The sequence below is a fragment of the Trichosurus vulpecula genome, chromosome 4, assembly GCF_011100635.1.
Source record: "Trichosurus vulpecula isolate mTriVul1 chromosome 4, mTriVul1.pri, whole genome shotgun sequence".
Lineage (NCBI taxonomy): Eukaryota > Metazoa > Chordata > Mammalia > Diprotodontia > Phalangeridae > Trichosurus > Trichosurus vulpecula.
The window spans coordinates 179664016-179952373 of record NC_050576.1 but is presented as its reverse complement, the minus strand read 5'-3'; the positions used below and the strand labels follow the sequence as shown (position 1 = coordinate 179952373).

Here is a 288358-nt window from a genome sequence, read left to right as displayed (position 1 = left end):
ACCTATGTGAATGAACCCTTCAGCTGGGAACAAGATGATGTATCGGTTCCTACAGGGAGAGAGAGACACAGACATGGAGAAAGACAGAGACAGAGACACACAGAGACAGAGACATGGAGAAACACAGGGTAGGCGAGGGGGAAGGAAAGGCTGTCCTCACCCAAGGAGGTCCATTCTAGCAATCTCAGGGGAGGCAAACTGGAAATCAGGGACACGTTGAGAACCCATTTTCCTCTATATATCTATAGCTTTGAACCACACCCATCTCCCAAAAAGGTCCTGCATCAGCTTTCACCCCTTATACACGTATTCAGTGTCATATGATGCTCAATATTCTCTCTAGCAATCCAAAGTCATATCTCACAGATGACCCAGGCTTCATTGGACCCCCTCCCCTCCCAGTTACATGACCTGTCAAAATATTGACCTTTGTTTTGCCACTGGACTTTAAAGACGCTGGAGGAGAGAATGAGGCCGGTGACTTTGTATAGGTCTGCCTCACTTAAATCCAATACATGCGCAAGTCAGAACATCACCCTTGTGATGTCATGGGTCCTCTTGAAGAATGAAGGAGGAGCAATAACAACAAAAAGACAATTTTTTGTGTGTGTTGTTATTTGGTGCTCACCTCGTCTAGGACCTACCAATCTCTTTCTTGAAGAAAATGTGTGTATTACAAAGATGTGAGGTTTCTGTGTTCCTGAGAAGTCTTTGGCCTTTCTCATTCCTTCTCCCTCTGCCTCCCCATATTTCCCTCCAACCTCACCTTTTCCCACCTTGAGTTGAAGTCACCAAGTATCAGCGAGTATGCCAATTTAATTTGGAGGGTTTTTATCATGTTCTGCATAGAATTTGTTTACCTCTTCATTCTCAGCAACCTATGTCGGTGCTTACCTTAAGCTGCCATTATTTTCACGGTGTTCTTTTTTGCAAATACTTGTCATTAGCATTGCAACATGTGACGACCAAATAGCTCATGAGATAATGCTTCTTGCTGCCTTTGGGGGTATGATGCAGCCCACTCCGCCAACTCCTTTCTTTTTCTTTCCAAGGAGGAGCTGTGAGCCATCCTGCCTTTGAGCTGCAATTTCCTTCTTTCTTCTGGTTTCATTTTTTAGCAAGAATGTCAAGATTGTTATGATTCAGTTCCTCTAGCAATATGTCTACTTGTTGGTCACTGGAAAAGCATCTCACATTCAGAGTATGAATAGTCAAATGAAAGTTTATAGGCAGGCTTAAAAAATGTGATTTTTTAGTACTCTCTGCTTCCCTTTCCTAGCACTCTGCTACTAAAGAACCCATAAGAGGTCAGAGAATCATTTTGTTTTTTTCTTTGTTTCATGGGTTGCCATGGCCAAATAATTCATCACCAGATGGCCAGCCTACTAGCAATGAGCCTCTCTGTACTTAGCTAGGTTGGTCCTTGGAAAATAGACTTGGTCTGCTGCCAGGGCCATACGCAAATCCTTTCCAGCATGGTAGAATCTGCCAGAGCTTACGTGCTACTGGCAAAATCCTTCAGGAACCCAGGATGACCTCTGCACCACGATGAGGCATCAGAGTAAGACTTTGTCAGGAAGAGAGTTCCTTTCAACTCTAAATCCTAGGAACTTCATTCCATTGAGTCAAGATCCTTATCTTCCCTGGGCCCCAAGCTCCTCATCTGTAGAATGACAGGATTGATCTAGATGGCCTCTGAGGTCCCTTCCAGCTCCAAATGGTCCTATGACACTGTGATCCTAGAGGACTTACCAGTTGGCACTAAGGCTCTCTAAAAATAAAACTCTTAGAAAGGTGCAAGTATAACAGACCTTCTTGGACATATGGCTCATTGCCTCCCCTCAGAGAAAGCCTGGCCCTGAGCGTATATATATAACTTAGGATCTCCAAAGCAGAACAAGATATAGGGAACTTGAGGGATCAGAATTCATAACGGTTGCCCCCATGGAATTTCCACTTGGAAGTTGTGCTCAAAGTCAACATGTCCAAAAATGAATTCATCATTTTCTTTCATTCACTCCCCCTCCTCTGCCCTGCTTCAAATCGTCTTCCTCCTGACATCCCTTTTTCTGTTAATGGTACCATCATAGTAGGAGTTATTGTTGTGGTTCAGTCATTTCAGTTGTGTCAGATTCACAGTTACTCCATTTGGAGTTTTCTTGGCAAAGATACCAGAGTGACTTACCATTTCCTTCTCCAGCTCATTTTACAGATGAGGAAACTGAGACAAACAAAGTGAAGTGACTTGCCCAGGGTCACATAGCTAGTAAGTGTCTGAGGCTGGATTAGAACTCATGAAGATGAATCTTCCTGATTCTAAGCCCAGCACTCTATCCACTATGGCGCCACCTAGCTGCCCTAATTCAAAACCTTAGAGTCATCATTCCCTCTCCCTTACACCCCACACCAGCAAACCCTCTGCAGTATCTCTTGCAGCTCTCTCCTCCTTTCCATTCCTGCTGCCACAGCCCTAGTTCAAGCCCTCATTACCTCTCACCTGCCCCGTCGTAAAAGGCTTCTAACTGATGTCACTACCTCTGATCACTGCCCCGACTCCAATTCACTGCTCACGTGCTATGGGAGAAGTCCTCTATATTTATCTCATAGGACTTAAAACTGGAAGAAATATCAGAGGTCATTTAGTCTAATTCCCCTCACTTTAGAGATGAGGAAACCGAGGACTGGAGAAGGAAAATGATTGGAAGTCAAATTGTAACCCAGAGTTCTTCCGACTCCAAATCCAGAGCTCTTTTAAATCAGTCAATCAACAAACACTTATTAAATGCCTACTATGTGCCAGGCACAGCGCTAGACAATGGAGATACAAATACAAAAGGGAGACGGTCCCTGCCCTCATGGAGTTTATATTCAACCAAGGAGATATATAGGTGGAAAGAGCATTGACTCTTAAGTCAGAGGACCTGAGTTCAGATTCTGCCTCTGAGACTTATTACCTCTCATTTCACTTCTGGGGGTCTTGGTTTCCTCATCTGTAAAAAGAGGGACTGATGTAAAAAGACTGATGACTCTGAAGTCCTTCCCAACTCTAGATTTCTGATCCATGATCACATATGTGTGTGCATGTGTGTGTATATTATGTGTATATGTATGTATATATAAATATTATATAATATATAAATATAAACTATAACTATTACATATTTTTATATCTATACATGTGTATTTTATATATGCATATATTATACATATATATATATATATATACATAACATATTAACTCCCCCCACCAAAAAAATACACAGTGATGAGGAGGAGTGGTTTACCATGTTACCTCTCTTCTTAATGCATCCTCCAAGATCACGCCCCCACTCAAAAATATTCAATGGCTCCCTATTGTTTAAAAAGTTCAAATTGCTTAATTTTGTAAAATCTGAGGCTGACCACAACCCAAATCAAGCCTACCTTTCCAACTGCAGAAAACACTCCCTTCACCTAACCCCTACTCTGGTAATCGGTGTATGGGGTGTTCCAGGATGACTAACTAGCATCTCCAGTGTGAGGGCTGCCGAGCCCTTTTCGGGGCTGCTTATCTACCTTTGGTGCCCATCTGTCACCCAACTCTCACCTGTGGCTCCAAGGAGCTATAGCATGTGCAGCAGCCACACCCCAGTAAACCATCTTGGCAGATAGGCTAAACCAGATCAAGAGTAACCGACAGGCCTCAAACCTCAAGTGTCTAAAGCCAGAATTGAATTCAGGGCCGGTGTTCTATCCACTGTACAATCTAGCTGCCCCAAACAGGCAGGACAGTGGAAAATATTCTGAAAGATTGCAGAGGTGTTGCAGGGGTGTTGCAGGGGTGTTGCAGGGCCTCTACATTCCTGCAACAATTTAGAATATTTCTTACCACCCTTCCAATTAAAAAAAAAATTGGAGGCAATCAGGGTTAAGTGACTTGCCCAGGGTCACACAGCTAGTAAGTATCTGAGGCTGTATTTGAACTCAGGTCCTCTTGACTCCCATGACCTTTGCTTCCTGGAATCCTATTTAGCTTTCAAGGCCCAGCTCAGATACCACCTCTTTTGTGAAGCCTTCCCTGATCTATCTAGTCAAGAGTAGTCTCTCCCTTCTCTGGTCATATAGCACTCTATCTCTTTTATATATCTATGAAATTCCACTTACTTTACCTCCTAAAATCATGATTGCCAAGATTCTAAAGAAAAAAATAAGGAAATAAGTTTAAAAATATTTAAGATAATCTATTTTTCATTAAACCAGGAAATTGAGAAAATCTTGGGTTTGTTTTTTTTTTACTGCTCACAATGGTTTATATTATATTGTACAGAACCTCACATCAAATTAAACTTCCAAAACACAACCCTTTATAACATTCTAAACTCCAACAGACTATTGATTTTTGCCTATTCAAGGAAAAGTTATATTAGTGAGACATCTTCTATCAAGGTGGAGAGGAGTGGAGGAAAAAGGAGAGAGAGGAGAGGAAGGGAGGAGAGGGGAAGGGAGGGTAGAGCTCCCCAGGCACTTATTAGTTGAGTGACCCTGGGCAAGGCACCTAACCTCTCTGACCCCCAGCAGCATCCTCTGTAAATGAAAGTGTCGGGCCCCATCCAGTTCTTAATCCATAACCTTATGCAAAGGAATGTCTGGATTTATTGAGACCCACATCTCATCCCTTTTCGAGCTGGTTTTAGCCTCGGGGTTAAAACATAGGTCAAATTACAGCCTTTGATAAATCTGCTGTGGGCATCAATTGGTATACATCCCCACTCATTGATGGAGTATGTGTGTATGTGTCTTACCTCCTCGACCCAACTATAAGCAATTTGAGGGCCGGGACAAAGTCTCCTTTAGCACCTCCCACAAGGCCCAGCACATAATCAGGGCACTTCCTAAATGGTTACACCTGTCTGTTGAATTGATCCAAATGCTCCAGCCCTTTATAGACTCTCTCCTCTGGAAACCGAGTCACTGGCACTAACTCAGGGGCTGTGGACTCTGCTCACTTATCTGAAAGTTTTACTGCTTCTTTGACATTTTTTTCTTTTTAATTGTATGCTTTGCTCAAAGAGCCTGCAGGGCTTAAATGCAATAAAGTGTCCACTAATTAAAATATTGAAAACAACTGCAACAATTCCTCAAAGACCTGAATGGAAAAACAAACTAACGGCAGCTTTACTTGGACATTTGATAAGAGGGGCCTTGCACCGGCCCTGGGTGAAGGAGGGAGGCAGCTCTATCAGATTGATACCAGGGGTTGGTGTTAAGGGAAGCTTTCAGATTTACAAAGAGGATTTAGAGCTGGTAGGGGCTTCAGGGACCATTAAATCTGACTCCCCTGCCCTCTCACAGAGAGGAAATTGAGACGGGGGTGGGGGGGAGTGACTTATCACGTGGGTAATACGGAGCAGAGTCAGGATTTGGCCCCAGGTCTAGTGCTCCTTCCACCAAACCACATGACTTCTGGAACAATTATAAGCTATAGATTTACTCTCCCAAACCACATGTGTATTAGCAGATCAGGTGTTTTTATTATTAATTTATTTATTTTTAGTTTTCAATATTCACTTCCATAAGTTAAAAATTTTCTCCCCCTCCCTCCCCGAGATGGCATGCAATCTGCTATGGCCTCTACACCAGATCAGGTCTTGAAAGCATAGCTGGCTATGTTTCCCTCTGCACCCCTCCCATGCCACCTCAGGGTGCTAGGGGTACCCTTGGGGACAGCAAGGATCTTCTAATGTTATCAGCTTGCACCCTGATGTGTTCCCCCAACAATCATTTCTGACCGATTTCTCCCAGTGATGTTAACCATTGAACATCAACTAGCCTTTTAAAAAGGGATATTTACAGAAAAAAACATAGCCAGCACCAAAATACAAAAACATGTCCCCTCAAAACTGGGGCACACTCTCCTCTCTATATCTTAGCCCCTGAGGAGACTGTGGTAGCTATAAACATACTCTTTCTACTTCTGGGTGCAGCATAACCAACAGACAAATCAGGCTTCTGTTTGCAGGACAGAGTATCAAGATGGATAGGCCCTGTACCAAAGGAAAGAAGACCCAGAGAGGAAGTGACCCCATCCCAGACACACATTTGCCCAGAAGGCCACGTGCTCACGGACCAGCCCAGTTCAGGGAAGAGAAATATTCCGCACCCCAGAGGAAGGAATTCTGTTGGAAGCTATCATAGGTACACCGGGGCAGCAGACAATTAAAAGACTTTTCTTTACTGAACAGTGAACAGACAAGAAACAGTCACAAAATTCTTGCCCCTGTTATGAGATGGGGACAGGACTCGCCATCATCAGCACCCAGAAGGCGGCTCCCCTAGCAAACCCCTGAGTCAGCACCAGGCAGAGTGGATTGGGTGTGCATGCAGGACTGGGTCTCTGTTGTCTAGTTCTCTGTTTTATACTTCAGTAAAATGACTTGCCCAAGGTCTCACAGGTAGTAAATGGTAAAGGATAGATTTAAACCCAGGTCTTCTGGCTCCATGACAGCTAGGCGGTATCGTGGATAGAGCTCTAGACCTGAAGTCAGGAAGACTTATCTTCCTGAGTTCAAATCTGTCTTCAGACATTTACTAGCTGTGTGACCCTAGGCAAGTCACTTAACCCTGTTTGCCTCGGTTTCCTAATCTGGAGAAGGAAATGGTAAACCACTCCAGTATCTTTGTCAAAAAAACCCCAGATGGGGTCATGAACAAAAACAGCACCTTCTGTCTCCAATGGAAAAGTCCATTTTTCCCCCTTCCCCTCCTGTCCTGTAGGACCTTTTAATGACTATGACTCGAGGACCACCCCAAAGCAGTTGTGTCTAGGGGAGCTCAACTGAAAATACTGTAGCTTTTTTTTTTCCTTTTTTAATCCCAGGCTGTGCTAGCCTAGCTTGAGGTATTAAAGTCTCAAAAGATTTCCCTGAATTAGGTCACTTTTATTATAGCACATTTTTGTATACAGGTGAGCTTTGATCGTATAGCAGTGACCATTCTCCCCACATCACTCCCCACCCCCATACTCACAATAATCTAATCAGCAGGGAGAGCAAGTCTTAATCCTCATTTTACAGGTGAGAAAACCAAGGCCCAAAGAGAAGTGGTTTGTCCCAGATCACAAGGCTGCTGGAATACCAGAGTGCCTGGGAATCAAATCCAAGTTTTCTGAATCTTCTTCTGAATCTTAAGTCCGATGCCTTTCTCCAATGCCAGGCTTTTTTGCCCATTCATTATTCACAGGCAAACCTTATGCCAAATAACTGTGAATCAGCTTCTACTCTTTCTCCGTGTTTTTCCCTGTTACAAGGGAAGGCACTGGGTGGCAAGGGGGAAAGGGGAAGATACATCTGAGAATAACTGTGATATAAATACAAGAGGAATCAACAACCCTTTGAAAATAAATGAACGGGGCTGTTCTAAGAAGGGGCCATGCAGGTATTTCCCTAAATATTTGTTGAGTTGGACTAAGGAGGGCTGAAGTTTTGCAGGCTGACTTTTACTGAGATTGGTTACTGTTAGTATGAGGGCCTACTGAAGCCATGTTGAAAATGAGAGTTCAGCTGCTTTTGATCAACAGTCTGCTGGGCTGTCCTTCTTGGCCCCAAACCCCCAAATCTGAAGAGCAGGTCTAAGCCACCACCTTGGGCTTCTTTTCCCTTTTGTATGAGCAAAAAATCCTGTTGCTATTTTCCTAATACTTTCTTTAAAAAAAATTAGTTTGGCCAGGCTTGGTGGCACACACCTGGAATCCCTGCTAGTGGGGGAAGCAGACACTGGTGGATTGCTTGAGGGAGTTATTTTCTGAGCTGCAGTAGAGCTGAGGCTGATCCAGAATCCATACTAAGTCCAGCACCAATATGATGAGCCCTGGAAGCAGGGGGCCATTAGGCTACCTAAGGAGAAACAAATGCCTCCTAGCTCAGAAAGAAGGGTCAAAGGTTCCAGGCAAATCAGCAGCCAGATTGGATCCATTAAGGGCTGCCAAACTTCCAGCATAGGTAAGACCTAGTCTCAAAAAGAATAATAAATTGTATTGCTATCTTTTGTTTTTACCTTCTCTACGTGTCTCACTGTATCTCTCCTCCATTTCTTCCCAAAGAGCTCTCCCTTAAAATATTTAAATGCGGAAAAAGTTCAGAAAAACTAACTGACGTATCAAAAAAGTCAGACATAGCATAAGCTGTCTCACACTCACGGTCCCCACCTCTGTTAAGAAGGGAGAAGGAAGTAGGCATCTTTTCACGTCTCTTCTTTGAGGCCAACCTTGATCATTATCATTTCAAAACCTTTAGCTCCTAATGCTTTGCTGTTGTTCCTTCCACTTCTATTATGTATGTTGTTTTTCTGATTGCACTCAGTTAACTTTTCATCAGTTCACATAAGTCCGATGCTTCTCTGGATCCATCATGTATATTTCTTAACAGCGCAATAATATTCCATTGCATTCATGTACCACAAATTGTTCAACCATTCTCCGACTGATGTGTGCTTATTTTGTTTCTAGTTCTTTGTTATGACATAAAGTGTTGCTAGAAACACTGGGGTATATATAGAGCCTCTCTTTCTACCATCAGTCCACTTGCAGAATATCAGGCCTAACAATACAAATAATACATTCCCATCAGCCTCAACTTAAGCCAGATTAAACACGGGAAAAGTCCCAGTGAGGATGAAAAGGAATACTGTGCCGCTTCTGCAAACCCTGGAGTTTTGCTAGTTTCGTCATCTCTTCCAGCAGTTTCCAACCTTTGCTGTAACTCTAGCAGGCTGCCCTCATCAATCAGATCACCAGTTAGTGGTCAGCGTGCAAAAATCGAATTCTTGATTCAATTCAGTAAACATTAGGGCACCCCTGTCAGGCTATTTCTCAAAAGAGAACTTTTTAAAAATTAAGTCTTAAAATTTTATTGATGCCTCTTCTTTTTCTCTAGTAGTTATTTCCAGATACAAGAGCATGCTTCCAGCTGGGCACATGTACCCACTCAGCACTTGGGATCTTTGGGGATGACAATCTTCTTGACTGCTTTCAACCACACATGAGTCAGTAGTGAAGGACTTGTTCACTTTGGGGATGATGAAGCCATCCCATTATCGGTCCCTAAGCAAGAAAAGATGATACCCAGTCAACCCTTAAAAAAGGACTGGCTTGGCCCCATATTACTCTTTTTTTGACCCTCAAGGTGGCCTCATGTAAGTCTGAGTCTTCTTATGAAGGATGGGGGAAGCATATCCCTTCTCCATTGGAGCAGCCTGTTGACTGGTTCCATATGGCAGCAAGAGCATTGGGGCTTGGCAAGGTGACCCTGAGCCTGGGCCAATGGGCATCTCTTTGGCTTTCTGTTGCTTTGCCAGCTTCTAAATGACCACACATAGCTTGTATGGGCTTGCAGGCAACCTTGTGAGTTGAAGAGGTCCAGAGATCAATCTGTGTCCTCATTTGGTGCCCCTTGTACTTTGGAAGGAGAGCTAGGCAATCTTGGAGAAGATAAAAACTTACTTGAGGCTTTTGCTTTGTTCCTTTTAGAGAGTACAGCAAACGAGAAATGGGAGAAGGGGGGAAGGGGATTTCTCTCCTCTGGAGACACAGGCAGTTGGTGGTGCAGTGGGTAGAATGCTGGGCTTGGAGTCAGGAAGTTCTGAGTTCAAATCTGTATCAGACATTTATTAGCTATGTGACCTTGGGCAAGTCACTTAATGTCTGTCTGCCTCATTTTTCCTCAGCTATAAAATAGGGAGCATAATAGTACCTACCTTGGCACATAGTAGGCATGGCTCTATATAAACGTTAATTCCCTCCCCCTTGCCCTAATAATGTTGTCTTGCAACAAAAACACACAGTCACAGGAAACAGCTCACCCGGTAGAGAGGGAAGGGCCCAGAGAGCACCAGCAGAGTGATATGCATTATTCCCATGGGGCACAGCAGTGTGAGGATACCATGAGAAAAGACATCATCATATCAGAAAGGTAACTACACAAAACTATCCCCTTCCCTCCCATTCAGCTGGCCTTCCTTTATAAAGACAAAGAAAAACATAAGTAAACCTAACCGACTCAACACTGCCTATGACTGTCTATGTGGCATTCTGCATCTAGAATTCATCACCTCTGCAATGCAAAGAGGATAATGGGTTTCCTCATCTCTTCTTGGGGTCAAGATTGACTTGATGTAGTGGCATCAAAGATTGAGATCCAGCCTCAAAGGCAGGAACACCTGGGTTCCATTCTCACCTCTCACATGTACTAGACCTGTGACACTGGGCAAAACCCCTTAAACTCTCAAATGCTAAATAAGTCGCAGAGAAGGTGCCTACTTATGATGTGTGTATGTGCAATTTTTTTTGAGACAATCGAGGTTGCCTCAAGTGACTTGCCCAGGGTCACACCGCTAGTAAGTGTCTGAGATTGGATTTGAACTCAGGTCCTCCTGACTCCAGGGCTGGCACTTTATCCAGCCTATCTATGATGTTACAGAGAGTGTCCACACATGGGAGTGTCCTATACCAGTAAAATCACAAATCGAATCCCTCTCCATATCCCTATCTTTGAATTCTTTTAATGTTGTTGTTATTTTCATTTATGTTACCATAATCATCATGTGTCTTGCTCTCCTGGTTTTGCTTACTTGACTCTGCATCAGTTCATATAAGTCATCCCAGATTTCCCTGAATTCCTTGTTTTTCTTTTTTTTCTTTTCTGACAGCAAAATATTATTTTATGTTCATGTTCTTATACCATGATCTGAAATATTCCTTTTACTGGGATCCTGGGCTCCCAACCCTTGTGATCAATGGACTCATAAGCCTCAGTGACTAGAACAACATATTATAGAATGCTGGACTTGAAGTCAAAGAGAACTGAGTTTGAATCCCACCTTAAGTATTTATTAGCTCTGAGACTCTGGGCAAAGAAAGCACTTAAATGCTCTGGTCCTCAGTTTCCTCATCTGTAAAATGAGGTCATTGCTCCCTTTGGCCTCTCAGGTCTCTTCTAGCTTGAATTCCTTGATCCTATGATCCCCTAAGGCACTCACCTAATTATGCCAAATCCAGTCCCTTAAAATGAAGGCCAGCCAGACTTCAGAAAAACCTGGAGAGACTTGAATGAACTGATGCTGAGTGAAGTGAGTAGAACCAAGAGAACACTGTACATAATAACAGCCACAATGTTTGATACCTGACTTAGATAGTCTTAGTTCTTCTTAGCAATGCAAGGATCTAAGACAACTCCAAAGGACTCATGATGGAAAATGCTGCCCATATCCAGAAAAAGAACTATGGAGTCTCAATGCAGATTGAAACATATTATTTGCTCTCTCTTTTTTTTCTTTTTTTGTTTGTTTCTTCTTTCTCATGGTTTCTCCCATTGGTTCCAATTTTTCCTTACAACATGACTAACGTGAAAATAGGTTCAATGAATGTATATGTAGAGCCTATATCAGATTGCCTGCCATCTTGGGGTGGGGAGAGGGGAGAGATGGGGAGAAAATTTGGAACCGAAAATCTTATGGAAGTGAATGTTAAAAACTAAAAATAAATTAATTTTTTAAAAAATGAGAAAGACAACACAAAACACTTTTCAAACCTTAAACAAAAGTGAAGGCCAACTTGTCTTCTAGAGGAAGATGATTGATGTGGATTGCCTCTTTATCTTTCCTACTATATAGAATATAGGCTTTATCAAGAGAGTGGCTGGGGCATGTGAATGTATTATCTCTCCTGGTTGCCTTCTTGCTGATACACAGTGCAAGGAAGGCTGATTTGGGTTAATATAATTCACCAGTGACTCACTGCCTGGATAGGACATATGATGGATCATTAAGCTGTCTTGGAACTTGTTTCAGGCCCACACCCAAAGATGAAAGCTCTCAATTTGTTTATCTGTGCTCCAACAATAGGCCCACTATTCTCCCTCACCACAACTCAGCTCCACAATCATTCTTCCCATGTCTTTTAGCCACCTACTGAAAATCTGTCTGTAAAATGCAACAAATCCAACACGCTTCCACCCAATGCTCTACCAACAGAATGACTTGCACATCGTGTCCTCTGTTCATGACTTGCGCAGTTCCCTTTTGCCTAATCCAACTTTGCTCACCTTCAATTTCATCTTCCAGGATCCATTTTGTCCTTACTGGGTCTCAGTTTCCTCATCTATCCAATAAAGACATTGATGTTAATAAACTCCCTTCCAACTCTAGACATACAGCCATCATCATAACAGAATGTTTAAAGGAGGATCTACCCCACCTCTGTCTTCTATGAATTTTAAGATAAGCAAGGGCAGTATGACCTTCCAGGACTTACCTAGGCAGTCATTGTGAATGGCTAAAGCAGGATGATAGACCAGAAAGCCCTAAGATCTAGAATCAGCTTTGACATTACCAGTATGATCTTGGGCAAATCACATCATCCCTCTAGACCTCAGTCTCCTTAGCTATAAAATTAAACAATTGGACTAGATGGTCTCTCAGGTACCTTCCAGCTCTCTAAATTTGTATGATCTAAGAGATGTCATCATCTTTCAACCAATTTTGCAGTGAGGCTTATGTCTTTGAACTTAGCTAGACTGATTTTCAGAAGACATATATATATATATGTATATATATATATATACACACATACATATATATATATATATATATATATATATATATATATATATACACACACACACACATATAGTCCATCACTTGGAATACACTCAAATATTCCCAGTATGAAAGGACCTTCCCAAGTTTGTGCTGTGAAGACATAACCTTCAAAACCCAGGCCACAGCGAAGCATTGGAAGAGAACTTAAGTGGAGGGTGTAAGAGCAGCATTTAAGGAGGCAGCAGAGCGTGGCAGAGGTAAAGGATGTGAGCTTGAATCTTGGCTCTGCCATTTGATACCTGCACAGCCTTGGGCCAAGTTACTTCTCTGGGTCTCAGTTTCCTCATCTGTCAAATTAGAAGGTTGGCTTGGATGATCTCTAAGATCCCATAAAGAACAACATTTATGATCTTCAGTAGCATCAACAAATATTTGTAGAGTAAAACTCTTGCTTTTTTTGTTTTTCTAAACTCTTGCTAATAGATACCAACTCTGACTTACTTGAATTTTAAGGTAAGTTGCACAGTAGAAAGGGCACTGGGATTGGAATCAGAAGACCTGGTTTAGAATATCGGCTCGGCCCCCAACAAAATGTATCCTTGGGCAATCACTTATTCTTTCTGGATCTAATTTCCTGTCTTTATAAAATGAGGGAGTTTCACTAGATGATTTCCAAGATACCTTCCAGCTGTCAATCTATGATCTGCATCTTGACATACCTCAAATGACAGGGACTCGGTCTCTTGCTTGAGTCCTGAAAGAGACAGATTTTTCCCCCTTTTCTCAAGCATGCTCTTTCCTTTATCTTTTCTGTCTTGTTAGTAGAGTCTCTCTCCCTGAAATGATTCTAACTCTCTGAATCACCTAATGACAAGAGGCAATGGAGTGTAGTGGGTAGTGTGCTGGCCTCAACTGGGAAGACCTGGGTTTTTAAGTGCCACATACCAGATGCCTGACATTGGGCAAGTGCTCAAGGCAGGTGTTTTTTGTTGCTGTTGTTTTTTAAGACTATTAAGTTTCTACAAAGGGTTGACCTGCCTTGCTTGAGGGAGTTTTTTTCACCTCTGCCAGTGAAATCAAAGGTCCAGCAATCCATCCTTATTCCGAATAGTGTGCATAGGCAGAGATCATGGAAGAAAGCTAGCTCTGTTGCATCAGTCCAGGAATCTTGTATGATCTTACAATATACATGGCTCATCATGCTGATGGAGAGTCTTTGAGGCTATATTTCATCCTGCCAAATCAAATATTTCTTCATAATCAATAAACAACGGACACACCTTAGTGGCACATTGTATGGAGGGCTGGGCTTGGAGGCAGGAACCATTAGATATTTTAGTTGTATGACCCTGGTTGAGCCACTGAACTTGTCTGGACCTCACTTTCTACATCTATAAGATGGGAACAGTAATAGCATTCCCTCACAGTGTTGTTGTGAGGGTCAAATAAGACAATGTATGTAAAGTGCTTTGCAAGCCTTCAAGTGCTATTTAAATGCTAGTTATGCATTTTAATTTGTCTTGTATTCTCTGCACACTTCAGTCAAATGTATGACTATGAAGATGTAGTCTGATTGTTCATATTAATCTAGGCACAAGACAAGGAAAAATGGCTGGAGGTGTTGCCATTGTCATGGAGGATGTCCAGCACAGATTCCTTAGGGAAGGGATCCTATAGAAGGTGAGATTCTCCAGAATCTCCCGTTTGCAGATGACTCTGTACTGATTGCATTAAGCACTGGAACACCACAGAGGCCCCTGAATGGAATTCACAGTGACTCAGAGGAGATCAGCCTAAGAATCCCATGCATGAAAACTCAAGAGATGAAGTGTTCCTATTGCCCAGTCTAGGATATGCCATTGGAATGGTCACCCCATTGAACTGGTCCATATCTTGGAAAGACAATGCATGTGGACAATGGGCTACATCTAGAGATAAGTGACAGGAGGAGAGAGGATGGGTCTGCATTTGTGAAACAAGTTTCTCTCTAAGGGAAAAAAACCAACCACTTTTTTTTTACACCAGTAATGTTCCAAGGATGCTATATGGCTACAAATTGTGGTACAACACCATTCCCAAAGCATTAAAATAATGGGTCAAAGCATGACAGAGAGACTATGGTGGGTATAAATTAGGCTGCAGCATATACCAACTGTGATTTGAACATAAGAAGTGGCATAAATTACCAGAGATGTATGATTAGAAAAGGAGTCCAGTCATGTACCAAGAATGAGGAGTGGATAAGCTGTGTGCTGCCCTGATACCTATGCAGTCATTGAAAGGGGGAGGCAGGGTGTACAATGAAAAGAACACTGACTCTGGAGTCAGATGGCTTAGGTTCAGATACCAGCCTCTGATACTTAATAATTGCTGACCTTGGCCAAGTCAACTAGCATTTGTTAAGAACCTACTAAGTGCCAAGCACTATGTTAAGTGTTGAGGATACAAAGAAAGGTTAAAAAGAAAAAACAGTCCCTGCTCTCACAGGCTAATGGAAGAGACAATATACAAGTAACTATGCACAAACAAGATATATATGGGTTAAACTGGGGGTAATGTCAGAGGGAAGGCACTGAGGTTAAGGAGAACTGGAAAAAATTTCTTGCAGAGGGTAGGTCTTTAGCTAGGAGGCAGAGAAGAAAAGGGAGAACATTCCAGGGAAGTGGGATGGCCAGAGATGGAGTATGGTGTGTGAGGAAAAGGAAGGAGGCCGGAGTCACTGGATTGCAGGGCACATGGAAGGGAGTAAGGGATAAGAAGAAGGGAAAGGTAAGAAGGGACAAGTTTATGAAGGGCTTTAAAAGACAAACAAAGGATTTTAGATTTGATCCTTCAGGTAATAGGGAGCCACTGAAGTTGATTGAATCAGGGAGAGGGGTGTGGGAAACGGTGGGACCTATGCTTAAGGAAAAACAATTGACAGCTTGGATGGAGGATGGACTAGAGTGAGGAGACACTTAAGGAAGAGAGCCTGGCTATTCCAATAGTCCAGGTATGAGGTGATGAGGACCTACACCAGGGTGGTGGCAGTGTCAAAGAAGAGAAGGGAACATATAGGAAAGATAATATGAAGGTAGAAATGACAAGACTTGACCATTGATTGTATGAGGTGGGAGGAGAGTGAAGAGTTGAAAGTTGTGAGCTTGGGTGATTGGGAAGGTAATAAGACCCTCAAAAAGAATGGAGAAATTAGGAAGAGGGGAGGCTTTGGGGGAAAGATAATGAGCTCCATTTGTAACATGTTGAGTTTAAGATGCCTATAGGAAATCCATTTTGAGATGTGTAAAAGCAGTTGGAGATATGAGACTGGGGGTCAGGACAGAATGGATCTCAGAGTCATCTGCATAGAGATGACCATTGAAATCACAGGGAATTGATGAGATCACCAATAATATAAAGGGAGAAGAGAAGAGAGCCAGGTTAGAGCCTTGGGGGACCCTGACAATCATCAAATGTGTCAGATGAATATCCAGCAAGTGAAACAGAGGAGTGGTCAGAGAGATAGAAGAACCAGGAGAGGGTCAGGAAAACCTAGAGAGAAGAAGAGAGCATCAAGGAGAAGAGGGGGACTGACAGTGTCCCAGGTTGCAATGAGGTCAAGAGGGGACTGGAGAGAACAGAACAGGAACTGGTCCACCAAGGAACCAAGAAGGGGAAGGGAAGAGAGCATAGCCAGTGGAGGGGTGAAGGGTCTGGGAAAGAGCTGAAAGGTGGAGGGATTGGAGATCCCAGGGAGAACAAAGAATAAGGTTTGGTTTCACAAGGCCTGGGGAGAGGTGGCATAACAACAGATTATGGTAAGATGAAGGAATTTCAGAGTACATGAACATAGCTGTGTGATATGTATGGGTGATGGCAACATCAAGGGTATGACCATCTCTGTGGGTAGTTGTGGTGAGGTGGAGGAGTGGGCCATGAGAAATGATTAAACTCAGGGATTTGGAAGTTAGGGTACATGTAAAATGAAGGGTTAGACTAGAGGGCTCCTGGGGCTCCTTCGATTTCTACACATATGATCTTATGATCCTAGAACCCATCTGGGATGGCTGGGTCAGAGCTTCTTAAACTGTGGGTCGCAATCCCATATCGGGTCACAAACAATTTGGCCACAGTAAAAGGTTTCTGAATGCACAACAACTAAAAATTAATTAAAAATTAAATGGTGTAATGAATCCAAGAGCTTGTCTGTGTTGCATCATGCAACTTCACTGCAGCCTTGGTTCTGAATGCAAAGCATGTGCACTTTGCACCATGCATGCCCTCAGGCCACACAACGCCAACAAAGGCTGCCCAAATGCCAAGAGGGGTCCCCAGTGGAAAAAGTTTAAGAAGCCCTGGGAAGAGCTACCACTGCCAGAGGCATCATGCTCCTTTAACCTTTCCTTCTAGTTCCCTCACCTTAATCCCCCAGGCCTAACCTGCACCAGGGCTTCCCTAACCTTTTGCCTTCCTTTTTAACCACCTCTTCCAGCCTTAGGCTGTCCTAGAACCTCTCCAGGCAGCCAGATGTAGTGAAGAGACACGACCACCAAGGATGCCGCCTCCTACTTCCCTACCAACTTTGCCCCAGTTGTCCGACTACTCACAGGGCTTGGATGAGATGAGAGTCAACAACTCACTTTCTTCTGATGAGACTTTACCATCTTTGCTGCTTGTAAGTCTTAAAATTCTCCAGCCTTAACCACGTTCTGGGCACCTCTGTCCTGCAGTCCCCTGACACTGTCATCTTGACTACTTATGTAACCTGAGGTCCCCTAGGACAGACCATACTGCTTGCTGCTGTACCCTTAGGGCTCTTGGGTCTTTCCATCTGACCTGCAGCTTTTTTTTTTTTACATGTTTTCTCTCCCAATTCAATTGTGAGCTTCTTGGGAGCAGGGACTTTCTCATAGTTTCTATCCGTATCCCCAGGGCTTGACACATAGATGTGTGTCACGTAAACATATTTGTTGTTCAGTTGTGTCCAACTCTTTGTGACCCCGTGGAGCATTGAAAGCACTTAATAAATAATTAATATTAATATGACAGTATTAAAGTAATGTTAATAAGTAAATTAATAAATACATTTTCTTCATCCATTTGTCCTGTGACCTAGAGGAAAAGCCCAAGCTCCTTGCCCAGGCCCCCTTTGGGGGATATATAGGAGGTCATGGATTGGAGTGACTGCCAGGAGGAAAGCAGTAAGCATTTACACAGCACTCCCCATGTGCCAAGCACTGTGCTAAGTTCTTTATGATTATCTCATTTATTCTCACAACAACTCTGCCAGGAAGGTGCTATTATCATCACCCCCATTTTACAGTTCAGGAAACTGAGGCATGGTGAAGTCAAGGTGAGGGGAACACCCACGTAAGACCAGATCTCACAATTGTCAAAGTCAGAGGATCTGGGTTCGAATCCCAACTCTGACATTTACTACTTGGGTGACTTTGAGCAAGTCATTTAATTACCCTGGGCCTTGATGTCCCCATCTGTAATATAGAGGGGTTGAACTAAATCGTGCCTCACCCCCTTTCTAGTTCTCAGTCTACCAAGTGGGACAGTAAACTCCCTGATTCCCTTCTAATGCCCTTTTGCAGCTAATCTCCTTGGACTGAGTTCTAATTTTCACGAGGGAAAACTTTCTACTTTCCCATATCCAATAATCCCTTTGGAAACTTGGCTGGAGTATCCTCGCCTGTTTTATTCTTCCAGCACGCCTGGCTCACTCTTGTGACAGCAGGTCTTTCCTCTGTGGGTGATGCCACTGGGACTCCTCGATGAAAATAAGCTACAAAAAACACTTTATATTTTATCTGCCTCATAAATGAACTGTAATGTTTATGTAGCAAGTTACTTGTCCTTGCTTTCTTTGCGACTTCTCTAGAATCATTAGGAAAGATACAGCTGTAACCACTTGGTTATCTGCCTGCCTTAACAGCACACCAGGTTGGGCTGGATCCAAGAAAAACCGGAGCTCCGCAGCTGATCCTGGGACCATTGCCTTCTTTGCACACTCAGTAAGTGCCTGGACTTTTAGTCACAGAAACACGGCATCTCAGAGCCCCCGAGAAACTTCCGAGGTCATCTAGTCCAACGTGTATTTGAAGAGGAAACCCCAGCCCCCACCTCTTTTTTAACAGCACACCAGAATAGGGCTCATCCCCGCCTTGGCTTGGAGGTATCCAGGGCCAGGAAATCCATCACTGCCGGAGGCAGCTCACTCCATTTTTGGAAAGGTTAGGATCCAGCCTGAAGTAGCCTCTTTGCAGATTCCAAACAGCTACTAGTCCTGCCCTCTCCAGCCAAGCAGAACAAGTTTAATTAATTCCTCTTTCCCATGGCAGTCCCTCAAATACTTGAACTTTGCTAACACGCCCCACCATCTTTTCTTCTTCAAGTTAAAGATCCCATGTCCCTTCAACGGATCCCTCACATGGCATTTTACTGGGGCAGCTTAACTGCTCTGAAGACTGTATCTATCACCGTGAAGGCTCAGGATTCTACCCCGTTAAAGTGCCCAGAGATAGAGGTTTACTTCCATTTAATAAAGTATACATCCTCCAAAGAGGACCTCATCCCTATTTGGCTCACAGGACCACGGAATAGTAGAAAATCTTCTGTTTGGCTTTTAAAACTCCCTTTAACCTGGCCCTTTGCTGCCTTTCTGGTCATCTTATACCTGACCACCCCAACCCCACTTCAATCCGGTGACACTGGTGATCTTCTTGCTGTTCCTTGCACAAGACATTCCAGTTTATCCTGTATATTACTTGTTTGTTCATAGGTATTTCCATGTTGTCTCCCTTATTAGACTCCTTGAGGGCAGGGACTGCCTTTTACCTTTCTTTGTATCCCAGCTCTTGGCACAGTGCTTGGGGCACTTTTATTGTGTTGTTCAGCCACTTAGTCGCGTCTGATTCTTTGTTACCCTATTTGGGATTTTCTTGGCAAAGATACTGGAGTGGTTTGCCATTTCCTTCTCTAGCTCATTTTACCGATGAGGAAACTGAGGCCAACAGGGTTAAGTGACTTGCCCAGGCTCACACAGCCAGTAATCCCTGAGTCTGGGTTTGAACCCAGGTTCTCCTGGCACTCCATCCATTGTGCTGCATAGTAAGCACTTAAAAGTCTTTATGACTTGACTTAATAGATTTTGAGCTTAATGGAACTCAAAGGCAGTATAGTTCAACCCCCGCATTTTATAAAGGAAGAAATAGAGACCCAGAAAGTCACAAGGTACCCAAGGTCACATAGATAGCAAGCAAAAGAGTCCAAATTCAAATCCAGGATTCCCTCTTTCTCCCGTAGCACGCTGTTAATGACCTCAGTGGGGTGGATGAGAATGTCTTCCCAGCTGCCCACGTTTCCATCGTTCTGTCTACCAGTCTTAGCCCTAACAGCAGCACAGGAGTCAAACTCATAATCTCCACTGGTTCCTGTTCCACTCCACTACTCTCAGGGATGCCTTTCCCTGTGGCCAGGTGGTCACTCACTAGGCCTCCCTTATAATCCCTGCATCAGTTCATCATGCCAAGACCCTGGATGACTGACAGGGAATATTTCCTTTCTCTGGTTCTTAGGGAAGGAAAAATATTTTAGAGAAATAAGACAGTTGGGTGGGGAGTGGATTAAAATACTCACATTAATAGGGCCCAAGAGGGGGAGAATTGTCAATCTGCACCAGTTTCCTCTGTTCAGAAAAAGAAGGGAAAAATAAAACCAGATCAGCAGAAGCCGGAGGCTACATTTAAAAACAGTACTGCTGAGCTTAGTAGCAGGATCCCCTTGTCTTCCTAAGGCCTTTGGAGCTCTTCACAGAATCCATGAACCTACTAAGAACATTCAGGGGACTCTGGGTAAGTACCTAGTTTGGTGGAATGGAAATAACATCGGATTGGGAGTCTGAAGAACTCTGAATCTTCCTTCTACCACTTGGGGCCTGTGTAACTTTGGGCAAATCATTTAACCCTTCCAAGCTTTTAATTCCTCATCTGTAAAGTGGGGATCATGGTAATAGAACAACCTCAATGGGCAGTTGTGAGAACCAAAAGAAGGTTGGAAAGCATTGGTAAAGAGATGTGTAACTATAAGCTTTTAAACCATTGATGTAGCCAGTGATGTGGGGGAAAGAAAAGATACTATCTTATTATTAGATAATCTGTGCCAAGGAGATCAAAGAAAGGCCCCATATATACACCAAATTTATATAACAGCCCTTTTTGTGGTAGCTGGAGTGAGTGCCCATCAATGGGGAAATGGCTTGACAAATTGTGGTATATGAATGTCGTGTAATACTATGGCACAGCAAGAAATGATAAACGTGGAACTGGGAGAAGCATGGGAACACTCGTATGAACTGATGCAGAGGGGAGTAAGCAGAACCAGGAGAGCAATATATACAATGACCAGTTGTATAATCGTTCAGTTGCATCTGACTCTCCATGACCCCATAGACTTTTGTCCATGGGGTTTTCCTGACAAAGGTACTAGAGTGGTCTGCTGTTTCCTTCTCCAATGTGTCCCTATTTTACAGATGAGGAACTGAGGCAAATAGGGGTTAAGTGACTTACCCAAGGTCACACAGCTAGTAAGTGTCTGAGGCTAGATTTGAACTCAGGTCTTCTTGACTCCAGGCCTAGTGCTCTATCCACTGAACTACCTAGCTGTCCCCATATATGACTACCAGAATGCAAATGGAAGGAGGGTGGGGCTGGGAAGAAATCCCACAAAAAAAAACATGTTATAAGAAAGCCACACTCTGAAGAGCTGTAATGACCAACCTTGGTCATAAAGTATCAAACAGCTTTGTCCTCTTGAAAGAGAGGTGGTGGTGGTGGTGGTGATGATGATGGTGGTGGTGGTGGTGATGGCAGCAGGGTTATGGGTACAGAATGTTATACGCATTGTCAGATGAGGTTGCTTAACAATTTATTATTGTTGATAGGGGAGGTTAGATGGTAGTTAAGAAGACCCTAGGTTCAAATTCAACCTCAGGCACTTACAAAGTGTGTGATCCTGGGCAAGTCATTTAATCTCTGTCTGTCTCAGTCTTCTCCAGAGAAAAATGGGATAACAATAACACATATCTCACATGGTTGTGGTAAGGATCAAATGAGATCACATTTGTAAAGTGATCAGCACGGTGCCTGGAATACAGTAAGTACTTAATAAATACTTATTCTTCCCTCAACACCCACCTCTTGGCCTTCCTCTTCTTGTTACAAGGCAGGATTCAGTACCAGGATTCAGTAAGGCAAGGTGGCTTAACATTTTGTGTGTGTGTGTTATGGCCTCCTTTGGCTGAAACCCTTCCTCAGAATTCTGTTTTTAAATGCATAACATAAAATACATACGTAAGATTACAAAATAAACCAATTCTCTCAAAATATAATTATCAAAATATTTTCAAAATCAAGTTCATGGACTTCATCTTAAGAACCCCTGAGGTAAAGTTTATAGCAGGGAATTATTGTACTATAAAATTAAAAGTATCAAAGATTTTATTTTTTAAAAATGACAAAGAGCTAAGAAGGAGTTAGCAACCTAAGTGGTGATGGGTCTTGAAGGAAGGTTGGGAAGGAGACTGAGAATAAACACTTTACCCCATTCCTTTTTTCTCCTTGACTGAAAACGCTTACAGCAGCTGAATTCACATGCTGCATCAGGGAAGGTACAAGGCCTGGAAGATGGGGGAACAGGGAGATGTCTTCAGCAGATTGCCACATCGGCTGGTTTGGGGCACCGGTTGCCCCAGTTTCTGAGCTTCCCCTGGACTGATGAATCACAAAGTCCTCGGCTGTGCTACGGAGAGGACACCTCTAGCTGTGGGTGGTTTCTTCCAGGGAAGGTTACATGGAAGAATCTTTGATGAATGCAGTACATGAGCTGAGTCTAGGAGGGTAGGCCAGCTCTGAGGCACACACAGTGAATGATTCATACCCTTCTCACTTAGCCTCTCGTCTGGGCTAACTGGAAGACTTTGCTGTCCCAAACTTCCTTGCATTCGAACTGATCATTCATCTTTTCATTAACTTTAATTTGGACTTGGGTTGATCAACATTTACTTCTCTTGCGGGATGTAATTGGGCTTATAAATAGTGTTAAGTGGTGACTTGGGGTGACTGGTAGCTGAGGCTTCATCTGCTATAATGAACCCATCGGACCTCCTCTAGTGAACTCACTAGACACTTCTCATCTCTAATAGGCTTTGTGGCATCTCCTATTCAACCTCTGAAGTTCTTGGGCTCAAAGATGGGACTTTGGGGGTTCTCTAGTCAAGTTGCCTCATTTTAAATAGGAAGGAACCGAGGCCTAAAGAAGTTCGGTGACGTGTTCAAGGTCACACAGGTTATAAATGGCAAAGCTAAGACAGGAACCCAGTTTTGTATTAATCTTCTCCCTATCCATTGTCCTAAAATAAGTATCCCTGATCAACATGTGACTAGCTTCGAGGAACCACTCAGCTGGGCCCACCAGGACACTGCAACACTCCCTAGTTTGTATACAGGCAAGCAGGACCAGGTGCAGAGGTGAAAGAGCCCACCTTTACTGAGAGGAGCTGGGCTCCCTGTTCGAACACTCAGTGGCTGGCTAAGTCCCTGGGATAATTTTAATTTTTGTAAATTTAGTGACCCCCAAAAGGGAAGAGTAAAAAGGCACTCAATGTCCAATATGAATCAGGTTCAGAAAAGTTAATTTATTCCTGTACACCAAAGGAATGCTAAACATAAAAGACTCATAACAGGCATGACCAGAATGATTTAAAAACAGGATTTACTAACTTATAACCACTGTTAAAATCTACTGGGTAGTTGATACTCAAACTCCACCAAAACTTAAGCAGTCTATAGGGTTGCTGGTTAGGCATTTTACATTTCACTTCAGTATTACACTATTGCACTCTAAACCCAAACCTCCACTAAACTTTAGGTTTAATTGTGCTTGTATATACCACAACTACCAGCTTTTCCCATTGGATCCAGGACTTCTGGACCTTCCATACTCACAGGATGACCTCCAGGACTGGATATGTCAAACTAGAAAACTAAGTTCAGTCCACTACTCACGAATGAGTAAATGAATGAATGAAAAAGCATTTGTCAAGTGCTTACTATATATATGCTGAGCATTGGAATTACAAACAGAAAAAGGGAAACAGGCCGCACTCTCAAGGAGCTCATGTTCTAGTGGGAAGGATGACACACCTGGAGGGTTTGAGCAGCAAGTCAGATAGAAAGACCCAGTGGTCCTTGGGGCATTAGGGCATATCTTCTTTAGCATAATTTATCATGATAAAGTAATGTCAGTTTCTGACGTTGAACCATTTGATAATGCCAAGGACTTTGATGGAGGGAACTATCTATTCTGGGTCTTCAATAGCTGGGGCAGCAACATCCACAAGAGTAGTTTCTACATCTCCACGTGATTGCTTCTCAGGATGAGGCCTCAAGAAGCAGGGGCCGGTCATCCAAGGAGCACTACCATTTCCCAGGCTTTTGGGTTCAGGGTCCTGGGGTATCTCCATTGGAGTCTGAGGGGAGGTAACAGTTGAGGTGGTGGTTTGACTCACCTGGTGCATATTACCTTTTGTCTCTCCCTCAGGGTGCCTTACTGTCTAGTGTAAAGTAGTAAAGATGGCTGGAAGCCCAAGAGCTAGTCTGCCTGCTTGAGTCCAGAAGGGGAGCCATGGGTGGAGGTGAAGAAAGAGAAAACAGAATACAGAGTGCACTGCTTGCCAGCTCCACTGAGGAGTCACAACCAAGAGGGTAAACCAGAAGCTGTCTGTCCTTCTAACTCTAGTGTTCCTAATTTGGGGTTGGTGAACTTTTGATAACTGCATTTTGATAGAATTAGCTTCCTTTATAATCCTATGGGTTTTATTTTATGCCTTTAAAAACAGTATTCTGAGAATGGGTCCATAGGTTTCAGCAGACTGCCAAAGGATGTCCATGTCACAGAAAAGGCTAAGAATTCCTATTTTAACTGACGCAGCACCCCCTCGCCCCCCAGCCACTATCATGGGATAGGGAAGAACAAGGGACCACTCAGGGTTTACCACATCCTACTAAAATGTCAAGTCCTTTTAGCACCGGCTCACCACGTGGCTGGAGATAGCCAGGATATTCATCATCCCAAAGGCCCAAGCAATGAGTCACCTTGTCTGTGGCATCCCAGAACTTTCAGGGGAGCTCTGGGTGCACGTTCCCTCAAAGGCTCCCAGAGACCAACTCAACCTCTGCCTATCTGTGACATAAAAACTTTTCCATTTGTCTTGTCCATTTGTGTGTTTCCATTCTACTCTTTGTATATCCTATGAAGTTCTATTTAACTACCTTCCTCCATTTCCAATTTCAGAAATTCTGTTTATCCTTCAAGACCTCATTCAAATGCTACATCCTCCATGAAGCCTTCCCTAATTCTCCTAATCAGAATGATCTTTTTTCCCTACTAACATTCCCATAACACTATTCTCTCCTCACTTGAGCATACTTCTTGTATTTTTGCATGTGAGCTTACCTCATATCAAGCTTAGAAATAACTGTAGTACTCCACGCAATGGCAATGCATTTTGAGAAAAAGTTAATAGAAATGCCTTGTAGGAAGCTCTATCTTAATTAGATGGCTAACTGCTTTGTCAGTCTTGTATTCTTCTGCTACACTAGACTGTAATTCCCAACAAGGGCAGAGACCAGACCCAGCACAGGGCTCTGTACATAGTCAGCTTAAAATACAAGCTTATTAAATTGAATTGAATGTCATTGTCTTTCTTCAAGCTCCTAGTGAGTAGGGATATCTGAGTGTCTATGTGCTTTTCTTCATAAGTACCCCAATTTAAATATACCCTTAGATATTTATAGGGTTGCTTTAGGCAACATTACTATGCTAATGTCATTGTGGAGACATGAACCAGGAGACCTGAGGTCTTATCTCAGCTCTGCCCCTAATTTGCTGTGTGACATTAAGTCACTCCCTCCACCTCCACTGTCCTCCACTTGTCCACTGTTGGACAAGAGCTTTGGACTGGAAACAAGGGTTCTTACCCTGGGGTCTATGAATTTTTTTACATGAATATTTTGATGATTATATTTCAGTATAATTCGTTTCCTTTGTAATCCTATGCATGCTATTTTATGCTTTAAAAATATTATTCAGAAAAATTTAATATTATTATATATTATATAATATATTACATTATTAATTATATATTAAAATTTAAAAATATTATTCTAAGAAAGGGTGCATAGACTTCTCCAGACTGCCAAAGGGTACAAGAGAGGTTCAGAACCCCTCGACTGGGTAACCTGTAAAGGCCCTCCCAGTTCTATTTACTCTCCCATGATTCTGCTTCTGAATGGGCTGAAGGCAAGTCTTGCAGAGACAACCAGCCCAGCTCACCTACCCAGGTTTGGGCTCTGCTGTGTCAATGGGACTTTGAAAGCATGACCAGTGGGGGTTCTCACCAACACACCATGGGAGATAGCCTGACAAGTCTACAAAAATGCCCAGACTCTCACCTTCGGGATGGGGGGTGGGATCCTCTAAAGTCCCTACAGTGAGTCAGTAAGGGTGTGAAGGAGTTATTCCCTGGACAAGGAGTTCTGTGGAAGTGGGTTAGGGAGGCAGGCCTTCTGGGAGGGGCTGAAGGGTTTTCTCAGTCACCTGGGAACCAGTCACTGCAGCACAGTGAGACCTAGAAAAGATAAGGTCCCAAGGAACCAAACAGTGGGGAGGATTTGGCTGAATCCTGGATGTAGAGAGTAGGGGAGCCTCCCTCTGTTTACTCTCAGAAAAGCCTTCCCAGAAGGGGGAGGGAGAAGCATTGTTGTAATAAATTGTTGAGGCTGGATTCTCAAGGCCCACCGGCACTGGCCTCTCTCATTCTCCCCTGAACCTTGCTCAGTGGGCAGTTTTTTTCTCCTGTCAGTATTTCCGTACATCTTGCCAGTCAAGATATTTTTAGAGACCTTGTAAATGTAGGCTGCCAAGAGGCCCTATGGCATGGTGGATAGGGAGCAGGCTTGAACTCAGGTTTGGGTTCAAATCTTATTTCTGATACATACAGGCTGTGTGAATCTAAGCAAGCTACTTAGCTTCTCAGTGTTCTAGGCAATTTCATAAGGACCATAAATTTCAGAGAAGGTGCTGACCCAGGCTGGTAGAGGGAGTTTCCTTACCAGAAGTTCCCTGTATAAAATCACAGGTTTAGATCTTGTAAACATAAGCTTCTTGAGAACCAAAACAGTTTATTTTTTGCCTTTTTCTCCCTAGAACCCAGCACAGTGTCTGGCATGTAGTAGGTATTTAATAAATGCTGATTGGCATGTAGTAGGTATTTAATAAATGCTTGTTGATCGATAAATGTTAAATGCCAGGTTTCAATCTCATCAGGCAGCCCCATCCTGAAGACTTTAAAACATTTCTGGTGGTGAACTGAGAAACCAGGCTCAGCCCCCTTGGCTCCAGAGACCACCAAAGTAGCAGGTGGTAAAATTCAAAGGTGACTGATAAATCGATTGATTGCCAAAGAGCCTACATCTCTACCCACAAACACCACCAACTGCCCCAGCCAGAGTGGTAGAGTAGGACAGGAGGTGCTCAGCTGGTGGTTCCTTGCTTCTTTGTTTTTGTTTTGGGGGTGTTTTTTTTTGTTTGCCTGGGCATAGCAGGGGATTGGTTTAAAAATGCTGCCACAGGATGGTGAGAACCAGCAAAAGGGAAATAATTATAGCCTTTCAGCCTACACTGTGTCTGCTTAAACTCAGGTATAAATAGATCCTTAAACCCTCCCCTATTCAGTTCAACTCCTTCTAATCTCAAGCAGCAGCAATGTCTCGGAGGGGGGCAGGGGGGATTTTTTAAAAGTGAAGCAGAGCCATATGTCTATCCCTCCTCCTTCCTCCTCCTTCAGGCAAGCACCTACCCAATTCTCCGGGCAGAAAGAGAATAAATGCATGAGCTGATAATTCGTAAAATAGAGGGCTCCATTCAAAAGACCAGATCAAGTCCCTCTCCTACATCGTTGGACAGACATTCTGAGGGTTGCCAGACAAATACTTCCTCTAGTGCCCAAGTAGTTAAAGGCAAGTAGAAACCAGACTTATAGTCTCCAAAAGCAATCACCAAAGCTCAGGGCTTCAAAGTCTCAGCTGATACAGCCAAGCTGGAAAACCTGCTCCGTGGCAACCTGGAAAAGGCCCCTTGATCCTTTGAGGGCACATCGAGAATTTCTGGTCGAACCAGATCACCAGTGGAGTCCCCTGGGGTGAGCGTCTTGTTAGCCCCATGCCAGCTCAAGGAGTCTCACCCTAGCCCCGGTCAGGGTGGGTGCCTACTTACTGCAAGGCCAGAGAGGCCCGGGCAAATCCTGAGAGTCTGCAAAGATGGAGTGAGTTAGTCCTTTACCACAACTAGGAGGGAAGAAGAAACTCCCTTTGCTTGGAGAGATTTTAGTATGCAAAGCAAGATTGTTTTGGGAGGGGAAAAAAAGTCCTAGAGAAGGAACACAACCATAGCACCATCTACTGTTCCTACAGCCCAGAAAATGGCTGGTTTTCTCCTGAAAGTGGGAATTTTAGAACTGGAATGTTAGAACTGGGGTGTTAGAACCTTAATGTCAAAGATGGAAGGGACCTCAGAACATGCAATATTAGGACATAAATTTAAAGCTGGGAGGAACCTGAGAACTTAGAATGTTGTGAGAAATAAAGGATCTTAGAACACAGAATGTCAAATGGAAGGGATCTCAGAACATAGAACATTAGAACATAGAAGTTAGAGTTGAAAGGACCTTAGAACACAGAACGTCAGAGAAGGAAGGGACCTCAGAACATAGAATGTCAGAGAGAGAAAGGACCTTATGGATCATCTGGTTCAGTCCCCTCCTTTTACAGAAGAGGACTCAGGCCAAGGTCATAAAGCTAGTTAGGAAAAGAGCCAGGATTAGAACTTGACTTCTAGTGTTCTCTTCATTAAAACATTCTATTCTCATCTCATTTATTGGGGGATGAGTTTGCTTTTGAGAAAAAAAAGTGGATTCTGAAGAATTTCAATTAATGGCAGAGCACGCTTAAGCAAAGAGAGTATATCCATTGAATCTTCGGTTTAGTTTGATTTGGATTTGGAAGTTGGAAGGGACCTTAGAGTCCACTGAATCCAACCCTTTCATTTTTCAGATGGGGAAACTGAGACTTATAAATGTTAAGTGACCCACCCAAGGTCACACAAATAGTAAGGGTCTGAGGCAGGATTCAAACAGGGATCTTCCTGATTCCAAGTCCAGCACCCTAGCCATTATGCCACCAAGCTACCTCTCCAACTCCCCTCCCCTCCCATTTTACAGATAAGGAAATTGAGGCCCAGTAACTGGCTAAAGGTCATAGAAAAAGAAGCAGAGGGAGAATTTGAACGTGGGTCCTCTGACTCTAAATCCAATTCCCTCTTTTTCCCTGTACCATTACCAAACAGACTTGGCACCGTCAGAGAGTAGATCAAAGGGGGCAGAAACAAAAATGGGTGCAGGGCCTAGGAGTGGGTCTAGCTTTCTGAACCACAGTTTCTTCATCTATAAAGTGAGGACAATACTCATAGTTCCTCCTGCACAGGGTCATAGTAAGGAAAGAAGTCTGCAAATACGTCTACGTTGCTTTGACATAGACATATAGGCAAGTGGACATGAGCAAAGCCACAGGAACGCAAATTATTTTGAATCTGAGCACTAAATCAGTGCATCAAAGACACTAACCCTGTGACTGCCCAGTAAGGGTGCCCTGGACCCCTATTTTCTATGTGTCCATTTCACTTATTCTCTTAAAATATCAACCTGGACAATTACTTGCATCTGTCAATGTTAAACAAGCCAGCCTCTAACTAACCTGCCTGGGGCAGGAGGACATTCTGTAGGTCTGCTCCTCAATAGACTTCTTTGCTTTAGGGGGTCTCAGAGTGGGAGATGGGCCCAGGCCTCCCTGCTGGCTTTGAGACCTAGGGATGATTTGACCTCATATGCTTGGTTTTCTCAGGAATTCCCTTGCCCCTCCTTTCCCTTCTAATCTCCCTTTGCCCTTCCTTCTAGGGCTCCAAATCTGTTTGGTCTGGTCTCTGTCTTCATCCCTGGCCTGTCACCTGCACCTGTTTTCCCCACAGACCTCAAGCCGAGTCAATAGGCTGTTTATTTCCATTGGTCTTGGGCTTATCTCCCTGAGCGGTTGTTTGCTTAGCCCAAGGATACAGTGATAGTTAAACATTCCTCTCCCCTTGCCTCCCCTCCTTCACAAACTTTCTGGTTGACTTCTTAAAAGGGGATCATTTTTCTGTGCTTCAGTATTCCCATTTATAAAGCAAAGGTAATAGTCTCTAGTCCTCCTCTTGGTGGGACTTCAGATAGAAAAGACAACTTGAGCTTGATTGGAGCTGGAAGGCCATGCCTGGGTCAGTCATTTCACTTCTCTGGGCTGAGGGCAAGCAGGTGATGCTGTGGATAGAGCACTGGGCCTGGAGTCAGGAAGACCTGAGTTCAATTCCTGCCTCAGACCCTTCTAGTTGTGTGACCCTGGGCAAGTCACTTAGCCCTGTTTGCCTCAGTTTCCTCATCTGTAAAATGAGCTGGAGAAGAAAATGGCAAATCGCTAGCTGTGTGACCCTGGGCAAGTCGTTTAACTCTGTTTGCCTCAGTTTCCTCATCTGTAAAATGTCAAACTACTCCAGCATCTTTGCCAAGAAAACCCCAAATGGGTCACAAAGAGTCAGACATAGTGAGAGCACTAAACGACAAAATTATACTACCTACTTCTAGCCCAGTCACTGTGAGTAGTGATTTTGCATAACTAAAAGCAATATTGACATGTGAAATATGAAAGCTATAAAAAAAATATACAGTGGAAACATCACTGGGCTTTGGAATTCCAGGACCTGGGTTTGAATCCTAGCTTTGTCACACACTAGCTACATGACCTTGGTTGTCATTTCCCTTCCCTGGGCCTCCATTTCCTCATCTGTAAAGTAAGGAAGTTGGACTAGATGTTCTTTAAGGCTCTTTCCATCTAGGAGGGTACTGGCAAATATTTAACAACTGGCTCACCGAAAAAAATGGACCCAGGATACACTTTTAAGTTTAATCTGCATCATTAACATTTTCCTCCATCACTTTCTCAAGTCTAGACAATCAATAAAACAATAAATCAAGGCCCAATTTGTAGTATTTGCTGATTTACAGGAAGTAAACAAGCACTCAGACTGAAAATTTTTTTTTATTTTGCAATACAATTTTTTTATTAAATTTTTTTTATTTTTAGTTTACAACACACGGTTCTACATAATTTTGAGATCCAGATTTTCTCCCCTCCCTCCCCCCTCCCTCCCCAAGACGGCATGGAATCTCATATAACTACCATGTATAACTTCGCATTGAATTAATTTATACACTAGTCAAGTTGTGGAAAAGAATTATGACCAATGGGGTGAATCATGAGAAAGAAGAGACAGAACCAAAAAAAAAAAACCCAAAAACAAAAACACAGACTGAAAATTTAACAATTGGCCCTCTAAAGCTATGAGCTGGCTCTAACACAACCCTGCTTCCAGCTGTACATCTATGATAAATACAGGTTGTTGATTCTGAGTTGAGAAGCTCTGTGGCATGGTGGATAGAGAGCTGGCCCCAACGCCATCTAGTCCTGGATTCAAGTCTTGACTCTGATACAGTCTGGCTCTGTGACCCTGGGGAAGTCACCTAATTTCTTGGTGTTCTTGACTATTCTCTAACCCTAAAAGTTGCAGAGAAGATGCCAACATGCCTTATTACAGGGAGTCTCTTCATCTGAGAGTTCCCTATACCAATAAAATCACAAGTCCTGATCCCTATCTCATTTCTGAGTTAGCAGAACTAATATACTTTGTCATTTTGGATGAGGGGGTCAATAACCAAGCATCATCTTTTAATTAACTGGGATCAGATACTATGAAAAGAAAACAGGTAGTAGGGGGAATGTTGTTCCCTGCCCCACCCCATCTTGCCCTTGACCCAAGGAATATTCCCCCTGACATTTCCTTCTCCAGTTCATTTTTTCCAGGTGAGAAACTGAGGCAAACAAGGTTAAGTGACTTTTTGCCAAAGGGGCTTTTCTTGGCAAAAAGTCACTTAACCCCGTTTGCCTGACCAACAATTTCCCTTGCACAGACCCAATCCTGTCCTAAATTGTGAACCCCATATGCCCATCAGTGGTATAGGTCCGGGACAGCAGAAATGAACCAATATACAATCTGCCAACGTGGATTGCTCCCCTTTGCCACTCCACCCCAGGATTTCCCAGAAGGTATCAGACAGGTATGGATGGACATGGGAGTGTCTAATGTATTTGCACAGACATTTGTGTATCATTTGCCTGCGTCATCAAAGCAATCTCTGAGGACATTTTAAATTTACAATGGTGCTACCTCACTCTCTCTCTCTGTTCTTTTTCATGTACCCATTCTCTTTGACCCAGCTCCTTCCCAAAAGAGCCCTAAACTGGGTGTTGGGACCCCGAAATTCTAATCTTGGTGCTGTTACAAACTGTGTGATTTCCAGAAAGACCCATCACCTTTCTGTGTCTATTTTCCCAACGGAAAAAAAAAAACAAAGATAAGACCTACCCTATCTACCTTCCGGGCTTGGGTTAGTTTTGTTTTTTTTTTTTTTATTTGTTTCCAGTGCAAACAAGAGGAAAGTCTCTTTATTTCAAAATAAAAACCTTTAGCAACAACTTTTGTACTTGAAGGGTGAGGGTGTGTATGATAAATGACCCTTGCCTTAACCTTTTTATGGTAATATTTGTATAGTTGTATTGCAAAATAAATGGTTTCTTTTGTAATCCTATGCAGTATACTATATGCATTTAAAAATATTATTCTGAGAAGGGACCCATAGGTTGCACTAGGCTATCCAAGAAGTCCCAGACACCAGAAAGATTATGAGAGCCCCGAGCTTCAAGACAGGTGATCTGCTTTAAAGTAAGATATTTAAAAAGGTAATATTTGAAAAGTGCTTTGCAAACCTTAAAGCATTATATAAGTGCTATGAGGATGATGACGATGATGACTATACAGTTAGGGAAACAATATTAAGATACATAGCTTAGCAAATCCAGCACACTTTTTAATAGTATCTTAGTGATAGAAGCAGGCCCCACTTTGGTGTCTGGCCCTTTGCAAATGTTCATTTATGAATCAGTTTAGACCTTAGATGGCAATTTCCCATAGAAATTCTGTTATCAAAGGGAGCCGGGTTTCCAGGCCAGCCTCCAACAGCTTACTTAAACTATAATATAAGTGATATGCAGGAAATGTGCAATGAGAGAACAGTTTAAAAAAAATCATTTTGCAATACCAGTGACTAGATAAAATCGACAAAATTAAGCAAGATTTAGGGACATATTTAACTTGATTGCTACGGCTTAAGGAAGAAAAACAAGTTTGCTTATGTAGCCTGTAAAAACTTTGGGGAGCGGGTACCTTATTTATCCCCACTCCCATTCACATTAACAAGTTAGAATGCTGGAATAAGACCACATCTTCCCCTCCTGGTTCTAGGGAGATCCATGAGGGGTTGGAATATCTCTCTACTACTCTCAGCTCAAGCCCTGATTCTGGCGTGTTCTTCCCAATATCCATCTCTGGTTACAGTTAGTATCTCCCCTATGTAATTGATCAACCCTGTGATGAGCACTCTGATATCATTTAACTATTGTTGAGTTGTTTGAGTCGAGTGCAACTCTTCGTGACCCCATTTGGGGTTTCTTGGCAAAGATCCTAGAGTGGTTTGCCAGTTCCTTCTCCAGATCATTTGACAGGTGAGGAAACTGAGGCAAACAAGGTTAAGTGACTTGCCCAGGATCACACAGCTAGTAAGTGTCTGAGGCTAGATTTTAACTCAGGTCCTCCTAACTCCAAGGTGGGTGCTCTATCTACTGTGCTGCCCAGCTTTGACAAAGGAATATTTATTGAGAAGTTATAGCAAGAACAGAAGTACAAACACATCCTCTCCTCTCCTCTCTACCATCCAGCGGAGTACTGTCTTCTGTCCCATCTCTATCCCTGGGGAGAGTAAGCTCAAATGGAAAGCATTTACTACAAAGCATTCACCACACCAAGTTCCCTCCTGAATGTAGGCCTAGACCATGGGAGAGTGTAAGGGCCAGCGAAGTGGGACTTTTTACTGTTTTTTCTTTTGGAGTGTTTCTCAGCATTACGGCAATCAAGTGCCTTTGATTGAGTCTTGCCTTTGTTTGTAGGAAGACTCACCCCCTTTTGCTAATTAGGTCACCAGAGGTGTGAAGCCCTTGGGCCCTAAAAAGATATATACCCAGAGGATAGCCACTGAACTCAGAACTGAGAATGGAGAACTCTCAGAACTGTGGGAGGAGTGATTTTGCTTTAGGGGCTCACTCACTGGAAGAATGTGGTGTGATCTGACCAAATGAGACTCTGGGTAGTGGTTAAGGAGTACCCCCCCACCAGCTTTGAAAACCCAGATGTTGGTGCTTCTCTCTCTCTGGTAACTATGTATCTACTGCTATGGTCAGATGGTTAGAAGCCTGTCTGTTGATTTGTATTATTTTTCTCTGCTTGTAATTTCTGTCTGTATTCTCTCTGAAGTTCAGGGTGCTGACTTTTTCCCTTGAATTAAGTCAATGATATATGTGTGTTTAATTAAAGTGAGATTGTAAACCCCTTAAAGTTGCTTTCCTTAGAAAAGCAGATCAAAGAACCTGTGCTAGCAGCCCTCCTGTATGCTGGTGTTATTGGTCTTACACCCCCACAGCAGCTGCTAGCAACATTCTTGTTACAAAGAGTCGCTCCCCCTTGCCTGCTATCAGAGCACTGCTGGGCTCGGTCAAACCAGCAGCCCTTTACTGTGTAACCCACTCACTTTCGTGCCAGCAAACTTTGGACCCTTGTTGGCTCTCCTGATGTTTTGAAGCTCACAAGTTCACAGCCTAGTTCATTCCTTCTCCAATATTTCACTGAAGAGCAGGAAAGAGAAAACAAAGTCCAAGAGGTACCATGTTCACAGCCAAGCCTGGGTGGAAGGAGAGGTGCCTGACAGTAGCAGGTCCCTGCTCCACCATTATTGCCTCCCTCCCTAGGCTTACATCCAGCACTTATTCTAATGCTGCCAGTGGCATGTTGTGAGGATCATACAAAATAACAAAGATGGAGATGTAGTATCCAAAACAAGGGAGGCCAGTCAGCCAACTAGAACTTATTAAGAACTATGTGCCAGGCACTGAGCTGAACACTGGGGATACAAAGTGGGAGTGGAAGGTGATTGTCCCACTTTATTTTGCCATGATTAGATCCTTTTTGGAGTCCTGCATCCAGTTTCTATACATAGGACACTCATAAGCCAGAGTGTATCCAAGGGAAGGCAACCAAGAGAGTGAGGGACCTGAAAATCCAAGCCATTTGAGGTACATAAGCTAGTTAAACTACTTGGAAAAGAGTGGAGGTGGTAGGTTGGGACAGTTGCTAGTCAATAAGCATTTAAGCACCTGCTAGGTGTCAGGCCTAGAGTCAGGAAGACTCATCTTGAGTTCAAATCCAACCTCAGACACTTCCTAGCTGTGTGACCCTGGGCAAGTCACTTAACCCTGTCTGCCTCAGTTTCCTCATCTGTAAAATGAACTGGAGAAGGAAATGGCAAACCACTCCAGTATCTTTGCCCAGAAAACCCCAAATGGGGTCACGAGTCAGACATGACTGAACAACAACAAAAGGGTGCCAAACTGTGCAATGTGCTAGGGATATGAAGAAAGGCTTTTTGAGGGTCCCTGCCCTCAAAGAGCTGACAGTCTGATGAGACAACATACAAATAGCTAGACTTGTGACTTCATTGGTATTGGGAATTCCCAAATGAGGAAACCCCTCCCACAAGACAAGTGAGGCCTTCTCTGAGACTCTTATGCTTAGAGTTTCCTAGAGCACAGAGAGGTTAAATGAGCTGTTTGTGGTTCAAGGTCACACAGATAGTATAGGTCAGAGTCAGAACTTGAACGTGGGTTTTCCTGGCTTGAAGGGTAGCTCCCTATCCATTAAGCAACACCACACTGCCTATGAGAAAAATGACAGCATGGAAAGAAAAGGAATATAAGAGCGACATTGAAAAGTGAGGAAACAAAGAAAGCAGAGATGATAAAAACAAACATTTTTATTTGAAGAGAAAGAAATGTGAAAAAAAAGTGAAACCAGCCTTTAAAGAGAATCCCCCTGTCTCTGGGTCTTGGTTGACCATAGCCTCCGGTCTAGCTGTTTTCAGTCACCCAAAGGACACTGGCATGCAGGAAACTATATCTTGGAGGGATACTATCTTTTGGGAACACATAGCAAATATGAGCAATAAATTCTTTTTTTTCTTTTTATTTATTTTTTAAATTTATTCATTTTTAGTTTTCAATATGCACTTCCATAAGATTTTGAGTTTTAAATTTTCTCCCCCTCCCTCTCCTCCCCTCTCCCCAAGACAGTGTGCAATCTGATATAGGCTCTACATATACATTCATATTAAACATATTTTCACATTATCATGTTGTAAAGAAGAATTAGCACCAATGGGAGAAACCACAAGAAAGAAGAAACAAACAAAAAAAAGAGAGTAAATAGTATGCTTCAATCTGCATTCAGACTCCACAGTTCTTTCTCTGGATGTGGATATTTTCCATCATCGGTCTTTTGGAGTTGTCTTAGATCCTTGTATTGCTGGGAAGAGCTAAGTCTTTCAAAGTCAGTCATCACACAATGTGAAAGCAATAAATTCTTAAAGAATGACAAATGGGATACAGGCTCAGTAAGAGAACCAGAGCAAAGTAAGTGATGGGGACCCCACGCCATTCAGCTGCCATCTTTTGCCAGTCTCTGAACCCACCTCCTATTGGGGCAGTATTAGTGGCAGCAATAGTAGTGGTAGCTCATACTTTCTCCTCTCCTTAAAATTTCAGCTTCCTTTTTGATGAGAGGAGAAAGAGGCTATCTCTTCTTCTCACAGTCATGGCTCCTAGTCATTGGGCGAGAATCCACCGGGGATTTTTGTCCCGTTCTGCATGCATCTAACCCATCTACGTTCTAATTCCACGGGTAAGAGGATGCTCACTCAGGGATTGTTTTCCTTCCAAAAAGATCTCCTTTTGGAGTTTGGGGCTATTTGTGGGTGACATATTGGGGCCAGTGCTCTAACTCTGGGGAAGAGATGGAGGCATCTTAAGTGAGATGTGGGTGCATGGTAGAGCGAGGATAGTTAAGACATAGAGGAAAGAACATTGGCCTTGGAATCAGGAATCCTCCTTCTGAATACTGCCTCTGAACATAGAGTGATGGAAGTCACACTTATAAGTCATAATTTTTTTGAACCTTGATTTCCCCATCTGAAAAATGAGGATAACAATACCTGCTCTACCTATCTTAAGGGATGGTTGTGAGGAGCTCATTTTGTGAATTTTAAAGTGTTAAATAAACTTCAATCATTATATGTATGCCAAGGGCTCCAGCAGTCTTTTCCGGACAATGGAAAAGTTAGCATAATTTGGCAATGCGGTTTATAGGGCTGAATTTGGAGCTAAGAAGCCTGGATTTGAATACCATGTCACATTTCACTAGCTACAAGACCAGGGATGGGCAAGCGACAACTTCTCAAAACCTTTGTCTCCTAATCTGCAAAACAGGAGACTTGGTGGCTAGAGAACTGGACCTGGAGCCAGGAAAACCTATGTTCGAATCCAGCCTCATACACTTAATATCTGTGTGACCCTGGGCAAGTCACTTCACATGTTTGCCTCAGTTTCTTAATGTGTAAAATGGGGATAACAATAGAACCTACCTGTCAGAGTTGTTGTGAGAATAAAATAATATTTGTTAAGTGCTCTTCAAACCTTAAATCACCATGAAAATACTAGCTATTATAATAATTATTAGCATTTCTAACTACATTTGCAAGGAGGGGTCATGGGAGGAAAATATTTTGCAAAGCTTAAAGAGCAATATAATATAACTTTTTTTAATTACTGGAGAATTGAAGATACCAAATCCTCCAGTTAAGGAAGGTGCCCCTTCTCTTCATTTTCTGGCTGAACTCCCATGGACTTCATCACGCCCCAGAACCAGGAATGATACCCACCCCAGCCCTTTTCAGCTTCTCTGTATGTGTTGTCTTCTCCCATTAGATTGTGAGCTTCCTGAGGAGAGGGATTGTCTTTTCCCAGTGCTTAGCATGGTACCTGGCACATAACAGGCACTTAATAAATGTTTACTGACTGATTGACTGACTGACTGACTGAAGGTCATGTAGGTGGCATAGTAGATAGAGCGCTGGGCCTGAACGAGGGAAAACCCAAGTTCAAATCTAACCTCAGACACTTACTAGCTGTACAACCCTAGGCAAGTCACTTACCCACCCTCTGCCTCAGTTTCCTCATTTGTAACATGGAGATAATAATAGCATCTACCTCCTTGGGTTGTTATGAAGAACAAATGAGAAAGTAATTGTAAAGTGCCTAGCACAGTGCCTGGCACCTAGTAAGCACTAACATAAATGTTAGTTGTTATTATTATTCTGACTTAGAGGCCACCCAGTGCCCTGATTATTTTGTTGAGCAAAAGGCACTTGGCAAGCACACTGATGTAAGAGTCCATTGGTACAATATGGGTTGCAAAACTGGTTATACCCTTCCACCCAATGATCCCACTTTACTCTAAGGAACATAAATTTGGAAAGATATGAAATAATGCAAAGCAAGGGAAACAGAACTGAATATCAGAATATACGTTGATGACTGTGTAAAAACAACTTCATCAGAAAGAGATCCAGAGACCCAGGAATAAAGAAGCTGTGAATCTTACTTTGCTAACATCTATGCTTTTAAAAATAGTCATGGTTGTATTGTTTGATTGAATTTTGTTTCCCCTTATTTTATGTCAGTCAAGATCATAATTGTAATAAAATTCATTTTGTTTCAAAATATTTAACTTTTTATCGACATATTTCATTTTTGCGTTGCTTTTATTTCCAAATTTCTCGTTTTCCCCTAACCAGAAAAAAAATAGTCTGATACTATTTATAAAGTTGTGGCTTAGATCCTGATCTCCAACCCCTATCCTTTTCAGAGTGAACACAGTTCCAGCTAAAGTGTGCTTGTTCTGGGTCACGCAGGACATGATGTTTTGGTGCATGAGGCTTTGGTTTTGAAAGACAGGAGGGTAGTGCAAAGCAGGAAACTGGAATCAAGTGACTTGGATTCATTTTCTGTCTCTGACACCAGCTGTGTGACTTGGGGGTAAGTTGTTTCATCTTTCTAAGCCTTAGTTTTGTCATCTGTAAAATGGGGGTGGCAACACTGGCAGTACCTACCAGACCACATCATTATAGAAAAACTGTTTTGTAACCTTTAAAGACAATAGAAATGTGAGTTACTCTGTCCTGCTTATGGCAAAATGGTGAAGTGGGCACATTGTGTTCGGCTTTTTGTTGGTCTCTGTCTTCTTCTTTCTTGGTTTAGTAATGATCATAAATAGTATAGAATAGGTAATAAATAAATTGAGTGTTATATAATAATAAATAAATTTGGTATTATATAATAATATATAAATTTAGTGTTATATGATAAATAAATTTAGTATACCATAATAATAAATTTAACATTATATAATAATACACAAATTTAGTATTATATAACAATAAATTTAGTCTTATATAATGATAAACAAATTTAGTATTACATGATAATAAATAAATTTAGCAATAATATATAATAATAAATTTAGTAATTAAATAAATTTAATAAATCCTCACTTGGAGGTGTCTGAGAAACTTTTTTGCTTTTTTTATTCCTCTCTTGGATCAAAACCAGAAAGAGTCTGATATGTCATTTATCCTTTGGCTGAAATTCCTTTACACCAATGTGTTAACTCTCAGTCAATGAACATTTTTATTATTTATTGAACATTATTTATTATTATTTTGTATGCTAGAGATACAAAAAGAGACAAAAGACAGTCTCTGCCCTCAAGGAGCTTACAGTCTAATGGAGGAGAAAACAAGAAAACAAATACAAACAAGCTACGTACAGGATAAATAGGATATATATCTATATATATTTTAAAAAAAGGTACTAGAATTAGGAGGAGTTGGGAAAGGCTTCCTACGGAAGATGAAATTTGAGTTGAGACTTAAAGGAAACCAGGGAAGGCAGTAGGTGGAGACAAGAAAGGAAAGCATTCCAGGCACCAGGGACAGCCTGAGAAAGTACCCAGCCAAAAGATGGAGCGTCTTGTTCATGGAACAGTAAGAAAATCAATGTCACTGGATCAAAGAATACTGGGGGGTGGGGCGGGGGGGAGGGAAGCGTAGGAAGACTAGAAAGGTAGAAGGGGGTGGGTTAGGAAGGACTGCAGGATCACATAATCATGTGTTTGGCATTCAAATCCCTCAGAACAGCCTCCTCCTACCTTTCCATCTTCTTTCACCTTACTCCCTGACCCATACTCTTCAGTCCAGGGACACTGGCCTCCCCGCTGTTCAATAACGAGGTGCTTCATGTCTCTGCTCTAGAAGTTCTCTCTGGCTGTCCTCCAGGCCTAGAATATTCTCCTTCTTTTGTTTTGACTACTGACCTCCCTAATTTACACTAAGTTTCAACTAAAATCCTACCTCCTACAGAAAGCCTTCCTAGCCCTCTTAATTGTAGTGTCTTCTTTATGTTAATTATGTCCTATTTATCTTATATATAGTTTGTTTTACATATGTATGTGTATCTATGTATATATATGTATGTGTATCTATGTATATATACATACATATGCACGCACACACACATGTATGTATATATTTGTTTGCCTGTTGTACCCTCCCCTTAGACTGTAAACTCCTTGAGGGCAGGAATTGTCTTTTGCCTCTTTTTCTATCCCTAGCACTTAGCACAGTGCCTGCCAAGTAGTAAGCCCTTAATAAATGTTTTTAATTGTTTGGTTGACTGAATACCAAATAGAAGATTTTGTATTTGATTCTGGAAGTGATAGGGAGCCAGTGGAGTTTATTAAGCAGGGAGGTATTAAGTATTTGAGATATAGTTAGACCTTCGCTTTAGTAAGATCACTTTAGTAGCTGAATGGAGGATGGATTAGAGTGGGGAGAGGCTTGAAGCAGGCAAACTAACCAGCAGGTGTTTTGGATTTCTAAGGCTCTTAATTCTTTGTTGCATGTAACGTAAATGGAGGATCTGGACATGCACTCTGGCCCCCTCCAGTGAAACTGGTGCTTCTTTCTAATGGACAAGTATAGTCAGAGGCTCCAGATTAGTCCCTGTGACTTTGGGGCTGTGGGGAAGATGACTGGTGACTAAACTAAGAAGAACCATCCACTCATTAGGTTACAAAGTGAGAGGACAAAGTGCCCCCCACCCCCTCCCTTTCTATGTCTCTCTTTCTCTCTGTCTCTGTCTCTATCCCTATGATTAAGGCTTAAAATCATGCCATCATCTCCCTAATGTCATAGTCCTCTTTAAGAACTAAGGACAAACAGCAACCTCTGTGAGTAGAGAAGGAGCTGCCCACTACGACCAAGCTTCCTGTTGAGCAACATGGCTTTCTTTCCTTCCTCTCTCCCTCCTTCCTTCTTTCCTTCCTTCCTTCCTTCCTTCCTTCCTTCCTTCCTTCCTTCCTTCCTTCCTTCCTTCCTTCCTTCCTTCCTTCCTTCCTCCTTCCCTCCCTCCTTCTTTCTCTCCTTCCTTCCTTCTTTCCTTCCTTTCTTTCTCTTTTTTTCTTTTTCTTTCTCTCTCTCTTTCTTTCTTTCTCTCTTTCCTTCTTTCCTTTATCTCTGTCTCTCTCCCCCCTCACTCATTGCTTTGGGATTCAGTCAGCTCTCCTTTGAATTTGGGGTGAGGAGAGAGAGCTTTGCCTTCTCCCCCATCCCACCCAATGCCCATGTACACACGAACATACGGCAACATGGGTGCTCTGGAACCAGCTCTCACCAAGTGGTGATAGACGATTGTTAAATTTTCAGTATGAGCATTTGAACCTTGGAAACCAGCAAATGCCACAAACTAAGGCTTTATTTATTGTTTTATTGATGGTCTAGAATAGGGCTGTCCAACCTTAGGTTTTTATTGAAACAACAGACAATATATTTTGGTTTGCCATTTTAGTGAGAGCTCTGCAGTAGCTCGGCTTCATTTACTAAAGCATTTATGTAAATTTCTATGCTTGTAGGCCCGGCCACAGAAATCGCACTACAGGCCGCATTTTGGACAGCCCTGGTCTAGAATTAAGAAAGCTATTAAATGCAGATAAAATCTAAATGTGTGATCTGCACACATTTTTTTTTTCAGAGCCACTTGTTAAACATTTACCATGAATGGCAACAAGAACATGTACTTCCTAAAGTAAGTCTGAAACTGGACTTCGTGTTCCTGGCCGACTCTTCTGTTTTGTGTTTCTTACCCTGGGCACAGGTGGATGAAAGATGATCCCGAGTTGGACATTCCCAGCTGTGGGTACTACTCACTAGTGCCAGATTTCAGGAGCTCTTGAATTGGTTCCTGGGTGCTGGTTGCCTAGATGGAAGTGATTTCAGATTTCTTTGAGAACTTCCCAGAAGAGTGGAGCACCTCCACCAGCAAGAGAATTCTGGAGCTGAGAGGATTCCGAAACTCCAAGGCTGCTACTGTCGATCCAACACAACCAGGCTCGTAATTGTCGAAATAGCATAGGTCAGATGGGAAAGGAAATTTGTTCTTCCATCCTACAAAGTCCTCCTGGAAGAGTATGATGGATGATGGGTTATTGTTCCTCTGACAAATCTTTGCTAACATGTGCTTATGGATCCTTTGCATTATATACATTTCTTTTGTGGTTGAGGAAATAAATAGCTTGTCTTCTACCTAATACCTACTTTATACACTAAGTGCTTTTCTAGAAGGGATGATGCAAATGCCTTTTATGGAAAACCCTAGACATGAGTCATTCTTAAGTTTTAAGATATTTCCCCAGAATTCCAAAGGTAGACCAATGAACCAGAGTGCAATAAAAACCTATCTTCTTTTAGGAGTCAGGCCACTCCTAAGGTGAATCTGGGTCTGCTTGAGCCCAGAATCACAAATTTATAACCATGCCCCACCCCCCCCTTACCCCTACCCCCAGTTCTAGAACCATGATCTAAATTAAATCACCTCTGCCATTGCTCCTGAATGAGGTGTGTTATTTACTCTCCTACGGCCTTACTCAACCATGCCTGCAACTTTGCGGGCCAAAGTGCCCCTTCCTGGCCAACACTCTCCTATGTGTATTTCCTCCATAAGAATGTAAGCTCCTTAAGGCCAAGGACCATCTATGCTTTTGTATTTGTATCCCCAATGCTTAGCTCAGGGCTTTGTACAGGGTAATAACTAATACTTTTTCATTTAATCTTCCATTCATTCATTCCAGGGGGTCCCCTCATTGCAATCCTTAGCTGAAGGTGATGTAGGAAAGATAAGTCTTGGCTAAGGTGCATCCTATCTCTCAAATATACCATGCCCCAGGCTAGTCTTGAACTCTAAACTTGCCGTAGTTATGTTAGGATTCCAGGGTACTTCCTGTATTAGGAAATCCTGTCTTAGGGGACCAGGTTAGAAGGGACAATGAAGTACTTGGGTCTCCCTTCATTGTCCTTGTTCAGCCGTTTCAGTTGTGTCTGACCCTTTGTGACCCCTTTTGGGGTTTTCTTGGCAAAGATACTAGAATGGTTTGCCATTTCCTTCTCCAGTAGATCTATTTTGTCAGGAAATCAGAGGTTAAGTGACTTGCCCAAGTCACACAGCTAAAGAAGTATCTGAGGCTGGATTTGGACTTGAGTCTTCCTGACTCCAGGCCTAGTACTCTATTCACTGAGCCCCTGAGCTCCTCTCCCCCTTGTCCTCCCACTTAATCTTAACCCTTCTCTTCCCATACTTTTGACTCAAGTCTCTCAGATTCTTGGGATCCAGAATCCATTTTCACCACATTCTATAACTCTTCCCTGTTCTATAACTCCTGTCCTAGGTTTCCCCTCTTAACTTCCATTGTTCATATGTAGCAATCACTGCCTACAATCCCCCTGTTTCTCCCTTTCTAAGATATCCACAGCTTCGATCACTATATTTCCTGCTGCCTCAAGCCCTCCAGCATGCAAGATATTGGGTTCAAGGGTACAGAGCTCTTATTCCAGGACTCCTGGGAGGGTGAAGTGCACAAGGAAGTTCTGGCAGAATGGGAGCACATAGGTGAAGCCCATGAAAGTTCAGCTCCGGGTCATAGGACTAGAGGTTGATACTAAGAACAGCCCAGCTGTGGGAGAGTAAGATTCAGAACTTGTATAAGTAGCTAATTGTGTGTATGAGCGCATGTATGATCATTATTAGAAGAACAGATAGATAGATAGATAATTTCAGGAAGAGGGTCTACATTGGAGTTGGTTATAGATACTGGAATGCTAAAATGGAATTACAGAACCTCGGTGCCGGAACCTTGGAAATTTCTAATCCAAGCCCCATGCAAATCATGAAATCATAAATTCTTTCTGCAACGTCTATGACAAGTAGCGATCTAGTCTCTACTTGAAGATTTTCAACACTCGAAAATACTAGTCCATTAAGCCGCCCATCCCATTTTTGAGATGATTCCAACTGTTGGGAAATTTTTCCTTACATTAAGCCAAAAATCTGCCTCCTTGAAACCCAGGCTTAAGACATCTTTGATTTCTTCTCTTTCCACCTCCCACATCCAGGCAAGTCCTTTAGTTTTTCCATTCAAAACGTTGCTCACATTCATGCCCTCCTCTCTACTCACACGAGGTTCCCATCCCAGTTCAGATCCTCATCATCTCTCTCTTTGCAAGAGCAGAAAGTAGCCTCCTAATTGGTCTCTCTGCCTGCAGTCCTTTCCCTCACCAAATCACTTTTCACAGTGCAGTCTTACAGGTCTGCACAGGTCTAAGGCAGCTAAGGGGTGTAGCGGACAGAATACTGGACTCCGGGTCAGTCTAACCAAATTGGAATCTTACCTGACGCTTACTATGGCCCTTAACCTCTCCCAATCTCAGTTTCCTCATATGTAAAATGGAGATATTAATAGCACCTATCTCACAGGGTTGTTGTGTTAAATGAGATAATATTTGTAAAGTGTTTTGCAAACCTTAGGGCGCCATGTTGGATATTTATTATATCATTTCCTTGCTTAAAAGCCTTCGTTGGCTCCCTGTTTCCAGTAAAATGAAAAACTAAACCCCAAGCTTGGCATTTAAGGGCTTCTGTTGTCTTTTCAGCCGTATTTCATGCTTCTCCCCTTTGTATATTTTCATATTTCAGACAAAATTGATTCTCATTTGTTCCCTGAGCTCATTTCACTCTCTTGGGAACATGCAGATTCGTGCAGACCATCCTCTGCTTGGAATACATTCCTTCCCACATCTCCTCCTGTTAAGATTCTTCTCCTCACTTAATAATGTCCATTGCAATTGATAACAGTTTAATCATCCTAGAAGAAAGGGATCTTCTCTCATCAAATTTTCATACAGTCCTTTGTTCTTATCTTCCTTTGCTCCTATCATATTCTGCCTTGAATCCTCCTAATTTGTACGCATGCAATATAGCTCCTATTAGAGTGAAAGTTGCATGAGGGCAAGGATTATAGCATTCTTCATCTTTGTAACTTCAACTGGGCACCCCCCCACCCCCCACCCCTCCCTGTGGCATCTCCAGTTGTCCTGAGCTATATCTCACCATTGGACCCAGATGGCTCCAGAGGAGAAAGTGAGGCTGGTGACCTTGCACAGGCCTCCCTCACTTAAATCCAATTCACATGCCAGTTATGGCATCATCTTCTGGTTGTCAAGGCTCTCTTCAAGGACGAAGGACAAACACCAACAATCTCAGTTCCCAGGGCTGTGCATTGTACTTAGTAGGATCTTAATACAAGTTTAATTGAATTAGTCCTGGTTCTGTTCTCTTAGCCTAAGCAAAAACAAATCACATCTTCTTCCACATGAAGTGAAATGAGAAAAACTAAAACAAAGTAAGAAGAGAAAAACTTAGTTTGGCTGTATAAATGAAATCCTAATTATAGTCATTTATGTGAATTGCCGAGCATTTATACCTAATCACCAAGCAGCCCAACAATTATTCTACGGTTAAATGTGTCAAATTAACTTTGTTGTAAAGTTTATTTGATTATGACAGTAAGTTGTAAATATATATATATGCTTCGACCTCATAGTTTGCTGCTCACCTCACATAGTATAAATGTTTGTGTAATATGGTCACCTACAGCTTAGGAAAATAGGAGAGAACATTACTGGTGGCATGTCTTGTAAAATTCAGTCATCCCGATTGATCACTAAATCCAGCCAAAGAGGAAGCTGAAAGCCCCCTATTTCTGCCCACCTCTCTATTGATAAGGCCCCCCAAAATGAAGATCCTAAGTCTCTTTCAATGCCAACAATCAGCGTCTATGGCTGGGAGCACTGATGTTCTTTCAATGCATTGGAAGCTGCCAAAGCTGTTACAGCCTGGATCCTATTTTCCCCTAGGGAGAAAAGATCACTGTCATATTTGCTTAAGCACCTGACAGTTTTCTCATTTTCTGATAGGAAATGTGTTTCCCTCCTCTTCAGCAAAGAGGAGGAACTAGCTGACAGCTCCCATCTGCACCAGGAGATAGCCGAGAATTTCCAACAGTGAGGTGTCAAACTTTGCCTACCCTGGGGAAAAGGGCTAAATCAAAAAGGCAGAAGCCCTGAGGAGATGGTGGGAAGAACTCCTCAATGCAAGAGAAAAACAACCTCCAGACCTTTGGATAGACTGTGGTTTTTTTCCCTTTCTTTTCCCCCCGCTCCCTCACTCACCCCCCCCCCAACTTTGTATGCCTCAGCTGCCTCTTTCTTTGTTAGAGGAAGAGGGAGGGAAGAAGGGAGAGGGAAGAAGGATGCCAGCCCCAGGACCAGGGCCAATTTGCCCTTGGGGTATTGGTCCAACAAGAATCTGGAATGGGTTCTTCCTCTCCAAATATCTGGCTTAGCCTGAGGGCCTCTGGGCCTATGTCCTTTTGGCCTCTTGAGGAGCTCCTACCCCTAGCCAGATTGGATTCTTCAGATTCTCTTCTTAACGTGGTTATGCTTTAAGGACAAGAAAACGAAGTCCCTTTCTTGGCTCACAGGTCAAGATGGAGGTGAGGAGGGTCAGGAAGGGGCTTGTTGGTATTGGAAGAAGTCTGATTGGATTGGGGGGAGGGGGGAGGTTGTTTTTTTGTTTTGTTTTGTTTTGTTTCCACAGCGAGTCTGCAGTTAGGGGCCAGACTGGATCAATGACAACCTCTTGATTTGTCTGAACACAGTTTCTCCTCACATCCAGTCATTTATGGAATATCTACTACAGAACAATTCTGCTCAATTCAAACATTTATGACATTCCTGCCGTATGTCAGGCACTCTGGCTAGATGCAGTTGGCAGTCTAGGCTTCTTAGGTGGGGAAAACAAAAGTAATTTCAAGGGATTTCAGTCATGGGATCATAAGATATGGGGCTGGCAGTGATCTGGAGAACATAGGAGGGAGCTCAAGGCGGGGTGGGGGGTGGGGAAGGAGGGAGTGTCTTGGCTAGGGAGAGAAGTAATCTGAGTGGCTTTCAGGGGCATTCTCTTCTGTTTTCCTTGATGAAACATTATGCTGATTTAGTTTATGTGTTTTCTGGTTTTTGTTTTTCCCTAGTTCCAGCAGGGTTGGGCCACCTCCACAAGGCAGACTTGGGAAGGGGAAGTCATTGGGTGACAGGTCCAGGAATTCTGCCCCTTCCCTACCCAGAGAAGGACAAAACATACTTGTACCACACTGTTGGCTCTGCGCTCAAGGGCCCCTTATCCCTCAGGCCAATAGTGTCAAATAGAAAGGGATCCCTGCTGGAGGCATGTTGACTTAGAAAACCACAGAGTAACACTATGATGTGTTATGTTTTTATATTTTTTTTTTTGGTTAAACATTTCCCAATTACATTTTAAACTGGTTCTGGCTTATTTGGGAGTTTTGCTCTGCGGTGGCCTATGGGCAGAAACCTCTGCCTTAGGCCTTTGAAGATGGATTTCATTCATTCCTTTCTTAATTCATTTAGTCACTTACAATCATTCAGTTCATTCAACCAGTGTATATTTTGTATCGTCCATCCCCTAATAGAAAGTAAATTCCTTGAAGGTAGGTATTGCTTTAGATAGTGGATACAATCCTGGGTCTTAGAGGATTCCTTGTCCCCATCACACCCAAACTGAGGTAAGCCCAAGAGAGAGCTGACTGAGTTCCAAGCTAGATGCCTCTCCTCCTTCTCCCACCAAAAAACAGAAGAACTGGAATTCAGGAAGACCTGACTTTGAATCCTGCCTCAGATACTTACTAGTTGTGTGACCTGGGGAATTCACCCTCTCTTAGTCTCAGTTAACTCACATGTAAAATGTGGTTGTCCAGTCATCTTCAACACTTTGTGACCCCATTTGGGGTTTTCTGGGCAAAAATACTGGAGTGGTTTGACGTTTCTTTCTCCAGTTCATTTTACAGATGAGGAAATTGAGGCAAACAGGTTTAAGTGACTTGCCCAGGGTCACACAGCTAGTAAGGGTCTGAGGCTGGATTTGAACTCAGGAAGATGAGTCTTCCTGACTCCAGGCCCGGGGTTCTATCCACTGTACTACCTAGGGATATAATCAGGCCTATTTCGAAGAGTGGTTGTGATAATCAACTGAGATAACTTATGTAAAGTGCTTTGTAAACCTCAAAGTGCTATGTAAATACTGTTACCATTTTTGTCTTTAAATCTCCCCAGTACCTAGCACAGTGCCTGGCACACATTAGGCATTTAATAAATGTTTGCTAATTGACCGATGGTCTACCTAATGTTCATTGGTTCTGTGAATATATAGTAAGTAAAGTGACATTATGGAGGTTCAGCTCAGATCTTTGCTGACCATCTCAAGAGACTGGCCAAGACATCCTACCCAAACCCTATTATGGTGAAAGACAGCGTTATGAATGAAATAGATTGGTATGAGTATTACGAAATAGCCTAGGTCAGGGTGTACTTCTGGGTGGGGTTGGATACCTGTGGAGGGAGGGTGATCAGAGGAACCCCTTGACTTACGGCACTGGGGTGCTCTCATGGAACAGAGAATATACTTTGGCTCCACGGATATGGCCTTATATATGTTTTGTCTCAGTAGTGAAGGATTTGTGCCCTGGGATGATGCTGTAATTCCTTGTAACTGTGAGGCTGTGTCAGTGATGATAAATGACTAGGCCAGGAAGATCCTCCCACTCAGCAGGCTATTAAAAAAAAAAAAAGAGGACAAAGGCTCTGACTCTCTTCTCTTTCTTTTTGGAGCATTTAGCTTGGAGTTTTGCCAGCTCTCTCTTGGGCTTCCCTTGGTGCAAGGTGTGGGGGGTGGAGAGAGGATGGGGTGGTAGAATTCTTCTCCATCCACGGAAAGAGCAGTGATGATGGCTGTGGCATGCCTGACTAGATGAGCCTGAAGGTGAACCTCAGTTACTAGATGCCTGGATGTTTTGTATTTTTGTCCCCAAGCACTGGAGACTGAGTTAGGGCTGGCTGCCCAGTGGGAGGTGCTCCTTGATATCACACCCCACTTGGAGAAACTCCATTGACAGAATCATCCTGAATCTGAAGACCAGGAGATCTGGAGCTTGTGAGTTGCTCATAGAGGACAACATCCAAGATGGACATAAAGCATCTGTTCAGCAGTCCCATAAAGTTATCTTCACTCCAGGGATGGTATAATAGGATGAACTATTGTTTTATACTTTAAATATTTTTTTTTACCAATGTGTGCTTATTTGTTTTGGTGGTGGAAGAAATAAATAGCTGTCCTTTACCTAGATATTGACTTTGTATATTAAATGCCTTTTCTAGAAGAGAAAACCCTAGCTATGAGCTACACTTAAGCTTTGTTTAAAAGATTTTTAGCCAGAATGTCAGGGTTAGGACATGATAAGCCAGAGAGTGTGAGAAAAGCTCTCTTTGGGGGGATCAGGCCAACCACAGAATGAATGAATCCAGGATCCATGTGAGTCTAGAACCCATGTGGGAGAACAACACCCCCCCACTCCCAGGCTGCAAGTGAAAGGATAGCAAAATCTTATTGCCCCCCACCCCAATTGAAAAGGGATGAACCTACATCCCCCATACTCTCCAACTTTCTAAGCTCTCCTACCCAGTATGATTCTGTTTCCTCAAGGTCAGTCTGGTCCAATGGAAAGGCCTCAGCTTGGCTTAGCTGAAGAGAAAAGGGTGCCCATCTCTCTTCCTGCAACTACTAGTTTATTCATTCAACATTTATAAAGTTCTTACTGTGTGCAGAGTTCTGTCTCCTGTGTACTGAGCTGAGTGGCTCAGTGGATAGAATGGTGGACCCAGAATGAGGAAGAGCTGAGTTCACATCTGACCTCAGATACTTACTAGCTGTGCGACCCTGGGCAAATTACTTAACCCCATATTTGCCTCAGTTTCCTTAACAGTAAAATAAGGATAATAATAGTACATACCTCCTAGGGTTATTATGAGACCAAATTACAAAGCATTTTACATAGTAGGCACTATAAAAATATTAGTTATTAATCTTACACAGCCTGAAACTACACACACACACACATACACACACACACACACACACACACACACACACACACACACACACCCCTCCCCTAGACCTAGGGTAGTTTTTGATGCAAAATACCTTTAAAGAAGAAAAAGCCACAGCAGCAGCCGTGTTTCCCCAAAGCTCCAAGAGACAAAAATGAGCCAATGAGTGTTGTTACACAAGAATTTTTGTTTTGTTTTATAGATGGAATGGACACAGTTTCACCCTTCTGACTCCTGGGTCAGAGTGCTCTCTCCAAATGAAAAAGCACCCCCTGCACCCCACATGTTATTTTCATTTGTTAGGAAAGTTTGTTACAGCCAGGCTCCCATTTTAAAAGGTGTTCAGGCCGTACATCAGAAAATGACAGGATCACCATTCAGTCTCCTGTAAATCAGACAAGGCTGGCCCTACTAAGCCCATCCCTGCGTATCAGGAAGAGATTAAGGCATCGCCTCTTTCCTCCCACCAACAGCGTGGATGAAGGCGCACACACGGGTCTGTGAGGCATATGGACACAGGCTCTCCTGCAGGGATGAGGCTTCTTTCTTCTCAGCAAACAGGTCCTGCTAGTTTGCCATTTAGAGGCTTGGGGGCCACCGTTCCCATGGGCTGGTTAACTAGTAACTGACCTTTGTTGTTCATGGAGAAGTGGCCCTGAACATGACTGTGACATGATTCCATTTTGCGTTCCCGTGAATATGCCTAGCCAAGCTTTCTATTGGTTTTCTTTGTCTTATTCCGCCCCACCCTGCTCCCAAAAAACTTCTCCCTATAAAACCCTTCCCAACCACATGAATGACAAGACCAATAGTCATGATGGTGACGGGGATTTGCTTTTGTCTAGCCCTTTCATTGGAGCATTTCAAAGCTGAGAGCTCCTGCCCCTGTTTAGCTGATGGAACAACCAGGGCACAGAGGAATGAGGCCGTCATGAGTCACTGACTCAGGCTTCTCAGGCTGACTTTGGGTCCCTCTTAAAATAACACTAAGCCAAGGAAGAAGAGAGAGCAAAACGGAGTTGGCTAGTGAGCTAGAGCCAGAATCAGAAATGTCTGGATTCTAATCCTGCCTCTGACGTGTCCTGACTGTGAGAGCATTATCCTCTCAGCCTCAGTTTCCTCATCTGTAACAACAAACTACTTCATAGTGTTGCTGTGAGATTTAAACAAGATGATGTATATAAAGCACTTTGTATTATTATTATCTGAATATTTGTATTATTATTTGTAGTGTATTATTATCTGAACACACAGTAGAGAGTCAGGGTTCAGGTTCATTTTAATGTCCAAGTCCCTGGAATGAATCTCTAGCTGACAAAGATCTAGGCCCAGAAGGCAAGGACTTGAATCCATACTCTGCTGGCTACTATTTGTGTGACCTTGGCCAAGTCACTGATCTTTGATGAGATTCATTTTCCTCATGTATAGAAGGAGGGGAGTGGGACTCAGTGATCCTGAAAGTTCCTTGCAACTCCAAATCTATGTTCCTGTGATATTTTGGGGTCTTTAGATTTGTTAGACTCTGTGCCTGTGTTGGGGTGGGAGGAGAGGAAAGGAGGTAGAAGGGGGAGGAAGCACCAATGAAAATTTCCCAGGTTTACACTTAGTCGTGTCTTTAAGACATAGAACTCCATAGTCTCTGAAGAATTAAAAACATTTACCCAATTGGCAATGGAGAAGCATATGGTAGTTATGAGCAGACTGAAGTAAAGAAATGCAAAGAAGATCCAGAATAGAGAGTGCCGCTAAAAAAAAAAAAATACAGCGTGTCCCAAAAGTCTCAGCGCAGTTCTAAGCTTTAATAGTTTATTGTTGTTTAGTTGTTCCAATTTTTCGTGAATGCATTTGGGATTTTCTTGGCAAAGATACTGAAATGCTTTGCCATTTCCTTCTCAGGCTCATTTTACAGATGAGGAAAGTGAGGCAAACAGGGTTAAGTGACTTGCCCAGGGTCACACAGCTGGTGTCTGAGGCCAGGTTTGAACTCAGGTCTTCCTGACTCCAGGCCTGGTGCTCTATCCACTGTGCCACCTAGCTGCCTTTTAATAATTTAGAAATGCACTAAGATTTTTGGGACTCCCTTATTAGCAGAGGATAAAAACATGGGCTGATCACAAGAAAGGTGAGACAGTCCATGTGCTCCATTGGTATCCTCAAAATGTCAGGAAAAGCAAGAAAAGCCCCTAGCATGTTGGGCGGACCACTACCCCAAGCCTGAGAGTAACTGATGGAAGCATATAGATGGACCAGTATGGATAAATTGCAATCTGTAAAGGTCTCCAAGGGAATATCTACCTTGACGAGATCATAGATCCATCTAAGTATATTTTTTTTTCCATGCAGCAAGATGTAATATACTTGTCCTGGAGTTAGAAAGACCTGGGTTCAAATCTCACTTTGGATATTTATTAGAAGTATGACCCAGTTTATGCCCCCAGTCACTCTTGAGTACTTCACCTCCTAAGTCATAGACAGTTGCAATTTCTATCAGTGCAGAGGGTTTCCACACTGAGAGTTCCCCAATGCACTTACATATGTCATCTCATCTAATGGGCAGGACAAAAAAAAATCAGTGAATTCCTTCAGTTTGGGGCCTTAGAAAATGAGACCTTCACCATGCATCCTGTACAAAGGATGGTCTTGTAGGACTTCCTAACAAGCCCTTTCCTTTTCCTGTCTTGGAACACATCCTTTCTCTCTACTTGGAAAGACTTTGTGAGTTGGAGGTCATTGTCATCACAATGTTTACACTGATTCATTTCAGATCTTTTAGAATAGCTTCTAACCGGTGAATAGTGGCGATCATTACTGGCTGTTTTCCAGGCTTCCACTTGCTTGAGTGTTGGTTTCACAGGGGAAAGAAAAACAAGACATTTCTCTAGTTCATCTCCCAGCCTCAAAGAAGGATTTAACTTTATTCATTCTATGCAGGCAGAGGGCAAATCGATTTTTGAAAGGGTCCCACAGAAATTGGTCTGGACTAGCCATTGGAAAACCCATATGGGGACGAGCAGGGGAGTTAGACTATGTGATCACTAAGGTCTCTTTCAGTTTCCAACATTGCATGAAATGTCTCCAGGAAAAGAGGCTGTCCGGTTCCCCTCCGAAGTTCACTCCCGTGTGTCTGTCTGATAAAGCCTCTGAAGCCAGGAAGTTCTTCTCAATGTTTCGTTCCATTCCCTTCTGCCTGGGGCTGCATGGTCAGTGGGAAGGATGAAGGCCTGAGGATTTTCCTGTGAATGAGCGAGCTATGGAACTGTTACACCGAGTAGCCTTGGAGTGGTTTCCACTTGACACTATTCTGGGCCTGAAGACTCCTCACATTGGAATCTGCAAATGTCAGCCAGGAGGGGCCAGCCGTCTCTTAGATCATCTTCGGGAGCGAGCTACTTAACAGACGCTAAGGCAAAGGGTCACTGAAAAAGGGATGGAATATTACTCGGAATAGTTTGGGTGTTTTGTTTTTTTGGCGAGGAGTGGGTAGAAGATCCCTGCTTGGTCACTTTCCATGGAAGACTTTTTGGAGCAAATAACACCTAATGAGCAAACTTGCCAAAGAGTGAAGCTCTTCAGTGCTAAGTATTTGAGAGGCTCCCAAGCTCCCCTCCCCTTTTGGGGCCAGACCAGAGTTTCTAGGGGAAAAAGGAAACGGCAGCTTCAGAAACCCGGATCAACACCACTGCTCTTGCTCCCAGATCTTCAGGGCTATACTAGATCGAACTTGGAATTTTGGGGCTCTGGGGGAACTCAGAAATAATCTAAATCAAAGAAACTGAGTCCCGGAGTGCAAAGTGGCTCACTCGTAACTACATACTGTAGCTAGTTAAGGCACAGTTACGAGGAGACCCCCAAACTCCTGACTGCCAGGAACCTATTCGGATCCAAAAATTAATAAAGTTTTAGAGACAGTATGGCGAACCCTCCTAGCGTCCCATCATTTGAGAGAGTTCACAGAATCATAGATCTAAAAGAAGAGTTCTTAACCTGGGGTCTCTGGATAGATTTCAGGGGTTCCATTAAATTGGATGAGAAAAATTTCATCTCTATTTCAATCCAATTGGTTCCCTGTATTAATGTACGTATTTTATTTTATACGTTTAAAAATATAGAAGAGCTCCATAGATTTTGTCACATTGCCCAACGCACATATCACACAAAAAGGCTAAAGAAGGACCATATAATCAAAGATTTAAAGCTAAAAGGGACCCTCACTTTACACATGGGGAACTGAGGCCCAGAGAGGTTAAGCAAGTTGTCCAATGTCACACAGGAAGTAAGTAGTAGAGCACATTTTGAATCCAGGTCTTCTAACTTCAAATCCAGCGTTCTCTATACTATACCCCTCAGTCTCCAAGGGCCCCTAGAGGTCTTCTAGTGCGGCCTTCTCATTTTACATCAGAGAGAATTCAATGAAAATTAACTGAACAAGTGCAGATTAAGCACTTAGTATACATACCCCAGGCTTCTGGTGGTGCAGTGGACAGAGTGTTGGGCCTGGAATCAGGAAGACCTGAGTTCAAAACTGGCCTTAGATACTTACTAGCCGTGTGACCCTGGGCAAGCCACTTAACCCTGTTTGCCTCAGTTTCCTCATCTGTAAAATGAGCTGGAGAAGGAAATGGCGAACCACTCCGGTATCTTTGCCAAGAAAACCCCAAATGGGGTCACAGAGAGTCAGGCATGACTGAAATGGCCAAACAACAAAATGTCGGGCCGTGCGGCGAATGCTTAGGATACGAAATCAAAAATAGTCTCTGAAAAGACTCCTCTCGTCCTTCCCATTCTAACGAGAGGGATGTGCTTGACATGGATAAGTAAATGCAAAAGTTACTCGTAGGGGAAAGGAGGCAATAGGCATTTATATAGTGCCTACCAATTGGCAGGCACTGTGCTAAGCGCACATTACAAACATTATCTCGTTCGCTCCTCACAATAACCCTGAGAGGTAGCTACCATTATCTTTCCTATTTTACAGTTGAAGAAACTGAGGTTAAGTGACTTGCCCAGGGTCACACAGCTAATAAGTATCTGAAACCAGATCTGAACTCAGGTCTTCCCAACTCTAGGCCCAGTGCCCTTTCCACTTGTGCCACCAACAGACTCTGAAGTAAACAAAAAGCATCAACAGCTGGGGTAGGGGTGAGGGTATTGCAAACACATATAATAAAGAGAGAGAAAGAAATGGAGTCTTTACATGCACCCACTACTGACTGAATATTCCTTAGTGAGGGCAGGAGGACAGAGAGAGAGAGAGAGAGAGAGAGAGAGAGAGGATTCTTCCCGGCCTGTGTTCCCAGCCTATGTTCCCAGCCTTTGACCCAGTTAGTTCCTCCCTCCCTGGAGAAGAGCATTACTAGGTCAAGGTGTGGCTTGTCTGTCTTTCTAGCCAGGCTGTGGTATTCATCCTCCACTACCTCCAGCCTCCTTTGATGGGATCAAGTGGTTTGGTTTAGGTAAGCTGAGGTTGCTCTCTTCAGACTGTTGGTGGAGGAGGGGGAGGTTTTCTCCCTGAGGAATGTGGCCTTTGACATCTTTCTAGGGAAGGACAGGACTTTCAGGGCTTTTGTGTGTTTGGGGGAGATTTTTTTTAGCCCTGCTCCTTCCATATCACGGACCTTTCCCTTGTGAAGGACAAGTCTGGGCCGTTTCTACACCAAATCTCCAGCTGCAGGACTCTTGCTACCATGTGACTCGGGTCCTCTCAAAACTAGCTTAAGCCAAACAATAGAATATAAACAATATACCAACTTGGGAAGCAATCAGCCTGCCATAACTAATCAGTCATCAAATATTAAGCACCTACTAGGTGCCAGGCACTGAGTTAGGCACTTGGGGATCATAGGTATAAAAAATAAAACACTCTCTCATCATTCCTGATGCTGTTTTAGAAGATCTGCACACAGCCAAGAATCAGTGATAGATTTGTTAGGGCAACTCTCCCATCAAAACATTCCCCCCCAAGTTGTCCTCCTCCCCCTGCCGCCAAGCAAAACCCAACCAGATTCATTTTATAAGAATATTTATCAGCCCACAAAGGCTGTTCCCTACCTCCTTGTCTCTGCTAACAAAAGCAAACACACTTATTTGTGGGTAGCAAATTCCTTTTTCAAAAAGACATTGTGGGTAGGGGTGAGACCTCTGACAAGAAAGGTGGAGATGATAAGATATCAACTATACGGTGGACCTTTAAGTGGTTTAAATGTGAGGAAGACAATGCTGCAATTTTCCCAAGCCTTTAACAGATTATTGTGCACCCAAGCCCCATGGCTTGAATTTCATGGATTCTTCCCTGATGGATTGGGAAAGTCCCACCACCAGGTGGGCTTGTGTCCAGGGAGTTGGGACATGAAAGACACGGTGCCTAGAGATAGCTAGTGGACTCAAGAGAGTGTCCTTTGATGGGCTGTGACTATGTTACTGTTGTAGACAGAAACCTGTTCGGATTCTTGTCCATGTCCTCCCTCAAAGCCACAATAGGGTAGTCCATTCAATGTGCTGGGCACCTTCCTTTAAATCTCTTGATATTGTGTGGACCCCAAGGGAAGATAGGGATAGGGATGGAACTTATGATTTCACTGGCATAAGGAACTCCCAAATGAGGAAAGCCCTTCTACCATTGTAGGGAGGCATCTCGTCTGAAATTTAGTCTTAGCAAGGTGCCTAGAAAATGTGGAAGCTGGTTCTGCTTGATTATATGAAGTAAGCGGGAATCAAAAGCAGGACCAATTTTATGATATAACATCAATATTATAAAAATGAAAATTTTGAGGCCTTTTTTTATAAACTGATGAAAACTGAAATGAGTAGAACCAAAAGAACAATTTCTATAATAACGAAAGCACTGCAAAAACAAACAGCTTTGAAAGCTGTAAGAATTACACCCAATATGATGACCATTCATGATTCTGGAGGATGAAATATGTTATCATTTACATAGATGTGACAGATTTAGGGCGCACAATGAGATATCTCTATACAGGCTGTCCCTAAAGTCTGGACACATAGGCAAAAATGCATATTTTGAAATATTTGGAATATTAACAGACCTTAGCCCCTTGACTTCTTTTTCTGGGGTATCCTAAAGGAGAAGGTGTACTCAATGAAAATCACAGATGCAACACACTTGATTGAACACATAAAGAGTGAATGCGCTAAAAATGACGGCAGTGTGGAGTTATTGCATCGAGTTCACGTGAATCTTGCAAAGTGCATCAACCTTTGCATCACAAATGATGGAAATGATATTGAAGATGTTACTTGTTAACATTCCAATCAAATAAAATTTTATTGAAAATTTCATTCATTTCATTTCTTGAAAATATGCATTTTTGCCTATGTGTCCAGATTTTAGGAACCCTACAGATATGGAGATATATCTTTGTATACAACCATTAAGGAAATTTGTTTTGTTTCACTATGCATATTTATTACAAGAAATATTATTTTTTCCTTCTTTTCAATGAGATGAGGGCTGGGAGGGAGAGAATAGATTTCTGTTAATTTTTTTTATGGAGTGGCTACAGATATGGAATGTTGCATATACTTTTTTCTTTTCTTTTTTAAAATATTTCTTTATTTTTAGTTTTCACCATTCACTTTTATAAGATTTTGAGTTGCATACGCTTTTAGATAAGGTCACTGTATTATTAGTTTTACTTAATTTTTTAACTTTGTTACAAGAGACCTCTGACAAAATAGAAGGAAACCTTGTTTATACTATATATGTATATAAATGGATACACACATACACACACATACAGAGTAAATTGGGGGTAATTTCCAAAGGAAAGCACTAGTATTAAGGGAATTCAGGAAAGGCTTTTTGCAGAAACTGAAATTTTAGCTGAGATCTGAAGGAAGCCAGGGAAACCAGGAGAGGCCATTCCAGGCAGGAGGGATACTTGCCTGGAGTTGGGAGATGGGGTATCTTGCTCAAGGAACAACATGGAGGCCAGTGTTTCTAAATCACAGAGTACATGGAGGGGATTGAGTTGTAAGAAGACTGGAAAGGCAGAAAGAGGCCAGGTTATGAGATTATCTCTCAACTTTTTTTTATAATGGAAATAGTCAGGGTCTTTTGTGAAAGAAGGGGCAGCTAGGAAGCACAGTGGATAGAGCACTGGCCCCTAGCCTGACAAATCTGGCCTCAGACACTTACTAGCTGTGTGACCATGGGTAAGTCACTTAACCCTTTTTACCTCAGTTTCTTCATCCGTAAAACATTTTCCTAGAGGTTGGACATGACTGAAAAATGACTCAACATCATACGTCAACATCAACATGATTTGTGCAAGAAATCACAGATATGGTAGTTAAAATTATGGCAACCCATGAAGCCATGAAAGAGAATATCAAAGAGCAGTTGGAATAATACATGGATACGATGATGACCAGCTTGGGAGCTGGGACACCTTAGTTTCCATGGAATGTTTCCATGTAAGGACTCTTCACAGTTTACCTTTTCCAATGTTTAGTTCAACTTCAAGTTGCATTGCCCTTTGGTCTTTTATTTTATTGAGACTGAGTCTCCCTATCTTTCCCAGGCTGAAAGTACAGCAGCCTCCAATCAGCCAAATGCTGGTACTGATCAGTGTGGAAGTTTTATCATTTACCAAATGAGATATTTGTAAAGTGCTTAGGACAGTGTTTTAGGTACTTAATAAATGCCTATTCCCCACCCTACACCTTACCTTTAAACCACTTTTTTTTTTCCAACCTGGACCTGGGCCCCTCCCTAGGCAGCCCAGTGGCTTTTATTCCCAAGAATTCATCATATTCCTGCTGTGCTTTCCCCTACAGCAGCTGAGAACTCCCCAACTCAAGGGATCAACCAGCCTCAGCCTTCCCAGCTACAGGGAGTACAGGTGTGTTCCTTGACCTTTACTCTTATTGGTTTTTTTGTTTTGGTTGTTTTTTTTGGTGAGGCAATCAGGGTTAAGTGACGACCTGCAGTCTTAAATAATTAATTTCTGACCCATTCACAAAGTAGGAGTAATGTCTGTCTCATCTTATTACTAAAAATGTACTTATGAAGGATTCATAATGATGAATTATAAAGTGTTCATTTATGATGATTGGAGCTTAATAGGGATATAGTGATACTTATGTTATAGAATTTAATAAGAATATAATGTGCTTGATATGATTCTTGGAGACAGGCCCTTGGACCAATTCACAGCCACAGTGCCTAAAGGAAGCCAAACTCCTAGTCTAAAACAGCAGGAGAACCTCACAAAAACACATGGAAGCAGCTTGAACAAAGACTTTGCAAATCTTCATTTGCAAAATTGGGATTTCTGATGATGTTTTTGCCACTTAGGTTTTTCTCTGTATAATCTTGCCCAGGTTATAAATTTCCAAGTAGCTCATTTCTTTCCACTGGATTTTGTATGGTGCCTTGTATACACTACATATGACAAATATTTAATTATTAATTATTAGTGATACAGTTGAATTCTCAGCCTTAAATCTGAATCTTCTGTCCTGAGCTTCAATGTAGCTCCTGTGATCCAATGAATTGTTCCCCAAAGGTGGGACATGAAGACCAAGGTACTCCTTGGCTTTTTCCTAGCAGATACCCATGATCCTGAAGTCTGAGGGGCATGAATCAGGAAGAGTATCACAGGAGATCTTAGAAATTATTTAATTATCTCAATTTTGGTTATTAGTGTTAATATCTCAGCAGACTTAGGTGTGTTCTTTTCCTACGAGGAAGTCTAGCCTTAAAAGCCAAACAGAGAACTTTATATTTGATGTTGAAGTGATAGGGATATATTGGAGTTTGTTGGGGGAGAGAGATCTGGAGAGGAGCTGGGGTGACACAGTCAGACCTGTGCTTTTAGGAGTTGACAACAGAGTTCTGCCTGGGCATAAGGGTGAAAGTAAGATGACCCAGCAAGAAGATAAGTGATCCCAATACTAGAGAAAAGATTAGAAAGAGCGAAACAGGGAGAGCCCTGAAGTGACTTTGAACCAGGAACATGTCTCTTTGGAGAGACACTCCTTCTCACCTCCCCCTTGAGTGATGGTATTGAAGATTTACTCCCCCAGCCCCTACCCCAACAAGCATGGTGTGATGGGAAGAGATTTGGGATTGGATCCTGCCCCACCCCTAAAAGGTTGGACGATTGGAAGCAAATCTTGGTCTCAGTTTCTCCTTAAGTAAATTAAGTAGGTTGTATTAGATGATCTCTAAGGTTTGTTTTTTACAACCTGTAGCAAAGAAGAAAAATTGGAGTCATAGGAGCTGGGTTCAAATCTCAGTTTTACTATTTCCTACTTTTGTGACCTTGGGCAAGTACCAGGGCCTTAGTTTCCTCATTGGTAAAATGAAGGGTTGAAATAGATAACCTCTGAGGCACCTGCTAGTTCTAAATGTATAGACCCATAAACCAAGCATTATATGGCGTTTTTCATTTGGGAAATGCCCCATTTTGTTTATTTGTTTGGGATTTTGTGTGTGTGTGCAGGCAAGAAGGGTTAAGTGACTTGCTCAGGGTCACACAACTAGTAAGTGTCTCAGGCTGGATTTGAACTCAGGTCCTCCTAATTCAAGGCCAGCGCTCTAACCACTGTGCAACCTAGGGCGTGCTCCATTTTGTTACACTCCTCCAGAAAATTCTTAGGAAGAGCTAGCAGGGAGGCAAGAGAAAAAGAAAGAGTTTTGTTCAGTTCATTTAGTCCTGCTGCCTGGTTCCTGCAATGTCAGCCACACAAGTTTCCTTTCTTGTTCTTGATACCACAGGTATATCCTGGTGCTTGCATGTGACCTGAAATGACCTAGGATGGTCACACCTGAGACTCATGAAGTTTGGGGCTGTTTCACTCTAGCAAGCAGCCTCAGTGTCATTCCCAAATGTGGGGAGCAGAGACAGCCCCGGACGGCCCCTTCTGAGCCCTGGCTCCATCATCCAGATGCTGCCATTCCCATTTGCCTGTCTGACCAGAGGTGCTGAGTGGGCTGCCAGCCCTTCTCTTTTCATTTCCACACTAGTCACACACACTGATAGAAGGTCCCATTGCTAGGTAGAATATTCAGGGCCTCAGGCTATTGCTGCTCTAACTCGAATTTCTTCGCCAAAGAACACCAGATCTGGAGTCAGGGAGGTCAGGTTCAAATCCCAGCTTTGCTGATTACTAGCCATGTGACCTTGAATATGTTTCCCTGGGTCTCAGTGTTTTTCTCTGTAAAAGGAAAGTGCTGGATGGGTAGGTGGCTAATACTCCTTCCAACCTGAAAGCCTACGCCCTCCAAAAGGGCAAATGACAGTCCTGATTCCCAGGCATCCCTGTCCCATTGTCTTCTGCCTGCCACATCCCACACTGACTCAGTCCCAGTTTTAGTGCGGGAGGGATGGCAAGAGCATAGACCTCGAGCCCAAAGACCTAGAGTCAAATCTTGGCTCTGACTCTGGGTATGTGGATTGGATTGTAATATGAATTCTCTTCCAAATCCATGGTCTGCAAATTCATTTCTGTCTGTTTCACTGTGCCTTTAATACCAAAACACCTCCCATTCAAGGATCTTACAATCTAGTTTGCCAAGCATGATGTCAGTGTTTCTATGGAAACTCTTCCTTGAAATACTCTCTCTCTCTCTCTCTCTCTCTCTCTCTCTCTCTCTCTCAATCTTGCATTCTTTCTCCTCTCTTTTTCCTTACTCTCTTTCTCTCTATTTTCATTGTCTTTCATTCTCTTTCTCCTCTTTTTCTCTCTCTAGTTTCTTTCATTCTTTCTCATTCTTTTTCCCCCTATATCATACTCTCTCATTCTTTCTTTCTCTCTTTCATTTTCTTTCTCTCTCTCATTTTATTCTCTCTTCCACTCTCTCTCATATTTTCGTCCCTCATGTCACCTCTCTTTCTCCAAGTGCTTCATTCTCTCTAATTCTCAACTCTCTCTCTCCTCTCCCTCTCTCTAGTTTCTTTCATTCTCTCTCTTCCATTCTCTCATTCTCTTTTTCCCTATGTGATACTTTCTCATTGTCTCTTTCTCTAAGTCTTTCATTCTCTGCCTTTTATTATCTTCTCCTCTTTCTAGTTCCTTTCATTCTCTCTCTCTCTGTCTCTCTGTCTCTCTCCCTCTCCCCCTCTCCCCCTCTCCCCGTCTGTCTGTCTGTGTTTCTCCCTCTCTCCCTCTCCCTCTCCTTCTCTCTCTCTCTCTCTCTCTCTCTCTCTCTCTCTCTCTCTCTCTCTCTCTCTCTCTCTCTCTCTCTCTCCTGGTTTCCCTCTGTGTGGACTTTGCAATGTGTGGTTGCCACAGCACTAGGGCAGCCTGTGAGCCAGTATTGCCTGAAGGGTGAGGCTGGCAAATCCCCTTGGCCCCAGCATTAGCAACAGCGATGATACATCAACAACACAGGAAGCCTACTGGAGGAGCCTGTATGCCCAGGTGCCTGGGCAGAGAGTCAAGACCCAAAAGAAGAGTCAGAGCCAAGGTGACCTGTCTTGCAGGACAAGAGTCATCCCATTTTCTTTAAGATCATTTCTTTTGGTGCTCCCTTTCCTTCTCCTTCCCCATGATACCCTGTCCAGCCCCCAGAACAGGGTTTCATAGTGTAATTCTGAGGTGCCCAAGCAAAAGGAGCTTTGGCAAGTTTGCATTTTAGTTCAGAGATTTAGGGCTAGAAAGGAGCTTAGAGGTCATCTAGCCCAATCCCCTCCCACTTTTTACAGTGACTCACCCAAGGACACAGGTGTAAGGGGTGGCAGGAGGGAGAATTTGAACCCAGCTCCCTGACTCCAAATCCAGCTTTCTTTCCCCTGCAATGCAGAATCTCTTCCTAATCATTGAGGGTAAAGAGCGCTGGCCAGGAAATGCCAGAATCTGAGTTTGGGATCAGGCTCTTCCACTAATGCACTCACTGTGTGACCCTGTATACATCACCATTCCTCTCTGTTTTCTTACTCTGTAAAAGGAAGGGTTGAACCAGGTAGTTTCTTAGGCCATAAACTTAGAGGTAGAAGAGGCTTCAAAAAGCATCTGGCTCTCTCTCCAAGCTCGCCACCCCTCCCCCAACCCTTTGTCATTTTACAGGGTAGGAAACTGAGACCTAGAGAAAAAGACCTGCTCAGATTCACACAAATAGTAAAGAGCTGAGGAGGATTTGAATCCATGTCCTCTGATTCCAAAGTCATCTCTCCACTCTGCTTCACTGTGCCGCTTCCCCTAGCTCAGACATCCTGTGACTTGCACAGGCAGCCATGTAGCCAGTGGACAGAGTTCTGGACCTGAAGTCTGGAAGACCTGAGTTCAAATTTGGTCTTGGGCATTTATTAGCTGTGTGATCCTGGGCAAATCAATAAACCACCGACTGCCTCAGTTTCCTTGTCTGTAAAAAGGGGATAATAACAGCACCTCCTTCTCAGGGTTGTTAGAAGGACTATATGAGATAATATCTGTAAAGTGCCTAGAACATAACAGGTGCTTACCTTCCCCTTCTATAGGTATACTCCTAGTCTGCCCCTATTTGTAAAAAGAAATTATAAATAATTGGTAGAAAAATACACAACTGTTTGTCTGTAAAAGGGGGATGATAATAGCACTGACTTCCCACGGTTGTTACAAGGATCATATGAGATAATATTTGTAAAGTGCCTGACACATAGTAGGTGCTTAATAAATAAATGCTTATTCCCTTTCCCTTCCATAGGTATTCTCCTAGTCTTTCGCTATCTGTAAAAAGAAACTATAGATTATTGGCAGAAAAAATAAACATCCATTTCATTTGGAATATTAAATGCATCTCTTGGAGTTTTTAAATTGAGATCTTTTGTTTTTTCATATCACCTTCATTTTCTAATATATACCTCCCTGCCTCCCTCAGAGCTTTTCCTTACCATAAAGAATAAAAAACGAGGGGGTAAAAAGCAATTCAGTAAAAATAAATGACATATCAACCAAGTCTGTCCAACAGTATAGTAATTCACCTCCATAGCACCCACCTCCTCAAAGCCATGATGGGTGAGGTGCATTCATTCTCACATCTCTGACTTAGGACCAAACTTAGTCGTTAAAGCTACACAGACTTCCGATTCGATTTTGCCTTAAGTTACATAAAAGCTGATTTCTTCCCTGGCTAATATTTTTCTGGTACCCTCCTCCATCAACACATCCTCTTTCCTCCATTAATAAAATCCACAAATATCTGCTATAAAAAAAGTCTAAGACATATAAACAGGTTATGACTCTGACTTCCCAGGTTTCTAGCTCACTTATCATCTCTAATTGGAGTCACAAAGGCCTTCTGAGTTTGGCAAGTCCTTCCCGGTTGCCTTGGGGCACCTTGCCTGGTCAAAAGAGACAGAGTTCTTTCTCTCCTATTCTTAGAGCTCTCCAAGAAGGGTCATTCCCCTTTGCTACCTCTCCAGGGCCTGCTGAACCGTATTGTTGGAAGGTTCTTCCTGCTAACTCCCTTCCCTTTTGCGTCATTTTTAAGCTCACTTTCCTTTGGCTCTGTTACATTTTAATAACTCTTCACAAGTAGTAAGAGAGGAAAGGGCCCCCTAGCCTCTCCTCCTGGGTTTTAATTTCTGATTTTAGGGCCAAGGGTGAATTGGGGAACACAGTACTATGCCTTGTAAAGAATGAGAAAGAGCAAACTTCTCCCCTAGGTCTGAAGTCATGTAGGGAATTGAGATATGTTTAATCCATCTCATTTCTGTACTAGTCGAATCTCTGGGTCAAAGGGCATGGACATTTTAGTCAATTTCTTCACATAATTCCAAATTGCTGCCAATTTTCACAGTTCTACCAACAAGGCATTTACTGTACCCATCTTTTCATAACTCCTCCAACACTGATGATTCCTATCTTTTTCTAACCTTTGCCAATCAGCTAGGTGTAATGTAAAACCTCAGTTAATGTGAAAATTTCTTTTATTATTTGTGATTTTTGTGACAATGACAATTCTACCCATTGGCAATAGTTTGCTGCTCTTTGGATAACTACTTGTTCTTATCCTTTGTTTATCTATTAGGAAATAGCATTTGGTTTCATATATTTCTGTTAATTGCCTGTTTTTCTTGGCTATCAGAACTTTATTTATATTTAACATGAATCCTTTTACTCAGATGATTTCACTTCTTATCCTAGTTGTATTAAATTTGTCCATACAAAAGCTTTTCAATTTCAAATAATTAAAATGATCTGTTTTGTCATTTGTGAGCACCTCTTTCCCTTGTGAGGTTAAGAATTCATCTCATACCCATAAGCTGTGAAAGGTACCTGATCTGGGTTCTTCACGATTTTCTATGATGTGATCTTTAATATTGAGGTCATTTTAAGTTTATTGGGAGTCAGTCCACCAAAATACACCTAATATGGGTACAGATACAATTACAAAACACTCCTTGGAGAAATAAAGAACAAGTCAAATAACTGGAGTGTTCATTGACTGGGCTATGTCAAAAGGCAATTAAAACACAACGCAAAAAATATGATAAAGTGTATAGAATAAGATGTTGCTCTAGACTAGGGGTTCTTAACCTTTTTTGTGTCATGGACTCCTTTTGACAGAAAAGCCTGTGGATCCTTTCTCTGAACAATATTTTAACTGAATAAAATAAAATACTTCGGATGAGAAAGGAAACCAATTATATTAAAATAAATATTTTTTTTCCATCCAAATTAACAGACCCCTACCCCCTACCCCAAAATCTACTGATAGACTTTATGGACCTCAGGTTAAGAACTCATGGTCTAGACTTAATTCAGCCAGACTATTTCCAGGTTTCTTGGCAATTCTCTTCCAATAGATAATTTATGTTTTCAAGTTTGTTGAACGCTGGGTTACTGAGCTCAATTAGTTCTGATTCTTCCTTAAATAGTTTGTTCTGTTTCTATTTTCTAATCAGTGTCAAAGAATTTTGTTGATTACTGTTTTATAATATAGTATGAGGTCAGGAAGTGCTGTTTCCCTTTGGTCCTACTTTTTTTAAAAAAAAAATTATTTTCCTAGATAATCTAGATCTTTTGTTTCTCCAAATGAATTTTGTGATTATTTCGCCTAGTTCTGTAAACTGTCTCCTAGGTATTTTGATCGGTAGAGCCTGAAATCTGTAAATTAATTTTCGAGGTATTGTTATTTTTATTATATTGACATAGCCCAGTCAATGAACATTCCAATTATTTGACTTGCTCTTTATTTCTCTAAGGAGTATTTTGTAATTACCTGTACAAATATTGGGTGTACCTTGGTAGATTGACTCCCAAATGTTTAATGCATTTTTGTAGTTATTTTTAAGGTGACTTTCCTTTCTAATATCCCCACCTCCTCCTCATGTTTCCTGGTGCTAGTCATGGAACTTGGGGTTGGGAGGGGCCTCAGACAGCATCTTGGTCCAAGCCCTCTTTTCATACACGAGGTACTGGAAGCCCAGAAAAGCAAAGTGCTTTGCCCACAATCAGACATAGAAAGTGTCAGAGGCATTGGTGGAACCCAGGCCTTTGACTCAAGCTCCGGTGCCTTTTTTCATTACAATTTTGTCTGCTCAGCTTTTTCCTCTTGGACTAAATGAAGACAAACAGCTAGGGGCCATCTGACATAGTGGTGAGCAGGAAGCTTGGGATCGGATCCCTGCCCAGAGACGTTTTAAATTATGTACCACCTCCACTAATTTCCTTGCATTTTGGTTTCCTCATCTTTAAAATGGAAACAAGGACACCTGCCTGACGCACCTCATACAGCTGTGAGAAAAGCACTCTGTTAACCTTAAAACACTTTACAGAAATGAATTTTATTATTATGGATGCACATACTAGGACATCCAAATCCTACAAATGGTTCTAGGGATGTCAAGTGAGTTATTGGCAATTTTCACCCTTCTTGGGAGACCTCAAAGTTCATATACAGTCTCCCATCACTGTAGTTCATTCATTCAAGTATTTATCACGGGGCCACCATGGGTTGAACAATGTGTTAGGAGCTCAAGGAGACAAAGAAAAGAAGTGGTCTCCTGCCCTCTTGGAAATAATCAGTAATCATTATTTAATTTTGTTGTTGTTTTAACTGCCACACTTTAAAAACCATTTTTAAAATGCCAAAGTCTCGAAAGCCTCTTAGGCAGGGTCTCTCTTGAGGTCATCTAGTCCATCCCTCTGTCTCTAGGCAGAACCACACCCTGATGAGTCCAAGAGGTCCCAAGGTAACTGGTCAATACTGCTCCTGATTGCTCTGTGGAGGGTATGTGTGGCTGCCTGTGACAGACACGTTGAACCATGACGAGATGACTCAAACTGGAGGGTGCTGGAGGACTCTGACCTTTTCCAAAGGACATTGAGTAACTAGACATGAATTGGGCAAGAGCCTCTCAGGGCACCCACTACCGACACTACCACTCACACACCCCACAAATGCTCACAAGTGCCCTTCATTTGTACTCATGCTCCACTAAGTTTTTTCTTCATGATGGCGAGGTGCTCCCCTCCCCCTCCTTGGCACAAATCAATCCCAGACCAGGTAATTCCAAAGTTATTTCAACTTGCTTTTGTAACATTTAAGATAGTGATTTGGGGGTATTTTACTCACCCTCCCACCGGCCAGGCTAAAGTTACAGGCCACTCACTCAGAGATCCTGAACTGGAAAGAAGCTTAGAATCTAACACCCTCTTTTAAAGATCAACCCAGGGGCAGCTAGGTGGCACATGGGGCAGCTAGGTGGTACAATGAGTAGAGCACCGGCCCTGGAGTCAGGAGGACCTGACTTCAAATCCAGCCTCAGACACTTGACACAATTACTAGCTGTGTGACCTTGGGCAAGTCACTTAACCCCAATTGCCCTGCCTTCCCCCTGCAAAATAAATAAACAAATAAATGAAGATGAACCCAAAGAGGCTGTGATTTGGCCAGGGTTACACAGGTAGTAAATGGAAGAGCCAGCATTTGAACCTAGGTCTTCTGGATCTAAATTCATTGTTTTTCTACTATAGTTAAGTATAATTGAGGGTAGAGGTGGGGGTGCTAAGAATGGAGGGGGTAGGGCGGAGGGAAGACATGGTTCATCATTGGATAAAGGGAGCCTAGAGGGATGCTAGAAGGGGAATAGAGTGGAAAGGAAGTAGCTATGGCCTGGTATGACAAACAGATGGCCTAAGAGCAATCCACAGACATCTAATCCGCAGTTGATTGGTAATAGAAAAATCTCTTAGGGAAAAGATGAGATGGTGTAGAATCTCAGCATTGTGCTATGGAAAAATGGCAAGATGTGAAAGGCACAGGCCCTGGGTTCAAATTCTGACTATTCCTTCCTACCTGTATGACCTAGGACAAGTCTCTGAGACTCAGTTTCCTCAAGAAATAAGAAAAATGAAAGTGTTGGACAGAGGACCTCTCAGTTCCCTTCTTGCCAAAACCTAAGATCCACTGTGAGTAATCTTAGCGTCTAGGTTCTACAAGGCTAACAATCTTTTTTCCTGCAACTTCTGGGCCTTCATTGTTGACAAGAAGACCGAAAATACCACCTTTACACAGACTTCTCCTGGGAAAGGGCCCTGGATTTGAAATCAGCAGAGCTGAGTTTGAATCTTGCCTCTGATCTATACCACCTGTGGGACAACTTGGATAACTCAACTGGCCTCAGTTCCTCATCTATAGAATGAGAGGGGTTGGACTAAATTATCTTTAAGGATCCTCCCAGTTTTAAATGTATGAGCCAGAACTCATGACCTTTAGTATACAGAGGTGAATGCCTCAGGCTTCTGCAAACAGAGAGTGGACTGATAACTACCCTGACATAACTAGAAGGGAAGGGAGAGCCTGTAACAGGAACTACCAGCCAGAAACTATAGATACAATGAAAGGCATTTACGTTGGTAAAAGGAGTTTCTTCATTGGGAGTTCCCTACATAATAAAATCAAAGGTCTCTGCTAAAAATACCTGTGTGTGTGTGTGCACATGAATATGGGTATGTGTTTGTGTTTGTGTGTGTGTGTGTGTGTGTGTGTGTGTAAAATGTTATGGTTCTGGCCCACTCTGTTGAAGCTTCGGGGGGAATCTACTTTCAGCTATATGTGACTCATTGCTGAGAAGCTAGTACTTGAGATGATGAAGAGTCCCATTATTGGCTACAAACTCAATGGATACGCAAAAGAGAAGCAGCTCCTTCTCCCTCTCAGCTCCTTCTTCCTTCCCAGCTTTGAATTGTGCGGTACCATTTCAAATTGGGTCCTGAGAATCCAGTGGGGTAGGAGCAGATGACCCATCATAGGAAATCAGTCCATATTGGCAGCTTAGCATAGGGAGATTCAATGAGGCGAGTTTGTGACAAGGTCCGTGGGTACATTTTCCTCTTTTGTGTTTTTTTTTTCCCGAGTAGATGACAATTAACAACCTTAAGGTTAATATGTGGGGGTCTGTAGAATCTGTAAATGTGGTGGCAGCTGTGTCCACCAAGATGTTGGTATTAGCATCTACTGCAGTGATGGTGGCTGACAACGGAAGAAGTTAATACATGGGAAGGGATGGCCATCAATAGGAAGATTGACCTTTGCCTGGATGTTTTAATGGGAGATGTTTCCCAGGGATTGTTTGGACAGTGTCCTGCCGAGGTGAAATGCAAATTGCCTCATCAGCTGTCCTGAAAACTGCTTCATGTTCTGATGAGGTTTTAAGAATAGCCTCCCAGCAGACTGTAACAGTAGTTATAAATTAAGCTACCAGATCTTGTTCTGTAAATGCTTGCCTGTGAGCATCTGTGTTTAGTATTCCTTTTGTTTGTAGGGATAGATTTTTGTTGGTATTCAGTAGTCTTTAGCTGTGTCCACCTCTTCGTGACCCCATTTGGGATTTTCTTGGCAAAGATACTGGAATAGTTCGACATTTTCTTTTCTGGATCATTTTAGAGATGAGGAAACGGAAGCAAAAAGGGTTAAGTGACCTGCCCAAGGTCACACAGCTAGTTGGTGTCTGAGGGCAGATTTGAACACAAGTCTTCCTGACTCCAAGCCCAGTGCTCTATGCACTGTGCCACCTAGCTGTCCTGTGTAGGAATAAATTACCTGTCCCATATCTGATTCATATTCTACACTCAGTGTCTCTGAATTTCTTCTTTGGGGGTAGGCCCTAGATATGAACCAGTGAGTAAAATTATTACCAGAGGAACCAGGATAACAGGCTTAATGGGCCAATAAACATGAGAAAAGAGAGCCCCCTCTTATTAAGTCCAAGCTCCCCAGGACTGAATCCAGTCCAAACTAAATGCCTAGATACAAAACCATAAGTGGGTATAGTACCCCCAGCCTGTGGCTATCCATCAACGATGCCTCAGTGCCAGAAATAATAATACACTTAACACTAAGACTTCATCGTCTTTTTTAAAACTAAACTTTGTTGATGCCCTTTGTTTTTACATCACAGACATTTATGATAATACCTTTCCTTATCTCCCCACCCCACCCCCCCACCCCCACCAACTAAACCCTCCCTTGTAATAAAGAAAAGCACCAGGGGGCAGAGCCAAGATGGCGGCTGGAAAGCAGGGACTCACTTAAGCTCTCCCCCAGGTCCCTCCAAACACCTGTAAAAAAAATGGCTCTGAACAAATTCTAGAGCGGCAGAACCCACGAAATAGCAGAGGGAAGCAGGGCTCTAGCCTAGGACAGCCTCAATGGTCACTGGGAAAGGTCTATCACACAGCGCTGGAAGCAGAGCACAGCCCAGCATGGGGCGCCAGGACCAACCAGACCAGGAGCTGGGCAGAACAGGCCATAGGTCCCTGAATCAGTGAGCTGTGGCAGTTATCAGACTTCTCAACCCACAAACACCAAAGACAACACAGCAGGCTAGTGGAAAAACTGCTGGAATGGAGTGAGAGGAGTGCACAGTCAACCCCAGCCCCAGGGTCAGTGGAGGTGGTGCAGTGCAGCAGCTGCTTCCAGAGCTCCAGCTGCTTCCAGTCCTAGGCACACCTGATGGGAGGAATTAAGCAGTGGATCACAGAGGGAGTGCAGAGCCTGCTTTGCCCTGCTTGGATCTGGGTCACAATCCTGGTTGGCAGTTTTTGGGGGAGGAGGAGCACTGCTGTGGTAGAGCTTGCTGGGTAGAAACAGCTCTGAAAACATCAGCACACCCCCTAAAGCTAGGGGCAAAGCACTCTTTACTCTACAAGCAGTCATACCCTGACAAAAAGCTCAAACGTCAAGTAGTTGGCTGGGAACATGGCCAGGCAGCGAAAATGGACTCAGATTCAGACTCAGACTCAGACTCAGACTCTAGAATCTTTTTTTGGTGACAAAGAAGAGTAAAACATACAGCCAGAAGAAGCCAACAAAGTCAAAGAGCCTACATCAAAAGCCTCCAAGAAAAATATGAATTGGGCTCAGGCCATGGAAGAGCTCAAAGGGGATTTGGAAAAGCAAGTAAGAGAAGTAGAGGAAAAATTGGGAAGAGAAATGAGAGTGATGAAAGAAAATCATGAAAAACAAGTCAATGATTTGCTAAAGGGGACCCAAAAAAAATACTGAAGAAAATAACACCTTAAAAAACAGACTAACCCAAATGTCTAAAGAGCTCCAAAAAGCCAATGAGGAAAAGAATGCCTTGAAAGGCAGAATTAGCCAAATGGAAAAGGAGGTCCAAAAGACCACTGAAGAAAATACTTCCTTAAAAATTAGATTGGAGCAAGTGGAAGCTAGTGACTTTATGAGAAATCAAGATATTATAAAACAGAGCCAAAGGAATGAAGAAATGGAAGACAATGTGAAATATCTCATTGGAAAAACCACTGACCTGGAAAATAGATCCAAGAGAGATAATTTTAAAATTACTGCACTACCTGAAAGCCATGATCAAAAAGAGAGCCTAGACATCATCTTTCAAGAAATTATCAAGGAAAACCACCCTGATATTCTAGAGCCAGAGGGTAAAACAGAAATTGAAAGAATCCACCAATCGCCTCCTGAAAAAGATCCCAAAAAGAAAACTCCTAGGAATATCGTTGCTGAATTCCAGAGTTCCCAGGTCAAGGAGAAAATACTGCAAGCATCCAGAAAGAAACAATTGGAGTATTGTGGAAACATAATCAGGATAACACAAGCTCTAACAGCTTCTACATTAAGGGATCAAAGGGCTTGGAATAGGATATTCCAAAGGTCAAAGGAGCTAGGATTAAAACCAAGAATCACCTACCCAGCAAAACTGAGTATAATGCTCCAAGGAAAAATATGGATTTTCAATAAAATAGAGGACTTTCTCAAGAAAAGACTAGAGCTGAATAGAAAATTTGACTTTCAAATACAAGAATCAAGAGAAGCATGAAGAGGTAAACAAGAAAGAGAAATCATAAGGGACTTACTAAAGTTCAACTGTTTTGTTTACATTCCTACATGGAAAGATGATATGTGTAATTCATGAGACCCTTCTCAGCATTAGGGTAGTTGAAGGGAATATACAGATATATATATACATATATATTATCCATGTAGACAAAGGGCACAGGGTGAGTTGAACATGAAGGGATGATATCTAAAAAATAAAATTAAGGGGTGGGAGAGGAATATATTGAGAAAGGAAGAAAGAGAGATAGAACAGGATAAATTATCTCATATAAAAGTGGAAAGAAAAAGCAGTTCTGTTGGAAGGGAAGAGGGGGCAGGTGAGGGGGAATGAGTGAATCTTGCTCTCATCGGATTTGACTTGAGGAGGGAATAACATACACACTCAGTTGGGTATCTTACCCCACAGGAAAGAAGAGGGAAGGGGATAAAAAAGTAGGGATGATAGAAGAGAAGGCAGATGGGGGAGGAGGTAATCAAAAGAAAACACTTTTGAAAAGGGACAGGGTCAAGGGAGAAAATTGAATAAAGGGGGACAGGATAGGATGGAGGGAAACGTAGTCAGTCTTTCACAACATGATGGTAATGGAAGTGTTTTGCATAATGATACATGTGTGGCCTATGTTGAACTGCTTGCCTTCTTAGGGAGGGTGGATGGGAAGGGAAGAGGGGAGAGAATTTGGAACTAAAAGTTTTAAAAGCAGATACTCAAAAAAAAAAGTTGTTTTTGCATGCAACTGGGAAATAAGATATACAGGCAATGGGGCATAGAAATCTATCTTGCCCTACAAGAAAGTAAAGGAAAAGGGGATGGGGGGAGAGGGGTGACAGAAGGGAGGACTGGCTGGGGAACAGGGCAATAGAATATATGCCATCTTGGAGTGGGGGGGGAGGATAGAAATGGGAAGAAAATTTGTAACTCAAAATCTTGTGGAAATCAATGCTGAAAACTAAAAAATATTAAATAATAAAATATGGAATTAAAAAAATAGAAAATCACCTCATCTTGCACTGTATATACCATTTTGCCCCAGTAGCCTCCATTTCTCTGCTGAGAGGGGAGTATATATCCTTATCTGTTCTAGATTTTTCTGTTCCTCAAAGCTTAGCTTCCCTTTAGTGACCTTTTCCTTGGGGTTAGGTGTGTGCTGTTAATTTAAGACCTACCCCCATATGTAAAATGTGTTTTACACATGATACATGTGTGTGTATGTCTACATGAGTTGTCAAAATGTGCTCGCAGGGAAGCATTGCTGGAAGTTCTGGCATGCTGCCCACTCCTCTCCAAGGGAAACTTTGATTCCTGCCTGGGGAGGCTCAGGGGAAGGGACCATGAGACTAGCTACTCTCTTTTCCTCTAAGAAACTAAAATATTAGTCTGCTCCCCATCTAAATATTTCGGGTCTAGGGTGAATTTTTTTGTTAGAGTGTTTAAGCCATCCTTTGATTACTATCCCTTAAAGAGGGGTACCCCAAGTTCACATCCACAGGGTTGACTCTTTCCCACCAAATGCTAATTATACAAAAGACGCACCGAAATAGAGAATGATGAATAAACTCAGGCAAGTAGTGAATAGAAAACAAAAAAGTTCTACAGGTTAGAATACATGAGAAAACACACAGTGAATGAGGGAGGAGTGGAGAGGACAGAGGAGGACCAGAGAGGGAGAAGAAATAATGAGAGAATTTCAAGGAAGAGTTTCCGTAGCATCCCCATCTCACCCAGGGGAAATTCCCTGATCTCTCAATGTCTTTTCTCTCTCCATGGGTCTCTCCCTGAGAAAGTCTATAACCAAGTCTCTCTGTCTCTCTCTGTCTCTGTCTTCTGTCTCCTGACTCCACTCATTTTTAGTGGCTATTCTCTTTGCTTGGAGCTCTCTCCCTCCTCATCTCCACCTCCTGGCCTTTCTGACTTCCTTTACCACTCAGCTAATGTCCCGCCTTCTTCAAGAAGCCTTTGCTGGTCCTCCTTGACCTTAGAGCCTTTCCTCTGAGATTACCTTCAATTTCTTCCATATATATCTTGTTTTTAGATAATTGTTTGCATGTTGCATTCTCCACTAAACTGTAAGCTCTTTCAGAGCAGGGACTGTCTTTTTGCCTTTCTTTTTACCAATGTGTTCAAGCTACTCACTGGAAGGCCAAGTACTGAAGCTGAAGCTTAAATACTTTGGCCCCACAATGAGAAGACAGGACTCATTGAGGAAAAAAAAAAAAAAAACAACAACCCTGATGTTGGGAAAGACTGAAGGAAAAAGGAAAAAGGAAGATGGCAGAGGAGAAGATGGATAGATAGTGTCATGGAAACAAGAAATAGGAACTTGGCCAGACTTGGAGAGATAGTGAAGGATAGAGGGCCTGGGGTACTATGGTCCGTGGGATCACAAGAGTTGGACCCGCTGAACAACAGAGCACAGTGCCTGGCACACAGCAGGCACTTAATAAGTGCTTGTTCACTTAAGAAGGTTTTTCCTCTTCAAAGCTCTTAGTCCAGCTCCACCCCTTCCATGGGCACACAGCAACTAATCATTCTCTCATGACTCTGGAATCACATCTAAGCATCAACACAAGCCTGGGTGTTATGCAGCCCTGAATCATTGTAGGCATTGTAGACTGTCCTCCTGGTTCTGCTGATTTTGCTATATCCATTCATGTAAAACTTCCTATATTTCTCTGCATTCCTAATTTCTTATTTCACAGTAATGGTCTATTGCTCCATTAAGCCTTTCTTTGATGGCACAACAGGTCTCTGTAGGATGAAGGACAGAGGGGCTAAAGACCTTTTTATTTAGTAGAATTTTCCTTAAAATGATGTCCCCTTTGTCATGACCAGCATAGACAGAGTTGTAAGTTGTTGTAGAGTGCTCAAAGGCCTTTCTCAACCCAAATCTCTCCCTCAAATCTTGTATTGTCCCACCAGAGTCACTTCCTTTGGTTAAAGTTTTATGTGTTTAGTATGTCCCCTTCAAAATGCAAAAGCATTACCTGCAAGGGAGTCACACTGACCAAGCAATATTCATCATCACAATTGGAGGGACTTTATCACCTTAATTTTGAATGGGATGCTGAATGAGTATATTATGGTGGGGGGGGGGGTATGTAAAGAAAGGGAGGAGGGAGCTAAGGTCTGGGAAAGATCAGGATAATAAATGGGAATATGGTGGGACCCTAAGTACCTATTGTATAGTTAGGTAGGACACCGCCATATATGGTGGTGAAGATGGGAGGCTGCTGACAACAAACCACCCTATATAGAATCACCCTATAATAGAATCGCTGTCCTCCAACTGCCCTCCACTGACAACTCTGGAATGATTGTTGACTCCTCCCCTGGTCATGCCCCAGATTCCCATTACCTCCTATCTGATCTCTGCTGCAATGCGTCCTACACCCAGATGCTAGATCAATCTTCCTTAAACCCTGCTTTCGTCAAAGCATTCCTTTGTTCTAGAACCTGTGTAGGTTCCCTATTGCCTATTTTGACAAATCTAACCTCTCCGGGCCAGCAATCAAATCCCTCCACCCACTAGCCCCACCCATCCCTTCCCTCATTCTCATTTGTGTCCCAGGATTGCTCAACAGGATTGCACTACTCCAGCTAAGCTAATCTGTTTGCCATCCCTTATGAAAGTTTAAAAGTTCTCTGACAAAGGTCTCCTTCCAAGACATGTGAGAAACTGATTCATATTTATAAGAATTAGAGCCATTCCTCAAATAATAAAGGATTGAAGACTACAAAAAGGCAGCTCTCAAGGGAAAGAATCCAAACTGTAAAAAAAAGTTAAAAAAAAAACCTGCTGCAAAGCATGAATAATTAGGGAAATGTTCTTATGGACCTCTAGCAGTACAGTCAGGTTCTGAGGTTCTACCTCACAGCCATCAGAACGCAAAGTTGACACAAAAAGAAAATGACAAATGTTGGAACAGACGTAATAAAAGTCACATTGATATAAACCTTTGAATTGGTCCAGTCGTTCTGGAAAGCAATTTGGGGTTTGTTTTTGGAGGGGGGAAGGCAAGGCAATTGGGGTTAAGTGACTTGCCCAAGGTCACACAGCTAGCATTCGAGGCAGGTTTTGAACTCAGGTCCTCCTGACTCCAGGGCCGGTGTTTTATTCACTGTGTCACCCAGCTGCCCCCCTCTGGAACACAATTTGAAACTATGCACATCAAAGTTACCACGCTATGTCCTTTGACCCAATGGTACTACCACCAGGCCTATGCACCAAGGAAAAGAGATCAAAGTGGGAAAAGTTCTATATACACCAAAAATACTTATGGCAGTTCCTTTTGTGGTGGCCAAGAACTGGAAGGGGGGAATGATTAAAGAAATTATGGTACATGGAGATAGTACTTATTCCATGAGAAATGATGAAGGGGATGGTTTCAGAGAGACCTAGAAAGACTTGTATGAACTGAAGCAGGGTGAAGGGAACAGAACCAGAAGGAAAATGTATACTATAACAAAAAGATTGTAAGAAAAATAATAATTTTGAAAGAATTAAGAACCCTGACCAATTCAGTGGTCAACCATTGATTCTAGAGAAACCATGATGAAGACTGCTGCCTGCCGCTTGTTGAAAGAGACTAAATATTCAGAATGACATATATATTTTTGTATGTGGCCAATATGGGAATTTGTTTTCCTTGACTATGTATATTTGTTACTGGGGGCATCTAGGTGGTACAGTAGATAGAGTGCCGGGCCTGGAGACAGGAAGACCTGAATTCAAATCTGGCCTAGGATACTTAATAGTTGTGTGACCCTGGGTAAGTCACTTGACCCTGTTTACCTCATCTCCTTATCTGTAAAATGCACTGGAGAAAGAAATGGCAAACTACTCCAATATTTTTGCCAAGAAAACCCCAAATGGGGTCATGAAGAAGAGTTGGACACAACTGAAAAACCACTGAACAACAACAAAAATTTGTTATAAGGACTCTATATTTTTCTTACTTTTTTCAGGGTCAGGGTGAGGAAGCAGGAAGAAGGAGGAAAGAAAATTCTTGTTAACTGAAAAAAAAAAATTTAAAAAATAGCAAGGAACTGGCTTATTTTTTACAGGCTTGGTTTCTAGTATGTGAGCATGATGTACTAGATGTGGCCTATGTAAACTCTATGAATACTTATCCTGATTCCCTGGGGACCCAATGGGCAGCTAACTGGAGACTAGGATCCTTACCCCAGCTCCCTGTCTTAGTGGTAAGTTGATGTCCCAGAACAAGGCTGTATTTGGGTTCTAGGGCTACCCCTAAGGGTTTGGGGTATCTTTCTAATGCTATTGGCTCATACCCTTCTTCCAAGGTGTTCCCCCCCAAATCAATCACCAATGATTATTGCCCCAGGATCATTTAACCAGTTTGTATCAATTAGCTTTTACAAAGAGATATTTCTGGAGAAGATTTAGCAAGAACAGAAGTACAAAGCATTCCCCTCCTCCGATGCCTGAGGGGACATTCTCTCCTCTGTCACCTTGGAGAGCGGCCTCAAACTTAGAGTGGTTGCTAAGAAAGCATTCATCTCCACCAAGTTTACTTCCAACTGCAGCATAGCCAATTGACTAAGTCACTCCCTTGCTTGCAGAAACCATCCTGTCAGTGTTGATGGCCTGCAGGGCTGGGTCAAGCAGATGACTTGGGCTTTGGCTCCTCTTAGATTCCGGTTCCCGGATCCCTGGTGCTTCTGTTAAATCTAGTGGGGAGACTAGGTTGCTGGTGCTAGCTACCTCTCCCTACCTAGACTGTGGCTCATGGTAATCCTTGCCTCATCACTCTGAGGTAGGCAGGCAAGAAAAAGAACAAGGGCCATTGGAGTCTTTTGAATGCACGCTTAGTTCTGGCTCTGAAGTCAGAAAAGCCTTTCCTCACCTCATGGTAAATGGACCCGAAATAGTCCAAGAATAACTATGAAAGTTCTCAGGTGTAAAGTTGGGCCCTCCATTATACCTGCGATTAAGGAGCTTATATTTTACTGGACAATACAATTTATAACACAGATGAGTAAATTCAGGATATTTTGAAGAAAGAAAGAAAGGAAGGAAGGAAGGAAGGAAGGAAGGAAGGAAGGAAGAAAGAAAGAAAGAAAGAAAGAAAGAAGAAAGAAAGAAAGAAAGAAAGAAAGAAGGAAGGAAGGAAGGAAGGAAGGAAGGAAGGAAGGAAGGAAGAAAGAAAGAAAGAAAGAAAGAAAGAAAGAAAGAAAGAAAGAAAGAAAGGAAGGAAGGAAGGAAGGAAGGAAGGAAGGAAGGAAGAAAGAAGGAAGGAAGGAAGGAAGGAAGGAAGGAAGGAAGGAAGGAAGAAAGAAAGAAAGAAAGAAAGAGAAAGAAAGAAAGAAAGAAAGAAGGAAGGAAGGAAGGAAGGAAGGAAGGAAGAAAGAAAGAAAGAAAGAAAGAAAGAAAGAAAGAAAGAAAGAAAGAAAGAAAGAAGAAAGAAAGAAAGAAAGAAAGGAAGGAAGGAAGGAAGGAAGGAAGAAGGAAGGAAGGAAGGAAGGAAGGAAGGAAGAAAGAAAGAAAAAGAAAGAAGGAAGGAAGGAAGGAAGGAAGGAAGGAAGGAAGGAAGGAAGGAAGGAAAGAAGGAAAGAAGGAAAGGAGATTAACAATTCGGGCGACCAACTGGGACTCTTGAGTCTCAGGATCCTCATCTGTAAAATGAGGCAGTTGGGTTAGATGGTCCTTTTTAGCTCCAGCTCCCCCTGGGCTATGATCCCATAGCCAGATGATTTCCAAGCCCACATCTAGTTCTAAAGCCTATAACCCAATGGTTTTTTGTCCCAGGGCAGATCTCCAGCTTTAGGGTAATTTTCCCCCATCCTTAACATCAAGCTACATCTTGATCTAACAACAAAGCAACCCTTCTCTGCTTATTCCACTAGAACACCTGAGCATGAGAAGGACAGAAGAAGCTGGACAAGATAGAACGTTGGGGCAAACATTATGAGTATTCCCATCTGACAAATGAGGAAACTGAGAGGGAGTCATTTACTCAATGTCATGTAAGACCAGTTCCCAGATCAGATTCCAAATCCAGGGCTTTGGGTACAAAATAGAAGGGAAGAAAATAAAACAGTTTATATTTTTGTTGTAACTGAAGAGAATTTCTTAGCTTAAGTAATCACCCATCCCATCATTAAAGATTTTAATTGAGAAAGTTTGTCTGAACTTGGGTCCTTGTGAAATAAAAGTGTAGATTAAAAAGCAAATATACTTGCACAAATTCACATATATTATCATTTATTCACGTGTCATTTTATTGATGCTCAATTGTATCCAACTTTCCAGGACCCCATTTGGGGTTTTCTTGGCAAAGATATTGGAATGGTTTGCCATTTGCTTCTCCAGCTCATTTTACAGATGAGGAAACTGAGGCAAATAGGGTTAAGTGACTTGCGCAGCTAGTGTCTGAAGCCAGATTTGAACCTTTGAAGTCTTTCTGCTCCTAAACCCAATGTTCTGTTCACTGCACCACCTAGTTGCACACAGTAATGACTTTAATAAAGGTTGGACATTTTAACTAGAAGGAGCAAATGATTAGTCTTGCAGGGGAAATATATGGGGACTCTAATTAATATAATTGTTCTCTCCATAAAGAGTTTTTTTTTCCTTTTGGTCCAAGCCTGTGATTTCATTGGTATGGGGAACTCCTGATGTGGAAATGCTCTCCACTGATTCAGATCTTCAACTCATAATCTTGGTGTTATCTGGGGCACCGAGATTTGCCAGGGGGTCACCCAGCAATTTTATCTATAGTCTTCCTAACTCCAAAGTTAGCCCCCTGTCTATTATACTATTCCTGCATCCTGAAAGATAAAGCTAGCTACCTTTAGCTACCTAAAATTCTCAGTAATGAAGAACATCCATTTGGTATTAATGTAGAGTAAATATAGACCATGCTATGGTAGAAAGAGGGAAAGCTAGGCAGTAAAGTGGATAGACAGTACTAGGCTTGAAGTCAGGAAGTTATTTTCCCAAGTTCAAACCTAGTCTGACACTTAGCATCTGTGTAACCTTGGGCAAGTCACTTCACGCTATTTGCCTCAGTTTCCTCATCTGTAAAATGAGTTGGAGAAGGAAATGGCCAACCACTCCAAGAAAACCCCAAATAGGGTCAGGAAGAGTCAGACACAGCTGCACAACAGCAGCAACAGAAGAGTGGGAAGAATGTTGGACTTGGGATTCTGCGACCCACCTTCTAATTCTTCTCTGATACTTCCTTGCTCTGTGACTGAAAGTAATTTGCTTGACCCCTGGCTGTCTCAGTTTCCCTCATCTGTAAGATGGGTATAATAATCATTAGGGAAGGAATAAGTATTTATTAAATATCTGCTATATGCTGGGTATCATGCTTAATATTTTTACAAATATTGCCTCATTTGACCTTCGCAACAACCCTGTGAGGTAGGTGCCATTATTATACCCAGTTTGCAGTTGAAGGAAACCAAAACAGAAGTTAAGTGACTTTCCTAGGGTCATATAGCTAGTGGGTGTCTTTGAACTCAATTGTTCCTGACTCCAGACTCAGAACTCTATCCACGGCACCACCTAGCTGCCTAGTTACACTCCTTATCACATAGAGTTATTTTAATGAAAAAACTTTATTTAATAGTTTTAAAGTGCTGCAGACATGTGGACAACTAGTTGGTGCAGAGGATAGATTTCTGGACCTGGAGTTGGAAAGACTTGTCATCTTCCTGAGTGCAAATCTGGCCTCAGACATTTATTGGCTTGTGTGACCCTGGGCAAGTCACTTAACCCTGTTTGCCTCAGTTTCCTCATCTCAAATGTGAAAAACCACTCCAGTATATCTGCCAAGGAAACTCCAAATTGGGTCACAAAGAGTCGGACCTGACTGAGCAACAATAAAAACCTTGAACCATTAGGCAGCTCGGCGTATAGAGCCTGGTTCTAATCAGGAAGGATCTAAATTCAAGTCTTAACCTGGAGATCCTCTCTGACCTCTCAGTCTCAGTCTTGAATATCAACAGCACTGCCCTCACAGACATGTTATAAGGATCAGGTGAGAAAATACATGGAAAGTACTTTGCAAACCTAAAAAAAAGGCATAAATATCATAGAATCACAGAATATCAGAGCTAGAAAGCACTTCGAAGATGATCAGGTCTAACACCCTCCTTCTATAGATGAGGAAAGTAATTAATAGTTGGCACGAGTTTATCAGGTGTTTACTACGGACTAGACATCTCTTCACAGTCAGCTCCATGTTTCATCAGCACGATGTCCCCGAGGCCAGGAGAGAACCAGTGGTGGGCCTTCTGAATCATCAAACACAGAGATTGGGCTCCCTCTCATTTTAGTTGCGAAGCATATTGTAGTTATCTGCAATTCCTTGACAATGACGTGGCACCCATCTTTGGGAGATGTGGCAACTCTTCCCTCACCTGAATATTTGATGAACCAAAACATTTCATGGCCAGAGAATGGAAGGTAACTGTTGACTCCCTGCCTGTGGATATAAATAGCTCTCTCTATTTACCCACTGAGGATGTGCTTTAAGCCACGTCAGGGAGGCAGCTGTGCCCAAATGCCAGCTTCGCCATTCTCCCCAAGATAACTTTCTAATGGGCATCGCTCAGAACCCCCTCCCCGGCCATTTGAGCCACTGCCTCCTGAAAGGGTCCCGTAGACGAGCAGAGTTTGATGTTTTGATGGTGTCTGAAGTGGCTGCTTGTCAGAGCTAGGTTCTGTCTCTGCTTATGTAACTGGCCTGCTAATGCTTTTTTACATGTTGATAAAGCCCAAATTAAAAGAGGAAATTATTTTCCTGATGCTCAACTCTCCTAATCCCCATCTGTCTGTATTCTTGCTTTTCAGCGCTTACAGCGCTTTCTCATCAAAAGCTCTTGAACACATTCCAGATTTCTAATTTGGTTTGCTTATGTAACCAAAAATATTATGGCAGCGTTTCCCAGGGTGATTAAGCATGTATTCTGAGCTCCAGAAGCACTAAAAATGGCATGGCACTTTTTGCTCCTACCCGGGTGTTAACGCGTCCCACCACGCTCGGGTTTTTTTTGGTCTCCCTGAAAGGCAGGTGGATCTGGAGCCAATGGGAGCTGGGACAGTACGATCCCAGAGATGCACACTAGGCAGAGGCCAATTGGTGGCGACCTCCGGGGCCCCAAATACTTCTTGGTGACCCTGGCACACCAAGGATACATGTAGTCAGCTGTGGGAAATGCTGTCCACATGGATAATACAGAGTGAAGGGCAAGACTCAGTGTCAAAAGTGAAATTCCTGAAAGCACAGTTCTGACCTGGTCACTCCCCTGCTCAGCAAACTCCAGTGGCTCCCTATTACCTCTAGGATCAAATAAAAATGCTGGTATTTAAGGCCCTTCACAACCTGACTCTGACCTTTCTCACCTTGTTATACATTACTCCCTTTGTATACTCTACTGTCCAGTCAAAATGCCGTTCCTGTTTTTTTTTCACACACAACACTCTGTCTCTCATCTCAATTTCTTTGCGCGGATTATATTGTTGTCATTCATCCTCCATTTTTGAAGAGGACCAATGCCATCAAGATGGTGGGGTGAAATAGTGGATGGTGGGTACTTCTTAGAATCATTGCTTTCATTCAAAATTTAGTTCGAACAGCACCTTCTATTCGAAGCCTTTCCTGGTTCCCCCAGCTGCTGGTGCCTCCCCTGAAAATCACCTTCTCCTCAATTTACATGTGTTTATGTAGTTTCCACCCACTTACTGGGTGATCCCCAGAAGGACAGCCCTGTAACATGCTGAGCTGGCTGTGCGAGAATGTGAAGTCAATTGGACAAGCATTTACTAAGCTCCTACTTTGTGTCAGGCACCTAGATGACTAGTGGGCCTGGAATCAAGAAGAGCTAAATTCAAATCTGGCCTCAGACACTTAATAGCTGGGTGACCCTGGGAAGGTCACTTACTCTCTGTTTGCCTTGTTGTTGTGGTTTGTCCTTCGTTCCCGAAGAGGACTATGACATCAGGGAGGTGATGCCGTGACATGCAAGTGAACTGGATTTAAGTGAGGGAGGGTTGTGTAAGGTTACCAGTCTCACTTTTTCCTCCAGAGCCATCTGGGTCCAATGGCAAGATACAAATCAGGACGACTGAAGATGGTCCCCTCTATTTGTCTTAATCTACTAGAGAAGAAAATGGCAAACCATTCCAGTATCTTTGGCAAGAAAACTCCACAGACAGTATTGGTGTGGTGTGGTCCACAGGGTCAGGAAGAGTCAGGCACAACTGAATTGCAACACTTTGCATTGGGCACCATGTTAAGTGCTAGAAAAACAAAAAAAGGCAAAAGATAATTCCTGCTATCAAGGAGCTCACAACCTAATGGGGGAGACAATATGCAAACAACTGTGTGAAAAACAAGATATAAACAGGATAAATTAGAAATACTTAACAGAGAGGAGGCACGAAGATTAAGGAGAACTAGGAAAGGCTGGATTTTAGCTGAGACATGAAGGAAGTCAGGGAAATGAGGAAGCACAGATGAGGAGGGAGAGAAATCCAGGCACGGGGCACAGCTGGTGAACATGTACAGAGTCAGGAGTTGGGGTGTCTTGTTCAAGGAACAGCTAGAAGGCCAGTGTCACTGGATCCCTGAGTACATGGGGAATAGGATGTAGGATTACTGGGAAAGTAAGAAGGGGTCAGGTTAAGAAAGGCTTTTTAAAAGCCTAACTGAAGGTTTGATATTGATACCAGAGGCAATAGGGAGCCATTGCAGTTTATTGAACGGAGGAGTAACATGGTCAGATTTGTCCTTTTAATGCAGCTTGTAATGGAAGATCACTTTGACAGCTGAATAGAAGATGGACTGGGGTAGGAAAAACTCAGAGCAGAGAGAACTACCAGCAAGCATTGCCATTTGTCCAGGAGTGAGGGCTGGTACCAAGGTGGTGCTTATCTGAGGAGAGAAGAGGGCATAGATGAAAGATATTGATGAAGGCAGAATCGACAGGACTTTGCAGAAGATTGGATATGGAGAGTGAGATGGAGAGTCAAAGATAACACCTAGGTTGTTGAACCTGGGTGACTGGGAGGACGGTGCTGTCCTGATCAGCATTAGAGAAAATAGGGTTGGACATGTAGAGTTTAAGATTTCTACAAGACATCCAGTTCAAGATGTAATATAGGCAGTGGGAGATGCAAGACTGGAGGTCAACAGAGAGGTGAGGACTAGGTAAATGAATCTGAGAATCATCTGCATAAAGATGATCATTGAATTCATGAGAGCTGACGAGATCACCAAGGGAAATAGAAAAGAGAAGTGAAGAGGAGAGGGGAGGGGAGGGGAGAGGGGAGGGGAGAGGAGGGGAGGGGAGAGGAGGAGAAACTAGAAGAAGGGAAGGGAAGAGGAGGAGAAACTAGAGGAAGGGAAGGGAGTGAAGGGGAGAGAAGGGAAGGGAATGGAAGGGGAGGGCAGAAGAGGGGAGGGGTGGAGAGAGGAGGCCAGAACAAATCCTTGAGAGACACCCACAGTCAACAGATATGACCTGGATGAAGATATGACTCTTTACTGATTGAAAGAAAAATGAACTTTAATACTACATACCTGCATAGAGAAAGGACTTCTCTACAGATGACTGGAGGACATCTACAGAGGCAATCATGAAATTTTGCATAGCAATGGGGAGTATTCAGAACCACAAACTTATAGGGAGCCAGTCCCCAACCCGGCTCTCAAAATCCTAGAGAGGGCTAAGAGTAGATCCCCTTTGGTGAGATTGTTCCCTCTTTTCTTGAGCTGAGATCTCACTCTCAAAGTTCTCCTTTACTTGTATATTCTTTTGCCAATCCTAATCTAAATTTCCCTAATTTTTCCTTACTACTTAGCTTGATAAAGAGCTATACTCTTGAGTTGTTGTTGTTGTGTGTGTGCGCAACTCGCATTTAATAAGAAAGAGCTAAACTAGCAATAGTAAGCCAAGTTTTAACCTGTCCTTGAGAGCAATCAGGGAAAATATCTTTTATTTCTACCCCATTATTTCACCATGACAGATGACTATAAATATTTGAAGTGTAATACATAGGTAGGCATAATTCTAGCATAAAACTCTTCCTGGAGATTTATGTTGCATCGCCTAGCCCTGCACCTGTTACATAATAGGTACCTAATAAATTCTTGTTTGATTAACTCTTTTGTACCATTCGCACCTCAAACTTAGCTGGGGACGAATCACCAAACCAGCAATATTTCACTAAGAGTATAAAGGAAGGGCCTAGGTTGAGGCATGAGGGGGTGGAGGACACTAGTAGCAGATAGTCAATCCTGGAGAGGGTCAGGGAAACCTGAGATGGCATTTCTATTTCCTGGAGGCTTGTAAAGAGATTCCTCAGCTAGGAAAGGGGCCATTGCTCAGAAGAGCTCCAGACCATTTTCCCATAAGAATTGCTATACTCTTTTTTAAGAAAATAGATTTTTATTGATGTCTTTTGTTTTCATATTGCCTAGATTTTCCCTCTGTATCCCTTTCCCTTCCCCTCCCAGGAAGCCAGCCCTTCTAACAAACATTAAAAAAGAAGAAGAAAATTCAGCAAAACTGGTAAATAGAGAGGAAAAAGTTGATTATTATGCAGCATTCTACACCCATGGATCCTCTCCTTCTCTGTAAAAGAGGGGGGTAAGGTGTTTTCTCATATGTCTTTTGTGGGGTTTTACATCACCATCATAGCTAACATTTATTTAGTGCTTACTATGAGCCAGACACTGTGCTAAGCATTCTAAAATTATTATTTCATTTAGTTCTCCAGAAAGTGAGGGTTATTATCATCCCCATTTTACCAATGAGGAAACTCTGAGGCAAACTGAGGTTAAGTGACTTGCCCAGGGTCCCCCAGCTAGTGAAGTGTCTGAGGCCAGATTTAAACTCAGTTCTCCGTGGCTCTAGGCCCAGCGCTCCACCTGCTGTGCTACATAGTTGCCCATTCATTTTCGATTGTTTTGTGGTCATTCTTCCCATTAACATTGTTGTAGTCATTATATGTCTCTTTTTTTGGCTCTGTTTATTTCACTTTGTATCGGTTTATGTAATAATCTGACAGGGGCAACAACAAATGTGACAAATGAGCTATATACAGGATGAATAGGAAGTAATTTACAGAGGGAAGGCACTGGAATTAAATGGGATTGGGAAAGGCATCCTATAGAAGTGAGATTTTAGTTGGGACTTAAAGGAAGCCAAGGAAGGCATAAGGTAGGGTTGAGGAGGGAGAGCATTCCAGGCATGGGGAACAGCCAAAGTGCCTAGATAAGGTGTCTTGCTCACTGAACAACAAGGAGCCCAGTGTCACTGAATGAATGAATGAATGAATGAATGAATGGATGGATGGATGCATGAATGAATGAAACATTTATTAAGCACTTCCCATGTACAAAGTACTATGCTAAGCACTGGGGATACACACTGAAAAGTAAGGCAGGGACAGCTAGGTGATACACCAGACCGGGAATCAGGAGGACCTGGGTTAAAATGTGACCTCAGACACTCACCAGCTGTGTGACTCTGGACAAGTCACTTAACTCTGATTAAAAAAAAAAAAAAAAGTAAGACAGCCCTTGCCTTCAAGGAGCATACACCCTAATAAGGAAGACAACACATGTGGAAGGTTTCAGCTCTAAGTCAGATGAAAAGGTCTCAACATACTTAGCGTACAATGGCAAAAGAGATGGTAATGTTTTTTTGTGTCATTTCCATTTATAAAAATCAGGTCTGTTTCCGATGCTGAACCATTTGATGGTGCCTAGGACTTTGGTGGCCAGAACTTTCTTTTGGGGTCTTTGGTCCCTGCAGGAGCAGTTGTCAGGCTGTGTGTCCAAGGATGATAGCTACAGACACTCAGATGGAAGCCTTGGTACTCCCAAGGCTCTTGGGTTGAGGATCCTGGGCTGTCTCCACCAGGATCTGAGTGGAAATGGTGGTCAAGGTGGTGGTGCTGGTTTGATTTGTCTAAAGTAAGATGCCTGCCTTCCACCTCTCCCTTGGGGCACCTTTCTGCCCTCAGCCAGACTGGCCTGACTGCCCTGAGATTTGGTTATTGCCTACATAGCCATCACCTGGATGTTACAACCAGAGGCCATCAAGTAAAAGCTGACTGACCATATGTTGGGGATGTTGGAGAGGGTAAAGGATAGGCAAGATGAGGTCATCTCTGAGGTCCTCTCCAACTCAAAGATTCAGTGATTCTGAAGTATGCCAGAAATGAGCACAAAACTGTTGTTCAGGCATTTTGGATGTATCTGGCTCTTTGTGACCTCATTTGGGGTTCTCTTGGCAGAGGTACTGGAGTGGTTCACCATTTCCTTCTCCAACACATTTTATAGATGAGGAAACTGAGGCAAACAGGGTTAAGTAACCTGCCCAGGGTCACCCGGCTAGTAAGGCCAGATTTGAACTCAGAAAGACGAGTCTTCCTGATTCCAGGCTTGGCACTCTATTCACTGCACCACCTAGCTGTCCCCAAACACAAAAATACAATTATATGAAGAAGTTTATATATAGCCAAGAAAAGGGATTCTCTATCTGGGATTCATAAAAAGTATACTAGGGCTTTATGGGCAACATACTGACCTTCAGTGATTCTCTTCCCTCACTCAGCCTCAAGACTTGATTGGGGAAGAAACGTCATTCAGAGAAGTGTCCTGATACCAGACATTGTTTACTTTGGTCTGATCTGTACCCAGCACCAACACTGCTTTGCATATTACCCAATTAAAGAAGAAAACTGGTGTCTTGTTGCTGAACTCAACTCATCTCCCCCCAGAGGCTGCAAGATATAGTAGCAGGAGACTGGACTTGGGTAGATCATTATCTCTCCTTGTGCCTCAGTTTCTCTATATGTAAAATAAAGGATATAGAATGCAAATTGAGAGAACAGGACTGAACCCTGTAATCATAATGACTAAGCTTGGCCCAGAAGAAGGTGTGAGTAAAATGCATCTCCCCCCTTCCTTCTTTGCTGAGGTGAACCACAACAAGCACTGCATCTTCTTTTGGAGTCAGGTAATATATCAGCTGGTTTTGCTAAACTACTTTTTTCTCTCTTTTCTAGAAGAGAAAGAAGTGTGAAAGTGAAAGTGATGTAAAAAAATACCAAATTAAGATGAAATATATACAGAGAGAAAACACAGAGAGGAGGAGGAGGGGGAGGAGGAGGAAGAAGAAGGAGGAGGAGGAGGAAAAGGAAGAGGAGGAGGAGGAGGAGGAAGAGGAAACAGACAAGGAGACAGAGAGAGGGAGGAGAGACAGAGACAGACAGAAGCATTGTCTATCTATCTGTGGTGGTGATGGTATTTCCTTTAGCACTATTAAGTTTTGGGAAATGGGCAACAGAAGGGAAAGAAGCATTTATTTGTTTGTTTTGTGAATGGTAACATTAAAGAAACTTTATAACATGTCAAGAAAAATGAAAACCAGTTGAGTGAAAAGCAACCTGGCCCACCTGGGGAAGACCCCATGGTAGAGGGAAGAGCAGGCTGGTGCCAGAAATCACATACTTGAGAGATCTGGAACCCTCCAGGAATAGGAAGAAAATTCTAGCTATTTCTGTTGGGGAGACACTGGGTATTAAAGCAATTAAACCAGGTTGCCCCTTTTTCATGCAAATGTGTCTGGAGAGGCAGAGCGAGGAATGAACAGATTAAAGGGATGTTTAAAGGCTGCTCATAAACCAGCTTTGTAAAGCTGTTCACAAAAAGAACCAGCAGGTCGAGAAGGAGCTGCCTAATCCTTCAAATATTTACATCTTCAGCACAAAGATGTCTAGCAGGGTGTGGGTGGGACCATCTTGGGGAAGTATTTTTCTCTTTTTCTTTTTTCTGGAGAGGGGCCTGGGTGCCTTGATTTTGGATAACAATAATTCCCTTTCCTATAATACTAAAGGAGCAGCTAGTTGGCACAGCGTATAGAGCACTGGGCCTGCAGCCAGGAAGACATGAATTCAAATCCAATGTCAGACACTTACTAGCTGTGTGACCGTGGACAAGTCACTTAACACTGTTTGCCTCTGTTTGCTCATCTGTAAAATGAGCCAGAGAAGGAAATGGCAAACCGTTCCAGCATCGCTGCCAAGAAAATCCCAAATGAGGCCACGAAGAATCAGACACGACTGAAACAACTGAATGACAAATAATACTAAGGCTTCCCCTCCACATTTGCCCAGGCAACCAACCCTGCGGGGGGGAGGGGAGGGGTTATAATAATAATGATAATATAATAATTATACCTGACACTTAAAGTTTGCAAAGCACTTCATGTATATTATGATGTTTGAACCTTACCACCCACCCTATGAAGTAAGCAGTGTAGCTGTTATTATCCCTGTTTGACAGCCAACACAACTGAGGCTCAGAGAGCTTAAATGATTTACCTATGGTTAGTCACACAGCTTACAGTAACAGAGGCAAGAGTTGAACCCCAGGTCTTCCTTCCTCCAAGGCCAATCTACTCACTAAGCCATGCTATAATTCATGTAATGGGGGGCTGGTGAGCATGGACGGTGTAGTCCGCTGACGCAATCCCCGGTGGAAGGCCTGGGAAGCCCGCTTCCAGAAAGGCAGGATGATGTACGGTGCAAGTGTCCGGAATCCTCGTTCAGAGCATGCCTAGACATTCTGTCACTTGTTCTGGTCTGCTGAGCACATGATGAAAAGATGGAGTGGCGATTGGCTGAGTAGCCAGTTAGGGTGAATTCAAAAGGCACCGACCAGACAGTGGGGTTGGTCCTCTTTCCTGCATGGGGTTGTTCCAGTGAAGAGGCAAAAACGGAGGAGAGAGAGGCCTTCATCGATCCATCATGGCTGTTATAATATGGCACCATGCATACATGGCCCTGCTGTTGCTTCTGTCTCTGTTGGATCTTCCCTTTTCTATTTTAGGTAAAGGAGCACTAGAGATAGCTTTGACCTTGCAAGATTTGAAAAGCCAGAATTGTAAGCCATTAGAAATTCTAGAGCTGGAATCCATACTGGAATTTTCCAGAGGCCAGACAATGAAGATCAAAGTACCAAGTGGAGCTGCCCAGTGGTGACTGATTCACAGATTCATCCAGAGGCTATGTCATATGTGGAAGGCCATTTGGTGGGGAAATGCTATGTAGAAACTGTCATCTCCCTCCTGGTGGTAAAGGGGAGAGTGTTTGCCCCAGGTGTTGGAGGGAAATATTTGTAACTTCTGCTCTTGGGATTTCTTCACAGTAACCAGACCTTTGTTAATTGGTTACATGGGACCAGGGTACTAATCACTAGAAGCCAACGGTGGGGGAAGGGGAACACCTGGAATGTGGATTCCCAGAAGATTATGCTAGGAAAAAAAAGTCACTTCACTGCCCTTCAGGGGTATGTGGGAAGCCTGTGGTGGAGTTGTAGCTGACCTTGATTAGGGAAAGTGAGTCCATTCTCAGTACACGAGTATCAGCTGCTTCAAAGTTTAAGTGACTTGTCCACATTCACTCAGCCAGGAAATGTGGGAACTGGTATTCCAATCCAGATCTTCTGATTCTAATTCCAAGGCTCTCCTCAAGAAATGGATTACTGGGTAAGAGAGAGGCGGGGCCAATTCCTTCTCCTTCCTGCCAGGGCAGCCTTGGTAGCCACATTAAACTTTGTTACCCCAATTCACCACCATGCCAAGATACCAGAAACCTGCTGCTCCCTCTCTCAGGGAAAAGAGGAAACAGGGCAGGTTTCTATTGGTCACTACTAGAGTCCTTAGGGTTTGGTTGACAGGATGACCCAAGTCACGCCCAACCCCAGCTCCTTCACAGTGTAAATGTTCTTCAATCCAGGCAAAGAGTTTTGTTCATTCTCATGTCAGTGGTTATCTCTTCCAAGAAGTGCTATGGTAGCTGTAGAGGGCATTTCTTATACTGCAGCTGCCACTAAATGAGGGACCCCTCAGTTAACAAAAAGCCGAAGTGAAGGTGAAATGCCTCTTCAACAGCTCACCAAATGTTTTCTGTTTTAATGTTTTGAATATCAATCTCTCAGGAGGGTATACAAATCACTAAAATCTTTTTCAATGTCTGCTCATGAGTTGGTGTTTTAAGTTTCTTTTGCAAAGTGGAAAATAAATAGCCATCCTATAACTGATCTACATTGTATGTACGCTCAGTATCCTTATACTTCCCTTTTTGCAAAGATCCTTGACATGACCCTAAACTAAGCTGTAAGTGATTGTCTCTAGGGATCTAGGGGGTGGATGTAAAGAGACAGAGAGTTCAAGAAAAGGAGCCTGACTACTCTTTAGTGGCTAGACCCTTGCCAGGACTGAACCAGGAGAGTCCAGAGCTAAGGGCCCCTTTAAAGTGAGAAGATGAGTTCTCCAGTTTTATAATTGCAGCAGCAGTTGGGTGTTACCCACTAGGAAACTCTCATTTTGCAAAATTTTTTGTTTACTTTGCTAGATAGACCTATCCCTGATCATGCAGGACAACGCTAACCATGTCACTGGTGGGGAGGGAGGAAATGGCCAAAAATAATGTGTCTTCTTTGAGGTGAGAATAAGTAAACAGGATATACTGGGCTCCCAGTAATACTATGTTCAGCTCTGCTTTAGGAAAGAGGCTCCCAAACTGAGGTATATGTGTGTGTGTGTGTGTGTGTGTGTGTATGTGTGTATGTATATATGTGTATATATACACACTTACACATATACATACACACACATACATATACACCCCTAAGATTATAAGAAGGGGGGAGATGAAAAAGCATTTCTTAAACACCTACTATGTGCCAAGAATTGTGCTAAGCACTTTTCATGTATTATCTCATTTGATCCTTTATGAGAAGCTTATCTTATTATGAGATCACAAAGAGGCTATAGGAATATTTTGATTTGGTTTCTTTAAAAATTAATTTATAATCAATAAAATTAGAATTTTTGCTATATTATTAGAGAAACATATCCCTTTCTAATTCTTTATGAAAAAAGAATCTCTATTTTTTTATCATCATGTAAAACCCTTCCACAATATTCATGTTGTGAAAGACTAACTATATTTTGCTCCTTTCTAACCTATCACCCTTTATTGAATTTTCTCCCTTGACCCTGTCCCTTTTCGAAAGTATTTATTTTTGATTACCTCCTCCCCCTATCTGCCCTCCCTTCTATCATTCCCCCTTTTGTATCTTCTTCCTCCTTTCCAATTAATCTCTATTTTAATTCTTATGTGCATATGCAAGGTAAATTCTAGAATTTATTTCTTTTCATATTGAATAGTGGGCATGATAAAGTTTACTAAAAGCCAAGGGGTATAGAGACCAAGAAAAGGTGGCAACCCCTGCTCTAGGACTTGGTGGGAACTATGTTTCCCAGGTCACCATCCCTACTGTTCATAGATCATGACTTACACAGGACAATGGGGACAGCTCGTACTGGGCCAGCTGGTAGCCTGGCAAGAGGCCCAGCATTAGGATTCACTGCAAATAGCTATTGTCCCAGATTGGCCACATCCTCGGAGGAGAATCCAGTCATGGCCCCGGTAGCCAGCCCAAGACAGCAGGAAAAAGGGTAGGAGAAATGTAAGGGGCGGTGGGGGGGGGGGGGTGAACTAGAAGGTCACTTGATTTTATACAAACTAAACTGTACCATTAACTTTGCCATAACTCAATTCATTTCAATATCTTTTAACCCTTTCCCTACCATGTTCTGGGTGTTCAGGGAGATGCAGAGATGAACATGAAATTTACTGCCCTTGGAGAACTTAGAGTCCATGATTTAGGCATGTACAAGCATAATTATGTAACACCCCTCCCCTCCCCGCAAAGAACACCATACAACTCTGGGGTAACATTTGAAGCTGGAGCATACATTACTGTCCAGCTAATCATGGGGAATGCTAGGACTGGGGATTTAGAAGAGAAGCTGTACTAAATTCTATGAGAAGAGCATAAATACCATGGGAGGGGAGCTCATGTTATTTACTTGCATAGGATTTAGAAGGGATTACTGAGTTCAGTTTCCTTATTTTTCACGTGAAGAGACAAGGCCAGAGGGAGAGACTGATTCTCCCCAAGTTATATAGTGACCTGAGCTAGGATTCGTACCCGGGTCATAAAATCATCTAGTCAGAGCTGGGCAGACTTTGGAGATCATCTAATCGGATTCCCTCCTTTTACATGCAGCCTTATATAGACACTGGGGGTTCTCATTCCCACTAACAAACACAATGGTGATTCGGGCTCCCTAGAGCAAGGCTAGTTACATCTCTCCCGCAGGGGTACCCACAAGGGGTTGGTGATATCTTCTAACATTATTGACTCAACTTATCTATTAACTTATCTATCAACTTATCTATAGCTATCAACATTATCTTCTATTATCGGCTCAATTTTCCATTTCTGTGTGTCCTTCCCAATAGCCATCTATAGTTTTAATCAATATTTCCTTTATATTATTGACCCAGTAATTAGTACCCCAATATCATTTAGCCAATTAACTTTTTTGTTGTTCAGTGGTATCCACCTCTTCATGACCCCATTTGGGGTTTTCTTGGCAAAGATACTGAAGTGGTTTGCCATTTCCTTCTCCAGCATTTTACAGATGAGGAAACTGAGGAAAACAGGATTAAAGTGACTTGCCCAGAGTCACACAACTAGTTTCTGAGGCTGGATTTGAACTCAGGTCTTCCTGACTCCAGGCCCTGTGCTCTGTCTGCTGTGCCACCCAGTTGCAAATTAACTTTTACTAAGAGATATTTACTGAAAAGATAGAGGGAGAAAAGAAATTACAAACGTTTCCCCCTAATACCTGGGGCAACAGTCTCCCCTTTACCACCTTGGTCCATGGGGAGAGTAAATTCAAACTTAAACCCATTGTTTCAATGCATTTATTCCAACAACTTCGTTAACCAAATGTGCAGCATAGCCAGAAGTAGGAGTTAATCACTTGATGAAGCTGAGTCAATCCACTGCTGCACTTGGTCAATCACGTCATTCCTCAGGGCCTTGCTAGCTCCTCCCTGGACTCAGCTGCCAGCAAACTCTACTTTCACAGTTCTGTTTGGACGCCTGTAACTTCCCTGGGAGAGGGTCTGTTCGCTGCCCTCCTGGTCTGTACTCTGCAAGTTCTTGACTCAAGTTCGGGTCTGTTGGGTTGTGTGCGGTTGAGTTTCCTTGGACTGCTGCTGGTCTCAGTCACTGAATGGCCCTCTGGGAATTCTGCAGATTCAGAGACTAGACTGCTGGCTTCCCCTTGGTTTTGGTCTCTCACTCTGGTTTATTCAACTTCAGGCTTATGTGCAGGACTAAAGGTTAATGCTGAATCTTCTCTCTGCACATAGGCTCAGAGCCACACTTGTTCCTTGCTCCTTACAAAGGTAGGGCGCCTACTCCTTCACGATCACGACTGCTCCTCTCCACCGTGGAATTGTGACCCAGGACTGGATAAAATGAGCTGGAGGAGGATATGGCCAACCACTCCAGTGTCTCTGCCAAGAAAACTCCAATGGGGTCACAAACAATGGACGAGATTGAAAGGACTGAACCACAACCATAACAACTAGGTAACGAGTGACCGAGCTATCAGATGGTGCCTGATCCTGCTCCTGGTCCAGTACAGGGTCCTCTGGGATCTCTTTCTGCTTGGGTCTTCAATCCCCTTACCATTCTTGAGCAGTAGACTGCTCCTAGCCTCCGTTGTTCTACCTGTTATGACTCTGCTACTGCTGCTGCTCTGAGCCCTTGGCTGTGTCCTCAGACCTCCCTTTCTCTCTTCCTAAGCTGCCCTGGGCTGGAAAAATGACTCAATGTGACTTTTTCTTGGCTTTCCTGATCACAATTTGGTCTGGCACTTTTTATTGTTCTTTGTAAGGGAGGACTAGCTCTCTGCCATCTTGACTCCCTCCCCCTTCCCACCCCCACCCCACTCCCCACTGCCAGCAGAATTTGGCATGGACTACAGTTCCTGGATTCCTGGTGGTTCTCTAGACTGTTTGAAGCTCACAAAGTCAAAATCTAGTCTCTTCCATTGAAAAAAATACAACAAAACACACCATGCTCATGGCCACGTATCAACCTGAGTGCAAAGATAGGCACATGGCAGCAGGAGGCTGCTACCATTGCTCCTCTTACCTCTCTCTCAAATCACCTAGAGGCTTACAGCAGTCCTTGCCTCAATCATCATCAAGAAGAGAGCTCAAGTTGCACCCTTGGAGTGATATAAAAGCAACTCTTCATTGCCAGCAGGCCCTGCTTTTTAAAAACCCAAAAGCTAATGAAGCAAACGGGCAGCCAGGTGGTGCAGTGGATAGAGTATGGGGCCTGGAATCAGGAAGATCTAAGCTCAAATATGGCCTCAGACACTTACTAGCTGTGTGAACCTGGGCAAGTCGCTTATCTTTGTTTGCCTCGGTTTCCTCATTTGTAAAATAAGCTGGAGAAGGAAATGGCAAATTACTTCAGTATCTTTGCCAAGAGAACCCCAAATGGGGTCACAAAGAGTTAGACATGACTGAAAAACAGCTGAACAACAACAATGAATCAATTGTCATTAAGTGATTTTTTTCTTTACGAAAGGATTCTTCCATCTTATGAAAAGCTTAGCCACAATGCCACTTTAGACAAAGAGCACTCCTTGCATGTTTCAAAGAGAATTCAATTTACACATGAAGCTTTGGAATAAACCTTTGGTTGAGTAAAGTGAGGGAACAGGAAGAAAAGAGACCAGCAGAGTAGATAATCCATTTACCATGGTGAAATGAAAGGTCCCAGAGGATCCCAGTTCTTAAAAATGACCCAGAAAAGTTCTGAAAAAATGCACTAGGAGGAACAATTATAAAGAAAAACAGAAAAGAAGTGGCTATAAGCTCCTCCATTCAGTTCAAGATTTTGCAAAAAGAATACCAGAAGGAATCTTCTCGCACACTCTGAGCGGAGACAAGCCAGGAGACGCAGAAGCCATGGCATTCAGGTAGTACAGCACCCAGGGATCCAGTAGAGGTGCCACCTCAAGAGACAAGGCCAACACTGCATCTGAGTAGCACAGGCCCTGGGTGTTTGCTACCAGTGTAGCCAGTGACATCTGGTTGGAGCTTGTCAGGGCCAGAACAAGGAGTGGAGCCAACCCTCAGTCCAGGACTGTGAAAGAAGGAGATAAAGATGGGGCTGGAGTCCAAACTTCAGTGGGGCCACCAGGATATTGGACCAGAAGCAAGAGATTCCTGAAAAGGGTTGGGATGGCTCTAGTCACCACATCTAGAACAGCAGAGACAACAGCATCCAGACCAGACAGGGGACAAAACTAAGTAGGGCCTGACTACCCTAGAGCAGTAGGAAGGGAGAAGAAGCTGGCCCAAACACAAACTCCCAATCCAGAAACAAAGGCTGAAGATATGAGTAAACAGAAGAAAACACCAAATACAATAAAGAAACTCTATGGATCAAGAGAAGCCCAAGAGATAAATGCAAAAGAAGAGAATAACTCTACAATAAATTCAAATAGAGATTTGGAGAAAAGAATGGCTTGGCCACAGTGACTACAAAAATGAATGAAACAAATGGAGCAAGAGATTTTTTAAAAAATATAATTAGAATTGAAATAAAAGCTCTAGAGAGAAGAAAATGGAAAGGGAATAAAGAGTTTGGGAATAGGAGGTGAAAAAGCTTACTTAAGTAATATAGTCCCTGAAAAAGAGAATGAGGTAATCGGAAATCAATGAGAACTATTAGAACAAAATCTGAAAATAGGAAACAGGAAAAATAGAAAAGAAAATGTGTGACATCTCTTGTGAGTTGTCAATAGTTAGACACCTGTTATGTGTTATCAGTTATCTAGTGGGTCTGCCTGCCTCAGGTCTCTACCCAATCTAATCCTTCTTCCATTCAGTCACTACAGCGATTTTCCCAAAGGCCAGGTTTAGTCAAGTCAAATACCTAATCAATAAACTCCAGTAACTCTCTATTGCCTCTAAGATCAAGTAAAAAATCCTGTTTGGCATTCAAAGCCCTTTACAACCCAGACCTCTCCTACCTTTCTAGACTTCTTACACCTTACTCCCCCCACATACCCTTTGATCCAGTGACACTGATCTCATGGCTGTTCTTTGAATAAGACATTCCATGTCTCTGATGCAGGCATTTTCTCTGGCTGTTTCTCATGCCTGGAATGTTCTCCCTCCTCATCTCTATCTAATGGCTTCCCTGGCTTCTTTTAAGTACCAACTAAAATCCTATCTTTTCCATGAATCCTTTCCCAACCTTTCTTAATTACAGTATCTTCCTTCTGCTAATTATTTCCTATTCATCCTGTAGGGCTGTATGGGGTATTCAAGAAGAGCTAGCACCTCTGGTATGAGGGCGTGCAGTGCCCTTTTCAGGACTGCTCACCCACCTTCTGTGTCTGTCACCCAAATCTCACCTGTGGCTCCAAAAAGCCGTAGTATAAAACTGTCTAGGCAAATAAGGCTAAACCAAGTTGAGGGCAACTGAAAGAACTCAAACCAGTTGGTTAGTTAGGGGGATGTCTATCCCAAGCAGGTGAAGACTCCCCCTGGCAGAATGGGCCAATAAGAATAATTTGTTCCTATGGCCACGAAGGTTGCCGAAGCAGGCACTGTGGAGTGCTTAGAGCTTGGTCAGAAATCCAAGATGCCAAGGTCATCCACTGCATCCCAGGCCATCACCAGTCATCCTGATTTTTGTCTTGCCACTGGACTTTGATGACTCAGGAAGAGAGAATGAGGCTGATGACTTTGCACAACTCTCCTTCACTTAAATCCGATTCACATGCAAGTCAAGACATCACCTTGTGATGTTATTGGTTCTCTTTGAAAATGAAGGACAAACAACTTATCTGTATATAACTTGTTTGTCCATATTTGTTGTATGTCCACCATTAGATTGTGAACTCCTTAAGGAGAAAGACTGTCTTTTGCTTCTTTTTTGTCCCCAGTGCTTGGCACAGTGCCTGGCACAAAGTAGGTACTTACTTAATAAATGTTTATTGACTTACTGACAGACAGTATATTTGGAAAACAAGTCAAAGAGATAATTTTAGAATCATTAGACTCCCTCAAAACCATGACCAAAAAACCCAAAATGAAACAAAACCTGGATAGTATATTGGAAGAAATCATAAAAGAAAACTGCTCAGATTTATTAGAACCAGAGGACTAAATAAAAACAGAAAGAATCTACTGGTCAGCTCCTGAAAGAAAGCCCAAGCTGAAAAACACCCTGGAATTTCCTAGCCAAAATCCAGAGATTCTAGGCCAAAGAAAAAATACTGCAAGGAGCCAGAAAGAAAGAGTTCAAATATAACAGTGCATGCTCAGGTCACACAAAATTTGGCAGAAGCTAGTACCAGAAGTAATAGGTGCTGAAGTGGATAAAGTGATGAACTCATAGTCAGTAAGACCTTAGTTCAACTCTGGCCTCAAATATTTACTAGCTACATGACCCTGAGCAAGTAACTTAACCTCGGTGTGCCTCAGTTTCTCTATCTGTAAAATGGGAATAATCATATCACCTTTTCCTTGGGTTGTTGTGAGGATAAACGAGATAACATTTGTAAAGCATTGTGCAAACCTTTAAGTGCTATAAACACTCTAATTATTATTATAATTACTATGAAGGAGAGAAAATATTGGGATATGATATTCTAAAAGGCAAAAGATAAAGACTTACAACCAAGAATAATTTACCTTTTAAACATGAATATAAGGGACAGCTAGGTGGCACAGTGAGTAGACCACCGGCCCTGGAGTCAGGAGGACCTGAGTTCAAATCTGCCCTCAGACACTTGACACATGTACTAGCTGTGTGACCTTGGGCAAGTCACTTAACCCCAATTGCCCTGCCCCCCCCCCAAAAAAAACAAACCAAAAAATGAATATAATCCTACAAGGTAAAAAAACATACCTTTTATAAAATAGAAGACATTTAAATATTTCTGTATTCAAGCCAAAAGGCAACAGTTAGAATCAAAACATGGAACAACTGATTGGTTTAAGATTGGAAAATGAGTATAACAAGGCTGTATACTGTTACCTTATTTATTTAACTTATATGCAGAGTACATCATGAGAAATGCCAGGCTGGATGAATCAAAAGTCAGAATTGAGATTGCTTAGATACACAGATGATACCACTCTGACGGCACAAAGTGAAGGGGAGTTAAGAAGCCTCTTGACAAGGGTGAAAGAGGAAAGCTTAAAAGCTGGCTTGAAGTTTAACATCAAAAAAACTAAGATCTTGGCAACTGGTCCCATCACTTCCTGGCAAAGAGAAGGAGAAGAAATGGAAGCGGCGTCAGATTTTACATTCTTGCACTCAAAGATCACTGCGGACGATTGCAGCCATGAAATTAAAAGATGCTTATTCCTTGGAAGGAAAGCTATGGCAAACCTGGGCAGCATGTTAAGAAGCGGAGACATCACCTTGCCCACAAAGGCCCATATAGCCAAAGCTATCACTGTATGGCTGTGAGAGTTGGACTATAAGGAAAGCTGAGCATCACAGAATCTACATTTCCAACTGTGATGCTGGAGAAGACTTTTGAGAGTCCCACGGACAGCAAGGAGATCAAGTTAGTCAATATTTAAAGAAATTAATTCAGGCTATCCCCTGGAAGGTTAAATACTGAAGCTGAAACTTAAATACTTTGGCTATATAATGAGAAGACGGGACTCAATGGAAAAGGCCCTGATGCTGGGAAAGATTGAAGGCAAAAGGAAAGAGGGATGGCAGAGGATGAGATAGATGGATGCTGTCACGGAAACCATGAACAAGAACTTGGTCAGACTTTGAGAGGTAGTGTTGGATAGAAGGCCTTGGTACACTATGGTCCATGGGGTCACAAAGAGTCGGACCGCAAAATATTTCTGATGAAATGGGATGACAGAAAACTAGAAAAACCTAGAAAAGTAAAAAAAACAAAACAAAACAAAAAACCAAAAACCAACTCAACACATAATTGGAGGTGGCTAAATGATGATTTAATGCTTACATTCTACTAGAGGGAAAAGAAAGAAGTGTCACCCACTGGCTTCCAGGGTCACAGAGGGAGTAAGAAAGATAAACACAGGTCTTAGGGGTGGCTGGGTTCTATGATATTGATTTTGAGAGAAATAAAAAGGAAAGCAAAAGAGATACACTAGGAAATGAGGAACAAGAGGAGGAAACTTACTATCTCTCATAAAAGTGGTACTCAAGAAGGAGAATATAACCATAAACATGTAAAAGAGGGTTGGAAGGGGAGGATAGTTCATGACCTGGCTCTTAATATGAACTGGACAAAGCAGGGTTGAGCTCACAAAGTAGTTTGGTGTAGTGATTCATTACACTTAACAGGGAAAACAAGTAGAATCAGGGAAAAGGCAATGCAGGTTAAGAGGAAGGGTTGAGTCTGCTAGGAAAAGCAAAATGAACTTTAGCTTTAGTGGCTGGATCATAAAGGAGGGATCACAAGGAGATAAAGAAAGTGTAAGAACCAGGGAATCAAGATCCTGCCCAAGTGGAGAGGAGGGGCAGTGAACAGGATTAGACCAATTCAATTATAGGTTACTCAAGTTACTCACATTTCTTTTTTTTTCCCCACCTTTTTCTTCATTGTAAAAAGGTAGGTGAGAATAAAGAGGAAGGAAGTATAAAAGGATAAAGTAAGAGGGAAACACAATTCTCAGTCTTAACCGTGACTGTGAATGAGATCAATTCATCTACAAAATGGAGGAGAGGGCAGAATGGATTAGAAAGTGGAATCCAACATATGTTGGTTACAAAAACAAACAAACAAACAAAAGAAACCTCGACCAAACCTTGAAACATAAAGATTCATACAGACTTAAAATGAAGAAATGAATTTATCATGCCTTAAATGAATTTTAAAAACTAGGATTTGTAATCATGATATCATAGAAAGAAATAATAAAAATAGGCATGGGCAAAAGAAGGAAGAGAAAGAAGAGAAATTACATTCTGTTTAAAGGCACTATAGATAATGAAATAACATCAATACTTTATATATGTATATATACACATATGTGTGTGTACACATGCGTGCATATATGTATGTATATGCACCAGATAGATTCTAAGTACTTAAAAGAAAAACTAATCAAATTACTGGGAGAAATAGATAATAAAACTACAATAATTGGGGACTTCATTGTATCTTCTTTCAGACCTAGACAAATTAAACCAAAAGATAATCCCCAAAAAAAATTTTAAAAAAAGTTAAGGACCTACATAGGATTTTAGAAAAGTTAGATCTCTGACAACTATTGAATAATTAAAGGGAATAAACATATATACTTTTATCCTGTGCATGGAACCTTTACAAAAATGATCATGTGCTAGAGCATAAAAACTCCATAAATAAATGCAAAAAAGAAATGTGAAATATATTCTTTCCTGACCACAATAAGATAAAAATTATCAATAAAGAATTTTAGAAGTATTCAAACTTAGAGACAAAATAATTTAATCCTAAAGAATTGATAGATCAAAGAACAAATCATAGAAACATTAAAGAAGATAACAATGATACAATACAACAAAACTTTGGGGATGCAAACAAAGCAATCCTTATGTGATAATTTCTACCTCTAATCTTCATCACAGGGGGGGGGGGAGGGAGGGAACAAATCAATGGATTGGGTATGCAGCTTTAAAAGAAAACTAGAAAACCAACAAATCAAAACATTCCAACTAAACACAAAAAATAATAGTAAAAATCGAAGAAAAAATTAACAAAATGGAAAACAGGATTTGTTAGTAAATGGGAAATTTTATTTAAATTTATCAATTTAAAAATATTTAATTTTTAAATAAAAGTCAGCCAGTTTGAGGGGAAAAAAACTGATAAAATAGATATACCATTATTTAATTTGGTATAAAATGAGAGGAAAATCAAATTGCCAAAAACGAAAAAGGCAAATTCATAATAAAGAAATAAAAGTAATAGAAACAGTTTTCCCTAATTATATACAACAAAATTGATAAATGAAACGGATGAATATTTAAAAACTATGAAACACCCAGATTAACAAAACAAGATATAAAAATTTTAAATAACCCAATTTCAGAAAAGAAAATTGGATAACCTGTAAATGAATAGCCAAAGACAAAAAAGCCTCAGACTATATGGACTTACTAGTGAATTCTATCAAACATAAATAATAACTAGGAGAAATAAATGATGATAATATAAATAATATATTATATATTATTATAATAACAAATAATAACCGCAAAACTAGGAAAGGAAAGAATTCTATCTAATACCCGCTATAAAACTATGTGAACTAAAAAGAATAATAGCAAAATTTATCTGGACAAGTAAAAAGTCTAGTATCTCAAGGGAAAGAAAGAAAAAAAAAATAGAAAGAAAGGATATCTGGCAGTACCAGAGCTCAAACTATGCTACAAAGCAGTAATCATAAAAACAATTTTATACTGCTTACAAAATGGAAAAGTCACACAGTGAAAAAGATTAGGTACCCAAGATCCAGAAGCAACTGAACATAATTAGCATAGTATTTAATAAACCCTAGGATACTAATTCCTGGAATAGGGCCTCACTGTTTGAAAAAAAAAAACTACTAGGAAAATTGGAAAATTGTTTGGTAGAAATCATGTTTAGTTCAAATCTCAAACTGTATACCACAATAGGCTCCAAATGACCTAAACATAAAAGGGTTCATATTATAAACAAATTGGAGGAGCAGAGAAGGAGATTTCTTTCACAATTATGAAGAGTTTTCCCTATGAGAAACTTTTCCATTTCTTTTTTTTTTTGGAGGTGAGATGGCAGGGTAATTGGGTTTAAGTGACTTGCCCAAGGTCGCCCAGCTAGTAAGTCAAGTGTTTGAGGCTAGATTTGAACTCAGGTCCTCCTGACTCCAGGGCCAGTGCTCTACTCACTGTGCCACCTAGCTGCCCTGAGGGAAAAGTTTTTTGACCAAATAGAGAGAACCACAGATGATAAACAGGATAATTTAGGTTACATCAGAGTGAAAATTTTTATTTAAGAAGAATCAACATAATCAGAATTAAAGGGAAATAGTTAACTGGGGGAAAGTTGGTGGCATTTTCCTTTGGTAAAAGTCTGATTTCAAACATATAATGAATCGATAGAAACATGAGAACAAGATCCATTCCCCAATAGATAAATAGTCCAAAAAAAAAAAAAGCAGGCAGTTTTAAAAAGAAGAAAACCAAGCTATCAATGATTATATGAAAAAAAAAATCTCCAATAACAGTAATAGAAATGCAAATTAACTACAAGGTCCCACCTCATACCTATCAGACTGACATTAGTAAAGATGACAAAAAAGGAAAATGACAATTGTTGGAAGGGATGTGAAAAGTTGTTGTTCAGTAGTTTTTCATCCATATCTGACTCTTTGTGAGCTGTTTTGGGGTTTCTCAGCAAAGATAGTAGAATGTTTTGCCATTTCCTTCTCCAGTAAGGAGAGGCACAATTGCCGGTAGAGCTGAAAAATGGTCCAACCATTCTGAAAAGCAAATTAGAATTATGCCTCAAAAATCACTAAACTCGCATGCCCTTTGACCCATCAATGTCACTGTACTTTTTTTACCCCCAAAAAGATCAAAGAAAGAAAGGGCTCATCTGTGCAAAAATTTGAAAAAAAGGAGGTGCCCATCAATTGGGGAATGGCTAAACAAATAATGGTAGACCAATGTAAAGGAATATTATTGCATCATAAGAAATGTCAAAAGTAACAGATTCAGAGAAACCTGGGAAGACTTACACAAACTAATGCAGAGTTAAGAAGTGGGTAGAACCAGGAGGACAACTTATGACACTGATTACAACATTGTAAAGGACAATAATTCTGAAAGATTTGAGCACTCTGGTTAATGAATTCAAATCACTAGTCACGACTCCAGAAGACTGATAATGAAGCTCCTTAGGTCTTGGAAGAGAGGTGATAAATTTGAGGTATAGAACGAGAAATGCATTTTCTTTTTTTTTCCAAGGCAGATGGGGCTAAGTGACTTAACCAGGGTCACGCAGCTAGTAAGTGTCTGAGATTTGAACTCAGGCCCCTCCAGGGCCAGTGCTCTCTCTCCTGAGCCATCTAGCCGCCCTGAGACATTTCCAGACAAGATCAATAAAACCCAAGTTTATTTCTCTTGACTTGTTACAGGGAGGGTTTTTATTTGGGGAGGTGGTGAATGTTCTGGAGGGGATTAAAGAGGTAGTGACAGTGACAAGAAGAAAAGAAATAAAAGATCAATGGAATATTTTCAAAATATACAGAAGAGAGCAGAAGGAAGTTCAGAAAGGGACACAGACAATAAGCGCAACGTTAAATTTGTCATCTATTTCTTTAAAAAAAATTATCCCAAAACAACAAGCTGTGTAAGGCAGACTCACTATTTCACATGCAAACTTTGCAAGTTTCTTTTTCTGTCCTGTATATATATATATATATATATATAATATGTATGTATATATATAAATGTTATATTAATATGTATCATATCATTATACATTAATATTATATTGATATATAATATTAATATGAATTAATGCAATGTATTAATATTATATTATAATAAACTAATACTTTAAAATATAAACAATCATCAAGAAACACGAGCATTTCGGAAATGCTCATGTTTGTTGATGATTGTTTATATTTTTAAAAATTTATTTAAAAAAGATAATACAATGTAGAAGACAACTCAACAATCTTTGCTTTTTTGGCCTTAGAATCATTGCATATTATGGGAAAAGGTGGTGTAGTACAACAGAATGAGCACCTTAGCACCAGGGGTCCTGATTGGCAAGTCTGTCCACCACTAATTTACTGTGTGACCTTGAATGTGAACTTCCCCCCTCTCTGGGCTTCAGGTTCTTCTTTTACAAAATGAAGGGTCTGGATAGATCAGCTTTAAGGTCTTTTCTAGGGTGATCATTTAAAAACAAAATATATTTTCCTTCCTAATGATTGGCTCTGGTTCAATGCCACAAGCATTTATTAAGCTCCCATTGTATACTTAGCACGGTACAAGACCCTAAGGATACAAAAATTAAAAACAAAACTGTCCCTGCCTCAAGGAGTTTACATTAAAAAGTAGCTGAAATTACATGAGTTTGGGTTTCCTACCAATGAGGGGAGCCATATGTTGGGGTAGGTGGTTGGATGACCGGGGGAGAAGAATTGGCCATAGATAACCCTCACAGGGGAAAGCCATTCACAGAGAAACGAATGGAGCGTGTGCGGCATAATTTCTCCCATGCCATGTAACCCATCACATCATCTCTTACATAACCTTTCCCTAACCTAGTTTCCCTAAATTAGTGTCACAGTACACATTTCTCAGTGTTAAAAACAGACTGTCTGCTTCTCTTTTTTAAGCATGAAGATAGGCTTGGCTTTTTATTTCTCTAACTGGGCCTAGCCCAGGTACTACCCACCCTCCCACCCCCTCCTACCCGAGTCCCCTAGATAAAAGTATTCTCTCCCTCTTGAGATTTTCCTAGAATACTTTGTCTGGATCCTTCCTACTCCTATTACATTTCATGCTTATCATAATTATTGGTGTACATGTTATATTCCCCCATTAGATAATAAGCTCTGAGGAGGAAAAACAACCCTGTTATCAGTATATGCGCTCGGATTGAATTATTCCCCATTCTGCTATAGACTAAATAAAACCTGACTCAACCACCTCCAACCTGCTTAGGCTGATCACACAAAGCCCTCTGGCTGTCCTTCACCACACAAGTATTGCCCCCAACATGCAACTAGACACTTTTCAGTTCAACCTTCCTGTAAGGACAGACTGTATGCCATTGGCCCGATCCAATGCCACAGACTGTTGCTGGTCCATTGTACACTTTGGGTAGGCCTGAAAAAAAAAAAGATTCAAACCAATCTGTGCCCTTGAAAAGTGAAGCTGTTACCAGCAAGCAATCTTACAAACTTTTCTTTTGAGTCTGTGACTTACTTTGTTTGCTCCCCAGTTTTTTAGACCTGCTGGTGGGTGAGATTCTCCCTGGGCTCTCAAGAAACCCAGGCTGTGAAATTCCCCAATAGCTCCTTGAAGACAGAGTGGTCCTTTATCTTTTGTATCCACTGCACGCAGGGCTTAATTAGCACTGTACTTTGTACGTAGTAGGTACTTAATTAATGTTTGTTGAATGCCTGGATGAATGAACAAAATGCTCTCCAGCATTGGGAAGTATTTCAGTTCACAAATAACATTCTAGACTAGAAGCTTTTTGACCCTTTTTTGTATGCCAGAGGCAATTAGGGGGCATGGGGTATAGGGCACTATCCAGACAGGGCTCTATCAGTCAGGAAAACCTGAGTTCAAATGCAGCCTCAGACACTTTCTGTCTCCCCTTTTTCTCTGAATTAACAGATTCAAACTTTTACATTTATCTGAGACATGGAAAGAGGCCAGGTGTTAAGAAATGCCCCTTCCTGTAGCTGGCACAGGACAGTTGAGACCAAGCATCGAGCTGTGTAGCCCTGGGCAAGTGACTTAACCTCTGTTTGCCTCAGTTTCCATCTAGATTAGGTGTTCTTATCCTTTTTTGTGTCCTAGAGGCAACTAGGGGGCACAGTGGATAGGGCACTATCCAGATGGGACTCTATCAGTCAGGAAGACCTGAGTTCAAATCCAGCCTCAGATACTTTCCAGCTGTGTGGCCCTAGGTAAATCACTTAACCTCTGTTTGCCTCAGTTTTCTCAACTGCAAAATGGGGATAACAACAGCCCCTAGTCTCAGGATTATTGTGAGAATGAAGTGAGTTATTTTTATAAAGTGCTTAGCACAGCGCCACATAATAAGTGCTACATAGAAGCTTATTTTGGCAGTTCAGTAAAGCCCAGAAACCCCTTATCAGAATGTTTTTGAGTAATTGAGGAAAATTCTAAATTTCAGTTAGATGTTAGTGAAAATAAAGATATGATTTTTCCTTATCCAATTTTATGGGTCCCCTGAAACCTGTCCATCATTCTCTTGGGGTCTGTGGACCCCTAGGATAAGAACCCCCGATCTAGAAAAACAAAGGTCAAGTTACTTTTTTTTTGCAGGGGGGAAGACAGGGCAATTGGGGTTAAGTGACTTGCCCAAGGTCACACAGCTAGCAAGTGTATCAGGTGTCTCAGGTCCTCCTGACTCCAGGACCGATGCTGTACTCACTGTGCCACCTAGCTGCCCCAAGGTCAAGTTACTTTTGAGCTACTTGCAATTAATTTCAGGCCTTGGGAAAGCATAAGCGGCACATGACACAATGGATGGGAACTGGGTCCCTCAAGGAATCACAACTCATCATAGGATTTACTGTTGGAAGGGACCTTAAAGATTTTCTGGTCCCAATACCCAAATTTTAAAGATGAGGAACCTGAAGCCCAGACAGAATAAGTGATTTATCCAAGGCTTTGGATACAGGAAGTAGCAGAACCAAGATTTTTAACCCACATTTTACAGTTCCAAATGTTCTTTCCATTGGTACCACAATCTGGAAAGGTCTCCTTTCTCTTTTGCCCTCCTCCCTTCCAATTTTTACAAAAATATTTGTATATTCACTTATTTTTCTGAAGTGACTGATTATCTCCCAGGAAGGAGGTTAGTATGTCCCTTACATATTGGCTATTTAGGAAAAAAAGAGACAGAGGAGGGGGAAATTTGCAGAAAGTTGCTGCTGAAGACAAATTTAACGTTGGTCATCCTTCTGGGCTGGATCGAGATCCCTTGGCCTCATTCTGTCTGTAGGAATGTTTTATTGGAGTGTCCCTGTTCAATTGACTCCCCCTAACTTGATGAAATTATAGGCTGTAAGTGTCAGTTAACAGAGATTCTGTCCCTTACAGCTTCTGGGTGATTGTATTCACAGCTTGTAAAGCACAGGAAATTTTGAGTGGCCAATTCGAACCTTGCAAAGAGCTTACCCTTTTCAGGTTTGGAAGAACTGGTGTAAAGAAGCTTTTCCACTTTGTTTTTCTCTTTAGGTGCAGAGAAACTCCTCAGTCTACTTGGGGGTTTATAAGGGGTTGGCCACCTTCTGGCTGGAAGATCATCCATGCCCCCTGGTGACCTCTAAAGTTCTGAGAAGAGAGTCATCCCTTTGGCCGTTGAGAAGAGAGCCAGACATGGAAGGAGAACACAGATACTGAGAAGTGATTACTCTTTGCCTTCTCCCTTTATATCTATTCCAGAAAATCACAGGAGAAAGGGGAGGAGATTTCTCGCTCTTTTCTCTTCCCTATTAGTGGAAAAGCTTGTGGAAACACTGGACCCAGCAGAAAATTTTAGCTGAAGAACGAATTGAGCTTTGGAGAGGATCTGGTCCCAAGAGGCTAATCTGAGTCACCTGCCCTGAAAAGATGTTTCACCTTGTGGAAAGGGCATAAGTATATCAGGAGAAAAGAGAGGAGGACACTGGGGCCCTGTGGTGCCAGAGGTACCAGACTTGCCTTGGCCATATGCTTTCCCACTAGTGGACTCTTGTTTTGTGCCCACTTTTCACCCAGAGCCTGTATTTTTGGAAGGGTATAACCCAAGTTTATGGGGGGAATGTTTTGTAGCTATTGGTCCTGCTGAGCCATTTCAGTAAATGCCTTTATTCGAGCTAATTGTATCCTCTGGCTGTTAAAGGTGAAAACATTAGTGGGGCCTTTTGAGTTACAGTTTAAGAATGTGGAGGGTATCACAGTGTACCTTGAACCTCGAGTAGTCATCCCTGGAGGTCTCAATTTGTGAATGTGAATGGGGGAGGGGTGAGGAGAGGTGAGAGTGGGGATGGTACTGAGAGCCAATTAGTCTCGGCTGTGTGAAGCCAAGCCATGCCTCAGAAAGCTCGGTTCCATTTCAGAGAAATTACATAACCTCACCTGTTTTGGAGGAATCCCAATCTGGACAGAGAAAATCTTGAAAAAACAGGGTCTTTGGAACAAGTTTGCTACTCTTTCCGGGCTTAGCAACCTCCACTCAGAAACCACAGGGAGTTTGGATCCTGAGACCCCAGGATGGAAATCCTGAGAACTTGACCCTGGGATTAGGGTCTGAGTCCAAGCACTGACTAAAGAAATTTGGGGGGGCAGGCCTAAAGAGATAGAAGCACCAGCCTGAGCCGAATCTATGGAAAATCATCGTTCTTATTCCTTTCTGGTTCTTCTATTTGAGCTTTTATGGGCATCTCTGGTGAAGGAAACAGTAGGAGAAGGACTATAGCTTGAAAAGTGGGGTTGGGATATGCTGGTAACTAGCCAGGTACTTGTCCTCCTCCTCCCCCACCCCCTAACCAACACACACATACATACACTCCCCTCAGGAAAGGAAAGAAGACAGATGCCAAGTAGATACAGCCAGAGATTTGGGGCAGGGTTCTCTCATCTGGATTCTTTCCAAGACCACTCCCCATGGTACTATCGGGGCCATGATGAAAGATGGACGGACAGAAGATGTTTTTGTTCCCCCTCCATTCCCCACTGCCCTCCATACTGATTCAGTCTGTTGCAATGGAAAGAGGAAGGGGCAGCTAGGTGGCACAATGGATAGAGTACTGGCCCTGGAGCCAGGAGGACCTGAGTTCAAATGCAGCCTCAGATACTTACTAGCTGTGTGACTCTGGGCAAGTCGCTTAACCCTGAGTGCCTCAAAAAAAAAAAATGGAAAGAGGAGTCAGGACTTGTATTTGAATCCCACCTCTGACGGTCATTACCCATGGGATCCTCAGCAAGTCACTTCCAAGGCTTCAGTACGCTCATCTGTAAAACAGAGGAATTGGATTAGATGGTTTCCAAGGTCCTATTCAGTAAGTATTTAAAGTAACACTTTGAGGTTTGCGAAGCCTTTACATACATCCTCATTTGATCTCACAACAGCACTACAAGGTAGGCATTATTATTATTATCACGGCCTTTTTGTAGGTGAGTAAACTGAAACGCAAAAGTTAAATGACTTTGTCAGGGTCACACAGCTTGCAAATGTTTGAGCCCAGGTCTTCCGGATTCCAAGGCCGGCACTGTGACTCTAGGCCAGCTCTGTCCGAGGGCAATGGTCTTGTACCCAAGGCCCTGGAAGGGACCCCACAGCCACTTGGCCTTTTCCCTTGGGGGAGGGAGGAGAGAGGAGGGAAGGGGAAGGGATACCAGTGTCCTGAGCCCGTGGGGCCCACCTGCCTCGTGGCGTGTGACTGCTGGCCCAGGGGGAGGCTGTCTGACCTCTTTCTTCCTCCTCCCCCCTCAGCACCCTCCCCTTCCCTGCCCACAAACGTCCCCTGCTCCCAGCCTCTGTGGGGTTTGTTTTTCTGAAGTCAGAGGGGGAAGAATGGAAGGCAGGCTGGTGGTAATCAATACATCCCCATCTTCCTGGTCAGAGAGGGGCGCTTATCAAATGTTGCTGTTCTCAGCAGTCAGGCACTGTTATTTATATCTCTACTTTGAGTTACCTCCTGACCTTCAGCTCTAGCCCGGGCAATCGGGAGTGATTATCATGGTCTCACCCACTCCAGAACAAACACACCTCTGTCTCCCCAGCTGGCCCCGGGCACAGCCTGACAATGAGCAGCCTCTAAAGGGAAGCAGGATGTTGACATTCAGTCGGTACTCCAAGCCTCGGCCTTAGGAGCTGATCCTGCCACGTGGGAGGGAGGGAGGGAGGTGGGAAAGGGGGAGGCGGGAGGGGGGAAGGGGGGAAGGAGGAGGAGAAGAAGAAGGTGAGAGGTGGAATTGCTTTACTTTCTCTGTTTATGGGGAAAACTAAATCGAATTCCCCTACTGAAAAAGACCCCCTTCCCTCTGCCACGATGTCCACTCCCAATATCAGTGGGTCCTCCTCAAGCAATAAACCCTCCCTGTTTGCTCTGGGAGGGAGGGGATGGGTAGAAAAGAGGAAGGTGAAAGCTAACCTTTATGGGCATATTATGGGCATAACATATTATGGGCATAGAGGATTTAGAGCTGGAAGGAACCTTGGAAATCAGAGGAATGAGAGAATAGCTTTACAACTGAATCTTGGGGTACCATCCCCTTCATTTTACAGAGGAGGTGACTTGGCCGAGATCACAGTAAATGGCACATGACTGTTCGGGATGGAGCCCAAGGGGATGGAATCCGACACCTCGGGGCAGAAGAGAAAATGGGGAGGGGGCACTCTTTAGTACTCCTTCCCGACACCGCAAAGCTGTTCTTGCCCTTCCTCAACCCCAACCCAGCCATGCCACCACTCTGACCACTCCGTGAACTCGGGGTCTGGTGGAGTCAGCAGGTTTTCCTGCTTGTTTGCCAAAGGGGATGTCAGCACAGAGATCCTATAACTCTGGGGAAGGGGGAGGGGAGGAGGCAAGGAGCAGGTGGGAGCTGGCCATGGGGGTGGAGGGAAGGGACAGACTGGGAAAGGAGGCATCGACTTCCTAGGAAGAGCCCTAGCAGTGACAAAGGGACTAGCAGCCAGGGATGGATGGGGAGGTGTGGGGGGAGGGGGGACATTGGCATGAACCAGAAGCCTGAGGGGCTTCCTTCTCCACATCCAGTCCCAGGGTTTGAGAGCCGGCGGGGCCTTTGGCTGGACCCTGGGTGCTCTGACTGGAGTTTTAGGGGTTTTTTGGAGGGGGGGGGAGTTGTTGCTTAACCCCTGGATATCCCCCATGGGCAGGAGAGTGGGGGAAGGGAAAGAGAAAGGGGCAGGACAGAAGAATTCACTTAGGATCTTGGGATTTAGAGTGAGAAGGTCAGCCAGTTAGTCCCACTCCCTCGTTTTATGAATAAAGAGACTGAGGCCTCGAGAGTTAACAAAGTGGCCTGCCCACGGCCACAGGGTTAGTGAGCAGCAGAGCTGGGACTGAATGGAGGTTCAGAGTCTATCTCCATTTCCACTACAGAGTTTTTACTGGTTCTTTCATTCACTCGTGTGTTCCTTTACCAAACACTTACTGAGCACCTGCTAAAACAGAGATCAGATAGTGCTTTATGGTTACAAAGCATCATGCAGTTGGCTATTCCTAACAGCAACGGCAGCTCAGTGTACTGATTTACCAGAGAGGGAAACTGAGGCTCCCAACCGGACAATAAATGATCTCAAAGCAACACTCCTTCCCTTTCCAGGCCTTTTTCATATAACTCTCCTTCACTCACTTCTTCCTGCTAGTCTGTCTTGCCAGTTGTTCCCTGTTGCCTTTAAAACATCTCATCTATCTCTTCCCTATCTACACACAAGTTTTTTTGGGGTTTTTTTTTCCAAATTTAAAACAGCTTCTGCTTCATAGAGGCCCAGCTTCCTGATTCAGGGGTCACCTCCTACACAAGGCCTTTCCTGATTTCCCCAGTTATTAGTTCTCTCTCTCTCTCTCTCCCTCTCCCCCCCCCTCTCTGTCCCTCTCTCCTGCCCTCACTCTCCCTCTTTCCCCCTCTCTCCCTCCCTCCCTCTCTCTCTCTCCCTCTCTCTTTCTCTCCCTCTCTCCCCTTCTTCCTCTCTCCCCTTCTCTCTCTCTCCCCCTTCTCTCTCTCTCCCCTTCTCTCTCTCTCTCCCTCTCTCCCCTTCTCTCTCTCTCTCCTTCTCTCTCTCTCTCCCTCTCTCTTTCTCTCCTCTCTTTCCTTCTCTCTCTCCTCTTTCTTTCTCTCTCTCATCTCTCTCTTTCTCTCCTCTCTCTTTCTCTCTCCTCTCTCTTTCTCTCTCTTCTCTCCTCTCTCTCTCCTCTCTCACTTTCTCTCTCTTTCTTTCTCTCTCTTCTCTCCTCTCTCTCTCCCTCTCTCCCCTTCTCCCTCTCTCCCCTTCTCTCTCTCTCTCTCTCTCTCTCTCTCTCTCTCTCTCTCTCTCTCTCTCCTTCTTTCTCTCCCCTTCTCTCTCTCTCCCCTTTTCTCTCTCTCTCTCCCCTTCTCTCTCTCCTTCTCTCTCTTTCTCTCCTCTCTCTTTCTCTCTCTCATCTCTCTTTCTCTCCTCTCTCTCTCCTCTCTCACTTTCTCTCTCTTCTCTCCTCTCTCCCGCTCTCTCTCCACCCCCTCTCTCTTTCCTGTTGTTGTTCAGTCACTTCATGACCCCATTTGGGGTTTTCTTGGCAAAGATACCTCAGTGATTTTCCATTTCCTTCTCCAGCTCATCTAACAGATGAGGAAACTGAGGCAAACAGGGTTAAACGACTTGCCCAGGGTCACACAGCTAATATGTTTCTGAGGCTGGATTGGAACTCAAGTCTTCCTGACTCTAGACCCAGAGCCACTATGTCACCTAACTGCCCTTGAAATTACTTTGTATTTATTTATTGGTATATGTGGAATATCCCCAGGGAGATGTAAGCTTACGGGGGCAGGGACCATTTAGATTTTTTTGTCTTTGTATCTCCCATCCTAGCACAAAGCCTTTCAAATACTCAGAATGTGATGTTTATTGAATCAAATTCTTCTAGACTAAAGAGCTTGTCCAAGGTCACTAAGAAAGGCAGTGATAGAGTTTGGACTCTATCATGATTTCTGGGGTCCCTTCCAGCTCTCAGATCTATGTTTGGGGTGGAGGGGGGAACATCACAGAACCTTCCCCAAAGGTACCTATAGCTTAGTACTTTTTAGTGGCCAACACTGCATTCTATATTTCAGGAGCTGGGACCAGATTTAAGAGGCTCTGAATTCTCCCATCAACATTCATCCGGAGACCCCTGTGGCAGCCTCACTCCTCACTCAGCTCTCCATACTTGGGAGGGGAGGACTGGGGTGCAGTAACACAGAATGGAGTCTTTCAGCTGTTTTTTTTCTTTTTTTCTCTCTCTCCTTTAGATGAAGTGTGCTGGATCTTATAGAAGAAACTCAACCCACATTCGACATCCAGTCCTTATGGGTCTCCTCCCCTCAAACCAGGCCCCTCCTTCAGAGATAACATGGGGACCTGAAGTCCCTAAAGAAGGAAATACAACCTCTACTTCCCGCCTCTCTCCCCACCCCAAAAGAGGTTGGCTTCAGTGTGAGGTGGGGGTGGGAAAAGCCAAAATAGTCAGAGACCAGAGGAGACGTCATGGATTTGGGGTTGGCAGGGACAGGAGCTGGCATGACAATAACGTATTAGCCAAATATAGAGCAGACACACAGACACAGGGCCTGGAGGGTGAGCCTCGGTCCTCCACTCAGGGAAGAGCCACCCCTCCCCCAGACTCCTCAGAAAGGACAGATAACTAGCTTTTTTCCTCACTCCTCAATTTAGATTCTTATCCTTTGCCCCTGAAACTAGGAGTAGGGATTCAGCTGTGTTTGAGTGGGGGAGAGGTTCTGTCGCAAGCTTTGGACTATCCCACCTCCCTCCCTAATGTCCCCTAAGCCCAAAGCTGCCTCTCAGTCAGTCCTTCAGTCAACAAGCATTTATTAAGTGCTTCCTATGTTATTGAGGATACAAAGAAAGGCAAAAACAAGGAGCTCACATTCTAATAGGGCACAATATTCACATAACTGTAGACACAAGAGCTACATGGTAAAAATGGAGGGTGGAGGGAGGGGCCTGGGAAAGACCTCTGCAGGAGGTGGGAATTAAGTGAAACTTGAAGGAAGCCAGGGAAGCCAGGAGGCTGAGGTGTGGAGGAAGGGCATTCCAGACATGGGAGAGAACCAGTTAAAAGGCAGTCAGGAGATGACTTGTCTTTTGTAGGCCAGAGTTAAGTGGACAGAAGTAGGGGCAGCTAGGTGACTCAGTGGATAGAGGGCCTGGGCCTGGAGTCAGGAAGGCCTGAGTTAAAATTTTGACCTTAGACACTTACTAGCTGTGTGACCCTGGGCAAGTCACTTAACCCTGTTGGTCTCAGTTTCCTCACCAGTAAAACAAGTTGGAGAAAGAAATGGCATCTCTGCCAAGAAAACCCCAAATGGAGTCAGACGTGACTGAAATGACCCAACAACAACAAAAGAATTATGTGGATGGGAGTAAGGTGTGAGAAGACTGGAAAGGTAGGAAGGGGTCTGGTTGTGAAGGGCTTTAAATGCCAAACGGATAATTTTATATTTTATACTGGATCCTGGAAGTAATAGGGAGCCACTGAAGTTTATTGACTGGAGGGGGAGGAGGGTCAGACCTGATGATTTGGGGAGCTGAAGGGACTAAGGAGAGACTGGAGTGGAGAGAGGCAGCCCTCAGGCCTGTCTAACCCTAGAAAGAGATAGCACTGGTTCACTGCCCACCCCCACCCCCTTCCAAGCCCTGGAGCTGCAGGACTAGAGAGGACATATGGGAAAAGTGCCAGATTCGTAATCGAGTGGTAACTAGACTACCTCATGTCACTTGGGTTCAAGTCTCAGCCCTGCAATTTACCAGCCAGGTGAATTTCAGCCAAGTAATTTCATTTTTCTGGGCCTCGGATAAATGCATATGGAGAATGAGCAGGTTGGATTAGAAGGTTTCTAAGGCCCAGCAGTTGTGAGGTCTGTAAGACCAGGACTGTCCAATTAGTCTAAGGTGTGAGAGTGAGCCTATCTCTGTCCCAAGCACTTTCATCTTCGGATTCCCAAACACATTTACAAGCATTGGATCCCAGGAGCTCTTCCTTGGGTTAAAAGTATGGTCCTTCCCTCTCGTAAGGTAGGGGGTGAGGGTAGGTGTGGGAAGGAAGATTAAAGGTAGGTTTGTAGCCTAGAAGAAACTTAGGTGTCCTGTGTTCTTCAGCGAGCTAACCACTAGGGTGGCCTTCCCTTCTCTATTTTTTCCAATTTTTCCCAAATATAATCCTATCAATCCTATAATTCCCTGAAAGTCTGGGAATGGGGAGTGAGAAAGAGGAGGGGACGGTGTGGGGGAGGTAATCAGGGGTAAAGAGAAACAGAACTGTTGGTGATTAGGGCTGCATTTGCCCTTGTGCGTGCCACCTTCCCCCCAAATTCCCCCTCAAAAGAAAAAAAAAGCACATAGCTGGTTCCCAAGAGCTCTTAGCTCCTGGTGCTGAAGTCAAGGGTCAATTTGCTGACGCAAATAGTCAGGGAAAGGGGCACCACTTGGAACAGCTGGGGACACTGGCAAGGCCCAAAGAAAAGTCAGGCCCTAACCCCCTTCTTCACCACCCCCAGCAACTTTCTGGCTCCAGCAGCCGCTGTGCCCACAGCTTAGCCAGAGAGTTCTGATTCTGAACTGTTCCCTGGATCTGGGGAAAGGGGCAGCTCTGAATATACTGTTAGCCATGACAGAGGCACCAGTCTCCTTCTCCCTTGCTATTCCCAGCCCCTCCTCCTTTGCTTTTCCCCACCCCCAAGTTCAATAAACTATCTACAGTTAATAAGTCACTGGGCAGAAAGTACGACATCACAACCCTGATCCTGGGGACATGGGAGTGGGGGAAGGGGGAGAGAGATATGGGGGGGGGTAGTTAGCTATAGGTAGGACAGGTAAGGGGGGCAGGTATCTTGAGATTAGGGGATCATAGCTTTAGAGCTTGAATTCTCTTTAGAGGTCATTTAATCCAGACCACTCATTTAACAAATGAGGAAACTGAGTCCCAGAGAGCTTAAATGATTTGCCCAAAGTCACAAAGATAGTGACAGAGCTGGGATCTGACTCCCTTCGGCTTCCCCAAACAGAAAAGAATGAAACCAACCCAAGACCTCAGCCAGCTTCTTCTTCCCTCTCATGGGGAAGTTTAGAGATTTTTCCTCCCAGACCCATGCACTGACAGGCTCTGGGCATTTCTTTGAACATGGAACTAGATAAAGGAACATGTGTATTTGCCCTCTCATTGGGTGACTGGCAAATAGCCTTTGTGCAGAAGTAGTGACACCCAGTGGTCAGTGTGGAGAGCAAGCTGGGGCCAGACTCGTGCAGTTGACCCTTTATCCATACATAGAAATCTAGTCTGTTAAGAGACAGAAGGGCCAAAATACTGCTTTTCTCACACCTCTCCCACTTCCCACCATTATTTTATAAAAGAGGCCCAAAGAGACCCACATAGGAGCTGGGCTGCCACAAATGGTCTTCAGAGTCTCTGCCCCTCCCCGCTCAGGGAGCTTTTATTTCACCCACCACAGAAAATGAATGACACAAAAGACTCTTCCAGAGCCTATAAAAAGTCCAAAAACATCAAACGCTCTAGTATAATAAATAGCTCATTAGACTGATTAGCCTTCCCCATCCTATCCTCAAGGTCTTTAAAGCACTACTGAACGAGTATTTCCCATCCACCACCTCGAACTCCCAACAATATCTGGGAAGATTGGCAAAGTCCACATCTCTTGGTCCCTCTTGGCATGGCTTTTACCCCTTCAGCTGCAGGCCATCCCTGCTTCTCCAAGTACCACCATTAAGGAAATCTCCCTAGAGTAGTCTAATACCAGAGACTCTCAAATGCAGGGAATCTCAAATATAAGATTACCCACAAAGTAACTGCCCCAAGGCTGGAAGCATCCTTGCTCAGGACATGTTCCCAGAAAAGGTAACAGAAAGAAAGACAAAACCCAGAAACTGGAGGTCCAGACACTCCTCTCTCAGACTTGCCTGGTTAAGCCTAGGTCTGTGCTTGTGTGTTCCTCCTGTGCATGGCTATTTTTATGTTCTTTGGGTGGGAAAGGAAGAAATCCCCTCCCAGCATCTTACTCTCCTCCTGGTTGGAAATTCAAAGGTATAAGTGTGAGGAGAAACAAAAGGCAAAAAACAGTCTTCTGACTCCTTGTCTATCTGTACCACATCCCTGTTCCTTGCTCCTTTGTTGCTGTTGTTGTTGGGGGGTCATTTCAGTTGTGTCTGACTCTTCCTTACTCCATTTGGAGTTTTCTTGGCAAAGATACTAGAGTGGTTTGCCATTCCCTTCTCCAGCTCATTTGACAGAAGAGGAAACTGAGGCACACAGGATTAAGTGACTTGTCCAGGGTCACACAGCTAGAGGGGGTCTGAGATTGGCTTGGAACTCATGAAAATGAGTCTTCCCGATTCCAAGTCCAGTATTCTATCAACTAGCTGCCCTTAGAATCATAGATTTTGGGGTCAGAAAGAAACCTTAAAGATTATCATCTATTCCAATTCCTTTTCTGCCTAGGAAAGTGAGGGCCAGAAAAGGGAAATGATTTTCCCCGGGTCACAGAGATAGTGAATGGCACAGCCAGGATCTGAACCCAGCCAAATCTTTTGATTTCAAGTTCCAGATTGTGGGATCAGCAAGTTTCTTGTCTATCTTGACCACATAGCATGCTGTAGGGTGGGAAAGGTTGGGGGAATTTGGGGGTAGGAGAGTTTGAAGACTGAGAGATTTAGTTTTGGGGGTTGAAGGGTTAGGGATGGAAAGCTGGGCTAGGTTTTGTTTTTATTTTGTTTTGGGGAAGGAGGGCTCAATTTAACTCACAAGGCTGTGGAGATTGTATTTATAGGTGAATAGGGAATCTGGTGTCCTGATTCCGTCCCTTCCTGAGCACTATCCAAAACTCAGCTCACCTTCTTCTTCACAAAGCCTTTCCTGATCTTCCCTTCAACTCCACCAGCTACTAACATCCTTCCTCTCTCCCCCAAATACCTTCTCTTTTTTTCTGTACCTACTTAATATATGTATATGTTGTCTTCCTCTCCCCCCACTGAATATAAGCTCTTTGAAGGCAGGGATTTTTCCATTTTCATGTTTGTATCTCCAGCCCCTGGCACACCACAGGCACTAAGCAAATGTTTATGGATTGATTAATTGGTCTTAGGTTTAAAGCTGGTAGGTACCTTACAAATTCAGTCCAACTCCTTTATTTTAACAAAAGGGAAAATTGAGACCTAAAGCAATGAAATGTCTTGGCCAAGGTCATATAAACTAACAAGCTGTTGGGATCTGAACCCAGGTTTTCTGATTTTAAATCCAATCCTCCCAGGCCTTCTCAATGCATTACAACAGCAGAACTAGATGTGGCTTTTGAGAGGACATTAGCTGGCCCTCCGCCTTAGGGCAGGTGTGCCATCATTTACTCTGAGGTCAGTGAACCAGGGCATATATTTTGCAAATATTTTTCATGATGGGGTTGACAGGCTGAGCTGAAGCTGCTATGAGTCATCCCGGCCCATCTGTGAGGTGAGGAGTGACTTAGAATGTGTTGGCTCCCCACAGCTATGCCTCACGTGCCCAATGGCACGTATGGACCTGTGCCACACTGGCCACACATGGATAATTCCAGGAAGGATGGGCTCCAGAGGGGTAGGAGGGGCTCGGACAGCTCACTCCTCCTACCTAGGCCAAACACACACAAAGAACACCCCACCACCCACTCCCATACACACACACACACACACACACACACACACACACACACACACACACATACACACACACAGCCCTTCACCACCTTCCAGCCCAGGGTGAATTTTTAGCATGAAATAGCCAAGTAGAGACAAGGTTCATTTAGCTTCCCTTCATTTTTCCTCTGCCTGGAGGCTGGTTTGGGAGGAAACAGGGATTCAGTCCAGCTTCCTCTCACCACCTAAAATTTGCCTAAAGTTGTTTTTTTTTTCCCCCTGAAACTCTCTAGCCCCACAGGCTTTGAAATTCCAAACCTCCAATGCTGCTATCCCCTCTAAACCTGGGGGCGTGGTATGTGGGTGCTGGGAGCAAGAGAATGAGGACAGCGGGGAGTGTTTCACAAGCCTAGCTCCCCATTTTCCTCCCCATCTTTTTTAGAAATAAATAAGAAATATCTAAAGGGATGGTTTCAGAGAAGCCTGAGAAGACTCATAGGAACAGATGCAAAGCAGCATCAGAAGAATAATTTACGGTAAAGACAAATAATTTTGAAAGACTTAGGAGCTCTGATCAGTGACCAACCAGGATTCCCGGAGACCGATGATGCTGCACACTGCTGCCCACCTCCTGACGGAGAGGTGACGGACTCAAGATGCAGAATGAGATATAATTTTTGGACATGACCAGTGTGAGAAAGTGTTTTTATTTATCAGGGGCAGCTAGGTGGTGTAGATAGTGCACTGGACTTACCCTCAAGAAGACTTGAGTTCAAATCCAGTTTCAGACTGGGTTATTAGCTGTCCATGACCCCATTTGGGGTTTTCTTGGCCAAAATAATGGAGTGGTTTGTATTTTCTTCTTTGGTTCATTTTACAGGTGAGGAAACTGAGGTCAACGGGGTTATGTGACTTGCCCAGGGTCCCACAGCTAGTAAGTGTCTGAACTCAGGTCTCCCTGTCTCCAGGCCCAGCACTCTATCCATCTAGGTGTCCTACAAGCTGGGTAACCCAGGGCAAGTCATGTAACCTCTGTTTGCCTCAGTTTCCACCTACCCCCCAGGGTTGTTGTGAGGGCCAAATGAGATAAGTATAAAGCACTTAGTACAGTGCCTGACACGTAGTGCTATATAAATGAGGGTTAATATTATTTATTAGAAGGTGGCTTTTCCCCCCAATGAGTGAGAGAGAACAAAATAAATGCTCATCAGTTCAAAAATAAAAATCTTCCCCCAAACCACAAGATAAAATAAGGACCCTTTTATCAGAGCCTATGAGGCTCTGGTCTCCCATGAAAGGGTGGTAGGAGGAATGGAGGAAGTCCCTTTTCAGGTCTTGCTAGGTGACCTCAGTGACCAAAGCCTCATCTGACACTTGAGGAGAGGGTTTCCATGAATAAGGGTCCTCTTTGGACCAAGTCCTAATATCCTTGGACTCTGGAGCTAACAATGGTGAAAGGAAAAAACATCTGGAATCTCTGTGAGACCAGGATAAGGCATTAGTTACCCTCATTATCATGAACCAAGGTCTATTTGTATTTGTCCTAGAGAGCAGAAGTCGAGACAGAAAGGTCTGGGAGATAAAGACTGTCCTTCCTGAGAAATAAAAGATCGTGAGCCTAGAGCCGGAAACAGTCGCCAAACATCTATTAAACGCCTACTATGTACAAGGCTGAGCACTGGAGACAGAAAGAGGCAAAAGCAAGGTTCCTGCCCTCAAGGAGCTCACAGTCTAACCAACGGGGGAGACAACATTTAAGCAACTATGTACATGCAACCTAGACGTCGTGTAAAGGGAGGGAAGGCACTAGCAGAGTGTGTGCCTGGGGGTGATGGGAAAGAGTGAAGAGGCCCCTTGTACACAGTGGGATTTAAGCTGAGTCTTGAAGGAAGCCAGGAGACAGAAATGAGATGAGAAAAGATCTTACAAGTCATTTATTCCAATCTCCTCATTTTTTACAGAAGAGGAAATTGAGGCCCAGAGAAGTCTCATGACTCCAAGTCTGGGGCTCTTTTCACTGTACTCTGGGGCCTCCTCCTGATGGGTGGGGAAGGTGGAACATGGACTTTGTGTCTCTCTCTCTGTCCAGAGACTGGACTTTGTATCTCTCCTTCTCCAAAGATCTATCGGGCAATTCTGACAAGCCCAGACATGCTTCTGTTTTGAAAAAGGATGTGGTAGAGATGCAAGGAGAGAAGGAGACAGAGACAGAATGACTGATGTGGAGCTGGAATGGATTTCATTGGCCATCTAATCCAATCCCCTCATTTACAGATGACAAAACTGATGCCCCGGGAAGTTTAGTGACTTGCCTGAGGAAGAAGTAAGCTTCCAAGGAGGATTGTGAATCCCAATCCTCCGACTTGAGTTAGAGTGGTCTTTCATGTACATTAGGTCCCCAGCCCCACCAAAGAGCCCAGAGTTGGCACAGAGAAGTCATTGGGATGCCCCACCTCCTCCAGGTTAAATCGCTTTACATAACAGGAGGCTTTCCAGGGGCTCTTAAGCAGGGGTCCATGAATTTAGAGTTTTTTAAACATCCTTTTGAAAACTGTGTTTCAATATAATTTCCTTTGTAATGTGATGTATTTTATTCTGTGCATTTAAAATATTATCTTAGAAGGCGTCTATAGGTTTCCTTTGTAATCCTATGTCTTTTACTTTATGTATTTAAAAACATTATTCTGAGAACAGGTGCACAGGCTTCACCAGATGACACACCACATGGGATGAGCCCCTGCCCTAGGGCCTGGGACAAGGTTCCACTCACTGGAATGGAAGCTAATGGCCAGGCACCTTCCATTCTGCTGAGTAAGGGTGGCTTTGTGCCCACATGGGTGGTAATTAATGCCACCCAAATTGGCAAGAAGGTTATAGGACTCCTGCTAGAAGATTTCCAGTGTGGTCAATTCTACAACTACCTTTTAGGACCGGGGACTGGGCTTGTGATTTCATTGGCATAAGGAACTCCCACATAAGGAAACTCCATCTCTCAATGCAGGTGTATGCCTCTTACCATAAAGGAATTTTCTTCTAACTTATAAATCCTTCCTTCCTGATACTTTTCATTCCATTCTGGAGACAGAGACCAACCTGCCTACTTGACTCAGTATACTATCAACTTAGAAACTTCCCCAGCCTTTCCTTGTCTAGAGGCCTCTTGACAGTCATAGAACTGAAGACTACCAGAGAGGGGAGGGACTTTAACAAGGATCTCTGCCCCCCTCCCCTTTTGACAGAGGTGGCAACCGATTCTTAACTAAACAGAGGAAGTGGATTGCCGGAATTAGAACCCAGGTCTCCTGACTCCCGAGTCCCTAGCTTTTCCCAATACCTCCCATTATCCCATGCTCTCAGTGGCCTGGGTTAAGCTGAGTGAGGGAGCAGAAAGCGGAAAGGGGAGGGTCAGTGAGAGTGGGAGAAGGGTCTGAAAGTCTCCTGCGGATGATGAGAGATCCCAACTCGAAGTTATTTCTCCCAGCCCAAAGCAAAGCCTGAACCCTAGTGATTATCCTAAACGGGAAAATAATAGGTGTATCCTTCGGTGTTCTGTGGGCTCAAGCCTCTTCCTCCCCTGGGCATCTGGTCCTTCAAGGATGCTGCTGCTGCTTTACCAACCAGCCTTACTCCTCCTCTCTTGCCAAGTTCTGTCGAACTACCTGCGCTCTTTGACACCCCCCGTAAACTTCAGTTCCCCTTAACGCGCCCCGCCTTCCCCGGCTCACCTGTGAGGGTTGACCAAGGGGTCCCTAGAACTTTATGGTACGGAGGACTCTTAGGGATCGGGATGGATGGGTTGTCTGTAACTTCAGGATAACGTTTAGTGGTTCTTACTGATGTTATGAGCAAACACTACGTCTGTGCCTTCACACAAGGCGCTCCCCGAAAAGCTAGGACGGTGTGTCTCTATCTCTACCCCACTTACCCGCAATTACACTGAGGCTGTTTCCTACTCCAAAGTTACAATGTCTCCCTCCGCCCCCTGCCGCTTTAATTACTCTAAAAATTCCCTGAGAGTCCCCACTGAGGTCTACTGCATCACAATAGGATCTCCCTAGGGCCAGGGGAGAGTTTCTCCCGCCCTGCCCCATTACACATATGTCCCACATCAGAAGGGGGACTCTTTTCTATTCCAGTTCCTCTTGGGGTCCCTGGCCAGATTACAAAGGGTCCATCAAATTAGATGGGAGAAAAAATACATTTTTATTTTCACTAATCTTTGGTTTCCTTTGCAATCCTGTGTCTTTTATTTTATGCATTTACAAAGATTATTCTGAGAAAGGGCACATAGGCTTTACCAGATGGCCAGAGGGGTCCATGACGCACAAATAGGGAAGAACCCCTGCCTTAGGGCCTGGGACAAGGTTGCACACACTAGAATGGAAGCTGATGGCCAGGCACCTTCTACTCTGCTGAGTAAGGATGGCTTCATGCCATATGGGTGGTAATGAATGCCAACCCTGAGTGATTCATTATCACACCAGGACCTTTAACTTCTGGATTAAGAATAGCACATGCTGGTTTAGGAACCCCTGCCCTAATCCAAAGCCTCAGGCAGGCCACCAGCCTTGCCCTTGTGAGGGAAGCAGGGTCAAGGGTTTCCCAAGAGGAAAGTACAACTCTTTGTAACCAAAAGTGTCGGGTTTTCTGCCTGGGCCCCCTCTTGTCTCCCAAAGAGGCCCAGACCCTTTTTGTTCAGCTCCAACGGCTTCATCCTTGACTACTGTGCGTGCCTCAGAATTTGTAGGAAATGTCAGTTGCTTCTGGGCAAACCCACGGAACAGATTTAGATGTTCACAGTATGTGGGAGAGGAGAGTGGAAAGATCGGGGCTCTGGGGAAATCTGCTTCATGGGCCCTGGAGGTTTATGCCAGTCACATATGCTGGCTCACCCTCCCCATACTCCTCTGTTCCCTCCTAACTCCCCCAACCTCCCTCCTTTTCATTGGGAGCTCTGAAATGCAGGAAATGAGTGTGGATTCCAGGCTTGTGAAGGGCTTAGCTGGTGCTCTGACCTGCTGGTTACATAACTCTTTTTTTTTTTCTCCTTTTAAAGCTGGCCTTCTATGAAGTCTCTGTGGAAAAAACTTGCTGATTTGGTAGCATTCCCTTTGGAGGGGGCCGCTTTCAAAATGCAGCCCCAGAAATTCCTCTGGGGCTTCAGAGCTGAGAGATAGGTTGTGCAGAGTTTGCCAGGTTCCCTCCTTCTCCCCTGGGCCAGAAGTTCCTCCTTATGGGAGATGAAATCAGGCCGGGGTAGAATCACCAAGGGGCCATCGGGGGGCCTCTGCTAAGGGCACGTTATGTGTATGTGTGGGTGGGTGGGAAATCTGCAATATCAGCCTTTTGAGAGCCCGAGGGAGGAAGGGTGGCCTCTGGTACCAGAGGGAAAAAAAATGAGGTGATGGAATAGGCCTGGAGGAGATTGAAAGCTCCTGAAAAAAATGAGGGGAATTGGAAATTAGAGAAAATGTGATGTAATGTAGAGAAGGAAACAAACATTTATTAAGCACCTACTGTGTGCCAGGCACTGTGATAAGTGCATTACAAACACTATCTTATTTAATCCTCATGACAACCCTAGGGAGTAGGTGCTATCATTAACCCCATTTTACAGTTGATGAAACTGAGGCAGGCAGAGGTTAAGTGACTTGCCCAGGGTCACACAGCTAATAAGCATCTCGAGCTGGATTTAAACATGGGTCTTCCTGACTTCAGGCTCAGCGCTCTACCTACTGCATCATCTGCCTGCCTCTGTCCTTGAGGTCAGGAAGACCCGAGTTCAAGTTTGGCTTCTGACATTTACTAGCTGTTTGACTTTGGGCAAGTCACTTAACCTCTCAGTGCTCTAGGCAGCTCTCCAAGAGATGTGACCTCACCTGGGAATTCCCTACTACCGGTGAAGTCGCCGGTGTAGGCTCCATTTTAAAATTAAAATTAAGGGGCAGCTAGGGGACTCAGTGAGTAGACAGCACCTGCCCTGAGTTCAAATGTGACCACAGACACTCTACAAACTTACTAGCTGTGTGACCTTGGGTAAGTCACTTAACCCCAACTGCCCTGCCCCCCCTCAAAAAATTAAATTAAAATTAAAAAAGAAAGAGCACAGGCTGGGGGGTCAGGAAGCCCAGGTTCTAATACTGGTTCTGTCATTGGCTTGGACAAGTCATTTTCCCTTACTGGGTCCATTCCTTCTTCCATAAAATGAGGGTATTGGATTACTAGTTGGTCTCTAGGCAGCTAGAACCAGGAAGACCTGAATTTAAATCCAGCCACAATTACTTATAAGTTGTGTGACCCTGGGCAAGTCATTTCACCCCTCCTGCCTCAGTTTCCCCATCTCTAAAGCAGTGATAACAATAGCGCCCAACGGAATGAAATGCTGTAAGTGCTATATGAAAGTGCTATGAAATGCTAGCTATGATAATATTACGAGTACCTTCCAGATCTGTCATTCAATAGTCTTATGCACCTATTCCCAATGTACATCTCTCTTTGTGAAGGGGAGAGAGGATGAACAGCCCAGAAGCAGCCGCCACCTATTGCTTTCTCGCCTGTCTCTGAAGGTAAGAGTCCCAGGATATACATCCAGTACCCAAATTGTGCCACCTTGTGTTCACAAGGCAGAAATGTTCAGTCATTCCTAGCACAGATAATTCCTCTTTTCTTTCCCTTATAGGGCAACTCCATCCCTTAACAGTTTTTCTGTACATTTCTCAACCTCCAACTATCTCCCTCTCTATCAAACTCCCCTTCTCTCCCCCTCCCCTAATGATCTAGCTGCGGAGTACCTTGAACTCTCAGGACAGGTACTCTGGGAGTCCAGAGTCCTTGCAAAAAGACACCCTCTGGATTCTTCTCTTTCACTCAACTTACAATAGAATAGTCAGCAGAGGGCACCTGAAAGTACTGCCAGTAGATGACATTACAACTCTCCTTCTTCCCCCACCCCAAGCAAGGTCCTGCCCTGTCCCAGGGAGCAGAATCTTCACTTCCAAAGGAAAGGGGAAAGGGAACAGGACACAGGACATCTGATCCCTAAACACACCCTTGCCTCCCTGATTCAAAGTGCCTTATATGTTCAAGGGCATCTCTAAAAAGCTCAGGGGCAAAAAGAATAGTGACTGCTTTGCACAGCCAGTTGCACACTAAGAAAATGTGTCTCTAGAGATATGTAAGTCAAAGACATAAAAAAGTTGAATGGTTTCGATCAGGAATTCTTATTCTGAGGTCCATAGACCCCCAAGGGGTCTTAGAGATAGATTTCAAAGGGTTCATGATGTTGAATGGGGAAAAAATTATAATTTTATTTTTACTAACCTCTAGCTAAAATTTAGCATGTCCTTCAATTATGAAGGAAGACAATAAAACATTGTTCAGAGAAGGAGTCTATAGGTTTCTGAGAACTTCTAAATGAGTCCAGGACAAATAAGAAAATGTTCGGCGCTCCTGGGTTGTAGAAACTAATGCATGGTAGACAATGAGAAATTGAGGATGGCCAGACTATAGCTTCAACCTCTGATGATTCCATGTAAAGCAGTTACCATGCTTTCCTGGGTTTGCTATTCAATTAATCAACAAGCATTAATTAAGCACCTGCTATATACCAAGCACTATGTTAGATGCTAGGGGTTGTGGTTGTTCAGTCATTTCAGTTGTGTTCAACTCTTCATGACCCCATCTGGGGTTTTCTTGGCAGAGATACTGGAGTGGTTTGCCATTTTATTCTCTGGCTCATTTTACAGATGAAGAAACTGAGGCACACAGGGTTAAGTGACTTCCCTGGCATTACACAGCTATTAAGTGTCTGAGACCAGATCTGAACTCAGGTCTTCCTGACTCCAAGCCTGGTGCTCTGTCCACTGTGCTCTCTAGCTGCCCTTAAAAAAAAAACCTATAGTTTATGGTTTGTTTATGTAAAGACAAGATGCTCCTATGTTATTGTTCTGTCAAGTCTGACCCTCCCATTTGGGGTTTTTGGCAGATACCTCAGTGGTTCGCCATTTCCTTTTCCAGCTCATTTTACAGATGAGGAAACTGGGGCAAAGAAAGTTAAGTGACTTGCCCAGGGTCACACAGTAATAAGTGTCTGAGACTGGATTTGAGCTCTTCCTGACTCTAGGCCTGGTACTTTATTCACTGCACCACCTACCTGCCCCAAATACCAAAAAAATGGAACAATCCCTAATCTCAAGGAATTTGCATTCTATCAGAGGTGACAAGGACATATACATAGGTGTAGATCCTGCATTGGGAGAACCACTAGAGAGACAGAAGAACAGCAGACCAGAGCTCAGCAGCTGGTGACATCTTTGGACTTTTCTGTGACTGTTCCTGGAGGCTTCTGAGAGAAAAGCGGGATGACTCTCCATGTTACCTGGGAAGAAGCATGCAGGGGAGGCCAGGCAGCTGCCTCTAGTCTTTCATGACCTATGAGCTCCTAAATGTTGGGAGTCAAAAGCTGAGGAGCTCCCCTTCCCCTACTCCGATTAAAGGGGGATGAACCTGAACCTCAACTCTCCATTAAGCTTTTTGATGATTTCTAGTCTTTTTGGGAGAGGGCTGGGCTCTCAGAGGGGAAAAAAAAATGATCGTACTCCTTCTTGCTCCAAGAATGCCGTTTTTTCTTACAAATGATTTGTTCCCAATGGCTTACCTGTTGTTATTACTTATGTAGCAGCAGCTGCTCTCCATGGAGCATGCTTGGGAATCGATCAGTAGGGGCCACCTTCAGGACCATGGTCTAGAGCTCTCCAGAAACTTCCAGGAGTTCCAGGAACATGTGAGACCTAGAGCTAAAGGGTCTTGCATTTTCCCTTTTATAGAAAATAAAATAAAAGAAAGACAGAAAATCCAGTGGCCACTAAATCTTTGTCTAGTGTGATGAGCCGCTGGGGACAACTAGCTGGCGCAGCGGATAGAGCTCTGGACTTGGAGTCGAGAAGATCTGAGCTCAAATCCAACTTCAGACTGTTACTGGCTGTGTGGCTCCTGTTTGACTCAGTTTTCTCCTCTGTAAAATGGAGATAATAAAACTAGCACCTACCTCCCAGGGTTGTTGTGAAGATCTAAGAGAAAATATTTGCGAAGTGCATACATAGCACAGTGTCTGACACATAGTAGGCACTATGTAAATGTCAGCTATTATTATTATTAGCTATTAACTTTGAAGGATTTGCCCCTGGTCACACAGTTACTGAGTGTCTGAGGGCAGTTTTGAACTTCTTGACTCCAGGCCTCGCACTCTATTCACTGTGTCACCTGCTTGCCCTGACTTTGCACTCCTCCCAATCTTAAAAATCCCTTTTCAATGTTTTTATGATATCAGCTGATATACACTTTGGGACTATTCCTATTAGGAGACCTGTATGGTCTACTGTATGACACCTCTATGACTACAATATTTTTCAACCAGCTCAGCACCTATCTACATTTAAAAGATACAAGAAGACTAGTTATGTTAACCTAAGCAGTTAACTGCAAAGCTGTACCACAATCACCCAATAAGCAAGTCTCTGTGTAATTAATAAATGGTGCATAAATAAGAAGTATGGGGTGGCTAGGTGGGGCGGTGGATAGAGTGCCAGCCAGGAGTCAGGAAGACTCCTCCTTCTGACTACAAATCCGGCCTCAGACACTTACTAGCTGTGCGACCCTGGGCAAGTCACGTAACCCTGTTTGCCTCAGTTTCCTCCTCTATAAAATGAATTGGAGAAGGAAATGGCAAACCATTCCAGGATCTTTGCCAAGAAAACCCCAAACAACATAGGAGCAGCCCTTCTTTATGTAACCTTTGTCTGCCTCAGTTTCCCTAGCTATAAAATGGGGAGAGGCTGGGCAACTTGTTGCTTTACAGAATAGCCCCAAAGACTGGAGGGAGCCCCTGTAAGGACAAATCACCGTAACCACTTGTTTCCCCAAGTGGTCGATGAGCCCATGGAGAGAAGTGAGAAGTGCTCCCATCTGCAGACTTGGAGCCAAAGAGGCCTCTATTAATTATACCAGGGCTGTACAAAATATGGCCCACAGGCCGTATGTGGCCTGCAGTGAGATTTTATGTGGCCTGCCTGTGGGTTTTAATTTTCACAAGCGAAAAAATAAAATAATAATTTACATGGAATGCGTATTAGATTTTTTATTTCCGTCACTAGTACCTAATCTTGTCGATGTTAATTTTCTTTGGTGTTTTTAAGCAGTATTATGGACGGAACATATCGCATGAAATTTGCAATCCTTCCGTGGGATGTGTTCCGTCTGTACGATGCAGACTAGTCAGTATGCACCAACCTTTATGCTGTTGTGTTGTCGCTTTGTTGTTTTGTGTTTGCTTTCATGCTTCACCCTTCGCCTGTCGTATCGATGATGCGTGTTCCCCCACTTTCTATTACTGTACTGTATTTTTTATCCTGGGTGCAGCCCTAGAATAATTATTTTATTTTAATGTGGCCCTAAGATAACCTAAGGTTGGACAGCCCTGAATTATACAAAGGTTGTGTGGACCAGACGCTTGCTCTAAAAGTGACATTTCCTGGGAAGGAGACATTGTGCATTATTATCCAACAACCTTGCCTCAAACTGAGGGAAACCCCAGCTCAGACATGGAAGAGGTCTGAACGCAGAGACAGCTCCTTTCTTGCCTAGAATTGGAGGCAGCCACCTAGTTAGGGAACTGGATTTGGAGTCAAGACCTGAGTTCAAAGCCTGCCTCAGATACTTGTAACACTAGGCAAACCACTTACCCTGTTTCTCCATTTGTAAAAATGGGGATGATAATAATAGCCCCCCTCCTACTGCCCTCACCCATCTTCAGGTTGTTTTAAGGATCAAATGAAATATGGGGTGGGGCTGCTTTGTTCTGTGAAGTTTGGATTCAGTTCAAGGGCAGCACTTGAGGACCTAAAGAGCCACATATGGCCTCGAGGCCGCAGGTTCCTCACCCCTGACCCAGGTAAAACACTTTGCAAACCTGTCCTTGTTCGTCCTTTGTTTTCTAAGAGGACCAATGATGTCATGGGGCGATGTCTTGACCTGCGGGTGCTAGCTATTATTCAGCCATAGAGACCCTCTGGATACAACCCACAGACCACAGGAATGCTGCCAGTTAGCCTGGCCCTATCACTAGTTCAGGGTTAGGGAAGCAGGCCTATAACTACAGCGACAAGGAAATGATAAGGACAAGAGACCCATATCCATCAACCAGATCAGGTATGGTGTCAAGTCACAAAATATCTACACCCATTCAACCTAGAAGCCAGGTATGCCTGAAATGTTACAGGTAAAGCAGAAGGAGCTCTGCAAAGAGCCAGGGGGCAATATTAGAGACTGCCCTTGAAAAACACATCCTGCACTTAATTCTATTTATCTATTGATGTACACATTTCTGCATGTTTGGGCTATGTTTATGCTTTGTTATCTTTATTATGTTTTATTTGCTTATGTCCTTGTGTTTATGGTACAGCAACATCTGTCTGTTAGCTACGGAATTTTGTTCCTTGTTTATTTGCCTATCTGCTAATGGTTATATTTATTTTTGTTCTTTATGTAGAGGCTGTATAATGTAGTAGAGAGAGCGCTGGCCACAAAGCCAGGAAGACTCAGGTTCCACTTCGGACACATTCTGACTGAGAAGATGCTGAACTCCATTGACAGAGTGAGTCTCCCTCAGTCTGGAGGTGTCTCCTCTATCAATGAACTCACAGGTTCGCTCCCTATCCTAGGCTTTTGTTGTTTATAGTCCTATTATTAGAGGCAGCTAGTTTTGGTGGGAGTTTTTTGAGGGGAAAGGGGGACTGTTGATTATTAGAAATTTACTCAAGTACTTCATAAAGTAACGCTTTGATTTGTACTTGGTTTATTACATGGATTGCATGGGTTGATTGCCTGGAATTCTGGGATGATCATCCTTGTTATTTTAAAGTTATGATGATGTTTATTTTGATGGTTGTGTTTGTGTGTGCTAGCTATTATGCAGCCATAGGGACCCTTTGAATACACAGAGAAGTCACAGACCACAGGAACATTGTCAGCTCGCCTGGCCCTATCAGTAGTTTAGGGTTAGGGAAGCAAGATTTGCTTCCCTATAACTGCAGATTTCAAGTATTCCCTGGCTGCTTTTTGCAGGCGATAGCAAAATTTCTAGTACTGGTGAGGAATGTAGTATCTTGTGTTATAAAACCACTATAAAGATAGGAAACTCAAGCAGACGCTATCCTTAAGATCAACAATTGGTGACATCTTTGAATGTGGGCTTTCTAGGACTGGTTTTGGAGGCTTCTGGAAGAGAGAAGTCAGAGGATCATCCACCTTGTTCACAACACGTAGGAAAAAAGTAGGCAGAGAGAGCCAAGTGGAGTTTGGAGAATCATGGAGGAAGTGAGTACCCTATCAGGCTTCTAAAAGCCACTTGATCTGTTTGCCTGCTTTTTTCCTGTGTATCCATGACACCCTACCCTAACAGCTAGGGTCATGGTGATGAAGATGTTGTTCCAAGAGCCCATTCCAGCATTCGACACCTGAGAATGATATGGGAATTCTCAGACACTTGAGAATGAATAACATGGGAGTTGGGAAGCCTGGCAGATGTGATAGTGGCAGTCCCAATCTCTGATTTCCTTCAGAAGTCACCAGCCATCATGAGAAGGAGGGGAGGCATAAGAGAGAAGAGTGTATTACATGAGTTTGGTGGTGTCTGCAGGGGTAGCAAACTTGAATGCTACCACAATGATATAACCTGAATTAGGTATGAGCTGCAGGAAGGAGAAACCTCTTACCTTGAGATGGAGAAAAGAGATTAATATAATTGATTTGCCTGCCAGATAAAACCCCTGTGGGATTGTGCCATATTGGTTGTTTTGAGGTGAGAACTCCAATTAGCACTGTTGGGTAGAAGTAGCTGCCTACTTCTTAGTTAAGGGGACAGTGTGGTCCAATACCTACTGCAACATGATATCATGGTTCCCATATTCATATTGGCAAAGGACAAACTCTCCAACCTTGGATGCCAACCTCAGCATCAACTTGGGTTGCTCAGTTCAACAGAGGGTAAGTTAAGTTCTGATGGGCACTAACATACACCAAACAAGAGGAGGTATCAACAACATTCATCTATTGGTCCTGACCCCAAAGGAAAGAGCCTTTTATTGTTTGGATTTATTCTACGCAGGCCCCAGACTGGTTGACCAGATACATAGCCATTGCCCAGGAATCAGTGTAGGTGAAGATCTTTCTCATTCCATCCTCCAAGGCTTTTTCACAGAGCAGCCTTGCCAGAACCCTCATCCCTCACTATATCTCCCATTAATGTCTGTAAAGGTCTAGCTGTTCGTGCCTCTCTTGGTAAAGGGTAGAACCATTGGTGAACCAGGCAAAGTAACATTCCTTGGGAGCCAGGATATCATTGGTAGGGGGCCACTCTGCTAGCAGAAGACACAAGGTATAGGTGCTGGGTCTAAAAGTTTCAGCCTCAGGCAGAGTTGCAACCTATTCAGGACGGGCACTAATACCTCAAAGACCAAAGGGTGAGCGCAGTCTTGAATGTACAACTTCCACTTAACAACAGAATTCCCCTATGCCCTATTCATCTTCCTAGAGGTACCATGATGCATCACTCAACTCAATAGCCAACTCTGGATGGAGAGTGATGGTATGACATTGCTTCTTCTGCTCAACTGGGATCTAGTAACAGGAGAGCAACTGTTTTTATTTTTTCTAATACTGATATCTTTTGTTTTTATATAACCTGGATTTACCTCCTAATTCTCACCTTCCTTTTTCTCAGGGAGCCATCCTTCATGACAAATTTTTCAAAAAATTCAGCAAACCTGAAGAAAAGCAGAACCCCCCCCCCAAAAAAAACTAGTTATATGCAATGTTCTATACTCATGGACCCAACCCATCCAACTTTTACAAAGGAGTGGAGTGAGGCGTCTTCTATCTCTGCTTTGGGGTCGTTTTGTTTTCTATAATTCTGCAACCTTCATCTTTTACTCTTTTGTGGTAATTGTTCTTTTTCTTTACACTGTTATAGTCATTGTGTATATTCCCCCCCCCCGTTCTGCTGATTTCACTTTGCATCAGTTCATCTAAGTCTTCTCATACTTCTCAGTTATCATCAGATTTATCATTTCTTACAATACAGTAAGAAATTTCCATTACTTTCGTGTCCTTAATTTGTTTAGCCACTCGCTGATAGGTGGGCAACTTTGTTTCCAGCTCTTTTTGTTGTCAGTTTTTGGTCGTGTCTAATTCTTCATGTGACCCCATTTGGGGTTTTCTTTGCAAAGATACTGGAGTGGTTTGCCATTTCCTTCTCTAGCTCATTTTACAGATGAGGAAACTGAGGCAAACAGGATAAAGTGACTTGCCCCCAGGGTTATGCAGCTAGTAAGTATCTGAGGCCAGATTTGAATTCAGGAAAATTAGTCCTCCTGACTCCAGGCCCTGTGTTCTACCCACTAAGCCACCCTTTCCAGTTCTTTGCCACCCCAAAAATGAGCAACTGCTTTTCAAAATGTTAGAGTTAATGGCTACTCTGGGATGCTTATGGCTCCAGAAGCCTAAATTGTTTAATCCAGTCACTCCGTAGTAGCCGGTCCAAGGTTCCAATCAGTCTTATCCTTACAGAGATCTCAAAAACAAACATGGGTCCCATAGGATCATAAGAACCCAGGGAGAGAAACTGGGAGACGACCAGCTTTAGGTCTTCCAGGATTATAGTCTGTTTTGGGTGCTACTCGAAAGACATGCAGTTGACTCAGTAAATGGAGATTACCAAGATGTCAGGTAGAAAACATGGGAGTTCTAAGAAGAGTCTAATTATCCTCTAGGATTCAGTTCTTGACTCAGGGAAAGTTAATGTTCATAGCTTGCTCTGGACTATGTCTGGAACCTTCTGGGTTCTCATCTACCATATCCCCCCAAACTGGATCTTCTTAAGAGTTTTCAGGGGACCCAACCTGAGTTGATTTTCTATATCATCCCTCATATGGGTAACGATGTGAGGGGCTTCTGTCATTGTGTCATCAACATCATCACATTAACCTTGGTGAACAGCAACATCCCTAGGAAGGGTGGCCTCTATCAGTTCTCTGCCCCTTAGACGATGGTAATAGGAGGGTGATCTGGGGTAACTCTAGGATAGTTAAAGTATACTGGAAAACAAACTTCCCCCAACTAGACCACAGGATAAGAGATAAAGCCACTGGTGAGGTCAAAAAACTCATAAAGTCACCTTGGACCAGGGCTACTAGTCTCCCACATTAATGATGTCAGGAGTGTTCACGACAAGCTTCCTATAATCCACTATAAAGTGTCAAGTGCCAGAGTGTTATAAGCATAACAGAGTATTCTGGCTTTCTTCATCTCTAACACCAGGAGAGAAATATCCCCCTTTACCTGACCTGAAATATCCCGCCTTTACCTGACACTGTTTGGAGTGACCTACATGGGATAGCTCAGGCACCCCCAAGTTTCTATTTGGCTCTATCCATTGTATTCAGCATAGAAATTGCCCTAATTGACTCCCAAGAGCTCACAATAGTTATCCCTTGCACATCGCAGGGATTAGGGGTAGGAGGGGCAGTGCTCCTGTAATCTGGAAAATTTGTGTACAATTTTTTGGCCCTCCCTTCATACTGGAGAAAACAATCTGAATTTTTTCTCTTTCTATGGGGTGTTTACAGTACCTTATTGTAAAATTTGGGTTGTTATTATGCAATATTATACATACATTTTATGCATTTCTGAATTTCTAAACTTTTTCTGTGTTATCTACTGACCTTTGTGTGTCTGTGGCTTCTGCAAAACTCCCCCAAAATTCCCATTTAATTTCTTATGCCAACTTGTGAGATACTGAAACCACAGTGTAGAAACTCACAATGTGGAAGGGATAACTATCCATTCCCCCAACATACTCACCCTCATTAGCCACCACACCTGTGACATAGATTGGGGGAAGGGTCTTATACCCCCACCCACCTGAGAAAGGGGATCTTCTTTGTAGACTGTGCCTTCAAACCCCTGATGGAAATTGCAGAGTCCTTTTGCACCTATTGAGGGACCCCTGGTATGGCTGTAATGACTACTGGCATCAAGCAGCTTCTCTTCTTGAGGATGGGCCTCCCCTCCCAAGCCACTATGACTGGTTCCATCACAGTCCTACAGCTAGGATGACCTAAGCTTTGGGGGAAACCTTGGTCTTTGCCCTGGTGGGACCCATCCCAGAAATCCCTGTCTGGATACAGAGACTGGCAGCTCTGGACTGACAAGCAAGCAGAGGTTTATGGGAAGAATTGAGTTTGGGTGGGACAAAAGGACCCTTTATCATCCCATTCCCAGATGTCACCAATATAATTTTACTAGAACTCCCAAGGGCTATTGGTTTTCTCCTTTATCAACCCATGTTTCATAAGCCAAACTCAAAGCTCCTTCTGGAAGAAATCAACTTCCACCCACTTAACTGGGCAGCAAGCCAGACCCCCTGCTTCATTCCATAATTCAGAGAGTCCCTATTTGCCTGAATGGCTACCGTGGCTGTCACACCTTCCTGCTCAAGTTTTACCATTTGGTCTGCCCAGGCAGCTGTGTGGCATGGGGGAGGTGGGGTGTTTTTGATATCTAAGGCCACAAAAGCCACTCTGGTGAAGCTTCACCAAAAAGGTGAGAGAGATGGGAACTCCCTTATTGGGCTGACCAGGGACAACTCCCCACCTGAAGGCACAAAGTATCGTCTCTACCCTTGGATGATCAGAAGCGTATTCTCCCGCACACGGCAGCAGGGATTCCATCAAGTCTGAGGAAGCACCGGGCTTTTCCCTGCGTTCTTAGGGATAAACTAACGTGGCTCATGTGGAGTACATGTACGGCTAAGGCCAGCTTCCCCAGAGATCAGTAATAACAACAGTACTGTTTGCATTAATATAGTGCTTCAAGGTTTGCAAAGTACTTTATACATGTTACTATTTGTTCCTCACAACCACTCTGGGAGGCAGATGCTATTAGCACCCCCATTTTACAGATCAGGAAACTGAGGCTAGGAGAGGGTAGATGATTTGCCCAGGGCCATGGCTAGTAGGCATCCGAGACTGGATTTGAATTCAGTTCTTTCTGACTCAATGTCCAGCACTATCCACTATGCTATCCGGCTGCCTAGTATACCCTGTGGAGCTCTCATTATGCCAACTGGTGGCTGGGATCACGGAGGCAAAACGTAAAGGTTTTTTTCAAGGCAGTGAGACAGCACAGTGGATAGAGTGCAGGGCCTGGAGTCAGCAAGATCCGAGTTAAAATCCAGCCTCTGATATTCCCTAGCTGTGTGACCCTGAGCAAGTCACTTAAACAAAAAAAAAAAACCAAACCAAAACCCTCCCCAAAACAAACCAACCGCTACGTGCCTCAGTTTGCCCGTCTGTAAAATGAGGATAACAATGGGCTGTACCTGCCAGGGCTGTTGTGAGGATCAAGTGCGGTAATTCTTAAAGGGCATAGCACAGTGCCTGGCACATAGTGCTGCTATATAAATGCTAGCTATTATTATTATTATTAGAAATTAAGCCAAAACCCAGCACTCCTCGGCTGAAGTCTTGGTCTTCAAAGGAGGCAATGCTGTGACACATCCGGGAATTTTCCCACTCGGGGATCCCTCCTTCCTATCTTCTTGTAAGAACTTCCTGCACCAGCCAGGCCATTGCTCCATCTCAAGCTGCAAGGTTCACTTCTCCAGAAGGGCAGGAATGCCGTAAGACGCCACCGAGGCTCCACCCGGGAGCCGGCTCTTTCCTGTAAAGCACATACAAACCACACAACTCGACATTGGTAGAAAAAGCAACCTTTTATTAAGTGAGCGGATTCACCGAGTGGGCAGATACGATTTGTCCAAAGCCTTCCTCCACAGAAGTTAAAAGAAAGCTGAAAGGTAGCGAAAGCACGCAGCAACTCTCAAAGTTGGATGCCGCCTTACAGATGACAAAGGGATTACACATACATCATTTCGTTGGCTCAAAACAACAATCCTTTTAACAGAAGGCATTACTGTTCTCACTTTACAAATGACCCAGCTGAAGCTGAGAAGTGTCTTGATCAAAGTCATGCAGCCAAATAGCAGAATCAGGAAGAGATTCCATAGGTTCTTCCAACCCCTTGTCCAGGGCCCTTTCTACCATATTTCACTGAGAAACCCACTGGACGTTAATGCTTTGGTCTGTACTCACTAATATGAAGGATCATAGGATTTTAGGGCTAGAAGGGACTTCAGGAATCACGGTCCAACTTGATCATTTTCACTAGTTGGGTAGCACAGTGCAGAACACACTGGCCTTGAAGTTAGGAAGATGTGAATTCAAATCCCACCTCGGACACCTAGTAGCTGGCCGACCCTCAGGGGTATGGGGTAAACTGGTGGAGCAGCCAAGAGGGGATCAGTGAATGGTTGTTTGTCCTTCGTTCTCGAAGAGGACCATGACACCAGGAAGGTGACGCGATGACATGCAAGTGTCACTTGCATATCAAGTGAGGGGGAGCTGTGCAAAGTCATCTTTCTCCTCTGCAGCCATCTGGGTCCAGTGGCCAGATATAGATCAGGATGACTGCAGATGGCCCCCAGAAGGGACAAGAAGGGCCCCCTCATCTTCATGGAGATGGCTCATAATGAAAATCCTTCATTCTCTCAGCAAAGCAGAGGGTGTGACCATCTGCTGAGAGAGGACTTGAAGAAAAGGGAAAAAGTCTAGACACCACTGTAGGGAGTACTTGGGTCAATAGGATGAACAAAAGGGCTGTGCGCAGCAGTGAGGGCCTAGTTAAGGGTGTGATTATGTGAGTTTGTAGAAGATCCAGCTGGCTGTTTTGTGACTTTGCATCATTCCACAGCTATAGAGTAGAGGCAGAGAAAGCATATGGCATCAGGGAAACAGGGTTGAGGACTGGCAGGCCACGCACATAATGGCAAGGAGACAAGAGTGGAAGACAATGCCTAGAACTAGTTTGGGATAGGGTCAAAACCATGAAGAAGAGTGAGTCTAAAACAGGATAAATAAGAAGAGAGGGATTGAGACAGGAGGTCTCCCAGGAAGGATGAAGAATCAGTGTAAGACCAGGGAGACAGGGGGAGGAGGTGGAAGGACAGAAGATTGTCATCACCAAGAAGAATTTCCAAGTTCAAGGCCATAGAGGGGAAGTAATTTTCCTTGAAGGTGAGGTTTAAGGGAGCCACTCCGTGTGAATCACTAAGGAAAAATGGAGATGGAGGTCATATTTGATGTCCAATATGTCGCCCTTACTCCAGATATGTCAGAGTGAAAATATCAGATTGATCCCGTATTAAGGCTACATATGCCCACTCGCCATATCCTGGTTGTATCTCGCTAAGAACACATTTGGAAGCTACGTTTCTAGTTTGTGATGCTTGTGAACATAGTTGGGCAGCCAGTGAACTCCTTTTCTCTAGGTTTGCTGGGCCTGGGTGAACAGAAGGTTCAATTGAGATGAAGTTTGTCTGTCCACCTCTCTAAGAGAAATAAAATCATGACTTCTTTATGTGCATTGGACTCAATGCCTTGGTACCTGGCCCCCTAAGTTTGACGTTGTTCTGGAAATGTTTCAACCAACCTGAGAAATCCAAATTCATTCACCCAGTGGCAGCTCTGGTTATGGGGGGAAAAAAACCCAAATAAAATTGCTTCAAGATGATCAGGGAAATCCCCTGAACGTCGTAGGCTTGCCATCAAGTGTACTGTCCAATAAACAGGGCCTAAGATGGTGCTCCAAGAAACCCTTAGCAATGAAACCATGACATAAATTCCCTAACAGAAAACAATAGCTGCTAAAAATTAAACTAGCTATTTTATACTAAGGTCCTTTGAACTACAAAGAAGGGCCCTGAGGATAATTATGGCAGAACATAGGAACCTCAGCCATATTGCTATACTGGGGTTTGTGAAAAGTCTCCTCTGCTGCTGGATGAGGTCTTGAGGGAATCCAACAGGCAAGGAAAAAAACCAGAAAGAAGAATTCAGAAATTAACATTGGTCTAGGAAAAAACTGAGTGGGTTTTGTTTTGTTTTCCAGTGGCAGGTCTGGTCAGGAAGAAGCTGACTATTCAGTGAGTAATGATAGGCATTAATCTCCAAAACAATGACTTGTTAGGCACTAGGAAGGAGATTGGGAATTAGGATAAAGTCCAGCCCAGGACTGACTAAGGCCATGAATTGCTTTACGTTTGGGGCAGCCCAAACTCACTGGGTGGGTCACCCGTACAAGAATTAAATGGTTTTGACTAGCATAAAGCAACAGAGTGGTGAAGGCGACGATGGGCTGGCATGTGGCGGGACAGGTCACGTAACAAAGTTATAGTCAACAGCGCACAAATTGTACCAAATTAAACTTGCAGCAGTGAACATGGGTTACAATGAGCTACATTATGGCTGGCTTTAATTGTCCTTTGGGATTTTCTACTATATTATTAAAACTGACATTACAGCCTGCCTATTATTACTGGCAAATGGCTTGTCTTAGTTTCATATGCAGACTGTGATTCAGAGCTCCCACATTGCTAGAAAGCCTAATTGTCTGTTGTTATTCATATCAACTGAACATGTGACCCAGACTGACATTCTTCAAACCAGTCTTCCCCACCCCTCCCTTCTGGTCACTGCCAACCGGCGCCAGCTTTGTCCCTCAGGAATAATGTTTACTGTGGGAAGGTAAATTTTGGCTTTCCGAAAGGAGCTAGGCCTCGGCCTCTGGTGTAATGCAAAAGAAGACGCTTAATCTCATGCATGTTTCATATACATATTTATATATATTTCATGTACAAAGTTACATTCTGAACCCCAAGGATTCAATAATAGAAATAAATACTGAAATAACTACATTACTAGATGAGCCGTTTGCTCATAGAAACAAAGCCTCAACCTCAAACGAGACAGCCAAGGAATCGCTGTGTGGTAGTAGTACATGTCAGGTTACAGAGGCAAGTAGAACTCAGCATAAGATGTCTAGAACAAAACTTAAAAAAAAAATAGACCATAAAATGTTTAAAATATGTTTTATGAGACTGAGAAATATGCAACTTATTTAACAAAGGAAACAGTTTTGTTGAGAAAGAAAAGACATTTAGCGTATAGAAAATGCTCTGAGGGGCAGCACCAGTGGTGACAGGGCAGGAGGCATATCTCTGTGGAAACATGTTCCAGTTTCCACTGAACTACACTTAGTCTTCTCCTATTCTTCCCAAGTTTTAGACCAGGGCCTCAACTCGTCCCTATCTCAGTGGGGCCCATCAAGAAGAATCCTAAATAAGGTTGAATCCTTTGGTAATTTTCATAATACTCACAGGGAAATAAATATTCAGTTACACAGCATTTGAAAGATGAGGCTCTTCAGAACAGTTAGTAAAATAAATCAGAATTTTTTGTTTTGTTGCTAAGGCAGCCCATATTAAAGTGCCTACTCTCTGCCGACTCTTATCTGTTCAAATGCAGGAAGACCTTTACCAAAAAAAAAGACCAATAGAGCAGCTTTGAGAATTGATTTGCACCTTCACTGTGGAAGCAGACTCATTCTGACAGGTTCTGTGCTCCAAATGTTTTCATACCATCAACAGGCCGCAGCTATCGAGATACTCAAGCCTCTCTCTAGAAAATGTAATGCTGAAACATCAGACTGATATTCACCAACATCCACCCAAGAGTGCAGTTTCTAGAGCACATGCTCCCTTTGCCACACCGGACCCAGAGACTCACAAGGCCATCAAGAGGCAGCAAGTACAGCACCCTTCTTTCAACAGGGTTTTTGTAGTTGTTGCTGTCATTAAAACAAAGAACCACACAAGGTAATAAATTCCCTGTTTTACCATACCTCATGTGGCAGTTTTACAGGTACTGTTTTTACCCTTTTTTGTCACATGCTAGAATTCTGTCTTGGCAGCTCCTTTCGAAAAGGCTGTCAACACAAGGGGAACATTATAGGGAATAAGCCATCATTGGGGTCAAAGAAGTGAAATATCTGACTGAAATTTAAACCTCCAATAGAAAATCTTGGAACCCTCACCTCCAAGCTTGCCACCACTAATACTTAAGATAATTTAGCAGTGCACTACATCAGCTAAATGCTTTGGATAACACTTTTCTTATGTTAAAGCCTACAACACAAAAGAGAAGTAATCACAACATCTGCCTTTTCCATCATTAGTGGTTTTTTTTTTAACATTTCTCTTTGAACCCTGATTTCCTGAATTTAATTCATCATGCAAACCTATGACTGCCTGATCATCGGTGGATGGGGTTAAACTCTGGGATAATTGCTTCCTGGGACCCAAGATTTCAATACAGCATTTCGTACATCTGTACAACTTCAAAGCCATAACATTGAATAATGTTTTGTACTAAGTGCCACGACAATCCACAAGTAGTTTTAGTTTTTAAAAATAAAGACACAAACAACTTGTGAAAGAATGGCCTTAGTTTTGGTGATCTGGAAAGAAAAAGTGACCAGAAGATTCAGAAACTACTTCCGAAAATACAACTGTTACTAAAATAATCCTTCTTCCTAACCAACTGTGTGGTAGTTTTATTATACAGACTCTATGCTGCTTATATACCTATAATGAGATGGTTTCTAAGGACCCTGCAGGCTATCAAAAAAACAACTTACCATTACCATAAAACAACAACTTAGCATTTTGGTGCAACGAGTCATTGGCAGACACAGCACACTCTTGCATGTTTTCAGAAACTTCTTTGCATGATAGGCCAGGGGGAAAAAACCCTGTCTGTTCAGAATGCTTAGGTAGTTTCATACATTCTTCTGCTTTTCCCTTTTTTGAAGCAGTTACTAGAATTTGGAACATCTACACTATAGGTTTACATTTTAAAAAATTATCACTTAATTTATCTCTGCTTAAAATAACAGAGAAGAAAAGTAACTATAGATTATACACTTTAAAAAAGTTAAGGTGAGAAGCATTATTGCAGCATTATGGTTTTAAAAACCAATCAAGTGAGAAAAATTGGTGTTAGAACCAGAATCTTTAATCTGGTTAAAACAGAAGAAAGAGGGATGCCCACAGTGAATGAAGAGATGTAGTACCAATCTTAAATTAGGAATACATATTGGCTTGGTTTCCCTCATGCAATCTTTCCTCATTAACCATGGCCTTTTTTCATCTCCATATGGTGCAAAAACTTGTGTTATTTACATCTAGAGTGCCAAGTGCTAGCTGTTCTATACTTTTACACATACAATAGAAAATACTTTCTCTAATCAGATCTCCCAGTTGGTTAGCCTCTACTCTACTAATATTACAGCTTTAATCTTATTAACAGGTAAGACCTCTTCAAAAACAAATGGCAAAAGAGGTGCATTTTTACATGGGACGAAAAAAAAAACTAAAAAAGCCAACAAAAAATGCCCCACCACCCCCTGTACAAGGAATACAAAACACAATTTTCCTTTTTAAAAGCATCTCAGTGCTGGAGAATCTCTTTTTGAGCCTTACAGTAACATACCATCGCGACATATCAGTATGAAAGTGGGAGAGACTGTTCTCCAAACAATTTAGGATATTCAGAGCAACAGTCCTCATAAATTTTAGAGCTCTAAGAAGTCAGAAACATGAAACTTTTATTTAAATAACATAGTCTTAATTTCTTTAATACAAACCCCACCCCCCTAAAATCCGATGGAAACAACAAAGTTTTATATACTATATAAACAAGATTTGTCAGATTTGAAAATGAAAGTTAAAGTAATTTACACTTTGCTTTTTGCCCTCCAAGGACATTTAGATAAATCCAGATGATTCCACCTGTTATTAGTTTTTGTCAGTTTTATAATACACTGGGGGAAACTTTGCTATTTTACGTAATAGTACAGACAGTTTAATTTATCAAGTGTTTTCCATCAACTCCATTATTAGTGACAGCTAAAAAGTGATTCCATCAAAAGAAGTGAATTATGTTAGACTGTGGTGCAATAAACCACATGTGGATTGCTTACTATAGTTCACCAGTTTTAAGAAAGTAAACATTCTTTGATTTGTTCATAATACACTGAAGTTGCCTATAACACTGGCGTAGTAAAACAGCTAGTTCCTGTATTGTTATGGTAGGACAGATTTTGTAATATAAAGTTAACAGGAAAAATGCTCAAACATTATGTAGTGAAACTGATTCCACAAAAAGAGCATTAAATAAAGAGGGGTGGGGATGGGGGGAACCATGCAGAAGAGACTTCTCTCCTCCCCAGCTGCTTCTGCTGCATTCATTCACTGCCATGCATCACTTGCCACACTATCAAGTGACTTCTTTCAGCTTTGGCCACAGAGGGTTCAAGTGAGAGGGCATCTCCCAGGAGTTCTGAGTCTCCACCTTCATCACCTGAAGGAAAGAGGACAAGGCAGATTCTAGTGAGCTGAACGCACCAAATACCAGCAGGCAGAAGTGCTACCAGCTCAGCAGACCCATCATTCCTGCTCAACTAAATAAGCTGAGGCACAGGTTTGCCTCCCACCTTAGTGTACATAAGAGAACATCAGGGGAAAAACGTTATTAACACAAGCCACTGCTGAAACTGTAAAAGAGCTAAGTCATTTCCTAGACTAGATTTGTGAAAGGTAGTTGACTATGGCATGTTGGAAATGAATCCTAAAACAATGACTTATATACACAGTAACAGCCCCCTTGTGCAAATGACTGACTTTGATAGACTTGGCTCTTCTCAGCAATGCAAGGACCTGAGACAATTCCAAAAGACTCACAATGGAAAATGCTCTCCACATTAAGAGAAAGAACTAAGGTGTCTGAATGCAGATCCAAGCAGACTATTTACTCTCCTTTTGTTTTGTTTTGTTACTTCTTTCTTGTGGTTCCTGCCATTAGTTCTAACTCTTCTTTACATCATGACTAATATGGAAATCTTTAATACAAATATATAAACACAGCCTATATCAGACTGCACGCTGTCTTGGGGAGGAAGGAGGAGAGAGAGGGGGAGAAAATTCAAAACTCAAAATCTTATGGAAGTGAATGTTAAAAACTAAAAATAAACTATTTTTTTTTTTTGGTTTGTGGCAGGGCAATTGGGGTTAAGTGACTTGCCTATTTAAAAAAAAAAACAAATAAGCAAAGTCAAGCAAGGTGAATCTAACCCCTCCAAAAACAATGACTTATTGACATCTACAGAAACATAAAGCAAAAACAACTTCAAGCAGACTAGTTCTATACCTATCTCAAATGGACAAAGTTTGACTTATCTTAGACTCTCAAACTGTGATACAACAGCTGCTATGATGAGGAAGTTAGAGCTGTAAAACAGACAAATCACTAAACAAAATGTGTGTGTGGGATCATCAGCAGTGATATGAGGGTTCTCTAATAGGCCAGATTTGCAGATAGGAAAAAGGAAATTTAAGTATCTTCTTCCAATACCATATGAAGCCAAATTTGTTATGAGCCAGATACTTGTTAATCGCTTTAGATTTCCTTCCTGTGATTCCTAGTCCTTTAATTAATAGCCCTTGACTTAGCAGTGTATTGTGGGAATGAAGGCACGGGAAAGCTAGGTGAAAATGCAGTTGAGATTTTTTTTGCTAAAAGCAAAGTCAGTAGGTCAGTAAGGCTTTGTTAGGTACCTACTGTGTGCCAGACACCATGCTTTTTAAAGTGTTTAAGTGCTTTTTAAAAATGAGGTAGCATGTTGTTTTTAAAAGATCATTTGCGGAGTTTTTCCACTCTTCTCTACCCACTCACTTCACTATATGCTTAGCAGATTGATTATTGACTGATACAACTAATGTTGATATTAGAGAGCAAGGGGGCAGCTAGGTGGCGCAGTGAGTAGAGCACCGGTCCTGGAGTCAGGAGGACCTGAGTTCAAATCTGGCCTCAGACACTTGACACATGTACTAGCTAGCTGTGTGACCTTGGGCAAGTCACTTAACCCCGATTGCCCTGCCAAAAAGCAAAAAAAAAAAAAAGAGAGAGAGAGAGAGAGCACTGTCACTCTTTAGAAATCTCATGACACCTGGCCAGGACTTCTGGCAGGGTCCCTAAAAAGGTCTGCATCAGTGGATACTGGACACAAAAAGATGCTGCTCACTTGCAGGTTTTAGGAAGGTAATATGATTCACGAAGATGACAGCTGACTAGAAGAAAGCACTGTGATTCTTGGAGCAGCCGAAGAACAGAAGTAAAAGGGGAGTATCTAAATAGTACTTGGATTATTCCCTTTTTAATCACAAACACTCCTCTTCGTACACCCCCACGATGGCCTTTTCTTAGTCTGCTATTATAGAAGTTACATATTTTAAAGACCTAGGAGAATAAAATAAAATTTCTTCAAATATTTGGGGAAACATGGAAGGCATTAATGTTAAGAATTAATTAACTGATGTTAAGAAGCAAAGTTGGGCTTTCTACACTGCTTTTGTTAACACAAAGGATCCAAACTAGCAAAGATGACAAAAGATGGGAATAGTTCATGCTGGAAGGGTTGTGGAAAGAGAAGCACACTGATGAATTGTTGATGGAGTGACGAAATGATAAAACCATTTTAGAAAGCAATTCGGAAATGGGCAACGTGGTCCAAGGAGGTCGGTATTTTTTGGTTTTGTTTCTTCAAAAGGCCACATATACACCCAAAACAACATTTTTTGTAATACCAAAGAACTGAAAACAAGATAGATGTCCACCAACTAGAGAATAAACAGGCTGGGGTCCAAGAATGTAATGGAATATTATTGTGCTTGTTAAGAAACAATGATAATGAGGAATAAAGAAAATCATGGAAAGACTTATGTGAACTGCTGCAAAGTAAAGTAACCAGGATCCTAGGAACCAGGAAAACAGTACACACAGCAAAGTAAACTGGAAGAAAAGTCTTCTTTCCAATCATCTTGACTTAAGTTACTGAAAAAAAGAAGCCATTTAGGATCAATTTCCCATTATTAAAGCAGTACAAGAAATAAAAATACGCTAGGCTCAAAAACAACGCTTTAACTACAACCACCAAAAAATCAAGTAGTAGTTATTATTAAGAACAGCTCAGTCTTCAAATATCGGACTATTTCCAGCCCATCTTCATGAAACATTGCCAACATCTACTTAATGCACTTTCTACTCACTTTTTGGGCTCAGCATGGAAAGGAATATTTAACTTGCAGAATGATACTTGAAAAATCACATTTTAAAAATTGATTTCAAAGTATTTAAGTATATATTCTTAAAAACTATTTTAAAGTATTTTTTAAAGGTATTTTATTAATGTATTCCTTTATCTGGCTCTCTGCTTCTGACCAGCTACCATATTTCCTACCATGACAAGGTTCTGAGATCTTTCTTGCAAAATGGTAGGTACTAAGGCAATGGTAAATCCAAACTAAGCCAAAGTCTTTCAATTCACCAATGTACTAACTTAGTCGACAATTAGAAAAGGCTTCTACTGCTATCAGCAGAACCAAGGCACTACCAAACTTCACACCGAACATTTGAAATACGAACTCAAACTTTTGACAATTTCATAATAGTATCTGTGATCATATGTGACATACTGACATTAGTGTATGGCTCCCAAAGTCCTAAACCTTTAATTCTGGATCAATTCATTCCCTAAAAATATAGTACCTTCCAGCTATACAGTATGAACTTCTTTCAATACCTTTTATGGCTTAGTTTTAGGAAATTTCTGGTACATAAATATTTTGACTAGTTCAAGATATCCCTTTACTTATATTAAAATAATTCTACCTCAAAACAGACACTTTTCACTTTAAGGAGAAATTCAAATTTTGTTAAAGTTAAAGATTTGAAGTTCTGCTCTTTACACTGTGAGACTCAGGGCAAATCAAGGTCTCTGGACTTCATCTGTAAAATGAAGTTAGACTAGGTAACCTCATTTCTTTTAGCTCTTTATTTATCTATCTATGATCTTAGGATATAGAGATCTCCTGAGTAGAATGGTTTCTTGGTATAATTAAGAAGATGGCCCAAATCACACTTGCACATGAAATCCCCACAGAGATCTACATACTTACCCATTCTGAAATCTATATATCCCTCTCCTCCGCTAATCACAAGCATGGACTTCAAGGGATTCTGGCTGGATTCCTGCGCAGGTGGTCCTGGCTTATCACCTGCTAGTTCTACGCCACTGCCGCTGCCACTGCCACCAGCACCGCTGCCACCACCACTACCACCAGCAGCACTCGGTGGGCTGACCACCTGACCTGTTTCAGATGAGAACAAAACTAAATGTTACATACGCCCAGTTGATTTTACCATCAAACAGAAATGCTAGATGTTTTCAGAGCATGAAAAAATGCCATCAATATGGTTTAGTGTGAATACTTAGGTTGTTCTCACCCAATATGTCTTTCTTTTGCCAGCCTAGATAATCAATTCAACAAGCAGTTACCGAGTACCTAACAATATGTAACACGCTGGGTTTTGCATTAGGTTTTCTTCTAGTTACTTCATCAGTCCAATTATGTTCCTGCAATTACTGGAAAAAATGGGGTTTTGCATGAAGAAACAGACCCCATAGCTTTTCACAAGTAAGGGTGTTTATATCCAAATGGGTCTAGAAGTTTGTTTATAAGCAGGTATTTTTTTAAGTTGACCAACTATGAAAAATGACATTTGGGAATGGCATAATGAATCTAAAAGCCACATGAAGAGAATCATATGAACTATCTCACAGGCAGAATCCACCTCACCTGGTACTGCAACAAAGAATTTGACAGCATCCCGGTGCCCATGGAAGCAGAGTTGGGCATGTGCCATCGAGCAATACGGTATAAATGTTCCTGGAGTTACTTTATCACTATTTTCATCACCATACACACGGATTACACTTCCAGGACGGTTTCCGGGTCCTACTGAGGTTTTATTTGCTAAAAACAGAAAACCAAATACGAAATATTTTCCCTTGAAAAATGTTGCTGGCGTGAGAGGTTACTGGTTAATCCTTATGGTATCATCTAAAAAGCTAGAGCCATTGAGATAAAATGACACAGAAGGGCAGCGATGCCAATTCAAGACAGAGCTGGGAAAAGAGAGCATGCTAGTTATTTTAAAGTACCTCAGTAAATGGGTTAGGGGGTTTGCCAGTCTAGCAGGTAGCAAAACTTCGTTTTTAAACAAATCCTTTTTGTAAACTATGAGATCAAACGTTACATCTGGTTTTAAATTATGTTCTTTCATTTGAAAAAACGGATCAATTTTATGGCCTATAAAGCGGACTTCCAACAGCCAAGTGTATTTTTAAATCTGTCTTTAGAGTTAAGACCGTTCTGCTTTTTACAGTAAGTTCCCCCTCAGTAACAAACAGCAGAATACTTCCCTCCTCTAGCCAGAAAGCAACGTAGAAAACAATCCAGCCGCTAGAACTTGCTGGCTAGAACTTGTGCTGGGTAACTTTAAATCAGCTAGACATACAAACCACCCCCACTCCAAGGACTAGTCAATGAATGAAAGAAACATGACTGATAACAGGAGTAAACAATGTAGATTAATGACAGCTTTAAGAGATGGTTTCATGTTTTTACTGGGAGAAAAACAAAGCCTGGATGGAAGTTCAGCTGCAACAAAAGATGATAACAGACTAAACTGCTGAGCAGACTTGGTGGCCATGTAGCAAACAAACAAACAAAGAGAAAACTGCTGCAGGGCAGTGACTGAGAGTGAATGGCATTAGGAACAGAGAAGAGGGATTTATTCTAAGTGAAACACAGCCTCATAGTGGCCATTAGCAGCCCAGAAATAGAATTTGGTTCAGGATCTGCACTTACCCCTCAGCCCCAGTAAACGTCCCTGGTGGAGGATTACAGCTACAGTGAGAAAGGAGGAAAGGGGAAATGGATAGGTATATGACAGTAGAGGAGAAGGAGAATGTGAGTCACTTTCATATTTTGGTATCTGATGAACTGGAGCGCTAAAGCTCCTTACTAAATTAACAAAATCCCAAAAGGAATCAGAGAAAGCAAAACAAATGAAGTTCAGGATATAGAAAAAAATCAGTATGATCCTTCCCATTACTCTAATTTCAATGAATCTGAATCAAAGGTTAGGAGTTCAATACAGGAGGTTTTCTGTTATACCAGTTTTTCCCCTTTCACTCTTTTTGTAAATACTGCTGAATTAGACTATGCCAAAATGAAACCGCCCCCCCCCCAATAAAGTATTAAGATCGACAAAATCTGGGATCCCTTACACAAATAAAATAATGGCTACCAAGACATAGAAAATGCTTCATTTAAAATGTGACACCTAAAGTCACAAGGTTTGGCTTTAATTGACTGCCCTGATCATATGATTCCTATTAGTTCTGTTGCCACAGAGCAATGTGCTGATTTTTAGCAGGCAGTATATTCAATTTACCAAAGACAGAGAGCATTTACTGTGTTTAAACACCTTATCTTTAGCAAAGAAATGGACAATTCAGTACTCTAAATCTATGCCTACCAACAGGGCAGGGAATTCAGGGTTCAGACATCAGGATCTTGAAGGGTTCCCAGTTTAGGTGTTTGTTTTTGAGGTAGGAAGGAAAGGAGCAAAGACACAACAATCTATTTCTATTCTAAAACGTCATCGTGTGAGTTTTATTTACTTTATGGAATGTGGCACTTGGCTGCCTTTCTTCTCTCCTTCCCCAGGAATCAAAACTGAACGTGCAACATAAAAACACTTATTTAATGGATGAGCGATGCAATGGAACACAGTATGAGAAACACGCAATGCAGGTGCTATTTCCAAAAGCACTCCAATCATATCTTGCCCAAACACAGCACAGAACACACATTTTCAAACTCAAGGAAGAACCTGCTGACTTATTTTTCAGAAATTTCATTTCACTGTTTTTTCAAGAGTGTATACATGTATATGTATATGTATGTGTATGTGTATATATATGTATATGTATATGTATGTGTATGTATATACATACACACACACACATATGTGTGTGTGTGTGTGTGTGTGTGTGTGTGTATAAAAACACCTAGGTGTAGCCATATGGGAAACATCAAAATCTTTATTAGGGAATATTTAAAAATGTGCATTCAAGTTATAAAGCTGAATGGGAAAAGGGAATAGCCTAAGAAAAAAGCCCTTTAAAAATAAGGGTCCTAAATCTGAAAGGAGGCCAGTGGGGGAGGAGGGGTGGTCCACCATAGGCAGATGGCAGATTTCTAACAGTAAAATATGTTCATTTCACAATATTAATCCTGGTACGTGAAAACTATTTACCCAGAGGATCATGAGTTTCATACCTATATGTAGAAAATGGCTAAATTTTAGACAGCAATTTATTTCTGGAGTTACTATAGATGTTTAGGACCACAAAAGGCCTTTCTTTACCTGAAATTTGGAAAGTAAACACTTTAAGATGATATAACTAGTTCCTAAAACACTCCTATATACGTTCCGACTGTTATCCAAAATATACTTACTTTCTGTTAGTGGGATGGAGATAATGACGCCATTTCCTGTCCCTACCCACAAACGATTACAAGATACCATAAGAGCTGTGATTCTCACAAAAGAGAAGCCCAATTTTCCAGTACCTATACAAATATAAAAACATTTTGTAAAATTATCAATGCAGCAAGAACCATGCATTAAGCACCTATGAGTCAAGACCTGCAAGAGATGCTAGAAATACAAATACAAAAGTGAGATGGTTCTTGCCCTCAAGGGGCTTACATTCTATTGGTAGATATACATTTAGAAATACGTAAATAGAGAATATAGGAAAAATAAACACAGTGATGAGGTGAGAGAGCACTCCCTAAGGGAAATCAGATATAAAGAGAGAGGTATTCCAGGACTGGGGGGACAGCCTTTGCAAAAGCATAGGGAAGAGCAAGTTGATCCATAAGGCTGAGATATAGATCATGAGCGTGCACACGTGTGTGTGTGTGTGTGTAAAAACTGGCTGGAGCTAGATTGTAAAGGGCTTTAAATGTAACATAGACAAGTTTGTACTTTATCTTAAAGGCAGGAGGGATCCACTGAAGCTTCTTCAGTATAAGTGATATGAACAAACTTACACTTTAGAAACATCAATTTCCCTATGGTGTGGAGGCTGGACTGTAGAGAGGAAAGCCTAGAGACACCAGAGACCAATGAAGAGGGTACTGCAACAGCACAAGAGAGAGGTGATGAGGGCATGAACTGGGCTGACGAGAGAGAAAGGGAGACGCAAGAGATGCTGAGTGGGTGAAATGAATAAGATTTACCAACTGGTTGAATATGGAGAGGTGGCGAAAGAAGGCAGATGCATTCAGTCAATCAACAAGCATTTACTAAGTGCTTACTACGTGCCAAGTGCTGGGGATACAAAGAAAGGGGGAAAAAATGACCACGAAAGAGAAAACATGTAACTGATGCATAAAGAACATATACGCGTGCGGATGCACGCACGCGCGCGCACACACACACACACACATACACACACACACACACACACACACACACACACACACACACGGCTTTAGTGGCTAGAAGGACCTTCTGCACAAGGTAGGCTCTGAGGTGAGTGTTAAAGGAAGCCCAAGAGTTGGGAGAGAGCATTCCAGGCATGGGAAGCAGCCAATGCCAAGGGCCAGAAGCCAGAGATGAAGGGCTGTGTCTGAGGAACACCAAGTCCTCCAGCAGAGCTAGATCTGAGTGTGGAGAAATAAAAGGGGGTAAGAAGATGGCAAAGGTAGGCAGGGCTAAGCGAGAGGGAAGAGTCAAGGATGCATCCAAGCTTGTGAACGTGGGTGACTCAAAGGATGGATCACAGACAATGAACAAGGGAACTCAGAGGCCCTCAAATCCAATTGTTCTCATCTGAAAAATGAGGAAGAGGAATCCTAGAGAGGTTTAAATGCTTTGTTCATGTCATACAGTAGTTAAGCAGCATGGATAGGAATCTAACTCAGATCAACTGACTGCCCACCTAGCATCCTGTCTTGGTACTATACTATCTCCCAGGAAAGTTATGGGGTTGGAGTGGGGCAACTTTATGAGGAAAACTAGTAAAGATATGGTTTTTTAAAAAAATATGCCAAGTCTGAGCTGCCTATGAGCCACCCAGGTGAAGATGTACGGTAGGAGACTGGAGCTCAGGAGAGAGATGAAGGCTGGATGAGTGGACTGGGAGTCATGTGCATAGAGATGATAATTAAATCCACAGGAAATGGTGAGATCACCAAGAAAGAGAGAGCCTAGAAAAAGCAGAAGACGTAGGACAGAACAGCGTGGGACACGGAGTACGATCCTACAAAAGAGACCAAGGACGAAAAAGAAACATGATGGCTGACATGAGAACCCAGAGAGGAGAGAGTATTATAAAAGAGGAGGCTGCAGACAGTATTAAATGCTGCTGAGAGGTCAACGAAGGTAAGGGCTGAGAAAAGGATATGGTTTTAGAAAAAAGAGCTCGTTGGTGACCTCAGAAGTAGTAGTTTCAGTTGAATGGTGAGGTATGAATGAATGCTACATACAAATCAAGGCATCTGAACTGGCTGAATGCGGCACATGACTCCCTGTATCCTATAACTAACTGTATTTGGGTTTGCCTCAAAGCAATCTATATGCCTAACATCAGAGGGTTAACAGAAAAGCAAATTCAAAAGCTGGCCAGGATCCCACTTCAGTCGGGATCAGCTGGGAAGGAAGGCACGGTTAAGCAGAAGACCCAAACCGGGATGTAGGCACAGCGGACAGAGTGCTGTATCTGGAGTCTGGAAGACCTGAATTCAAATCCTGCCTCAGATACTGAACAGCTGCATAACTCAGGACAAGTCACTTAACCTCAGTCTGTTTCCTCATCTGTAAAAAGGGGGAAATAACAGCACTTACCTGACAGGCCTATTGTAGAGATACAAGATAACATAGATCATGTAAAGCCCTTTGCAACAACCTTAAAGCGCTATACGAGTGTCAGCAATCACCTGATGTTTCTGTTCATAAACAACAATTATCTTTGCTGGCGACACTTCTAGCCTTTCCTTCTTTGTCTGAGGCTATCTGAGGTTTGAACTCGCTAGAGAAAAGACAACATTTTGAGGCCTACTGCAGATCAGCTTGTTTCATTTTAAACAAAGGCAGGGAGTTCATATTTTTGCATTTCTAGATAACCCCTGCAATTCTCTTTAGGTCCTGGAAGTTGCTAAGAAAACCAATTGTAAAAAGATACTTAAATAAAAACAAAACCAAAGCCAATATATTTTCATACAAGTTATCTCCCACCTATAAGATTAAGCTCTATTTATAAGAACAGCTTGTACAAATTTATATGCCTTGATTCTACACACAGGACTTTAAACAATCTTAAACTAAAAACTCCCCCTGCACAGCTATTATGGGGGGTTGTTACCAGATAAAGGATTTGGAGACTTACCTAACATTTTGCTTACATAAGGTTCAATGTCCACATCCTGTAGATGCTGATATGTATGTGCATGATAGAGACGGAGGGTAGAATCCAAACGAATTGAGACCCACACCCCATCACCGACCCATGCCAGCTGTCTCACTTGGCTCTCTTTCCTTGGGTGGGCATCAAATGATTTCTAGGAAAGATGATTTGAACGCCAGTTAGTCTGGCTATAAAGAAATGCATTTTTATAACCTTTTCAAGGCAGTTGTACTGGTCTTGTGCTCTAAAAGGTGGGCAAAGGTTATCATTTACAAAAAAGTGGTTACAGTTCTGGGACATGACTGCTCTAAGAAAGGGCACAAGTAAGTGTAGGTGATGACTAGACATGGCATGATACCTCAACACTGCACATTATCAAAGACATGAAAACCATATTAAGGATTTAAAAGAAAATGCTTAATTCCCCCAACTGTGAAACACAGTATCTCTTCTAGGTAAAGAACAGATGGAGCAACACATGCCAGGAAACCAGCCCTCCAATAAACACACACACACACACACACACACACACACACACACAAGAATGGAACCCAGATATTCAGTGTATGACAGAGAAGGACAGAATGTCAGAGATGGGGGACGTTTTTAACCATGCAGTCACACTCCCGCCACTTTACAGGAAGAAACTGAGTCCTGGCGATGGGAAATAACCAGTGACTTTGAGATTAATGATAATAAAAAGTCATGACCAGAACCTGGGTCTTCTGATGCTCTATCTGGTGCTCTTTTTACCTCTGCCTCTTACTTGTCTTCCCAATTCAGGCCCACATGTGTACCCTTGGTCTGGGGAAGGAGAGGAGAGAGTGGCATTGAGATGATGTCATTTAATTCACTGACATAAACTCGAGGAAAAACTCCCACCACGGGCATATTATGGCTTTATGAATTGTAGAGTAGTCTTAAGTTAGCAGAATATCTGTATTTAGTCACTAGACTTCAAGTATAGTCCCAACCTAAGACTACTTTCTATCTACTGCCTCTCAAGTAAGGAAAAGCTTATCTTTAGTTGTCTGGCCACTAGGTCATGAATTCTTTGATCAGTCTATGGTCAAATGGGTTAAACTCAATCCAATGAACCGTATGTGTATGTATGTAGTTCACACACATAGATAGATAGATAGATAGATAGATAGATAGATAGATAGATATGGATAGAGATACAGCTCCTATAAATACATACACACATATGTAAGCATATGTGTGTATATACAAGGAGAGAGAAAGAGGGTGAGTCTGGGGGAGAATAGTAGAAAAAGGAGTTGTGGGGGGGTATAACTTAATTGTTGGTATACTCTAAATTGGAGATACATGTGAGGAACAGAATTATATAAATCTTGATGGTCACACTACAAATTAAACCAGAAGAAAAAAAAGGAAGAGATATCTAAATAGCAAGATAGCTCACAGTTCTCCTTGGATAGGTGAACGATTAAAAAATGATAAAATGATAAATATGAATAAATGATAAATGAAAAAATGATTTTAAAATGACAAAACAGGGTTTCCTATTCACTCAAAAGCAACAAGTTGATGGGACATTTGGTCCTTTGCCATTACAATGCCCATGTTATCATGAGCTTGTGCATTTGCCCCATCCCACCCTACTCATCACCACCACCCCACCACAAAAAAAGAAAGAAAAAGAATCACTTTGAATGTAACTACAGCTTATGCAACACCTGTTGCAGAAGATGAGGAGCTATAGAAATTCTAAAAGGAAACTTGGTAAAATCCTCCAAATTAGATCAACATATACTTAAATCATTTCTATGTAAAGGTGGGCACAGGTTAGGAAAAAAATATACTGGAAAACATGGTTCAAGAGGAACTACACAGAGACCTCACACAGCTATCCATCATAAATACTTTCTTCAAGAAAAGTTCTGGGGGTGCTCAATATAGAGTACACTAAGGAATACCAAAAATAAAATTGGTTGGTTACTGATGCACAGTCACTTCTAAATCATCTGTCCACAAACATCAGACTACACATTTGTTATAAGGCAAAGATCAAAAACACTAAGAGGAATCAAAATGAGGAATAAATAACGTGGAATTGGGGTAATTTCAATCTGACATTTGAATGAGACTTTGATACTGGAAAAAGAAGAATAAACATGGACTAAGAATATCACCATTTCTTAAGGAAGGTAATGTATGTAAGTTAACTGCCTCAATTCAAAAAAGAGCCTAGAAACCACCTCAGCCAGAAAAAGTGTGATATCTTTGTGAATCAGAATACGGCAACAGCAGCTTAGACTATAAACTTGTTTATAAAATCTTACAGAGGAGGAGGATGGCAGATTAGAAGAAGAAAAGAAGAAGAGAAAAGTTTAAGAAGGCTAAGCAAGCCAAGTCATCCCTAAGGATGACCCTGCAAGGACAACAACCAACAGCTAAAAAGTGGGAAGACATCCAAGTGTTCTGCACTTGTATCTCATAAACTCTTTTCATCATTGAGGACAGTGTGACCTCCACATGTGGACTCTACTACCACAGTCCCATATAGACTACATGAAGAACTGGCGGCAAGAACAGCTAGAACAGACCAACCATAGAGAAGGGGCCTGTGTGAAGGCAATTCCATTGTGAGCGCTTCTAGAGAGACCGGTCCCTGAGACATTTTAAAGAGAGGAAGACACCAAAAGCAAAGGGGAAAATGCCTTCATATTTGCCCAAAAAAGGAGACTAAGAAATTATCATTTAACTACCAGCCCATGTGTCTCCTTTTTCCATTTCTATAAATTTATGGTTAAGGATAATATACACATAGGGTGCCTCTGATGCTAGGTGTGATCAAAAATTCTACTCAAAAGTGTCTCATGTGCATATAACAAAATCATACAAAAAAGCCACAGCACAAGAAACACCTTTGTTGGGTGGCCCGTGATCATTAATATTAAGTAAAACATAAAATAAGGAGAAGCATGCTAGTGAAAGGAATCTGCCATCACCATGGTAAGGTGGCACTGCAGAGTCCAAATGAAAGAAGCAGTCCTTACAGAAGGTCAGGTCATCCAGATGCTCCTTTTTGGGCATAACATTGTGCTACTCACATCAAGACCCAGAACTTTGCAAGGCTTCCTAAATAAAATCAAGAAAACACTCAAAAGAAAAGGAGGAAGAATTTCTATTGTTCAGAGTATGACATGCAATTGATTGGATGATTTATATTAGGTGGATACTGTATATGGACAATGGACAGGGCTGAGAAATGAATGGGAGGAGAATCATTAGACTACTCTTGGGAAACTGTCCAGTGCTTTCAAGCCTAAGCTTCACTGTAAAACATCTTTGCACCAGCACTGTGCTGGTGACGCTGTATGATTGTGAATTGGGAAATACTAGTCTTTGAAGAATTAAAGTCATGGGTCACTGAAAGGGAAAGGAGGAACTGTGAGATGGATTTGAATGAACTACTTACTATACGTTAAAAGTGAAGAACTATGCAGGAGCAGGTAGAAAGAGCATAAAGGATATCATCAATCAGGTAAGAAGGGAAAGGAGGTGTGCCAGGCACACAGTGACAGGGAGGGGGCCGGGCTCATCTGATGAGGGACTGCCCACATGCCCCGCGTGAATCCGAATAAGACCAAGAACTTGAGAGCATGGTTTGCCAACAATACCAGACAGACAGAGAGGATATGGATGAGTCTTACACAATGAGAAGGCACGGATGGGCTGTGATCTCCATGACAGGGAGTACCAACATCAATAGCACTTTAATGGCTCTGTGAATCCAAGAACACCCACAGTGTTTCCCAACTTGTTTCATTCTGAGACAGCCCTGTGAATCTGTTATCACACATACTAGACACAGAACCTGGAGACAATTTTTCCTAGCATAATTAAAGAGCAGCGTTGTTCAGCTACAATTTTCTCATGTATACATAAATTTTACATGTTGCTCTGATATTTGTACAGCTCTTTACAGAAGCCACATGATTCTCACACAAACCCTGTAAGGTAAGTGCTATTATCATCACCCCCTCTTTTACAGGTAAAGAAATTGAGGGTAAGACAGTGACTTATCCAGGTTCACATAGCTAGTAAGCTGCAGGCTCTGAAATCAATTCTGATTCAAGGTCCACCACACTGCCTGCTAACAGTCTACACACACACACACACACACACACACACACACCCCCTCTACATTTCTACATGGAGTTAAATGTAGAACCAATCACTTTTTCCTCTAATTCCAAGTTACTACCACTCTATCCTCCTTGAGAAAAAAAAACTGGCAAAGATGTATGAAGAATCCCAGTATGACGAGACATACAAAGGATACCTTTGAAGCATTCTGAAGTCAGAGAAAAATGATTTGTTCTCACATTCCTTAAAGGATAAAAATAAAGGACATTGCATCAGCAAACGATGGGTTTTAACTTGCCTCTATTTTCATGGCCTTTGGTTGAACCACATAGATTTTATTCCTATAGCCACACCAGACTTTATCATGTACCACAGTCATGCATCGGATTGAATGGTGAGGTCGTCCTAGGTCCAAAAGGTGATAGTTTGACAAATCCCACTGACCATCTTTAAAATAAGAAACAGAGCAAAACAACGTTTAATAGAATAATTAAACTGTTATGGGGAAAAATATAAACTGGCTGATTTGTAGCAAATATGCTACTATTTTATGTATGTCTCTTATGCAAATCACTCTCTATTTATAAACAGAAAAATTCCACTTGGGTCTACGATTCTAATTGTTAATGAAACATTACAAAGTACATGAGGATGATCTCAGCATATCCCTCCTTTTGCTGGCACCATTTACTCTTAAGAGAAATTTCGTTTATTTGAGCCTCTCTTGTTCAGAGCCAGCTTTCGATGTACACCAACACCACAACCTTTCAACCTTCAGACTTGGACAACAGAAGTAACTAGAGCTACTCAAAAGAAACATGAGTAATTTATTATTTGAAACATAACATGAAACAATAAAAACTCATCCCATGAAACAAAAACCTAGTTTGTTTTTAAAATGGACTTATGTCTTAGTCAAACAAGTTCTCTTAATAAAATGGATCCAACTTTTTTTTAAACTCTGGAGAAGGGGAACAAAAATATCACCACAAAATGTTTAACCGAATAAAGGTTTGGATTCACAGACAGACCAAGCTGGACATTACCTCAACAAACACTCACATTTCTGGAGCCCTTTAAAGTTTATGAAGTGCTTTCCTCATGACAAGCCTGTGAGACCTAGTACAAATCTTATTCTCATTTTACAGAGGAATAAACTGAACCTCAGATAACATACCCGGGCCCCCCAGTTAGCGCTAGAGATGCCATCTGGTGCTAGGTTTACTGACTTCAAGTCTTACACTTCTTCTACTATATTATGTGGCCTTCTAGATGCAGAGAGCTTTAGGGCTTGCCAACCGTTAAACAATTGGGAAGCTAAGAGCTACGACTTCTGACTCAGTCCAACACTCTTTCCGCGATGCCCACAGCTGCCTCTGTTAGATATATCGCGTATTCTATTCCTTGTTCCACCACAACCCCTAACCTGATCACTTTATAAATGGAAGCTGTTAAAGTACTATATATTTGACTATAAAACTAGAGACAATGTAAAATACTGTACTCTGATATAACGCTAACAAAAATTCGAGCATTTTATTTATGATCCCACACATCATTATTACTATTTCACTAAGGTTTTTTTCCCATTAACTCTCCTAAAATATGAAAAGGCATTTTGCATGAAAACAGTATGCAATACAATAGATCTGGGAACATTTTAAACATTTAGATATCAAAATGCAATCTCTTTTTAGCATCTTGTAAGAATTTACGAAAACAATATAGGACTGAAAATTCCTACCAACTCCTCTATGAAAAATTGCTAGAGTTCCATCAGCCAGTGCAACCAATACAATTCCTTTCACGTGTCTGCAAAAATAAAGGGAAAAAAGGACACTTAATTTCTGGGGACAAAGGGCACCAAATATGACTGAAATCCCTATTCAAGGTGGGATAACCAAGTGAGAAAGTATGATTTTTGCTATGTAGTTAGAATATAAGAAGACAATGCCAAAAACTGGGTTAACAGTAAATCCCACAGAAGTAGCCTGCAGCCTTTAAGAGGCACTTGTTCTAATTTATAACATATGGGGTGAATCTCAGTTTTCTTTTATTTAAAATGCTCCGTGCTGTCTCCCTTTTAAAAACTAAGAATTTCCTTTTACTTCTGTGGCCTCGAAGACATACTGAAGATGACTTCTTCTGATCTGGCACCACTAAATTGAAGATTATTTGGGCCAGACATCGATTTTTTAAAAAAATTATGGTGATTATTAAATTCTATTGTATATAAGAATAGACATTTTAAAAAGAAATTTTCATAAAATAAAACTTACACAATACTGAGAATTGAATCTTTAAGTTTAATGGAATGGAGACATTTCCTCCACTGGGCCACTGATGAATGGACATATAAACTGCAAGAACAAAAGGCAGGAGGGATTAGATATATAGAGAGTTCCAAAGAATCATTCACATCTAGTCACTGACAACTCACTTAACTCAGGGAAAAGGCAAACAACAGAATTTAAGAATGAGGGACAGCTGCTCTTGTGCTATTATGAACAGTGATAAGGAAACAGTGACGTGGACAATGCCCTGCCTGAACAAGCTGCCAACAGAAGCCCCATGACAACATGGATGGGACAAGCCAAGCTGGTGCCATGTGTTGGCTGCCGTCAGCCTCTCTTTATCCCCCATTACAGAATCTTTGTTCATGACAGATGCTAGCCTTAGAATGTTGAGGAGGGCACCTCTTCCATGCCTAGCCTTGCTTGGGCAAGAGCATAACACCATAAATAAAGAGACCTCACTCTACTGCCAAACTGTAAAATGCCCACCCCAAAGAGCTTGGACAATTCAGTTTTAGCCTTCCTTCATAGTCATTCTAAAAGCTCTTTGTTTGGGACTGGGCCTGTCCTGCTGCTAAATATATTCCTTTCATTTCTGGTATTTCCTGCTCACATTCTAGCCTATGTAAGTCCCTTCTGCATCTCTTCTCTTGTTGTTTAAGGTCTCCCAGTTTTGAATTATCCAAATTGAATGTTTAACTTGCCTCCTTTTCCAAGAATATTGTTGTGTAATAATGGAACATTGTGTGACAAAGGGCCATATGGTTTACCATTTAGAATCAGAGCAAACACAGTTACAGAGCCAGCTGCTTCACAACCTCAGCATTTGTACATATGTGAAGGTTCTTGCCATTAACATAATGCAAAGCAGGTACAACTCTTATATTGCTCCCTAAGTTACTGCCCCCATTTGCAAAGGAGATGAACCCAAATTAAGAGCCTAAATAATCTAATATTAAGTTTTTGCTTCTTTGCTCTCACCATCCATTCTGTGCTCCAAGCCACATGGTCGGTAAAAGGCTGCTCATTTTCTGAGCTTCTTCTCGCACCAAATCTTGCTCACTTGGTAATACTGTTATTTGATCTTTATATACATCTGACTCATTGCTGGGAAGGCAAAAAGAGAACAAAAATTCTAACATCTGCAGGTGATAAATGAAATTTTCTGGAGAATGAATATTTCCATTCTTAGTCTATTAATGAAAAACCACTAAAAATAAAGCCCAGGAAACCTAAAACCAGGTGCCTTATTATATCAATTAAGATAGAAATAGCATTAAAAAGCCAAGGGTTGGTCTAACACGTAGGTAAGAAATAGTGAAGACATACAGTTCCCATACTCTAAACTGCCATTATAAAGTCTAAAGCAGGGAGCTATTGGAAGTTTTATGATGGAGTTCATAATACCTAATCCAACATTCTTAAAATAAAGGCATTTCTTAAATCCCAAAAAGGTGCTTGCAAAATGCTTCAAGCTTGTGAATCAAATGAAATGTCTAAATTTTGCCCAGAAATCCCACACCTTTTAAATGGGCAGCAGTTAATTTTGAAGATTTAACTAGGCCAAAGAGGGCAAGAAAAAGAAAAGTTACTTTCTCCCATCATCACCTACCCTATCCCAACGGGTTAACAAATGTAACTTATTACAAAAGAGATCCAGTTTAGACAGTGCCCTATTCTGCTCTTTGAAGAACGGAAACATACAATTGCTGGAAAACCTATCTGACTAAGAAAGAATTCCATCCTTTAAATAATGCACACAATCACTCAAAATGTTCTCTAACGAAATGTAGATGAAACCAGAAAGGTAATCCACAAAATGATAAAATATTTAAATGGGCAATTATACAAATGGCAAAAGGAAAAAAAAAGGCTAAAACAATAAGAGTCTGCTGACAAAATGGGAGAAGGAAGGAAAGTGTCAATCACAAGAAGCCACAGTCGAGGAAAAATGACCAAGAACAAGACTGATACGCAATTTCAAGACCAGATTAAAAGTCTCAGAAGGAGAAGGGAGAACAAAGAGTAAAGTCCTCAGAAGGGACAGAGGGGAAGGATTACACTGAAACATGGCGGGAACAAATCAAGGATGGCAGATTTTAGTTTCTTGCAACAGTAACAATTAGTAGGATTTCTGCTGCTGGAGCTATTTATATCCATCAATTTTTGTCCAAGTTTCATCACATATTGGTCTATTTTTAAATACCTGGAGTGATACACAGGAGATCCCTCTTCAGTATTTTGCACCCCCAAGGGATCTGTAAAGACATGCTCCGTGTAGACTCCAGGCTGGGTGAGATCCACAATGTCTTCCCCTGATCCTGCATTTCCTTCTGTTGCTTCAGTTGCTTCTTCTGCTGTTGGAATGGTTTCATCTGCCTCACTGTTTTCTGCTTCTATTTCTATAATATAAAAATGGAAGTGAGAAACTCTTTTAGGTAGCTAGACCTTGTTAACTTCCATTTTCCTTGTATAATACTTCCTTGACTTTGGGGACTTATCTTTTCTTCTGATTCTTCATTTTTATGGTCTGGACCTGTGATTTCATCAGCAAAGGGATGTGTGTGGAAGTTTCCTGCACCGATGCAGATTGGCAACTCATCTGTAACTTAGTTTTAGAGAGGTGTCTGGGGCACTAAGAGGTAAAGTGACTGCTCCTTGTCAGACAGTAACATGTGGCAGAGGGAAGGCCTGATCCCAAGCCACTCTGATTCCAAGGTCAGCTATCCCCTAAGTCATTATATACCTTTCATATTTTCTTCACATGAGTTTTTCAAAGGGTATTAACAGGACACAATTTCTAAGAATTGAATCAGGTACACAGTCTATTCACCAAACTAACTTGACTCACTCATAATTCTTTCGATCCATTTTCAATTCCCCCTTCAAAGTGCTCTTTAATTTGATGCCTCTCACAAGAGACAAACCTAAGGGTAGCCTGAGTCTCTACCAAGGTGATGGAGAAGTAATGGCATACCTGGTGGCTTTTCTATCACTGGGGAAGAACCATTGGTATTGGGTGAAGCAGCTGGTCCTATAACACCTTCTGCAGTACAACCAACCACAGTGATGCCTCCCAACAAACTGTCTGTTTCTGCTGAACTGTTGCTGGTCATACTTCCACACAAAGAGGCTTTATCTACTTGACTAGATTCTGTAGTCTCTTCTCCTACAGGGTAGTCTGTTTCTCGTGCCCCTAAAAAAAGATACACTTGATTTTGTGATACAAATTAAAAAGAGCAATGGTTTACATTTCCGTAACTAGCATTTATATTTACATTTACATGGTTACAAAGTACTCTAACTAGGGCAGTATTTTCCCCCCTATAGAGCAAGTAATCCTAAATTTCAAGTTAGGACAGGTAATCCAAATTGATTTTTAGCTGCTGGGAACCATGTTAATGAGCTCAAGGTAAGGGAATGAATTCTGAGGTTAGTTTTTCTGCTCCATGGGTACAGACTGCTCCCCTAACCCTGGCTAGATGTCTTTTTTACACTGTTTTTGGGGGCGCTCTTTGGTTGGTTGTTTATTGTTTTTTTTACTGGACAAGTAATTCCAGTGGTATAAGCAGTTCCTGGTGAGGAATTCCTTCTACCAAAACTGCCTCTGCTCTGACCCTTCTAGTCTGGCAGAGCTGCTTGGGGCACCCAGAAGAGTATGCAGTTTGTTCAGGGCCCCACAAACCCATTGTCTTATATGTGGACCACAGTCATAATAGGACCAGGCAATAGTGTGTAGCAGGGGTGGTGAACTTGTGGCCTCGAAGCCACATGTGGTCCTCAGGTCCTCAAGTGTGGTCCTTTGACTGAATTCAAACTCCACAGAACAAATCTCCTTAATTAAAGGATTTGTTCTATAAAACTTGAACTCAGTCAAAAGGCTGCACTTGAGGACCTAGAAGGCCACATGCAGCCTCAAGCCTGCAAGTTCCCCAACCCTAGTGTATACTGACCAATGTAAATTCAATTCCTCTCCACTACAGATAAAGAACAACTCAACATGAATCAGGATTTTGTGGATTAAAAGCCAGAGATAGAGAGAAAGAGTATTTGTGTTGGCTACAGCATGCTTAAATTTGTTTTCTGGTCACTGATCATGTAATTATTTTCTTGTAAAAGCCATTCTCTGAAACTTCAGAATAACTCTGCTGGTTTAGAGAACTTAATACAATAAATAATGACTGTTTCTGGATTCACTACACCTTCACCTTACCTGGGACACTTGCAATACAAAGAACGTGGGAGTTGCAAACAGTAAAACTGTCAAGGATGTTGCCGGGCTGATTAGCATCGACCACAAGAACTTTGGAGGCTGAGTGAGTGCTGGTGCAGATCCAGACGAGACTGGATAATTCTTCCTGATGTTTTAATTCCTTCTGCTGCTCCTATGTGGGCAAAGCAAGATGAGGAGGCAGCGGCTTGTAAGAACTATGCCTACTACATCGAGGGTTCTTGTGCAGCTATCCTGATGTAGGGCAATGTCATCCCAGGTTAACTTTGGAATCATTTGTGGTATTTACAAGAAAAGGTAAGACAGAAAATGAACAAGTCCCTTTAGAACAGTGGCCGGGAGCCCTCTAATTCCCCAGCTCACCTTGAGCTCCTGATCTAAGCGGTCTAAGCTGCTCTGAGAGGCACTGCGTTGCTTGTCGTCTTCTGCATCCAGGGTCGTCACATCATTATAAAACACACTGGCTCCAACCACGGAGCCACCATCTCTTGTCTTCCCACCAGATAAGTTGACCCCAACGGCACACCACAGCTCAAGGGAAAAAATAAAGGAGTAGTTAGTTTCTCAAATATCTGTATCTTTCCAAATCTTTTTGGTGTATTATTTAGGAAAAGATTTAATCCAAAGTCCAAGATCACAGCAAGGAAAGAAACCTTATGCACAAGGTGTTACTATATTCACTAGTTTTCTTCTTGGTAAAAGGAATTCAACCATTTTCTATTTTAGAAGTTTAAAGCTTCCTAGAATATTAGAAAATCATGCATAACTTCATAAAGCGGACCTACCTTCATCGATGCATCTTTTTCATCTAAAGGTCTAAGATAGACAGGCACGGGCAAATTTTTCATCTTATTTTCACCCTGGCCATTTGCTACCTATAAAAAAAGGGAAACTATGAGAAAGGATCCAGTGATGGAAGGGTGCACCTGTAATTAAAGGGCTCAGTGGCAAAAGCACTACTTCAAAATAAAAATTAATTCTTGGTACTTATTGTTTGTGTTTAGAGTTCCCTAATTATTCCCTGAGCCCAACTTGGCTCTGTGGCTCTGATATGAAACATGGGTAAGAAACCATCTTCATCAGCCAACAAACAATGTCCATTTCTTGCTTAATGAGGAAAGGAGGAAGGTTTTGTGAATTATGTTGTTCCTCGGCCAAATAGAGCAAACTAAGAAACGACTGTATTCAATTTAATATCATGTAAGCGGTTACTGATGACTGGAAAAAGACTCATTAAAGCCTGGCAATCCTACAAGAAAGCCAAGGAAGGACTTTATCATTTTTTCTCCTTCCTTAAATACTGAGACAGCAGTATTGGAGTGAATGAAGTACTTATAGCTGTAATTATACACAAAAATTGTTAACAAGCATTAGAGATAAAAGCTGAGTCTTTAGAATATTAAGAGGAGCAGGAGCCTAAGCAGAATCTATCAGAATGGTGCTAGCTAGCAAGTTTAATGAGACCAAGGGTCATAATTAAGTTTCTATTTCCCTGAGCAACTAGCACACTCAATAAATTATTTTTGAATGAAAGAGGACATGGCTACTTGGCAGGCTATCATTCACATTATAAGATGAGGAAATATAAACTGAAAGCCTTATTTACACTTCCCATCTTCTCTATAGCTATAATAATATAGTTAAAATCTAATACCAGACTTGTTAAAAGAGTCAAGGAGCATATTATATTCACAAGAGGAAGATAAAAATGCATGTACAGGCCAATGAAATAATAGGCCTAATAAGATCAATGGCCCAAGACCACAGTGTGGAGGAGCAAAGGAAGGTGAAATCACACCAGATTTGGACAAGAGGGCAGGCAGGGAGGTAGACAAAAGCTTTCCTGGAGTGGGTGGCATTATGATGGGCAGAGATCTGGGGTGAGGGAGTGGTTTCAAGAAGAATGTAATGTCATGAGATGGGAAGGTTATGAGTCTTTGGAGGAACAGTAAATAATCCACTCTAGCTCTGGAACATGTGCTAACTTAGGAGAGTAGCAGGGAATAGATTAAAGGGAGAAGAGGCTGGAGATTAGGTAAGAGACTAATTAGGAGCCTGTTCTAACAGCCTAGGCAAGAGGTAATCAGGGCCTGAATTACAGTGATGATAGTGGAAATGAAAAGTAGGGGATAGAGGTAAGGGATATCATCATAGTACAGTTATATCCCTTCCACCTTATGACTTTCCCCATCATGGTTTCAATATATCACAGGTCAGCATAAGAAATTAAATGGGAATTTTGGGGGAATTTTTGCAGAAGCCACAGATGACATGTGAAGGCCAGCAGATGACACAGAGAAAGTTTAGAAATTTAGAAATGCTTATAAAATATATGTATAGCAGTATATAATATCAACACATGTTATCTTTTAATACCATAATAATTCAGACTTCTCTGGCACTAAGGGAGGGTCAAAAATTTTATGTGGATTTTCGAGATCATGAGGACACTGCACCCCTAATCCCTGCAATATAAAAGGGATAACTGTAAACTTTTTTCCTCTACTTAATTTTTTTAAAATTATAAACTTAATGGCCACTGACAACAACAAGAACAACAACAAAATCGAGTATGTAAATAACATATAAAACCCTTAGTATATCATCATGTTGAACATTTTGGCAAAACAGAACCAAACAAATTAGCAAAAAAGTTTTGTGTCCACTTCTGAGTTCATTTGTGGTTCCTATGCTTTTGGTTTCTTCTTTAAAACTATAATTATAGTCAAATGAATACTGCTGTGAGTCTGCTCACCTCAGCTTACACAATTATAAGCCTTTCTATACAGAAAAAGTAGATGGCATGTTATTGCATATGGAGAACAAAAGATTTTTGGATTTCTCCTAAGATAAGAATGTAGAATTTTTATTTTTTGACTGAACTGGAATTTTAATGATATTATCGCTTAAGTATATAGGAGACTTTCTACAATGGCTTCCTATTACCTCTAGAAACAAATATAAACTCTTGTCTGCTGTTTAAGTCTCTTTACAACCTGATCCCCTCCTACATTTCCAGTCTTCTTATACCTGACTGCCATGGGCACTCTGGCTGCATTGGCCGCCGCGCCCTCCCCACCCCCAGCTCTTCCCCACAGCAAAGTCTCCTTCCTCTCATCTCTGGGCCTCTGCACAGGCTGTCTCTTACTCCTGCCTGGAATGCTCTCCCTCCTTACCTCCACTTCAGGGAATCTGGTTTCTTTCAAAAACCCACTCATGTGTCACTTTCACCACAAAGGCTTTCCTGATGCATGACCCTCCCTCCCCAAAGTCCTTGTCTTCATTTTCTTTAAATTTTGTATATAATTATTTTATAGTCCTCTAGAATCTCCCTGAGGGCCATTTCACGTTTGTCTTTGTATCCACAGCATTTATGTCAGTGCCTAGCCCAGAGCAAGTGCTCAATGAATCTTTCTCATTTGACTAATTAACCATCAATCAACAAGCATTTACTAAGTGCTTACTAGGGGCAGGCACTAGAAATACCAAAAAAAATAAAATCATCTCTGCTCACAAGTACTTATGTATATATACACACACACATGTCTATGTGCAGAGCTATATGCACACACATTCTGACATTAACAGACTACACATACACATGCATGCATACACATTCTCATATGCACATGCACACATGTACAACATAAGTATAAGGCAGTTCAGGGGAAAATCAGTACAGACTTTTTTATAGAAGGTAGAACTTGAACTTAGTCCATAATAGTCAGGTGAAAGACATAGTAATAAGAAATAAAACTATGTATAAGGAATAAAGACAAGGACAGTTTGGACAGACTATAGAGTATGGGAAGGAGTCAAAATACAAATTGGGAGGAGCTTGTAAAGAGCTTTACAACACAAAAAAGAGGTGCTTCTATTTGATCCTAGAGTACAGTGGGAGCTACTGGCATTTCCTAAGTAGGGGAAGGGCAATTAGATGGCCATTTCAATAGTCTAGGCCAGAGATGGTGAAGGCCTGAATTAAGGTGGTAGCTATGCCAATAGAAAGGAAATGATGTAAGAGATGGCAGAAAAGTAAGAGTAGTGAGATGTGGCAATTGACTGGAGATGTGAGGGAGAGTGATGGAATTATCTAGGGTTGAAGTAGGACAACAGATTAAGTGGCCAAAGGATAAGGGGGTCAGGGATTTCAGGATAGAGGACAGTATGGAGCTGAATTGATTAACTAAAGGGTGGAGACTGGAAAAGGAGGAAAAGGAAGTCAGGGGATAAGTAATGATCTAAGAAAGTAACAAGAAGCAGAGGACTGGAGATCACAAGAATAAACAAAATGTTTTTAAGACAGTTTAGGCATAGGGAGAGAGAATGATGAGAGGTTATGGTCAAATCAAGGATTATCAGTTACTACTAATACCTGATAATAAGGAAAGAAAAAGTGAGAGAACAGAATGTTTGTGAAATCCAGGGTGTTGACTATCCCTACGCAAAGCTCAGCGTGAAGGAGAATTACAAGAATTGGGAGGTTAGCACAGAGTATCAGTATGAATAAAGAATATAACCTCCTAGGGTTAGGGAAGAGGTGATGTATTCCTAGAGAAAAAGAGGAGGATGACCTATAGGCCAGCAGACAATAGTACCTACCATCGCTAATGTAATACTCCTCCCTATTCAGATGAGTATTTTGAGAGAACCTATAGCCAGGGAGGAATTGCATCGCCAAAGACAAGAGTGTCATCTGGGGAAACAGGGTCTCATTGAAAACAAGTAAATGGAAAGGAAATGTGTTCATTATGAAATGGGAAGTCCAGAGGGCACTGTGGAAGGGGTGGGCTGAGGTGGAACAGGACATGGGTAGGCAGGGAAGATGGGGATGAAAATTAGGGTTGGGGAAAGTTTACATCTAGTGAGGAAGTTGTACAGAGATAAGAGAACAAAATAAGGGTGACAGTAAGAGGCAGATGAATTGTATTGCTCACAGTCTTCACGGGGTGGTCTATAGGACAAAGGCTAGGAGTGCTGGGCCTTGGCCATCCACCTACTTCACTGGGCTGGGAGGCAGGAAAGTCTAAGAGTACAAGTCACCCCACTGCCTGTCCTTCTGGACTGGGGTGTAGGAAAAGCCATGAGGAAGAGGTGTTTGGCTTTAACAATGTGATTATAATTAAATTCAGCTTTCCTACACAATTAATAAAACAGTCCTTTACTTTCACCAGAGTTAAGTGAAATGGGGAAAAATTCTGTTTGTTTTGAAAAGCAGCAAACATTTCATTTATCCTTCATCAACTTGGAAAAGTCAATGACATTGCTATACTCAAAAGATATGCCTATATGTGTGTGTGCTTGTGCTCACACACAAATAACAGCCCAAGTGGAAACCTACATATAACAAATCACCTCCCCAGAACAAAATAGGGAACCCAATGAAAGGCATTTATATTTAGGTTTTGAAAATTTTTATTTTTATTTTGAAAGGTAGTAAAAGGGCTTTCCACTTAAAGTTTTTCTTCTCCTTTTAGTTGATATTAGCTTGAAAGTCTAAAAATGGGCAGCTTCTATCCACAAAGCTTTTCACGAGCATGCTTTATAGGTTTAAGAATGAACACACATGCCCCTTTCTAGTGTGTGCAGCGTGTCTCCAGTATACCTGTTTGTACTTCTGGGGCAAACTCCAGCCAAAAGCTTGTACTCTGCCATCTTCCTTCTGAACATGCGCCTTCACCTGGCGGTACTGTTCTCTCTTCTGTTCCCTTCGGGAAGCTAAGCTGGCTTCAGTTCTAGACAAGAGGAAATTTTGAAAAGAAAAAATTTATATGACCACCATCTCATTTTTTTTTAATTCACCATTTACCTAATCATGAAATAAGGTGAAGTACAAAGACTTTTTGAACTCACATGCTGTTTGTTTTGAAAAACATTTTCTCTTTCTGTTGAAAATGTATCTATTTCGACTGACCATAGGGGGCGGAGCCAAGATGGCAGGTGGAAAGCAGTTTGCTCCCCGCCAAGTCCCTCCAAAAACCTATAAAAAATGGCTCTGAACCAATTCTAGAACTGCAGAACCCACAAAACAGCAGAGGGAAGCAGGGCTCCAGCCCAGGACAGCCTGGATGGTCTCTGGGCGAGTTCTATCCCACAGGGAGCTGGGAGGGGAGCAGAGCAGAGCCCAGTGTAAGCTGCTCAGACCAACCAGACCAGGAGCCGGGCGGAGAGGGCCCTAGCACCCTGAATCAGTGAGCTGCAGCAGTTACCAGACTTCTCAACCCACAAACACCAAAGACAGTGAGAAGGTTAGTGGGAAAAGCTGGGGAGTAGAAGGAGTTCACAGTTCGGCCACCGCCCCGGGGCAGCTACAGCTGCTGTTGCTTCTGGCCCCAGGCCCACCTGGTGGGAGGAATTAAGTGGCAGATCAGACCAGGAGTGCACAGCCTGCTGAAGCTCTAAGCCCAGTCTGAGTTGGGGGTTCTTGGGGAAGGAGGAGTGCTGGTGTGGCAGCCCCCCATGCCCCCCAAACGTTGAACATAGAAGTCTTTAGTCTACAAGCAGTCATACCCCACTGAAAAACTCAAGGGTCAAGTTAGTTGGTTGGGAATATGGCCAGGCAGCGAAAACACACCCAGATTCAGTCTCAGACTTTGGATTCTTTCTTTGCTGACAAAGAAGACCAAAACATACAGCCTAAAGAAGTCAACAAAGTGCAAGAGCCTACATCAAAAGCCTCCAAGAAAAACATGAACTGGTCTCAGGCCATGGAAGAGCTCAAAAAGGATTTGGAAAAGCAAGTTAGAGAAGTAGAGGAAAAATTGGGAAGAGAAATGAGAAGGATGCGAGAAAACCATGAAAAACAAGTCAATGACTTGCTAAAGGAGACCCAAAAAAATACTGAAAAATACACTGAAGAAAACAACACCTTAAAAAATAGACTAACTCAAATGGCAAAAGAGCTCCAAAAAGCCAATGAGGAGAAGAATGCCTTGAAAGGCAGAATTAGCCAAATGGAAAAGAAGGTCCAATGGACCACTGAAAAAAATACTACCTTAAAAATTAGATTGGAGCAAGTGGAAGCTAGTGACTTTATGAGAAATCAAGATATTATAAAACAGAACCAAAGGAATGAAAAAATGGAAGACAATGTCAAATATCTCCTTGGAAAAACCACTGACCTGGAAAATAGATCCAGGAGAGATCATTTAAAAATTATTGGACTACCTGAAAGCCATGATCAAAAAAAGAGCCTAGATATCATCTTTCAAGAAATTATCAAGGAGAACTGCCCTGATATTCTAGAGCCGCAGGGCAAAATACAAATTGAAAGAATCCACCGATCGCCTCCTCAAATAGATCCCAAAAAGAAATCTCCTAGGAATATTGTCGCCAAATTCCAGAGCTCCCAGATCAAGGAGAAAATACTGCAAGCATCCAGAAAGAAACAATTTGAGTATTGTGGAAACATAATCAGAATAACCCAAGATCTGGCAGCTTCTACATTAAGAGATCGAAGGGCTTGGAATACGATATTCCGGAGGTCAATGGAGCTAGGATTAAAACCAAGAATCACCTACCCAGCAAAACTGAGTATCATGCTCCAAGGCAAAATATGGACTTTCAGGGGTAGCTACGTGGCACAGTGAGTAGAAAACCGGCCCTGGAGTCAGGAGGACCTGAGTTCAAATCCGGCCTCAGATACTTGACACATGTACTAGCTGTGTGACCTTGGGCAAGTCACGTAACCCCGATTGCCCTGCCAAAAAGCCAAAAAGCCAAAAAAAAAAAATATGAACTTTCAATAAAATATCGGCCTTTCAAGCTTTCTCAGTGAAAAGACCAGAGCTGAATAGAAAATCTGACTTTCAAACACAAGAATCAAGAGAAGCATGAAAAGGTAATCAAGAAAAAGAACAAGAAAAAGAAATTGCAAGGGACTTACTAAAGTTGAACTGTTTTGTTTACATTCCTACATAGAAAGATGATGTGTATGATTCATGAGACCTCAATATCATAGTAGCTGAAAGGAATATGCATATATATGTTTATGTGTGTGTGTGTGTGTATATATATATATATATATATGTGAATGTGCATGTATGTATATATGTATGTGTGTGTATATATATAAAGAGAGAGAAAGAGAGAGAGAGAGAGAGAGAGAGAGAGAGAGAGAGAGAGAGAGAGAGAGAGAGAGAGGACACAGGGTGAGTTGAAGATGAAGGGAAGATATCTAAAAGAAATAAAATCAAATTAAGGGATGAGAGAGGAATATATTGAGAGGGAGATAGGGAGAGATAGAATGGGGTGGATTATCTCGCATAAAGGTGGCAAGAGGAAGAAGTTCTGTGGGAGATGGGGAGAGGGCAGGTGAGGGGGGAATGAGTGAATCTTGCTCTCATCAAATTTGGCCTGAGGAGGGAATACCACACATACTCAATTGGGTATCTTACCCCACAGGAAAGAAGAGGGAGGAAGATAAAAAAAAAAATAAAATAAAAGGGGGGGGATGATGGAGGGGAGGGCAGATGGGGGTAGAGGTAATCCAAACAAACACTTTCGAAAGGGGACAGGGTCAAGGGAGAAAATTCAATAAAGCGGGATGGGTTGAAAAGGAGCAAAATGTAGTTAGCCTTTTACAACATGAGTATTGTGGAAGGGTTATACATAATGATACATGTGTGGCCTAGGTTGAATTGCTCGACTTCTTAGGGAGGGTGGGTGGGAAGGGAAGAGGGGAGAGAATTTGGAACTCAAAGTTTTAAAAACAGATGTTCAAAAACAAACAAAAAAAAGTTTTTGCATGCAACTAGAAAATAAGCTACACAGGCAATGGGGCGTAGAAATTTATCTTGCCCTACAAGAAAGGAAGGGAAAAGGGGATGGGAGGGGAGTGGGGTGACAGAAGGGAGGGCTGAATGGGGAACAGGGCAACCAGAATATACGTCATCTTGGAGTGGGGGGGAGGGTAGAAATGGGGAGAAAATTTGTAATTCAAACTCTTGTGAAAATCAATGCTGAAAACTAAATATGCTAAATAAATAAATTTTAAAAAAATAAAAAATAAAAGAAAATGTACCTATGTCACATTTGTGTAATGAATACAGATTACTAGATTATTTTAATCAACTGAACAACTGAAAAAAGATGACTCATAAGCTAAGCACTTTCACTAAGGTTTCAAGGTTTAGCTATACAGAAAAGATCAATCCTTATGTTTACTTCACATCCTCCCTCACATACCTAAAAAGTTACTACTAAAAAATTATTAAGAGAGAACTTTCTTGGAAAGAATGAAGATAATGGTTCTCTAATCAATTCTTTTTTGCTTCAAAAGCACAAAAATTCAAGGTGACTTTAATCTTTTTAAAAATACAGATAATTTCCCCCTGTACTTATTAGTTTAGATCATAAGCCTAAGAAATCCAGCATAAAAAAGTCTTATAAATGCTTATACAATATAAAAATGTTAGAAGAATTTCAAGTGTTCCTCTTTGATTCCTTTTTCCATATGAAAACTGGCCAAACTGTAGTTCTATTAAAAAGCAGTTTAATTGCAGATTTTTATCTCAATTGTTTGTAACTTCTGGCACGTAGTAATAGGACATTCTGCAAGTTTTCCAACCCACAGAGCATGACCACCTCTACAACCAAGGGCCAAAGGCACTTACTCTTCGCTGAGGAAGTCAAAAGCTTTTGATTTATCCCCAGGTAGCTGAGATAAAGTGCTGCTTCTTTTCTTCACAGAGGGGGTAACATGGGAGGTCGGTGCATTATATTTTAAATTAACTGGGGGTTCAGGCTTCTTGGAGGTATTACTTGAGGAACTAAAAAGTCGGCTGAAACTGAAATGAGAAAACAAAAATGCCATGTTTAACTTGAAAAACCAATCCTAGCTCTACAACAACTCTTTTAGAGCACTGCAAAGCCAAAGTGCTTTGAGGCATGATGGGTTAGAACTAGAGGATTGTCTATATTATCTATACAAATTTGCAGCCCCTCTTAGAAGCTTTAGCTATAACTCAAAACCAGCCTCAGATTCACAGAGATAAGGAGGTAAAAAAGTGATGCTTGCATGGCAGGTCTTTAAAGAGATTTGGAAACAAATATTTCTAAGTTAAAATAATGGAAGAAATCTCCTTCACTCTCCTGAATGTCTACTGAGGGAAGGCCACCTTATGTACCAGAATATTCCTGTTTGGGTCAGATTCTTAATAAGATGCTACCAGTACAATGTAAAAGTGGGTGCTGGTGAGGGGCAAGATAAGGTAACAGCAACCAACGTGAGTCTAGGCTCATTGTTGCAACTGTTATAATAAAGTGATGAAACAATTTTGACTTGGTCTCATTTTTCTGATTAAATAGAAATGGAAATAAACTAACTGAACATCGAGTAAAGCAATTACGACTAAATGAAGGTGACAAGTTAATTGGAAAACGACATGTCATAAGCACAGTAACGCAATCATCATAGCATAACCATATGCAAAAGTTCAACACACAAACACTACTCAAACCCCGCAAACACTATGTTTCCCATCTTAAAATCAAAATTTCTTATCAATCACTAAATATGGAACAAATACTTAATGGGGACCCATTTTATCATCCATTTCATGAATTCATTGTCACTTCAATGCAATTTAGGCATAGACTTTCACTACTTCACTAAGTGCATAACCAACACTAGAGGATGCAGCTTACGAGATCCTATTTTTGTCTTCAAGAACAGCCTTACCCAGTTGGCATGCTAAGTGTCAAAAAGAAAAGGTTCAATTTAGCAATCTTTACATGACAATAGAGGGGGAAAATTGAATAGGACATAAAAACTATCAGTGATAAGTCATTTTAACATAACAACTTCCTACTTTGAAGTGTTCTTTATTAGCCTGACTTGTTTTTAGAGACTTACAATTGCCAAATGCTTGACCTTTTTTTTTCCTGCATGGCTGGATTTTCTCTTGATGCCCTAAAGAAAAAGTAAAATATGCATATATAAAGTCAAGCACCAAGTTTTTGAGCATGTATTAACACACAGTAATATGACATAACACACATGAGATTCATTTTAACAAACAGTGGACATGACTACTTTTTTTGTGTGTGAACTGTTATTTTTTGAATAATGACTGAAACAGTGCTTTAATATCTACAAGACATTACGTACAAAATCTCATTTGGGCTTCATACAACAATCCTTTTAGTTAAGTATCATAGGTGGTATCATGAGGAAACTGAGGCTCAGAGAGACAGGATTTGAACCAAGGACTTTCTGACTCCCAGTTCAACGCTTTACTACATCACACACTTCTTTTTGTCAGAACAAATCATTTTCAATGTTTTAAAAGTATTTTTTTTTAAAAGACAAGGTCTATCTCAGCTAGGCTAAAGGGCAGGGGCTATTTATGGGCCCAGTTGCACTAGGACTGCACAAAAGCTTTAAACTGCCCTGTTTCCAACTCAGGCTGTTTGCCCCCTCTTAGGCCACTAGATGGCCCCTTCTCCTGGGAGCTCACTATACTGACCCTGAACTGGTTGACAAGCATAGGCCCCTGAAGCTCACAATCTCTGAGCTTGTCTCAAGCTTGGTTAGTTGACACTACACGCATGTGGCTCTGTCTCTGGCTGGCGTTGAGTACTCATTCCACAGTTTCCTATCAGGAGTCATATTTGTGTCAATGCCCCCCCCCCCCCCCACCTCAAATGTTGCCATCTTGGTGACAACACCATAAACAGCCAGCAAATAGAGAAGTACTAACTGTAATTTGGGCACTTTAGAAAATGTTTAGTGATCTCAGAAACATTAAAAAACTACAAAATTCTAGTGTAGCAAAGGGGGAGAGGAGAAATGAGGCTGATGGTGACTTGTATGGAATTTCAAAAAAGATGCAGTTTGCTCTGAGTTGGAAAAAGGATGAAAATTTCACATACGTAGTCAGAAGCTTCACTCTGGTTTCAAAAAATTAAGGCAAATTTTTAAAGGTTCAGAAGCATTTAAAATGTAAATTACAATTTTCATTTACTCTGGAAGCAAAATGGACAGCTAAGACCAATGAAGCGGTGCAATTAACAGTGTTAATAAAATGTGAACTCAAACTTTTACTTTAAGGAATAGCTAGAAATTCTAAAATGACCTGGGAGCAAACTAAAACTTTTGCAGGTGGGAAACAAAATGTGGACAGAGGATGACTATGTGAAATACTACTACTTCTAAAAAGAAGAAAGCCTGGAATAATCATCAATTTATATTTAATATTAGAGCCTACAGAGTCAGTGTGGTAGTTAACAGCTGGCCCAAGAACCATAAAGAACTGCATTCAAGTCTTACCTCTAAGATCTACTGGTAACATGATAGCAAGTCACTTAACCTTTCAGTAATGTAAGATGCCTAGAGGAGATGTTGACCTGCATTTGATAGAGGGAACTGCTTTACCCAGGAGTTCCCTACACCAAAGGTGTCAAATATTAGGCCCTCGCCCTGTATCTGGCTCTCATCACACTCCTAAGTATGGCCTAAACTAGATTAACATAGAATTGGGAAATATTTAACAACATAAATAAAAATATACTAAAACAGTTAATACGGTCAATGTGTGGCCAATAGGGATCCTTATGTAGTCAATTAAGCCCTGTTTCTATTTGAGTTTGACATCACTGCCTTGGAACAATAAAATCACAAATCTAGTCCTTAATCCTATCTCTGATAGATGGATGCTATATTATCTATCGGATGCTGTATGCTGAAAACATAACTCTTGATATTTTAGTTTCTTCATCTGTTAAAAAGAGATTAGAAAATGGAATTCTCTCAGAAGCATTTAAATAACTGTAAAATATATAATGAATCATATTGTACATCATTTTTACAAGGGGAATATATTCTTCTTAAATAAAAACACATAATACCAAGGAAGTCAATACTGTAAGAAAGAAAACACGCTATACAATTTTAAATCCAAGTGAATAGGTGTACCCCATTAAGAAAATTCAGTAAGTGAAAATTCAAAATTAAAATTTGTGATGATTTAGCATGACAGAAACATTATCCACTTTACAAAATTATTCACACAAAAGAGTTCTTTTAAATAATAAACTCCCTTTCTCATTTAAGATAGAATTCAAAAGATTTTATTTACATTCAACTTTTTAGCAACATGCTTATTATGTTGACTAAAGCCTAGTTGACCTGTACCAGGTACATGTGACCAACAGATGGAAGCATTAGGTGATGGAGGAAGTACTCTGCTTGAGAACTGAGAGGGAACAATTCAAAAACAGGTGCTATAACACTTCTCAAAAAGTGAAAATAAAACTTTCTTTCCTGACATCATTTATAAAGTGCTGTCAGACTATGGATGTGGAATACAAGCTCAACATATTGGTTTGTTTTGCTGAACAGGTTTTTTTTCCCTTTAAAAAATTTTCTTTTAGGGGGAGAGAAGACTAAGGAACGTGACAAAAACAAAAGGTATCAATCAGTGAAGACTAAGTGAGTAACAGAGTACTATTGGGATGAGAGACTTATTTCCTAATGAGCTGACAACTACTGCTAAGCTACTGAGATGACATTAGTGTGGCCTCATGAACACAACCCTCATTGGCCCAATTTTGATATTAGTTTGGTAGCATTACTTTGGGCATAAGCTGTGCTCTCACTGGACTAAGCAAATAGCGAAGCAGGAACCTAATGACTGAAGGAATAAATGACACACTGTAATGGCAAGCAAAATGGGACTTTTCACTGTTTTTTTGTTTTAATGGGGCAGGTATGATGGGATCTTTTTTGTTTTGGAGTGTTTCTAAGCACTAAGACAATCGAGAGTCTGAATTGTATATGATGTGTTGCTGGTGGCTGGAGCTTTCCCACATTCTTGGTGTTTAGTGATTTCTCATGCTCTAAATGGTGAGCCTCAAGTGCCCCTGGGCCCTGAGACAGGTATATAAGATCCAAGGTTGGTGTTTGACTTTTGGGGGTACACTCATAGAAAGTATATGGGTGATGAGACTCTGGGAAAGCTGTTGAACCTGCCTCCCTCCTGGCTTTGTAACCCAGATACATGTTGGTGCTTCTCTGGTAACTATGAATTGTGATTTGATCAGACAAGGTTTTGTCTGTTGATGTTTGTAATTTCTGTTTGTATTTGCCTTGAAGTTCAGGGGGCTGATCTTTTCCCCCTGAACTAAGTGCATTCACATATGTATGATCAAACTGAGATTGTTAACCCCTTAAAGTTGCTTTCCTCAGAAAAACAGATCAGAGAATCTGTGCCAGCAGCCTTCTTGTTGCTGGTCTTGTGTTGGTCTTTCACTCCCACAACAGCTGCTAGCCAAATTGTTGCTCTAGACACTAAAAAACTAACAGCGATCACAAATATGGCGCCCTTCCAACACTAACCTTATCATCTCTGTCCATCGCACAGCTTCTTGAAGCTCCATCAACCTCTCTTTATACTGGTTTCTTTCCATAAGGACACGTGCCATCTCTACTCGAGTAAACCGTTTCCTCTGAGCTGTGGGTATGTCACTCTACAAAGAAAGGAAAAAACAACAGGATGGCTCCTATAGGTTCATATTGGATTTGAAGAGATCCACAGAATTTATATACTGTTTATGGAATTAAAAAAACAAAGATGAGTTTTGTATAATTTTTTCAAATATCTGGCCATCCATTCCACATTTGTATGTGTGCCCACTAGTCTTCTAGATTCCCTCAAGGCCTGTAAGAAAAAATTTTTTAGCTCCACCTGTGATTTCATCAGTGTACAGAGGAAGTCCCTCTACCAATAGGAGTAAGCACCTGCTATGCAACTTCTAGTCTTAGAGGGTTGCTTCTGCACTGAGAAGTCATGTGACTTGCCTAGGGCCACAGAGCCAATCTGTGGGAGATCACTCTAAGGCCAGCTCTCTATCGATTCCACCATGTTCCACTGCAATTTACTACCTTGTTAATGATCAAAAGGGAGGAAGGTAAATTAGTCAGATGTTGGCAATTAAGTGAGGGCAAAGATTTAGAAAACCAGCTAGAAATGTAAAGTATAAATAGATACAAATTAAAATATTATGCAGCAATTTGGAATGTGCAAAAGAATGACTAAAACATCCAGACCCTTTGTGACAATATTCTATGTGATTCTATAGTGTAGGGAACATAGTAAATACTTAATAAGCAGTTACTGATTGATTGCTTGGTGATAATCTGCAAGTAGATCAATGACAAAAAAACAGCTTCATGTATAACAAAATATAGCGGCACTTTCTATAACAGCAAAAAACTGGAAAGAAGGTAGATGTCCATTAACTGGGGAATGGCTAAACAAGGGGTAACACATGAATGTAGTGAAATATTTGTGCTTCAAGAAAAGAAGAGTACACAGTATGGAAGATTTATATGAACTGATGAAAAATAAAGAAGAACCAGGAAAGTGATATATACAATGCCATCAACAATGTAACTGAAAAGAACAACCACAAATCACCAGAAAACTGCAAAATTTTAATGACTAACCACTGCTGTAACATATGATTACAGGGTCAGAGGTTTAGAGCTAAAAGGAATATTCCTGGTCATCCACCTCATTTTAGAAATAAAGAAACAGGACTGGATAAGTTAAGTAACTTGCCCAAAGTTACAGGGTAGTAAATAGCAGAGGTAGATTTTGAATCTAGGTGATCAGACTCCAAATGCAATACTTTAATTAAGTGTTGATGCACTAAAATTTTTTATGTAAAAACTTAAAAGTACTTTTATTTGTCAATAGATAATAACTTAATAATATATAATATGTAATATAATATAATATTAGTATAATATAATATGGAATGGAATAACCTAGAAAATAACTCTTCCATTGGAACCTGAGGTATTCCGATTATAGGCAGAAGAATTTCACAATCTATTTTTTGAGTAACAATATATTTCATCTGGGAGGCTTTAAAGTAGTACTTTGCTCTACTGAATCTACTACTTTTTTAGACTCAAAAAAATAAAAACAAAAATAAAAGAGGAATATGTAGTAAGAGCAAAGCATAATAAATGGGTAGCCCATATGCTCCACTGTTGCTCATACAATGTCATGAGTGAAGGAGGATAGACCTAATCTTTAGGGTAGGCAGTTCTAAAGAATTTACAGGATAGGATTTGGATGGACTGCAATCTGTATCCACAGGAATGAGAAAACAGATCCAGTGAAGTAACAATTTATTGCAAATTAACAGTAATGAATATAGAGAGAAAATGAACATTACTTTGATTGGTTGGCCCAGTTAGTGAGGATACTGTGCTAATTTGCCAAGGGGCTTGGGGGGTTTGATTGCCATGTAGGACTGTTAGCTTTGCTGTTCCATAATCAAGTGACCTACTCTTAAATCCAGCTAAGGTGAAAAGAGGGACCTCCTAGGAGGGGTGCACTGGTAAATTTTAACAACTGGCTTGGGGGTGGGGAGGGAGGAGATTGTGTGCATATGATGAGTTTTAAAGTTTAATTTTTATCACTAACATTATATCCATAACTTTTTAAAGTCAAGACAATCAACAAAACAATAAATCAAGGCCTGATCTGTAGCATTTGCCAATTTTAAGGTGTAAATGTTCAGAATGAAAATTTAAAAGTTGGCTCTTGTGAGCCTATATGAGCTAGCTCCAGCATACCAATGTCTCTTAGCGTACAGGAATGGATTAGCATAAACTTATACCACTGCCCCAAAAGTAACCCAAAGCCCATATCACATTGGTAGAAATGAGCAGTGTCACCTTTCTTTAAAGGCAATGTAGGAATATGATGATTAAGTAGCAAGTGTATACTAAGGGACATTCAGTGTCACCAATGAGTTCCATAATTCTGACTGGGGGGAGGCAAAAAGTCTAGGGTTGTGTTGAGCAATGCTGAGGTGACAGAAGAGACCCTTTAACTATGCTGTCAACAAAACAGCATCCATTTTTCTTTACAGGGTTTTTTATTCCCTATCTGGGGACAGGTAGGTGGTGCAGTGGATAGAGTGCTGGACTAGAGTCAGGAAGATTCATCTTCCTGACTTCAAATCTGGCCTCAGTTTCTTCATCTATAAAATGAGCTGGAGAAGGAAATGGCAAACCACTCCAGCATGTTTGCCAGGAAAACTCTAAATGGTGTCATGAAGAGTCAGACACAATTGAAAGTGACTAAACAACAACATTCCCTATTTAAAATGTTACAACCTCAAACTAAGTAAACCAACTTTCTCTACAATGCAACGGGAAAAAAGCTTTTCATACAGACCGGTTAAAATGCTATACCTACATCATCATCATCTTTTGCTTTCTGCCTTGCTTCTTCAGCTTCTGCTCGAGCTCTAGCCAAAAAAAAGAAGAAAACAAAATGCGATTCAAACTGAGTTAAGAGAATCTTTTTTGAAGAGTACAGAACCATGACTAAGTACTAAAACATAATCACTATTTAATTGGTGGTATCTCTTTCAACAAGATTTTTTTTAGGCTTATTAGCTGCCCCCTTTTAGGACAAGTTATTCTAATGCTATGCTCACAGATCAATCAAGATTAAAGGAAAACCATGACAGAAGGAGTGTTCAATTCAATTTAAGGTGAAGCTATTTAAAATAATGGAGTCACTCACTTCCTAAGCTCTTCTTCCAATTCTTTGTTCTTCTCCTCCAGTTTCAGCTTGGCTTGCTTCACAGCCTCTAGTTCTCCTTGTAGCACATCCTTCTCACAGGTCAACTCATCCACTTTTGCTATCAGATCATTCTTCACTACATTCAAAGCGTTTCTACATAGCAAATATTTGGACATTATAGTTAACAATATAAATGCTAATTTTTGCATTAACAAAATCAAAGCTGCTTAAATGAGAAATGCAGGAAGCTGAGGAAAAAATTTATAGCAAGTTTCTCGAATAAAGGTCTCATTTCTAAAATATATAGGAACTGAATCAAATTGATAAAAATAAAATTCCTAATTGATAGATGGTCAAAGGATATGAATAGACAGTTTTCAGAAGACGAAATCAAAGCTATCAAAAAAACCATATAAAAATGTTATAACCCACTAACAAATAGAGAAACGCAAATTACAACAATTATGAAGTACTACCTCAAACTCATTGGATTAGCTAAGATGACAAAAAAAGAAAATGACAAAATGCTGGAAAGGACATGGGGAAATAGGCATGCCAAATTAATGTACTGTTGAGATCTGTGAACTAGTCCAACCATTCTTGACAACATTTTGATACTATGCCCAAAAAGCTATAAAACTGTGCATGGGACCTTTGACCTGGCCATTTCATCTTCAATCCACTTGTCTCAGATAAATACAAACTTACTGAATGCTATGAGAAACTGACTCATCCCCAGCCTTAAGGATGTGGCATGGAGGGGGTGTAGTAGATAGTAGATGAAGCATTAAACTTGGAGACAGGGAGACTTAAGTCCGAATACTGTCTTCAATATTTATTAGGCCTGGGACCTTGGGTAAGTCACTTAATATTTCTCAGCTTCAGTTTTCCCATCCATAAAATGAGGATAACAACAATACTTCTACCTCACAGGGTTGTTATAGGAATGAAACTAGATATGACATGTAAAGAAGCTCAGTGGATAAAGAACTTGACTTGGAGTCAAGAAAACCTGAGTTCAAATCCTGGTCTCAGACATGTCATAGATACGTGACTTCAACTGTGAGCCTCAGTTTCCTCATTTGTAAAATGAGAACAGCACCTACTGCACAGGGAGGCTGTGAGGACCAAATGGGATAGCACAGGGGTGGGGCTTGAGGCCATATGTGGCCTTCTAGGTTCTTGGGTGCAGTGGCCTTTTGACTTGAGTCCAGTTTTACAGAACAAATCCTTTTATTAAGGGGATCTGTTCTGTGAAATTTGGATTCAGTCAAAGGGCCACACTAGAGGACCACATGTGGCCTCGAGGCTGCAGGTTCCCCACCCCTGGATAGCATATATTAAGTACTTAGCAAACCTTAATGTTGCTGTATAAATGCAAGTTATTGCTATATTCGTTATTATGTGTCAGAAATGGAGAAACTATAGATAATAATAGCATTTGGCCTCCACCAAGACAAAATCCAAAAAAGTGACTGACATAAGATTTCAGAATACAGCCAGAAATGCATACAAAGACCAGAAAGGAAATCAAGACGTAGGGTGCACCCAAACAAGCCTATGTGTGGGCTATACAGCATGTGCTCTAATTAGATATAGATAAAAATGGGCAAGAGAAATTGGGAAATGCATCCTTTGGTTGGACGAAGTGGTTGAAGAGGAAGTAATGATGGAACATTAGTTGTATTATTAAAATTCTGTGAATACCTACTTGGTTTCCAAAAGTTGTGTGTTTTCCAGAATAAGATTCTCAACTTCACGACCCATTCCTTCAAAACAAGAAAAAAGATAATAATGAATTTAGAAAAAAATATGGTCAACTTTGAACTATGCCATTATCTTATAATTTTAATCTAAGTTTGTTTTTAATTTCATTTGGCAACCCCATAGATTAAGAACCTACAAAATTTGCAGAACACTAGAAGGCCACAAATGGTATTGGTTTATCCTGCATAACTGATGCTTTTTTCCCTTTCCAAAGACAATATTTTTTTAAAAATCAAGAATTCCACTAAATATCAAAACAGGAAATGGTGGTTTATATAAAGCTGACACTCAACCCAACTAATGAATAGATGAAATGAAGGTGATGTAAAAACATGAGTTAATTTGAATTACTAAAAATATCAATGAGGAAATGAAAGGAGTAGAAATCTGAAAAGCTTTATACTTTATACTACATACACATTCATATACTTTACATAGTATACTTTATATCAAATACAGACTAGATTAATAATTAAAAAGCTTGAATTCAAAGAGAGTTTACAAATAGAGGGGATGTTTAAACAAAGAACAGAGAAAGTGAAAAAGCTTTGCAGTACCCCAAAGCAGATGGCACCTTACCCAAGAAATTATGGTCTTAAAGCCCATGCATCCCGTGTACAGCAAAAACAAAGAACAAGAAACGTTTCATGTAAGAAATAGTATGAGTGTAGATTGATTACCTATAAAGTTTTATGAATTTTGTGAAAAACACAGCTAATGACAAAGACTGGGAATCACGATGATATGGTTGGAGGATACTGATGTGAGGGCAGGGAGGAGAAGTGATGGAGGAGGTGTTCTGTAGCTTAGGAAGATGACCTACTATTCTATTGGTAAGCCCTTTCCCAGGAATGCTGCAAATTCTGAAGTCCAAACAAATATTTTTTCTATTTTGCCTCATACTGAAAATAAATATGCTTAAAGTCCACAAATCAGTTGGTTTGTAGTAGATATTTTTCATTAAAGTGTCAAATCGATAATGATTAGGTTCAGTAATATTAGATACATTAAGAAATCTGCATGCATGACATTCAAAGCAACAACTTCCATAGTTAACTTGAAGGGAAATAAAAATTTCCATTTGAAGCATATTAAGAAAAATGGAGGTGAAACTATGTATTAGAGGGCTTATATGAACCCGAAAAAGTTTAAAAAAGCAAATAAAAAATTTATGGTTTCTGTCTCTTTCTTGTGTACGCACAGACAGAGATACAGAGACAAGCTCCCACATCCCATGCACTGCACTGACCCTGAAGTGTTGAAAAGCAGTTTCTGGAAAGAAAGGCTGTGACAATTGCAATATTTCTAATTTCTCATTTTAGGGGACTACGGTGGGTGAAAGTACCATAAAAAAGATAATTAAAGAAAGCCTAGTTAAGTTAGCAAATCCCTCAAAAGGAAAACATTTTTAATAGTTTAAAAGAATATTAAAATAAAAAAAATTATCAGTGTCTTCATAGAGAAAGGGGACACACTCACTGAGATCAAAAGAGATAACATTTGTAAAAAGTGTATAGCACAATGTCTGGCACATAGTAGGTACTATATAAATGCTTATTTCCTTCTCTTCCTTTCCCCACTCAATAATACATATTAGAGAAAACTTTTGGGATCCACAAAAATTGGATTTTTTAAAAAGAGATTTAAAAAACAATTTTAAATTAAAATCAGAAATAGTCTACTCTGACATTTATTTCATTCACTGTTGGAAAAGTTTTGTCTTCAGATACTAAAAAAGACTCCGAATTCCAAATCCAAACTAAACCTTTTAGTTAATATTTAAATACTTAAACATGTGTTAACATATTAAAATTCAGTAATTTCTTTATAAATAATTTAATAAAAAGAAATAACTACATGGATGAAATAGGCTCTAGCTTAGTCTGAAAAAAAAAATCCTTGCTAACCATGTTTGCAGAAACTTAAATTGGGAGAAAAGGCTTAAAAGCTGAAAAAATATGCAGGGCAAAAAATATCAGTGAGCAGAAAAATGAAGAGAATGCACTGAATGACAACAGCAGCCAAGAATGCCTAGCTGTAGAAGCAGAAATTTGAATGCATTTAAAAACATACACACCAGAATATTCCCCTGGGTAAGCAGCCCAAGAGAAAAGAGATTGGAGAATCTCAATTAGCTTGTTTTAGGAGACTAATAACTAAGCTCACGTTAAGTTCAAATGAGAGAGAAAAGAAATGGTTAACCAAACCAGCTATTAAGTAACACATGGCATTATAGTACTAAAAAATTTAAGATGTTATATGGAAAACACATTCTTATACTATATTCTATGAAATATATAGTTAATGAAAACATACTTCCAACAAAGATTTCTCCTGAGATAAACTTCCAAATAAAGATCCAAGATATGACTAACATGAACACACAGTAAAAAGAAATGTCTCATTTTAAATGAAATGGAATGTTTCTTCCTTTCTATCAGCAATACAAAATAAACCTAAATGGGAATTTGGATAGCCTAACTTTTATTAAAATGCTTAAAGTAAGCATAATCTTAGGTTTGGTTTTTTGTTTTTGGTGGGCATAAAACCTATCATTTTTGATGGTGAGAAGGAAGAATTAAAAAACACACTCTTGCATAGTACTGGAAGAGAACATCTGATAACTTTTTTTAAAACTACAAAAACTTAATCAGAGTAAAGAATCTACTTGAATCAAGATAAAGGAACACACCTTTTCATTTGATTTTTATATCACCAGAAAGTGATCAAGAAAAATGACCTAGGAAACAAGGAGTTGCTAGCTTCGGGAAATCTATTGGCTAGTACAAGCATGGGACAGACAGGCTAATATCAGACAAACAGTGAATGCTAAATAATTTGTCATTTCTGGTTTTCTTATTTAAACCAGTCTTAATTTGTCTATCAATTAAGAGTTGCTAAAAAGGACTAAAATCTAAGAACTATTATTTATCAACCCCCAAACACCTGGAAAATTAGGATCATTAACCAAAAAGGTAAGGGCATAACACCACACTAAGTTTAAGATGATACACAAAAACTTTCTAGAGCCATAAAAAATATAAATCTAGAGGAAAGCTATTCCATATTTTCCCTTTGCTCAATGGTAAACAGTTTTATGGGATGATTCTCATGTTTAAAAAAAATCAAACAGTAGCAGCATTTGTACACAAAACAAACTACAATATTTGATCATACCATTTAAGCTGCCTGGGTAATTATTATTAAAGAAAATTTATATTTTCAGAAAATAAATTTTAAAAATCAGAATGTTACATTATTTAAAATGTTTATTAGCTTTAATGATAAGAGCTCTTGTAAGATAATGAGAACAAATAAACTTCAAAGAAAGCTAATCTTTGGATTTACTCAGAAGTGTTTTCTAAGACCTCCATTATCACAAATATCACCTTCACGGTAAGCTATGAGAGTTGTACCAGCCCTCTTAGGGGAGTAATCAGGCTCAGGAGGTTTTTATACATCAACAAACTTGGAAACTCTTTTTTTTGACCAGTAAAAAAAATAATTCTTTGTCCAAGCTGCCATACCCAGTAAATCTGCTCCTTCATCTACATCTCCAATCAAGCCAGAGCCAGCTGAAGACAGTTCTTCGAAGAGAGATTCTGTATTTCTGTCAAAAGCTTTGTTCTCTATACCTTTGGTAGGAGTGCTGTGCAAAAGAATAACAAACAAATAAGGTCTTTTACAACACTGTAAAATAGATATCTGAGCTATACTATTTAGGAATAAAACATTTATTTAATTTCAATATAATATTTTATTGGGTAAGTCCTCTCTAATTTGGGGCCTATAGTTAAGAGAGCTTAATAAATATTTGTCAACATTTGTGGGAGTAGGAACGAGAGGAGTTTTCCACAAAAATCTATCAGGATAATTGTTTTAAAATTTGCAGAAATGTAGACAAAGCACTGAATGAAAGAGATGATCTCAACGCCCTGAATTTTAGTGTAATTTCAGATATCCTGATTAGGACGGTGGATAACTGATTCTCATTTCATCAGTCAGACAAATTGCCTACCTAGGGAGAGTGCCATGCAAGAGGAGGTCTTTCCACTGTTAATCACTGATTGTGATTATCCCTGATAATGACATAAGGAGATCAGGGAAGCCTTGCAATCTCCTAGGTCTAAGGAAGGAGTCAGGAAACACTGCTAATTATCCAAAATGTGACACTTCCCTTACTACCACTTGTCTCTTCATAGCACCCACGAATAGTCCTTAGTCGTCATTTTCTATATCTTTACATTGCCCTGGAAGGGACAGCTAGGTGGTAAAGAGGATAGAGTACTAGGTTTGGAATCAGGAAGACTTATCTTCCTGAGTCCAAATCTGGCACAGATGCTTACTAGCTGTGTGATCTTGGGCAGGTCACTTAACTGTTTGCCTCAGTTCTTCATCTGTAAAATGAGCTAGAGAAGGAAATGGCAAACCACTCCAGTATCTTCTGCCAAGAATATCCCAAATAGGGTCACAGGAGAGTTGGACACAACTGAATAACAACCACAAACAAACATTGTCCTGGTCCTTAGATCTATTAGTAGCTGCCAAATGATAACTGGATAAAGCAATCAGTTGGCAAAGTTGTCTAAACTACAAAGAGTTCAGTTTCAGGAGTGACAGGAACAGGCATTTGTTAACTTGATTCAACTTGGCAGCTAGGCATTGTAGTGGATAGTGCTGAACCTAGAGTCAGAAAGACCTCAGTTTCAATTCTGCCTTAGATACTTTACCAGGCTATGCATCCCTAGGTAAGCCTTCTCTCAGTCTCATTTTCCTCACCTGTAAAATAGGGGCAAATAATACCACCTGCTTCCCAGGGTGGCTGTGAGGACCAAACAAAATAACATATATAAAGCACTTCTCAAACTAAAAGGTACTGTATGAATGTGAGCTATTGTTCAGTCATGTCTGATTGTTCATGACCCCATTTGGGGTTTTCTTGGCAAAGCCACTGGCATGGTTTGCCATTTCCTTCTCCAGCTCATTTTACAGATGAGGAAACTGAGGCAAAGGGGGTGAAGTGACTTGCCCAGGGTCACACAGCTAGTAAGCCTCTGAGGTTGGATTTGAACTTGGGAAGATGAGTCTTCCTGATTTTAGGCCCACTAATCTAACCATCGTGGACCTAGCTGCACCACCACTACTATTGGTAATTATCAGTCCACAGGAAGGTATCTGAATTTCCTCTTGTAAGATTAAATATGCCCAAAGTGAATGAAGGCAGGATGCTTGCAGAAGGAAAAAATAACAGAAGTATCTCGTGGCTTTGTTGAGCTTAAATGAAAGGGCTAAGTAGCAGTAGCAGCATCCTGAAGTACCTTGAGCCTTTATACCCACTGAGATCTTTATCCATGTCCAGCTCAGGAGTAGATTCAATGATTGCTTGCACCTCTGACTTATCTTCATTTTCATTAGAGCCTGAGAAAAGAGCAGTTTTTGTGTAAGCATTAGCCATGAATACATCATGTTCCTATGCTTGCACATCATGATTAAGCTACAAAGATTTTTAAGAATTCTAAGAATCAGAGTATATTTGCACGTTTTGTCAGAGGTGAGATCGAAACAGAGAAAAGAAACCACAAGTTACAACCTCTCTAGCTTTTCTAAGGTTCAAAATGCTGCATATCTCAAGCAAAAGCTTCCTTCGTCGCAGCTCCTCTTCTCCTCCCTCACCCCACCTCAGTCATTTTTAAGGTTGTTTTAAGGTTATCCATCACCATGACTGCTAGCAACTGGGTTAGATGAATCTGTGTTTACACTAAAACAAGCAATGACCAAAGCAGGCAACAAACCAGTCAACCCCAGATGCCACAGAAACAAAACTAGGAGACACTTACCAATGGACACACTCCTCGTATCTTGAGCCACCTGTACTTCAATATGCTTGCCTGTCTCTAACGTATCCGCAGCCTTCAAATAGTCTTCATTGTCCTCCTTCAAAGGAGTATCAGCAGGAATTGCTGCTACATCTGAAGCAGCTGTTGATGCTGGAGTAGTAGCCTTTGATCCTCCTTGGCTAATATCAGAAAGTTCATCCTAAAAATTGTATAGACATACTTTGTAAGCATATTTGAATAACTCAGTCTTATTTCGAATGGGTATATAAAAATATTAGAAAGTCAAGCTACTCAGAGAATTCTCAAATAAGTTTTTAAAACATCAAATTATGGAATTAAAGAGTCACAGAAAACTGAAAAGACAACATTAAATAATATTCACCAATTTTTAAAAATAATCAAGGAATAAGCAGCATATTACTAATGAATAACTAGACCAAAGGAGTGGGGTAAAAGATACTGGAAAAGAAGATGGGCCAGCTATGTAGTATACTGTTATCATCATCATCATCATTTAGTGTGAGAGTAAAGGGATGATAACCAAATGGACTGCCTAAGTGTCCCACTTGTGCCACATTAATGGCAAGGGATACATGCTCCTAGCACAGGGGGCGATTCCCTCTGTAGATTTTACAGGGTGACATGTTCCAGGCACCTAAAAGATGAAAAGGCATAGTTAGGATGAAATCTGTACTGGGGAGCATAGATGCGAAGTAACAGAAGCAGACATATTCAATCCAATCACGCAGGCACATGTGCGTGTGCGTGTGCGTGCGTGTGTGTGTACTGAAAATACATTCTCATCAGATGCACATAATGGATATCCTCTTAAAAGGAAGTCAATAGTGCAAAAAAAATTAGTTGCGCATCAAATATAATTCATAGGAAACTGGCATGAAAAGTCACCAATTTCAGAATTTCTAAGAGTATTTACCATACTTTCCAGTTCAATAACATTAACGCTTGGCCTAAATGGGCTCAGTAGGTGCATTGTTGTAGAGGCAGAGCTAAACTGCCAAATTCTGGGAAGCAGCGGCAATACAGATAGTTTGGCACATGTTGAAATGGAGTGATTTTAAAGCAAAGGCCAAGGACTGAGCAAAAGTCAAATGAGCAAGACAAAGAATGATAGGATCTAGAGTTGGTGCCAACTACAAACCAACGCCAGCTTGTGGAAAGTATTTACATGTACTACCAGTCTTTACAGTCGCACATGTACACCTATATTACCAAACAACAGGAATACTGTCATCCTTAAATATAAAGTACAAAACAAAAACTTTCCGAGAGAAAAACACTGGTTACATTAACTGCAATTCTGTATGACTACTGATTACTCCATTTCTACTTTTCCTGGAAACTTTAATTCAATGGATATTGAAACAAAACTATCTAAAAAAGTTTCAAAATCTCTCCACGTTTTGTCAAATGTTAAGTTAGATCATAACAACTGGACAGCTAGAAGGAGTCAGAGATCATCTAACCAAAATTGAAAAAATCAAGGCCCAGCAATCAGAAACAGAATCTGAACTAAAAGGCCTGGATTACAGGTGCTGCCTACCCATCAATTGTTTCTTCCATTACGCTGCACCTTTTGCTCCTACTCAAATGTTGTTTGACCATCATAAAGAAAGCCTGGCAAAAGGTGTACAGCAATTGGTCCTTGATTAAAAAAAAAAAATTACAGTTTTTTTTTGGGGGGGGGGGGGGGAGCGGGGGACCAGACCTATGATTTCATTAAGGAAATAGAAAGGTCCCTATGAGAAACTTCTAGTAAAGCAGATCAGCAGCTTCTTGGAAATTTCTAGTCTTAGCTGTCTGAGGCACTGAGACAATGGTCTGTCCAGGTCCCAAGACCAGTATGTGGCAGAGGCAGGTCTGGAGCCCAGGTCTTCAGGACTCAAATTCCCATGGGTTTAATTGTCTCCATGGAGATAATGCCCAGCTCTCTCCATTGTCCTTGTATTGGACATCTCCAATCACCTATTAGAGATTTCAAAATGAATGACCCACAGGCATTTCAAACACATGTCCAAACTGAAAGCATTATCTTTCCTTCAAAACTTACTCATTGTCTGAACTTCCTTATTTCTGCCAAGAGTATCACCACCCTTCCAGTCCCTCAGGGTTACAAAGTATTACCCTCAATTCTTACACACTTCATATATTCAATCAGTTGCTACAATCCTTGTCATTTCTGCCTCCACAACTGCCCTCAAATCTGTTCACTTCTGTATACTCACACAACCAACAGCCTAGTTCATAACTTCATCCCCTCTGACCTTGCCAGCTGCAATAACATTTTAACTGGTACTCCCTGTCTCATGTCTCCTTAACTCCAATCCATCCTGCATACAGCTGATAAAACAATCTTCCTAAAGCCTGATTATATCACTCCAACCTCCCCCCACACCGCCCCTACTCCCTGACATAAACTTCAGTGGTTCTTTATTGTCCCTAGGATCAAATGTAAGCCCCTGTTTGCCCTTAATGACCCGACCTCAACCTAGCTTTCCAGCCTTCTTACACATTGTTCCGTTTCCTGACTCTTTAGTCCAGCCAAAATGGCCTCCTGGCTCTTCCTTCACATGATACAATATCTAACTCTGTGTCTCCACATTAGCTATCTGCTACCCAAGACAGGAATGCACTTCCTCCTCACCAGCGCCTCTTAGAACCCCTTATTTCCTTCAAGAGTCAATCCAAGTGCCACCTTCTATAGGAAGCCTTTCCTCATCCCCTCAGCGGTCAGTGTCTTACTCTTCAAATTTTCTCTCTCTCACATACATACACACACACACACACACACACACACACACACACACACACACACACAGATTCGCCCTACAGAAGCAAGCTCCTTGAGGGCAGGGACCACTTCACTGTTATCCTCATGCTCCAGCATGGTTCCTATCAGTCACCAATCAAGACTTCAGAAGACTGACAATGAAACATGCCTCCGGATTCTGCAGGAAACCACAAGCTTTCCAAGAGCTAGTCTTTTCACTTTTTTGGTCTCAATATTCCCAACCCCTAGCACTGTGTGCACATAGGAGGTGCTTTGCTAAATTCTTGCTGATTGATTCACTCATTGATATTTACTTCTTCTCTAACATACTCCTTAAATCTCTTGATTCCTTCATTCTTACCACACAAAGGGACAGTCACACACTAACTCTCACCATTACCCACAAATGTTCCACAATTCCCTAATTAGAAATTCTGACATTGCCCTATCTGATCATAACCTCCCGTCATTCCATCTCTTCCTATGATTCACCTCCCCGCTCTTAAACTTATACTTCATTCTCATTGAGACCTCTAATCCCTCCATCCCTTACCCCAGATATGACCTTACTTTCTTCCCTTTCCAATCTCTACCCAGTAATTAACCACTTCAACTATACACATCCTCTGCTCTTGAATCTCTGCCCCCTGTCCTATCTTGGCTAATCTCCTGTCAAACCTCAGCCCAAGATTACTTACACCATCTACATTCTCTGTTCCTATAATAAACAGCTGCTGAATGCAGCTGAAGGAAGTCTCACAACCATGCTCGCTAGGGACACTGCAAATTCATTTTATCCAACTTCAACTGGGCCCTCATTCTCTCAATGGAGGAATAAAAGGAAGTTCTTTTATTCTTCCATTTTCTTCTAGGCTTCAGCTGCTTTCTTCCTCCACCCATGCAGCTTTCTTCTCCCACTGGCTGAGTTCCTCCTAGAATCTCCATTCTGAGAAAATACCCAGACTAACCATCCTTAAGTCTCCAGACTTTACCACCATGCCCCTGTATTATATTCTTTCTCCCATTAAACCACTCCCCCAATTTAGCTTCTTTGTATGTATTACATTCCCTCATTAGAATGTAAGCTCTTTGAGAGGCAAAGACAATCTTTATTTTTGCTTGTATTGTATTCCCAGTGTTTAACACAGTGAACATAATAAATGGAGTCAAGAGCACCTGAGTTCAAATCCAGCCCCAGATACTTTATAGTTGTGTGACCCTGGGCAAGTCACTTAATCCCGATTGCCTTTTTTTTTAATTACCAAAAAATTACTTTATTGAGCTAGAAAAAAATAACAAAATTCATTTGGAATTGGAAAAGTCAAGAATATCAAAGGAAAAATAATGGAAAAAATGTAAAAGAAGGAGGTTCAGCAGTACCAGATCTTACTATCTAGTACTGGCTAAGAAATACATCAATGGAACAGGGCAGACATACAATTTATAGCAGTAAATAAATACAGTAACCTTGTATTTGACAAGTATAAGGACTTAAAATTTGGGGATAAGAATTCATTATTTAGGAAAGTTGGATGGCTGAAATTGGGCATAGACCAATATTTTCTACCACTTAGCCGGGTAAGGTCAAAATGGATACATGACCTAGATATAAAGAGAGATATTACAAGAAAATTTGAAGAACATGGAACAGTACTTATCAGATTTAAGGATAGGCAAAAAACTTTTGAGTAAACAAGAGAGAGAGCACAGAGTTTTAAATGACTTTTGAAAAGAGTTCACTTTGAAATATATGAGCAAAAGTGCCTAGCACAAAAATGTCAAATGGATTGTTGAATCAAAAAACATTTACTACTATTAAACACTTTACTGTGCGCAAGGCACATAAATGCTTTCTGAACTTGACTTCCCATCTCACTCCCCACAGAAGATCTCTTCTCCCCTCAAGCCTCTCATATGTCCCCAACTCTCTCAGCTACAGACCTTGCCTCTTGCTTTAACAAGAAAATTACGTCTCCTCCAATTCTCTTCATCTCAAAATCCCTTGACACATCAGGGCCACTTGGTAAGTCAATGGCAGAGCCAGGATTCAAACTCACATGTATCTTCAGTTGTTGGATCATCCAGTGTTCTATAGCATTAACTTGCCTGTCTACTCTGACAACCTGCAAGGAGGATTATGATCAACTAATATAACCACTGGTGTAACCTAACATAGTAAAAGTATGGTATGGTTCTGGTGCCGAAGTAATTCAGACTTTGGAAGCGTCAGACCAACTGAACTAAAAAAACAAAAACATAACCCTGAATAGCAGAACTTGGAAGGGGCAAGTCAAGAATAAGAACTATAAATATCTAGAATTAGTGAATGCATTGCTTTTCCCAACAATCACAGGAATGAAAGAAAATGATCTAGCTTTTCAACAGATTTTTAAGTATTTTTAGTCTGTCACCAGTAAGAGGTTTACTGCCAGGAGGTTAGCCAGCCTCAAAAACCCAAAAAGGCATGAATAACTGCATTCTGTATCAATAAATCACATTCAGTAAAATTATAGAATGTGTTAAAATTGTGTTTTCCTCTGGTTCCCCCAACCCACACTCTGTCCCCTAAGCTGCCCTCTCCCCCAATTAGTATAATTAGTTTATAAGTAGCTAAGATAAGGTAACAACAGTAGTAAGTAAGATTGCAAAGAGGAACATAGAAGTTACTTACAAACCCTCTCATATATCAGGGCAGCACAGGAGCCACTGGCAACTGCCTCATAAATTAAGTGATGCCACATCCTAGGACTTATGTGCTAAATTAGGGGGAGCCAGCTAGGCCCTAATGTAAGTAGTTCTGCCAACTGCCTTTGGTCTGTTCGCTTCAGAGAAGCTCCAGTCTTGTTCAGTAAAACCAGCAACACATTATGCAAATGAACTAATCCTAAGGTGGTGTTGGTAACTTTGAAATGATGCTGATATGTTAACGAATTTAGCCAGAAGTAGCATGAGTCCATCCCCCAACATCAAAACCTTATAAAAATGGGGCCTCAAGCTCCTTCTGTACTCCACTCCCTGCACTCTTCTGCCTGCTAAGGGCCAAAGCTGCGCAAATGATCCCCATGTACAAAAGTGGCTCTCTGTGCTCCTCCCCTTCACCATTGTCTTCCCCAGGCTGCCTGCCTCCCTCAATCACTCCATTCCCCTTCTACCTCTCCATACTCTCTTTGCCTTATTAAAGTGTGACTGACGTCTCACACAATATAGCAAGATAAATGTCAAAATGGATGTATAGTTTAAAGATAAAAGGTTTTATCATAAGCAAATTAGGGGAGCATGGAAAATAATTATCTGTCAAATCTACGGATAAGGAAAGACTTTATGATGAAACAAGAAGCAGAGAGGATCACAAGAAGTAAAATGGATTAATTTTGATTACATTAAATTAAAAAGATTTTGCACAAAACCAAAGCAACAAAAATGAGAAGAAAAGTAAGAAACTGGAAAAAAAATGCTTATAGCAAGTTTCTCTAATAAAGGCCTCGTTTCTCAAATATATAGGGAACTGAGGAGAATTTACAAAAAATAAAAGCCATTCCCCAACTGATAAATGATCATGAACAGATAGTTTTCAGAAGAAGAAATCAAAGCTGTTAATAGTTATGCAAAAAAAAAATCCTCTAAATCACTACTGATTGGGGAAATGCAACTTAAAACAGCTCTGAGGTACCACTTCCTGCCTAACAGACTGGCTAACATGACATAAAAAGAAAATGACAAATGTTAGAGTGGGTATGGAAAAAACAGATATACTAATGCACTACTGATGGAGTTGCGGACCGGTCCAACCACTTGGAGAATAATTTGGAACTATGCTCAAAAGGCTATAAAACCATATAAAACCTTCAACCCAGCAATACCACTACCAAGTCTGTATCCCAAAGAGATCGGGGAAAAAAGGAAGGACTTATATGTACAAATATTTATAGCACCTCTTTTTGTGGTGGCAAAGAACTGAAAACTGAGGGGATGCCCATGAGTTGGAGAATTGCTGAACAAGTTGTGATACATGATTGTGATGGAATACTATTGTACTATAAGAAATGACAAGGGAAGTAAGTTCAGAAAAATCTAGCAAGACATATATGAATTGACGTAAAGTGAAATGTGCAAAGCCAGAAGAATATTCACCCAATTTTTTGGTAACATATATTTTGCCTTGAAGAAAAGGTTAGAAAGTACCTTTACAGGCATTTGCTACCTCATACCATACACCAAGATAAGCTCCAAATGGGGCAATTTTGAAGTATGCTCCAAAGTCTATTAAACAGTACAAACCCTTTGCCCAAGTATTCAGTCTATGCCCCAAAGCGATCAAAGAAAGAAGAAAAGATTCCATATGAACAAAAAATATTCATAGCAGTTCTTTTTGTGGTAGCAAAGAATTGGAAGCTGAGAGGATGTCAATCAACGGGATGGCTGAACAAATTATGGTATATGTATATGATAGAGTACTATTGTGTTGTTAAAAATGATGAAGGCATAGTTTCAGAAAAACCTGGGAAGACTTGTATGAACTGATGTGAAGCAAAGTCAGCAGAACCAGCAGAACAATTTATATAGTAACAACAACACTGCAAAGATAATCAACTCTGAAAGACTTAAGTAATGCTAAGAACACAATGACACACTATAATTCCTAAAGACTCATGATGAAACATGCTATAGACCACCAGAAAGAAAATTGATGGATTCAGAGTAAAAATTGATGTACATTTTCTTCTACTTACTGCTTTTTTTTCTTGGAATATGGCTAATCTGGAAATGTTTTGCACATTTAAACATGTTTGTAAGAGGTTTTATTTTTCTTGTCTTCCCAATAAGTATGGAAGACAGGAAGAAGAGAATGTGGAACTGAAAATAAAGCTGAATTAAAAAAAAAAAGAAAATGTAAAATGTGTGCACTAACCACCCTATGTTCACAGGCTTTTCCAGTCCCTCAAAAAAAAAAAAAAACTTTTGTAAACCAATGAAACGTGATATCTTTTTATAGAAACCAAGGTGCCTTTTCTTCAAGTCAAGTCAATTTGCATATTCACTGAATTTATACTCCGTCATCTTCCCAATTCTATGCTATCATCCCATCAAAAAGCAAGGTGATTCTTCTTCCCTAGCATTTGATAAGCATTTATTTTAAAAATTAGAACATCATCAGGATCTGCAGAAGTTGACAACTCTTCTCTGGTTACAGGGCATATTGAAGTATTATAATGCAATTCTCAAATCCAAGTTAATATAGCATCAATTTTCAAGCTGTTATTTTGTTTATATTTAGAAATGTATAACTCAAAATAATCCAGCATACATGCCTCTGGATACTGTTTATTACTCAGTAAAATCAATGTGCTCGACTGGGAAGGGAGAAGGGAAAAGAACACCCTCCACTTCAACTTCAATAAAGAGCCATTTTCTATACCTGCTAGGAAAGAGCAAATTCCAACTCCTCCCACTCTTAGAGTAAACATTTGGGGGAGGTCGGATAATAAAGGGAATGAAGAAAAAGTGTGCTTCATCCTCTTCTTCTTAAGTTCTAGAACTTAGAGATCACATAGGAGTTGTTCCCCAGATCATTAGTGGTAAACACCCCTGAGCCAGGAGTCTGCACAAATAGTCAAAGAATGAATAATGCCAATGACGATGATAATAACAACGTAATGGCTGATACTGACAGGGCTCTTGCAAAGCACTGTATAGTTAGCAAAAGGTTGGCAACGCGTTTTACGTTCGTTGTTTCATTGGATCCTAGCAACCCTCTGAGACAATCACTGCGGATGTTATTAAACAAATGAAAAACCTGAACTGAGAGAGACTGGGACCTGCTGATGGCCACATAGCCAATAAATGTTAGAAGCAGGATTCCCATCTAGATCTTTCAACTCCACAAGCCAAATCAATCTTATCACTATACTCTAATAGTTACTGCCACATAGGAAAATAATTTGAAAGATTCCAACCATAGTTTACCAATTGATCCCATGATGAACAAATAGTCCATTCCAGATAAAATTGGGGGCACTAATAATAATCACATATTTATATAGCACTTCAGAGTTTACAAAAAACTTTACAAATTATCTCATTTGAGCCCAATAGTCCGGTGATGTGGTAGTCAGTTACATACAACACTCATGCAAATTATTTGAGACAAAGTAAACAATTTAAATTTATTAACTGGCATAACAAACCTGACAAATGTTTAGGTGTTTTAAGAGACTTTTAATAGGCATGTCTTCCTTTTGCTGCAATCATTCATCTTACACAATTTAGCACTGAGTTCACAAGTTTTTACACATAGGCTGTATCAAAGCCACTGCTCAAAGAAGTCCAGGGCTCCCTAAGATGAACTCTGATAAATACATTGTTGTACTGAGAAGAATCTCTCCAGCATCACAGAAATTACCACAGAGAAAGAATATCGTAACACAACTATGTGCTGTGTCATATTACATGAAAGTTAAATTTATTTTAAGAGATCACAATAAACATGTTTCAGTAGCCTGGGGAACTCACCTGATTAAAACCTTTTTTGAAAAATCTGGCTATTGGAAAAATGGAATGTTTATTAAAGGTATGCCTGATATTCAATGTGAGAAGCTTGCTTTCATGATTAAGGTGTAAGAAGACGGGAAAGGTAGGAGAGGGTTAGCTTATGAAAGGCTTTGAATGCCAAATACAACATTTTGTATTTGTTCCTGGTGGCAGCTGGTGGCTCAGTTGATAGAGTACTGGGCCCGGAATCAGGAAGACCTGAGTTTAAATACAGCCTCAGACACTTCCTAATTGTGTGGCTCTGGTCAAGTCACTTAACCTTTGATTGCCTGACAAAAGAATCCACTGGATCCACTGGAGAAGGAAATGGCAAACAAACCACTCCAGTATCTTTGCCAAGAAAACCTCACGGATAGTTGGTCCACAGGGTCACAAAAAGTCAGACATGACTGATCAATAACAAATATTTGTTCCTGGAGGCAACAGGAAGCCACTGGAGTTGAGTAGGAAAGTGACACGACTGGCACTGAACTTTAGGAAAATCACTTTATTTGGATGGATGGATTGGAGTAGGGAGAAACTTGAAGCAGGCAGACCAACCAGCAGGCTACTGTAGTAATCAGGGCATGAGGCAACGAGGGGCTGCACTAGAGTGGAGGCAGTGTCAGAGGAGAGAAGGGGGCATATTCCAAAAATGTTGCAAAGGTGAAATTAACAAGCCTTGACAACACCTGGAGGCGAAGAAGGGGTGTGGAGTGATGACTCCTAAGATTTGAGCCAGAGGGACTGGGAGAGTAGTATTGCCCTCTACAATGACAGAGAAGGTAGGAGGGAAGAGAGTTTAGAGCAAAAGACAATGAGTTTTGTTTTGGATGTGTTGAGTTTAAGATGTAAGATGGCATTGAAGAGGAGGTCCAAAGAGAGAGGGTGGGGCAGGAAAGGTAGATTTGAGAATCATCAGCACAGTAATTAAAGACATGAGAGCTAATGAAATCACTAAATGAAGTAGTATAGAAGAGAAGAGGGCCCAGAATAGAATCCTGAGGGAAACCTACAGTTAGAGGGCAGGACCCTGACCAGTTAGGTAGGAAAAAACAAAAGGAGAAAATGGGTGTCCTGAAAATCTAGAGAAAAGAGAGTCAAAGGCTGCAGAGAGGTCAGGGAGAATGAGGACTGAGAAGGGGCCTCTGGATTTGGCAGCTGAGATCATTAGTAATTTTGGAGACGGCAGTTTCTGTGGAATAAGGCTGGAAAACAATTTGTAAGGGGGGTTAAGGAGAATGAAAGGAAAAAAGTGGAGGCATCTAGACCTCTGGGGAGTTTAGCTACAAAGGGCATCAATAATTAGCAGGGATGAAAGGATCAAGTGAGGATTTTTTCAGGACTGAGGAGACATGGGTAGGCAGTAGGGAATGAGCCAGGAGAGAAGAAAAGACTGGAAACCAGTGAAAGAGTGTGGAGGACAAGGGGGCAAGCAATTGGAAGAGACAAGACAGAATGAGATCACTTAAACAAGTAGAGGGTAGCCCTGGTAAGTATTAAGGCCACTTCATCATGTGAGATGGGGTAAAGGAGGAGATAGTGGCAGAAGGCACCTGAGTAACAGGAGATAAGGAAGTAGGGATAAGATAGCTAAGGGCCTCAATTTTTTCTGTGAAATATAAGGCAAGATTCTCAGATGTGAGTGTGAGTGGAAGGAGTCTGAAGAGGAACAAGGTTTGGAAGAGCTGTGTGGAGAGTGGGGCAGTAAGTTGATAGGGGAGGTATAGCAGCATTGCCTAGCAGCAATTGAGGGCCCAGCTGAAGTTGTATAACATAAATATGCGGTGCACACAGTGAGAACAGTTTTGTGATTTCCTCCACCTTCATACAACGACGTGTGTAGAAGCAAAGGCAACAAATGGTAGGAGTGATAGGCTGAAGATTGACTGGTCATAATTGTTAGTTTCCTGAGGATTAATTAAGCTATTTTACAGCAATAGTTTGTCAGTTCTTGTAGTTGTCATTTTTTTTATCATCCTCTACTTGTGCTTCAGTGTGAAGGATCTGTTTCCTATATATACACAGACACACATGCACACATGACCACTGCTGTCACAAAATGATATTACTTTCCTCAAGTAATTTGCATACCACCATAGCTCCCTTTTACATGAGGAAATAAGAGGCAGAAAAGACATAGGAAATATTTCATATCACTTTCATTGGTAATGTCCAAAATTTTTCCAATGGCAAAAAAAGAAAAACCATTCCATTTCACTTCAATATTTATTATTATGGTATGTTTTATGAATTATTTTTTTCAATATTCGAATGGCATTTTCACTTATTGTAAATGATGCCACAAAATTCTCAAAGTTAAAATAACTTCGAGAAATTTAATTTTTTGAAAATGAGCTTCATTTGGAGATGTGAGGGTTTTTTAAGGGGGGTGGTAAGGCAGAGGTGGGTAATAATATAAAAAATAACAATTAGAGGTATTATATAATGTGTCCCCAAATTTACAAACTGCTAATTGAGTACTTTATATTTAATCATGCTGATGACAATCTATTTAACAATAGTAATCAATCACTGGAGAGCAGTACGAAAAGTCCAACTATTATATACAGATTCAAATGAGAAAATCCAGCCTAATAGAAATCATTTCTAAACTTATCCAAATAAAATGGAGGGAAAAAAAGCTCTCAAGGTGAATGTGAGCTCTGTTCAGACATTATCTTTTCTGTATGCTAAGCACATCCACACAAGAATGCAGAATGCATTGCCCATTAACTTGACACACAAAACCTAACAAATCAGAGTCTCCTATCAGCAGTTCTGCTGAAGCAATTCAAGGTCAGCAGTTTTTTAATTTCATAGAAGGTGCAGATATCATTTTTGTATATGTTAAACTTGTTCCCTTTTGCCAGTTAAATATGACTTCTAGACAAACAGTTTGAAAACATTTCATATAGTTCACTGAATGATAACAATAAATGAAAGTAATGGTAAAAAAAAAAAAAAGGTCTTAGCAATAACACCTCTCCTTATTTTAGCCCTTTCTCCTACTTGGATAATAACTAAGAAATGATACTAATATCCAAGGCATCAGCATCAAAGCTTAGTGATACTGCTAAAACACTAATATTAGGCAACCCAAATGAATAATGGGATTGTACTTTACTATTTTCTAGACCTTAAGATTTTACAATGCATATAATAATCACATAAAGGAAAAGTTCACATGAAAAGGGCGCTGATCTCCATCTTGGAAGAAAAGTTAATACAAAATGGTGCATAAGTAATAGAATCATAGAAATTATAATAAGTGCTATACCTAGATTTTCAAAACTTCTTTTATCTCATTATAATTTCTTCTAAGAATCTCCATTTAGGCAATCTTAGGCAGTATTTTCATAGGCCAGTAGAATGACCTAAAGGTTCTATAATGGAAATATACCAAATAAATCCTATAAAACATAGAATGAAGATTCTAGTAGGTCAATATTTACTGAGATAATTAAAAATTATGCTTAATTTCTGCCAAAATGCTTTCCAATTATCCCAGAAATTTCTCAAATTTTAAGTTCTTACCCCCAAACCTTAGATCTTTGGGCTCATCAAACACCAAATTACTACGGTCATTTACTACTACTCTGTATTGTGAACCTACTCTATTCCACTGATCCACAACTTTATTTCTTAGTCAACACCAGATTATTTTGATCATTACTGCTTTGTAATATAGTTTGAAATCTGGAATGGCTAGGCCACCACTTCTGTTGATATTCCTGACCTTCTGTTTTTCCACATGAATTTTATTATTTTTTCTAGCTCTATAAAATAATTATTTGATAGTATGATTGGTATGGAACAGACTAAATAAAGGAAGAATTGTCCCCATGAGCAATTTCTCCAATTGTTTATATTTGTCTTTATTTGTGTGAAGTGTTTTGTATTTGGATTCATATAATCTTTGCGTTTGTCTTGGCAAGTAGACTCCCAAGTATTTTATATTGTGTGTAATTATTTTAAATGGAATTTCTCTATCACTTGCTGCTGGGTTTTGTTAGCAGTATATAAGGTTTGTTTTATATCTTACAACTTTGCTGAAGTTGTTAACTGTTTCAACTAGTTTTTTAGTTCTTTAAAGTTTTCCAAGTATACCATCATATCATCTGTAAATATTAATAGTTATCTCCTCATTGCCTATTTTTATTCTTTCAATTTCTTTTTCTTGTCTTCTTGCTATAGCTAGCAATTCTAGTATAATTTGAATAATAGTGGTGAAAATGGACATCCTTGGAGGAGGGGCCAAGATGGCAGCTAGAAATTAAGCTATCCCCCAGGTTCTTCCAAACACCTGTAAAAAATAGCTCTGAACAAATTCTAGAGCTGCAGAACCTATGAAATAACAGAGGGAAGCAGGGCTCCAGCCCAGGACAGCCTGGATGGTTGCAGGGAAGGGTCCATCCCACAGAGCTGGGAACAGAACACAGCCCACCATAGGCCGTACCAGGACCAACCAGACCAGGAGCTGGGCGGAACAGGCCGTAGGGCCCAGAATCACTGAGCTGTGGCAGTTACCAGACTTCTCAACCCACAAATGCCAAAGACAACAAAGAAGGTTAGTGGGAAAAATTGCTAGAACTAGTCCGCCCCAGCCCCAGGGGCATGGAAGTTGTGCAGCTCTGAGGCTGCTTCCAGAGCTACAGTTGTGGTTGCTTCCAGCCCCAGGCCCACCTGGTGGGAGGAATTAAGTGGCAGAACAGAGCTGGAGTGCAGAGCCTGCTTGGATCTGAATCGTGGTCCAGGTTGGCAGTTCTTTGGGGAGGAGGACCACTGATGTGGCAGAGCCTGCTGTGTAGAAATAGCTCTGAAAACAACAGCACAAGGCCCCTAAAGCTTGGGACAAAGTACTCTCTACTCTACAAGCAATCATACCCTGACAAAAAGCTCAACGGTCAAGTAGTTGGCTGGCAACATGAACAGGCAGTGAAAACGCACCCAGATTCAGACTCAGACTCTGGAATCTTTTGTTGGTGACAAAGAAGAGCAAAACATACAACCAGAAGAAGTCAACAAAGTAAAAAATCCTACATCAAAAGCCTCCAAGAAAAATATGAATTGGTCTCAGGTCATGGAAGAGCTCAAAAAGGATTTAGAAAAGTAAGAGAAGCAAAGGAAAAATTGGGAAGAGAAATTAAAGTGATGCAACAAAATCATGAAAAATAAGTCAATGACTCGCGAAAGGGGACACAAAAAAATACTGAAGAAAATAACACCTTAAAAAATAGACTAACTCAAATGGCAAAAGAGCTCCAAAAAGCCAAAGAAGAGAAGAATGCCTTGAAAGGCAGAATTAGCCAAATGGAAAAGGATATCCAAAACACCACTGAAGAAAATACCACCTTAAAAATTAGATTGGAGCAAGTGGAAGCTAGTGATTTTATAAGAAATCAAGATATTATAAAACAGAACCAAAGGAATGAAAAAATGGAAGACACTGTCAAATATCTCACTGGAAAAACCAATGACCTGGAAAATAGATCCAGGAGATATCATTTAAAAATTATTGGACTATCTGAAAGCCATGATTAAAAAAAGAGCCTAGATATCATCTTTCAAGAAATTATCAAGGAGAACTGCCCTGATATTCTAGAGCCAGAGGGTAAAATAGAAATTGAAAGAATCCACTGATCGCCTCCTGAAAAATATCCCAAAAAGAAAACTCCTAGGAATAATGTTGCCAAATTCCAGAGCTCCCAGATCAAGGAGAAAATACTGCAAGCAGCCAGAAAGAAACAATTTGAGTACTGTGGAAACAAAACACAATCAGAATAACACAAGACCTAGCAGCTTCTACATTACAGGATCGAAGGGCTTGGAATATGATATTCTGGAGGTCAACGGAGCTAGGATTAAAACCAAGAATCATCTACCCAGCAAAACTGAGTATCATGCTCCAAGGCAAAATATGAACTTTCAATAAAATAGAGGGCTTTCAAGCTTTCTCAGTGAAAAGATCAGAGCTGAATAGAAAATTTGACTTTCAAACACAAGAATTAAGAAAAGCATGAAAAGGTAAACAAGAAAGAGAAATCACAAGGGAAATACTAGAGTTGAACTGTTTTGTTTACATTCCTACATGGAAAGATGATGTGTGTAATTCATGAGGCCTCAGTATTAGGGTAGCTGAAGGGAATATACATATACATATACATAGTGTGTGTGTGTGTGTGTGTGTGTGTGTGTGTAGACAGAGGGCACAGGGTGAGTTGAATATGAAGGAATGATATCTAAAAAAATAAAATCAAATTAAGGGATGAGAGAGGAATATACTGAGAGAGGGAGAAAGAGAGAGACAGAATGGGGTAAATTATCTCGCATAAAAGTGGCAAGAAAAAGCAGTTCTGTTGGAAGGGAAGAGGGGGCAGGTGAGGGGGAATGAGTGAATCTTGCTCTCATCAGATTTGATCTGAGGAGGGAATAACATACACACTTGATTATCTTACCCCACAGTTAAGAAGGAGGAAGGGGATAAAAAAGGGGGGATGATAGAAGGGAGGGCTGATGGGGGAGGAGGTAATCAAAAGCAAACACTTTTGAAAAGGGACAGGGCCAAGGGAGAAAAATGAATAAAGTGGGACAGGATAGGAGGGAGCAAAATACAGTTAGTCTTCCACAACATGAGTACTGTGGAAGGGTTTTGCACAATGATACATATGTGGCCTATTTTGAATTGCTTGCCTTCTTAGGGAGGGTGGATGGGAAGGGAAGAGGGGAGAGAATTTGGAACTAAAAGTTTTAAAAGCAGATGTTCAAAAAAAAAAGTTGTTTTTGCATGCAACTGGGAAATAAGATATACAGCAAATGGGGCATAGAAATCTATCTTGCCCCACAAGAAAGTAAGGGAAAAAGGATTGGGGGAGTGGGGTGACAGAAGGGAGGGCTGACTGGGGAATGGGGCAATCAGAATATATGCCATCTTGGAGTGGGGGGGGGAGGGTAGAAATAGGGAGAAAATCTGTAATTCAAAATCTTGTGGAAATCAATGCTGAAAACTAAAAATGTTAAATAAATAATAAAATAAGAAAAAAAAATAAAACATTGTCCTAAATGTTGGAAATAAAAAAAAACTTTCTAATTTAATGGAATCAAAATTATGCATTTTGCATTTCATAATCTTGTCTATCTCTTCCTTGGTCATAAATTCTTCTCTTCTCCATAGATATGACAAATAAAAAAAAAGACTCCAATGATTACTGTGCTTTCTAATATTTTTAAGAGGAATTGGTACTGTATTTTGTCAAAGGCTTTTTCTGCATTTATTGAGATAATCATATGATTTCTGTTGATTTTATTATTAATATTGCCCATTTTACTAAGAGTTTTCCTAATATTAAAGTAGCCGTGCATTCCTGGTATAAATCCCACCTAGTCATTGGTCACAGTGTATGAGCTTTGTGATATACTGCTATAATCTCCTTGCTAGTGTTATTTAAAATTTTTGCATCAATATTCATTAAGGAAATTGGTTTATAATTTTCTTTCTGTTTTTGCTCTCCCTGGTTTAGGTATCAAAACCATATTTGTGTCATAAAAGGAATTTAGAAGGACTTTTCTTTTTACCTATTTGTTCAAATAATTTATATAGTACGGGATTAACTATTCCTTAAATGTATGGTTAGAATTCACTTGTAAATCCATCAGGTCTCAGGGATTTTTTCCTAGGGAACTCAATGATGGCATACTACTGTGCTGTAAGAATAACCAGCAGGTTGGTTTCAGAAAAACCTGGGAAGACTTATATGAACTCATGTAAAATGATATAAGCAGAACCAGGAGAATACTGTACACAGTAACAGCAATATTGTGAGGATGATCAACTGTGAAAGACCTAACTACCTGATTAGGACAATAATCAAAGACAATTCCAAAGGACCCATGATGAAAGATGCTATCCACCACTAGAGAAAAGAACTGATAAACTGTGAATGCAGAGTGAAGTACACCTCTTTTTTTAACTTTCTTTGTTTTTATCGTTTTATTTTGTTTTCTTTCACAATATGGCTAATATGAAAATACATTTTGCATGACTTTACATGTATAATCAGTATCAAAGTGCCTGCCTTCTCAAAGAGGTGGGAATATAACCTATATCAAATTATTTGCCTTCTCTATGAAGGGGGCCTATATCAAATTGTTTGCTTTCTCTATTTGGGGCATGGGATACGAATTTGAAACTCAAAATTTTTAAAAATGAATGTTAAAAATTTTTAACATGTAATTGGGAAATACTTAACAAATAGAAGTATTTTTTTTAAAAAGGAAGAATATTACAAATTATTGGACAGGGGAAAGTATTCAAAAGGGAGTAAAAACAAAGTCCTGAAGGTACTAAACGATGTACTGAAAAGCACCCACTGAACAGATGGGGAAAAAATTACAGTGAGAAACTGGAGGACAGCTTTAGATCAAATATTAAAGAATGCTGTTTGTTCCAAATTAACAGGCAATCCACGTCAAAGATAAAAGGTACTCAATAGACAGAGTTTTACAAGAGCACTAGCTTAAAGGAAATAAGATAGAAAACACTGCAAGTACTTCACTTATTTTTACCTTTTTACCTAATAGATGTTCAAGGTTACTTTTTGCTTTTTTCTTCCATTTCTTTTAAAGATAATTTTAATATGCTAAGGATGGGAGGATGCTGTAGGAGGAGGAGTTTTAATCTGTTCTTTTCTCTGGCACAATGAGGCACTTGTGAGATTAGCTTTACTTTCTGCAGATAATAGTAATTGTTACACTGAGGATACTTTGAGAGTCCTGACTCCCACAGCAAGGTTTAAGATACTCCAAGAAATAGGGAGGGTAATCTTCCTACACTCCTGGGGATGGTCTCTCCCTTTAAAACTGGTAAGACCCGCACCATAATGTATTTGATACATGAGGGAAAGAGCAGTACAACTCTGAGGTTATGCAACTGAGTTATGCAGAGTATGGTGGTACAATAAAGAGAAAGAGAAAGAGAAATTTGGAGGAGGGGTAATGTCAGTGAGGAAAATAATGAATTCCATTTTGTTTTAGACTCTTAGGTTTGGGGTGCGTAGGCCACACCCATGAACAGAAACAAGAGATGCACATCTCATATGAGGACTACCAAGTAGGTCACAGTATGGTTAAACTGTAGAATGTGACAGGAAGCACCATGTAAGAAATCTAAAAAAGTGGGAAGGGGCCAGATTATTAAATGCTTTAAATGCCAACAAAGAATTTTGTATTTGATCCTAGAGGTAATAGGGAACCACTGGAGTTTACTGAATAGAATTATGATGTGGTCAGAGGTTATTTTAGAGAAATCATTTTGGCAGCTGTATGAAAGGAGAGAGCGGAGTGAGAGTCTAAGAAGGAACAATTTTAGATGGCTATTTTTAACCACCCAGGCAAAGGATGATAAGAGTCTGAACTAAGGTGCTGGTTGTTTGATTACAGAGGAGGTATATGAGAGATGCTACATGGTAGAAACAGCAAGATTTGGCAAATGACTGGCTATATGAAATGGGTAAGAGTGAAGAGTGGAACTGAGGGTATCAAGGTTGCAAGACTGAATGACTGGGGAAAACAGTGGTACCCTCCTCAGTAATAAGGAAGTTTGGGAGAAGAGGAGGTTTTGAGAAAACGTTCAATTCTATTTTGGAAATTTTCAGCTGATATGCTTACGGAGCATGCATTTCAAAATACCCAATAGATAGATAGGAATAGAGGAAAAGAGTTCAGGAAAGTGAACTGAAGCCAGGGGGCCTTATGAGATCATCGAGAGCAACGTAGAGGAAAAAACAGAAGGGAGCTCAGGACAGAAGCTTCAGGAATACCCACAGTGAGTGGCTGGGTCATAGAGGAAGATACAGCAAACAAGAATGAGGAATATTCAGAAAGGAAGGATCGGAGGAGGGGAGGGCAGTATCATGAACACTCCAAGAGGAAACAGGACACAGAGAAATAACCAAGCCTTGACAAGAAGGGCCACCTCTTCATCTTCTTAGTTTGTGTAAAGGTATAAAATGGTATAAAATATGTTCAGTCTTCTCAGAGTGAGATTATGCATTTTTGCCAATTGCTAATTACTTGAAGATATGGCAATATGTATTCTTTACAACTTCATCTGAATATAACTACTGCTGAATTGCAAATTTCTATTAGAAAGTCAGAGAAATAAAGAACTTCCTATTAACTGACAATTCACCTGTGTTGCCAAAATCTTTTTGTATCAGTTTTAGCTCTCAGTTCCCTTGGTTACTGTTGGTCTAATTTGTTTTACTCTTTCAGAATATTTTAGATCTCAACCACTTCACAGAAAAACTAGGCTAACAAAACTACATTGAAAAATACCTGTCTGAGACTTCCTTGCTTAAGGCAGAACATATACATATAAAATAGGTTGCCACTTCACAACACACAGTTAATTCAAAGAGTCCTTGTATAGAATATTAGAGCTGAAATGAACCTTGGAGGGATCTAAACCAACCCCTCATTTTACACCTAAAGAAACTGATTCCCAGAGGGATCAAGTGACCGGTTACCCCAAAGGCCGAACAGCTCAATAATGGTTATTTTAAATATCCAAGAAGTAGGGCCTCCAAAAGAGATGTTTGTCTCAATGGAGAAGCAGAATCACTGTTCAGAAGTCCAAAAAAAAAAAAAAAGAGTCTGCTTCTTAAAAAAGCAAAATAATACAAATCTGCCAGTCTGAGAAACATTTGATGCAGCCAGGAATCACAGACATACCCTCCCCTTTTCCTGCTTTGCTCATTCTACAACATGAGAGGACTTTTCATAGCCTTTACCTGGGCAGTGCAGTTATCACCCTATACTGGGGCAGCTGAAGCCAGCAAACAGACTTGTGGGCAGTCAGGGTATGTCTTGGCAATTCTTTAATGAGAGACAGTCTGATGATCTCTTTTTTAAAAGTCTGCTATTGACCTGCTTTTATCTTTTCCAGTGAAATGCTATATGCTGTGACTACGTCAATAAAGTATGAAGTGCCAGACAAATCTCTTATAACACATACTTATTTTGAATATTGTGTCACAAAATAATTACTCTACAGAAGATATGTTTGTTGTATTTTTAAAAAAAAAATCTCTTTATTCATTTTGTACGGTGGGGTACAGCTCAAAGGTGGGAGAGTCGCACAGGACTTCTGTTCCTGTCTTTTGGAAAGGATTATGGGACAGAGAAAGAAAAAGACATGGTCAATATATCCAAACTTATTTCAGCAAAACCCTCAAACAAAACCACAATGGATCAAGAGCAGGCCATAGTAGGGCAGGATAAGAAGAAGTGACTCAACAGTGTTCCCTGTTTCCTGGGGTTCTTCCTTTGACCTAATAATAAACAGCTGCACATCTAGCTCTGAACAAGCTTAGGAGATACAGGGAGGTGGAAAACGGGGAAAGACTATCAGCCTTTACTTTCAAAAACCATTTCTGGGAGAATCATACCACAACATCATCGTCAAGAAAAAATATTTATCGAGCACATAGTAGTATCTGAGCTTAGCCAATGATTCTGAAAGTTTCTCCAAGAGAATCTGGGAAGAAAAAGACATTAATTCCTTGACTTTTTCATTAAAAAAAAAAACACCCGAAAATCCAAATCATCCTCCAAAGGCTCTCCTGAATTCTAAGAAGGTAAGCAAAATTATTACTAATACATGTTAATGTTTATTAATGTTTATTAATGTTTTAAGTAAAATAACATGGTCAAATTGTATTTTGTATATTTTATAGTTTATATTACATTGGAACCTTAGCATAATCGATATGCAAACTACATGTATGATCATTTTTTTTTCATTTTTTTGTTTTTAGGCAGGGCAATAGGAGTTAAGTGATGTATGAACATTTTAAGGAACTTGAAGGACAATAACAGACGCAACATGGTATAATGCAAAGGTCTGTGGGCCAAATCCTGTACAGTCCAAGAACTAAGAATGGTTTTTATGTTTTTAATAAACTTAAAACTGTAAAATTTTATGCATTTTTAAATGTAAAAACCATTTTTAGTTCCCAACCTAACAGAAAAAAGCAGGAAGACTGAGATTTGGTCTTCTGGCTAGATTTGGTATAGTAGAAAGAGTATTGTAGTGCAATAAAATAATATATATTCATTGTAAATGGTAAGTATGTGACATCTATGCTGAAATGTGTCCTTAAAATAACATTATTAAGCAGATAACAGCATGTATACACTAATTTCAACTATATATACTCATATGAATATAGCTGGGCTATACTGGAGTTTAAAAGGTGTGGGTTCAAGCCCTGCTTCACCTATAGTTATGTGACCCGGAGCAACTCTCTTAACACACAGGCACTACAGGGAAATCTCTAAGTCTATAAATGGCAGAGCAGAGGCACATATGCATTGTCTGAGTGAATTTCCTCCCCAGGACTGCCTGATGCCAGAGGTTCTTATCCTTTTTTGTGTCCTAGACCCTTTTGGCAGTCTAGCATAGCCTATGAACCTCTTCTCAGAATAATGTTTTAAACACACAAAATAAATTTATGGGATTATAAAGGAAACCAATTCTATTGAAATGCAGTTATCGAAATATTTTTTACAAAAACTTATAACGCTTCGCAGATGCCAGATTAAGAAGCTCTGTCATATATGGATCAGGATATTGAAGCAAACCCATTCCTACACAGGACATCACTAAGCAGACTATGTATAATACAAATATATATATATGTCCATATTAAATGTGCATGTATATATGCATGGACATTAACAATAAACAGAGGCATATCTTAAGTTATAGGGCATTTAATGTTAAGTGTATTTTTCGTGAGGTTGCTTCAGTTCATGATAATTTGTTTAAAACTATGATCCAGTGCTTATACGAACCTGAGTAAGAATTAATCAACCAATGAGCATTTATTAAATTCTTATAATATACAAATAAAGGGGTGGAGGTAGATGCTGGGCAGGGAGTTAAGCAAAACAAATCTTACCTTAAGGCTGGTATGAGAACGAGGTTGGCTTAATTCTTGGAATTTCCAATGTTCTGATCCTGGTGTATCAACTCCTTTCTGAGCATCAGGGGTAAGCAGTCCATCTCCTGCAGGCAGTGGGAAGATTCCTAATGATATAGGGCGTTGTTCTTTTCTGTTTTGGGGGAAAAGTTAGAGCTTTTAATACAATTAACTAAAAAGTAATTAAATTGGTTTTGTGAGGAGCAAGTGGTCTCTGCTCATTATTTTATAATTAGACCTAATGACCTTCCATTTCTATGTGGAACTATTAAATATACCTGTGGACACACGAATCTCTAAGAAGACTAAAGAATAAATCCAAGTTTCCCGCCATGTAAATGAGTCCCAGGAAAGATGATTGGGGGCAGTGATAGGTCTCAAATATCCTTTTATCAACTGCTTTTGGTTTTATTGAAGAAACTGTTCTATAGTATGGTCTTTTTATAATGAGGATAGATAAGTTTACTCATCTCTCACTGGTTCTTTCTGAAGTTTAGCTTCAGGAGATAAATCCTAATCCTAACTTCTCACCTTGATACTCCATGCTGTTAAACCACCCCTTTGCCACCTGGAAAACTTCAAATGTGTAATGTTACTATGGTCCACTCTTCTTGGACACTGACTCTACGCGCCAGATTATTTTCTCTTCCCCTCTATCAAAAGGCCTAATTCCGTGTTTCGTTGCCTCCACCAAGTTTAGCAAACAATTTCTCCTCATCATATTGGTAGGTGGCAATGGTCTAATTACCTAACCAGGTAACACATTTACATTTAATAAGGACTTTGTGGAAGCCAATGCTTGGAAATGAAGAAGAATCTAATGCTGGGATTTTCAGGAATCACGTCAGCTTGATGAGAGGTTTTTCAGGTGGACAGACACTACTAAATCAAGCAGCATACATGACTTCCTCAGAGTAAGACTAGCCCAGTTATATCTAAAGCTATATTAATATAATTACCAATTACCAAGATAATGTTAAAAATTATTATATAAGCAATAATATAATTTCTCCTTTTCTTTCAAAATAATGAAAATGGAACTAAATCCTACTCCAAAATAGGATACAACTCAAGTACAGTGCTTATTTTCTGGAATTTCTTTTTTTCCTATGAAGACAATGCTATAACGAGCCTCTCAAAATGAAGTCTATGATTATATCATACCAATTTAGGATATTAATTATATTAGAGAACTGCTTTAAGTTAGATACATTTATTAAATTTCTATGTGGAAATGGCATATTCACAAACATTTTAAATTGACCAAAAGCTAAAATGTGGTTGGGGTCAGAACCAAATTTCAGAATCTTATATTTATAGGTCAAATTAGTTACTCCTGGGCCATAACTATTGCAATACATAAATACAAAGTTCTTATTTTTCCCCCAAAGTAAGAGTTATTTAAGTATCCACTGGATGAAAGCAGCAAGAAAATTAATATGTAGTAAAAAACCAGGATCTAGTTTATCCAAAAGGCCTAAAAGTTGGAAAGGTTTAAAAAATTAATTCAAAGTTTTACCATTTTGCTGAAAGTCTCAAAAGGAGAACAGCAGGTATGGGTTTATTAACAATGGGATTCCAACCGCAAAACACATTCTTCTTAGAATACTTTGATTTGTGGAGCCTTGTATGTAGCCAAAATAAGTGGAAGCTACTAATATCACGAAGTGTAATCATCAATTCACAAGAAAGGGAAGAGGGAAGAGGAGGTTATAACAGAAGTCGAGTCCCCACGCAACTGTATTGCCCCAAAGAACTTAAGTCAGTTCAGAAATAATAGGGTTTTAAATAACAATTGGCAAACAACCACTTTGGTATGGCTAAAAATCAAAGCTTGCTTGATTAAAGCTCTTTGTAAGTTTGTTTTTACATTTAAAGAAAGTTTAATCCATACTATTAATATTAATCCATTCAGCACAAAGTATGTGTGTGTGTGCGTGTGTGTGTGTGTGTGTGTATATATATATTCATTCTAACAATAATCACATAGGATTAATGAACTGACAGCCAACAGTCCAAGTATTCATCTATGTAATGATGAGGAGATGAGAGTTTTAAAGGGTTCAATGCATCAGAAAAATGCATCAGGATAAATACGAGTCCTTCGTGCTATCTAATCAGTCAATTCCCTCCTTTTTTTTTTTTAACATCTGCAGTACTTTCTCCTTTCCTGCTTAGAAAAAAAACAAATGAAATCAGAAAGGCAACACACAGCCAGTATAAATATGCTTACCTAAGATTCTATCTACGAGACTCCAATATCACTAGCTGACAAGTAACAAACAACAATAAACCAGTAGAAAAACAGTGAAATTATTTTTAGATGATGAATCTGATCATTCTAGTGTCTTAGGTCAACCCTCAAATCCCTACTGACCTAATTTTGTGATAGTTATGATTGTTAAAGGACATTACTAATGAAGTTGATGCCTCTAAGGGTAGCAGGAAGTAGAACAAACATCACTGTTCCCAAGTCAGAAGATGTGAGCCTTAGGTGTATAACCCTGAGCAAGTCACTTAAACTCTCTGAGCCTCAGTTTTCTCATGTGTAGCATGGGATAAATAATAATCGACATACATACACACATGTGCACCTACATACTTTGCCATGAAAGCCAAACCAATGACAAGAGTTGAAGCAGAAGACCATACCAAATTCTAAAACACTGCCACCTTTATCTGTAAGTACAAAGTGGATGTGCCTTCCAACTATGCTGGAGAGTTAAAGAGGGGACTGAAGAGAATTAGATTGCCTGTCTCCTGGAGGTTACAAGATATTTACACTCCTTTGTATATGGAGTCAGAGATTACTGACCTTCCTTATTATTTTTGTCAGTTTACATCTTAACTGCTCTTTGTTTTGTCTTTCGAAGGGAGAGGGAAACCCAGTAATGATAAAATGTATATAAGTGCCTTGTAAAGAAGTACTATACAAATGATGTAGTATTATGATTATGATTATTGCCAGTTACATTTATTAGATACCATGGACACCAACTATACTCATAACACCTGAGCAGTTGGGTCACAAATACATACTACTTTTTACAAGGGGAATGAGGCAAGACAATACAATGTAAATGAACCACCATAGTCCTGGAATGACAACCTAAAACAACAGTGAGTCATAATGGTTTTCTATGCTACAGCCCAAACTGTTTAAAGATAAGTATTAGGATGTATTATCACAAATAGATGATTAATATATGAGCTACTAAATGAAATATTTAATAGATGAATTGGTAAACTAAATGGTAACTAGGCTGATAAATCAGGGACTGCTAAAGTAAAATTTAGATTTCACTAAAGCATTTGTCAAGGTCTCTCATGTTATTCTTGTGGACAAGATAGAGAAATGTGATTTACGTGATAACAAAATTAGATCAAAAATGGTTGAAGTCTGGACCCAAAAGAAATCATTAATGGTTCAGGTCAAGTTAGAAGTAAGTTTACTATATACTATGGGACCCAAAGGATGCACTGTTTAACATTTATCAATGACTTCAATATAGGCATAGATATATCAAATATTCAGGTGTAAGGAGCTAGGATAGCTGACACATTTAATGACACTGGAACTTAAAAAAATCTCAATGTGCTAGAGGGTTGAATCATTAATCAGATAAAATTTAAGAGGGATAAATATAAAATTATGTACTTCAGTTCAAAAAATTAATTTCACAAATAGTGGATGAGGAAAGTATGATTAGACAATGGTTTGTGTAAAAAAAAGTGGGGGATAGTTAGTGAATTGCAAGCTCAGAAATAAGTCAAAAGTATGCTATGGCTATGGAAAAAAAAAAAGCTAATGTGATCATAGGCTGCATTCAGAGGCAGAGCATCCAGAATAAGGTAGATCCCACTTCACTCTGTACCCTGGTCAGAGCATTTCGTTCAGTTCTAGGTATTTTCAGAAGGACAATGATAAGTTGTGTCCACAGAAGAATGACCAGGATGGTAATAAGGGGGATTAGATAGACTAAATGGGGAATGTTTACCTGAGAGAAGGACATTCCAGCTGTCTTTAAATATTTGAGGGCTATCGAATGGATAGGGGTTTTGGCTTGTTTTGTTTCATCGCAGAAGACAGAAATAGGTTTGATGTAGGGGAAAATTTCCAAACAATAAAAGCTTTTCAAAAAAATTACATGCAACGGCTACCTTGAGAAGCTACTGGGTTCCTAGAAAATGAACTAAAAAACTAAGTAGAACAATTAGCAAATTCTGGAAAGTTGCAGGATATAAAATAAACCCTTACAAATCAGCATTTCCATCTATTACCAACAAAATCCAGAAAGGAAAAGATAAATTCCATCTAAAATAACTACAAGTAATTTAGACTCTCAAGTATTTTATATACTTGTAGTTAAAATACTTGAGAGTCTAATTGTTGACACATACACACAGGAATTATATGAACACAATTACAAAACACTCTTTATACAAATAAAGACGGCTAGATAATTGGAGAAATATCAATTGCTCATGGCTAGGCTGAGCTAATATAATAAAAATGACAATACTACCTAACTTAATTTACTTATTCAGTCTTATGCCAATTGAACTACCAAGGAATTACTTTATAATGCTTAGGAAAAAAAATTTATCTAGAGGAACAAAAAGTCAAGAATATCAAAGGAATTAATGAAAAAAAAAAAGGCAAGGAAGAGGGCCTAGCAGTACCACAACTCAAACTGTAATAATGAAAACAATTTGTTTCTGGGTAGGAAATAGCAAAGTTGATCAGTGGAATATACAATATACAGAAGCAAACATGCACAACAGCCTAGTGTTGATAAATTCAAGTATCTCAGGATAGGGCAATTCAACAACTATTCAATAACTGTCTGGCAGAAACAAGGTATATAGACCTCCATCTCACACCATATATGTACCAAGATGAGCTCCAAATGTACACATGATTTAGACATAAAGGGTGACTTCATACACAAATTGAAAGAATATGAGATAAATTACTTGTCAGATGTATAGACAGGGGAAGAGTTCATAACCAAAACAAGGGATGTAGAGGTTAACTGGATATAAAATAGAAAACTTTGATAAAAGTACTGAACAAACAAAACCAAAGCTGTAATAATTAGAAGAAAAACAGGAAAATGTGGAGAAGTCTTTGTTGCAAATTTCTAACAAAGATCTCAGTCATTAGCTACATAAGGAAAATAAAAGCCATTCTCCAATTGATAAACACTCAACAAATATGAATAGGCAGTTTTCACAGGAAGAAATCCAAGCCAACAGCCGCATTTTTAAAAGGTACTCTAATTACTAATAATTAGAGAAATGCAAAATAAAAGAGCTGTGAGATACAACCCCAAACCTATCAGATTGTCAACACTGATTTTTAAAAAAGGGAAAATGTCAAATGCTAGAGAAGCTGTGGGAAAACAGGTACTTTAACCTATTACTGGTGGAGCTGTGAACTGTCCAGCCAATCTAGAAAGCAATTTGGAGCTATGCCCAAAAAGATATTAAAACCGTGCATACCCTTCAACCCAGTGATACCTCTACTGAAGCTATAATCCAAAGAGATCAGATAAAAAGGAAGACCTATATGCACAAAAATATTTATCTTAACTCTTTTCATGGTGGTGCCATGAAAGTGGAAACTTAAGTGGTACCCATCAACTGGGAGACAAGTTATGATACATGAATGAATGTGATGGAATATTATTGTGCTACTAAAAATGGAGATAGTTTCAGAGAAATATGAAAAGACTTGTATGAACTAATGCAAAGTCAACTGAGCAGAACCAGGCAAATGATTTATACAATGGTATTATAAAGACACACAACTTTAAAAAAACTTAAGAATGTTGATCAATTCAATGACCAGTCAGAATTTCAGAGGATTCATGGTGAGCCATGCTTACCCACCTCCAGATGGAAAGGTGATAATCGATTAAGTGCAGATTAAGGCTTTAAATTTTTTTTTTTAATTTTGGACAAGGTCAATGTGGGAATTTGTTTTGCTTGTACTGTTTGTAATGGATTTGGGGGGTTTTCTGCTTTCTCAGTTTGGGAGAAGGGATAAAGAAAAGAGAGAAGGAAAGAATTTGGAGTTGAAAATAAAATTGAATTTAAAAAATAAAGGGAGAGGTTGGACTAGATGTTCAACTAAAGTACATACCAGCTCTTAAAAAAAAATATGAAGCAGCAGCACCAGCACTGTAGATACAGAAGCAAAGACCATGTGTCTGGGATATAGCGAAAGAGTTTAGATAAGATAAGTTGAAGATGATGTGACACCTGACTTATCAGAATGTAAGTTTAGAGTATTTCTTACTTGAGACCCTCATTCAAATTCTTCCTTGAATCGCACCACCTCCAAGAGGCCTAATCAGACTAGCTGGGGTCTGTTGGGGGAATCCAAATCTTTGCATATTATCTGTCGACCTACTTGAAAGTCACATCCAAGGTGGAAAGAGTCCAAAGCAAGGAGACCAGAATATGAGGGGGTCTTGAAGCAATCACACATGACCATTAGTTAAAGAAATTGGGAATGTTTAGCTTGGAGAAGTTAAGATATGTCTTCAAGTACAGTGAAGGGTTTGTACACGGATTTCTATTTGTTCTGCTTGCAACCAGAGAACAGAATTAAGAGCAATGAGTAGAAGTTAAGCAAAGGCAGATTAAGGAAAATCTTCCTAAGCTATCAAAGCTATCCAAAAGTGAAATAACCTTGGGAGGCAGTAGGTTGCCCTTCATTAAAAGGTCTTCGAAGAAAGGCTGGATGACCAATACAATGCTCTGGAAAAGATTGTGCTCTTGATATTGTCTCATTATCGTATCCTCTCAAATCCATCCCCCAACTGAACCTTCCGTATTTTGGTCAGGGGCACAACCATTCTTCCTGTCTCAGGTTTTTAACCTTGGCATTATTCTTGAATCCTTCCTCTCCTTCACTCCATATTTCCAATCAACTGCCAGATCTTGCTGTTTCTTTTTCTGCAATATCCCTTCCATCTGACCCCTCATCACCTCTTGCCTAGGCTACTGCAAAAGGCCTCCCTCAAGAGTCTTCTTCCAGTCTTTCCCAGCTCTAGTCACCCTTCACTGCCAAAGTGATTTCTTTACCAGCAGAACCGACCGTGTCATTCCCTCTACTCAGTAAACTCCAATGATTCCCTTTCATCACTAAGATCAAATATAAACTCTTGGGGTTTTAAAGCCTTTCACAACCTAGAACATACCTTTCTAGAGACATTACATGATTACTCCCCTTTCTTCACTTTACAATCCATTCAATCTGGCTTTCTCACCATACTTCACACAGCACTTCATCTCACTCACTGTGAGCCTCTGGAATTCATTTCCTCCTTTCAGAGAATCACTCTCTAAGTACAGCTAAGTACGACTTTCTTGGTGAAATTTTTTCTTACCCTCCTGATAGTGTCCATCCTCCATCTCTCCTCAGCTTTGTTAAACTTAATTCTCTTATATTGTGTTTTGTATTCAAACCTCAGAATTCCCCATAAAAATCAAATTACAGGTCCAGTCCCTTTTCCTATCTCTCCTAGGTATATTCATTCTGTACACAGGATAGAATGCAAGCTCCTTGACAGTAGGGATTATTTCATTTCTTGCCTTTAAATCCCCAGCACTGAACATAGTACCTGGAACACTGCAGGTGCATTTTAGTAAATTCTTGTCATTTGACTGAGGGGTACAGACTGACTTCTGAGTCCTCCCTTCCACCTCTCAGATGCTGTGGTTCCTTCTTTCCCTAAACTCAAATATAAAACTAGGGCAAAATGTTCAAAATAAAAACATGAAGAACTTAAAATATATGTATTTCACACTAAAAAACTAAGGAAGAAAGATTCTTTTTCTCTCTGAAATGACACTTAAATACTGCTTATCTGCAATAAACAGAGAAGTTATACACTGGGAAGCCAAGATGGTGAAGTAAAGGCAAAGATTCATCTCAGCTCTCCCAAACTCCAGTCCAAAAAATTTAAAATAACACCTCAATACAAATTCTGGAACGGCAGAACCAAAGATAGGGTGAAACAATTTTCCACCCCAAGAAAACTTAGAAGGTAGGCAGGAAAGGTCTCTCACTGGGCTGGTCTAGCTCAGGCTGCATCAGCGTAGGCCACAGCAAGTGGGGCAACAGGCCTCGGGGCACCTGAATTGGCAACAGCATCTTCCAAAGCTTTCAGTACGCAAATAGTAAAGGGATCAGACAACTGGTCAAAAGAAAATTACAGGGAACCCTTTGAGGGCACTGGGTGCTAGACTCTGTTGCTTTGCCCCTACTCAGTTCTGGGTTGCAGCTCCAGGGTGACAAGGAGCCTAGCACATTAGAGGATGTAGATGCAGAGGTACAGCGGCTCTGGTCACAGTTCCAGAGTAGAGAAGAGTGCCTCTGGTCACTCACGAACCAGAGCACAGGCCGGGAGAGCTGTGACAACACCTCTCCTTAGAGAATACCACCTTGGAAGAACTGAAGACTTAAAGGCCCCCAGAACTAGCTCTGAACACAGCAGCAGGAAAGACCTGAACCTTGGGATAGTGCCCCCTCGACTCTGGAAGCAGAGCAAAATTTCAACATAAAGTCAAAAATCAAGAAATAGGCTGGGAAAATGAGCAAGCAACAACAACAACAAAAAAAGAACCTGACCATAGAAAATTACTGTGGTGACAGGTAAGATCAAAATACAAACTCAGAATAAGACAACAAAGTCAGAACTGCTACATCCAAAGCCCCAAAGTAAAATATGAATTTGCCTCAGGCCCAAAAAGAATTCCTAGAAAAGTTCAAAAAGGATTTTACAATTTGAATAGAGCTAGAGGCAAAATTGGGAAAAGAGAGTGAGGCAAGAAAATCATGGAAAAAAAAAAACAACAGCTTGATAAAAGATACCAAAGAAAATAACACCTTAAAAAAAGAGAATACGTCAAATGGTAAAAGAGGCACAAAAAAAAAATCTGCTGAAGAGAAGAACTCCTTAAAAAGCAGAATTGGTCAAATGAAAAGGGAGGTAAAGGCTCACTTAATAAAATAATTCCTTAAAAATTACAACTGGGCAAATGGAAACTAATTAATTACTCAACGAGAAATCAAAAAACAATACAACAAAATCAAAAGAATGAAAAAAAATGGAAGAAAATGTGAAATGTCTTTGAAAAAACAACTGACCTCGAAAATAGATCCAGGAGAGATAATTTAAGAATTATTGGACTACCTGAAAGCCATGATCAAAAAAAGAGCCTAGATACCATCTTTCAAGAAATTATCAAGGAAAACTGCTCTGATATCCTAGAACCAGAGGGTAAAATAGAAATTGAAGGAATCCACTGATCACCTCCTAAAAGAGCTCCCAAAATGAAAACTCCAAGGAATACTACAGCCTAATTCCAAAGCTCCCAGGTCAAGAGCAAAATATAGCAAGCAACCAGAATGAAACAATTTAAATATCATGGAGTCACAGTCAGGATAAGATAAGATTCATAAGCTTTTACATTAAAGTATCAAAGGACTTGAAATATGATATTCCAGAAGGCAAAGGAACTAGGATGATAACCAAGAATCCCCTACCCAGCAAAACTGAGTATAGTGGAGGGGGATGGGGGGAGAGAGACAGATGGACCACAACTAGCATTTAATGAAATAGAGGACTTTCAAACATTCCTTTTCTTTTTTTTTTGGGGGGGGGGAGAGGGGGTAGAATTGGAGTTACAGAACTTGACCAAGGTCACACAGCTAGTAAGTGTGTCAAGTGTCAGAGGCTGGATTTGAACTCAGGTCCTCCTGACTCCAGGGCCGGTGCTCTACACACTGCACCACCTAACTGCCCCTCAAACATTCCTAATTGAAAAGATGAGAGCTGAATAGAAAATCTGACTTTTAAACAAAAGACTCAAGAGAAACAAAAAAGTAAACAGGAAAGAGAACTCACAAAGGATTCAATAAGGTTAAATTTTTTTACATTCCTACATGGGAAGATGACACTTGTAACTTCTAAGAATCTTTATCATTATTAGAGCAGTTAGGAGTATAGACTGAAGGCATGGGTGTGAGTTGACTATAATGGGATAATATCTAAAAAATGAAATAAAATTAAGAGGTGAGAAAGGAATCACTGGGAGAAAAGGGAAGGGAGAGGCAGAATGGGGTAAATTATCTCACATTAAAAGAGGTGTGAAAGAGCTTTTACAGTGGAGAGAAAGATGGGGGGAAACAGTAGAAGACAACACTTCAGTCTTACTCTCATTGGAATTGGCTCAAATAGGGAATACAGGGTATACCATACAGGGAAGTAGGAGGGGAAAGAGATAAGAGAATGGGGGTGCGGTGCTGATAGACGGCAGGGCAGGGTGGCAGAGGCAATGGTCAGACTCAAAACACTTTTGAGGAGAGACAGGGTGAAAGGAGAGAGGGAAAGGGAGAAGAAGAGGGTGTGGAAGGGGGAGAATGAGAGAGGAAGAGGAATAAACAAGGGAAAAGTAGGATGGAGAGAAATACACAGTAATGATAACTGTGGAAAATTTATAGCAAGTTTCTCTGATAAAGGCCTCATTTTTCAAATATGTTGAGAACTGAGTCAAATTTATAATACAATTGATAAATGCTCAAAGGATATAAACAGGCAGTTTTCAGAGAAAAAAAAAACCAAAGCTATCTCAAGGCATATGAAAAAATGCTCTAAATCACTACTGATTAGAGAAATGCAAATTAAAACAACTCTGAGATACCACCTTATACCTATCAGATTGGCTAATATGATAGAAAGGGAAAATGTTGGAGGGGATGTGGGAAAATTGGGACACTAAATTGGCTGGTGGAATTGTAAACTAATTTAAACCTTCTGAAGAGCAATTTGGAATTATGCCAAAAAAAATTAGGTCAAAAATTATTATTACATGTAAATGTAATTGGGGGAAAAATAAAATATTTTTAAAAGTTATACACAGCTTTTTCACTATTATTAAACCTGCAAAAGACTATGCTCTGACAGAGACTTGGTTGGTGATAATAGCAGACTACCAAAGAGCAAATTACAATTCACATTCTGTTACTACAACCCCATCAGAACACTATCACTAAATACTCACCCTCTCTTTACAGTGTCCTATACTTTGGAATAAAAACTCAAAGCAAGATTGTGCATATTTGAAAAATTGTGGTTTCCTTGAAACAAAATGGCTTCCTTAGAATTTAAGAAATCAAAAAGGATAAAAGATGGCATACAACACATTCAAGTGAAAAGGTGCTTAAAATATCAAATTAGTTAATAAAGTACCTCATATGAAACACCAATTTTTAAAGATATTTAGTTTCATTTTCATGTGTTATATAAAGCTATTTAGAAAATTTCATCTTAAATTGGAAGCCTAATGAGCTTCTTCAAAGCAAAATCATCTCCCATCAGGATTCCCTAGATCATGCAGAAATAATTTAATAACTGCATTTTAAAAGGTCAAAACTAATAAAACTCCAATATATTTTTTAAAAAGGTTTCATCTTTTACATGTTTTGTGATTATTTAAATGCATGGAATTCAGAGAAACCACTAACAACCAATTTCTTATAGTATATTTTTTTATTATAACTACATAAAACTGATACTTTAAAACTAGATAATTAGATAAGCCAGATTACCTGCTTCTTTGTAAAAATTCAATCATAAAGTTGAAATCTAAGTACATTAAAAAAATTCAATTCTAATTTAATCACTTTCAAGATATGAAAACTATGGAAACTCCCTTAAATTAAAGTTTATTTCATAAATAAAGCAATTAGTTTTAAAATATTTTTATTTTACAATCAAACATACAAATAAGAAGTAATTAGAAAGATCTGTCTCTGTACAATAATAATTATACTACTACTTTATGCTTATGTGATATTTTAGTCTTCCAAACATTTTTACATTATCTCATTTATCCATCACCAAAATCATATGAGAAATACAGGCATTATTAACACATTTTACAGATGAAGAAAGTGAGGTAAAGAGTTAAATGGCTTCTCCATTGTCACATGGCTAGTGACAGTTAAGACTTAAAACCCAGAACTTCTGAGTCCTAGTACTATTTTTCCTAGCATGAGCCCAATAATATAGGCTTTTATTCTGATGTGAAATTGATAACAAGCAACTCTCACATCTATAGTTCAGCCAGGTACTCCCAGTTCTTAATGTATATGAATTACAAGACGACTGCTTCAAAAGTCTAATAAGTCTAAAATTTTACTGGGGACCAAGCACAGATCAGTAACTATCTTATTCAACTGAATTAAAATTTTAAAAGCAGGCTTTCTCTACAGTATGTTAAATTACCTTTAAAAAAACCTAAAATACAAAAGTAATTCATCTAATTAATATTCAGTATGTTTTCTAAGAGTTTATATAGACATAGTAGGGAGGTTAATAAGTAGGAGGTTTTAAAATATGGAAAATATGAAATAGGAGTTTCTGTTTATGAGCTAAGGGTCTTTAGTTTTATGAACAGTGTTCTACAAAATCTTAATAACATCAGTTTGAAACAAAGAACTAAATGTCACCAGCATGAACTTATAAACGTAAATTCTGAGCTTTAAGATAGCTATTGAACAATCTGGTCTACGAATATATAATCACAAGTGCCCTTAACTGAAATGGTACTTTTATTATTTCTTTTTAAATGGATTAAATTCACTGTTAGTATACTTTTTGTAAACTTTTGTTTGGAAGAACAAAGTTTAACTATTAAAGTTGTCCAGAGCAAAACAGGGGAAGGGGAGTTAATTTTTTTTAACTTTACTGGAGCGTTCCTTTTTAAATAGCTAAAAGGTAGACAGTGGTTCTTCCTCCGTACTAACAGAATGAAAAGCAGCCAAAGTAAAGAGATTAACGCCATTCCCCCGCCACCCCCAACCCCCAACAAGCATGGACATTTGCCACCCAAGTCTCTACAAAGAAAAGAAGAAAGGATAACATCTGACAAAACAATAGTGAATAGGCTTTATAAAGCTTCCACAGCTTTAATGCCTAAATAATGAAAAAATGAGCTCACTGTCCAAAAAAAAATTTAAAACCCTTTCGGTTTAAAAGTCTTTTTTTTTAAGAGGAAAAGAATTGATTTGCTGGTTCTCATGAATTGTACTATGAAATAGTGAGCCCAATGACATAAGAATTCCCCTCAATCCTTACAAAACACACCCCCATTCTTGGGGTGTAAGCTCCCAAATCGAGTATCTAAAAGCTTAGGTAAAGGTTTAGGTGTTTCCGGAGAGACAGGATAAACTTGGGTTGCCGGGCTCCATAACTGTTCTCTTACTCATTCACTTTGCCATAAGCCAGCTTCAAGACCACGCCGTCCTCGTACTCACGTTTAAGCCCAAAGTGAACATTATTTCTTCTGCCCTCGGGTGGCCCACACAAAGCTCTCTCTCCCCTGTCCCAGCTCCAAAATCACTTTAACCACAATCGAGCGCCTAGCTTCGGGCCGTCCCCCATTGTTCCATTCTGCAAGCTAAGGAATACAGCAGAGAGCAGCGAGCAGGAGGGGGGATGGGGCGGGGGAGCCCTGCTGCTATTGCTATTCCTACTGCCGCTGCCTGCCGCCGCCGCTGCCGCTGCCTCCGGAGCTAGGGACCAGGGGAGGAAGGACCGAGATAGGGAGGCAGGCTGGGAGGGAGGGAAAGATGCCCCGGGAGGGCGGGTGGCGGGGGAGCGGCAGCAGGAGGTGAGTACCTGAGTATCCTGGGCAGGTTCTGCGTCAGAGCTGGCACACCGGTAGAAATAGAAAAGTGCACAAGAAGCAGAACAGAGAGCGACACCAAGATAGCTGAATTAATGACCACCGCCCCGCCAACGAAGCCAAACACAAACAGCAGCATGCATCCAGGACTCATGGCGCTGTGCGGGCATGGTGACCCGCCGCTGAGAGGAGCGACAAGGCTATAGAACAGGGGCCACGGGGGGATCTTTGCAGCGCAAGTTTGTCATTCAGCGGCCACGGCCACAAAAACAATGCCATCAGCAGCCCTCCGCTGGGCTCTGCAGCGGCGGCGGCGGCAGCGGAGGCAGCAACCGCGGCGGCAGCGACTCCCAATCAATGACATCACCCTACTCTCCCCACCTCACAACCATAGAGCTGCTGCTCTTAGCATCTGTGCAGCGGCCCCGAGAGACAGCCAGCTTATTAACTGGTTTCCCCCTCCACGAATTGTCCTGGCTTAGCTCATTGGTCACAAAGCCTGCTGATCTACATAATTTATGCACAATTCCACATCAAACAGACAGCCGGCTATAACCCTTCCAAACCCGTACCTCGGCAACAAAAATACGCCTAAACACAATGAGTGAGAGAAATAAAGTTACTTTCAAACTCCCACAAACTCTGGGAATAATTAAAAACCAAAAAACCCCCAAAACAAAAGTCTTTTATCAATTTCTTTTTTAAAAAAGATACGCAAATATCTGAAAGCTGCCTGTCCGGCTATCTCCTGATTTGGCCTTTTAACAGTCAAGGCCGCTTCCATTCTTTTCTACTCTATTCTCTCCCACAACATTCCAAGCATAGAACAGAACTTTCTGAATCAGCCTGACTGTTGTTCTAGGATTGAAGAACACAGCAACACAGAAATAAATGGATTTTTTTGCCCGTATTCACGGCAAAATGTATAAGAAAGCTTACCTAATTCTACTATGAGTTGTGGATTCTAGTTGATCACTCCCTGAGAGCTGATGAAGTTTTGTTTTTTCTAAGTGTTCCATATAATTATGGATCATCTATTTAAAAAAAAGAAAGAAAAAAACATGAATTAAAACCAACATTACTCAGAATTAAAATATATACTGTATATCGGGATAATTTATTTCTATACAAGTTTCATATTAATATCTTTATATCCCAGGACTACTCGGAGACATGCAAAAAGATTTTAGAAACACGTTAAGTTTAGGAATGGCACTATGTGAAACCAACATCTTTAACATATCAAAACACTTTTCATAACTGTTTACATGTTATCGCTACTACAACTAGCCCCAGATAAGTAGTTCAGGAAAATAAAAAGAGGGGGGAAATGAAAGGTCATTGGTTAAACACAGAAACTAACATGTTTGGAAACCCATAAAGTAAATCAAGAAACATATGTGAAATTTGAAATAAGCCAATGTTCTGATGTGATTTTTCACCACTAGGCCAAAAGTATGGAAGTATAAAAATCATTTCTAATTCAGTATGTACAAAGGCTTATTATATGTAGTTTTAACTTGGTTCTGTGGAATATGACACCAATTCTGAAATGAAAAAAAATTCCATCAAGATACTAAATAACAATAGGGATGAAACACACTTCTCATCTATATTGTTTTCATGTTAACTTCAGTTGATTTTATGGAATATACTTGTCTCTCTGTCCTCTCTCAGGTTGAGGATTAAATTTTAGGAAATTGTACCTAGAATGATATTGTCTGGAACCTTAAAATATGCATGGTGATTTCTGAGGGAATGTGAAGTGCCCAGTATGATTTTTTAAAATAATCTTCAAATTTTAACTTAAAGACAAAAGTAAAATGCACACAATGCAACATGTATTTCAAATACAAGTTTAAAAAATTAGAATCTAGATGCCTCATATTGAAAAGTGTTAGACAAAAAAAGAGTGGACCATGAATCTAAGTCCACGTTAGAATGTTTGTGTAGGAAGCAGGCAGTTATATATTATTATATGCTTTATATTGTAAGGGACTTTAAAAGGTAGAAAAATTATTTGGAAACTCTGGGTAGATTCTTAGAAGCAGAACATTTCCTATACCCTTACTTACTTGGAGGAGATGTAAATGTGGACACAGCTATAAATATTTACCAATATACATAAAATCTTTGACTATACTGAAAGAAAACCATATAGCTCAGGAAAATGAAAATGAACAACCAATTTTTTAAATGATCAAAACAATAACAAATCTTTGCTAAAGAAATGTTAAGAGACATGCAAATTACTTTATCAAGTGCAATTTACTGATCAAATTACATTTTCTGAACCAGTAACAGTTATGCCCTCATTTTATTGGCAAGTCAAAAAGCAGCACGAAAATTATCAGAAAATCCTTCATGCTACTGCTAAATAGAAAACACTCCCACAAGAAGACACACAGTGAAGGGGGAGGGGCAGGCCTCATGAGAAGAGAGGGCAGGCATTTGTTTTAAAATACATTAAAAACAGTATAAAATTCTGTGGCATGAAAGACCCTCACCAATTAAAAGTTAATAAGGAGCCATCTCAGGGTGGGAACAGAAATAAATTTTATTCAATTCTCGAGAATTGGGTGTCCTCTGCTAGCACAGAGCAGAACCAGCGAAGGTGGCGATTTACAGGAGGCAAATCACCAATACCTAACACAAATACCTAACACAAGAGAATTCCCGCCCACCTCTGACCCTTCTCACCATTGGCTGGGAGGCAGGCTTACAATCTGAGCACAAAAGCTAGACAAAGACGGGGAAATTGAGGCACAAAAACTCCAATTCCCATTCCCTTAGTTAATGAGGTGACATCTATAAATCTAAAGAAGGAGAATAGGATAAGGGGAGGGGGAGACCCTCTCCATTCTTCTACAATACTTTTACAGTAAAGGAAAGCAGGTTACAGTGACCCTATCCTTACTGAGCAAATCTTTAAACCAGAACCAGAAGAACAAAAAGTTTAAGGGTAAACTTTCCCAGAGGCTGAGCCATTGGACTCTCACGGCCTCAGGATTTTTCCACTTCCTTATTTCTTGATTTTTAAACATTTCTTAGTATAGATACAGATACAGATATTTATACATATCTTCCCTGTGAAGTCTTCACATTTTATTAACCTCACACAAAATAACTACAGTATTTAGGTGTTAAAGTGAAGCTTCCTTCTATCCTACATAAAGGCAGTATTTATGGTCAAAGGGTTTTTCAGAGACTTTGTGTCCAGCAAATCTTAGAAGTAATTTAGCCACTTTCTTCTAACTAGAAGAACTACTAAACTTCTGAAAGCGTAAGGAAATGGGTTATAATTTATGTCTGATTTTAAATTACGTACAAGTTGTAACTGTTCCTATCTAACACTACTGTGGTACTACTGTGCCATCATCACCAAAATACACTGTTACCTGTAACAATCAACACACCAACCAATACAATGATAAAGGGTGGTTACTCAGAGCTTGAATGGATAAGAAATAAATCAAATTTTAAAATTTCTTGAAAAATAAAGCTAGCTCTTAGCAAATTCAACTCTGTCAACTGTTAGTTGACTATGTCAAGCAGTCAATTAATAGCCATCTCTAAGCTTCATAGATGAATTTAAATAGTATAATTGGATGTTCTTTAACTATTTAAAAAAGGCAAGAAATTCCTTCTTCATTCCTCATCATTAATACCTATTTTCTACAAATGTAACAGTCAAGCAATATGCATTTGTTAACTACCTCTCTGCTGGGCACTGATAAGTACAAGAGGCAGGGAAATAAAGCAGGGACAGCCTCTTCTTTCAAGGAGTTTGTGTGTTACATGTTCCCAGGGAGGGAAATACAGACAACATAAAAATTCCTGGGAAATCAGATGGGGTCATGGAAGGAGGTAGCTCTTAAGCTGAGCCTTGAAGGGATCTAAGGAGTCAAACAAACAAATATGATGAGGAAAATCATCCTAAACACTGCTATGGCATATACACCTCTTAGATGCAGAGAGAAGACTCTTCTTTACAATTTTAACAGCAAAGTTATCAGCTGCTCATCTCTGAAATCAGAAAAGCTCCTTTCTGAAACTTTAGCCAAAAGCAACTGAAAAATGGGGAATTCCAGAATATCCTTTTCAGATAGTTGGTCCCAAGTCTCATTTTAAATAAATAGTTCATAATAGCATATCCAGCTTGGCTTCCAAATTATCAGAGAATCACAGGATTTGAGAGCTGGAAGAGATGTCAACAGTCACAGCTAATCCAACAAACACCTGAAAGGAATTCACAATAAACATACTCAGAAGAAGCCATTCAGCAATTCTGGGAGACTTCTATGGAGGGGGCAGTCTTTGCAAGCTGACTTACATCACTGTTCAAATTAAATTTCCCTCTCCAAATTTACCAACTCTCCCTTAATTGCCAAAGGTAAAGGGCTCAGTTCTCAATTCTTAACCTATCTGAATGAAACATTTGAGACTACTGATCACCAGGTCAGTCAATAAACATTTATTAAGCATTTCCAAGGGCCAGGCACCACGCAAAGCTCTGGGAATACAAATAGGAAAAGACAGCCCCTGCCCTCAAGGAACTTAAAATCTAATGGGGGAAGACAACATGCAGAGGGAAGCTTGGGGGGGGGGGGTGATAAGAGTCCCAAGCCTACAGGAAATGAAGAGATGGCTGGTCTGGAAGCTCTCTTTAAACATAGGCTTTAAGAAGAGTTCTTTGTTCCACCCTCCAATGAAAGGGGCAGAAAATAAGTACTAAGGCTGATCCAATCTCATAGGAGATCTCCTGGATAGATTCTTATCTCTAAGTTTTCATTACACTGATCTTTCCTGGTTCTCCTATCTGTCCAAACACTCTTTTCCAATCTCCTTTGGTGGTTCTTCAGCCATGTCACACAACAGTAAGTGCCCCCAAAGTCCCTCTCCTGGGTCTCTTTTCTTTTTGCTCCATACTATTCTCACTTGGCAATCTCATGAGTTCCCATGAATTCAATTATCATCTCTATGCAGACGACTCCTAGATTGGTCATCTATCCTTATTCTCTCTCCCATCACCAATGGCTTCTTTTGAACATCACAAAATGTCTATCCCAGAGGCATCTGAGGTTCAACACGTCCAAAATAGAATTCATCTTTGCTTTCAAACATGCCCCTCTTCAAAACTTCCCCAGTAGTCGAGGGCACTACTAACCTTGCAGTCACCCAAGGTTTGAAGATAAACCTCAATGTCATCTTCCACTTTTCCTTCTAACTCATCCCACAGGTCTGGTCTGTCACCCAATCTTGTTTCTATCTTACCAAATTCCACATACATCTCCTTTTCTCCATTCATATAGTCCTGGTTCAGGCCTTTATAACTTCTGGCTTGGACTACTGAAATGGCTTTCTAATCTGTCTCTCTACCTCAAGTCTCTCCCTACTCCCCATCCTCCACTTAGTTACTAAGGTGATTTTTCTACAGTATAGGTCTCGCTATGTCACCCTTGTGCTTAAGGAGCTCCAATGAGTCCCAAAAACCTTTAGAATCAAGTATGAAATCTTCCCTTTGTTATTTAAAGATCTTCATGACCAGATACATTCCTACCTTCTTAGTCTTCTTTCGAATGCACTCTATGATCCAGGGTGTGGCCTACTTGTTGGTCCATGCACAAGACACTTCATTCCCCCTTTCTGTTCCTTTGCACTAGCTATCCCAAGAGCTTAGAATAGTCTGCCCCTTTACCTCTGCTTCTTAGTTTCCCTGGCTTCCTCTGAAACAGTTCAAACCCCAGCAACTACAGGAGGCCTTTCCAATTCCCCCATTTGCTAATGCTGTCAGTTAACAGTGGCAGAGATCTGAATTTAAATCCTGCTTCAGGTACTAACTAGTTGTATAATCCTGTACAAGTCATTTACTTATTCTGTTTGTCTCAGTTTCCTCAACTGTAAAATGAGGATAATAATAGCACATGGCCCCTAGGGTTGTTATGAGGATTAAATGAGATAAGGCACTTAGCACATTGGTTGGTGCACAGTAAGCTTAATAAATGCTTGTTTACTTGTCCCTGTCCTTCCTGTTCCATTCTCTTTTTCTGGGGTGCTAGCTGCAATAGTTACAGAACTTCTTTCATTCTTCTATGCCATAGTATTTCTTCACTGTATATTTTGACCTCCATTATGTCTACTCATTTCTTCACTTTCTCTGCTTGTTTTTTTCAATGGATTTTCCTTCTGAAGATTTCTTGCTTTTTTCTGCCTTTGTCATTCTTTTACTTTATTAGAAGCACTTCTTGTAGTTGTGAGACGAAAAGGGACAGTATTTAGATGTAAGTTCTCATTCAGCCATCTTGCCTGAAATAAATGTGGTTATACTGAAAACTTCCCCAAAAATGAAACCCTGAATTCAAGTTAAGCAGCCCTGAGTTCAAATCCTAATACCTATTTACTACATGTGTCATTCTGGGCGAAGTACTTAACCTTCTGAGCCTTAAGGGATGATAAGAGTGGAATGGGGCATCAGACCTCTCCTAATCCAACCTCTCATTTTACAAATAAGGAAAATGAGACCCAAGGAGGTGAAATGTCTCACCCACAGTTACAGAGTCAGTCTCTTCAAATGTAAAATGAGGATAAAAACATTACTAATCAAATTGTGGTCAGAATTCAAATGAGATAAGATATATGAAGTTTTCTGTAAACATTTTGGTGTCATATAAACATGAGCTGTTTATTTTCACTAACAGTAAATAAAGGGATGATTGTTTGCTTTATAAAAGAATTCTTCACCTTGCAAAAAAGATTCACAGTATTTTATTCACACTATGTTAAGAGCTAAAAGGAACATTAAGAGATCATTTAGTTCAGATCCCTCAGATGAAAGAACTTGCTTCTACACAAAAAAAAAAAAGCCAAGATTTGAACCTTCTTCATAGTCTAATGCTCTTGTAGCCACACATCATCAACCACTCAAACAAGTCACTGATCCCAAGTGTCTCCTCAGTTCTCACTGGTCCCTTGTGCCCTGATATGATAACCTGGAACTCTTTTGTTGTGTTCATAGCCATCTCCTACAAGAACTCATCTACTTATGTACTTAACAATCAAACAGATCTGTCACCTCATCAATTTGGGAGAGCCCTATAATAATGCATTTCATAACCTATTAATTCCTGCTCATTACATGCAGGTCTTATTCTTGTACTTCATTAATTTGAAATAGAGGTTTCATCCAATGTTCTAAAGGCCTTCCTTGAGATCTCTTGATGTTACAAGGCTATCAATGGAGCACTCTGGCATTCCACCCATCATCTATTCCTTGGCAACAACTTTTATTCCTGTATTTCAAAGTTCCTCATTCATTATATGTTGCAGCCTGTTCACACCCATCTTGTGCCTCTCCACTGCTGCCTGATGATAATCATTCTTAATTATCTGGAGACTGTTTTATTCTATGTCTTGCTGCAACATGGGGAAAATGGATGTGTTAAAAAGATGGGCCTTTTGATTTCATTGAAACATTGGGGTTAAAGAGGTTTATTAACTTCCCCAAAGCAATCCAGCCCATTCTCCTATTCTGATTCAATTACAGGCCTAACTGTAAAAATACTGGCACTGTCTGTGCCAGGTATACTTAACTGATGTATGAGTTTTCGATCCAATGAGGTTTTCAATCCAAATGTATGTCCCAGACTGGGCAATAGACATTCTTAATCCATTTGATCTTCCCTGCATGGATGGTCAGGCCATCCTTACTTCTTGAATGGTCACAGATCTCTTCTAAGAGGCTCTGTGATGATCACAGACTTGAGGCAGCTTGTACAATGTTATCCACAAACTGATTATCTGCAAAACCTCACGATCCACAAAGAAACCCTCTTCAATTTGGACTCTTTGTGAGCTCTCCATCATTATGGTGGATACCCTATCTAGCTGTCTTATGCTTCTCTTTTTTTTATTAGAGGATCACTGCACAAGGTCATGTCTGTTATGTCTTGAAAGATTTTGATGTACGGATGAGGCATTTTATTGGAAGAACCTTTAACGTAGACTTTAACATAAACTCTACCAAAGCAAATACTTTTTCATAGTGAACAATAAGGACAATAAGATCTTATATTCCATATATCTTTTGTTCAAGTGATGGCAAAGATGTGGTCCACTATTGACTATCGTTTGTGAAAAATTAGTTGTTCCTTACTAATATCGTTATAAAGGATGCCTGCAATTCAAGTATTAGGATATCACATCAATCCCTAAGATTTCTCACGGCTGTAACCTCCAGCAAAGTAACTCTTCTATTGGTATAATCTGGCTGTTTTCCCCATCTTGGTTCTTTTTAGTGCTATTTCTACTTCCCAGGCAAATGTATCTGTAGTTGTGATATTCGGTTCCAAATGCAGTGGCTCCACTGACCTTCATGGTGAAAAAAAGTTTGTCATCATTTTTCTGAATCTTTTTCATTTTCCTTCTGTTTTGGTCCATAAGTTCACCCTTAGGATAACTCTACTTATGTGTATGTCACATCACGTTTTCTTAAAATGGTTCTAGCCTGTACTGTTCCTGTATACTTTGAGACAATACTCTTCATAATTTAAGGGTTTTAAAAACAAATTTATATTCTCACCTAGTGTTGTCTTTGACAGCCATCTCTCTCCACTTAAGTCAAATGCTAGCTGAGTATGGTATTTATTGGATTCTTTCCATCTTCTTAGTGTAACAATAGATTTGTGATGGTTAAAGTTCTGTATAAAATTATTATGATCATTGTTCATGTCATTTCTCATGTCCATTTCCCATTTCCCTTTGCTGATTACTTGCTTAAACAATTCAGGATTGAGTTGTTTCAGTGGTACACCATCTTTTTCTCTTTTTTTCACTTGCTTGTTACTAAGTCCAGTCTTTGTCCTCAGAAGACAATGGTCCAATTGTACACTGTTAACTGATTGAGGGATGACTCCCATGATGACAATATGTCTTTTCCTGGCTGTCAACATATAATCTAGTTTCATTTTTTTGTGAAATATTTGGTACTTGCATTTCCAGTGCCTACCAATTCTTTTCTGTATTCATGTATATAAAGGTGTGAGACTTCTTTGTAATCTATAACTCTTTGGCCTCTTTCTTTTATTTCTTCTTTTTTCTCACATATTTTTCTCACCATTCTAATCTTTTCCCCAACTTCTGATTGATGTCATCAACATCAGAGTGTCTATGGATTTAGTTTGGAGGGTTTTATAAGTTCTTCATTACATTTTCTCTCTCTTTATCCTAAGCAGCTAATACTGGTGCATATGCTGCAATTATTTTCACAGTGGTCTTTCTGCAAATATCTATCATATCATCAACAAAGCAAAACAAGATGACCACACCTCACATTAAATAATGTTCTTTGCTGCCTTTAGACATATGATAAAACCAAATCAACCAACTCCTTTCTTTGCCTTTCCAAGGCCATATGTGATCCATCCTTTCATTCAGCTGCAACATCTTTCTTTCCTCTGGTTGCATTTATAACAAAAAATTGTAAATATGATTCAGTTCCTCTAGCAGTATGTCCACTTGTTCATTAGACCAAGATTCCACATTTAGAGTGCCAAAAATAAAAGTTTACAATCTAAAACTATTTGATTCTTAGCACCCTCTGAACCCTTTTCCACTTCTTTGGCTCTGACGACTGAAGTGAAAGGGGACAAATATGCTGAAGACCATTTCATAATTTTGTTTTGTGGATTACCATAGCCAAGAAATTTGTCACCAAAAACAGCCAGCCTATATGATGATGAGACTCATTATTTAGCTAGGCTGGTTCTTGAAAAGCATACTCAGTCTGCTGCCAAGGCCATAGTCAAAGCCTTCAAGGATAGTAGAACCTGCCAGAGCATCCACTTCATTTACATGGTCCCCAGGACCTAGGGTTAGCTCCATGCCACAATGAAGCAGGACTTTCTGGAGTAAGACTTCTTGTACACGAGTCTAAAATCACTCTAATCTCTGTCCTCTCACCAGAGTTCCAGTTCCATAATTCCAACAATTTACAGGACATTTCCAAAAAGAAGAACTCTCAAAATGTAAAAATAGAACAAGTACTAGTAAGAACAAGGAATCAATCAGAAAAGCAACAAACATTTCTTAAATACCTAGTATGAGCTAGGTACAATATTAAACAATGCAGATACAAAGAAAAAACTGAAACAGTGCCTGCCCTCAAAGAGCTTATATTCTTACGGAGAAACAATATGTAAATATATAAACACATAAAGAAGACATACCAAATAAATGCCAGTAAGTTTGGGGAGGGAGGTCACTAGTAGTAGGAGGAAAAGGAAAGGGTTCATGTAGAAGGTAGTACATAAGCTAAGTTCTGAAGGAAAGCAGGGCTTCAAGGAGGTAAAGATGAAGAGAGAGTTCATTCCAAATATGGAGGATAGTTAGTACAAAGGAGATGGAACATGCAACATGCTGTGTGAGGGACAGCAAGCAGGCCAGTATATGAACTGCAGAGTATAAGAAAGGATAGGTAGGCATGGGGTAAGTTTATGAAGAACTTTAATTGCTAAACAGAAAAAGCTAAAATAGTCAAGAAGATAATTTAAAAAAAAAAGCAAAACCTTAGGCTCTTTAAATAGGTTCTGGTCCTCAAGTCCAGAAAAGTTGTTATTACAAGTAATAGCAGGTAAAATCATGGAACCACTTCTGATCTTTAAGAAGTCGTGGAAGGGGGGATGAGAAGAAGCGGTGAAGCAAGGAAGAGAAAACTTGATAGGTGTTACAAAACTGGAAGATGAGTAGATGATATTCCAACTGCTTTAAGAAGTCAAAGCGGACCTTTCACGAGAATAGGTAAAAGGGCTGAACAAGTTGTGATATATGAATGTAATGGAATACTATTGTCCTATAAGAAATGAGGAGTAGGTGCACTTCAGAAAAACCTAGAAAGACTTATGTGAACTGATGCTGAGTAAAATGAGCAGAACTGGAGAACATTGTATACAGTAACAGCCACACTGTGTGACAACTGACTTTGATAGACTCAGCTCTTCTCAGCAATGCAAGGATCTAAGACAATTCCAAAAGACTCACGATGGAAAATGCTATCCATATCCAGAGAAAGAATTTGGGAGTCTGAATACAGATCAAAGCATACTATTTGCTCTTTTTTTTGTTGTTGTTGTTTTGTTTCTTCTTTCATAGGGTTCCTCCTATTAGTTCTAATTCTTCTTTACGTCATGACTAATGTGAAAATATGTTTAATATGAATGTATACGTAGAGCCTATATGAAATTGCATACCATCTTGGGAAGGGGGGAAAATGAAAGAGGGGGAGAAAATTTAAACTCAGAATCTTATAGAAGCAAATGTTGAAAACAAAAAATAAATTAATTATAAAGAGAACAGGTAAAACAGAGGAAAAACTAACAAACAAGAATATGTTCATAGTCTTGCTATGAGAAATCATGTAAAATAACTTATAACACGAATATTTACAATTGTAAAATTGTATACTGCTCATAGCTTTTGATCTTTGTTCACGTGGATTCATACATGCCTAAAAAAGGAAGAATTTTTTAAAAGAGAACTACTGTACACCTGCATGCCATTGTATCAGGACTAAATCAGCTGAATACCCTTGTATTCAAGGAAGAAAGTATCACAACTGTGGATGAGGATACTACAAAATGGGTCTAAGATGATTTCTTAGTAAACCATTAAGGAGAAGGAGGAGTAAGATATTAAAGATGGTGTCTATGTTTGAAATGTAACTTACCAAAACAAAATCTTTGGCATTCAGGAACCTGCCGATTAACAGAAAAAAAAGTTCTCTAAGAGATTTGAAGTCTAGTCTCTTTCTCTTTAATTTTTAATCTTTTCCTTTCTCCTGGATCCTTCTGAGCTGTCTATATAATCATGCCCAGACCTCTCCTACCCTTTAAAAAATCCTCTCTTAACCCTACCAATCCCCCCAAAATGTTGTCCTACATCTCTCCTTACTTTCACAGCCAAACTGTTTTAAAAAGCTGTCTTCATTCACTCTAGCCTCTAGTCTATTACCTCCTACTCACTTACGACCCCTTGAAATCTAGCTTCCAACCTCACTCAACTGAAATTTCTCTCCAAAGTTACCAGTCATCTCTTAATTGCCAAATCTGATGGCATTTCTTCAACTCTCATCATTCCTGACCATTCTGCTGCATATGAATCTGTTGATCATCCTCTCGTCTTAGATAATCTTTTCTATCTGGATTTTCACAACACTGCTTTTCCCTTGGCTTATCCTATTACCTGTGTGATTGTTCTGTCTCCTTTACTGAATCATTATCCAAATACTAAGGCTTTGTCCTGGTTATTCACTTCTCTTTTTATATGCTCTTTCTTGGTAATTTTATCAGCTCTCCTGTTCAATCTTCATCTCTATGCAAACAAACAATCCCAGTCTCTCTTCTGATCTACAGTACTACATCTCCAATTGCCTATTCGACGTGTCATCTTCCAGATTTTCCTTCACTTAGTATGTTTTCATTACCAATCAACAGTTTTTTCTTTTACATCTTTGGATTCCAGTGCATTCAAAGTAGATTTGAGTTTTTTCTCTTCAGCTAATTACTTCCAATGGGTAGGCCATAAATTCTGCTATCTGCTTCCCTTTTAGTTTCCTTTTCCAAGATTCTGATTTTTCTCAAACTATTTAGGCACATTCTGCCGAGGTTCCAAATTCTATTTAACAGATGCTGGTTTAACTTCTTTTGTCCTGCAATAATGATTTAGATCTATTTGCTCTAATGTAGATGTCTAGGTAGCCACTGTCCCTTCTGTTTTAATATCTTCCCTGTTGATTTATCTGTTTGTTATTTTCTTTAAAATATTCTTTATTGATATTTTCTGTTTCTTAAATCAGCAGTCATCCCAAGTATCCTTCTCTCTCCCCTTCCCAGAGAGCCTATCCATATGACAAATAATGTTTTTTTAGAAAGGGGGAAAAATCAGCATAACTAATCAATATGTTGAAAAAGTCTGAAACATGTGCAAAGCATAACAACTGTGGACCTCCTACCACCACAAAGGGGTTAGCTGGGGATGTCTTCCCATATATTTTCATTTGAATTCTCTTAATGTTTATAATTCTGTTATATTTATTTCTGATTTTTTGGTAGTCTTTCCATTTACATTACTGTAGTTACTAAGCATATATTTTTTTGGTTTGGCTTACTTCACTCTGCATCAGTCCACATAGTTCTTACCATGTTTCTCTATATTCATCACACGTACAATTTTGCATAGCACAGTAATATTCTGGTGGATCAATACCCAGATTTTTTTTGCATTTTGCAAATATTTGGAATGGGACTCCCTTTTAATTACTGTTTCATGTGTTTTGTTATTATCATAGAGTAATGCTGTTGATTTTTTAGGATTTGTTTTGTAGCTTACAACTTTGCTGAAGCTATTGTCTCAATTAGTATCTTTGCTGTTCCCTAGGATTTTTCCAAGTTAAACCATCATATGATCAACAAACAGGAATAGTTTTATCTCCTCTTTACCTATCTTCATTCCTTTAATTTCCCTTATCCATAGAACTGACAGATAAACTATTTTATGCTCCCTTAATCTGCTTGTGGTATCACCCTTTATGTCTAAATCATGTACCCATTTTAACCTTATCTTGGGATATGGTGTAAAATTTAGGTCTTCATTTGGGTCTACATCTTTTATTTATAGCCCCTGAAGTGATTTCTATTTTTATTCCATTTTTGTCTGTAAAGGATATATTAACTATTTTTTTCCTTTTTATATTTATTTACAATAACTACGTGCCCTACTAGATGGTAAATTTTTGTTAAAGTAATATGCAGTCCTGAGAAATATATATATTCTTTTGCTGAATCATTTAGAAGATGTCATAAGTCTTTTAACTCTAGTTTCTCTAGCAATTTGTTCAATTCCATATTTTCCCTTTTGTTTATCTTTCTAACAGACTTAGCCAAACTTAAAAAGGGATATTGAAGTTTCCTGTCACTACTGTGTTGCTATCTATGTCTTCTTGTAGCTCAGATATTTCCTTTACAAATTTGGATGCTAGGACATTAAAAGCATATACTTATTACTAATATTGGTTCATTGTTTGTGGTTCCTTTCGGCGTAATATGGTTTCCTTGTTTATCCCAGTTTACTATCTGAAGGTTTGCTTTTGCTTTGTGAGCAAGAATGCAACTTCTGCTTTTTTGGATTCACTTTATACACAGTAAAAAATGAAAATTTCCATCCCTTAGTTTTATTTTGCATATGTCTTTGCTTTTTAAGTATGTTTCTTGTAAGCAACAGATTGTAGAGTTTTGTTTTCTTGTCCAATCTGTCAGTTTTTTGTTTTGTTAAACTGTTTAATCCATTCACATTCAAAGTTAGGAGAATTAGGTTTATATTTTCTTCCATCTTCCTCTAATATTGGGTTTTTTCACTTTATGATTTTTACCCCCCTTCTGCTATACGCACAATACTATGTTCCTTCAGTTATTTATTTTAATCTTTATTTAAAGTGGTCCTCTTCCAACTCGCTCTCTTCTCACCCCTGATATCCTTGCTCTCATTTGTTACCCCTTGCCCTTTGGGGTTTTGTTTATTAGTTCCTTTTTTCTCTCCAGCTATTAAATGGTTATATAATTCTTTCTGTCTTTTTTTCCTCTCAGTCAAGTAGATCCCCCTTTCTGTTCTTCCTCTATCTACTAGAAGGGATCGGTTAGTCTTTCAAATTTCATTTTTGTACCCCTTTTCAAAAAGGATTTCTTTTACTCTCTTCATCATCCATCTTCTATCTACTCTAGACCCTCAATCTTTCATTCATGACCCCTATAGTTATTTGTTCTTTCTTTTCTCTGTATTCCTCATGAAATCTCTTACAGCACCAATTCCAGCGTCTCTCCTATAGGTGGTTTCTGCCACTGGCTTGTAGATTTTTGCCCTGTAGATTCACCTTTTCCATTGTGCCTCACTCCCAAAACAATGCCAATTACTGCAGGTGTCAGAGAGGACGATGCCCCATGGTAAGGACTCTTCTTTACCATGTTCCTGATTATGTAGCCTGCTACTAATCTACACTCTTCCCTCCCACTTTTTTTTTTTCAAAAGCTCTCCTCCTTGAGTCCATGCTATCCTACTCCAGGTGCCAGTTGCCCCAGGGGTTCTGCCCATTATTTTTGCTGTGCAGGTCACAAAATTCTGCCCTCTTAATTCTAATTTTTTTTAATTACTCAGGAACAGTGTGCTGTGGTTCCATGTTGTTCTACAAAGTGCACGATCTCATTAAGAGGTGAGTCATTTTCTTTGGTTTTATAGTAATTTATTCATAAATGACTCACTACATCTTGAGGCTATGTTTCCTTCTGTTGTTACTGTTTTCCCTATTGATTTATCTGCTTACATTCAAGGACTTTGAGTTTTCTTCCAAAAATCTTTGAAAATTTCATTCCCCACCCTGATCCTTTTTTTTCCCCTGTTGCTCACTTCCTGACTCCTTCCCTTCTGACTGTGGTTTCCTTAGGAGGTAGATCTTGAAGTATCTTAACTTCCTTCCATACTGGGCAATTCATGGTTCAACCAGCCTTGGTCTCTGCCACAAATGACTTCTGAGTGGTCAGAACTGACCCTAGCTGGATATACACCATGTTGTGTCCTGTCCTGCTCCCTCTGTTCCTCAGTTCTTTGACCTGATATGAGCAGTTCAGAGAATTGCAGCATTGGTGCAACAGGGTTATCTACCCTGGCACTGGCTGTGATGCTATTATGGGGTTATCTGCCCTAGTACCTACTGTTCAGAACTTTGCAGCACGAGATCTATGGGGCTGTGGTCCCTGGCAGGCTTTTGTTCCTGAATGATTACAACCATCCTGTTTGTCATGGCCAGGGCAAACTTCTGCAGCCTGGAGCCAAGGAGTCATAGAGATGACTCTGGAAAGAAGGGAGGAGGGATCAGTTTCTAGGGGATGGTTTGTAAGCCTGAGTCATGTCCTTGGGTCTGCTGGTGTAGTCTCACTGCCAGTAGTAAGGTGGGTGGGAGAGGGATGCCAAGTAAGCCCAAAGTTAATTATTGTTGGTTCATGGGTAAGGTTTGGTTTTTTTTTTTTTGGGGGGGGGGGGAGAAGTATTTTTTTTTACCATCTTTTTGGATTCTGGGTATCCTAGGACATGGAGATAGTTGAAGTTGCCTTATCTTTGAAAACACATAATTTCTGTTTTGGAGAGATCAAAGAGGTCATGAGGATCCAAGAAAATGTCTAGTTCTTATCCTCTGTCTTGTTGCTCACATGACCTGGAAGTCTTTCTGCTTGTGTTTTAGGTTTTTCACCTCAGTTTTCTTCCTCCCAAGACCTCTGATGCTTTTAGTTTAATTTTTCCCCCCTTATATTCTTGTCACTCAATTTTTAACTCTTCCTCCATCGAAGGCAGGTATCTTGGTGACTGTATTTCAATAATGTCTCAGCTTCCTCCCACTCTGGAGAATTTACTTTTCACTGCCCTCTGTATCTGCCTCAAGAGGCTTCTGGAGGGAAAGGAGCAGTTTTTTTTTTTTTCCTTCAGATCTGGTACAGTCCCACAAATATACATGCTAGCACTGTGGCCCACTTTCCTTTGTTCCTTAATTCTCTGGCTAAAAGCTGCCACCATTGGAAAAGTTAAGGCCCCCTCCTTCCTATAGCTCTTCCTCTTCTACAAGTGGGTAGGCAAGAGTAGAAGTCTGCTGCATTGTCACAAAACAGTGGGGGTGAGGGAAGGGTGAAATGATAAGAGTCTGTAGTAGCAACAAAGAAAATGTTGGGTCCTAGAGAACAGGCCAGTAGATGAGGAGAACTGGAACTAGTGGGAAGTGGGAGGTGCTGGAGATTAACGTTCTCTGTTATTAATTCATAAGGTACCTTGTTAGGCTTCTTTGATAATCTTGACCTGTAGAAACAGTTGCAATTAATTTTCCTGTGATGCCTAACTCTTCTTTGGGGAGGGTTTTTGGGAGTTAGTGAGGACTAGGAAAAAATGTCTAGTCTTCCCATCTTATTGGTCACGTGATCTGAAGTCCTCATTTACTATTTCAACCAGAATGTCTCATAGGTATTTCAAACTCAACATTTTCAAAAACAGACCTATTATCTTTCCAAGAAAACCCACTTTTCTTCTGAACTTCCTTATTTCTATCAAATCATTTTACATGCATGTACCGGCTTGCTATTTAAGAGAATCCTGTTCATAGATCTAATCATATTGCTCCTCTACTCAAAAAAAACATAAGCAGCCCCCCCTTTTTTACCAACTCTTGCCCAGTATGCAAAGTCCTCTAATATCTGGCACCATCATGCTTTTGCAAAGATCTCATGTTACTCCCCTCTATGATGTACTTTATTGTGTACCTTGTAGACCAGACTGCGCAGTCTGCACAACCTCTCCTTTCCTGTCTTTGTGCCTTTGTTGTCGGTGTTTCCTGTGTCTGGAATGCTCTCCTTTCCCTTGCCTGCCAAGTTCCTACACATCCATTAAAACCCAGTTCAAACGCAGCCCCCTCCACAAAGCCTTCCTTGGTGCTTCCTTCCCATACCTCTAAACCCTTTTTTTGTACTCACCTTTCCCCCAGGTCTCATTTAACTTTTGTTTTTAACTTCTCTATTGCATTGACCACCTATTATTGTGTGTTAAGTTGTCTGGGCATGTTTAGTTCTCCTATGCTATAAATAAAATGAGAGGAAGGACCAATCCCCCCACAGTATGCTGTGTAGGTGCTTAATACATGTTTTCGGAATTGCTGAAGTTTTTGTTCTAATGAAGACACTGGAAAGGTTCTCCACTGGGCAGGCTACTATATGAAACACAATGGTCTGATAATCTACATCAGGGTGTTGTGTACACAGTAGGAACTTGATAAATAATTGTCAAATGAAAGGGGAAAAAGAAATCTACAAAAATGGGGGCCAGTAAGATAACAGCCAAACTAGTTTCTAAACTAAGGGTTCCTGTGATTTTTAAAAATTAATTTACTGGTATCTTCATTTTCCAGTATCCCTTCCACACACCATCTTATATAAAACAGAAAAAAGAGAAATGCCAGTTCAGCAAACTAATTAGTACATTTTTTAAAAACCCCAAAAACCTTTAGATTGGCAGGTAGACCTTGCCAAAGAAGGCATTTGACCAAAAAAAAAAAAAGACAATTGAGGCCATACCCCTGGTTTCCCAGAAGACAGTAGGGAAGAAGAAGAATTGAAGTCACAAAGATGTTTTAGGGCAGGCGGGGAACCTGGGGCCTCGAGGCCACATGTGGCCCTCTAAGTGCCCAAGTGAGGCCCTTTGACTGAACCCAAACTTCACAGAACAAAGCCCCTTAATAAAAGGAGCCACACTTGGGGGCCTTGAGGCCACAGGTTCCCCAACCCTGTTTTAGGGGATAAGCAAGAAGGAAGTCAAAATTGGAAAGTCAATGCTATTCTTTTAAATGAAGGGCACCTAATGCCTCCTGAGATTTCCTCCATAGCCTGTAATGTCTCCTGACTTCATTTTATTTTCCTCGGGGAAGGAAAGCCCTAGGCCTGTGAGCTTTCTAATGGCTAATCATTTATACACAGGGTATTCTCTCAATCAAACAAATGTTTATTAAATGACTGCTCTAAGTCCAGGCTGGATGGTAGGCCCTTAGGTGGAAACAAGACATGAAAGGCAAAATCCTGGCCCTCAAGTAACTTACATTTTGGTTGGAGAAACAAGCCTAAGGTGCATATAATAAACAGAAAAGCAAGCTATTATGATCAGTTGCCAAGTAGAAAAGTTCCAACAAGAAGGGAGAGATACTGAAGTTCAGAGTATCTGGTAAAAGGTTTTTGGCTCCATGAAAGTAGTGGGTCTTGAGGTAACTGTTGAAAGCCTTGTAGAGGAGAGAGAATTTAGGTTATAGGGCATGAAATGAACTACTATCCTGATAGGAATACAGAATGATTGTGAGGAATAGTAAATTAATTAAAAAATTCATTGATTAAAGGTCTACACTGTGTTGGTGAAATGCAAAAGGCAAGGAAGAGCAAGGTAGGAGAAATATTTATTAGTAGTAATCAATAATATTGGTGATGGTTTGGCACAGCAACTGTGATTTAATTAGTATAGCAAAATCTCAACGTGGAAATACCCAACACCAAGGCCCTCTGGATGTTCTGCAACTTAGAATCTGAGGAAGTTGCATGTGGATAGTATGAGAGATAAGATGACTCTAGCCTCTAGGTTGCAAAGGCAGTAAATGTCAGAGACGAGACCTGAATCCTGGTCTTGCTGACCCTAAGTTCTGATTTCTATTCACTATAACACCACTTCAGATAAATTAGAAGTGGGCACTTAAGTGAGAGACAAGATTTAAAGATTCCACATAGGTTTCAAGCCTAGATGCCTGAGAGAGGGAATGCTTACATCACTGATAAAAATAGGCAAGTCAGTATGAAAGGGAAAGCAGCCAACATGGCAGGCAGACCAGGCCAGTTCCTGAAGGAGGCCTGGGCCAAGGAGCCGGTGCTGACCGTGTCCTTTGCCATCGGTACCCTAGCTCTGCTCATGCCCCCTCTGAGCCCCTATACTAAGTACATAGGCATGACCAACCGTGTGACCCCCTACAACTACCCTGTTCCCGTCCGAGATGATGGCAACATGCCCAACATCCCCAGCCACCTCCAGGATCCCCAGGGGCCTTCTCTCCAATGGCTGAAGAATCTGTGAATCCTCCACCTGCCCCCTGTCCCTCAATAAATGTCCTGTCTTCTCAAAAAAAAAAACAGGCAAGTCAGGTCACACTACTAATTTCAGGGACATCAGTGATACAAGTTTAAACAACCTTAAATTGGAAGGCAAAGCACAACTTCCAGCTATAAATGTCAGCATAAATTACTGGAGCTTAGCAGATAAATCTAGGTTAGAAATATAGATTTGGGGGTCAACTGTGTTGGTGGAAGATATGAAAGAAGATTAATTATCTCAAAAAGTGGAGGAGAGAGTTGGGGATTAAATTGAGAGGAATGCCCACAGTTGGGAAAGGAGGAAGAAGAGATTCTAAAGGGAATCATAATAGATTATCACTGGAGTAAAAAGTGAACAACTGCATCATGCTATCATGAAGTCCAAAGAAAAGGAGGTTTTCCAGAAAAATACTTTAAGTCAATTTATGCATGCTTTCTAGAGTCCAGATATTATTAAGCAAGATTCAATGACAGGAGAATGGACCCTATCAGGGAGCACTGAAGAGTTAATAAATGTTTCAACAAAGACTTCCTAGCGTTCAGGAATTAAATGTCATTATTCTTTAAAATCAGGAAGCTTTTATTATTGTTAATTGGCTACCTTAGAACAAGTTAAAGTATCTTTCTGGAAATACAGTAAGATTCAACTGTTTCCCAGAAAATAAACTATTCTAGATTTCAAAGGAGCTTTAATATAAACTAGGGTGAATTTCTTTGTTTAAATAATGGCATAAAAGGAATCTAGAGACTTACCTCTGTGTGTCTTTGATGTAGTGCATTATATTCTTTCTTCAACTCTGATTCTCGCTCTTCAAGTCTGCTAACTGAAATGGAGAAAGACAGAGACAGATCAATATCACCAAATTATACAAAATTTACCTGGAAAAAAGCCAATCTTGAAGTCAGAAATTGGGTTTGCCAGCCCCTAATCATCTCTAGGACCCAATATTCTAATTGATTTCCATGAAGAATTGAGTGATATATTTTCTTCATCCTTAATTCAAAATTTGAGAAGGAAGGAACTTTTTAAAAATTATTGCTTAGGATTCATTTTCTTAATGTAATCTAGTATAAAATAAGTCATTGGCTTTGCCATGTACTTGATGCCTCTGAAAAAATCAACTGTTTTATCAAAACAGTCTTAAAAATCCCTATGGAGACCTCCCTGTCATAAATCAAAAACCAAATAATGATATTACGAACACCAGAAAGTCATCTTTTTTCACCATGTACTGATACCTAAAAGTATCAACATTTATTTTTTTTTACAAGCTCTTTATCCTTATGCTTTATACTCTCTGCACTTATCCTCTTGCAAATTTGGCTCCCTCTGCTGATGCTTTTTAGTAAATGCGTTATACTTCAGTTTGGTCATTTGATACTGTGTAATGTTTCTTGAAAAACAAAGTTTAAGAAAAACTAAACCAAAGGAATAGTCTATTAAGCATTTTCACTATGCAGAGTTAGACCTATAAAGAAAATAATATCCTGGCAGAATGTCTAACTTCATTTCATTTATTTTAAATAAGAAAAAATATTCTTGATTAATATTAAGTAAGCTTTCCTAAAATGGAATATTCCAAGTGCAGTCAACTTAACAAGAATTGAACAGACACCTGTGTACACACAGCATTATACCAAGCACTTTGGGGGCATAAAAGTAAAACTATGATGTTCAATCTAGCTGGGAAGATAAGATGTATTCACACAAAACAATTAGTGAAAAATACAAGCTAACAAAATAAATATCATTATACAAGACAGATGTTAGAAGCCAAGTGCTACAGAAAAGCTCAGCAAAGGGAGAAATCAATGTGGGGTGAGGCGATCAGAAAAGACGGGGATCCAGCAGTACCTTAAAAAGCCTGGCAGGTAAGAAGACTAGTATTCAAGGTGACAAGAATTAACACAAGCACAAGGATAGAGGAAAAAGTAGGCATGACAAATAGGGGCAGTACAGAGAGGCTTGTCAGGAGGAGAGATTTAATGCTGGGGAGTAGTGGGAAAGGAGTTTAATAAGTTAGGAGGATAAGATAAAAGAGTAATCTGACAACAATGTCAGATGGATTGGAGAAGAGACTTGGGTCAAGAAAACAATTAGTAGGGGTAACCCCGACATGATAGAGAGAGCCTGTATGAGCGTGATAGCAGTGGGAATAAAAAGGATACAAATCCAGAAAACATTTGAGTGATGAAGACCTCAGAATAGGCATTTGGTAAATGTTTGTTGAATTAAGGGGGAAAATGGTGTCTCAAAGCCTGGAATATTGGGAAAATGGTAGTATCATTGAAACAAATGAGAAAGATGAGAAAGGGAACTAGTTTGGAAGATAAAGAGGTTCTGTTTTTGTTCTGTACGTTATTCTGAACTTAAGAAATAAAATAAGCAATTCCATAACGAAGCAGAATAGAAAAAAAGAGGATTGCATATTAAACTGCAAATTTATTATGTACAACTTGCTTTTCCTTCTAAATATACTAAAGCTATCATGTAACTTTTTTTCCTCTCCTCCCAAGAGGGCTACCACTAGAGAGAGACAGACAGACAGACAGACAGACAGATACACACACACACACAAGTGTGTATATGTATATGTGTATATGTACATGTATATGTAAATACATACTGTACATGCTTCTATTTATCAGTTCTTTCTCTGGATACAGATAGCATCTTCCTTCATAGTTCCTTTTTAATTAACTTGGGTGTTTATAATGGTCAAAATTACTTGACTGCTCAAAGTTATTAAAACAATACTGCTGTTACTGTATACAATATGTTCTTGGTTCTGCCATTTTGCTCTTCTAAGACCATCACGCTCATCATTTCTTATAGTACAGCATTATTCCATCACAATCATATATCATAATTTGTTCCACCATTCCCCACTTGATGATCATCCCTGCATTTCCAGTGCTTTGCCACCACAAAGAGAGCTGTCATAAATATTTTAGAACATAGAGGTTCTTTTCCTATTTCCCTGATCATCTTGGGAAACAGACCTAAGAGTGGTATTGCTGGGTCAAAGAGTATAGGCAGTTTTATAACTTTTTGGGCATAATTCCAAATTGCTCTCCAGACAAAGAGGTTTTAAGTTCAGTTTTAGATAAACTAAGTTAAAGATGAGGGCAGGAAATACAATTAGAAATGTGAAAAAATGGTGTATGAGAGCCTGGAATACTGGGAGAATGGTAGTTATCATTGAAACAAATGAGGATGATGGGAAAAGGAACCAGTATGCAAGACAAAGAGGTCTTTAAGTTCAGTTTTAGATATGCTAAGTTTAAGGTGATGGCAAGAAATCCAATTAGAAATATTTTATAAGTAGACAAAATTACAGGATTATATCTACGTAGAGAGGTCAGGCTCTATGAGAATCTGACATAGCAAGTGATGAAGATATAAAGAATAGATGAACTCTCCAAAGTAGAGAGCTAAAAGGCTAATGCATGGAGGAAACCAAAAATATAAAATGGCAGATGTTTATACTTAAAGCAAAGACAAAAACTGTTAGTGAAAGAGACAGAAAAATAGAAGGGTGGGAGGAAAATAAAAATGAGTGTCATGAAAACCAAGAGATGAAAGATTTCAAGAAGGTACTCTACTTAACCAACTAAACTCAGTGCTTCTACTTCCTTTCCCTTAACCTTCTTCTAAACCTTTGGCAATCTGGCTTCTGACTTCATCATTCAACTGAAACTATTCTCCAAAGCTACCAACGAGCTTAACTTCCAAATTCTACTGATCTTTTCTCCATTCTCATCTTGACCTCTTGGTAGCATCTGACTTTGCTGATCACCTTCTCTTCCTAGATACTCTCTCCTCTCACTGAGGCAAGGAGGTGGCATGATGGATGGATTCCTGGGCCTGAAGTCAGGAAGACTTGAGATCAAATCTAGCCTCAGACACTTAGCGGCTGGGTAACCCTGAGCAAATCACTTAACCGCTCTCTGCCTCAGTTTCTTAAACAGTAAAATGGGGATAATAATAGTACCTACTTCTTAGCGTTACTGTGAACATCAAATGAGATATCTGTAATGATTAAAACAGTGCCTGGCACATAGCAGGAGCTTAAAAAATGCTTTTTTTCCTTCCTTTCTCTCTCAATCCTTCTTTGGTTTTCCTCCTACCTGTCTGCTCCTTCTCAGTCTCCCTGACTCTATTTCATCCATGTCACCCCTACTCACTGTGAATATCTCCCAAAGTTCTGTCCTGGGCCTTCTTCTCTTTTCTCTTTATACTCTCACCTGTTGATCTCATCAGCTCCCGAGAGTTCATCTCTACACAGGTAAGTCCCAGATCTACAAATGCAGCCCAGCTCTCCAGGAGTCTCTTGAGCTGCAGTCCTGCATTATCAATAGTCTATTCAACATTTCAAACTGTCTAAAACAGACCTCATTTTCCTCCCCTTGCACTCCTAAACCATCCCTTACCTCCTCAATTTCCCCATTACTGTTCAGGGCACCATCCAACTTCAGTGTCACCCTTTAACACTCATAGTTCACTCCATATGTCCAACAGCTTTTATGGCTCTATAAATGCTGAAAGGTCCCACTAAGGAATTTTGGGACCTTGTCACCAAGTGGTAGTATATGGCAGGAGTGATGTTTATTGTTCTAGACTGGGATGGCCTCCCTTTCAAGAGTTTGCCTTCAGGATCTGGTTAGTCCAGAGGGACAGGGCTTGTGCCACTAGTTTTGCTTCCTTATTCCCCTAAGCATAAAAATCCCAGACTATGGAGAGCCAAGTGCTGGAATTTTAATCAAATTCCTAAGACCCTTTGAGGCAGCTCTCTCACCCAGTACTGCCAGACTGACAAATGCAGGTGCAATAGGAAGAAGCAATGAGGCCATTTCAATTGCCCCTTTAAATCTTCTTCTAAATACATTTATTTTTATTGAATTTTATGGTACATGAATGTTCCATTACATTCCAATCCTGCTTGAATCATTGGCCTGACGTGAGCTAGCCCTAGCCCAGATCATGCCCCAAATATCTTTAGGACACAAATTCTGATATTCAAACCTGGTATCTTAAAGAAAGGCAAAAATAAAAATGGCTTTGATTCAATTAGGACTCCACCCACTCTGTACAAAAGAACTACAAATCTGAGTTCTCCAAGTTTTCCTACTCAGTGCCAACTGTTTGAAAGTAGATGGTAACAAAGTCAGTTTTGTGAAACACCAGGAGATAGAAGCAATGAAACTGAATGTCTAGAAAATAACTTTTAATCTAGATGAGTAGTAACAACTTGGGTTTCACTTATTTTAGCTATCTAAAGGAGAAAGGAGATTTTTTTTTTCAATTATGGAACTCTAGTAGTGGAAAGAACCTGAAAAAACACCTAATTCAACCCTCCCAATTTTAGAGATGAAAAATTGAGGAGCAGAGTGACCAGGTGATTTACCTTATGTCATAGAGCAAGCTAACATAGCTAGTTTCTTATGAAACAATAAATTTTGGAACTAAACTTAATTTGGAAAGACATCTATCGTATGCAGAAAAAGTTCATTCGGCAAATCACAGTGACTACCACGTTTATTTTAGGTTCTCCACACGGTCTCATGTTTATGGTACAAAAGAAAATGTAAGCTCAAATGGCTTATCTCATTTACCTGTCACACCATAGTCACAAAGTACCTGACAAAAATAAATGTATGAGATAATCAACTGCTCTTCCCTAGTGCCAACCTTCTCCCAGAAAAGAAACTAGAAAGAAGCTTGAAATTATGGCCCACAGAATTCTACCCACTTATTAGTTATTTCAGAGGCTTCCTTTTATAGTACAAATATCTCGCTAGAAATACCTGGGTCTCTAAAATTCAGAAATTCACTTCCAATAAAAAAAGAAATTTTGACACCTCATTGTTAACTTAGCATGTTATGTAATTTTTTCCCCCTGTGCAAGCGTTCTCAAAAGTGTACTAAACTCCAAAAGTCAGATGATCAGCATTGCAATACTTGTGTCAACAGCACCAGGTCAAATTCCACAGTTCAGCACCCATAGCTAGCTACCAGCTCACCCTAAACTTAAGTGTAGGTAGACAATATCAATTGGCTAAAAAGATCTTGGTCAGTGAGATTGAATATGGTAACATTTTACTGCCTCTAATATAAACAATGTTTCCTGCTCCCTTGTCTAGGAAAAAAAGGAAATTCATGTCTTATCTATTTTTAAAAAGTAAACTCATTAGCAGTTGACTTATTTATAATTAGCCATGAAATCTGTCATTTTTATCCTGCTAAACAGAGGTGCATAAACCTTAACAGTTATTGTACCAACCTATAAGTAAGAGGTTAATAAATATTAATTGCCAGAAAATAACAACTAAGGATCAAACATAGCACCATTTAAGCAGTTATTTATCTTAAGACCTCGGTGGGCCTAACAACTATTCGATCTTTTATAGGGCAACAGTAAGAAGTAGTGCTTACTTACTATGAAGGCTGAGATGAAAGGAATTCAGTTAAGCAACTCAGAAGGAAGAAAAATCAGAAAATCTCTAATTCCCTCCCAGATTTGCACTTTAGTGTCTGTTCTAATCCCAGTAGATTACCTAGAATAAACTCTTTCCAGAAAAGTGGGCACATTTCTGGTTGTCTCTAGTTTTCAGATCAAAAGAATCTAAGAATATCACCAAGCACCACAATTTAGAGCACTCAGAAGCTATTCTTTAATGTATCAAGAGTATTTGATTTGAGATACTGTGATTGTGACTATAAAGTTAATTGTAATCTTTAAAAAACCCTTTCCTCTCCTCTACCTATTCTACCCCCTTCCCTATAATTAGGAACAGAGGTGGATATCAAAAGATATACAAACATACAGAAAAAATCCCAAAGGAGATATTCCTGTTGAATATACATACAATATAGAAGTACTATTAGTGTCATTATATTAATATAATAAACCTAAAATGCAGTAAAAACAAAGAATTTCTAACAAAATTCCCATACAAGATCAAACCACTAAAGAATCTCATTGAAAAACCTAAAGAATCTCACCATCTTGTTCTTCAAAATAAGCTACAACCTGAGATAAAACAGAAACAAAATTATAGCTTCCTTTAACCTGCCAAAAGTTAAAAGGCCTGACTTATAAAATATCCACAATTTTCTGAACTGAACAAACCAATTCATCTAAAAACATTTTTTAAAAGAAAGGGAAAGACAGTAGGTGGATAAACGGAAACTAACACATTTTCCCCCATCAGAGAATAGCCACAAGAGAAAACGTTGCCTCCTTTCCAAATTATCCTGCCACAACAGTGTGTGACAATGAAGGGATGGGTTAACAAGTGGGGCGAGGGGATGTCCCTTCTTTCCAAAGAACACGTGGATCAAGTTATGGCAGGAAGAGCTACCTGCTCTGCCTGCTCAAAATCACAGCTTACCTCCTTAGATTGATGGCCTTTGCCAAGTTTGGAACACCTTCCATCTCTGTTGTCTTCTGCCCAATCAGACTGCTGATAGGCCTATGGGGGAAGAAAGAGAAACAGACCTGCTAGAAAGCCAAATCCAACTCATATGCCTTCTCAAAAAGAATCATCAGTTCTTAACTGTTTAAGGAAGGCAGACAATCCAGCTGTTACTAGGCCTCATAGGATTGACACAAAGCCTTTCAAAAGTTTCTCCTTGAACAATTGAGCATCAAATACCCTAAAAATTAAGGAACACTCAGACCAAAACAGAAAACTAAACTCAGACACAAGTCCTCTATGCAGTCTGTAAGCCTAAGGAAAAGTGATTAGATAGACTTTATAAAGCATAAGCTAATGATGCAACCTTAGAAACGATAAATATTCAAAAAATGTCTGCACAGACTAACAAGTCAGATTCTTGAAAAAGATTAGACAATGTCAAAGAATCAAAGTTGAGAGGGACCTCTAGAGAGCACATGCTCCAGTCCCTCTGTTTTTAGAAAGATAAGGGTCCAAACTATCTAGGATAGAAGGTGGATTGACTTCTTGAAGGTCTCCAAGTCTGAAGATTCCACAACCTCCTTCAGCAGCAAAGTCCAGTTTTTAAAATCACCTTAATGATCGAAAAGAACCTTTTTTATGACCAACCAAATTCTCGTTTGCTTTACGCTATAAATCCTCTTATCTCCAGTCTTCCACAAACACACAGACCTGCTTGGCATCCTCCTCATCCAAAACCTTCATCTATTTGCAGTAACTAAGTCATCCCTTACCCTTATCTATTCATGAATACAAAACCACAATGCCTTCAAACTGTACTCATAGAACTTTCCATACAAAAACCTTTGACTTTAAGTCCTCTTCATAAATCAGGGTTTTCCCTCCCCATTTAAGGCACAGAGACTTAAATGTCCAAAATATTACAAGACTATCACTTCAGCAAGCTAACAGTAACTAACAAGCAGTTAGTTAAAAGTTTCTTCAGAATTTTGAAATCATTACCACCAATTTTCAATGATCAGCATGTACAGGACAAAAAAATAAAGTCTTTCTTTACAAAAAGTATTGAATATATAAAGCTTGAAAATGAAATTGAATCAGAATTACAGATTATAGAATCCAAAACCAACACTAAGATCACATGTTATCCAATGATGAAAAAAGGAATAAAATTTGGTGTCACATAACATAATTTCTATCATGCACACCCACATATAAACACAAATGTGTGTGTACATGTAGACACACACACATCCAGCTCAAAATTAAAAAAGAAAGTAGCTATAAAGCAATTGTCCATTCTATTCCTCCAATGCATTTTAAATTAGGGTATACATTTTCAACAGCCCTAACATTGTTTTACATAAAATGTAATAATAACCTCAGAAATATTCAGAATTTTGTAGAACTAATTTTTATTAAACAGCAATGAACAAGAATTTTAACTAAAACAGAACCAGTGTTTATGTAGCTACAGGACACAAATAACATATACCAATGTACTTGTAAATTTTAATTTTTGAAACAGGTTTAAAAAGTCACCATCTGAAACTGATACAAACATATGAATAAATAAATTGGATAAGGTTAGTTTCACACCAAAAAAATAATCCTATGACTAAGGCACCCCCCCAAACTTACCTAAAAGTATAAATATAAAGTATAGTCTAATTAATTATAGGATAGCAAATGCTACTTTCTCCATGAAGCCTTCCTTGAATCCTCCTAGAAGAAAATACTCCATTCAACTGTATTCAAATCCTCCTGCTATTTCTCTATGTAAACTGATGAACTGGCACTCTGGTCCAACAATCTGTCTTTTGCAGGTTAATTAAGTTAGTATGAAGCTATCTACCAAAGCATAGGCAAACTTAATAAAATCAAGTTCCTGATCACACAAATTTTGAGTACCAAACCCTGGACTCACCCCTGGTAACACTACCAAGGTGCTAAAAACACACACAGTGAAATCCCTACCTGAGCACCCACCTACAGAATCTCTTTTCATTTATATTCATTTCAATTAGATACTATAAAAGAGCAGGTAAAACTTTATGTAGGTCAAAAGTTAGAGAGCAAAGTTAACCTCTTCTTAAGTATTAAAAAGACAGATTTTGGGAAGAAGCACTTAATTGTAAGCCTTCAAGCCCTTAAGAATTAATTCTAGGGGTGGGTAGGTGGTACAGTGAGTAGAGCATGAGCCCCTGGAGTCAGGAGGACCTGAGTTTAAATCCAGCCTCAGACACTTGACATACTTACTAGCTGTGACCTTGGGCAAGTCAGTTAACCCCAATTGCCCTGCCTCCTTCCCCTTAAAAAAAAAAATTAAACTCCAACATAAAATAAATCATTACCTAAGTTAGTCAGGTTTTCTAAGGTAGAAGCTACCCTCCAAGTCAATTTATTACAATTTATTAGACATATCTATGACAGATACAATGCTCCTCCTGCTCTTTTTTAAAATTTTCATTGCATCTACTTTCTGATCTTTTGGTGGGTAGAAAGAAAGGTGGGAATAAATGAGTATAATTTTCATTTGTGGTGGAGGCTGCAAGTAATTCAGTTTTGAAAATTAAAAATAAAATATACTATATCCAAAGCAAATTAATGCAGTATGGATAAGAAAGAAAGGACAGAGTACAAGGACCTACCAGAGAAAGCTGGGAAGACTTGTATGAACTGATACAGAATAAAGTGAGCAAAACCAGGAGAATAATTTATACAATAACAGGAACACTGTAAAGACAACTTCAGAAGACCTAAGAACTTCAATCAATGCAATAAGCAACCATGATTCCAGAGAACCAACAAGGAAGTACGCTACCCACCCCCTGAGAGGGAGGTGATTGAATCAAAATGCAAAATGAGGTATACATTTTTCTACATGACCAATAAGGGAATTTGTTTTGCTTAATTATGCATGTTCCAAACGAGGCCTTTATTTCTTTTTCTTCCCTTTAATTGAGGGAGGCAGGAAGGAAAGGAAATAAAGGCCTGTCAACTCAAAAAAAGCAAAGTCAAAAAAATAGACAACCACGAATTTCTTTTATATCTGTCTACTGCTAGGGGAAGACTGTTCTAATTCTTTTCAGGTAACTACTCAAGTATCAGCAGAGATATAGGAACATTGAAAAGCTATGGAAAAGTTATATGTGATGGTTAGTTCTGCTTCATGAATGTATTTCTTGTCTCCTCAACAGACTAAGCTATAAGAGCAGATATCATATCATATACTTATGTTGTATCCCCATGGCACCTAGGTACATTATCAGTACACAAGAAATTGAATTGAATTAAAACAAATACATATTTTGGTCTGATTTGGGGCAGAATTTATATTAAAAACTAGTATTCATTCACATTCGAAATACCACTGAAAATAAAAATTATTTTCTAATAAAGTATCCTCTTTGGTTCCAGTAAAAATGATGTAATGAAGTGAGTTTTCAACCAGCTTCCTCATTCTACTTCAAACATGCTCCAGAGATGTCCCCAAGATTTGATGGAAGTGAGCTACTAACTGAAATTTTCAAGAAATATAAAGTAGTGATATGACAGTTTCCCATGAGGCAAGTCAAGAACAAAACCCACCTGCCCTCCCCTCTAACTCAGCTAAAAGGGAAACTTAAGATGGCAATCGCAAATCTAACTCCTCCTCTAACACACATAAATTCTAACAAATGCATCATGAAGTCATCCTATCAACATCTGCATCAAATCCTGTTGTTATCCACTTGCCAAGGTAAAACGTGACAAATGCATCAAGGTCAGTTCCTATTCTATTCTTACCTCATTTTCAGGTAATCAATACCTGAAGCCTAGATTTCTCTTTTGTGAATGCAGAAATAGCCTTTAGGGGAGACTCTGAAATTCCATTGTGGCTAGCTGAGAGAACTTTTCAAAAGGAAATGTGCCATAATATATACTAATGAGAATGTCAGTCTTTTATGACGAAGGGCTAATAAAGGATGTGTAGAAACATAAAAACTAATAATTAATCACATGAAAGGAAAGGAATGGTTACATGGATACAAAAATTCAATAAGCACTTATTAAGTACTTACTACATATCATGTACCGTATTATGTGCTGAGGATACAAAGACAAAATGAAAGCAGTATCTGCCTTCAAGGAGCTTATAGTCTATTGGGAGGATATCTCACATATACAGGTAAATAATCACAATTTGAAGATGGAGAGAATACTAAGAACTAAAGGTGTATCAGGAAAAGATTCATGCAGAAGGAGGCACCTGAACAGTTCAAAGAAGGAAGCTAGGAGTCTAAGAGGTAGAAGTGAGGAATGAGTAAATTCCAGCCATGAGCAATAGCCTATTCAAAGGGACAGAGGCACATGGAATACTAAAGTTGGAGGTAAGCAAGTTAAACAATTTGACTGTAACAGAGGACAAGATGGAAAGTAGCGTGAAATAAATCTGCAAAGGTAGGCTGGGCACGCTCTTCTTATCTGTCAAACACATCTAGATTCTCAAGCTCCCTTTCATGCTCCCATTTTGAGGGGTTGGGGCGAGAAAGAATGTTGCTCTTCTCCCCACCCCTAGAAGTAATGGCAAATTTGTATAAGCATATGCTGGCCTAGACAAGCCTAAAACTGGACTTCAAGTTTTTGGCTCCCTCTTCTGCTTTGTGTTTTTTCTTTGATTAGAGATGACCCAACAGAGATCCCAGCCTTGGCAGAAACCTCGTGAGTTTGAAAGGTCAGGAAAACATAGGTCCAGGTACCAGGTACCATGCAGGAAGTTATCTCTGACACATCTTCTCAGAAGAAAAGATGACAACCTCATGAAGGATGAGCCCAACCCATAAACTAGCCTTGCAAAAGATATGGACATTGATTTGCTTAAGTAACGTGGAGCTGAGGTGAAGGTGAAATGCCTGTTCAGTAGCCGAAAGTGTTTCATGTTTTACTATTTTAAGTACAAATCTCCCAGGAGAGCTTTAAGTGTTTGTCAGTACATAAATGCTAGGGTTTTGGGGTGTTTTTTTTTTGCTATAAGCATATCTTTTGCAGAAGAGAAAATTATTGTCTCATATGGGGAAATGGGGGGGAAGGGGGAGACAGGCTCAATCAAAACTACGTAGAGCTTTAAACACCAAGTTGAAGACTTTTCATTTTATTCAAGGTGTAAAAGGAGCCATGATTAAGGGAGAGACATGGTCAGATCTATGCTGTAGAAAAATTTTGGGAGCTGTGTGAAGGATAGATTAGAAGAGGGAGAAACTACAATCTTAAAAGTACATGAGCCAATAGTGATATACCAATAGGATGGTCATCACAATCTGTAAGTTAGCTAACAAAGCACCATAGAGACCAGGTAGAACTCAGCAAACAACCCATAAACAAAGTCTTTGCTAGTGCAATTGTATAAGATGTTAGGTTCCAATTACGTGAAGAAAAATCTATAGGTCAGTAACACTAAGTCCTTTAAAACACACACAGAGAGCAGAATTAAGAAAATTTAAAAGCACAGAAAATTGTTTTAAAGATGGGACTTTGTTTCTGCGAGAAGTCTGGGATCATTAAAGGAGTTTTCCAATTTCCCAGTGGCAATACTGCTTGCTGCTGCTTTCTTGTATAATTCTCAACTCACTGTCCATTTGTACTATCTGTCCAAGATATAGATACAGATCAACTCTAGAAGTTATCCATCTAACTGCACACCATAAGCTGCACAGACATCTTTTGATTCATTCTTTTGGTTTTTCCTGTATGGGTTGTTGAACCAAATTCTTAAGTTATGAGATCTCTTCTAGGAAGCTATGTAGTAATTCCAGGACGCCATCCACAAACAGGATCATATGGAGAATCTCACCAAAAAAAACTGTTCTTCAACTTGGATTTTGAGCTTAGAGTTCAATGTATGCCAATACTCTCCTGTGTTGTAGGGAAGGCAATGCAGATGTGTATGGAAGGTATAAGTAGCCTGAAATATATAAACTTCAAAGAAAAACCAGAATGAAGGAAATATAAGATCAAAACAGAAAATGAGCTGGTCACAGAGAAAGGGACAGATAACAAGTAGACAGTCTGAAGGCTCCAGTGGTATCACTGTGATTTTTAGAGAAAGCAAAAAAAGATCCTCTTCAAGATGGCGAGCCTATATCTTCTATTGAAGTTATAGGAGCACATGGACAAAAGCCACACAGAGGCAAGCCACAGATGGGTTGCAATCTGCAAAATTGGAGGGAATATTCAAATATCACTTATATTATTTCCTATAAGAGGTGACATATCCTGGCTGTGACCCTGGGCAAGCCATTTCACTTTTAAGTGATCTAGACAGCTCTCCAAAATTACAAGTTGCAGAGAAGGTGCCAACCAGCACTGGTAGAACAGATTCCTTATACCAAGAAACACAGGTCCAGTCCCTATCTCAATTCTTATGTGGTCTATAGAAATTATATGGAGTTCAATTAAGTTCCTAGGAAATATATTTAATTTTTTAAAATTAGTATTTTATTTTCAATCAAGACATAGCTTGAAATCTGACATCAAACTGGTTTTATGTTATTCTAAAGCAGAGGGGAGGATTCTTTGTTAAGAGATGGGGTAGATGTGAGGCAGTTAAATATAGAAGAATACTAAACTTTTGAATCAAAACTTTTTAAGCTATGTCAACAGTAGGTAAATCACAACATCTGAGCCTCAGCTTCCAAATTTGTAAAATGGGGATACCTCCCAAATTACCCTATTTCTCACAGGTTTGCTTCAAGGAAATTACTATGTAGATTGTAATAAATGATTATTTCACCATATATCAAAAGTCATATGGAAATTGTAGAGGGGGAGAGGTGAGAGGTTGTGGGGGGGGGGTTCCCTCCTCAAAAGTAAATGATTAAACCAAAGTAATTTTAAAATAAAGAAAGGGAAACATAAAAATGTTACTCAACAGCTATAACAAGTACTTTGAAATATATGTATTTCTCACTATAACCACTTAAGGGGCAGAGAGAGGGGAAAGGGAAACAAACAGGGGATGCAGAAGGAGAAAGTCACAGAAAGAAAAAAAATGAAATGTTATGATTCTGGGAGTTCTGTCTAACTCTTGACCACCTGTTTCAGGCATGAAACATGTTCGTGAGTTTTTGTACAAGTTCTTTCTTTTCATGTATGAAATACCTCTTTACATGAAGTAGAAGGAATACATGAAGATTCATTCATTCACTCCTACTGCTTCAAAGAGGGAAAAATGACTTACCTGCTACATTTATCACTGTGACATCTGAAATAAAATTCATGAGTCACCTATCAATTTTGTCCCCTACTGCCATCTATCCTTGGAAATTTTTGCGTTAAAAGGAAATAAAACAATTCAGGAGTTGAGAGTCTGTATTTTGGATGCTTGAGAAATGGGTCAAAATCTCAAAACCATAGACTTTTTTTTTTAGTTTCAAGGAAATTTAGAATGAAACAGAACTTATGAACTTAACGTTATCTCAGCAGAAATGATCCAAGTGATTTTTCTCTTATTCATGAAATCCTGAAAAGTTCAAAAGAATACCAAGTAATAAGAATGGCACAATATGATCTTCCAACAAAAAAAGTCAACAATCAATGACAAAACTGCTGAAAAGCACCAGTTTCTTCGATATTGTCACATCTGCAACCATGAGCACAAAATTAAAATGTAAAGCAGAGGCTACACTTGGTTTTCTGGTCTTGCAGACCTTATTCACAATTGTCAATTTGGAGTATACACTTAAAAACATAGCTGAATGCTAGGATGAGTCACAGTGTTATCAGAACCCACTTTTGACAGTATACTTATGAGGAGTGGTATTTTTACTTACTCTGGTCAGCATAGTTTTTTGCTTTGAGTTCAAGTTGTCTTGTTTGGGACTCTAAGGATTCCACTCGAGTTTGTAAGTCCTTTTTTTCCTGTTCTTGGGAATCTTCAAATTCAATAAATTTCTAATAAAGAAGAACATATATTATTTTCACTAAAGGAACTGAATGTTATTTAGATTTTTCAACTCCTGAATCCCTTGGTATCAGGGACCAAGGATAAGACTGAACTCCAAGGAGACAAATTTTATTGCTATGAACTTAAGCTGATTTTCTAGTTTTTTTCAAAATTTTCATGTAAAATAAATTTCACTTGAGGCACACTCATAACCTAATCTTTAAGTGTAAGACAAAAAAGAGTGTTTTGCTAACATCACCAAACTTCCAATGCCTTCTTTTCTATATGAAAGTAAGAACAAAGGAAGTAAATCTATCCTGCTCCAAATTCAGCAACTACCATAAACCCAGAAGGATACTTATACATTTAGCCCAATTCAAGAGACTAGAATTTTGAGCTCATCCCACCTGTAGGACAGTGTATTGCTGAGCAAAGAGTTCTCAATGAATTTTGTTAGGTAAATAAACAAACAAATAAATGTTATGATTGACAGGTTTATACCTGAAATATAATGGGACATTCTGAAACATGGAATTAAAGTTCATGTTAGTTATGGCGTAATGCTGTGGAATTAAACTCTAGTTAAATCTACCTAAAAGCGTAAAATTTTTACAACTTACGGACAAGACCTAGAATTATACCTAATGGGTCCACACTTTCATGAAGAACACACTACTAATGAAATGAATTTATTTTCAATCCTTGATGTAAAACAACTTGTCCTCAAAGAATTTAGTCATTTACTTTTTAAAGGGCAAAGATGCCAAAATATCAAGAAAGTGATTTTAAGATATTAGGGGAGAATTTAACCGAATTGCTTGAAGGTTAAAACCTACATGTTGCAAAATACTCAGTTAACTTATTCCCAATTTCTACATTTCAGGAAAAAAAAGCAACAGAACAATCTCCAATACTTATTTTTAGTTTTCTGGCTGAAATTGAGTCAAAGTAAACTATGCATAGGTCAAACCAGGCACAATGTTCAAAAGCAACACCAAGTATAAAACAGGCATTGGGACAAATCATCCTACCAGTCCTTAAAATGACTCTTTCAATTAAGCACAGGTAAAGCAAAATACATGGCTACAGAAATCTTTCAGATTGGATTTCCTTTTACATAATACAAAAAAAAAATCTAACTTTTTTTAATAATTTTCCTTGTGATTTTCCTTTAGAAACCAGATGATATAAGATCCAGGTTAGCAAACTAGAAATAAATTAAATCTTAGATTTGTTTTGTGCAAAAATGTCATTTAAGAAATGGTATTTCACAAAGTGTTGAGTATGGACAGAAAGTATTTGTAATGGCTCCACTACTTCCAAATATTCTATCATGGATGCATTACCTCTTTAATTTCTATGTTACCTCCCATCTGATAAATGAGAAAATATTATGGAAACACAGGCTAGTGTCTGTCTACTTTCTTTCTTAACTCTTCTGTCTGGATTAAAAAAAAGGATAAGAATAATCTATAATCCTTTAGCCATCTATGTTGTTTTGTTATCACAAATGGTCCATAATATTGGAATCTAATGACACTATTATAAAGAATCCCCCAACTTTTCCTTATCTTTAACATCAATATGACTCCTGGGAATCAGTATTTGAACCATCTTAAATGAACATGATGAAAAGAAAAAGAGATTAGTAAAAGCTAAAATAATAAAATAGGTCTATGATGATATGAGTAATTTACTTTTTCCTCAAACATAGCAAGCTCTCATTTCTATATTTCCCTTCAAAGAAAAGGTCTGTTATAACGAAAATATTCCAAAGTAAATACATTTTCACAGGCCTCTCCATAAAGCAAGGGTAAACAACATCAACCTCAACAACATTACCTATACATACTTAAAGAGATGAAGTAATATCCCTTTAAAAATTTAAGTTTTTCAGCACAGTGATTTAAACAAAGAAAAAGTACTAAACACAAATGTCATGTTCTCTCTCTCTCTCTCTCATTTTGCAATGGTGTTTTCTGATTAGAAAGTATCATATATGATCTAAGACAAGTCCACGACTCATGATGGAAAATGTTTTCACATGCAGAGAAAGAACATAACTATGGAGTCTGAATGCAGACTAAAGCACACTATTCTCTCTTTTTTTGTTATTTTTTTTCTCGTGGTTTTTCCCTTTTTTCTGATTCTTCTTTCATAACACATAAACTAATGTTTAATATGACTGTATATGTATAGTCTATATCAGATTGCATGCCCTCTTGGGCAGTGGCAAGGGAGAAAAATTTCCAACTCCAAATCTTATAAAAGTGAATGCTGAAAACTAAAAATAAATTAAATTTTTTTTTAAAAAAAGAAAGTACCATATTGTATTAATCATGTAAGTGCCTTGACATAAAAGTGCTAGGAGAGGTCTAATACTATAGACAAGATTAAAATCAGTAATGAAGAAAAAGTAGAGAGATTGTACAATGGCTAATAAATCTTTTAAAATGTAATTTAAAAATACCGGCTGGCTGACTAAAATGGCCTTATTAGAAAAAAGTTTATGCCACTATGAAGTGAATTAAAATTTCTACACTGGTCAAAGATGTCAATACTGTTATTAAGGAGAATAACCTAGACTGTATTTACAGTTGCCTGAAGGGGTCCAGATTTTGCGACATATGATCCAGGATCCCAAAGCATCTCATCTGGTAGCTATAGTTCAAGTCTAAAAGACATTACATAGTGGTGTCAGGAGCTGGAGCCTAACAGGTAGGCTATATGACAAACTGCAGAGGTAGAAAGAGATAAAGTGCAGAGATCTATGGGGGGCATAGTGAAAGCAAATAAACACTGATTATGAGATAGCCGAGAAAAGGAAAAAAGGAATAACAGAGGAAGCTGTTAAAACTCCGTAAAATTCAGTCAGATGACAAACAAGAACACCCTGGAGGAAAAACATTTGAAAACCACTGAACTGAATCAAATCATAAATCACTGTTTAAGGGCAGGGAGAACCTCGGAAAAAAACTACTTTCTTCTGTCCTCTAATCCTTCTCTCCCCATCCTTTTCTAAAAGAAAGATGATATGATTATATTTATTAATAAACAGTATGGATAGTATTCCAGGATAAGCCACTAAATGATCTTTTCCCCTCTCATTTCTGCCTTTCCATCCATGTTCACAATAGCTTAGATCTCTAGTAGCATAAATGAATTGCCAGACTCAGATTACTAGCAGCAGTAACACCTAATAGGTTGGCCTCCTATTAGAAAACTTTATTGATTTATTTATATATCTTGTTGAACTTTTGTAACTATCCCACACTGTATAGCTAAAGGAGGGAGTGTTCACTATTATGCTTGGTTCCCATAGCTGCCCCTTCCTTCTTACTCCTTTCTTGCTTTCCCTGTTCCTAACTATGTGTGGGCTTCTCATTCACCCTCTGCCATCACTGTTCTCATTTTCCATTTTTAGTTTTTAAAGATAGTAATATATTTTGTTTTGCCACAGATACTTTCCAAACAAGACTATGCCCTCCCCCCATTCTACCTCCCAACCCCACACAAAGTACATTCCCCCAAATGGTTAAGCAAAACCATTCTTAGCTTATTTAAACAAATGTCTCCCTGATCCTTGACAATATTAAAATACAGATTGCATTATCTGAAAATAAGAAATAAGCTCTACCTATTATTTAATAATCAAAAGTTGCTGTATTTTTAAGGCTCATTTATATTTGCTGTTTTCCAAATGTTGGGGAAAGTATCAGAAATTGGAGGAGACCAATGTTTAATTCCCAGATACTTACTAGGCTGTGCAGCTATGAGTAAATCACTTAATCTTTCTGAGTCTCAATCTCTTAATCCGTAAAAATAGGGAAATAGTATTTGTACTACCTACCACAGAGGGATATTTTGAGGAAAGTGCTTTGTAAAGTGTTACAAAAAATGTGAATTATTATTGATATTACTGTGAAAATGTGCTACTGACAATATAATAAGAGATCAACTACACACTAATTAGCAAAGTAAAACTTGTTATTGAAGGGTGTCATTTGTTATTACATAGGAAAACGGATAGAGGGGAAGAATTAAGAGAATTCCTCCCCTTTTTAAATTCCTTTTTTCTTTCTTTTGGGGGGGGAGGCGTGGATCTCCCTATCTCACTCAGATTGGAAGGGCAAAGGCCACTCAAGGACTGTTCTCAAAACTGACTAGCAAAGAAACTTTAACTTGTTTCAGTATTCCACCCTGGACCAATTTACCTCTCTTTAGACAGCCCGGTGGCCTTCCACTTCCATGCTAGTGATGAACTTTGTGAAGACACCCAAGTGGTTTAAGGTCTACTGCTACTCAGAAGTGAACTCAAGTGATCTACCAGTATGTATCACCAAGCCCAGACACAAATTTCTAACCACAGCATTTTCTCCAGAGACTGCAAACAGTACCTAAGGGACAATTCTTAGAGATCAGAAAGCAGCCTCTGTGACCATAACTGCATTCTGCAAGAACCCAGGGAAATTCCACCCACCCTGGCCCGAATGCTGCCATGGTTCTACCTAGCTCAGGAAGTTCTGTGCTTTTGGTACTGGAAAGTTCTTTGTAGTGACAGCAATCCTCACAAGCATGCAGCAGCAGAAACTCTACATAGATTAGGAAGAAAATTATGGTGGCAAAAGGAAGAGAAAAGGCTAATTCAACATGAAATCCTCCAAATTCCTTAATGTCCAGAAGTCAAAATGTTTTCCATAGTGATGGGTCTGTGATTTTGTAATGAAAGTCAGTGCAAAAAGCAAGATTCGGTTTGCAAAAATTCACTTTCCATGAAAAAAGGAAGTTCCTCAAAAATTATCTTGAAAGGTTCCCAGGTAACCTTTGGAAAAAGAAGCAAAATGCTAACTCCTTAAAGGTATAACTAAGCTCAATAAAATCTGAAATGTACCACACTTAATTTTTTTTTAATCCACAAACTTGTCCTCACAAATAAGATCTTAAAAATTTTACAATTTAACATTCCAAATAAGAAAATCTTACCTTAGTATGTTAAACAAAATATGTTTGCCAAAATACTAGAATTTTTCAACAATCTCTTACAGATTTAAGAGTAAAGTATGTTCCCAAATGTCATCACAATAAGACTGCCAAGCCACCAGAATTGATGATTTTATTCTATCTCTTTTCTGACCTGGTTACATCCCTTTGTAAGTAGCTAGGCTGACTTATCCCACCAATGGGAGAACTGACTAATGTTTTACATGATGCCTACATTTCACTGTGATAAAAATTTGTTTATTAAACTTTAATATTTCATATGTATATGATTATAGAATTTCATGAGTCATTCCCCAAATGTAGTTAGGCTAGATTCTAAATCTGAATCATGATGCAAAGATACGAGGATGGCAGAGATGCTTCTATTTTAGATTTTCCACAACTCATGCTATGCTATTGGGTCTATTTGATTTGAAGTCCAGAGTTGGACTTCAAGAGTAACTGAAGCCCAAGAATGAAACACGAGCATAGAAAGCCATAGTGAAATTTGCAGGAATACCTTCTACAAGATTTGTTTATTTTTCTGATGTACTATTCTCCACTACATTTTAAAATGTCACAAAGACAAGGAGACCAGCTTCTATAAAGCTAAATTTTGCATCTTAAATTCTGAAAAAAGGAAGACATGCCTGACAATTAGACTTAAACCCAGGCCTTGCAGCTCTGGAGACCCCTAGGCTATCTTCTCTTTCAGCACCTCACATCCCACACTTTATGATAAGTGTGAAAAACCTAAAAAGAAGAAAAAAAGCATGTATTTTTAAAGTCTCATCCTAGATAAGGTAAACTTTTTGTAAGAGTTAATAAAATGAGCACTAAAAATATGTGGGCATATACACTTAAAATATATAATCTATGGGAACTTGAGAATGTTTTGAGACTAGGTCACCACCAATGACTTTTTCAAGTACTAGCAATTACAATAAACATCTTTAATAACTGCCTCTTTCTCCTATCAGTAACAAAAAGAGCACTTGACAAGATAGCAACAGTAACATTTCTTCTAAGGCATTATTCCAATGAAAGTAACTAGATACTACAAAAAGAGCAGGGAACAATGCTGATGTCAAGGTTTTAAAAAGAACAAGCCTCGTGAAGAAGCAAAATACCTGAAAAGTCCAGATGGCTACTATACTGGAGGGGAAACACACACACACACACACACACACACACACACACACACACACACCTCTGAATGTTTTCAATACACAAACTCCTTTAATTAAAGGAAAAACATCACAAAGTTTCTTGCAAGGGCAAAAACATTGAATGGAAAACTTTCTTTTTTAAAAGATATCAAAGAACAAACAATTCATTTCAAAAGTCATGGAATAGTTTAAAAAGAAATACAAAATCCTATTCTAAATTCATTATAAGGCATGTGACATACTGCTAAATATCGCCTAACATAATAGTGATCTTCCACCTCCCCCAAAAGCATAATTTGAAAAAATGGATTTCATTTATACTGAATAACTCATTGAGAAATCCTAATAAATTTGTAATGTGCTTGGTTTTGTTCATACCACAAACTAAAGAAGAGTGCTTTCAAAAGGCTGATGAAGAGCTATCATGAGATCTCCTAAATAGTGTTCATGTGATCATCTTGAGGCAAAAGCTTAACCAACATCAAGATGCAACATTCAAAAAGCAGGTACAGCAGGTGAACAAACCTTTGTGGCTCTCTGGACTTAGATTCTGATATCACGGTGTAAAGATAGATTACAATTATTTAGCTACTACTAGAGAAGTAGGCAGAATATTTGTTTTGGATATTTTAGCATACTTTAATGTATGATATATTCAGCAAAATTCTATCCTGGAACCTCTTCAGCAGTAAACTCTATCATATTATTGAGTGTTTTGCCTTTGTTCCATAAAATATTTTTTATATGTGGCAACAACGGTATTTCCTTCTGAAATAAACTAGATAATTTTCTTAAAGGGGCAGAACAAAACTAGTATTTTCTACTTAAATATGTTATAAAGACACAAATGAACCTCTATCTTTTCCATTTTATACTAGAACATCGCTCATCACAAAATTTAAGATACTAGAATCCTGTTAACATATGAATATCAGAAAGAAATTTTAAAAAAAGGACAGAAAGTGAACCTAACCAAGGTAACCATCAAAAAATCAGAGCCTCAGAGCTCATACAGTCCAGTTTGTCCAAGCCAATCCCCTCTCATTTCAAGTTGGAGCTAAGTGAAATTCTAGTAAAAAGTGTGTCTGCCCTGAATGTTTATGCTAAGTGTTTCAAAAGCTTTTTTCACTTGAAGAAAAAAATCCAATCATGGAAGGACTAATGCAAAAGAATGAAGCAAGCAAGGGAGGCAAAAGAAAAGGGGGCAAAGGGCATTTATTATGGTAATCTGAGCCATTATAAGTATTCATCCTGATTTACAGAAAATATAGCTAACACAATTCCTCTGGAAGAAAAATCTAAAAATCATTCTTATGCTCTTCCGTTATTTTAATAAGACAGTCATGATTTTAGTTTGACAGCTACTTTTATATTTATTTTCTTTTTATGTAACCTTTATTTCTGAATAGATCCCTCTTGTCTCTCACCTACGGAGACTTCCCTTGTAACTTCCCTTGTAAGAATAAAAAACTAACGCCAAAAAAAAAAAAAACAACTCAGTTCAGTAAAACTAACCAAGGCATCAACCAAGTTTGACAGTATATGCAATGTTCCATACTTACAGTCCCCCACCTCATCCCTGAGGAAAAATGTGTTTATTACAAAGCATTCCATTTCTTTTTTGCAGTGTTCTTTCCATTTACATTATTACAGTCACTGTTATATTCATCATTTCTTACGGAACAATAATATTCCTTATCCTCATGAACCACAACTTGTTTAGCCATTCCAAGATCAACTGGCATCACTTGCTTCCTTTCCAGTTTTTGACTACTACCCAAAGAACCCCCCACTATACACACATACACACACCATCTATTTTGTACATCCCTACACATGCACATGTTGTCTCATCCAGCTAGGCTCCTCAGGGCATAGCTAGTTTCCCCTTTGTCTTTATTATTCCCAGAACCATGCCTGGCACATATAGTCTGGATTTAATAAATTCTTTTTGATTAACTGCTCTGCAAATTAAAGAACTTTTTAAAAATTTAAAAATTAAAGAACACAATTCTGAAATGGAAAAAAATTTTGGAAGCCAAAACACAGGAAGAAAGTTTCTAAAAGTTAATTGTTTTATTTCAAATAATTTTTTTCTAGCAAACTATTTTATTTGTCAGTCTATTGGGAGAGGTGGGTAGTTTAGATATGTGATTTCAGTAGCTAACATTTATGTTGCACTTTAAGATTTGCAAAGCACTCTACACATAAATTATTTCACTGATCCTCACAACAGTAACAACTCTATGAGATAGATGCTATTCTATCCCCATTTTACAGCTATGGAAACTTCAGCTAAGAGAGGTCAAGTGACTCAGGTAGGATTTGAAATCAATCAACCAATAAACATTAAGTGCCTACTTTGTGCCAGGCACTGTGCTAAGGACCAGGGATACAAAAAGAGGCAAAAGATAGTCTCTGCCTTCATAGGAGTTAAGAATTTAATGGGAGATACAACAGGCACACGAGTATATACAGGATAAGTAGGAAAAAATTAAGAGTGAAGGCACTGGAATTAAGAGGGAAAAGGGGAAGGCTCTTGTAGAAGGTAGGATTTTAGTTGGGACTTAAAAGGAAGCTAGGGAGGTCAGCAGTGCAAGTTGAGGAGAGAAAGGGTTCCAAGCATGGGGGGCAGTAAAGAAAATGTCCAGAGCTGAGAGATGGAGAGTCTTGTTTGTGGGACAAGCAGGAGTGCAATGTCACTAGGTCAAAGAGAATGTGATAAGGAGTAATGTGTAAGAAAGTGGGAAGGGGCTAGGTTATGAAGGGCTTTCAATGCCTGCCACCTAGCTACTACCTAAGTAGAGTAAGCCAGGTGGTTCTTGTTGTGTTTATCCTTGGTCCTTCATTTTCGAAGAGGACCATGACATCAGGGAAATGATGACACGACTTGCAGTTGCCTTTGATTTGAGTGAAGGAGGAGTGTGCAAGATCACCAGCCTCACTTTCTTTTTTTGATTAAAATCAAAAACTTAAAAAAAAAATCAAACTGGGAAGGGAAGACCCTTAGGGTTTCTGGCCAAAACAAAAAGTTACTATTTAGTATTTCCGTTCACTCTGTGCTAGGAGGGCAGGGACCTATTGTCCAAACTATGAACTCCAGCTCCAGCCTTTGACCACAGAAATATACCTTCCCCTTTGGACAGGTGGAGGCGGGGGAGGGAGGGAAGGGGACGTGGGGTGGGGAGGACAGAGGAGGGGAGGGCAAACTCACAGGTTGTGTTTGTCCTCCACTTCCTTTCCCATCACTGTCTTCTAAACTCTCTACAATGGGGCTTCCAACCTCATCATTCAAATGAAATTGCTCTCTCCAAAGTTACTGTTGGTGGAAGCTTTAACAAGATTTATCAATGAAATTTATCAATTCAAAAAAGAAAATGAGTCCTCAGCATATAAGTATGAACATATAACATTTAAATCAAACATTTATATGTGCACAACTGAGCTTTTCCTGATTGTGAAACAAAAACAGACACTAAAAGTGTAAACTCATTATCTATTTGTTCTTGCTGTATTTAGCAAGGAGATAACTCCATTTATAAAAGCACACTTTCTGTTACCTTAAAGGGTCCTAGCTACATGAAGATACTGAGCACTACTCAACAATGGGATTAGTTAATCAAACAAGCATTTATTAAGCACCTGCTACAGGCCAAGAATTGTGCTAGGCACAGGAGGTACAATCACATAATTTAAAAATCCCTGCACTCAAAGGGGGCAATCTAGAAGGTAGTCCTCTATAAGTTGGAGAGTGCACACTACACTAGAGTCAGCAAAGGAAACATGTGAACTGTGGAGGGCACTACAGCTAGCTATCCAGCATACTTGTAGCTGCTGCCTGCCTGTGCTGCTCTTCCTTCTGGTAGGCCAAATAGTTAGGAGGACAGGCAAGCCTAGCCCTATGCCAAGGGCTGACCACTTTCATCTACCTTCACCAGAAGCAGCAGTGCATAACTCCCAAGTCCCCTGGAAGGGCAAAAACAATTATTCATACTCTTAATAAAAAAAATCATTTAATCTCCTTTAATTTCTACTTTTGTGTGTTTTATAATGTACATCACAGGTATCAAACTTGTGACCTGCAAAACTCTCAAGTGTATATTAAATTTAATGGAGATTAAAAGGTAATGGAGAAATCTTCTAAGTCAATATATGGCTATGGGATCTGTTTCTATATGAGTTACATACCCCTGATGTACATAATATAGTAGTACAAGAGTACATGTGTTTGCTGGTGGAGTTGTGAGCTGATCCAGTCATTTTGGAGAGCAATTTGGAACTATGCCCAAAGGGCCATAAAAATATTCATACCCTTTGACCCAGCAATACCACTTCTAGGGTTGTATCCCAAAGAGATCACACAAGTGGGAAAAGGACCCATATGTATAAAAATATTTATAGCAGCTCTTTTTGTGATAGCTAAGAAATGAAAATCAAGGGGATGCCCATCAATTGGGGAATGGCTGAACAAGCTGTGGTATATGAAGGTAAAGGAATACTATTGTGCTATAAGAAATGGGGATGACATGGACTTCATAATATCCTGGAAAAACCTACACGACATAATGTTGAGTGAGCAGAGCAGAGCCAGGAGAACATTATACACAACCACAGACGTATGGATGCTGTGAGGACTAACCCTGACAGACTTTGCTCTTCTCAGCAACACAATGTACAGAGACAGCTCCAAAGGACTCACGATGGAGAGTGCTATCTACATCCAGAGAAAGAACTATGAAGTATGAATGAAGATCGAGGCACACTTCATGCTTGCCTTTCCCCCCCCCCTTTTTTTTCTCTTTTGTATTTGTTTTTGGGTTGTGTTTTTTTTTCTGGTTCTGTTTCTTCTTTCTCATGATTCATTCCATTGGTCATGGTTCTTCTCCACAACTTGACTAGTATGTAAATTAATTCAATGCGAAGTTATACATGGAAGTTATATGGGATTCCATGCTGTCTTGGAGAGGGAGGGGGGGAGGGAGGGAAGAAAATCTGGAACTCAAAATTATGTAGAACTGTGTGTTGCAAACTAAAAAGAAAAAAAAGGAAAAAACAAAAAAAGAGTACATGTGTAATTATAAATATGCATACATTGAATTGTGTACTCAAAAACTTTTTATCAATGGTTGCAATAAAAAAAAACTTTAGAGATTATTGATATAGTGGGAGAAGCATAATGCAAGTCAGAGCCAAGTTAGGGAAGTAGGAAGAAGTACAGAGCATTCTCCCCACTCCCCACCAAAAAACCTCTTCCAAACAGATCTAGAAAATGCACTAGACCAAATACTAATGGGGAAATCCAAGAAATCAGTGAGTCATTTTTCCAGCCCAAAGCAGCATAAAGAAGCAGACAGAGCTCTGTGGACACTGGAGAAGGATTCCGGCCAAGCGCACTATGCACCGTATGGGAAGCACTCCAGCACCAGAGGACAGGCTATGTGATGGGGTGCTTGTGCTTGGACCCTAATTCTAACATCACATTTCCCCTTAGCCTGTGCCTGAACTCCAGTTCTAAAGTCACATCTCTCCCTAGCTTCAAAGCATTGGCCCTGGCAGTTCCCCTCTAGCTAAAGGGCAGTGTGCCTCCAAATTATCTCTGCTTCTTCCTCAGTAAGCAGTTATGCCCAATTATAGATTGATTCTGGGTGTTGATAACTGCCTATATGCTGAGTCTAACATACGTCCTAGACACAGTCAAATGTATACTCCCTTACATCAATCTTGTCTAACAAGACATGTGATGGATATTTGATGGAATCCACCTGGATATTCCCAGTCAGCCCTGAACTTTTGTTGACTTAGTGATGGTTTCACAGTCAAAACCACACCTACACCTAAACCCCCCACCCGCTATTTCCCAGTGAACTCTAGGTAAGATTACCTACACAGTAGATACTAAATGTGCATGTTCCTTTAAGAACTAACCATGCCTTAACCACTCCCTAATCCCACCCCAAATCACCTAATTGACTGATTTCACCCCTAAATCTTGTACTTAAACTTTCCCTGTAGCCCTGTATGGTTGCAGGTTCCCTAAGAATTCTTGCCCTCTGAAAAATAAATCTTTGCCTCCTTGACTCAAAGAATGCTTGGGTCCGCGAATTCATTCCAGGCGACCTGGGAACTTTGGTTTGGGATTCCTACATCCCTTGATTTCATTTCTCCCTCAACATATGCACCAAGGCAAGAGGAGGTCCCAAACCCAGTCCAGGTCACTGCAACAGGAACAGGTGTCAACTGGCAGCTTTGTCCCATACTACCCAGTTCCAGGTCACACACAGATTCAAGGTGTCCTAAGGAGGGGACCCATACCTAGAGGTAGCTTTCCAGAGTAAGAAATGGTCTCAGGCCCTATGAAGAGTATCAAGAGATGAACAAGTTCAAAAACAAGCAGCAGCGGTGCGGCTCAAAGCCCAGAAGCAGGGACTGGTCTCAGTTCCAGCTTCTACCCTAGTCTGAAGCTGATAGAGAAATAACTCTAAGGATAGACAAAAATATTTATAGCTACTTTTAAGGTGGCAAAGAATGGCAAACTGAAGTGGGGTGCTCCTAAACTGGGAATGGGTGAACAAATTATGGTATATAAATATGACAGAATGCTACTGTATTTTAAGAAATGATGGAGCAGATGGTTTCAGAATAACCTGGGAAAACTTGTATGAACTGACAGAAAAGTTCACAGAACCAGGAGAGCAACTGATAGAAAAACAACATTGATGACAACCATAATTTCAAAGGACCAAAGATGAAACATGCTACCCACCTCCTTATGGAAAGGTAAAGGGATCAAGAGAGCAGAATGAGTCCTATTTTTTTTAAAACAGGGCCAATGTAGAAATGTGTTTTGCTTAACTATACCTGTTTCTAACAGGGCTTTTGTTTTTCCTTTGATCAATATTTTTGTTCTACTGGGGGAGGGGGATTTTGGCTTGTTTAATTAAATAAATAAATGTTACGTTCTGCAGGAAAAAAATAAATATATCCAAAGTGCATAGAAAATAAATACAAAGGGGCAGCTAGGTGGCGCAGTCAGTAGAGCACCGGCCTTGGAGTCAGGAGGACCTGAGTTCAAATCCGGTCTCAGACATTTGACACATGTAGTAGCTGTGTGACCTTGGGCAAGTCACTTAACCCCAACTGCCCTGCCCCCCCCCCAAAAAAAAGAAAATAAATACAAGGATCTAAGGCGAGAAGCAGCATGAGGTAATAGATACAGAGCTGGTATCAATCAGAAAGGTCTGGACTCTAGTCCTGCCTTTGACATAATGGATCAGTGACCCTGGAAAAGTTGCTTAACTTCTCAGTGCCTCAGGTAACTCTCTAAAACTACAAATTATAGAGGTGTTGATCTATATTGCCAAGCAACAGATCTCATTTATTAGAATGAGTTATTCATTTGAGCTGTAAAAATAATAAGCATAATGATAATAGGTAATACAGTTAAGGATAGACTTCTGTATGAATATCCCATGCACCTACGTATATATCAATGATAAACATTTATTAAGTACTTATCGTGTGTCAGGCACATGCCCTGGGTAGGAGTTTACAATCTAATGTGGGGAGGGGAACAAACATATTTACAAATAAGATCTACACAGGATAAACAGAAAATAATTAACAGAGGGAAGGTACGAGAATTAAGAGAGGTTGGGGAAGGCTTTCTGTAGAAGATGGGATATAAAGTCAGTAAAGACAGTAGGTGGAGGTGAGGAGAGAGAGCATTCCAGGCATGGAGGACAACAAGGGACTATGCCCAAAGCCAAGAGATGTCTTGTTAGCATAATAGCAAAGGGTCCTTTGTCACTGGATCAAAGAATACATGTTGGGGAGTAAAGTGTAAGATTAGAAAGGTAGGAGAAGGATTTTGTATTTGGGACTGGAGGTGATAGGTAGCTACATGAGTTTACTGATTAGGGAGGTGACACTGTTGGATCTTCACCTTAGGAAAATCACTTTGGTGGCTAAATGAAGGATGGATTAAAATGGGTAGAGACTAAAAGCAGGTGGACCCACCAGCAGGCTATTGTAATAGTCCAGGCATGAGGAGATGAGGACCTGCACAAAAGTGATGGCAGTCAGAGGGGGAGAGGGAGCAAAAGATATTGACAAGGTGAAATCTACCTAAATTATAAGTGAGGAACAGAACTAGGAAAGGTAGGAGGTGGGGAAAAGGGTTAGGGACAGGGGTGGGGAACCTGCAGCCTGGAGGCCATGTGACCCTCTAGGCCCTCAAGAGTGGCCTTTTGACTCCAAACTTCACCGAACAAATCCCCTTAATAAAAGGATTTGTTCTGTAAAACTTGGACTCGGTCAAAAGGCTTACCCAAGGACCAAGAAGGTCACATTGTGGCCTTGAGGGCACAGGGTCCTCACCCCTGGTTTAGGAGGAAAGACAATGAGTTCTAATATGGATATGTTGAGTTGAAGATGTCTACTGGACATCCAGTTCCAGATGTCTATAAGGCAGTTGGAGATGTGAAATCGGAGGTCAGCAGAGACCAGGGCAGGAAAGGCAGATCTGAGAATCATCAGCATAGAGATGGTAATTAAATCCATGGGAGCTAAACAGATCACCACGTAGTATACAGGAGGAAGAGAAGAAGGTCCAGGACAGAACCCTGTAGGACACCTTTAGTTAGAGGGTATGATCTGGATAGAAGATAGGTAGAAGAACTAGGAGAGAATGGTGTCCCAGAAACCTAGAAAGAAGTGAGTAGCAAGGAGGAGAAGGTGATCAAATGTTAAGAGGTTGAGGAAAATGAGGATTAAGAAAAGTCCATTGGATCTGGCAACTAAGAGATCACTGGTAACTTTGGAGAGAGCAGTTTATGTGGTATAATAAGGTCAGAATATCATTTGTAAGGGGTTAAAAAGAGAGTGAGAGGAGAGAAAGTGGAGGCACCTGCTGTGGATTGCTCCTTTAAGGAATTTAGCCACAAAGGGCAGGGGAGATAAAGGAGGACACTGGGGATAGAAGGACCAATTGAGACTTTTTTCAGAATTAGGGAGACACAGGCTTGTTTACAGGCAGTAGATAAACTGAAAATAAGTGAAAGAGTGGGAATGACAGAGGGGACAATCTGTTGAAGGAAACAGGAAGGAATGGGATCACCTGAGTAGGTAAAGGGGTTAGCACTGGTAAGGAGTAAGGCGGCCTCATCATGTGAGACAGGCAGCAGGGACATGAGTGATATAAGATGAAGAAGGAGCTAAAGGCAAATGGCCTCAATTTTTTCTGTAAAATGTGTGTGTGCATATGCACATACCCAGGTATGCAAGTGAATAATAAGAGCTCACATTTATAAAGCACTTTGCGATTGACTATGTGCTTTTGTCACAATAACCTTTGTGAGTTGGTGAGGTAAAGATTATTACTCCCATTTTACAGATGCGGAAACTAAAGTTCAGAGAGGTGAAGGGATTTGTCCAAGGTAGCACAGCAAAATGTCAGAGGGAAGATTCAAATCCATGTCTTTATGGGATAACAGATTTAGAGTAAGAAGGGGCCTGCACATTCACTCGTCTAAGCAATGTCCTCATTTTACAGAAAAGGTCCAGAGATGGTAAATGATTTGCCCAGTCTCAGGCCCACTGACTCCAAATGTAGTACTCTTTCTTATATACCACAAGAACTTCTAAACTGATATCAATCTAGCAATCACTAGACCTTGGCTATGCAATCATTTCCAAATTCTCCTAAGTATACTACTGTCTAACCACAGTTTTCCAGCTTCTCCAGAGCAGAACGGGAGACTGCTAATCTGGAGAGACTCTGTCTATAACATTCTCCGGATATACCACTCTATTCTGTCGAAAAAAGGAAAGGAGGTTAATTTGGCATAACCTGTTCAAGTTCAAATACAGCATGTTTTCCAAAATAGCTTGAAAATAACCTTAGATTTTTATACATATAACAGCTTGATCTGAACAATTCTTGAGGATGAACTGGATAAATGCAGCGACAACAAAGAAAAACCAACATTTCAAGAAAAACTGGAGTATAATGCTTGTATGCCATTTATATGATCTTTAACAGCTAAGATTCCCTAACTCTTTTCAGGATCTACAGTAGTAATAGGCCAGCACATTAACAGTCAGAAATAAGATGTGCTGGAGGAAAGCATCCAACTGAGGGGAGAATCACTTTCTAAACTACAAAAGTTTACACAAGCTAACTATCCTCTGATAGGAGGAAAAAGGGAGATCATAAAGTTTAACAGCAATTTCAAACCTATTTGTTCAGGTTATTTCAAGACAATTTTATTCTTTAAATTCCTTAGTAGGAAAAATAGCTCAACAGCAAGCAATCACTTTTTTTTTCCAAATGAGAGGTAGATCTGCAATCCACTTCTACTGTTTTCAGCCATTGTTTTATTTCCCAATAACTCATCTACAGAATTAATTAATCATCTTTTTGCAGAGGTTGGGGGGAGAGGGAGTATCAACTGAGTATGAAACCCTGCATAAAACACCAGCCTTTTCTATGTATTGGTTAGTTTAACTGAACTTTTTTTTTTTTGCTCTTTTTCTCTTTTCTTACAAGGGACAGATGGGAGGGAAAGGATACATCAGTAAATGCGGATAATGTAATAAAAGAAAATAACAATAAGAATTTTTAAAAAATAATAAAAGAGCTGAGTAATAGAAATGGGGTGAGTCCTGGTATCAGGATATCTATTAGGACTACAGTCTGGGCCCAGTCTGCCTGCCCAAGTAAAGTATAGGGGAGCCTAAATCCAGATTATTAGAGTAATGTAAACTCAAAAATTATGTGCTTGGGTACATACTTAGAAATTAATAAATTCCTGGTATCCAAAGGTGGTGTTTGGGGAAGACAAGACAGGATGTCTTTAGTTCATAGCAAGGGTGATAGCTAAAGTATCAGGGGCTACAAAAGCAAGACCTCTGGTTGCAGACATGACAGCTGGGAAACCAGGGGAACCTCTGTTCTGGTAGTGCCAGAGGTGAAGGTAGGACAGCAGCAATGGCTGAGGGGACAGTAGGAGGTGGAAGTCCCAGGTTTTAATGCCACTCACTCCCCTCCTGCTCCAGGTGTTGACAAGCTACTTGGGTCAGTTACAACAATGATCCAGACACCTCCAGCTACTACTCAGGAACCAATGGAAACCGCTACCCCTAGATGACCTGGCAAAAGTGACAGGTACCCCTAGTGAAGGGGTTGACAAGGATGTATTTGAAACATATTTTGCAACTGACTATCCCAAAGAGAATATGTGACCCATTTCTGGTTGGTTCATCCCACAAGACCCATCCCAAAGAATCATTTCATGCCAGTATTAAGAACTCTAAAATCTTAGGGGCAGCTAGGTGGCTTACTGAGTAGAACACCGGACCTGAGTCAGGAGGACCTGAGTTCAAATGCAGCCTCAGACACTTGACACACTTGCTAGCTGTGTGACCTTGGGCAAGTCACTTAACCCCAACTGCCCTGCCCTCCCCCTCAAAAAAAAAGAACTCTAACATCAGCACCCTCTTTCAAGCTTAAGGTTATCACAGTGCCTAGCTGATAGTAGGCACTTAATAAATGCCTTTCGATTTCAGGTATATAAGTATAGAGTCTTCAGGAAACCCTACAAAGCAAGGTAAGGGTCTAGAGTCCTACTAAATAAATACTGGCATGCTTGGCATTTAAATTTTTTTCAGGATTTTAAGCTTAATGTTTTGTTGGAACAGAAAAAGGTCGTATATGAAAGTACAGATCTCTATTATGTACAGTTTATCTTTTTAAAAAATATACATAAGAAATTCAACACACTGTTAGTTCCAAAGTTGTCCTGCTTGTCTGTTATCTCCTTCTGGACGTCTATCTATTCCCTTCTGTGCATTTAGTTAAATGCTTCATTGTGGAGCTTAACTTTCTTTTTTTTTCCAGGGGGTGCTGAAGGGAGGGAATGAGGCAGAATTTCCAGTTCCCTCCCTCTCCCCAAGCATTTAAATTTAATAGTAAATACAGCTTCCTATATAAGCACTATTTACTTTATATTTACTTGCTTATTTAGCTTTTAGAAGATCTCTCCACAAAACCTTAGGCTTGAATGAATGGCACACCACTTCTATAAGTTTGCTGATCTCTGTTCTAGTTTAACCAAATGAGAATTAACCAGTCACAGATAAGTCAGCACTTAGACAAAACATCCGGTGAACAGCTGCTAAAGGTGTAATAGGAAGTACTGCTATTAATAACTTAAATGATGGCAACCTTCCCTATAAGTCAGAACATAAATAATAATTCACGATCACAACGAAAACACTACTTTGTCATGTCACTCAACAAACATTCATTAAGTGTTTATTATGTGCCAAGCACTATGCTAAGTACGGAGAACAAACGAAAGGCAAAAACAATGTCCCTTCTCTCAAGAAGCTCACACTCTAATGGGAGAGAACCCACAACATACAAGTCACATACACAGGGCAAATAGAAGGTAATCTCAAGAGTGGAGGGAATGGGGGAAGCTGAAGAAAGTTCTCTTGCAGAAAGTGAGATAGGAGTTAAGTCTTAAATGAGGCCAGGAAGCAGAAGCTGAGGAGTGAGAACATCCTAAGCTTGAGAGATAACCAGTACAGATGCAAAAAAAAAAAAAAAAACCCTGGAAGACAGAATGCTCTGCACTAAGAAGAGCAAGAAAGCCAGTGCTCCTGAATTGTTAAAGTACATACAGCAAGGGAAAACAGTGAGAAAACTAGAAAGGAGAGAAGGGGCTAAGCTGCAAAATGCCCAACAGAGCAATTTATATCTGAACCTGCAGGTCATAATGAGTCACTTTGGTGACATGGTCAGATCTGTGCTTTAGGAAAATCACTATGGCAGCTGAATGGAGGAGCAGGGAGACCAATGTACAGCAATGTCCATGTACAGCAACAGTCCAAGGGAGAGGTGATGAGTAACTACAGCAGGCTGACAGCTGTTTGAGTATAAAGATGTGGAGGAGAGAGGTCTTGAAGGTAAAAAAGGAAAGACTTGACAAGAGACAGGAAATGTGGAATGAATGTGAAAGGGGAGTCCAGTCTGATACATAAGGTTCAAGCCTAATATTATATAAACAGAGTCTGGGGAAAAGTCTCTTGGCATTTTTGTTAAAAGGTTATATAGATTTGAGAGTTTAAAGTCCAACCCCTTCAAGTTACAGATAAGGTAAACTGAAGCCTGGAGAGCAAGATATAAAGTGACTTGCCCAATCTCATACAATAGTGAATGAATAGCAGAAGCAAGATTTATCTGTCTCCAAATCCAATGCTCTGTGGTTAAATGATTATATGCTATTGGTCTAAAACACCAAAATCTCTATACCAAAATACCAAAATCCAAATATGTTCACTTCCTCCTTTCAGCTGTTATCTCATTTTAATTAAATGAAACATACATGGAATTATTAAATTATAACTTATTTAGGATTCTATTAGTTAACAAAAAATTACCCAGAGAAATATAAATAAAAATTATAATTAAATGCTCAAGTACTATAGGTTAACAAATCTTGATCTGTAGGGAGTTTTTTAAAAAGCAGGAAAATAAATGAAATATTAATGTAATTCTTGTCTTTCACCAAATTTCACTTTATACTGGAAAAAGTACCCAAAATACCTATGACAGTTTCGTGCTACATATTATAAACTTCTCTTTTATTAGAATCAAATAAGAGAAAAAGTCCATAAAATATGCCCCTTTTTAAGAGACCTTTGTCAAAACCTCACTTATCCATGTCTTTTGAACAAAGGTCCAAAGGAAAAATTTAAGCAAAATATAAATCATAATAATAAGGAACTATGACAAAGTTAAAAACACAAAGCAATCCTCTACTAATGTCCTACTATGATGCCTCATTATAAGGTAAAGTTCTCAAAGGTTCTGCCATCAGAGCACATGCTCTGCCAGCTCCTACACCAAGATGAAAATAATTGTTCAAGCCCAGACCTAACCATAAGCCATATGCCAATTATCCAAGGAGCTAGATAAATTCTGAGAGGCTCAGCGTCAGAAGGCTGGCTACCAGATGATGAATTCTTTTGGTCACTCAAAAATATAGCATATTGGGATCCAGTGAGGCCTTAATCTGCTTTGTTTTAGTAGGATATACAAATGCTAATTTATATGTGATTTTATATAAATATATGTGTATATATGTATCTATGAGTACATATAGAGTATACATATGAGTATATAAATATAGCTGAGTATTTAGATACAGATTCATCTATATCTATCTAGTCTCTCCAGACTCATAATTTTATCAGGCTACCCTTCAATTCAATATAACACAAGTTAACTCCATGTGGTATGACATAAAATAAGGGGGACAGAAAACATATCAAGGAAGAATTGGGATGAGAAAAAAGTCACCAAATGGAAATTAATTTTCAAATGCAGTGATTATTTACAGAATATATTACTTAAAACATTGATTTTGAAGCCTCATGCAAGTGATAAGAAAAACAATGTTTACCACATTTTCCATCTGTTTACCATCACCAATGTTTACCATCTGAACCAATCATTTGGATACCCTTGGTAAAGCTCTGCAGTTTTCTAGGACTGTGTTTCTGATTTATATTTTGCAAAGAATCTGTGCTTTAAGTAGTAATCTCTATTGTCTTTGTTCATGTCTATGTTTATTACAGAATCACATAACTTAGGGTTGAAAGAGACCTTACAGAACAAGTCCACCCAGACCCAAAAGGATGACATATGGGATAAGTGGTTTTATCCAGACTTTGTCTGAAGACCCTTCAATGAGGGGAAATTCACTACTAGGATGCTATAACAGCTCCTGTTACCTCCCCAGGCAGCCCATTCCACTAAGGTACAGCTCTAGTTGTTAGAAAGTCATTCCTGACATCAGGCCTACATTTGCCTCTCTGCAACTACTACAGGGTTAGAGGCAAGTCTAATCCTGCTTTTGACCTGACAACCCTTTTAATGCTGCAAGATTGCCATCATTCCTCCTCAAATACTCCAGGTCTTCTCCAAGCCAAACATCCCCAGGTCCTTCAATGATGTGGCCTCAGGAGCCATCATCACCTTCTGCATTTCCTCCAGCTTATTAATATCCTTAATATGTGACATCCAGAACTGAACAATATTCCAAATATAGTCTGAGCAGAGCAGCATGTTAAGGAACTACTGTCACATTTATGTTTTTAATGACTCAAAATGAAAACAAAAACAAATTTTAAATAAAAACCAACAGTCTTAATTTACAGCTTTCTATTTAAAAAAAAAACTTCATTAATTCATTTGAAATACTAAAAGAGCAAAAAAGAAATTGTTTCAAGTTCAGCTTTCCGGCACACTTGGCTTATTTCTCCTACATTAATACTCATCAGCATATATATAAGAACAATTTTGTTACTGCTTTAGATCAAGCGCTGATTCCTTAGAGAAAACCATTTTTAAAAAAATTTGCAGGTAATCTCTTACCACTACACTCAATCACACAGAACGTAAATCTTTAAAAGAATAAAGTCATAAAATAGGAAGTAGTCACAACAGTATAAATTTAGATTCTACCTCTCTTCCAGAGCCCTAAAACTCTACAAAAAAGGGCCATCAATTACCTCCTCACGCATGTCCTCATTAATATTACAAGCAACACTGGAATGCTTATTCTTCACCCACACCTAAGAATATTTACTCAGTAAGACTGATGATATGAAGCAAGACTAAATTACTACATCTACAAGGAAGCAAATTTTCAGGTAGTGCAAAGTACCCTAACCCTTTTCTAAACAAATGATTCAAAAAATTACTGAAATTTTCTCTGAGAAAGAACTAAAAGATTAAACTCTGAACCCTGAAATTAGGATTCTGTAAACAGCTCATTTACAAGTTTTTGGGACCAATCATTACAAAAGAGAATTAGCCCCATTAGAATTTAAAAATAAGAGCAAAAGGCAGAAAATATGTTCAAATACCAAGTCAAATTATTATTGTAATAAAGATGATATTTCTAATACCTTGCTAAAGAAAGTTATGAGAAGAAAGGTTCTAACAACCTGGCTCATTCATGAAACATTACTGGGTCCTACTGATCAGAGAGAGGCAGGGTATGTGCATTTGAACAATATCTGACACTTCCTGAGTCTATGACCCTGGGCAAGTCATTTGGCCTTTGTGAGCTTCCAGAAAACTAACTTAAAGTGCTACACACAAAGAGTGAACCACTCTTATTGATGCTTACATGCACTAACGAACTGAAATGATAACTGGCATTCATATAGAGCATTTTACTTTTTCCATAATAATCAGCAAGGCATGTTATTTCACTTAAGGATCCCTTTAAGGAAGGTACTACAGGTCTTATGATCCCTTCTTTACTGCTTTAGAGAGGTTAAATGACTTGCCAAAGAAAATAAGGTAGTAAAGGGTCAGAAGCTGGATTCGAAACCAGGTCTCCCTGACCCCACTTTCATCAACCTTTCCACTCACCCACACTGACTATTAGAAATAATAAAGTACTTTCCTCAGGAGCACAAACATTATCTCTACTGTACAAGTAAGAAAACTGAGACTCAGATAGGCAAAGTGACAAGTCCATGTGGTGAGGCCAGAAGCCAGGCCCAGGATTTGTGACTTCCAGTAAAGGTACTGAAGATACTGTGTACTTTCAGTTGGAATAAAAGTGCCATGATGAAGTTGACCTCAGGCATTCTTAGTGGCCCAGTAGTCCCTTAACCTGAATCCCACGAGTACTGGTACAGAATTCCCCTTGGAAACAGACAGAATTTACCCCTCCACACTGGCCAAGAAAACAACCTGGTTTCAGGATCCAATCCAGTAAGTGCCCACTATGTGCTCACCCCTGTGGTACGTGATACAGATACAAAGGCAACACAGAGAAACGATGCTTCCTTCAAGGCATTCCTATTCTGGAACAGAGGGGAAAGCAGGGCTGAGAGGATACAACACACGTGATTATTATTAAAAAGTGAGAACATTAACAACTGGCAAGGATTTCCTACAGGCTGTGGCCCATGAACTGAATGCTGAAGGAGACCAGGGATTTTAGGAAGTGACAGTAAGAAGGGAGTTCATTCTTGGCAGAGAGGGCAGCCTGTGTTGCAGAGGTGAGAGATGGCATGATAAATTCTGGGAAGAAAGCAAATAAACCAGTGTGGAATCGGAGTATGTGAAGGAGTATAACGTGAAATTTATATGGAAAGGTAAACAGGGGCCACATTGTGATGGACCTTAAATGCCAAACTGAGAGGTCTGCATTTTATCCTAGAGGCAATAAAGTGTCACAGAAGTTTCTTGGAAGGGAATGATATATAGTGTGGAGAAGAGATTAAAAACAGGAAAGAATGGGATCCTGGAGTCCTAAGTAGAAGGTTGTAGTGATAGTACAGAAGAGAAATGATAAAGGCCCTGGATTAGACTCACTGTGGAAGTAGGATCAACAAAATTTAGTTTAAGGACTGGAAATTAGTTCAGTCTATATTTTATCAACATGCATGGCTCTGAGACCATTCGGAACCACATGCTCAAAGATTTTCATAGCTAGGGCACTATGCATTTGTTTTTCAAATTACAAAGCCTAAGGCTGATTACTAATTGTTGACAGACTCTCTTAATGAACACTGTAGTAAAAAAGTTTTCAGTAAGGAATGAGTCTCCGTAGAATTTTGTTTTGAATCCCTACAATCTGTTTCCTGAATTAGGATTTGACAACCTGGGGTGAGCAAAATTATTTTTTCACCACAGTATATATATATATATATATATATATACACACATATACAGGTTTCCAGAGGAAAGTGGGACATTACTGAGTTCACTTAGGGAAGCAGACAGACTCCCACCTGTCCCTGTTCTTTCTCCCTTTGTGGGTGTGGGTGGAACACTGCCTGGAGTCAGGAAGAGCTGGGTTTGAATTCAGCTTCAGACACTTACTAGCTTTCCGACCCTGGACAAGTCACTTAACCTCTCACTGCCTTAATCTACCAAAAAAGGAAATGATAAACCACTCCAGTATCTTTACCAAGAAAACCCCATGGACAGTATGGTCCACAAGGTCACAAAGAGTTGGATGTGAATAGACAACAACATTGTGAGAAACCTGAGGCTAAAGGGAGCATTTGCACAGGATGTCTGTCCTCTCTATAAACAATAAACAGCCTCCAGAAAGTTGCCACTTTCCTTTCAGGGACTGGCTAGGGACCTAGATGCACAGTGTGGACTCTGAAATCTTCTTCCTTATTGACTTCACCTCATCCCCAAGACCTGCCTTCCCTATCAATCATCAACCCTCTGCACCCCCCAGCCCCCCCCAACTCAAAGACCTGGCATGTCAGTTTGAAAAGGGTGCTTATCCCTTCTCTTGACAGTGGCAACTAAGCCTTTTGACATTTGAAGCATTCCTTCCTTGTTTGATCTCATTATACTTACCTTTCCTCCCCTTCCCCTGTGCTCATATGATAGGCGATATTCTTATTTTAAAAAAATTAAAGCAAACTAAAATTAACCTGGTTTTGATATATTCACGACACTCCTTGAAATGAATGTAACAAAACCAAAACTGGAAATAAATGCTCTAGGTAAGTACAACAGGTTTAACCTAATTTGACCTGGTGCAAATTATAGAGGAACAAGGATGCATTTATTACACATCTGAAGATAGGAAATGGGTCATAAAACAAATTTGACCTCAAAGAATCTTATAAATTATTTTCAAAAATTCAAAGTTATTGAAATTCAGTTATTCACTGTTGAAGATTCATAGAACTGAGTATGAAGCACAGAAGAGCAGCTGAGATCTATAGAGCTTTAAGGTTTACGAAGTGTACCTACACATTCTCACAATACCCTACAAAGTATTATCATCCCCATTTTACAGATGAGAAAGGTGAGGCTCAGGTTCAGACTTGCCGGTGGTCAACACAGCTGTTAAGTGTCAATGGAAGATTCAAAGCCTTGTGGTACGGTGAATCCACACTGGGACCAAAGAGTCAAAGGCCACTGCCACCACGGCTCAACCCCTTGACAAGCCTGTCAGTCCCTCCGGGCCTCAGTTCCCTCCTCTGTGAAAGGAAAGGGTTGGCTTAAATGACCTCCAAAATCCCTTCCAGCTTAAAATGTGTTATCTTAGGAGCCCCCAGTCTAGAGTTCTTTCCTCCTTCAAGTCAGCTAAATTCCCAAAGGCAAGAAGACTTTCGCAGTCCTCCTCATAATCTTAATGCCTTCCCCGGGAGACTTCCCCGAATTTATTCCGTATATTTCTTGTTTGTACATAATTGTTTGCACATTGTTCACTCTATTAGACTGTGAGATGGGGGAGAGGGGGGGCTGTTGTTTTTGCTTCTCGTGGTATCCCCAGCGCCTGGCACACAGCAGGCACTTAATAAATGCTCGTTGTTGTTGACATCACTTCAGCTGTCCTCCTAAGTTACACAGAGGTTCTGGTAGCCAGATCCACATGAAAAACTGAAGTCTGCAGAAGGAAACGGGGCAGAAAAAAGGAGGGTCCCACTCTTCCTTCCTGGCCCCCCGCCCCTGCTCTCCCCTCCTCTCCCCTTCCTCCAGCTTTTCCGAATCTACAACAGGTGAAGGAGGGAACTGTCCAAGGTTATCTACCTGACTCAGGGGCTTAGGAGAGGCCTAAAACTACAGCACGGGGAGGGGGGGGGGGTGCTCCGCAGACCAACAACTCCTCCTAGGAGTTTAAAAAAAAAAAAAGACTTCACTCGAAGGCATTTATTATGCTGACCGAGTGCCAGACGTTGCACGGAAAAACAAAACCAGCTCCCTGATCACTCCTTGGGGTGGAAACTTGAACCACGAGCAAGGCCCGAGATGAGCAGTGGGGAGCCCGGAGAGAAAGTGGGCGGCTGCCCGGGAAGGCGCTGCGGGGCGGGCCAAGCCAGAGCTCGCGGGGGGCGAGGAGGGCGGGCGTCTTGGGCCTGGCTGCGGCTGGCGGGCGGCCGGGAGCTCCCCTCCTCCCCGCGGCCCTCGCCTCGCCTCGCCTCGCCCCGCGGGTCGGTCCCTCCCTCCCTCGCTCGCTCGCTCACCTCCTCGGCGTGCTTGCGCAGCGCCTTCTCGCGTTCGTACTGGGTGATGAGCTGCTCGTTGTCGTCCCGTAGCAGCTCGAGCTCCACCTGGTGCTCCTGGTCCTGCGCGAACACCGAATCCAGGTTCTCGAGCACTGCCACCACCAGCGGCATCAGCTCCTTCACCACCTCCTCGTCGTAGCGCCCGATCAGGCGCTCGAACTCGCGGTAGATGGAGCCCGCCAGGCCGGACACCCGCTCCGACATCACGGCCCCGGAGCCGCCTGGCTCCTCTTGGTACACCACGCCGTCTTCCAGCTCCATGGTGCCGGCGCGGCCCAGCCCGGCTCCGGGGAGACCGCACGGGCCCGGCAGGGGAGGGGAGAGGGGGAGGAAGGGAGGGAGGGAAGCCCGCTCACCCCAACTGCCACCCGCCGCCACCGCCGCAGCGCCGCCAACTGCCCGAGCTGTCCAGCCAGCGGCGCAGCGCCGCGTCACCGGCGGAGGGCGGGGCCCCGGGCCTTCGCGTCACTGGAGGGGGGCGGAGCTCCTGCCGGCCGCAGCGGCCGCGCGAGGTGGGGCTTTCCCGGGAGGCGAAAGGGGGCGGAGCGGAGATGGCCTTATGTCATCGGTAAAGCGAAGGAAGGAGGAGGTGCTGGAGGAGGGAGGAACGTCCCGACTCGGGCTTGGGGGCACGTGGGGCGGAAGGCATCCAGGACTTGGACGTTGCAAAGGTCTGCAGAAGAGGAATCATACGATAGTGCTTGTGGGCGGGACTGGGTAGGAGGGGCGTGGCTTTTCGCAGAGGGCGGGCTTATCGAGGAAGGTCGAATAGAAGGAGGGGGAAATCCCATTTGGGAAGGCGGGGCGGGTACTCCTAGAGTGGGCGGGGTCTGTTGTGAAGGGATGTGGGCGGGGCCAGGAATGGGAGGGATGGTCTTAGGGGAGGGGTTTGGGAACCCTCCACTAGAGGAGAGCGAGATTTGAGGGGGAAGGCGGAATCTGTCTTAGGGGTGGGCGGGGAGGGTAACACCCTGTCTGGCCTCGTTCGGAAATTCTGAGCCGATGAGTGTGTGTGTATCTTCTCTGCTCTGGGAGGGCTGTGCTATTTCCTCTCTTCTGTCGCCCTCCTTTTCCACCCTTTCCTGTAAAGCTCCAGAGGAAAGGGCGGCTGGGGCTCCTTAGGGGGAAGAGGCCTGCTGGAGTAGGAAAGTGGAATGGGGTCATTTGGGTGATGAGAAAGAAAAAGAAAAGAGAACCCCGGGGAGGAACTGGGATGAAGCCCCTACGGGGGCGTCTCCTGGGCTGTGTGTGAGAAGTGTCAGGTCACTGGGACTGCATCCCACGCCGGGATGATGCAACCCGAATCGCTGAATTGAAAGAGACCTTAAAGGTC

General features: G+C 40.6%; 2 protein-coding genes across 7 annotated transcripts; one reads left to right on the top strand and one right to left on the bottom strand.

The window, feature by feature from the left end:
* Positions 1-143164: 143164 nt before the first annotated feature.
* Positions 143165-287455, bottom strand: SPAG9 (sperm associated antigen 9). Of its 6 annotated transcripts, XM_036756404.1 has the most exons (31): positions 286984-287407; positions 260694-260814; positions 246214-246284; positions 226703-226797; positions 212036-212189; positions 189758-189956; positions 189239-189338; positions 187448-187569; positions 183865-183922; positions 182154-182306; positions 181821-181872; positions 178940-179070; positions 175457-175513; positions 175283-175294; positions 174216-174389; positions 170207-170336; positions 165387-165476; positions 164965-165132; positions 164584-164755; positions 163348-163566; positions 162577-162772; positions 161352-161477; positions 160356-160436; positions 159821-159888; positions 158375-158523; positions 153943-154114; positions 151004-151117; positions 149345-149383; positions 148271-148447; positions 147590-147781; positions 143165-143936 (listed from the first exon to the last, which is right to left on the bottom strand). In XM_036756404.1, the coding sequence occupies exons 1-31, from the start codon at positions 287284-287286 to the stop codon at positions 143821-143823; spliced, it is 4011 nt and encodes a 1336-aa protein (XP_036612299.1). In that variant the 5' UTR covers positions 287287-287407; the 3' UTR covers positions 143165-143820. The 6 variants fall into 6 exon arrangements, with proteins under 6 accessions (XP_036612299.1, XP_036612300.1, XP_036612301.1 ...); XM_036756405.1 differs by lacking the exon at positions 175283-175294 and having other exon boundaries at positions 286984-287420; XM_036756406.1 differs by lacking the exon at positions 149345-149383.
* LOC118847785 (NADH dehydrogenase [ubiquinone] 1 alpha subcomplex subunit 3-like) lies at positions 245189-245459 on the top strand. The gene has a single exon (XM_036756411.1). It carries the CDS (start codon positions 245189-245191, stop codon positions 245441-245443), a length of 255 nt encoding a protein of 84 aa, XP_036612306.1. The 3' UTR covers positions 245444-245459.
* Positions 287456-288358: the final 903 nt, after the last annotated feature.

Bases quoted from the DNA above. Each gene is read 5' to 3' on its own strand.
- SPAG9 (XM_036756404.1), bottom strand. From the start codon at position 287,286: ATGGAGCTGGAAGACGGCGTGGTGTACCAAGAGGAGCCAGGCGGCTCC. The intron at 158,524-159,820 runs GTAGGAATTTTC...CTTATTTTAAAG, and splicing joins AATTTTTCATAGAGGAGTTG to ATGGTCAGTGGGATTTGTCA. The intron at 154,115-158,374 runs GCAAGTTAAAAC...CATCTTTCCTAG, and splicing joins CAAAGGCCATGAAAATAGAG to AAATCATTTGATGCCCACCC.
- LOC118847785 (XM_036756411.1), top strand. From the start codon at position 245,189: ATGGCAGGCAGACCAGGCCAGTTCCTGAAGGAGGCCTGGGCCAAGGAG.